Raw genomic sequence first — 277,500 nt, 5'->3', positions numbered from 1 at the left:
CAATAAACTTAGAAAAAGCTTCTTCCCCAGAAGAAGGGCAATCGACCCCTGACGGGAGACTGCAGTCCAACGCTTTAAAATCCCCCCACTGTTACTAGCCTGTCATACATTACAATCACCTTAATGTTACTGCCTACTTGCACACTATTATTTCAGAATATCTAAATGCACACTGCTGTAAACAAAGCCTCAAATTATCATTGTACAATAAGCACCTTAGTACCTCATTATCTGTTATCTGTGACTTTCCTTAATGCTACAAAAAAATCACTAACCCTTGTTCATACCCTGTTTGTTTGTCATTTTGCCTTCATTATGTAAGATGTGAACTGGAGTGGCCAAAGAGAAATTTTTGCCGCGGTAACAATAAAAGACTCTTGACTCTTTAGCCTCTCCATCCTCTGCCTCTCCTGTCTCCATCTCTCCTGTTTCAATCTCTACTTCCTCTGCCTCTCCTGGATAAAAACATTTTGTTTCATGTTTCTCATGCACCTCGCAAGATAGATTTTAGTATTTTTAGATGTGGTGGCCATCAATACTTGTGTAAATGTTACTCTTGTAATCCATGTATAGTTGCAAATAAACTATTCATTTCAAGATTGAATAACTGATCAGTTTAAAACATTGAACTACATCAAGATAAAAAGGTCTTTAGACTGACCTAACAGTCATGTTCTTGGACTGTTGGACGAAGCTGGAGTACCCGGAGAGAAACCACACATGCACAGACAGAACATGCAAACTTCATATAGAAAGACCCAGGGTTGGATTCAAACAAAGAACCTTCTTGCTACAAGGCAACAGCTATACCCACAGCGTCACTGAGCAGCCCAAAACAAAAATCATTATTTACAATAAGTGTTCAGGGTGCATACCTTGACAAATCTTACGAGATGATTGGCTGCCTAATCTTTGCTGTTTTTTGTGTGGCCTTTAGATGTGAGGAGCAGGAGATGCAGAAACAGCAGAAGAGCTGCAATGTCACTATCCCGGTCTGAAAGAAAGAAAGCACATTTGAGACAAATCAGTAAAAAAAAAATTTACTTAAAAACAATAACAATTCTGAAAATTCAGTTAAACAGACACACAACATACAACTCTGATCAATTTACAAGTTGGATGTTAGAGGGTAATAGCATGTTTACTTTTACTTAATCACTTATCTTGGAGGGTGACTCAGAGGTGGCTACACTACCCACCTCTGACTATATGGTAAATACCAGTGGCGGCTGGCCCATAGGGGGTGCTCGGGCGCTGCCCTCCCTAGATGTGGAGGGGAAAAGTCATAATATATATAGATTTAAAAAGTATTATCAATGTCAGTTTTACTTAATAGTATGTGGCTACATGTAATATGAATTATTAAAACAACACTTCTACCAATTGACTCTCATTCACCGAATAAGACCTGGGCTGAGGCTGCCCCCAGTCAGGGCTTACATGGATGACCTCACCACACTTACTGTGACCAAGGCTTGCACAGTACGGCTACTGGGAAAACTCCAAGAGAACATTGAGTGGGCTCGCATGAAGATCAAGCCAAGCAAGTCCAGAAGCAACTCCATTGTCAAGGAGTGGCTGTCAGACCACTGCTTCCACATTAGTGATGAACCCATTCCAATGGTCACCGAGAAGCCTGTGAAGAGCCTGGGGCGATGGTATGATGCCTCCCTCAAAGACAAAGAGCAAGTAGAGCAGCTCAGGAAGGACATAGCCAGCACCTTAGAAAACATCGACAGAACCTTGCTTCCTGGCAAGCTCAAGTTCTGGTGTATGCAGTATGGACTACTGCCACATCTCCTCCGGCCACTAACCCTCTACGAGGTTCCACTCTTAAAGGTGGTAGCATTGGGCTTTTTGGCAGAGGAATGCTGGAACTTCCCATCACTAGCCTGGCAGAGGAGTACAAGTGTGCCAAGGTTAGACTGGAAATGACGCTCCAAGACTCCCACTTGTGTCCCAAGCAGCACCCATCTTGGCCACTGGGAGGAAGTGCACCCTGCTAGCTGCTACAGAGCAGGCAAAGGCAGCACTCCGATACTGGGACATCGTGGGACATGTTCAGGAGGGGAGGAGTGATCTTGGACTGCAATATTCCGGCTCGGACTGTCACCTGTTACGACAACAATAAACCATGGATCACCAAGGACATAAAGGCCATTCTGAATGAGAAGAAGAGGGCGTTCAGAGATGGCAACCGTGATGAGGTGAGGAGAGTGCAGGGGTTACTGAAACATAAAATCAGGGAGGCTAAGGACAAATACAGGAGAAAGCTGGAGAATAAACTCCAGACCAACAACATGAGAGATGTGTGGAGTGGGATGAGAGCCATCACAGGGTTCCAGAAGTCTAGTGGTGGTGTGGGGTTGGAAGGTCGCTTGGACTTGGCCAATGAACTGAACCTATTTTTCAATAGATTTGATAATGCGGCCCATCCCCCACAACTCTCTGCTGCTGGCTTCTGTACAATGGCCACTCCACCTTCCCCCACTCCTCCTCCTTACAGACCCCTTGTCTGCTCCTCACCACTTCAATCCACATCCACCGACTCTACCCCTCCCCCCTGCTTCACATCATGTCCTCCACAATCTGAGGACCTCACCCCCCCCCTCCCCCCCACTGTTACCTCTACAGTGTCCTTCACTCCTGACCTGGTGAGAAGACAGCTAACCAGACTCCACTCCGGCAAAGCTGCAGGCCCTGATGGTGTATTCCCCAGGGTGCTCAAAGCTTGTGCCTACCAGCTGTGTGGAGTACTTAGCCTAGTCTTCAGCCTGAGCCTGCACCTCCTGAGAGTCCCCGTGCTGTGGAAGATGTTGTGCCTCATTCCTGTGCCAAAGATGCCGCATCCCAGCGGCCCTCAGGACTACAGACCGGTGGCACTGATGTCCCACATCATGAAGACCTTTGAGAGGCTAGTCCTCTCAAAGCAGCAAAGGCCCATGGTCAGGCCCTTCACCGATCCACTACAGTTCGCCTACCAGCCCCGCCTGGGAGTTGAGGACAGCATCATCTTCCTACTGAACAGAGTCTACGCTCATCTGGAAAAGCCGGCGAGCACTGTGAGAATCATGTTCTTTGATTTCTCCAGTGCCTTCAACCCCATCCGCCCAGCTCTACTGGGTGAGAAGATGACGGCGTTGCAGGTGGAGGCCCCCATGGTGTCCTGGATTGTTGATTTCCTGACGGGCAGACCACAGTATGTACGCCTACAGAACTGTGTGTCTGACAGGGTTGTCAGCAACACTGGGGCCCCTCAGGGGACTGTCCTCTCCCCCTTCCTCTTCACCCTTTTCACCTCAGAGTTCAACTATTGCACTGAGTCCTGCCACCTTCAGAAGTTTTCTGATGACTCAGCAATAGTTGACTGCATTGAAAAGGGTGATGAGAGTGAATATAGGACAGTGGTGGGCAACTTTGTCACTTGGAGTGAGCTGAACCATCTGCAGCTCAACGTGACAAAGACTAAGGAGCTAATAGTGGATCTGAGGAGGACAAAAACACCTGTGACCCCTGTTTTTATCCAGGGGGTCCCTGTGGACACTGTGGAGGAGTATAAGTACCTGGGAGTGTACTTTAACAATAAGCTGGACTGGACAAGAAACACAGAGGCAGTTTACAAAAAGGGCCAAAGCCGACTCTTTCCTGAGGAGGCTGAGGTCCTTTAACATCTGTGGGACGATGCTGAGGATGTTTTATGAGTCTGTTGTTACCAGCACGCTCTTCTTTGCTGGGGCAGTGGGCCGAGGGTCGCTGACAACAACAGACTGAACAAACTGAGCAGGAGGGGTGGTGATGTCGTGGGGGAGGAGCTGGACACTCTGATGACCGTGGCAGAGAGGAGGATGCTGTCCAGGCTTCAGTCCATCTTAGACAATGTCTCAGGCCCTCTTGATGACACACTGGCCCAGCAGAGGAGCTCCTTCAGCAGAAGACTCCTCTTACCCAGATGCACCACAGAGCGCCACAGGAAATCATTCCTGCCTGTGGTCATCAATCTTTACAACGCCTCCCTCAGTAATTCTGACCCCCCCCCCCCCCCCCCCCCCCGTCATTCCTTGCACTGTTCTTCCACAAGTCACTATCACTTTATTGGATCTGTAGTGTTATATATATATCTATATATATCTATATATATATATATGTGTGTGTGTATATCTGGAGCATGTAACAAAAGTAATTTCCCTCTGGGATTATTAAAGTATGTCTGATTCTGATCTGATTCTGATTGGCCTTGGCACTAGCAGACCAACTTGGAGCAAGGCCAATTCAGCTCAGAAGCGCAAGCTGGTGGTCCAATAGGTAGGGAAGAGGAAGCAGCAAGGTGCACACAAGCCGTGGCACAGGCGAAGCAAGGGCAGCGGACGCCATGGGAAGGAGTTGAGAAAAGAAAGCTCTCCTGGAAAGATCTATGGGAGATGGAGGCATTCAGGGCAAGCTTTACCATCAGAGCTGCTTATGATGTTTTACCGTCACCTGCAAACCTAAGCTAATGGTATGGCGACAACCCCACATGCTCTTTGTGCCCAAGCCCAGCAACACTAAAGCACATTTTAGTGGGATGCAAGACCAGCCTTACCCAAGTTTGCTACACCTGGCGACACAACCAGGTGCTCAGAAGTCTTGCAGCAGTGCTGGAATGCCAGCGGATGAGTGCAAATGCGCCCCCCCCCCCCCCCCCTCCATCCCACCGGCAGCCAACACTTTTTGTTCGAGAGGGTCAAGCCAGCTTCACCATCACCAGTAGGGCTGACATTGGGCAGCTGGGCAGAGCAGAGGACTGGAAAATGCTGGCAGACCTGGACAAAAAGCTGCGCTTTCCACCGGAAATTGCATCCACTAACCTGCATCCAGACCTCGTTCTGTGGTCTTCCTCACTCAAGCTGGTATACATCATTGAGCTCACAGTACCCTGGGAGGGTGCCGTAGAGGAAGCCTTTGAGCGGAAGAAACTGAGATACACCAATCTTACAGCAGAAGCCCAACAACAAGGATGGAACGTGAAGGTACGCCCGGTGGAAGAAGACTGCAGGGGATTCATAGCCAGCTCAACATCTAGGCTACTCAGGGAGATGGGGGTGCGAGGGAAGGCCCACAGGCAGACAATCAAGGACCTCCCCAAGGCCTCTGAAAAGGGGAGCCAGTGGCTGTGGACCTGGCCTGGGGCTCAAGTGTGTGATGGTTGATGGGAGTGAACCTGGGATGCTAGAATTCACCGCTGAACCCTCTGGAGCAGTGCTTCCCAAACTTTTTGCATCGCGTACCCCTTGGAGCATTTCATCTCCATCCGCGTACCCCCCCCCCCCCAAAAAAAATAGAAATATTCAACATAGGGGTCAGAGTTTTATTAACTTGACTGCAGATACTAAATACATCGGCATTATAAAAGGGCATAACATAATAACATGTAACAAACAAGAACAAAGACTATAACGAGCCTGTTCAGAATACAGCCAAAACTGCGGAGCGTGATGGAGTCCTATAATGTGAGGGGTGTGCTTGAGAGGACACGCATAACCCCTGTATGTCTGGCCGAATCGGCGACAGTTTCAGTCTTAAATCGTCTTCCACACATAGTCTGTGTCGGTATTTAGTTTTCAGGCTGGTCAGACATGAAAATCCTCTCTCACATAAATATGTAGTGGCGAATGCCATTAATTTCTTGACTGCGCGTGTTGCCAGTTCAGGGTACTCGGTGAGCAGCCCTATCCGGCTCATCAGCGACACACCGGACGCAGCGACGGGACCAGGCTGTGAAGACCGAGGAGGACCTGTAGAACGTGGGCCAGAATCTGTAGGGTGACTTTTCATATGAACTGTCAGGGGGCAACTTTCTTCCACCGGGAAAAGTTGCTACACATAGCAGTGAACTCAAAACACCAATGTTCCCATGTTTTCACTTGCACATTAAGAAGTTATAGCCGATAAAAAATCTAAACTGTGGCGCTCCGGTCCAAGAGGTCATGTGATTCGATTTTTACTGCTCAGCCAATCAGATCGCTGTATTGTCTTGGGGCTGTGACGATAATTAATTTTTATAATCCATGTAAAAGGTTATCTTTAGAGTTATTAAGAGAGTTAACAGACAATTTAAAAGGGAAGATTATATGTTGTGGAGATTTTAATGCACATAGCACTTTATGGGGAACTCAAAATGATAATAATGGAGAGGTAATCGAAGAAATTATTGATATAAATAATCTAATATGTTTAAATGATGGAAATGGTACACGAATAAATATTAGAAATGGAAGGGAGTCAGCTATTGATCTAACTTTAGTATCAGAAACAATTGCTGGTATATGTACATGGAAAGTTGAAAATGTAACAATAGGAAGTGATCATTATGTTATATTGATAGAAGTAGGATTAAATATGGAAGAGAGTGAAAGCATGAGGGTAGATAGATGGAACTTTAGAACTGCTGATTGGGAAAAATTTAAAATGATTACTGAAAGAAATTTAAAGACAGTTAATATTTGTCAAGATATAGAGGGGCTGAATTATTCCATATGTGAAGCGGTCTTAGAAGCTGCTAAACAGTCAATTAATAAGAAAGGAGGGAATTATAAAAAGAAAATTGTACCATGGTGGACAGAAGCATGTGGAAATGTGATTAAATCTCGAAATAAAGCATTTAAAGTATTAAAAAGAACTCATAGTATACAAAATCTTATTGAATATAAAAGGCAGCAGGCAATGGTGAGAAAAACAATTAAAAATGCAAAGAAGTATTGGAGAAAGTTTTGTAATTCAGTAGGAAGAGAAACTAAAATAGATAAAATATGGGGAATGGTTAAAAGAATGAATGGGATGAAAAAAGAGTTTGGTTATCCAGTTTTAATAGGTAATGGAATTACAGCAAAGAAGGATGATGAGAAAGCAGAAATGTTAGCTCAGACTTTTGTTAAAGTACACGGATCAGAAAATTTAAGTGAAGAAGGGAGAAGAAGAAGAGAGGAGACAATAGCAGAAAATGTAGAGATATTAAGTGAAGATGGTGAAAACAATAAATTAATCAATGTACCATTTACAAAAGCAGAATTAAATCGTGCATTAAGGAAAGCAAAGAGGACAGCGCCAGGAAAAGACCAAATATGTTATGTTATGATAAGTCAACTTAGTGAACCATCAAAGGAGATTTTGTTAGAATTATATAATAGAGTTTGGGAGGAGGGAAAGCTGCCAAAGGTTTGGAAAGAAGCTGTGATCATACCAATACGTAAACCAGGAAAAGATAGCGCAAACCCAGGAAATTATAGACCTATAGCTTTAACTTCAAACATTTGTAAAATAATGGATAAAATGATCAATGACAGACTGGTATATTATTTGGAAAGGAATCAATATATATCTAGATGGCAAAGTGGTTTCAGAAAAGGAAGGAATACCATGGATTCATCTTTGTGCTTAGAACATGAAATTAGGAAAGCACAAATAAATAAAGAAAGTGTAGTGGCTGTGTTCTTTGATATTGAGAAAGCGTACGATATGATGTGGAGGGAAGGATTGATGATCAAACTAGTGAAGATGGATATTAAAGGTAGAGTATATAGATGGTTAAAAGATTTTTTAAGTGAAAGGAAAATACAGGTTAGAATAGGAAGGAGTTATTCGTCAAAATATTTTATTGAAAATGGAACACCTCAAGGAAGCATAATTAGTCTGTTACTTTTTTCTATAATGATTAATGATGTGTTTAAAGATATAGAAAATGGGTTTGGGTGTTCTCTTTTTGCAGACGATGGGGCAATTTGGGTGAGAGGTCGAAATACTGATTATATTGTGAAGAAATTACAAAAAGCTATTAAAAAGATAAAAGATTGGTCATATAAATGGGGATTCAAACTTTCAGTGGAAAAATCGAAAACTGTGTTTTTTACTCGGAAAAAAATCAATAGTATGGTGAAGGTTAAATTATATAATCAAGAGATAGAAAGGGTTAAACATTTTAAATTTCTTGGTTTATGGTTTGATGATAGAATTACATGGACATTTCATATTCAAAAATTATTGATAAGTGCAAAAAAGTTTTGAATGTTATGAGATGTTTAGTTGGTCATGAATGGGGAGCAGACAGAACTGCTTTAAAGGCTATATATACAGGATTAATAAGATCAGCAATAGACTATGGTAGTGTGGTTTATGGATCAGCAGCAAGTACATCACTTAAAAAGTTAGAGGGTATACAAACACAAGCGTTAAGGTTAATTACAGGAGCATTTAAAACAACATGTATTGTAGCGTTGCAGGTTGAAACTGGGGAAATGCCACTGGAAATCAGGAGAACACAACTGTTACTAAATTACTGGATTAGTTTACAGGGTCATGGTCAAAATCATCCTACAAAAGAAATATTGCAGCCGTGTTGGGAAAGGGAGAGGAGACAAACAGGAAGTTTTGGATGGATAGTGGGAAAAAAAGTAGAAGAACTTGAGTTAGATAAAATTAAATGTAGTCCAACTGTACCGTTATCAGTAATCCCTCCCTGGCTCATACCTGAAACAACAGTAGATTTGTCATGGTTGGAAAAGAAAAAAGAAGGCAATATTAATCATAAACTCATACAGGAATATGTTAATAGTTATTATGGTTATATTCAAATATATACAGATGCATCTAAAAATGTGAATGATAGGTTAGGCATAGCATTTTATGTTCCAGATTTCAATATCAAAGTAAAGAGGAGAATAAATAATGAATTATCAGTATATACAGGAGAATTAGTAGCAATATTATTAGCATTACAATGGATAGAGGAAGTAAGACCACTAAGATCAATAATATGTTCAGATTCAAGTTCAGCTTTACTTAGTTTACAAAATCATTTTTCAGATAGTAGATTAGATATATTAATTGAAATACAGCAAATTCTATATCAAATTCAAATGATGGGTATTAGTGTTATATTTATTTGGGTACCAGCACATATAGGGATTAATGGAAATGAAATCGCAGATAAGATTGCTAAGGAAGCATCAAAAAATAGAACTATTGATATGATGATTAATTTAAGTAAGACAGAAATTAAAAGTATCATTAAACAAAGAATGAAGGAAAGGTGGCAAAAACAATGGGAAGAAGAAAGGAGAGGAAGATGGCTGTATAGGATTCAACGGAAAGTCGGAAAAATGAGGATAGCAGAAGGAATCAGAAGAGAGGAAATATTTCAAGACTTAGATTTGGACATACAGGATTAAATAAAACACTATTCAAAATAGGGAAGCATATGTCGGGCAGATGTGAATATTGTGAACAAGATGAAACAGTAGAACATGTAGTGATGTATTGTAAGAAATATGAAGAGGAAAGAAGGATTTTGGTTAGAGATCTTAATAAGGAGAAAATTAAATTTGATATAATAGATATTCTGCAGAAAAAGTCAAAAAATAAATGTTATCAATACTTATTTAAATATTTAATAATAACAGGAATAATTAGGAGGATTTAGTATTTGTAAATTTAATATTATAGATATAGATGCATAAATATAAGTATCTTTGGGAGTATGGCCATTTTGACCCACACTCCTCACCAGTTGGTGGCGGTAATGCACACCGGAAAGTTGTTTGCCAACCGCCAATAAAATCAAGAAAAATCACTGAGCTGGCTGCATCCTTCGAAGGACCCAGCCTACTCAGCCTTAGGCGGACCCAGCCATCGGAGGATGCTCCGGAGGATCCTCAGCCGTTGGTAAATGGGACCATAGACATAATATAAGAGTAGACGCGTCATTGGGCGGGTTCTGCCTATGCTGCGATGCGTCAGAGCGTCTGCCATCTTAAATGTGGCAAATCTGCACTTACTCAGTCACTTAAACAGTATCAGAGGTACTTTAATCTCTGAATATACTTTGTATTCGTATTATTTTTGTTTTTGTAATATTACAAGCTTATTTTCGTATCCCTTTAGCTTCATTCACCTGAATTTATTCTCCTAAAGAATAAAAATATTTAAAATAATCTAACCTGGCCCTATTACTCCAGGAGTGAAATAATTCTGCAAACTGTGACGATTCTGGAAATGTTCCCTCTTAATTCTTATAATATGACGTTTTTCTCATAACATTACCACTTTTGTGTTTTTATTTCTTTTTTTTTTAATTGATTGTCCTAGGTCTTTTTTTCTCGTATTAGTAATTTTACCTCTTTAATACTCCCCCAAATTGTCTATTCCTAAAGGTTCACATGTGACACGGTTTTATGAAATAATGAAGACCACAATGTTTAGATTTAACATATTGATCCTTATATTCATAACACATACACATATACACACACAAATATATATACACATATATACACAAATATATATATATATATATATATATATATATATATATATATATATATATATATATATATATATATATATATATATACACAAATAGTGAAATCAGCCCGAATACATTTCCATGCAGCACAGGAATGAGGCATCTTCTCTGATCCACGTTCATTACAACAGAACTTTTTTCTGCCACATACAATATGGCGGTGACGTTGACGTGAGAACCTGCGCCCAACGACGCGTCTACGTATATGATGTCTGTGAATGGGACGGTCTAGCCTTTGGAGCACTTCCTGGTTGCGACACGACGTCATCACGTCTACCCCAAGCCGGCGAAAACAGCACCAGCGCCGATAAACAACGCAAAAAAATGGATATTGAATTTTTTTTAATTTTTTTTATTTACTTGTTATTGGTGGAGGAGAGTCGGTTTAGCCGGCTTCGGCGGCAGCAAAACCGGCGACGAATTTTTCTCAGGCTGGAGAAGCGCAGTGGAGAGGTAACATTTACCTGCTATTATTTTCACCCACAGGGACCTGCTAATGATCATAATATACCAGTTATTAAACAAACGCTTGTCAGCAGATTGATGAATATGTTTAAATATAAAATGTTATATTTATTTGTAAGACTTGATATAGGCTTATGTTTGTAACTTTAGTAATTTGAATTGAATAGTTAAATGTGTACAAACCCTGTAAATAACTGACTTAAATCACTACTTTCACTATCACTAATGTTGTGTTGAGAAGCCAAACTAATATTGAGAAATAAATCATTATTTGTCTAAATTGTTATCCCCTTACTGCCTGATTTTATTTGTAATTATATAACGAAAAAATAATACAGGAAATATAAATCTAAATATAAAAACGTAAAAAAAAAAAAAAGTTAAATAGGGGATCTAGATGAAGTAAAATAAGTAAAGGCCAGAATTGTTTGGTCACAAATTAGCAACACCAGGCGTTAAGGGGTTAACATTCACTAGAATTATATCAGCTAAAATGACATTGCTATCATCTAATCCTGTTGTTCTTAATCTTCATGTCTCTATCCAGACAAGGCCGATGTACCGCTGCATCAACTTAAATGCACAACATCTCCCTGGGAGCCGGTGACATCATGGCCCCATACGATGAAGTGCAGGACGACATGCCAGAGGATGAGGAGGGGGAGAACGTGTTGGAGGCAGTCAGTGGTGCTCCCTGGCGGGACCAGCTGTCTGCCGAGGTGTCTGCCCTGGAGGAGGGTCTACCCGACCACGATTACATTTAGATGGCAAGTATAATCACTTTTTAGCTTTTCTCATGTAAGGGTTATGAAAACAGTTGTAGTAAAGTCATTTTCTGCGTCGTCTTAAACATTTTTAGGAACATGGCAGCCGTCGATTGGGTCAGCCCTGCAAACCCTGATGGATGATGTGGTGAACAGTGGAGAGAGGCATCCCACACCCCCCAGATGATGTCCCACTCGCAGTGATAAGACTCCAAGGTCATCTGTGTGGCATCCCATCCAGTCCAGCAGCACCACCAGGGACTCGTGCTCAGTCAAAATTGTATATATATATATATATGTATGTATGTTCTTTAGTAATATTTATTTTTAAATCTTCTGTAAATAGTTAAAATGTTTTTGATAGTTTATTGTAAATACTTGTTTCCCTAAAAATAAATTGATGTTATCACTGAGAAGTTATTCTAAGTTTACTTAAATTGTAAAGAAGTGATGAAACAGATGATGTAAAAGGTTAAAAGACTTTAAGAACACACAGACAACAATAACTTTTATAAACAATTTAATAATTTAATTTAACAATAACAGCAACACAGAACCTGAGGATAAACCATGGCCAGGTGGCAGCATAGGCTTCCCACTGACCCCCTGCCCTGTCCCTGGATCTTTGCATTCCTAAAGTAGAGGAAAACAATTTGTGTCAACAGATGCAATTTTCTGTAGTGTTTCTGTGAAGCTAGAAAAAAGGAGTGTTTATATATATATATGTATGTGTGTGTGTGTGTGTGTGTGTGTGTGTATTTCATTACATTAGCCAAACCTGCACATACTTTGTATTTTTTTTCCAAGTTGTCCCACTTTTTTTTGGCCTGTTGTGGCTCGACTTCACCCTCCAGGCCCGTTTTTTGCAGGATTGTTCTAAACAAGAGAAACGAGAAGAGATAAACACGCAAGGATCCCTACTATCACAACTATAAGATTTTAAAAAAAGTAACATCTGGGCATCATTTGATGTGATCAAAAGATTATATTTGTACGTTGGTGTTTGAACAGGACTTCTTTGAACTTGTGTGACTTTTACATATAAATGCAACATGTATATGGAATTATGTCTCAACTCTTACCTCCATCCGACTGCGGCAGTATTTTTGGCCCCGGTAAAGAGGTGGTCATTTTGCCCACGGAGTTTTATCAACTCCTCTGTATGCTCCCTGCTCCCTAGAACAAAATGACATGTAAAGCATATTTCTGTTATGTCAACAGGAAAAATGACTGTTCTGTATAATTACGCCGGTATTGTTCTTCAAGTGAATTATACTTTAAACCTTATTATACTGTACTGTAAATTAACTATACGTTATTGAGTATTCAAACAAAACGTTTGCAGTATTGACAGCCCAGCACAGCTTGACTGATGTTATTTCTTCAGCTGCATTAAGCTTTGACAGTTCTAATCACTTGTAATAAACTGTATGAGAATAAATTGATCGGATTTGTGAGGGACATGGCTATCAGCACAGTTACAATAAGATGTAGGTTAAAATAAAAAATTGTGACATTTTTATTCAGTCTTTTAATGTTGCTAAAAGTCTCGTATCAACAGATTAGCTCTAAGTTTTAGCTTTAGCTGGTCCTACAAATTCCGGTGGCTCCATTACCGTCATGTATTTTAATAATGTTCAGTTAAAAAAATAAAAACAAACTACTTACATAGCTGTACTCAGCACTACTGCCAGCGCTGCTGCTGCTTTCCATTAGTCTTGATGAAAATCCGCCTTCTTTCTTCTTTTTAAACTACTAAAAAAAAAGCGAGCAAAGCACCTTGGGAAATCTTATGGCAGGCAAGGCCAGTAAGGATGGTCGCGGTGCATCCTCAGAATTCAGGGAAAAGGAGGACGCATTTGAAGGCTGCATTTTAAGCATCCTCAGAATTTTTGCCAAATGGGACAGCCTCCGCGCATCGTTGTGACGTCACCGGCCTTAAAATGCGTCCTTCGAAGGAGACACAGCTGCTGTATTGTCAGCTGAGCACGTTCAACCGTTCATCATGGCTGCGCCCGTAAGATGTTTGTATGCATTTGTTTCCAGACGAAGAAAGCCCAATAATAGCATTTTCTGGCGCCAGCTGGCAGTGATCTTGATGGCAAGAAAAAAGAAAAAGCCCAATCCATCCATCCATCCATTTTCTAACACGCTTATCCCTGCGTTCGCAAGGTGCCGGTCTCTATCTCCAGCTGTCAATGGGCGAGAGGCGTTGTATAAACTGGACAGGTCGCCAGTCCATCGCAGGGGAGAACTAGTCCAGACTTTTGCCCAATTTACTGTTATATCACCAAGACCTGCTGCGCCAGAATAGCACAGGCGTCGTGCCAAACGATTTATCCCCGCCAGAATTTGTATTCCCTGCGCCGAGAGCGCATTCAACTGGAAGAATGAACCCAGTCAACTCTGCCTCATTTCCAACCTATTAGGCGTGGAAATGAAGATGTTTTACTTTTCTTAACGAAATATAGCAATGGTGTCGTTACATTATCGTTCAGTTTGTGTGAAAAAACTGAAAATGTAACACTTGTTAGTGCGATCATCAAGGATTGCTATGTCGGTTAAAACTCGATTATGAGAAAGTAAACGGCTCTGTGGTCATTTTCACATGTGTCACGAAAATATTAGCTTTATGTTATTAGATTGTCGCATGCCTGTCTGCTTAAACCAAAAATCCACCTTCCTGAATTCATCACAGATGTCTGCTTGTTCGTCTTTTTTCTTTTTCTTTTCTTTTTGACCCGCATGAATGGATCATATAGAGCGGATTTCACGTGTGATCAAATGAACACTGAATAAAGGTACAGCCAAAATTAACAGATTTAATAATATTTTAATTCAACCAAGAACCATATAGAGATATTAACCATATTTAGAAAACGAGATATGTCTCTTTTAAAAATAGAACAATGTATTAGGAGTTTAAAAAATCTATTTCATTTTATTAGAATGTGATATTTAAAATATTTAGACTTCACAAAGCTGAAGGTTAAAACTTTTATTGATTTCAAAAATACAATACAAAATTCTACAAATTCCGAAGGGGATAACTGGTTTGGCACAACGAGTTTATACAACGCGTCTCGCCCATTGACAGCTGGAGATCGGTTACCTGACTCCGCCAGATAGATTTGCTCCGCATATCCATCTGGAAACCTTCCGTTGAAGTAATTTTGGGAAGGGGCGAAAATACTGGTTAGCTGATTGGCCTATGTTGGTGATAGACGGGCCAAATAAACCAATCAGATTCGTTGTCGCTCTGTTACGAGCGACGACGAATCACAACCACAAGCCAAGCTACTCTTGCTGCTGCAGGTAAAGGCTCGTTAGCTCAGCAAATAAATACTCTGTAATTCCGATAAAACTTGCTCAATAGCCACGCTAACGCTAGTTTCATCGGCTGAAGCCGCCATGTTCTTTAGACTGAACTGACGCGCTTCCCGTTGCGTCACACCTCAACCCGCCTCAAAGCCAACGCTGATTGGACGTTCGTTTGGTGAACGGCTCCAAATTTTCTTTAACGGAGGGTAGCCAGACTGATCTGCGAGTGAAACCTTGAAAGCTCGCGAGATCAGGATGGTCTCACGAGGCTAGGAGATCGGCACCAGCACCTCGCAAACCCATCGGGGATAAGCGTGTTAGAAAATGGATGGATGGATGGATGGATGGATGGATGGATGGATGGATGGATGGATGGATGGATGGATGGATGGATGGATGGTCTGGGCTTTTTCCTTTTTCTTGCCATCAAGATCACTGCCAGCTGGCACCAGAAAATGCTATTATTGGGCTTTCTTCGTCTGGAAACAAATGCATACAAACATTTTACGAGCGCAGCCATGATGAACTGGTGAACGCGCACAGCTGACAATACAGCGATCTGATTGGCTGAGCAGCAAAAATCGAATCACGTGACCTCTTGGACCGGAGCGCCACAGTTTAGATTTTTTATCGGCTATAACTTCTTAATGTGCAAGTGAAAACATGGGAACATTGGTGTTTTGACTTCACTGCTATGTGTAGCAACTTTTCCCGGTGGAAGAAAGTTGCCCCCTGACAGTTCATACGAAACTTCTTAAGGAAGCGTCCTACAGATTCTGGCCCACGCCAGCCGCACACTCGCTGCGCGCAGCTCCTCCGTGCGCTGAGGCGCTGGGCTCCTCTTCACCTCCCGGCCGCATAATGACCTCCGCGGCTACGATGACGGAGCCTCTCCACAGCGGCTGGACCCCGCCGGCTGCGATCACCGGAGGAACCACACCCCCTCCACCGCCCGCTGATGACGGCACTCCTCTCCCTCTGCGCCAGCAGAAACCCTGCGGCTCCTCCTGTCCTTCTCCGGGGACGTCACAGCTCGCCTCTAACCAACTTCTCTCCTCATCTTCTCTCTCCTTCATATTTATTGCATTCTAATATAAACATGTTCTACTACGGTTTCATATTTTCCACAATAATCACATTTCCTCCCTCTTCAAGATTCTGCTCCGCTTAGAAACATCACGGGATGTGACGTCACATCCTGTGATGTGCCCAAATATGGGCAAAATGGCCGCCCTGTTCACAGCTCTGAATGGTCCGAGCTGTGAACAGATCATAAAATTCATAAATTCATTAAAAATCAACGCTTTGCTCTAAAATTCTGAAAATATTCATGGATCTCAAAGAGTGCTTTATCTAACTATGTGATTTTTTAAAATGCCCATTGAAAAAGGCGTTTCAGAGAAAAAATAATTAAACTTTATAGTCTTGCACATGTGAATTTCAATGTCTTGTAAATACGTCAAAATCGCCTGGATTTTTACCAAACTAAAATCTATGTTTAGTCTGCAGGTGCTTTACAAATAGAGGCCATTGCTTTGGGGATTGAACAATATTTATGGAAAATACATTGATTTCTCCATTTTACAAACTTTTAAAAAAACAGTGTGGCACTTTTAAAAACTTCAATACATGCAGTGAGAGAATTGTTGCACCTTATTCACAGAATACATCCTGAAAATCTGAGATCAAAAAATGTTTTTTAAAGCATTTTTTATTAGTTTTTTTATTAGGGTTCCAAGCCCACGCTGCAGAAAGAACAGGCTATGCAACGCATAGCCGTTCGTCTGCAGTGCAGTGAAGAGAACCCTATTGTGTTTCGTGTGTTTTTAAATTATTAGGGTTCCAAGCCCGCAGTGAAGGCGAACGGCTATGCCGTTTGTCTGCTCTGTGAGCAGAGAACACTATTGTTTTTCGTGTGTTTTTAAATTATTTATTCATTATTATTACGAAACTAAAACGCGTTGTGCGGCCCATGCGGACTTGTAACTAACCTATTGAATCAGCTATCAAAGTACAGAATGTGCACCGCTACTCAAACCCAGAAATTCAGACCCCTCAACAACTAGGTGGTGCTATAACAAAGGACAATGGGTGTAACAATTCTCTCACTGCATGTACTGATGTTTTTGAAAGTCCCACACTCTGAATTTTTAAAAGTTTGTGAAATGCAGAAATCAATGTATTGTCCACAAATATTGTTCAATGTCAATAAAAATGGCCACTATTTGTAAAGCACATTCAGACTAAACATGGACTTCAGTTTGGTAAAAATCCATGCGATTTGAACTATTTATAAGACATTGAAGTGTATAAGGTCAACACTTCAAAGGTTACAATTTATTTTCCTCTTTAAAACTTTTCTGAAATAGCATGAAAAAAAATCATATTCTTAGAGAAAGCATTCTTGGACATCTGTGAATATTTTCAGAATTTTAGAGCAAACCGTTAATGTGTAATAAATTTAATTTATATAATTTGACATAAAACATTTTGTTAAGATAGACAATTTCAGAAAATTAGGTGTAGCACCACCATCTGGTGGCTTTTCTTTGCAACTACAACAACTCTGACCATTCATATTTTAAGTCCATCTTCAAAACACATGACTTATTACAAGTTTACTAACAATAACTGAAGCACCCATGTACCTATCAATTTTATTTTTACTGTTTTACTGCTTGATTTATACTGTGGATTCAATGTTATAACAATACATTTATATAAATGTATAATTCCAACTGTTGCTAAAAAAATTAAAAACAGTCCACATCCCTTAACTTTTAGGTTGTTGTTACCAAATGTCTACATTAATAATGGCAGAAGTTCTAGTTTTGGCACACCTGTATCTATTCTAAAGACTGGTACAACACATATTGTTTGAATTGAGCCTGGTAACCAGAGTTGGAGATTATGGATCTTTGCTGGGAAGTTGTTTTTGTAAAAGTAATAATTATTTTTGTTTAAGACTAAGTAAAGGTATAACAGTTTCTTACACATACAGCATACCCTTGTAATCAAAATATGACTGTTCCCTGTTTTCCCTGAAATTCCTGTTACATAAATAAAGATATCGTTTCTGTTCTTGCTTCTATTTTAATTTGCCAGTATCTGCTTTTCCCAAGTAGCTTTCAATAAATGAAAAAAATTACACCTCATTCCTAACTTGATTACAGAATACAAAGCAATTATTGTTCAATTCAAAATGTTGACTGTACTGTTATTGGTCTACGTCTATGCACATTTGACCATTAGCATTAACATTAAAAACCACACAATACACCAAAATATATCAATAGGTGATAGCAACCCTCGCGACTCTATGAGGGATTAAGCGGTTCAGAAAATGGATGGATGGATGGATGGATGGATATCAATAGGTGTTTACTTAAGTCTTTCAGATAGTTTTCTACAGGCAGCTTTATTACAAGTGTAGAATAAAATCCTTAAATTATGGCTTTTAGTTTTAGTGTTCCACCCCAAGAGTTTTAGTGGCCCCATCTGGCCACCCATATGAAAAATTTCTGGATGCACCCCTGATTCTTTTCTGCACGTGTGTCTGAAGTACTTCAGCTGTTCTAATGAATTGTTTCTAAACATGAGCTCAGTAGATGCAGTCATAGATTTAGAATGCCTGTCTGAAAACTTAAATCTAAACAGTATTTTTTCCCAATAAGGAAATTATTTCTTTTAATCTGAGTGAAAAATAAACAAAGTTCAGTATGCACATTCATAAAGGATATTTGTAGGGATTTTTAACTTAATAGTCTGGTTTTATATATATATATATATATATATATATATATATATATATATATATATATATATATATATATATATATAAGAGAGAGAGAGATAGATAATTACATTTTATTCATATAGTGCCAATTTATGAAACATGTCATTTCAAGGCACTTTACAAACTGAAGTTCAATCAGATTATACAGATTGGTAAAAAAAAATCCAAAATAAGGGAATTAGTTGATTGCATCAAAGTCTTGACAAGCAGCATTCACTCCTGAAGAAGTGTAGAGCCACAGGGAGAGTCGTCTGCATTGTCAATGGCTTTGCAGCAATCCCTTATTATTGAAAGAAAAAATCCCCATTAACGGGAAGGAAAAGCCTCCAGCAGAACCAGAACCATGCTCAGTATGAACAATCATCAGCCTAAACCGGCTGGGGATTAGAGAGGACAGAGCAGAGACACAACAAGAGAGACAAACAGGCACAGAAGCACACATTGATCTAGTAATCTGTTCTACATTAGATGTAATTGCGGGTGATCTGTCTTCTCTGGATGATGTCACAGCTAACAGAATGCCAGACCAGATGTACCTACTATGAAGAAAAAAGAGAGAGGACAAAAAGTTAAAAGCAGAAATAATGACAAGCAACGAAAAACTGGGGTAACAGTAGGACAACTCAGCAGTGAGAACAGTAGACCCTGATGTCCTCCAGTAGCCTAAGCCTATAGAGGCATAACTATAGAGGTAGCTCAGGGTAACATAAGCCATACCAATTATAAGCTTTGTCAAAAGGGAAAGTTTTAAGACTAGTCTTAAAAGTAGACTGTGATGATCAGAAAGGAGGACCCAGAAGACAACAAAACAGGTCAGTGGCGTTCGAAGACTGATTTATTTAGAGAGCGGGAGGGAGCGGCTCAGGTGGTTCGGCAGGCAACGACAGACCCGGAACTCCTGGTTGTGAGGACAGCAGGTTAGCGGATTCGGGGCAAACTGAGAGTCCAAATGTGCCGTAGTAATGAGGGGCACTAACCTGCAAGACCTTGGGTCAGAGAGGCGCCGTCCACAGAGCCGAGGGGGGAAACGTCCGGCTGAAGCGACGTGGTCCTGGGAGCTTTCAGGGGCGTGATCCAAGAAACGGTCCGAGGTCAGAATCCAGAGAGCAATCCTTGGGGGTTATCCTTACGAGAGGTCGGGGTCCGGTCCAAATCTGTGCAGCGGTAAGGGCTCAGGCGTTACAGGGTTAGTCTGGTGCAGTACTCACAAGAGGAGCGGGGTCCGGTTCACAGGAAGTCCATCCAATAGATCAGTCCAAAGGGGTCAGGCAGGGCTCGGAGTCGGGAGACAGATCGGGTCGGTTTCTCAGGAAGACAGGCAGAGGCAGAAAAAGGGACAGGCAGGGTCGGGAACAGATAACAGACAGGTTGGATACGGGCAAATAGTCAGGTTAACGCTGAAATCCTCTTACCGTAAGGGCTCAAGATACTCTGGCACTGGCATTAGGTCTCAAGGCTATTTATATAGCTGAAAGAACAGGTGGAGCTGATGAGAGTAAATTGCGGGGTGGGTCTTGTAGGAGCAGGCGTGCAGATCAGGTAGTCAGAGCCGAGATCATTACATAGACAGGGTGTCTGCCTGACAGGCCAAAACTAGGAGTTGGTTCCACAGGAGAGGAGCCTGATAGCTAAAGGGTCTGCCCCCCATTCTACTTTTAGAGACTCTAGGAACCACCAGCAGACCTCGGGACATGCAGCGCTGGGATGAAATGTCTTTAATGGAGGGTAGGGGAGCCCCGATGATCCCTTCTGCTGTCCTCACCACTCTCCTCACGTTCTTCCAGTCAGAGGCGCTGCAGCCTCCACACCACACAGAGAGACAGCTGGTAACAATGCTCTCTATGGTGCTTGTGTAGAAGGTCGTGAGGATGGGCGGGGACAGGTTTGGTGCTGCTGACCATCTCCACAAATGAGCTGTTGATAAGTGGAGCATGGCGAGGCCGGTTCTTCCTGAAGTCGACGATGATCTCATTCGTTTTCTCCACGTTCAGGATCAGGCTGTTGTCTCTGCACCGGCCCACCAGCTGCTCCATCTGCTTTCTGTAGTCCCGGTCTTTGTCGTGTCTGATCAGGCCCACCACCTTTGTGTCGTCTGCAAACTTCACAATGTGATTGGTGGTGAACCTGGGATCGCAGTCGTGTTTCAGACTGAACAGCAGGGGGCTCAGGACGCAGCCCTGAGGAAAGCCCGTGCTGAGGGTGATGACATCAAAGGTGTTCTGTCCGACCCGGACAGACTGAGGTCTGTTGGTGATGAAGTCTAGCAGACAGTTGCGAAAGGGTGTGGTGAAGCTCAGATGTTTCAGTTTTTCCTGGAACATTAGGGTTCCAAGCCTGCGCTGCGGGCTTGGAACCCTAATAACTAGAACTGCAAGCAGTTGTTAACGGGTTCCAAGCCCACCCACGCCCCGCCCCCTTGAGCATTTTCCTGGACTTCAGTTCAGCGTTCAACACCATCATCCTACAGCATCTGGTGGCAAAGCTGGAACATCTGGGCTTCAGCACACCCCTTCGCTGGACCATTTTCCCTATTTCTTCCTCTATTGCTTTAGTCAGCTTTATCGGGTGAATAAATCCACCCTTCCTTAAATTCTATTAATTTAAATTCCTCTGCTATGTTTAAGTCATCCATTTCTCGTGAACTCGCCCGTTCGTTTGTTTTTGTCCGTTTGCTAACTTCTGCTCCTGCCTCACTTTCTTCCGACCATCGGATCGTCCATCACTAAGGGGCGCTGTGATGTCAAGAAATCTACTACGCAAGAATGGCTGATCGGATTTTAACAAAACCTTCTTCATCCCCTTCCAGTCATAGCCCTGAACTAAAGTATTAAATATGGTAATGATTGAAACAAGTGGGCGGGGGCCTATTTCCAAACGTGTGAAAAAAACTTTGAAAACTTCAAAAAATTACCAAAAATCTATTTTGTGGTGTAACGATCTCAGATTTTCAGGATGTATTCCTTGAATAAGGTGTAACAATTCTCTCACTGCATGTATTGAGGTTTTTGAAAGTTGCACACTCTGATTTTTTAAAAGTTTGTAACATGCAGAAATCAATGTATTTTCCACAAATATTGTTCAATCCCCAAAGCAATGGTCTCTATTTGTAAAGCACCTGCAGACTAAACATAGATTTCAGTTTGGTAAAAATCCAGGTGATTTTAACTTATTTACAAGACATTGAAATTCACATGTGCAAGACTATAAAGTTTGATTTTTTTTCCCATGAAACGCTTCTTCTTGGAGCTTGGATGTTTCATCTTCAATGCTCTGATGCTCACTAGGCCTCTGTCTCCTTCTTTGCGCTTAGTGTATATATAGCCCACGGACACTGGATTTAGGGTGGAATCCACCATGCATGGTGAGTAGCTTTCGTGGCCTGAATTTCCTCCTTTGACCAACTTATTACCCCAGCAGGATATTGTATTACTGGCAAGGCATAGTGGTTGATTGCCTGGACCTTGTTTTTGCCATAGAGCTGACTTCTCAGAACTTACCTTACTCGATGCAGGTATTTGGCTGTTGCGCCTTTCCTTGTGCCCTCTTCATGGTTGTCATTTGCTTGTGGTATTCCAAGGTACTTATAGCTCTTTTCAACATCTGCTATTATCCCTTCTGGGAGTGCAACTCCCTCTTTGTGGATAACCTTCACTTTCTCCACCCGGCCACATTTCTCCAGCCCGAATGACATTCCGACGTCCCTGCTGTACTCTGATAAAAATAATCTGCTTGATTTACTTTTAAAATATAATGAATTTTTTTGTATAGTTTTATTACGTAGATCCAACAAGACTATTCTTTGTAGAAACTACTTGTTTTTTTGTTTGTTAAAATAAAATGTTAACTTAAGTTAACTTAATTTTAGCGTTGCTCTAGTCATATTTTTGTGTGTTGGATCTACATAACTAAGAGTTCTAAATGTGTACTTTTGTCTGAATCCAACGTAATTTTTACATTTCCAAATTACAAATTTTAAGTGGGATCTACTTTGTTTTAAAACATTTGTTAGTGTATTTTAAAGTTACATGTACTCAAATTTTCTAATTAGTAACTGAGTATTTCTACTGAAAGTATACATGCAAACAGTTTTTTTTTTTACTACAATTTACTAGTTCAACACTGGTACTTGTAAACAGAATGCCAGTAGAATGTGCTCAACAAATATGGAAATCTAGTTATTAAATTACATAAAGCTGACATTTTGGTCATTTGATAGTGAAAACTGACAAGTATAATAAAATATATACACCACAGGTTGATACATTTTGAACAATAGAAAATTGTGCTTCATGGTGGTGCTAAAGGAAAGCTCATTAAGTGAAAGTTGACAGGCTTTATTGTCGTCAGAATTATGGTCACAAAATTCAATTCAATACAATATATTTTCCACGTTTCTGACTTCTTAACTGTCATCTTTTCTTCAACTGCACCTTAAACATTAACAGACTCACAGATGGTCACTATATGAAATAATATTAGTGTAGCTTGAGAAAGTGCATTGAACAAAGCTGAGAAATTTAACTGTAAAACTTTAACAGAGGGATCTAACTCAAACCCTCTGACATCAACAACACCTGTATCGCTTTTAGGCCAGTAAGCTGATCTTGATATCTTGGACTTTGGAGGACATCTTTTTGTTAGCATCCTCCAGCTCCAGGAAGATCTTCTGAAATCGTCATCATCACAAACCTGTGAAATATATCAAAGAGAATTAAACCTATTTTGTTTTATAATGTGAAGAATGCATATAGCTCTTTGCTATGAACAGAAATCTCGGTAGCATTACGTGGTTGCTGTGGTAGTTTTGATATATATACTTATGTACAATTTGTCCCCAAAGAGCACTCGAATAATGTGCTGTGTGTTGTCAGCATTTGGGTGTGAATATGTGAGTTGCTGTGGTAGTTTTTAGCTGTGTTGGGATTAAACCCAATTTTTGTGGAGATCACAGGTCATAGTCAACCAATAGCCATAGTCATGAGTATGCATGCATGTATATAAGTGTACTGTAAGACTTTCATATCAATCAAGAAATACATCTGAAAATCTTTTAGTATCATACATATGCAGAAATATGGGTCCCTCAAACATGGGTGTTTCATAACCAGGGCCTCAGCAACCTGCTCCCTTTGTGCACTTGATGAATAGGCAGTGTAGATAAAGATGCTCTCTGCTAGTTTGTCCAAAATGTTGGATTTTATTGCAGGATTGCAAAGTAAGGTTCCGTCCTTTAGGTTAGCTTCATTTGCTGCTTGAAGAATGAGCTCAGTGTCAAAGGAGAAGGTAGGTATTACAAACTGAGCTGGCCAAGGCACAGAACGAAGGGAGGATGTGCTCCCTGGAGAAGACAGAATAGTGGTATTGCTGGATGCAGTGGAGCAGGAACCAACATCTTCTAATAACTCAGTGCAACTACTATCAAAGCTATCCTGGACTCCTTGATCCTTTGATGAATCTGGCATAAATGTTACTGTGATGACTGGTTCAGCAAGGACCACCTTGATGGTGTCTTTGTCATTTATTTCATCTGTTTGAAGGAGAGTAAAAAACTGACCATTAAAATCTTGGTCCTGGAACTGAAAACTAAAATCCTGTTCAATTGCAAATGTCTCTTGTACAATTTGCTTCACTTCTTCTACAGTCTGAGGTATTCCAGTGGGCAAGGAAAGCTTTCATATTTCATCTTGCAGTATTACTCTGAGTCTGGCAGACATGATGATTCTTTACTAAGACAAAAAAAGACATTGGTTAAGTTTAATTTAGGCATGCAAAGAATCAAAAAGTTAAATTTTTTTATTTAGATATGGGTCACTTGTAAAGGAGGCCTCTGGGTGACATTTTTGGGTAGTTTTGCATTTTTTCAGATCCCGGGAAGTTTGAAAGTCATGTAAGTCACTTACATAATGACAGTGAATTGAGGATTTAGAAACAATCAAAACATCAATATATGCTGTGTATAAATACCTAATGTTGTATGGATATATGACGCTTCAGGGGGACAAATCGCTTTTGCACAACAGTGTAAGCTGCAAGAGGATAGGAGTCTGTCCATTCTAGTTGCTCGCAGACTGTCCCTTGTCTTGTGGATTCCAATTCATAAGCCCTAAGGTACTCACTGTACCATGGATGTAGACGCTTGACAGCAAATACTGGCTGGCCATGCACAATAAGGATCAGATTTAGTTCAACAAAATCTGGAAGACCTCCAGTGGATCCATACGGCAAAATCATTCCAACTGAGTAAGTGGTGCCATGACAGGTCACTGTATTGGCATCCTGAATGCATGTTTCTCCAGGAAACTCTTTTTGCACCGCTTCCTGTATGTTTTCCTTGAGGACATCCACAGGCAATGTGGACATATTTGAGACAGTGAGGGCAGGTTTGAGTGCATCTGTGCCATGCAGATGGTAAGCCAGCATCAATTGATGCTTAACAGCAAGAGACAGCAAAATGTTATGAAAACAGTTATGTCGAACGACTCGCTTGAAGAAGCTATGCTTCGCTTCAAAGCGCATGGTCCACAGGGCTACCAGTGGTCCAAAAGCCTTGATTAGTTGTGGATAATGCTCAAGATAATGATGCTTTGGCAGAACTCTTGCTTCTGGGAAAACCTGCAAGTATCTATGCCTGTGTTCAGAAATCTTTGTGTCCAGGAATCTTATTGTGTCATCTATATGAAATGGAGAAACCACAAGTTCAACAATGTCTTTAAGATCCATTAATAGATGCCATGCAGGTTCACTCTCTGGCACTTTGAAACCAATTATAAGGGGAAGCAGTCGCAATAAACTCCAATTTTCATGAGTGTTTCCACCTATGCTTTTCCGGGTGTTAAATTTCAGCGGGATAGGCTGTGGGCTATCAGCTTTGTCAGTCCACTTGTAGGGTAACTGGTGGATTAGGTCATTCAGTTGAAATAAGGTAAAGTATTTTTTTCTTTATCAGAAGATCAAGGCACAAAGCCAACTCCACTATTCCCTCGAATAGGTCGTGGAGCAAGTCTGGTGGATACCCTGACAGGACATGAAAGTATTTTAATTTCTTAGTAAAGGCACATTGCCTTTTCACACCAAAGCAGTGAGTGAGAGTGGGACTTTCTAAACCTGCTTGTACATGAAAAGAATGTTCCTGCTTCGTTCTTGCTTGGAAGGCTGCAGACCAAACAAACTGAAAAGCTTTCTAAAAATCCACCAAGTGAATGGGCACCTAAATTGTCAGCTACTACACTAACTACTGTGCCTTAGATTTTCTTTCCAAACAAAAGAATAAAGAGTCCTTCTTCTTCCAATTGGACAATGTCTTTTAACAGTGCCTCAAGCACTGCCTCATAACCATACTTCTTTACATCTACAGTCTTACAAAGCAAAGCTAAATAAATTGACTTAAGTGTCACACAAAACTGTATTGGGACATTTGCCAATACCCAATATACTGCAGTTATCTTGTGCTTTTTTCAGAATGTTCCCAGAGGATTGCACACTTCAAAATCATCATTGTAGAAAAGCAGAGAAAGTGTTAGATCTTCAGCTGATAAAAGTGCATTTTCTTTAAAATGTGTTCCATCAGTAAACGACTCGTAACGACTCTGAGTAGCGAATGAAGAGTTGAAAGCTTTCTCCTGTATATCATTAACGCTTAATATCTTTGACAATAACTGAAGAATGGGAACATACTGTAAGGTTCGACCTTCCTTCTTGTCCAGAATGAATTCGACAGGCTCTACCACATGAAATTTTTCCTTAAAAAACTGCTGTCTTTTGTAAGATGTGGCAAGAGGACCATCAGCTCTCAAAGCTGTGCTAACTGAGTTGGAATCACTCAACTGTTTTACTAAATCTGAAATGACAGGGTCATTAAGCACACAGTCATGTTTCCTAAAGCATGCGTTTATAGTCTTTTTTATGCCAAGACTAGACAATGAAGAGGATATAAACTGGAACTCTGCTACTTCATTAATGCACTTGCTTAGCACATTGTAAATGCTCTGTAGTTTTAACAGAAGGTGGCCTAATTTCAGTTCAATTTCATCCTCTTTTAACTCTTCTGTTTCATACTCTCCTGAAAACTCATCTTCTCCCAAACACTTGTATGCGTCAGAACAATGTGCTTCTTCAACAATATCATCTGTAATATTTGACTGATCTATATACTTATGTACAGCTTGTGCACGAAAGTCACTTGAAGAATGTGCTGTGTGTTGTCGGGATCTGTGTGATGCAAAGGTTCCATACAGATTTGTGTGAAAATCAGTCTTTAAAGACACAGTGCACAGTTTCATTTTTCCAAATATGAACTCCAAGACGATGAAAATAATCCGTCTCAGTGGAGAAAAAAGAAGTGCACAGTTCACAGTTAAAAAAGGTATTTCTGGTGTTTATTTTTCAGTTGAATGTGTCCTTCGCAAATGGGATTTTAGGGCACTTGGTTTTAAAGGAGCAAAGGCAATCAGCATGTGAACAGGGAAGAAATTCATTGTGGTTGTGCCTTAATCTGTAGTGTCTCAAAAGTTCATTTGATACGGGGCAACAAAGCTACAAATCTTGCAAATCCATCCCATATTATCCAGATGCTAGATCGGAGTACATTCTGACCCTGAATGAGGAGCAAATTGGGTGGTCTCTCTGAGGAACACGATTCGTAGAATACTGGTAGTGGTCAGGAGCACAGCTTCCATTTAGTTGTATTTGCCTCTCTGTCTGCCTGTCCGTCCTCAAACATGAAAAAAAAAAAATATATATATTTATTTAGCATGTCAATCATTTGTGATATTAAAGGGATGGTTGATTATGATTTAACTTTTTTAATTTTAGTTAGCGTGTAATATAGCCGTTTGAGCATAAGCAACATCTGCAAAGTTAAAACATTCAAAGTTCAAAGAAAAGGCAGATACTGTGTTTTAAAGAAATCTATTTTTCAAGAACTACAACAACTTCCTCCTAGGTGGGTGACATCACTAAACCTGAAATTTAAATAAACCCCGCCCCCCAGGAACATGCAACCAGGAGCAGCATCTCATTTGCATTTAAAAGAGACTTACAAAAACTGAGCTTTTTTACTGACCCTTAAAAAAGGGAAAATTTTAATTTGCTATAAAAATGATATGTGTTGTATTTTGAGCTAAAAGTTCACATACAAACTCTGGGGACAGTAAAGATTTATTTTACATCTAGTGTATTGTATGCAATTTTACAGAAAAGGACTACTTTCAACACCTATGACATCTTTAAACAATTTGTCTTTGGTATGAGTGTCTTTAGTTTTACAATAATATATGGTGCCTGTGCATCAAACATCCCAGCATATTCTTAAGAGTCACTTTGGGGCACTAACTGAACATAAGTAAATTGGTCAAATATGACAAAATTGAGGACTGTTGTTTTGAGTAATACAATTGCTCAGGGGAGTATGGAACGGACAAATTGAAAGAAGAGAATCTAAAATGACGCCATCATTGATAAGGTGATCAGATGTGCATCTTTTTTTCTGACAGCCTCATCAGGTAAACAAACTATTATTTTATTCCACAAGCAAATGGATTGGTTGCATTCTCTTATCATTCTTACAGCTTCATCATCAGGTGAGCATCTTGTCATTTATTCCACAGGTAATCACATTGGTTAGATTTTATTCTGGTGAGCATGATATGGGTATATTCTTTCCATATGTAGTCAGTCAAGTTCAGCTTTTAAAACCTCATGAGATTGAATGTTAAATAGAAAAATGTTAGACTTTAAAGAGGTATAAGTAAACTAATTAAGTATTTTTTTGCTAATGTAACTGCCACCATAGGATCAACAAAAATATATTACTAAGGGAGGTATACTAACTAAGGGTATATTACTAAGGGTATATTACTAACTAATGCTGTGGCAGACTTTGAGCAGCCTGCAATATATGGTATACATCATAAATTAAGTCACTTTTTTAAATAAATATGACAGGACTATAAATTTGCACACAAAAAAACAGTACAAGTTTTTCTCTGGCTGATGAGTTAAAAGAGTTATTATAACTTTATCCCCAGTTTCCTCACTACAATAAACCAATTTATTAAAAGCTACATACCTTTATCCAGTGTAGCCTACTTGTCAGGAGAATCGCCTAGTAAGGACAAAGTGTTATGGTTAGTAACTGACCAATGCAAGAACCCAAAAACATAGCAAATAAATTAACTTTAACTATAGACAAATTAAAAATAGTTTCACATTTTATTATCTACACAAACACTGCAGGTAGTTGATCTGCTGATCAGACAATTTATCTCAGAATTTAGCTCAGATGAGAAAGTGTGCAGCAAACTGCGTCATGCAGAAGGCGGGACAATGTAAGATGACTGACTGCGGCAAACCTCTACTGAGCACTCTAACTAGACTGAAAAACTAACGCATCGCAAACCATAAAGAAAAATAGAGCGCGCGCGCACTGTTTCAGCTTCTCAGTTCAGTTCGCATACTTCAGTGAAAAATGGATTGTTGTAGGGCCTACTCTTCGTCTAAACGTGCATGAATTTATAGAAATATTGATTTCGTTTTCAGACTATTTCGCCATGAATACATTGCGCACGTTTGGACAAATGTTAATAGTCCTGACGCTGTCAATTGCATGCATCTATGTGAACACATAAATTAGTGTTATATTATAATTATTTGCACTATTTGACATAGATTAATGTCATTGTAACTCAATTTTGTCATAAATAATGGCCTAATACCAAAGCTGGAGTTTTAAATCTTTCTAATATGATAGCTCAGTTTTTAGATCAAATAAAATGTTTTAACGTGCAGTGAATTTTAAACAATACGCTGGGGCTATCAGCAATCTTTCTATGTAAAGGGGATAGATAAAAGGATCTTACTCTATAACAAAAAGTCGACCTCGGCCCTTTCCATAATGTTGTCAGACACTAAAATAATCTGAGCATGTCAGTGGCAAAACAAGCAGGTTTTGTGGATGTAAATTACGCAATTGCCCATAATGTAGGCCATACAGGACTGGGCCTAACGTTAACTATTTTGCCTCTGAAGACTGAAAAGTCTAAGCTGGATCGATTTCAAATTTGCTGTTCCCATCGGTTACTTAAACACAAAGACATTTTTTTAAGAATAAAAAAGGGCTAAAAGAAAAAGAATTTTGGGGGAAAAAAAGCATTACATGAGCAAAAGAAATATATATCTCCACCAATTTTTCACATTGCTGTACTAAAAATCCACATGCTTACACAACATGACTTATTTTTTTGTTGCATTCTAACGTTAGCTTTGAATTACGCAAGAACAAACAATTTTATCGCCACTTGCACAGTTTCAAGTAATGTTAGGCTACACCGTGTAGCCTAGCAACAAAACGTTGGCCATGCCAGCGCTAACGCTAGAAATTCCACATACCGTTACAACCACGCAATCTTCAAATTACATTTAAAGCTTAATTTTTGTATAGCAATTCAAAGACTATAAATAATGTATAAGTAACATTAAATATAATGTAACATTATATTTTATGTAACATTAAATATAAGTAACATTAAATATTTCACTAAGTTTATTCTTACCTTCTGTCCACCTGTTGTTCTGTCCACCTAACCAACTGTCGTCAGTTGAAATGAACAGGGTCTCCAGACCAACAAAACAGGGAGGGGAGTCATTTTTTAAGGTACATGAAACAAGGTATTGTTTGTTGTGGGTGTGTACGTCAAAAGATTGGCTGTGATTACTTAGATTCATTTTGTAAAGGAAAAAAATGCACATTGTCTTGTGTTTTGAACAAATGCAGATGAATTCAAAACCACATATATTATGTCAAGATACTAACGTAGCATTTTATTGTTAATATTACACATTTTAATTACATAACATTTACATTCACTCAGATTTGCTTTTTTCAGTGATAGATTCTGGTGGTGTGGATCAGCGAGCCAATGTCTCGCTCACTCTTAGTGTACAGCTTGATGTCATCCATGTATAGGAGGTGGCTGATAGTGGCCCCATTTCTGAGTCAGTATCCATAGCCAGAATTATTGATTATTTGGCTGAGGGGGTTCAAGCCTATGCAGAACAGCTGAGGGGACAGAACATTTCCTTCATATATTCCACAGTTGATGGGGATTTGTGCAATTTTCAATTCAATTCAATTCAATCCAATTCAATTCAATTCAATTCAATTCAATTTTATTTATATAGCGCCAAATCATGAAACATGTCATCTCAAGGCACTTTACAAAGTCAAGTTCAATCATATTATACAAATTGGGTCAGATTATACAGATTGGTCAAAAATGTCCTATATAAGGAAACCAGTTGATTGCATCAAAGTCCCGACAAGCAGCATTCACTCCTGGGGAAGCATAGAGCCACAGGAAGAGTCATCTGCATTGTACATGGCTTTGCTGCAATCCCTCATACTGAGCAAGCATGAAGCGACAGTGGGAAGAAAAACCACCCATTAACGGGAAGGAAAAACCTCCGGCAGAACCGGGCTCAGTATGAACGGTCATCTGCCTCGACCGACTGGGGTTACAGAAGACAGAACAGAGACACAACAAGAGAAACAAAAAAGCACAGAAGCACACATTGATCTAGTAATCTGTTCTACATTAGATGGAAGTAGCGGGTGAGCCGTCTTCTCCGGATGATGTCACAGTTAACAGAACGCCAGACCAGGTGTACCTACTATGAAGAAAAAGAGAGAGAGCAAAAAGTTAAAAGCTGAAATGACGACAGTCATTTCAATGTAATACAATGCAGATTGGAGAACAGTAGAAAATTAGACCCTGATGTCCTCCAGCAGCCTAGGCCTATCACAGCACAACTATAGAGATAGCTCAGGGTATGAGCCACTCTAACTATAAGCTTTGTCAAAAAGGAAAGTTTTAACATTAGTCTTAAAAATAGATAGGGTGTCTGCCTCACGGACCAAAACTGGGAGTTGGTTCCACAGGAGAGGAGCCTGATAGCTAAAGGATCTGCCTCCCATTCTACTTTTAGAGACTCTAGGAACCACCAGCAGACCTGCAGTCTGAGAGCGAAGTGCTCTGTTAGGAACATACGGGGTAATCAGAGCTCTGATATATGATGGAGCTTGATTATTAAGGGCTTTATACGTTAGAAGGAGAATTTTAAATTCTATTCTTGATTTAACAGGAAGCCAATGAAGGGAAGCTAAAATTGGAGACATATGATCCCTCTTGTTGATTTTCATCAGAACTCTTGCCGCAGCATTTTGAATCAGCTGAAGACTTCGAACTGCATTTTGTGGACTTCCTGATAGTAAAGAATTACAATAGTCCAGCCTTGAAGTAACAAATGCATGGACTAGTTTTTCAGCTTGAAGGATGGTTTTCCACAGCCTCATAGAGTTTGCAATGAAGGCTTTCAGAGTGCTGTTGACATTGTACAGTTTCAGGCATTCCAGGATCCATGTGTGTGGCATTGAGTCGTAGGCTTTCTTGTAATCAATCCAGGCAGTGCACAGGTTTGAATGTCTGCTTTTGCAGTCTAGAGCGACTGTTCTGTCAACCAGCAGCTGGTGTTTGGCTCCTCTGGTGTTTTTACCTATGCCTTTCTGGTTTTCTGTCATGGTTGATGCATGTGCCCACTTATCTTAGTCGCTATTACACATGACAGGAACTTCCATGTGGTGGAAAGACAGGTTATTAGCCGATAGTTGGTTGGGGCCTGTAACAAACAGCATTTGTTACATCACTTTACTTTTCACTTGAGCACTTTAACTGGCATATTTAGCACTTTGGGTAGCATACAGCATTTTAATGAAGCATATTTGCACATTTCAGAAATTATTGCACACAGTTAATTGTATTACTGTTTATTGATTGTATTTCCTTTTTCCTGGTTTTAGATCCAGTGGCACTGCAGTGCTTTAATAGAGTAGTTGGGCCCTGGATAAGAAGGCTGACAGAAATTAGAATATTAACAAAGTTTGTGCAATATTGCCTATTTGTAGTGATGTTACGTGATGTGCCAAGGCGTGTGTCGAGTAATGGAGGGGCGTTTCCGTAAAGCGCGTATCGAAGCTTGCTTCATTTAGGGGAGGAGCCAAAAACGATGACGTCCGAAGCCTCGCTGCCCGGCTGTACCACGTGACTGCTTCGGGATGTGGCTCAGATTTTGCCAGATGACCGGTTCATTCAGAACCAGTCATGCAGCTGGATCATAAAACACTTCTGCTAACCAGATGCAGTTTAAAAGAGGGAGACATCAGCAGCTGGATCGTGCATAAAGACGCAGCGTGAACCTCTGTTTGCTTCAGTGTTGCTGCTGAGGGGAAATTGTTGACCATAATCCCCCCGCCCCCATAATTAGCATAATCTCACTTTTAACTTTTGATCAAAGTTGAGAGGTCTGATTAATACACACCATGCCATATCACATGACACTACTATTTTGGGAATAATTACACACAGAGAATACATTCAAACAATATTTTATTATACACATATGTGTATACATAATTTATGTAGACAAATGATTTCGTTCTACACCTTTTGTGAAGTCATTCCCAAGAGCCATAATATACAAAAACATCAATGCATCACACGTGTTAAGATACAGCTGGCTGTGATTATACACCTGGCCAGTAGGTGGTTTCGTGTGCACATGAAGCTCCAAGAAATGAACCCTTTCTCGAACCAGTTGGCTCAAGTGGTTCAATGCCTCATGAGGCTTCATCTCACCATCACTAGTTTTAGTGAAATATGTTTTGTTTGTACTTACCTTGTCCTTGTGTCCAGGTCCGTCACCTAAAAGAGGTCTGGGGAGAAAGGACTGCCTTAAGAAGGTCCGGGCTGGACCAAGGCAGGGAAATGTATAGGGGAGCCAAGTTTAGTTTTTATATGGTTTTTGGGGTTTCTATTTATCTTTGGTGTTTGGTTTATGATTTTATGTAGATATCTTGTGGTTTTGCATGGTTTATGGTTGTTGTTGTGGTTTATGGAGGGTTTTAGATAGTGTTAGGTATTCATCTTAATATGTACACCCCTGGGAGAGTTTTAATGGTTTTAACCAGTTAGTGAGAAGGTATTTAAGGCGCCTGTTTCATTACTTGGCGCTTGGCAACAAATCAAGGAGATTTAAATCAGGAAAATAATGATTCACAAAGAAAACAGAAGCAAACCATTGTTAGTTCAACAGCTGAACATAATGCATGTATGCACAAATGTAATGTGGATGAAAATACAATGAAAAAGATATGGATGAAAAAAGATAACTTTGTGGAATTTATTTGTCACATTATTAATGTTACAGTGCAAATGAAAAAGAAAAGTGATAAAATCAAAACGATTGTAGAGGCAGCAGGACAGCTTCTGGACATGAAAGAGGTTCAAGCAGATCAAATTCACAGACTTCTGAATTCAGCTGGAAATGATCAAGAAAAGGATAAAAAAAATGGTATTTCATATTCTACAATGGAATGCTAGAAGTCTCATAGTAAATGGTCAAAAACTTGAAAAAATATATGTACATGAATTAGAAATAGTTCCAGATGTTATTTGTATTCAGGAAACTTGGTTAAAACCATCTTTAGATTTTAAAATTCCCGGTTACAGTTCGGTAAGAAGAGATAGGAGTAATAATAGTAATGGAGGAGGTTGTGCAACTTCCATTAAAAATGGATTGGCATATAAAGAACATCAAGTACCTGGTCAGTATGAATGTGTAAGTGTAGAATTATATAATTAAAAAAAATGGTAATATTAGGATTCTCAACTATTATAATCCATGTAAAAGGTTAGAAAGTGAGGTATTTAACTAAATTTTAGGATCAAGAACAAGAAGAGAAGTTTGGTGTGGGGATTTTAATGCACATAATAGCCTATGGGGAAGCAGACAAACAGACAATAATGGTAAAATAGTGGAAGAAATGATGGATGAAAGGTCACTGGTGTGTCTTAATAATGGACAGGGAACAAGAATTGATATACATAAAGGAACTATGTCATGTCTTGACTTAACATTAGTATCCAGTTCGATAGTAAGTTCTTGTGAGTGGGGTGTGAGGGGAGAGTCTACAATAGGAAGTGATCACTTTCCTGTTAGCACAATCATTAAAGACAATTTATTTAGACAAGATGAAATCAAAATAACAAGATGGTGCTTTAATAAAGCAAAATGGCAAATGTTTTAGACAGTGAGCAAACTAGACATTAAAAGGGAATATAGATGAGTGCAATAAACAGGTAACGGATAAATGCTGCAGAAATAAGTATTCCAAAAGCAATTATTAAAGGAAAGACAAAAATTGTGCCATGGTGGAATGAGGATTGTAGCAGAGTGATTAAAGAACGAAATAAAGCTTTTAAAACTGTACACAAAAATTGGAGAGGAGAAAATCTTATTAAATATAAGAAGAAAATGGCAGAGGCTTGTAAAACAATTAAAGAGGCTAAGAAGGAAACATGGAGAAATTATTGTTCATCTATAGGAGCAGAAGTTAAGCTACAAAATGTTTGGTCAATGTTTAAGACGATTTGTGGAAAAAAAAGTCAAGTTAGAATTCAAGCACTGGTTAGCAGCCAAGAAATAGTGGCGTTAAATAAAGATAAGGCAGACGTTTTGGGTGAGGCTTTTGCAGCAGTGCATAGTGGGGAGCACCTAGGAAATATACATAGGAATCAAAAAGAACAAAAACTCAAAGAATTTAATGATATATACAAAAGGAAGATAGATCTGTATCAGCATTAGATGAAGATATAAGCATGAATGAAATAAAAACAGCTATTAAAGATACTGGATACTCAGCTCCAGGAGATGATAATTTTTGTTATGCAATGTTTAGAAGATTACCGGAAGCAACGTTAAAATTAATTCTACAACTTTTTAATAAAATTTAGAGAGAAGGTGAAGTTCCAAATAAATGGAAAACTGCAATAATCCTCCCATTTAATAAACCAGGAAAAGATTCTACAGTCCGAAATAATTACAGACCAATAGCATTGACATCTCACTTATGTAAATGGATGGAAAAAATATTAGTAAAGATATTAGGGTTTATTTTAGAGCAGAGGCAGATATTCAGTAACTATCAATGTAGATTTAGAACAGGAAGGTCTACAATGGATGCACTAGTGAGAATTACTAATGATATAGAAAAAGGATTAAAAATGAAGGAATTGATAATAGCAGTATTCTTTGATATAGAAAAAGCATATGACTCAATGTGGTGGGTAGGTTTACTGATTAAGTTGGGAAATATGGGAATAGGTGGAAGAATATATAATTGGATAGCAAGTTTCTTTGTAGATAGGAAATTAGAGTCAAAGTTGGGGATAAATACTCAAGAGATTTTAAAGTAGAAAACGGCACTCCTCAAGGGAGTGTAATTAGTCCTGTTCTTTTTAATATTATGATTAATGATATATTCTTAAAATAGATGAATGCATTAAATCAGCACTTTATGCAGATGATGGAGCCATATGGATGAGGGGAAGGAATGTCTCGCACGTAGTAAAAAATATAAAGAGAGTTGTTAATAAAATAGAAAAATGGTCATATGAATGAGGATTTAAATTGTCAGTAAGTAAATCTTGTTATATGATTTTCAGTAATAAAAGAAATATTGATATGGGAGAAATAAAATTATATGATCAACCTATAAAAAGAGTAGCAGAATTCAAATATTTACGATTATGGTTGGATAGTTCATATACATGGAAAATGCTGATTAAACAATTAGGAACAAAATGCAAGAAAGTAATAAATCTCATGAAAACCGTGGCTGGGAATGATTGGGGGGCTGATAAGCAGTCACTATTGAATATCTACAGGGCACTTATGAGATCAGCAATAGATTATGGATGTATGGTATATGGAGCAGCAGCAAAATAATCATTACAAATAGTAGACAAATTACAATATGGGGCATTACGAATAGCTACTGGAGTAACTAAGACTACCCCCATAAATGCTCTTTTAGTAGAGGCTGGAGAAACTCCTTTAGAAATGAGATGGGTCAAAATTTCCCCTTCGTACTGGATCAGAATTAAAAGTAGTAGTCAAGAAAACCCAGCAACAAGCATTATAAAGAACTGTTGGGAATATTCCAAATTTACAAGAAAGGGTTTTGGCTGGACTGTGAATAAATGGGCAAAAATATATGAGTTAGATGATAAGACATTTTCAAAAAATAACCCAATTAGTGCTGTGCCACCATGGTTGTTTCCAGAAACCAAAGTTGACCTTAAAATACATGAAATGAAAAGAGAATGGAAACATAATGAAGTCGGGGTTAAAACTAACTTGTATATTAGACAATAGTATTATAGTTATTTAAAAATATACACAGATGGTTCAAAAAATTCAAAGGGAAATGTGGGAATAGGGATATTCATTCCGGAGTTTAATAAATGTATATGTAAAAGATTAACAGACCTGTTATCCATATACACAGCAGAAATGGTTGCAATTATTTTTAGTTTACAGTAGGTGGAGGAGGTTAGACCGGATAGGGTGGTAATTTGTACAGATTCAAAAGCTGCAATAGAAAGTATTCACTTAGGAGGAAATAATAGGAAAGACCTTGTGTTAGAAATTTATCAGAGTTTATTTAGGTTATATAGGTGTGGAATAGATGTTCTGTTCAGTTCTGTTGGGTACCAGCACATGAAGGGGTGAAAGGAAATGAAACAGCAGACAAGCTAGCTAAAAAGGCTTTAGAAAAGCAGAATGTAGTTGAGATTACATTTGGGAAAGGGGAAGGGAAATCAATAATTAAAAAGAAAGAAACAGAAATGTGGCAAAAAATCTGGGATGAAGATGAGAAAGGAAGAAGATTATATAGGATTCAAAAATCTGTAATAATTAAAAATTATGGAGAAAGAAGCAGAAGGGACTGGACACACATTTTTGTATATGTTTTTGTATATACTAGGGAAGAGAAATAATGATATATGTGAGGGTTGTGAAGGAAAAGAAAATGTGGATCATGTTCTGGTGAAATGCATTAAATATGCAACTGAAAGAGAGAGGATGAGGAAAGTAGATATGGAAAATGGGAGAGAATGGAGTATTAAAGGAATATTAGGGCGAGATGGAGATAGAGGGGAAAATATGGTCATTAATAAAGCATTGTTTTTTTTTTTACATAACACAAAATTAAAAAATAGAATATAGTAGATGGAACCATAGAACTACACACTCATGTACAGTAAGTGGCGGTATGCACCTATAAGTTGTTTGCGATCCGCCAATAAAAGGAAAGAAGAAGAAGAAGACTTGGCGCTTGGCTGCTGGAGAAGACACATTGCTCCCCAACCTCCATTGCACTTTGTAAATGGCTATTATAAAAATAATTTTAAATTGTGGACCATGACAGTTTCTGTCTCTGCATCCCTTCTTCCACACCCCACGCACTCCAACCGCTAAAGGCCAGCCACGTGACAGGGCCGTCCCCTTCTGGGGGTCTTTCATAATCACGACTGTTCTGCCTTCTGTCAGCCATATGGAATGGGTCCCATTCGTCAACCATTGGTTAATTTGTGTCGGTAGGCGTTCATGGAGAGAAGTCAGCTTCTTCATCCAGTAGGCGTGAATTATATCTGGGCCTGGTGCTGTCCAGTTCTTCATACCTGAGAGTTTCTGTTGGATGTCTGCCATTGTGATGGTAACTGGACTTTTTTCAGGGACATAGCTGTTGTCTGCCATTAGATCTATTTGCCACTGTGCACCAACGATGTGTGGTGATGAGAAGAAGAGATGGAGGAGAGCGAGAGAGAGAGAGAGATAGATGAGAGATAGAGAGATTAGAAGATAGAGAGATATAGATATATATAGTAGATAGATGGAGATATATATTATATATATATATATATATATATATATATGTATATATGTATATTAATATATATATATATATATATATATATATATATATATATATATATATATATATATATATATATATCATAGACTGGCAACCTGTCCAGGTTGTACCCCGTCTCTCACCTATTGACGACTGGAGATAGGCATCCGCACCCCTCACGACCCTACAAGGGACAGACGTGTTAGAAAATGGATGGATGGATATATATCTTAATTCAGCGAATAACAAATAAGGCGAAGTCTCACTGAAAGTCACGTTTTGTCCAAGTTATAGCGGTCCACAGGATTCTGGAGTGTTTATGGGAATTTCTGACCATTTTTCCAGAAACGCAATTGTGAGGTAACACACTGTTGTACGACAAGGCCTGGCTCTCAGTCTCCGATCTAATTCATCCCAAAGGTGTTCTATTCATTGAGGTCAGGACTCTGTTCAGGCCAGTCAAGTTCATCCACACCAGACTCTGCCATCCATGTCTTTATGGACCTTGCTTTGTGATCTGGTGCACACAGTTATGTTGGAGGAGGCAGGGGCCAGCTCCATGGTGATGTATGGCTTGGATGTAGCTGCTCCACCATGGAAACTCATTACATGAAGCTCTCTGCACTGTTCTTGAGCTGATCTGAAGGCCACATGAAATGTGGAGGTGTGTAGTGATTTACTCTGCAGAAAGTTGGCAACCTCTTTGCACAATGCCCTTCAGCATTCACTGACCCTGACTGACTGTTGCTCCGACAGTTTACATGGCTTAACACTTTGTGGCTGAGTTGCTGTCATTCCCAAATGGTTCCGTTTTCTTGTGATATAGCTGCAAGTTGACTGTAGAATATTTAAGAGCGAGGACATTTCACGACTGGATTTGTTCCCCAGGTGGCATCCTATCACAGTTCCACACTGGAATTCACTGAGCTCCAAAGAATGACCCATTCTTTCACAAATGTTTGTGAAAACACTCTACGTGCATAGTTGCTTGATTTGATACACCTGTGACCATGGAAGTGATTGGAACACCTGATTTCAATCATTTGGATTACTTTTGGCAATATTGTGTATGACCAATACACTTAATGTTTGAACGGTCTTTTATTTTGAAATCCCACATAAAATCTTAATGAGCTTTGTTTAGCAGCATCTGGAGTTGTTCTACTGTCATACTGAATCAAAATTATTCACTGAAAACGTACGGTTTAGCAGCAACATTGACAGCAACTTAGTTCAAAGTGACTAAATATAGAGAGATTTTGAGTGGCTTTTATTTTGAAATTCCACTTGGGAAGGGGATGACATTTGTTGGGCAGCATCTGGAGGTATTCTACTGTCATTCTGAAGTCACAGTATCCACTGAAAACATACAGTTTAGTAGCAACATTGACAGCAACTTAGTTCAAAGTGACTAACTGTAGAGATTTTGAGGGGCTCTTATTCTGAAATTTCACATCACAAGTGGATGAAAGTATTTGAGCAGCATCTGGAGGTGTTCTACTGTCAGGGAGAAGTAACAGTTTCCACTGAAAACATACGGGTTAGTAGCAACGTTGAAAGCAACTTGGGTCAAAGTGACTATCATTCTGAAGGGCTTTCATTCTGAAATTCCACATCATGTAGATGGACTTTGATGTAACATCTGGAGATTATCATCTGTCATCTGTAAGTGAAAGTAGTCACCTGGGGGAAACAGCTGTTTTAGTAGTTATTGAGGCTAAAGAGGGTTACCAAAATAAATGTTTCCGTATTCAGCAGCAGACCTGAATAATAAAAAAAAATTATTATTAATTTTATATAAATATATTAATATATACTATTAAACATAGTTCAACTAACTGAAGTCAATATGTGTAAAAATACAAAGTAAAATGTCGATACTCCCCAAACATATTTGCTTTTATTTTTGAAAAGTAGTCTCAGCCGTTCCTGCCGTAATGCTTAGTCAAGCAGTCAAGCCAGCCCTCAAGTGAGGGCTGGCTTGACTGCCGTTTTCGAAGTGGCGGCTCACTTGATCGCAGTGAAAAACTGCAAAACTGGTCTATCCATCCAACCAACCACTGTCGATGCCTGCTTATTTATCCCTGAAGGGATGTGGGGGCTGGTGCCTGTCTCCAACGATCACTGGGTGAGAGGCGGGGCACACCCTGGAGCAGTTCATCACAGATAAACATGTTTATGTGACAGTAATGATATAAAGTTCATCTGATTCTCCTCTCATGTCTTAATTTAGCCTGTCCTTTTTTCTTTTGTAACTTCTCATTTATTGGCTAAGTTGTCTGGCACTGAATGTTAAATCAGTGGCTAGTTTGCATAAATTAGTTTCTGGAACTGAAAGGCGGAGACATCCCGGAAAGACACAGTGGGTCGCTCCCATACCAGTTAGCCGGTGTAATACCCGGTTAAAAGTCATAGCAGCACAGGACAACGTTGCATCTACTATGCGATTTCCAGGACCCTAGATGAATGGCGACCTTTCATGTCGATGATTTTATTTTGTCATCCCATTTTGACAACAGTATGAGAAAACCATCAAACATAAACTGTCATGTTTAGTTCACCACCGAACCATCCGGCAGATGAGCTCGAAATAATGCGGCTACCCGGCCTAACCGCCGCTCGCTTCGCCGGGGCGTAAATGGTGCCGAGTCACACACATAAAGTGCGTAGGAAAAGCCCTGTCCTTTCATTCGTTAACGTTTGAAAGACATTTATTTTGACCAATCGCGTCGTGTTATGTGTCCGCTGCGTCTTATCGCAGATGTCTAAGCTGACAGAAGTCTTGCAGCTCCTCAGCCGTCATATGTGAGTTTTATCCTTATGGTGTAAGATCTTAACAGCTCAAGAACATTATTACGACACAGCCCTTGCCTTACGGGAAGTGGGCGGTTCTAAACAAGAACCACTGGAAGGGACGTGACCAACGGGATCGCTAGCAATTCTTTAAAAAGTGTGACTTTGTGGAGTCCTTAAATGTGCTGCTCGTTTAGCAGTTGTGGTAAGTTGTATTTTATTTCTTCCTAAACGTAGAAATCATGTAGCTAACGGGCGTGACAGAGTTAGCTCGCTATGCTAAACATGTGCTGAGTAGCTCTCATGATCTAAAATGTTCCTTAACTTTTTGTCTATATTAATGCAGAGCAATATGACATAGACTGCTTGTCTGGATAGGTTATTTCAGCTATTAAGCCAGGCGTCATGATGAGCTAAACAGGATGTAAACTCCTGAACCTTGATCGGTTATGCTACTGTACAATCACAGTGTGTGTGTGTGTGTGTGTGTGTGTGGGGGGGGGGGGTGTATTGTATTGTAACTTGCCTGTCTCTTCTCCTTCCCTGATAGACTTTTTCTGATGTTAGTTTCATGCAGTTGTCAGGATGTCTTCAATGCTGCTCCAGTTGTTCAGATTGTCTTTCATCGCGTCTGTGCTCCATGCTGAACACGGTCAGTTTCGTTTCTACAATACACCTCTGCTATCTGCACCCTCTGCTCTTCCAGGGAATCCTGTCTTCGGAGCTCTCTAATACTGCTGGTTTTCACTACAGAAGTAGAATGACAGAAATGCGGGATTGTGTCAGCTGTGAAGTCTAACTTCCTGCTGCATACATGGAATGGAGCCTTTTCTGGCTGTTATGACTGTACTGCTTGATAACTAGAAGGAAGTATCTGTCTGTCTGGGTATCAGGGAGGACTGTGAGAAAATGAAAGTTAACCTACACAAACGAGGAAAGCAAAACTTCACATTGCAGCAAATGTTTGTTAGGAAAACTGTGAGATTTGTTGAAGTGAGTGTGCTGTAATCGCTGTCCATGTAGGAAGTTTACACTACATACAGTCATGGCCAAAAGTATTGAGAATGATTCAAATGTTAATATTTACAAAGTCTACTGCTCCAGTTTTTATAAAGGCAATTTGCATATACTCCAGAATGTTATAAAGAGTGATCAGCGTAACAGCAATTAATTGCAAAGTCAATATTTGCCTAGAAAATGAACTTTATCCCCCAAAACACATTTCAACATCATTGCAGCCCTGGCTTAAAAGGACCAACTAACATTGTTTCTGTGATTGCTCCATTAACACAGGTGTGGGTGGTGATGAGGACAGGGCTGGAGATCAATCTCAACTCAACTCAACTCAAACTTTATTTATAAAGCACATTAAAAACAACCGGGGTTAACCAAAGTGCTGTACAGCTAAATGATAAAAACTGAATGCTAAAATGCATAAACACAATGCAAAAAGAAAAACTGAATGCAGATAAAATATAATAGGATAAATGTTTCAATTTAAATAAAATAAATGTTAAAATAAAATATAATTTGCCAAATGTGTGTGTATGTATGTATGTGTATGTATGTATGTATGTATGTATGTATGTATGTATGTATGTATGTATGTATGTATGTATGTATGTATGTATGTATGTATATATATATATATATATATATATATATATATATATATATATATATATATATGTATATATATGTATATGTATATGTATGTATATGTATATGTATATGTATGTATATGTATATATATATATATATGTATATGTATATATATATATGTATATATATATATATATATATGTATATGTATATATATATGTATATGTATATATATATATATATATATATATATATATATATATATGTATGTGAATGAATGAATGAGTCTGGCTACTCTCCGTTACAGAAAATTTGGAGCCGTTCACCTAACGAACGTCCAATCAGCATTGGCTTTGAGGCCGGTTGAGGTGTTAGCTAGCGTTAGCAGAGTATTTCTTCACTGAAAGAAGAGCAAACGGCAAATATTCTTTGCCGACATGTTGCTTATTTGCCGAGCTATGAGCCTTTACCTGCAGCAGCAAGAGTAGCCTGGCTTGTGGTTGTTTTCGTCGTCGCTCTGTTAGTACGTCATATGCTTCGTTAAACTGATTTGTTTATTTGGCCCGTCTATCACCAACATAGGCTAATGAGCTAACCAGTATTTTCACCCCTTCCCAAAATTACTTCAACGGAAGGTTTCCAGGAGAGTCAGGTTAGCGCGTCTCATCGGCCCATCTGATCGGCCTTTATGGAGACCGCCGATCAAACTATTTAAAGCCTTTATCGGCCGAAAACGATCGGTGACCGATCAATCGGAGCACCCTTAATATATATCATTGGCCACTAAGAATGATTGAATCTGGATAAAAACCACTTTCTCTAAAATTTTAGATAAAAACGGCAATCTGTCATGATTAAGTTAGAATGACACCACTGGACACTTTAAAAAGAGGCTGGTGCTTGGCATCATTGTTTCTCTTCTGTGAACCATGGTTATCTCTAAAGAAACACGTGCAGTCATCATTGCACTGCACAAAAATGGCCTAACAGGAAATAGAATCGCAGCTAGAAAGATTGCACCTCAGTCAACAATCTATCGCATCATCAAGAACTTAAAGGAGAGAGGTTCCATTGTTGCCAAAAAGGCTCCAGGGTAGGGTTGGGAAGTGAAAAGATTTTCACGATTCCGATTCCCTTATCGATTCTGTGAAACGATTCGATTCCTTTTCGATTCTCTTTTCGATTCCAATTTGGGGAAAAAAGGATAACAAACAGTTGATGATGAGCATCAACTTTGTTTACTTAACTATCACACGAGCTTACAAACTAACAAGGTCAAGATGTCCACAGAAAATGTGCAACCGGAGTAACATTTTTATTTGTTTAAATAAAAAAAGGAATATAAGAACAAATTTAAATACAGTAGATGAGTTGTTTAGAATACAAGAAAATGTAAGTTTGTTGTGACAGTTGCTTATTAATCTCTCTTTAGATAACCTCAGTCATCTAAATCTAATGGAGAAGGCATCCGTTTAATGAAAAAGCATTACTGTACAATTTTGGGAAATAAACTCCTCTCCCCCTGATTTAAATAAACGAGCGTCACCTTTCTCTCGCTCCCTGAACTGTGGAGCAAATTTGTAGCATGTTTCGTTACATCCATTGCAATAGCTAGAATCATGGAAGAATTCCAGCTACCAGTAGTTCTAATTAAACATGCTACCAATGAAGGGCTGGATTAACGAGAAAGGCACACTCCCTTAATAACCCCAAAGATAGGTAGGAAACTGGTTTATTTCCAGAAATGGCCTATGATTTACTAGGAACCACATTAAGCACAGCCACTGATGTAAAACTAGCTACTTACCGCCAGAGTTGCCTTCCATGCTGGTCGTAACTTTAGCTTTTGTCCGGTAAGAATCAAAAACATGGCATTCATTAAATTGTATGCCATATTGTGTGCGCAGGTGTTTCTGCCTGTTGGATCTATTTCCTCCCGCGGATGTATATGCCATTTTGCAATGATTGCAAAGCGCCTCGTTGCCATCTTTCTCTTCCTTAAAATGAAACCAAACTTTCGACCGCTTCCCCCGATGGGGCGGCTTTTTTTTTTGTTTGGTTTTTCGCCTGGTCACGTCGTACTTGCTCACTGAATGCCGTGTGCGTAACTTACGTAAAAAACGTGACGTAACTTGCGTAAAAACGTGACGTAACTTCCTCAGAGCCGCAGCACAACAGAATCGAAAAGAGAATCGTTTAGCGAGCTGCCAAACGGTGCCACGGAATTAAAAAACACGGAACCGGTTCTGAACAGGAACCGGTTTTCGATTCCCATCCCTACTCCAGGGCGCCCAAGAAAGACCACCAAGCGCCAGGACCATCTCTTAAAAGTGTTTCAGCTGCGGGATCCGGCTACCAGCAGTGCAGAGCTTGCTCAGGAATGGCAGGCAGGTGTGAGTGCATCTGCACGCACTGTGAGGCGGAGACTCTTTGAGCAAGGCCTGGTCTTAAGGAGGGCAGCAAAGAAGCCACTTTTCTCCAGGAAAAACATCAGGGACAGACTAATATTCTGCAAAAGGTACAGGGAGTGGACTGCTGAGGACTGTTGTAAAGTCTTTTTCTCTGTTGAATCCCCTTTCCGATTGTTTGGGACATCTGGAAAACAGCTTGTTCAGAGAAGACGAGGTGAGCGCTACCACCAGTCTTGTCTCATGCCGACTGTAAAGCATCCTGAAACCATTCATGTGTTGGGTTGCTTCTCAGCCAAGGGAGTCGGCTCTCTCAGAATCTTATATATAAAGAATGGTACCAGAATGTCCTCCTAGAGCAACTTCTCCCAACCGTCCAAGAGCAGTTTGGTGATGAACAATGCCTTTTCCAGCATGATGGAGCACCTTGCCATAAAGCAAAGGTGATATCTAACTGGCTTAGGTAACAAAACAGAGATTTTTGGGTCCATGGCCTGGAAACTCCCCTGATCTTAATCCCATTGAAAACTTGCGGTCAATCATCAAGAGACTGGTGGAAAAACGAAAACCTAGCAATTCTGACAAAATGCAATCATTGATTGTGCAAGAATGGACTGCTATCAGTCAGGATTTGGTCCAGAAGTTGATTGAGAGTATGTCAGGGAGAATTGCAGAGGTCCTGAAGAAGAGGGGTCAACACTGCAAATATTGACTTGCTGCATTAACTCATACTGTTATTAAAAGCTTTTGTTACTCATAATATGATTGCAATTGTTTTTCTGTACGTATGTGATGACATCTGACATACACATATGAAAACCAGAGGGCAGCAGATCATGTGAAAATATATTTGTGTCAATCTCAATACTTTTGGCCATGACTGTACAAGAGTTCAGTCATGCTTGATTCTAAATGATTCTTTTTTTCAGCTTCTGCTTGTCCTAATTTTAGACTGCTTAAGTTCAGTGTATGGGGAAATAGCTGAAAGGGTTTACAGATATTAGGGCCGCATGAAATGGAAAAAAAAAAAAGTTATTGTACAATATTATTGCTCAATATTGCGATGGCAATATTGGTTACTACTGACCCACAATTTCCTAACTCTTCTTTGTTGTCCTTAATGACAATGAACTGTAACTACTGTTATGGGAGTTCTGAACAGATAACTGACCTCCCTGAGTTACTGAAGAAGGAGACGGTGGAGTGATATAGTTCCTGCACTTTTATTGAGAAACAGAGCAGAGATTCACATAGTTGGGAAGTAAATCACACCCCACGGTCCCGCTGCAGTCTGCGTCTGCCCTGTCTCCCCCTGCCTCGCTTTTCAGGCTTCCCCTAATACTGCACCGTGGCCTTGGTTTGAGACATAACAAAGACAGTCTATCATAGACAATAATCATTCTACGCAGCATTCAGCCTTGCACTCGGCAAACAGTGGAACTTATACACAGACATTAGGTCTCCAGGCCTCCTATGTCCGAGTGGTGTGAGGCCATAGTGACTTCAGAATAATAATTCTTATAACACTACTAAACACATGCAAAATCTGTCGTTATTGATGGCAACCAAAGCTCACCCAGCAGGCCAAAAATATCGGCAAGCAGAATTTGCATGTAGGGCACTTAAAATATGATAAATACATATTAAATCAAAGCAATAATAATAGTACAAATGTTGACGTTAAGATGACATGTGATTTGATATATTGTGCAGCTCTAATACCAATACACTGAGTTTGAAAATTGTTGTTTTGTTTTTATAAAACATGGATTTTCCTATAAATATACAGCAAATATAAAAATAGTAATATTTTTGTGAGTCAAGTGTGAGTCTTTTTACATTTATTTTTTTAACTGAGATTGAAAAACAAATCAAATGAACTACTAAATGTTTATGATCATGTCATACACAATTATAGAGAAGACTTCTGACTTGAGCGTTGTCCAGCAGACAGTCATGGACACCTTCCACATGGAGGGTAAGCCACAAAAGGTAATTCTTATGGAAACTGACAGCTCACAGTGCTGTATTCCTACAACCCAGGTAAGCATCTTATCTGGGTTGTGGAAAAGGTAAAGGTAAATCTTGCTTTGCTTTTGGAAATCAAGCTGCCAAAAGTCTGGAGGAAGACTGGAGAGGCACAGAGTCTGGCTTACTTCAGGTCCAGACTAAAGTTTCCACAATCAGTGAGCATTTGATTAACTGTGTCATCCGTTGGTCTACTGTGTTTAATCATGATAACAGTCAGTGCAGCCACCTACCACAACATGTTGGAGCACATCATTCTTGTTTTTACTGACAGACTTTTGGAGATGTGGATTTAATTTTCCAGCCTTTTACAGAAACATTTCTTGTATTTTTTTTCTGAGAGGAGTAAAAGTACCAAAAGCGGGAGTGTTAACCTGGTTTTAGTTTGACTTGAGGGCAGCTCCATTTGACAGAAACATGGGACAAATAGTCCAGCAGCCGCAACTGTGTCAGATTGTTTGCAGTTTATTCAAAGTTCAACATTTAGCCCCATGGATAGAATAATCTCATAATTCAGAAATGACCCTGGAGGCTGGAATTTGTTGCTCATATATAATGACATGTTCAATATGTGCTTTTCTTTCTATAGAATACGGAAGCTATCTGGTGATTGCTCCACAGAGTTCAGTGGTTGAAATCGGCACTAACTTCACAGCTACCTGTGTGATCACTAACACAGATGAAGTCACTGCAGATGATCTCTACTGGAATCGATCATTGTCATCTGTTGTACCCAAAGAATACTACACAAAGATCAATGTTTCAGCACTAGCTGTGACCATCCCCATCACCAGCAGAGAATCAGAGTGGCTTTTTTGTCTTGCCAACAAAAAGTCTGCCTTTGTGCTCCTGAATAAAAGCAAATTCATGAATGGGATCTGGCTCAAAAAACGCTGTAAGTTCAGTCTGCACAATAGGGAACATGTCCTGTGCTTTTTAATCCTCAAGCTTCTTGACAATATTTGTCTTTTTAATATTGGATTACCATCATATTTCAGTGTAACTGTGAGGCTTGCAATGGTTTACAGTATTTCTAGTAGGGCTGCACATTATGTTGAACATTTGTCATGAGCTCACTGTAAGCAATATGCGTTTCACAAAGAGTTGCCTAGACTGATAATGGCTGAAGTGCACAATGCTCATGGTTTCTCTGGTCTGTATTAGGTGACACTTGCTTAATGCAGCATAAACTTATTGTACCAATGGCATAGATTGTTCATTATCTGGGGTCTATGTTTGCTTTGGAACCCAAAACAGAAAGATATTAAACATTTTTACTACGCATTTATTTATCACACGTCCTATCATTTCGACATTTCCAAATATTACCGCATATTGCATGTTTTCCTAATATATTGCAGCCCTAATTTTCTGCAGCTAATAAACAGTTGTGGTCCTAAATAAGGTGAAAGGCTTAATTTGATTCAAGTGTCCTGTTGCTCCATTTTTAAGACGTTTCATTGCTTGTCCCAACAACAGATCCCCCAAAGAGAGCAACAAACATCTCCTGTGTAGCAGAGCAGAAGGAGAATGAACCGAGCTTCCCGGTTTTGAGTTGTACGTGGGAAACAGTCGGTCATCAAACCAAGGATGAACAAACAACGTACACACTGATGGTGGAATTTCCGTGAGTATTCCACTGTTACCACATCTTATGGTGCGTTGGCACCAAACGCAAGTCCTGCAAAATTTCCGCCTGAATCCCGTGCCGTTGGGCGCTGTGACTCTATGAACGGCATATATAAACGGTGACAACGGCCTCAACTCGTCATCAAATAGGAGGAGCTTCTATCTACTTTCCTGTTGTCTGTTCAACTCAACAGGACAGGCTGGGATTTTAACGAGCGAGTCACGGTGCTGTATTTAATGTGAAAAGCCAAACAACGGTGCTAGCATCCCTGCAGTTCTACCAGATCCTCCAGAGATGCTTTAAGTACGTGGAGTCGGGGACTTACGGCTGAATCACAGTCGTTTCCTCCGTTGTTTTCGTCTGTCCGTTATCCTGCTTCCGGGACGGATCAGTCAGAGATCAGGGCAAAAGACCAGCACCAGACCTGGCCGCGGAGGCAGTGGCTAGCCGGGACCAGCTCAAGACGCTATAAGAGGAGAACAATTGATGAACAATTTAACAGTCCTTTTTGTTGGTTAAACGGCTTTTATCAAAGCCCTTCCACAAACCTCTAAACAGCAATCCTTCATCCCATGTCAACATTAGTTTTTTTTTCTGTCTTCCATTTTGGTTGAAAAAGCTTTGTTCCATCACAGTGTGTCACAACAACAACCAGTCCCTGATTAGTTGACGTGACATAAATTGACAGAAAAGTTCAGATTTTTTTTACCTCCTGTAAAAGTCATTGCGGATTCTGCTTCTCTCTCTCTTTGCGAATCACACAGATTTCCTCGCCTTAATCGTGCAGATTGCATCACGGGCGTCTTTTGCAAAGGCATAATCAACCGGTGAGCCCGCCTAATTCGCGTTCGTTGTAAATGCACCGTTAGCATTATCTGATACATTTTGGTACCATGATAGTTATGTATAAGAAAGTATTCTGTTAGTATTAATGTTTTATTAGAGTGTGTACTGACTCTGGATACATTCTGCATGTCTTCACTGGCAGCATGTGTCTTTCCAAAAAGGCAACCTGAATCCAAAATAAATAAAACTCACACTGGCTTAATTCTTTCAGGATGGAAATACAGTCACAGCCACCATTTTGGCAATCAGTCAAAAGCTGTGTTTTTTAGTTTATTCTTTTTTTTTATCTTTTTGTCTTATGCAGACGAACAGTTTTGTTAGTTTCATAGACTAACAAAGTGGGATGAGTCGGTATTTATAATGTTAAAATGTTTCTAATTCTGTCAGACTTGCTGGATATCAACTTCTGGTCCAGATGCTCACTGATGCTGAGCCATTCTTGTCTTGTAACTGCTTGGATTGAATCCATTTTGTGATTTCTGGGTCCATCCAAATACACTTATAGAGTAAGGACTCTAGCAAAAGTGGAAGTGTGTCAGTGGTCGTCAAAGTTCTATCTGAATAGTGTAGTCAGTAAGGAATGAGGTAGGAAAAGGAGCCTGTATGCTTCCCTCTGGTTTTAGCCTAGGAACCTTGTGACATCCCTTATCGGCGCTAAGGACCCTTAAGGCATACCACCATCATTTGCGGGACATGACGTATCAGCACAGCCCCCTCATGGAAATCAACAAAGGAGCAGGGAAGACAGTGCGCACTTCATAGGTAATTTTTTGGCACAGCAGTCCGAAGCTCCATTTCTTCCCATGATAGAGTTCTTGCTGTTGACCCCATGAAAGGTCAAGGAACAGGAGCTAGGAGCCATTATTAAGAGTATTCAGATGGAACATGTGTCCTGGCCTGGTTTTTGAGTTCTGACCACAGGTTCTTATTAAAGTTAAGATGTATGTTAGTGTTCCGGTCCTTGGGCTGGCTTGGCACTTTTTGCCTTGTGACGCAGTGTTCAACCATGCTCAGAAGTCATCTCTTAGGTGTTCCTAGAATGTTGGATCACCTTGCTTTTCCAGGACATTTTGATCCCAGCCTTTATTTGTGATGGTGCTGTTGGAAAGAATTGTGATTAAGTCCACTACTTTGGATGAGAAGTCATCCTACACATTGGTTGCATCAAGACGGTTCAGCGTTGGCACATCATAGTAGCTCCTAACTTTTTCTTTCCAGAAAAACTCATTGCCAGATTTCTAGATGGAAAGGAGGATTCATAAGACAGGAGTAACTTTTCAACAGTCTTGTGCTATCCATCTTTGTACTTCTGCAGAATCTCAGGCTGTCTTCAATGTTTTCCTTGCACCGAAGCTGCTTCTTTGCTGTCCTCCTTCTCACAAGTTTGTTGTGGGAAAATCGTTGTCTTTTAAAAGGTAACCATTGGTAACGCAAGAAGATGATTTTAAGCATACTTTGCGCTCTTATGTAAATCAGACTGTTTGGATTTCAGCTGGACTCTTTCACAGCTTTCTCTGTATTGAAATATTTGCTGACGGGTTATTAGCACGGCTAATAGCTCTTGTTGCGTGACGCGATAACCAAGAAATTGTGTTCTGTTGGGGGGGAAAAAAACAAAAAACCCAAGTCCAAAAAATCGACTTCACGTTCAAAAACAAACCCAAGGAACCACATCTTCCGGCTCACAAAAGTTGGAAGTGATTTTAGAGAAAAACAAGGCCAAAGTTACCTTTTTAATAAGTGGACTATGCAACACTGAAGCTCACATGTACACTTAAATACCACTCATGGATTGTATGATTTCATTCCGTTGAGAAAAAGCCAAATAAACATAGCCTACCTGCACAGATGTTGCAGGCGCTGGTATTAGGTATCAACGTTTAAGTGTTGGCCCCTTACCCATGTATACAGTACATGGGTGTCTTTGTTCAGATTCCATAGTAAAGTCCTCTCTGTTAAAAGCTCGTACCTGTCATGATTTGTCTTTGGATAAACCCGGACAGAGCACGCACACACAGGGCTAAAATTTAGAGTTTATTGAAAGGTAGATGGATAATGGGAGGTGAAACCCGAGAGGCAGGACTGGACTGGAGCAGAGGTGTAGATGTGTGCAGGAGCTGGCAAGCAGGACCAGAGTCACAGCAGAGTGAGTACTTGGAGGCCAGAGCAACAGTAGGATCCACAGCACGGCAGAGTGAATACTTGCAGGCCAGAACCACAGCAGGATTAGCAGCACGGCTGGGTGAGTACTTGGAGGCCAGAGCAACAGCAGGATTAGCAGCACAGCTGGGTGAATACTTGCAGGCCAGAACCACAGCAGGATTAGCAGCACGGCTGGGTGAATACTTGCAGGCCAGAACCACAGCAGGATTAGCAGCACGGCTGGGTGAATACTTGCAGGCCAGAACCACAGCAGGATAGCAGCTCCACCTGAAGTTCAGAGGTGAGAACAGGTAACATCCAGCAGCAGACGGAGACTAAACAGGGGTATACCAAGGCAGGAAACAGTAAGTAAGTGAGTAAGAGAGGGAGGAGGAACTGAAAAATAACAGTAAATAAAGCCAGGTCACAACTAAACCCTGACAAGGCGGAAGAACTGAAAACTAATAGTACACCAAAGCCAGATCAAAACTAAACCCTGACAGTATCCAATACTGACATTTCTCACCAATCCTTTGTTGTTGTTGAGTTGATATTCAGGACTGATCTATAATCTGACCCAATCTGTATAATCTGATTGAATTTTACTTTGTAAAGTGCCTTGAGATGACATGTTTCATGAATTGGAGCTATATAAATAAAATTTTGTTGAATTGAATCTGTTCACAATCTGACTCTGTACGACCCCAAGATGGCCGTGATGCATATGCGCCGCACTGTTCTAAATTTAGTAATTTGACATAATTTGAGGAGTGTCCTAACTGTCCAAATTGCACACTCGCTGATGCAATGGTCATAAGTTCTACTGCATTGGTTGTAGAGCAGAGACACATTTTAGTAACTTCAAATTTCCATCTTTGATTGTGGTTCCTGTTATGTGAAAACGTTTTACATTATGTGTTGGTTTATTCATACAGTGAAAGAGTTGAAGTACTAAACATGTGATGCATCTTATTTCATCTTCTGTCAAAATCCTTTGTTTCCAGTACTGAAACATATACTTCATCTCCGACACCTCACAACAAGGCCTCTGTGTCTTTTGGAAGTTTCCCCCATCATATGAACCTGGATATTTGGGTGGTGTCCCAAAGTTCACTTGGAAAGATTGAGTCTGAGCATCTGAGACAGGATGCACATTACTTTGGTAAGTAAATGTTTGGACATCCTCAGATTTTAGGGTGTTTTATTCTGTTATGGTCTGGTCTGCTCTAAAACAGATTCCTGTGTACTTCTACAGCCTCAGTTCATCTCACTGCCTGTTTGTTTGATCTGTTTCAGTGAAAACATCTGCTCCATCCAATGTGAAAGTCATCGTAGAACAGAGCTTTCCTACTTCGCTTCTCGTAAAGTGGCAACATCCTATTGATCAAGTATATATAAAACTGACGTCTCAAATCCGATTCTGCCAAGATGGATCCCTTGACTGGCGCTATGTGGATGTATGTGACCCACACTCTTTGGATGAAAAATGTTTGAGTTCCCCTTCTGGTTGAAGCACTGAGTACTCAGATTATCTGGGGGAAAGGCAGGAGCTCTACTACCTTTTGTCTGTCCATCCAAAGATTCTTGGATCATGTTGGCATAATTCTATTAAAAGGGACATGTCATGCAAAATCCACTTTTTTAGCCCTTAAATACATTTTGTTGTGTACTTGGAGTCACTAGGAGTGCACAAAAGTTGAATGTAGTCTGTCCAGGAGCTGCGTAGACATCTTTATTTTCTGTTTGGGTCATGTTTTTAAGCCGTTCAGTTTTCTCTATTCTTTATATTTTTGAACAAATATCTCACAGTAGTTGCTGCGGAGCTGCTAAACAAGGTCATAGACTTCCAGCTTCCAGCAGTCCAAGCTGAAGGATACTGAAGTTACAAGTGGATAAGTGAACTGTTCAGTTGTTGGGTGTATTAACCCACAGAATCATTCCACCGTCCCCTAGCAAACTACAAAAATGGCCGAATAGGGTGGATTGGAATGCTCTGCGACCTGGAGGGTGACATGGTGTAAAGTGCTCCTTTGCATTTAAAGAAATGGCACCAAAACAAGTTGCTCTCAGACGCACCTTAGAACCGGTGCAAAAGAGCTGTGGGGCAACAATAACGAGGAATTCAGACCAAAAGCATTGCAATTCCACTTTATATAAACCACAACTGAACGATTTCAATGTAAAAAGGAAGGTATTAAAAAGCGTGATATGTCTCCTTTAAAAGCACAGTTGTGTGTTGTATCAAATGCCAGCTGTGTCCCCACTGACTTGCTGATTGTTAAAGTATATATTTTTAAAACGGATAAACCAATTACTCACTGTCTGTAATTTCAGATAAAGCAGCAGATTTTGTCATCAATATTGAGGTTTTCTGATTCTGCACTCACACTGCTGGGGTTTCTGTATACAGGTACCTAATGCAGATACATCCGTCCAAACTTCCTTCAGACTGCAGGATCTTCAACCAGGCAAAGATTATGTCATTCAGGTGCGCTGCAAAAACGTTAGGCGGAACCGTGGCTACTGGAGCGACTGGAGTGACAGTGTTACTGAAAAAACACCAGAGGATCGTAAGTGTTATGGTTTCATGTTCTGACTGGTGAGAACATCATGCAGAAGCTGACTTTTCGCTAGCATCATTTCCACAAACATCTCTGTTAACCGATAAAACATCTCTGTTAACCATCTCTGTTAACCGATAAAACATCTCTGTTAACCATCTCTGTTAACCGATAAAACATCTCTGTTAACCGATAAAACCAGCCCTCCGGAAGGAGGGCTGGTTTTATCGGTTAGTGTTTCTGACTGGCAGTGTCATATCATATAATTAGTTTGCAATAATACATTTGATTTGTGGGATGAATATTATTTGTTTTTACTTTCTCCAGGTTTTGATAAAAAAAAAATTAGCTTTAGCTTATAGTTGCAGCTCTGCAGAAATTTCATTCAGTAAAAATAAGCTGTTTTGGTGGTTAAGGCATTTGTTCTACGTACCCAATGAGTCTCAGTTGCTGCATTTGCAGTTGCTGCAAAATACCTTCAATCATATTACCATGATAACTTGCCTAATATTTAATAAGGTGCTCTGGGAATCTGCCAAAAGACTTGTACCTACCCAGCACAGCTGCTGGATGACAGCAGAACAGTCGGTTGACATTTAGAAAATTTGGAGGCCATGCCAACACCCTAAACCCACTGTAGTCTTTCTTATGTCTGTGTAGAATACCTTTGGGCTATGTTCCATTATACTACCATATAATTAATGAATAAATCAGTCTTGTGTATTTCATCATAAAATAAGTAACCTGTTAACTAATCTGATTTTAGAATTACTTCTTTTCCTTTAAACAATACATTTTCTACACTCAAAAAGACCAGAGGTCTCATTTATACTACTTTGAATCATGATGCAGTTTGGCTGCAACTCACTACTTGACCATCTACGTCACCAATTTCCTCCGTCTCCAAAATGAACGTATGCCTGGGTCGGTGCTGCTGTGAGGACCGCACATTTTCCCATCAAGTTTTTTTGTTATAAATCTGAACTTTTGCATGGAAAGTGGCGTACACACATTTCAGGCCCCATTTTGTGCCTACGCAAGCTTTATAAATGAGACCCCAGTAGTTTCATCTGTTTTTTTAGCATTATGACTTATAAGAATATGTCTTCACATAATAAAGGCAAAGCTCCAATCCATTCAGTGCTTAAGCAGTGTGCATCTCTTCAAGCTGGAATTAGAACTGAAGATCTGAGTTGCCCCGGGATGAAAAGGAAGGCTGAAGGTGTCACATCTGATCACAGCTGAATACTATAAGTATTTACAATGTGGCAGCATGTTTTATGTTGCTGAAAGAGGTTGCTCTTGTCACAAAATCAATTCAGAGCTGTACTTTGTCAAGAACAAAAGGTTAGTTGATAGTTGTAAATATCCCTCTTTGGTGTAGTGGTTAAGTTCATGACTTTAATTTGAAGGATCAAATCAAATCTGGGTTCAAATCCTGGTATCCAGAACAGGTTGGGCTGACTTGCTGTGGCGCACGTGACTGTGGCCAGATCATTGGGCACAGCACCACACTGCCCCTGCTGGCTTCTTAACGTCATATCGCCCTCAGACCAAACATGCCCACAAATTCTCTGTGCCCTATGGTCCAATTCAAACTAACAAAACATTTTTGGTTTATGCGCCTGCCAGATGTGTAGTTCCTCAGTCTTCAGGTCTTTTTCTATTAAAACCGTTGTTACTCTTTTGACTCTTAACCTACAGAACCTCTTTGTTTCCATATAAATACTGCTGCCAAAGACCTTTGAGCTTGTTGCATGATATTGGTATACTTTTAAGGATCAAAATTAGAATTTTGCTCCTGTTAGAGCTCTCCTATGCACTAATGTTAATTAAGTTACTAGATTTGGTCTCAGTGAAGTTGTATTTCCATTCCTGCAAGAATTACCTCACCTTCACTGTGAGTCATGGCGTGATGGCTTTCTGTTTTGCCTTCTTTTTTCTTTTACCGACTCAGGACCTACAAGTAAACCAGATTTGTGGTGGAAGTCTGAGAACGGAGAAGCACAGCTCATTTGTAAGGTAAAATGTCACATCACAGAACAGTTTAGCCCAAAAAGTATCAAAGTGGCACATGAAGCATGGTTAGATTGCAAAAGATCATAAATGGTTTTGTTCAATCCATTTAAAAGTTGTAAATGCGTTTAATAAATACACAAAGGACTCATTCCACATTTATGCATCACACTTCTTAGCCACCTGTAGGAATCTTAAAGTAATTTTAGTTTTAAAAACAATTTGAAAATGGCTGATATCCTCTAACTGGACACCTTGTTGGGTACATCTTACTTGCATGTTTACTTGGTTGGACCTCCTTTTGCTATCAGAACTTGCATAATCTTTATGGTATAGATTCAGAAAGGTTCCTGAACCATTCCTCAGATTTTAGATCTTGATCCAATAGAACACCTTTGAGACTAGAGAACTGTGGCGGGCAATGGAGTACAATTTTATGTTCAGGAAACAAGTTTGAAAGGGTACCTTGGAAATTCACAAAAAAGGCAAGAATGAAGAGAAGCTTGTTTGTGGCAGAACAATGGCCAGTACCAAAGACAAACAGATCCATCTCCTGAATTGAATGAATCAGTGTTTGTCACTGGCTGTGACAAACGGCACAATCTATGCAGAAACACTGATAAAGGCTGGGGTGCTTGAGAGAGGAATTCTCTTATCCATCCGCTCTGCAGTTTTTCTAAACTAATAACCTGTGTGTCTGTGCATATGTGATTTTTGTTCTTTCAGGAACCCAAATTTTCCAATGGAAGGATAACTGCTTACAGCATAAAATTGAGGTACACCAAAAAGGAAGGGGAGCAAGAGATTATCCCAGTTAACGGGTCTGGAACCCAGCAAAGCGTTGATCAAAAGCCGGTCACTTTGCTTAAAAGGATTTCCCTGGCTGACAAACCTTCCGTAAGAGTGTGCGTCGCTGCCATTAATTCTGTGGGGACATCTCCAGAGGCATGTTTGCACATCCCTGCAAAACCATCTGGTATGTGACCGCTGTCACACAATGCACGTTCAAGTTTCAGCAAGTTTCATGTTCCAGTATTCCCCTAGAAATTCTGTCCTGGGGCCGCTTTCTTCCATTTAGCTTTCCATTAATATCACAGATTACTGCTTTATACGAGCAAACATCTTCTGTCTCTCTTTACCTTTCTCTTATTTATCCATCTTTGTCTCTCTTTTTATCTTTCTCTATCGTGGATTTTATACATGGTTATATTTTGAAGGCTACCTGCCTTTCCTCCTTCCTTCTTCTTGACTGAATGAAAATCTCTTTAAAATCTAGATCTGCCAGAGTTTATATCTTTGAGCGTAACTTTATTCAGTTTTAATTTTATTACATTGGTGATCTGCTTCTGCTTCATTCATCTGGTCTATCTAGCGACAAAAAGGCAATTTCCAAGAATAAAGCAGCCATCTGTTTTCAGGGATGGACTCGGGAAGGTGGATTTTTGTTTCCAACAGACAGACTTTTGCCGATTTGCAACAATCAAAGCAAATATTTTTGTAGGACATCTGAAAATGACCATAGAGCCGTTTACTTGTTGACAACGTGCTGCCTTGAGCGTTAATGCTTATAATAATCCAATTTAAACAGACGTGATCATCCTCATATTTGTATCAGGCAAACGGTCTCAGTATATTGAAGTAATCAGGGCACCACATGAAATAAACAAGTGCGTCCTTTTCTGTTGTAACAACAGAAAAACACAAGTGTTACTAATTCTGTTGGGGATAATTCTTGGTCATTTAAGCATTTCTCTTTAATGAATGCCCCATGCTCCCCAATGAGAACAGCCTCCACCGACATCTTCACGACCAGCAGACGCTCAGCTCTCCTGATTTGATTGGAGTTTTTAGTGCCGCCATCCTCAGAAACTGGGCCAGTTTACAAAACACAGAAATATTTAACAAAGCAGGTAAAAATGATGTGGCGACTCTGAGTGCCCTCTCACCTGGTGTGAGTTTACCTGCGTGCGAACACAGGGGACTGAACTGAAATAAAGGAGCGACAACAGCCTAGAAGAAAAATTAAAGGCGGCTGCACGCTTGACTTAGACAACTTTATTTGTCATTTTGTATGTACAGAGTGCATACAGAACGAAATTTTGTTGCATACAGCTTGTAAATTACAGTATAAAGTGCAGCAGTGATTAAAAAGTAAACAGTTGCAATGTAAACAGTGCAGGAGAAAGAAACAATGTGCGTTTACAGTGTACAGGAGATATTTAAACCAATAGCTTGGTTGACTTGATCTATGCAGCAATGGATAGAAACAGAAACCAAAATCCTTATTTGCACCCATAAACTTGGCCAGTACACTCTCCACTGAAAGTACACCAGTAATTTGTGTATGCTGTTTTCAGTCACAGAGTAAACGGTAACAACATAGCAGTTAACAAACCTGTAGTGCTTGGAATCCCTCCGTTTTTAATTAAACTTTCATGTGCGGCCCTGAAGTTGGTGAAGTGGTGCTAACATTCTGGTTGTCTCTCCTCCAGGGACACAAACAGTGGAAGGAATGAATGTGTCAACCCTGGATGGTCAGATGTTTGTGGAATGGAAACAGCCCAACAGCGCGGCTGTAACTGAATATGTGATCGAGTGGATGAGCAATGGAAAAATAGACTGGCAAAGGGAAAGAAACAGCACCAACAAAACAGCAATTAAAGGTAAGGTGCTTTATAAACAGCTGGGATGGTCATAAAGTCTCAACCATAGACATTGAAAAAGTTTTTGTGTAAATTCCTGTCAACATGCTTTGTCACATATTTAAAAAAACACAAGCAGAAGCTACTTCATATATTTCTAAAACTGCTTTTTGTGTCTGAATTAAAATCTCATCCAGCACATTGAGCATTTGTAGATTTTACCTACAAACCAGCTCCTACAGGCCAAAATGTGTCCTTTGAGAATTTTGCTGTACTTGCGCTGCACATATGACCTTTTTGGGGTCTTTTGACTCCTTTTGGGTCTGCTATTCAAAGTTTCCAAATAAAGATTGCTAAATTGTGTGGACAGAAAAGAAACTGTGAGCAATAAGTGGGCATGTCACGCCTGATCTTTAAAGGTTGCGAGGATCTTTATTCGGTTTTCACGTGACATCAAAGTCCTCACTTTACTAGTAAAATCAGCAAAAAAAATTTCTCGCACAGCTGCAAGTACAAGAACACATACACACAAACACACACACACACACACACACACACACAAACACACACACACACACACACACACACACACACACACACACACACACACACACACACCCTTGTTTAAAGTGCAAAGTAAAGACCGTGCCTTGACTTCCATAGAGTTCCATTTATTTTCAAGCCTTTGCATAGCCCTAATGACCAGCATATGCATAACCCTCACCTAAACCTGACAGACACCTCAGTGCTCAGACAGGCAACATCTGTCAAAGAGATTGTTGTTCAAGTAAGAACAGCACCAGTCACTGCTGTTCAGCAGGGTAAAGTTGTTTTGTCCCAGGATTTAACAGACTTTACAGTCTGATAGTTCTTCCCGGTGGTGGTTCATATTTCATTTTTTGTTTATAAGAATGCTACAATGTTTAAGATTGTTCATAGTATTTTTTGCTTTGGTTTAATTGCACAAAGAGTAGCACTATACCCCAGTGTTTCAGCTACCGAGAATTCTCACACTGCCAATTACAATATATATGGCTTCTTGAATGGGCTTCCATTGTCTGTGTGCCAATAGCTGATGTACTGCTACATTCCAACGAGAGTGAGAAATGCAACAATAACTTCATGTCACCCTTATAATCTGCAGTCCTTACTGTTCACTTTTATTTGATAAAACTCTTTACTTTGTTTTTCAATGTCAAATCCAGGGAAGCTTCAGCCCTATGTTTGCTACAACGTGTCGGTGTATCCGATACAGTCAGGATTTATTAGGAAGCCAGCACGCTTAGAGGCCTATTTGAAGCAAGGAGGTAAGATGAACTTAGTGAATTCTTTAATGTCTTGTTTTATTTGTATGCCATTTTTACTTAAAGGAAACAAATTCTAGAGCCGTGCACTAGGTATTGGCTGCTCTCTGGGGCGGTCGAAGGGAAGATGGGAGTTGGAAGGATGAGTAAATCTGAGAAAGCAAAGCTGCTCACCTGCAGCAGTATGGAAAAAGACAGTTAATAAAACAAGATTGTTTATTTAGATGTGATAAAATCCAACAGAATGAAACAATTGCTGTAATAACACTTGTTATAGAAGGCATGGTGATGAACATACATCAGCTTGCTAGTCTCATTTCAAGCAGTGCCCCTTCATTTCCATCCTGCTTCCTCAGCATCATGTAACCCTTCTAGCAATTTCTGTCATTTTTAGGCAGCTGTCACAAAAAGATTTATGTCTGCAGAATGTCAAAATCACTGGATGTGTAGTTAAGGAATTATATTTCTAATTCTGGGTTGATAAAGAATTCTGAAATACTCACGGCATTATTTACATGCCTAATTCTGCTGAATTTGTGCCATTTTTTTTCAGCACTTCTTAGGTTTCTGTTTACATTATTCTGTCCCTGGTGGGTCTATTTTCATGTTTACTGTGGACTTAGGTTCCTACGACTTGCTTTGTACAAAGGTGGGGTAAAATTTCAAATATTATATGTTGGTGATATCTTAAATTACTACAATGTCTTACAAAAGTGTTCAAAGGCCCTTAACTTTAACATTTTTAGGTTACACTCACTAATCAGAATATGTTTAATTGGATTTTATGTGATAGACCAACAAAGATTAATGCGTAACTGTGAGGTAAAAAAGAAAGATTGATGGCTTTCACTTTTTTCACTAATAAAATTCTTTTTTAGCCCATATATACAGTATAAAGGTTGGCAGTGCTCTAGCGCCCTCCTCTGTCCTTTTTTCTCCTCACTGTGTCACACTGTTGTACCTCAGTTTGACCTCAGAAAATGTTTTAGAGATATATCAGCAAAATTGAGCCTCCTTTACTTAAAACGGACACTGATTACGGTGTAACGTGTTCCTTTTTAAAAAGTGGGGATTGGATATTAACTGTCTTCCTCTGCTTAAATGCCTTCCTGTAAAAGATATCCTTATTTATCATGAGTGCAGAGCGCATCATGCTCTCCATGCTGCATCTGTATGATTCTGGTTTTAGATGTATTCTCAGTTCACTTGCATAACTATTTTTGAAGACTGTTTATTATCTCAAATTAACCACAGAATGTCTTATCTTGGACATTTAGAATCTCTCTGGACGGAATTATTTTTATCTTAGTAGATCATGTAGTGCAAAGAGGATTTAAAACGGCTTGAATTGTTGCATAGAGATGATAAATGTGACACATTTTATTCATGCTTTTATAATATGGCTGCCAATTTTTTGTGGTCAGCTTTCTCCCTGCCTCATTACTTTGATTAGACTACTTATTGGAGCACTTTTTCGACATTAGTTTAAATAAACATCCAGAGTTGGGAAACTAGGTTGATTTTAACAAAGTCAAATACCAGCTTTGTACTTCCACTTGGACGTTCCTGCACGTGTATTTTCACATCGCGGGACCGGCTGTTGAGCAAGTCCCAAGGCTCTATTTGTTGTGTGTCACTACGTGCTATTATCCAAGATGGCGACGACCGGTGCTCTATACGAAGCAGAGAGTGATGGATTAATTAGCGACAGTGATGGGAGCTATCATCATCTGATAGCGATATGGATTTTTTAGAAGAGATTCTTGACAGCAACCGGACTTTTGACGGAATCCAGCCGTACCAGTTTGAGCTAAGGAGACCACAAAGGGATGATCAGAGTTAAATCTGTCTGCTGCGGCACCACAGCCGTCTCCTTATTTTTGTGTTATTCTTCTCAGTTTGTTGTTCTTGCTGATGAAATATCTGTGTCAATTCATTAAATCACCACGAACGTATTAGTTTTAGTTATAGCTAATGATCCCCTGATTTTTCCTTGTTGACCGGACCCCTTTAAAAGCAACCATCATGTGTCCAAATGACCATAGCAACGGTGCTATCAGGAAAGTCACAGAGAAATCTCGAGGGATAGTTGTAGCGAATGACAGCAAACCAACCGCTTCCTGAGCGACTTATTAAAGAAACTGTCTGAAAATAAAACATTTGTCTGATTGTACTTATTTTGTTTTACAATGTTTATCAGATCTGTACGCCGCTGTCTGGCTTCTCCATAGAGCTCAGTTAAAGCTTAATGATCAGTGTAATGAGGTGAATATGCCTCCCTTTTAAATCTTTAAAGCAATTCAGGATGTTGGATAAAAAAATGCCTATAAGTCAGCCACCAAGCAAGGAGACTGCTCTTATTTTGTGCACACTATTATTATGAAATATAATTTATAGCGGAATCCCAAATTGAGCAGGATTATGAGTACACTCAGATTACATTTGTAAATCAGCTCCTTGCTGCAAATGATCCACAGTTTAGGGGACTTTTATGTATCTGAACAACGTTACATGGATGAGGCTGGGGTCAGTTCAAAAGTAATTGCCCTGGGCATCTAAAGTGGCTAATAAGATGCCCGTCAGCATATAGCAGCAGGTCAGTAGGATCTCTGAAAACATGCTAACTCCATATTCTTCCATCAGCGATGTACTCCAGAATGCCAACGCTGCCATCGTTCCACTTTTATGCAGCTATTTATGGACGTGTGATTGTCCCCACCTCAGGAATCATCACACCTGACTGGTTAGGAGTTAATATGCTGACCCAACATTGTTTTCTTTTCAGTGAGAATGAACGTGTCCTTTAAATGATTTACATGCATTTCATGCTCCTCAGTGAGCAGACCCAAGCACAATGACATCTGTGACAAAAACAGAGGAATATTTCCATCTGATTGTTTCCATCATTTTGAGATGTTCTACTTTATTGTATGAGGCTAATCGTGGTTCTCATTCTTTGTATGGGTTTAACCCATAACTCATGAAAAAAAACATCTGGTTTGTGACTAAACAGAGTTTTAGGACTTTGCAGTTTCTTATTTTCAATTGAAAAGGTTTGCGTTGCTGCCTTTTATTTTCACGGCAGGTCAAAACACTTGCACGGATTACTGCACAATTTTACGCAACGTTAATTTTTGTACGTGGCGGGTTGTGCGTAAAACATTGCATCACAAGTTTTTTTTTTTTTTTTTTGTCCCAGGATGGGTTAAATTCATGTTAGAGGACCCAACAGCTGCATTTATACACAGATTAAATAACCCACAGCTGGATTCACTTTTGGCACTGAATTTCATTAAGAGGCATCAAAGGAAGAGCGATCAAAGTACTGCATGCAAATCTTTGCATAATTATGTATTTTATGTTTAAATTTCAAATCCATGCTTCATTTTCTTCCACTTTACCATGATGATCTGCTGTGTTGGTTATCACTGAAGAGCCCTATAAACATTGATGTTTCTGGCTGGAATGTGAAAATACTTTTACAAGACACTTTATGTCTCAGCAGTCAAGTATATATTTTTTCAAATCTCTGTTATCTTAATGACCTTCTGACAGCAGAGGGCCACTACTGCTGACCCAAAGATCAACGCTGGGTCAAAGGGAACAGCTCCTGGCAGTGGGAGGGACTTGGTTCATGTGAATGATCATTTAGGGATGGAATAATGACTCGGTTTCAAAGAAAACTAGTTTTGGATTTATTATTGATTCATTTATTTGTATTTTATGGAACACACTGTTTTTGCTGTGACTTATATTTTGTTGTTATATGCACATTAATCTTTGCTCTGAATTGTTTCTATTAAAGATCTATAAGAACCGAAGTGCACATAGATGACCTAACCTTGTCTATTAGTCTACTGCCTCACAATAAATAGCCTGCTACACCTTATGTGACTCGACTTTTGCCCCACTTGTCTAGGACAAGTGGGGCAAAAGTCCCCCCCCCCCCCACACTATTGCCATTTAACACACTATGACTGAATTTACAGGATAACAGCATGGTACTGAGTTTACAGTAATTCGTCTTAGATTTCCAAATGTTAACACCATATTATGTTTCACAATAAAGCCCCGAATGAATGTCTGTCTGAGCTCTGATAATATTTCTGGTTTGGCTACAGCTCCTTCAGAGGGCCCTAGTACCCAGAGCAACCCAGCATATTATAGTGCAGAACTCTGGTGGAATCCCATTCCACTGGACAAGAGACGGGGCTTCATCACAAACTACACAATCTTCTACCAAAAGGACCATCAACTTAGTATGTACCTGCTGCAGATATGATGAGCCGTTTCATGTACACAGAGATAAATAAGTACAGAAATGTTTCATAGGATTCTCAGCTGTCAGTCTAACTTGTTGGTTCTTGTTGTGCTCTCCAGAAAACATAACTGTCCCAGGTAACATCACCTCCTACGATCTGACTAATCTGTCGGGCAACACCAAGTATGATGTGTGGATCACAGCTTCAACCATCGCAGGCTCAGGAAAAGGCATCAGTCACTCATTCACCACTCTGAAATATGGTCAGTCCCTCTGTACTCAGCTATTTCATCAGAAACTGTAACGTTCTCCAAAAATCGAGATGAAGCTGAAGTGTTGACTGTTCTGAAGTCCTACTTAAAGAGGGTTTCATTCCACTTTAGTTCTTGGATCTTATACTGTACTAGAAAAGCAGCACATGGAAACCAGAGCTTTTCCAACAGTTTAGGTACAGTTTTTTGAAGAATCCATATTAGTGTAGGTCACAGAAAGATGACATGAAAAAGCCATAATAAAATAACAGCTGGCCTACTAGGAAGGAGCAGACTGTGAGGAAAGGCAGAGGTTTAAGGTAACTGTTCTGGACAGCCAAGTACTAGGAAAGAGATGATTGTGCACCTCTGCAGGTTTACTTTCAAATTGTCCATACAAAGACCTTGAATAAAGGGGTGGCCAGAAATTAATTATGTGGAAAAATGAAGCATGTGTTGAGCTATGAGAAGTGGACCACTCACCTATCCATTCACCTGCCCATCACGATGGATAGGTGACTGGTTCACTTCTCAGAAGCTCAACACATGATTTTTCTAGAACACGTACAACTCAAGGGCACTTCAATTTTCCAGTAAACCAAATATGCATACTTTGGGCTGTGGGAGGAGGCGGGGAGTACCTACAGGACTCATTAGCATCCTCGGGGAGAATGGCACACAGTTCAAATCCAGCTGGGATTTGAACCCAGAATCCGGTGGTTTGAAGGCAACAAATATGAATCTAAATCTGCATGTTTGTCAGGAGAATCATGGCTAAACAACATGAATGCAGGAAAGGGTTGGGAGCAAAAAGAAGTAATAAAATGAAATGTTTGTCAGCATTCATAAAGTTTTGGTCTTTAGTTTAAACGTGTAAAAATAAAGGCTGTAGACTAGAGAATGTGTGATGATGTGAAGTGTTGGTTATAGTCTTGTTCTCTTCTCAGCACCAGAAATGGTGGCAGGCGTTGTGGTTGGAGTGAGCCTGGGCTTTCTGTTCTTCGTTCTCATGACTACCCTGCTGTGCTTCTACAAAAAAGAGGTGTAAGTTGAGCTTCAGGCTTTCCATGCATCGTATGATTGATGCAGCTACTCAGCACACCAGAAGAATCCCTCTTTTTTTTATTTTATTTTTTTTTTAGTCCCCATTTTAGAGGCACGATATAAATGTAGAAACTTGGTTGGATTTGATGGTGGTTTCCTGACTGATGGCTGTATAATTTCAGGAGTTTCTTTCCCTCACAGAATAAAGAAGAACCTCTGGCCACAGATTCCTAACCCTGGTGAGAGCACCATTGGAAACTGGTCTCCTGATTATCCTTCAAAGGTAAATCCTGTCATTGGCTACGTTTACATGGACAAAAGTAATCGGAATAAAGGGCCGATCGGAATAAAAATACGTCATTTGAACAAGCCAATTGGAATATTGTGATCGGATTAAGCTAAATCAAAATGGAAATGTATTCCGAATGAGAGGGCTGGTTTAATGCTGATTGATAATCCGATCAGCATGCATGTAAACTGTTGTCTGAATCAGGTTATTCTGAATGTGGTATGTGAGCCGACGTAAACATAACGTATTTCTGTGTTGTTGAGTGCTGGAAATACATCAGGAAGCAAAACTGTCGCGGTTCTCGATACAACCTTTCTATTGGAAACATTAAAAGAGCTCTAAATTGTTATTTATTCAGTAACGTTTCAACCGTAATTAGAACATTGTGCAAGTATAGCCTGGGCGCTCTGAAGACAAACAAACTCGTACACTGCTGCTTTGTTTACGGTTTTTTTGTTGTCCAGTAAAGACAGACTTCTTTTGTTTTAAAGGGAAATTTGCACATTTCAGAGTGGTTCTGTTCTGAATAATGCCAGGTGCATATAACACACATTATGATTGGATTAATTGATTGTGCCCATATAAATGGTACAAGCTAGTAAGTCTTTTAATCCGAATACACTTCAATCTTATCGTAAAAATGTTGTGTATGTAAACTTAGATAATGCTACTCATAAGGTTTCCAGTCGTTTATGTAATCTTTATCATGTCAGTGCACCTGTCTTTTCCAGGTATTATTCTCTGTATTATTGACTTTGCTGCATATTTAAAGGCAGAATGTCCAGGGTTAGTCTGTGCCTTTACAATTAAGTAATAAATGCTGATGAGCGCCAGGTTAAAGTTATCTTGAGGCAGCTAACTCGGGGTGATCTGTATGTGTAGTACTCATGCAAAACACAAAAGAGAACATCTGCAGTGTGTTGACTTGTTAAATGATACATGTTTCAGAATGTATTTTGACAGTAAGGCTGTGAGTTTTTGATTTGAATGAATGAACACGTTCATTGTCGCTAAAACATTCATACTGTTGGTGTCCATGGGCCCTGCTGTCTGGAAAACGATTTTACAACTTTGGATACGTGTTAATGTTCAGACTTTATTTCTAGACACTGTATCGATCCATCTGCTCTTCCTTCCATCCATTGGTTTGCTTTCTTTCACTTCCACCTTTTTCAACCCTTCATGCAAACATGTCTTCTGACCTCCTTCCCTCCCTTGCTTCCCTCGATCATTCGTTCAGCCAGCTGATCCATCCTTTCTGACCATCCAACCAGTCTCTTTGTCTGTGCTCCATATTTAAAGTTAATGGAAGGCTTAAGGGTTAAATTCATAGTAAACATTTGTATTGATTCTTTAAAAATGTTGTATAAAAGTCCTGATAACTCTGGACATTTGACTCTGGGAAGAGAGTGGAATTTTTTTGTTTTGAGATGTTACAGTGATCTCGTCTTCCTCTGCAGGTGGAGACCCCAAAGGAAAACTGTGTCACAGGTGTCTGTGTGCTTAATGTTGGTGTCTGTGAAGTAACGCCTGGCTTTGAAGAGGACAAGACCAGTCTGTCTCTGAAGAAGGACAAGTACCTGTCTGAGGAGCACAGCAGCGGTATTTTTGGCTCCTCATGCATGTCCTCGCCTCGCCAGAGTGTCTCTGACAGCGACGAGGGCCCTGACCTTGCTGACTCCACAGCCAGCACTGTTCAGTACTCCTCTGTTGTGGCTTCCAGTGGTTACAAGGGGCAGAACCCTGCCCCCCAACCGCAGCATTCCATTTTTTCCCGGTCTGAGTCCACGCAGCCGCTGCTGGACTCGGAGGAGCACCCAGACATTGTGCAGGAGGGATCCAGACAGGTCCAGTGTTCTCCCAGAGAGTCGTTATTTACTCATGGTGCAGAGAACCAGAACACTATTGAGTCTGATAATTGCAGGCTGCTGGGAATGGAACAGCATGACTTCTGTCCCCTCAAAGAGGAGGCTGAGCAGACCACAGAGTCAGACAGCCAGTCAGCTGATGCTGAGTCGGCCTCCCCATTGTCTAGCTATATGCCTCAGTTGGGTGGTTACAGACCTCAGTAAGAAAATGGCTGGCTATATTCTTTTATTTCATTTAAAGCCTTTGACACAGTGAAATAACGCTGTCCTATGTTAATTTCCACTTCAACATATGTTTATCGTGTAGGGCTCTATGTTTGTACAGTATGATGTAAACGACAGCCTGTAGCAGTAATTGATGACAGTCAGACTAGATCAGCCAGTTCCATGTCCAACTAATGAGAGATTACTGAACCTGCATGCCTTAGGTCTCCTGACTGCGAAGCTCAGTCTGAATCCACATTCACAGAACATATATTTGTGCGGCAGCATGGACGATACAAGTTTTTTCCAAGCGTTTTCTGCTGTGGGTTAAAATGGCAGTTGGCTGTTATTCTTGTATGAGGCTTAAGTGTAGCATTTTAACTAACTCAACCTGAAAACTGGTTTATGGTAAATGGACTGAACCTATATAACGCTATTGCAATCATACTGACCACTCAAAGTGCTTTACAGTATAGCCACATTTACTCAACATGCACACATTAGTGGTTACACCGATCCGCAACTTGGGGTCAAGTGCCTTGCCCTGGGGCACATCGCCATGTCACAGGGGGAATGTGGAATCAAACCCACAACTTTCTGATTACTACTCTACCCACTGAGCCACAGTCACCCAGACGTATGTGTGTTTACCAGCTGTTCATTTAGAGAAAGCTGTAATGATCGGCAAGCATGAACACGACAAGGCTTTACCACGTTAATGGAACATGTTACCTGTGTAAGAAGAGACAAGGGTGGAGTTTATTGGTCTCTGCGTAGTAACCACTCTCAACATTTCACCTTTTTAAACAAAACACACCGCTATCAGCATGTTTTCAGATATTTCCACAGTAAATCGCAGGACCACAGGAAGATGGAAGAGAAACCTGTTTCAGTATCTCCCTGTGCTGAGCTGCATACTGATCTGAACTGTGGAACAGGAAAAAAAAAACTTTTGTGGGAGATCAGCTAGACTGTTTTTTTGTGAAAGAATTGGCTAACAGTGTAGTGGGGGAAGTGAAAGGGGTCTGCAGTCTTTCCTGTTGTACCGTAACTCAAATGGAGGCTCCACAGGGCAGTGTTTGGCACTCATGGAAGCAAAAACAGTGCTGGATCAAATGAAACTGACTAATATGTTACACAGAGAAGATGGTGGTTGTTTATTATGCAACTGCAGTTCAAGTGGAGATGCGTTATCGTGATATTTTTATAGAAACTGGCTTTTCATTTCAGTGCTATAATAAAACATTAGTAGGAAGTACTTGCAGGGGCCTAACAGCTTGTTACTGACAGAAAAGTGCTAAGTGGACATATTTGCATACTTCTGCTTTGTTACTTTCAGTTCTAGTTTTGAATATTTTGTCCGTTTTGTTAATTTCAGTTCAGTTTCTTTATATAGCAACATTTAACATGTGCTGTCAATAGACTTGACAAGATAAACTGCTTCAGTTAAAGGTATAGCGGACGATCTTCTTTCGGATCAAGTTCCGGGCGGATCATCTTATCTATTCATTGTCACACATGTCAATACATCAGTGTGAAGTACTCGCCTAACACCAATGTGCGTGCTCGTTCCCTGCTAGTTTCCTCTTGCTGCGCACTTCTAGCGTTTATGTATCTGGTTATCTTCGGTGTTAGCCATTCATTGTAGCACCGCTGCTCTCACCGTACACTTTGAAAATGGCTGAGAGCTACAAGAAGCAAACTGTCTTACAAGTTTATGAGAAGAGGAAGGCCTCAGTAGAAAGAAATAAGACCAGAGTGGATTTGGGAGATTTGTTTTTACCTACATTTCAGGAACAATAGTGTAATTTCAGTTCCAGATGAGGACATGGTTTGCATATGGGAATATTAATGTAACATTTAACTGAAAGATCTATACAGCACAGCTGGTAAAGAGAATGGCTCTGCAGCAAACAGCTCCAGGATGGAGGGCTCGTTTTGGGTTTGACCTTCAACTTCTAGATCTAGGCTTTCAGCTCTGCACAAATATTGTTTTGCTTGGCTTTATCATTTACACAAGGTCTATTTTTAGCTTGTCTATGCACTTCAATGTCTGTAATTTAAGTTAACCTGTACTGTGTATCAATAAAGTTTCCTTCACGTGCCCTGAAAAGCTGAACCACACGTGCTCTGTGGTTTATTACCACTTGTGTGATTTTTGTTTCTTTATTGATCGACATTGAGCTTTTTTCAAAATGTCACATTGACCTGCACTAAATTGTTGGCCAAGAAATGTGGAGTCACCTCTTATGCTAAATGATTTAAAGCTGTTTTTTAACGGGTAAAAAAACGAGTGGCTCATACAGAGTTAATTGATCGTATTAACTGTTTTTTTTTTTTGTTTATGATTTAAATATGAATGAAATCAATCATTCAATCAATCATTTGTACTGGTGTGATGTTTCCAAAATGAAGCTAGCTGATCCTTTTGAGCCATGGTGGAAGCACTTGGCAAACTGCTTTTATTGTGAGCTAATAAAGCTTTTAGGAATATATGCATATGGATTGAGTCACTCTACTCAATAAACTTAAGAAGACTGAAGTGTCTCCATCTGGTAGCGGTGGTCTAGTGCTAAGGGAGCCGGGCGTTTGCGTCTTGGAGACGGCTCACAGGTCGCAGGTTCGAAAATCGGATAAAGTATCTCATGGGTCCCGAAGTGACTTGTTCCCACTGAGCTATATTATACACTGGAGTGCTAATCCTCGTTATTCGATGCTGTAGCGTACATATTCCCTAGTTACTGGGAGAAATAAATAGGGAGTACCAATATGGCGGCTGGTGGCTTCAAATCGACTCGTTCTAACAGCGGGCTATTAGCAATCCAGTGTATAATAGAGATCAGTGGTGGCAGCACACTGCTCCCTGAGGGAGGGATTCAATGCAGACATGTCTGTGCGACCATGTATGGCCGTGACTGTAGATGTTCTCTGCGATTAAAAAAAAAACGTTTATAAATATATCTTTATAATTTCGATAATTTCGCTATCTGCTGTGAACTGAAGCGTCTCAGTGCCGTAGGTCTGGAGATGATGAAGAGATTGCGCGGAAGAATAACGCCTCTCGTCGCAGAGAGGGAGAAACCATCGCCCGCTCCACATGTCCTTCAGGGACGTGTTGTTCGGCTGCATGGAGGACAGGGCTCAGTGGCTCCCGCACTAGGCCGCCATAAACCCGCGGCGGCGGAGAGCAGGGCTGCAGTGAGTGCAATCTTCAGTCACTGCTGACGTCGCGTCTCTAACGGAGGGCTTTTAGGGACGGGGAGGGGGGATGAACGGGTTCATCGGGTTCATTCCCGTATCGCAGGTCGGCTGTTCCCAGCTGTCCGTGTTAACGACAGGCTGCGGCACACATCGCCGATGAAACATGGAAGCGGTCCACACAGGAGATCGGAAGCATGGTGTATATTCTGGACACTAACTAGACGAGTTGATGGCTTTAAAGCAAGCAGCCATTTTCAGGTGAACCTGTGCTCTTCCAGCCAGCTGTATGTCGGGGATGGATAGATCGCTTTGTCCTGTGCAGGCTGCTGCTGGAGGAATATAAATGATGATGATGATGATGATGGCTGATGGGTGTTGCAGGGGCATGGATAGAACCAGGGGTAAGATCCCGTCCGATTCTCTGTCCAGACACGCGTATCCTCAGCAGTACATCCAGGCTGGAGCGCCGCAGCAGGGAAGTGACATCCAGGAATTGGCCTCAAAGCGCGTTGACATCCAGAAGAAACGCTTCTACCTGGACGTGAAGCAGAGCGTCCGCGGTCGCTTCCTGAAAATAGCCGAGGTGTGGATCGGGAGAGGGCGTCATGACAACATCAGGAAGAGCAAGCTGACCCTGTCCATGTCAATGGCTCCGGCTCTGCGTTACTGCCTGGGAGACTTCATCGACTATTACGCGCGAATCGGGCTGCGGGGGAGCCTGGCTCAGACCGGCCAGCTGGCAGAGGAGCACGGCAGCAACGGCCAGGGCCGCGGGCACGACGTTCGCAGAAAAGCGCGGGAGCAGCACGCGTCCCCCGCCGGCTCGGTGGGCTCCGACGATCATGCCCACCGTGTTCTCAAGAGCGAGTTCATCGAGAGAGACAACAGGAAGTACTTTCTGGACCTCAAGGAGAACCAGAGAGGCAGGTTCCTCCGCATACGGCAGACCGTCAGCAAAGGCCACGGCACAATGGGCTACTACGGCCAGGGCATCGAGCAGACCATCGTGCTGCCCGCTCAGGGACTCATCGAGTTCAGAGACGCCCTGTCCCAGCTCATCGAGGACTACGGGGACGAAGAGGCGGACGAGCACGGCCGCCTGGGCTCCAGGAGTCGCCTCGAGAATCCCGAGCTTCCTGAGGCGGCGTCTTTCCGAGTGGACAACAAGCGCTTTTACTTCGACGTGGGCTCAAACCGCTACGGGGTTTTCCTAAAAATCAGCGAAGTGCGCCAGCCGTACAGGAACACCATCACGGTCCCGTTAAAAGCCTGGGCTCGGTTCGGAGAGAACTTCATCAGGTATGAGGAGGAGATGCGGAGGATCTTCTCGTGCCACAAGGAGAAGAGGACAGAAGGACGACAGGACAGCGTGGAGCAGGAGGACTGACCTCTGCGCCTCCAGAGACGAGGCCGGACTCCACCCGACCCACACCCACCTTCCCCACATGCCATGTATTCTGACAAGTGAGCTGTGAGCTGATTTGCCAAGGGCTGGTAATCTCCAACATCTACCCTGCCAAGAAGTGACCCATCAGAGCCTTATAGTAACACCTTCACGATTCATCTGGCCTACTGTGCTGCTGATGCACTTTAGCCTGGAGCAGCCGGGGCCTGATTTTGGGGCTGTGTCAAAATTTTAACCCAACTTTGCCTTTTAAATTTAGAAACGCACCGTGCAAAAGGTTGGTCAGCGAAAACCAGTAACAGTGCTAGAATACTGCTGCTTATACATGAGGTTTTGATTTGGTATAATGTTGGCACCCCCAAACATTGCTTATTCTTTTTTGTGGCAAGCAGAAGTGCAGATAACTGTAAACTGCAACAGATCAATTCCTATTGATCTGTTGCAGTCTCTATAAAGTGACAAAAGATAATTTAAATCTATATTTGAGTCAAATCAAAAGTTGAGGTGATGTATGTGCCAGAGGAATTTGCTGGGTTGGTGGGATGTCCTGATGGTTAGGGTCTTAGGTAGCTTGGTAAGTGCAATAAATACCCGTTAATGCTCGGGACCTCACTGACATGGGGAAAAGTAAGGTATAGTAAGCTGTAGGTGCTGATCCAATGGAATAATATATTTTTAGTTGTAACCATACCTTATGGGAGGAGGAATATTGTTGCGCTGATGCATGCTGCCAGTGAAATGGTGATGCTGGTGTTGTGACTTGTTTTGTTCTCCTATGTAGAGTGAAGCCTGGCCGTCTTCTTCCGTATGTTTCAGCCTGTAACATGAAGTGTCTACATGCACAACAGAATCCTGGGCTTGGCCTGTTCTCTCCTTTGATCATGTCCTTATCAGTGAACACCACGATCAGGTACCATCTGCAGTATTTTCATTTGTTCTGGAGCACTACGGGGTGTGTTATCCAGATAATTAGAAGCAGAATGCAGTTTTTAGCTCCAGGTAACCAGAACAGTCCCAACATACAAGGAATCTAGTGTCCATGTAGACACAGTCTCTTGTTCCTTTGTGCACTGGCAGTTTGGCAACCATCATAATATGGCACACGATAGGTTTCCACAGTGACAAGCAGCTTAGAGACAACTTTTGTAGCGATGCAGACCTGCAGGCTAATCTAACGTGTGCAGAAAAAGTGGCCAGATAGAAAACCCTGTTATATGTAAACTATAGTAGTGCATAGGCTTGCCGCTCATCATCATGATAAAAGACTTGTCAGCTGTCCAGAGTGGGTTTTTTAATGAGCCAAAACAATCAGTGCAGGTGTTGGCGAAAGCTCCAAAAGTGTACTAAGGAGACGCATCAAATTGAAAACGCTGATACTCAAGTAGCTGTATGTTTATAGAACACAGGTCAGAACTGGTCCAGCGTAGTCCTTGGATGATAGCCGTCTGATCAAACTTTGTGTGGTCACTGAGAAAAGCAGAATTTATATATTAATATTTTAAATTCTTTTTTAATTTGAAGCCTGAAAAAGTCAACCCTAGAATGAAAATGTGCAAAAATGTAACTTTTGGTGTGGGAAGAGATAAGATTATAAAAACAAAAAACACCTATATATTGACTTTTTAGGTCTGAATTCTGCACCATCTGGAGTTTTTCTACATGTGTTCTGCTGAGCACACAAACATGATCAGCTGAAAGCTTTTTCAGTTGGATGCAGCCTTGTAAAAATAGCCCAGAAAACAAAAAGCGGAGCCACACGTTTCTTCTGCTACCACTCATTAATTTAAAGGATATAATGGTGCATGAAGCAGTAAATGTTTTTAGGTAATCTGCTTCCATAAGGTGTTCACTTATCAAAGCTTGCCCTCTAGCCGGGTAGCACCGGTTAGCCCCTTCCACCTGTCGCCCTCTAATTCCCAGGCGGCAAATAATTAGTGCAAGAGATTTTTTGCTACTTGCTGTAGTGACACATTTGCTAATGCGTTTGTTTTATTTGACCAAATATCCCTAAAGTCACTTGTAATATTTGCAGCGACTTACTTCTTCAGACCAGAAGCTTTAAAGCCCTAAGGTTATTGGGTTTTCCAACCATTTTTAGGTCGCGTCCCTGACTGCATGTGGGCGTTTGACATGCCATCGGATGCGTCGTACACACAGGAAGCACAGAAGGAATAGGTCCTTCTTGTCATGTGGAGGGAGTCTAGAGTGAAGAAAATAAGACCACATGTTTCTTTCTTTCTTTTTTTTTTGATCCAGTGAAAAGGAAATATGGCATTGAACTGCTTTTGGTAAAATTAACCCTGGGTGGTTCAAACATCGCTCACCTTATACTAAGGAGCCCCAAGCTTATGTTAAAGGGGACATATCATGCTTTTAAGTTCTTCCTTTTCACATAGAAATCATCTAGTTGTGGTCTATATAAAGTGGAACTGCAATGGTTTGGTTTGAATTCCTTGTTATTGTTGCCATACAGCTCCTCTTTTACCCGTGTTTTGTGGTGCGTCTGAGAGAAACTCGTTTTGGTGCCGTATCTTTAAATGCAAAAGAGTAACTTCCCACTCCATTCCCTTCTGGGTCACAGGGCGTTCCCCTTCACCTCTTTTGGCCATTTTTGTAGTCTGCTTGGGAACAGTGTAATAAATTGTATGGATTAATACACCCAACAGGCAAACTTTTTCACTTATCCACTTAAAATAGCGGATTTGTGAAATGTGGAAGTCCATGACCCTGTTTAACAGCAAACGTGTGATATAACAGTTCAAACATCGTAATAGATAGTAGAGTAAACTGAACGGCTTGAAAAAGATGAGACCAAACAGAATATAAAGATAACTACCCAGCACCTGGATAGACTACATTCAAATTTTCTGCATGCCTAGAGACTCCAAGTACACATCAATTTGCATTTAAGGGCTAGAAAAGTGGATTTTGTATATGTCGCCTTTTAAGAAGCTGGTGTAACTAGTAACGTAGCTAACAAGTGTATGCGTTACATGTGACAGAGGATAAAATATTCCAACATTCACATTGGGTTCCCTGTATAATTATTTTCTGTTCCTGAGCAATTTCATGATATAGGGTACCCCCTTAGTGCAAAAACCTTTTATTTACATGTAAAACGGAGGATGGATCTTAGGAGCCCTCTCTATTTCCTCAATCCAGCATTTCCTCATAAATCAAATCAAAGTCTCACTTCTTAAAATGAGGCGAGGGATGTTTTGTAGAAGGAGGAAACGGATATGGTTTTTGTCATAAGATCAGGCTCTTTTTAAATTGGTGAGCTAGATCATCTGTTCTGTGAAGCCTTGCTGTTTTGTTAATGAAGCGGTTGTAGGATTTTTTTCACCAAACTGGTTTCAGTGCTAGATCAAGCCTGGAGGTTGAGCCAGAGCAGGTGCTTTAGAAAGTGCAGCACAAAACTTGTTTGTGAGCCAGAGAGCTGTTTCTGAGCCACATCATCACTGAAAACAACTCGTCAGGTAAGCGTTAGATCCACAGTTGGATTGGAAGTTCTTTAAGAACATCCGCTTTCTGACTTGGGGGATTTCCATCTGGGAATATGTAAATTCTGACCTCCGGGCATCTACAGTCCCAGCAGACATGTCTCAAGGTTGGTATTTAGAGGCAGCAATGCAAACGGAACCTATGTAGGACATTTCCACCTCAATTTATTAATGCCAGCTGGGTATATTAATGAAAACCCAACAATGTTGATGAATGGGAGGTGTTAGAAACCTGCCTGCAATGTGACCGCTCCGCTATTGCCCTGCAGTGTGTTGGCCTAATTAAAAGACAAAGAGAGGAGACTGAGCTTGTGCCGTTCACGGGCTGGTCAAGGCCTTTCTTAAAGTCAAAGGTCAAGTGATTAATTGTGTGCGTCTTCAATGAAACAGTGTGAAAGCAGAATTAAATCAGCCCTTTTAAAGATAATTTGAATTGCTTGTTGCTCCCCGTGGACACACCCTCGGCTCCTGAAAAAACAGTTCAATCTCTGGCCCAGCAGGTTTTGGAGCTGGTGTCGGATCTCTTATTGATGAAAACATACAAGAACCAGTGCTGTCCAAGTGCTGCCAGTGATTCTGCTTTGGACCAGTTAGGTGGATGGAACAGAGCCATTGGTAACAGTTTGGCTCACCTATTTGGACCGGTCTGGACGTCTACTGCAAAAGGTCTATTGCCGTGTCTCAGCTGCACTTTTCATTTTAAAGATGATGTGTTTTTTACTGGGCTTGTTCCTGTTAACGTCTTCAGTCAATAAAAACTGAGGGGTATTTTATGTTTGCTGTGCTTGTGAAGAGTGTCAAAGTTTAGTCAGTGACCTGTTTTATTTTTATATAGAGAGAGATAAGAGAAACCATACTATGTAAGATATATCATACTATGTACAATTCAAAGCACAATTTATTTTAAAAATCAAAAAGTAATTTTCCCCAAATGAATTAATATCTAAGCTTAGATTTAATATAAGAAGTAAAAAGTGTGTGCTGCGTTTGCATTTTCTCCCAAGTGGGAGCTGGGAAGAGTCCCACCAATAATACAGACCCTAATATGTTTGTTTGTATTGGCAACTTTAACTATGTTGTATATGGGTTGCTCTGGAAACTTTTGCAGTTAAACTTATGAAGCATTGATTTTCAAATCCGACTTCTGTGTAAAAGAGGAAGGCACCAGTAGTAAAGTCCTGTAAAGGCTGGATGGTCATGGCTTTGCTAAAACGGTTGCTACAGAAAGCACTTTAAACAAAATCTGCACTTTTGTTGAAATAATTTCTTGCAGAAGGACCATTCACATTTCTGATTTTAATATAAAATGACAATCATTTATTACAGGTGCACAAAAAAAATCCCATGATGTTCTGCTTCTTTATTTTTCCTGCTTCTTTCAGGTAGCCTCCTGGACTTGAACAGGGCCTGAACAGGCTGCCCAGTTCTGCAGCCAGGGTTGATTCCGGATCTGCTTAGAGTTTTACTTTTTAAACTGCACTACAAGATTAGCGGTGTTTCTCGTGTTTTTTTCTGTCCAATCAGTACGTTATCAGTGACGGAGCCCCCTGAGGTTTTATAATTCATGGAACAAAATTCATGGAACCGGTTGAAGGAGTAAACTTGATGACTTGATTGTGTAAAATGAAACAATTTTTCACATCAGTAATAGTAGAGACCCACATGCTGCTGTTCTTAGATATGTTTGTTGCTCAAACAGAGCAGCTCAATTTTATAGCCATTGAGTTTTAGTTATGATAAGAAGTCTTGGTCCTCTCACCACTGGAGAAGTAAATAGGAAAAGTCACATTATTCACATCTATTATTCTTAGTATAATCATCGAAGCTTGCCCTTATCAACTGACTAAATAAATGGTGCAGGTATAAGGCAGGCAAATTCTGTGTAGTATCTAATGATTAAAAAAGGTCCATGCATAACCTCAGGAGTTGATCTGGTTTTGTTTGAACTAGAAGCAGATGGCGAGAGGATTCTGGACCCTGAACCAGTGATCTGCTGTTTCTAGCTTTGACTCCTTAAAGCTCCTTTTGAATTCATCTCCATTGGCTTTGATTATTTTTGATTTTTACTTTTAGGAGACTGAAACATTTCTGAAATAGCCAAAGGCAAAAGAAAATTGAGTTATCTTAAATGGATGTGGCATGTGTCACATCTCGAATGAATTTGTTGATTTTTCCAGAGGAAAACATCAACCTGACAAAGTGTTTGTGTTCATGTGCGGTTGTGCAGGTCGAGTGATGTGACTGTAGGCTTACTGAAGACGACATTCTGCTTGTTCTGTTGTGTTATGACTTTGGTTGTAAACTGGAAAATATAGACATATAGATGTTTGGCTTTCTTTAAAAAAAATCAACTAAGACAAATAAGAAGAGAAGGTATACATTTAGATAAATGTGATACACTGGTGTGTTCTGTAGTCCTGTAAACTAAGACTGAAACAAGGAAATTATGAACTCTAGCACTTTCTTTACTGTGTACTGTATTCAGTTCAAATTTACATGTAATGTACTGTATGAATAGTCATGAATTGCCTTGTGACATTTTAAACAATGCTACCCTTAGAACATGATGATTTTAGACTATATGCATGCTAGTGGTTGGGTGCCATTGTAAAAGGATGACTATGAAAAATGGTGCTATGTAATAACGGTGCTTCTTTGGACCCCAGCTGAATGCATGCAGAGAGGTTCTATTAAAGGATTGGAGAAAAAAATGAGAAAATGTCCTATTGCTGTTCTCAAGTAGTGCTGCTTCCCAAAGATGTTCTGAGGTTAGAAAAAAATTCAACCTTCTCTGAAAGTGCAACGACCCTTCAACTCTGGGTTACAGTGGTGACATCTGTCAGTGTGTCAAAGTTCTCAGCAAACATGAACACTTAGTGTTTTCTGTTTCTTATCCTTGGAACGTGTCGGTTGTTCTCCTAGTCTGTCAGCGGATAGCATTTTACCCACGCAGAGAAAACTGGGGTTGTGCAGATTCTTTGTTTGTCTGAACCTCTTCACTGAAAGCCATGGATGGCAGGCCTTTCAAAGCTCATTTGTGACACACGCTATTTCCGAAACATGTAGGATAACTAACTACAAGGATTGCTAACAGTAATGTCGGCCACTAACTGCCTTTCCAAATCTCCCTGCTCTCAGCAAAGCCAGAACCAGAATTAGCTCAACTCGGTCCGAGCTCACGAACAATAAAAAGTACTGTACTGAGTACTGAGAGTTTCTCAAAGTTTAGGGGCAGTCAGTTAGGAAGTGCCAAAATCTGTCAGGTCCAGTTATAGATGATCAAGATCCACAGACAATCTGAAGACATCATTTTGTACGCCTCATCCTTCAGATGTTCATGTGATTAAAATGTATTTTTTTTCTTTTTTGTTTTTTTTATGTAGCACAATAACTGGACAAGAAACATCACTGCAGTGTTTAAAAGGTCCAACATGTTCGAGCTTGGACATTTTGTGTTGATTATTGCTGTAACTCGTTCGAAAGATGAAAATGTGTACATTTGTTAGCTGTAATAACCAGTGCTACTTTTCTGTTTCCCAGTAATTAAACGGTATCCAGGATGATCTCTGCTGGTGCCACACTACTGTGTGCATCTGTTGTGTGTAATTCATGCTTTTGTTCTGACCAACTGTCAAATTTTAAGGCAGCTCTGCTCGTGCTTGTGTCTTTAAAGAATGTGCTTGATACCATTTTTATTCAGAACTGAATGAAAGGGAAAGAAAATAATTTTTGTCGCATTGCTGTCTCAAGTACTCATTATGATGGCCAGAGTGAAATCATCTCAGAGTGAGAACTTCTAACTTCGTAAACTCTGTTAAGGCTAGAATATTTAAAATAAATTATATAATGGGACAATTTGACACAATGTTGGTTTTTCACACGTCAACCTCATCAGTTCCAGTGTGATTTGTAGCACAGATGTCACAATATTTCACCTACTCTATACTTGTTTAAATTACTTCCTATACAAAATTTGCTGAATAAACTTCTTGGATTTGGCCTGAAAATACTTGGATGTTGTCGCCCAGTGAACGCTGGAGAGATATGCACCAGCAATCCCTGCGACGCCATGAGGGATTAAGCGGGTCAGAAAATGGATGGATGGATGGATACTTGGATGTAGTGTACACTGTAATAACAGCTCAAAAATTAGAGTAACTTGAAAACGTTTTGTCCCTCGTTTGAGGAAGTGAAACTAATAGATTAATTACACACAGAGTGTAATATTCCAAGCCTTTATTTGTTGCAATTTTGAATAACGTGGCTTACAAAATGTAGCATCTTAGAAAATTGTAATATCATGAAAAAGCTATAACATTCAAATAAAGTTGAGTGGAAGTAAAAAGTGTGGTACTATAAGGTGCACCAGGAGTAGGGACAACTGCAGCCTCGAGAGGATTGACACATTAAACTTGGGGTTTTCCTTGTCTGTAGAACATATTCTTCAGAATTACAAGAAATAAAGACTTGAAATACTGCACTCTATGAATCTATATAATCTATGAGTTTCACTTTCTGAAACGAGTGCAAAAGATATGGAAAAAAAATGAACCTTTTCACAACATTAAATCTTTCCTCCAAGATTTCCTTTTCACAATTTGTCACATTCTATATATATATATATATATATATATATATATATATATATATATATATATATATATATATATATATATATATATATAAAATATATAAATAAATATATATTTATATATATAAAAATATATAAATATATAAATAAATATAAATATAAAATCGATAGAGAGAGTAGTTTGGTGTTTTTAGGGCAACACCAAAAAGTATTCACGCTGCATCATTCTTTCCTTGAAAGTTCTTTTTTGTGACAGTGGGGTGGTTTTTAACACGGTTGCCTTGCAGCTAGAAGGTCCTTGGTTTGAATCCTGGCCTGGTGTCTTCCTGCATTAAGCTTGGATGTTCTCTACCTGCAGCAATGAGCTCTTCCTAAACACTTTGGCTTCTTCTCACAGTCCAAAAACATTACTGTTAGATGGACCTGCCATTGCCCTTAGATATAAGTCTGTATGTTTTTGTTTTGCCCACTATGTCTATCTTGTGACACACTGGAAACCTGTCAAGGTTGTACACTGTCTCCTGCCCAATGACTGCTGGACATAGGAACCAGTCCACGCTCAAACAGCCCTGAAAGGATAAGTTGGTATAGATGATGGACGGACTTTTTGTGACACCGGTGGCCTCTGATCACAGTTATGAGACAGAAAATGGTCAGAAACCAACGAGGAAGACATACCGCAAAGGTTCGGCAGTTGGGAGTTGAACACTGACGGCTGTCAAGAACCAACAGCCAAAATGCTACACCGTGGCACCACATGAAGCTTTATTTTAAAATCAGAAACATATCCAGAGAAATATTACTTTTGTCATGAAATGGGGAATATTAAGCAAAATACTTTTTTTTAGTGGAGGACCTGGTAAAGCTAAGTTTAAGTTTATTTTTTGAAAAATGGCTAACAGAGACAGTCAGAGAGAGCCTGACTGAAGCAAAAACATTGTACCACCACTTAATTAAAAGTGTTTTGTTATTCCATTGATGGCTATATTAGTTCAAATGAGAACATAATACTTTTCTAATACTTGAAATTCAGCTATTCTGTTGGGAAATTTAACACAGATTTTAACTTTTTGTCTTGCTGTGCATCTCCCAACAAGAGAAAATCACATTTCTATTATGTCTTTTACACGTAATCCATCTATACTGTACGTATTATGGCAAGCCGTTTTAACATAAATTCGGTTTCGTCTGACTATCCGTAATTACATTCCAGATATCTTAAAATGCATTTTGACTAGACAAAACTACATTTTGACTATCCGGAATGGTAATTTAAGATATCTTTATTTACATTCTGACTAGGAAGAATAATAATTCAAGATATCTTCAATTACATTTTGACTAGTCAAAATTCCTTTCAAGATATCTCAAATTACGTCACCGGATTCGTCATTGAAAGCGTCACACATCCGTAGATGTAATTTAAGATATCTCGAACGTAATTATGACTAGTCAGAATTACAATTTAAGATATCTGAAATAAGACATTGCGTGTAAGCCCCTTATTGGCTGTAAGCTGCCTGAACATTCAATGGCGCTGGCTGTTTTCGACAAAATTGTAAGAAAATGCCACAATATAGAAAGAGCTTTTTAAGTATGGGATATGCAGAGAGGGCGAAAATAGTATACTTGAAGAATGCTTAAGAAATTTGCAAAGAATTTCGGATTTACTTGCTGCCGACGCACACAATGCACTGAAAAACGGCTAGCTGAAAGCGCTACTGTCGACTCATGTCCAAGCGGGAATAAGGAATATTCCTCAGCTCGGGCAAGTTCAGTTAATAACCAGATGCAGTTTTTATACTGTGGTAAAGCATCTGCCTCTTGGGAATTATGGTAAAGCCAGCTAGCTCTTGATTTTCACATGCGAGACGGCACAAAGCATTACAGCACCCTCCTTTAGCTTCTCTGAAAACAAAAGCGCACGCCTCCGGTTCCTGTGTGATGATATATGGCAAGCCGTTTCGTAATTCAAGATATCAGTAACGTCATTTTGACTAGTCAGAATGTCAATTTAAGATATCTTAAATGGAAAAGCTGAATAATTCAAGATATCTCTAATTCATTTAGAGATATCTTAAAAGGAATTTTGACTAGTCAAAATTACAATTCAAGATATCTTAAAAGGAATTTTGACTAGTCAAAATTACAATTCAAGATATCTTAAATTTATTTTTTACTAGTCAAAACTCAATTTAAGATATCTTGAATTGTAATTTTGACTAGTCGTAATTTAATTGTAGATATCTGAAATGGGTATTTCAGATAGTCAGTAATTCATTCGAGATATCTTGAATTGACGTCTCCATACAACTCAATGGAAAATCTGATGTCATTTCGACTAGTCAGAATGTAATTAGAGATATCTCGAATAGGTATTTTGACTAGTCAAAATACAATTAGAGATATCTTAAATTGCTAAAACGTCTAGTCATAAAACAATTTGAGATATCTCGAACGTAAGGGCGGTAAAACCGAATTTATGTTAAAAATACATCTAAGATATCTTGAATTATGGTGGCATTTGAGATATCTTTAATTGGAATTATGACTAGTCAAAACTAAATTTAAGATATCTTGAATTGTAATTTTGACTAGTCGTAATTTAATTGTAGATATCTGAAATGGGTATTTCAGATAGTCAATAATTCATTTGAGATATCTTGAATTGACGTTTCCATACAACTCAATGGAAAATCTGATGTCATTTCGACTAGTCAGAATGTAATTAGAGCTATCCGGAATAGGTATTTTGACTAGTCAAAATATAATTAGAGATATCTTAAATTGCTAAAACGTCTAGTCATAAAACAATTTGAGATGTCTCGAATGTAAGGGCGGTAAAACCGAATTTATGTTAAAACGGCTTGCCATAAAAAGCTGAATATTTCAAGATATCTCTAATTCATTTAGAGATATCTTAAAAGGAATTTTGATTAGTCAAAATTACAATTCAAGATATCTTAAATTTAGTTTTTACTAGTCAAAACTACATTTCGCCTATCCAAAAATACATTTAAGATATCTTGAATTATGGTGGCATTTGAGATATCTTTAATTGGAATTATGACTGGTCAAAACTAAATTTAAGATATCTTGAATTGTAATTTTGACTAGTTGTAATTTAATTGTAGATATCTGAAATGGGTATTTCAGATAGTCAGTAATTAATTCGAGATATTTTGAATTGACGTTTCCATACAACTCAATGGAAAATCTGATGTCATTTCGACTAGTCAGAATATAATTTGAGATATCTGAAATGGGCATTTTGACTAGTCAAAATACAATTAGAGATATCTTAAATTGCTAAAACGTCTAGTCATAAAACAATTTGAGATATCTCGAATGTAAGGGCGGTAAAACCGAATTTATGTTAAAATGGCTTGCCATACTCGTATCAGTTAGTTACTTACATGGCTGCAAGTGGCGTCATTGCAGGTGGTAGACAAGCGATCTGATTGGCTGGCGCAGATGAGCTCTGTAATATTTATACGGGTGCAGCTGTGGCTACCAACAGAACTAACGCAGCTTTATTTCCTCTACACTGGTTGACAGGTTAGTAGCGCTTTTCTCAGTTGTTCTCCCGGAACAGTAATCCGCGTGTTTGCACTACTGGAGATGGGAGTCCGCGGCTCCTTCCACCTTTGATTGGGACGTAAAGTTTGTTGTTGAAGCATAGCGATGTGACGGTAAGCTGGGAGTCCGGTAAAAACACGGGGGTTAGCAGCCTTCGAAGCTACGGTCTGTTAGCTCACTTTCCGATAGAGCCGCTTCTTCCGGGAAGAACGTGCAGCCTGGAAGTGTGCTGGCACGGCCCGCGTGACCTCAGAACTCGGCAGCTGGCTCTGTGGTGATGAACGGGGGGTTTGGTGCTTAGACATAACGTGGGAACATCTGCGTCCACGGACAGCTGGAGGCATTGCGCGCGCCAGGGTTACGATAACGTCACCTCACGGGTCAGCAGGTTGGGTATAGTTACTGTTTAGGGAATGGTTGTTAATTCCAAAGGTTGGTGTTTGATGAGCCAGTGCAGCAGGCTGACCGGCCGCGCTGTGGTCATTACACCGAGGCTCTTTATTGCTCTGATTGAATCAGCTCCATTAGAACCGAGCCGACCCGAGTCTTATTAAATTACATTTATTACTGGATATTTTGTGCCAACATCCTCTAATTCAGGGAAGGGCCATATTTTTTTCAGCACGGCCATTGGAGAGCCACATGACCACGCACTTAAAATAATTGGATATGAAACACGCTAAAATGATTCTCAATAAGAACAAATTTTCTATGAATTTATATCTGTATGGTTACTGCAACAACATACAACTGTTTTCTGGATATAAATGCATTTTAATATGTCCTTAAGCAAAAGACAAACCGTTTGCTTTAAAAAAACGTGCAAAAAGGAATTTGAACTCCTTCATATCAAAGAACAAAAAGTTTACTTAAGAAAACTGATTGCAAATAGTTTCGGTGTATAAAATAAATGCATTTTAACAAAGTGCTGCTGTTTAGGTACGGCAGTAAAAGTGTAGTTACAAGTCTTTTTAAAAAATTATTAAATTATTATTGCTCTATTCGCAGGCCGCACTGAGTGATGACAAGGGCTGTGTGCGGCCCCCGGGCCGCCAGTTGCCCATCCCTGCTCTTATTACTGACCAAATATAAACACAGCTGAGGTGTTGAGGACTCCAAAGTGCTTCACACTACATTCATTAAATGGTAGCCCCAGCTGCACTGGGGTGGACTAACAGAAGTGGGGCTGCCATGCAACCTCAGACCACTGGTAACAGGCAGAGAGGGTGAAGTGCCTTGCCCACGTCCATGACTGAGATGGACGGAGCAAGGGTTTGAAATGGCAACCCGCCGGTAGCAGGACAGGCTCCTAGTCCCTGAGCCACTGTTGCCCCTCACTGGGTGACCAAATGTTGTGAAAAAGGTTTGAGACGAAATGTCATTCCTTTGAACTTCCTGGTTTGAATATAGCTGAGTAAGGCAGTTTCAGTTTGGGTGTAGACACCAGAGAGCTGTTTTCTACTTTCTGCCAAGTAGCCTTTCCCAGCAGTGCAGCTGAAATCCCCACATCAAATGAGGATTGCGTGCAGATCAGGCCATGTTTAAAGCACATTTTTGATACTTAGAAAACACAGTAAGGGTGTGTAGAATTAAAAAGCTCTGATGTGCTGTACTTTCCAGTCTTTTTGGTGATTTTAAATCTTTCTCCAAGACGCACGCTACTTCATGTGCTGACAAAATGTTTGCTTAGTTCCCACCAGGGCTGAAAACAGGCTGTAACTTAGATAGTTGAGTTGTCAGTTTTAGTGATTACTTGTGATGAACACATTGTCGTTGTAATTTTTTTTTCTCCCAAAGCTTTAAATTTGCTTCATGGATATCAAGGACAATGCGCCCATCTGATTGACCATGGAATATAATAGCCTACCGTTTATTGCACACCGAGCCGTCTCTGGCAATGTCTTGTGCACATTGTTGCTGTGATAATCAAGCATTTAAAAAAAATAAAATAAAAAAAAAATGGGTTGTGCTGTGACATTTTTTTTTTTTTTTTTTTTTTTTTTCCGGAGTTGTTTCTTTGTTCTGTTGAAAGCCTCCGTTTGGCTGGGTTTAGGTTTCCTCCCTGTAGGCCGTGGGCCAGAATCTGTGGGATGACTTTTCATATGAACTGTCAGGGGGCAACTTTATTCCACCGGGATAAGTTGCTACACATAGCAGTCATCTCAAAACACCAATGTTCCCACGTTAAAGAATCTAAACTGTTGCACTCCCACTCCGGTCCAAGAGGTCACAACGTGATTCGATTTTTGCTGCTCAGCCGATCAGATCGCTGTATTGTCAGCTGAGCGCGTTCAACCACTTCATCATGGCTGTGCCCGTAAAGGGTTGTAAACATTTGTTTCCAGATGAAGAAAGCCCAAAAATAGCATTTTCTGGCACCAGTTGGCAAAGATCTTTATGGCAAGGGAAAAGAAATAGCCCAGACCATCCATCATCCATTTTCTAACACGGTTATCCCTGCTGGGTTCGTGAGGGGTGCCGGTGTCTATCTCCAGCTGTCAATGGGCGAGAGGCAGGGTACAACCTGGACAGAGTGCGAAATATGGGGGGGTCCGGGGGCTCGACCCCCCCCCCCCCCGATTAACCCATGAGACCCCCTGAAAGCCTCAAAAGCAAAATTTAAAGGGGGTCCTAAATTGTGTCAAAAAAATTTAAAATCAAATATTTTTTGTCACTAAAATGTTTTTTAACTCAACATGTCCAGTCTTCAATTCAATTTCTTTTCCACAAATATGTTCTGTTTTTTGCCAAGTGGAACCAGCCAATCCTGTTATAGGCCTACTGCATATTGAGAAAATTTAGATCGGTATTGCGCAACAATCGGGAGATGAGGACCCCCCCCCCCCCCCCCCCCCAAACATTGACAGGTATTTCGCACACTGAACCTGGACAGGTCGCCAGTCCATCGCAGGGCAGAAATAGCCCAGACTTTTGCCCAATTTACTGTGATATCACCAAGACCTGCTGAGCTAGGATAGCACAGGAGCCAAACGACTTATACACGCCAGAATTTGTATCCCCTGCGTCGGGGGAGTGCTTGAAATCAAAAAAACTTTTAACCTCCAGCTTTGTGACGTCTAAATATTTTTAAACATCACAATCTAATAAAATGAAACAGATTTTTTTTTTTTTTTTAACTCCTAATACATTGTTCTATTTTTAAAAGCGACATATCAGTATTATCAGCCGTGCAGTTATCAATGCTGTTTTATTGTCTGGGCCTGGCAATGGATTAAAATTTCATGTTGGTGTAGCGGGAGTTTGGCAAGGCATAGCTGCTGCTATCACTGTTTTCTCACAACCCACCATTTCATCTTTGAAAGAAAAACAGTAAGAAGTGACTTGACTAGCTCACCTTCTTGTGGTTTCTCATGAAGCATGCGCCTAACGTTTTAATTTGAGACTGTGATTAACTTAAACCAACCTTTGGTCGGCTGGTATTGGGTGTTGCTTCGTCCAATCAGCTCAGAGTTTTGCTGAAGGTCCCTCCTTTCTCCAAACTGATTCGAGGGGAGCAGTCCCAGATTGATAATGTGCAGAACAGAGTGCTACTCATTAAAACACATCAGAACTCAACTGGAAAACAAACTCCTCCTTGATATGCTTCCTCATATGGAATGGACAATGTGTCAGGAGCAAAAAGATGCTACATCATTTGCTGAAAATGATAAAAAAAAAAAAAAACAAGACACTACCATCACTGTGACATATTGAATACATTTTTTTATTTTTTTATTGGACTGACTTGTACAACTTTGCAGATTTATGCTTGATTTAGAAAGTAACTCATAATTTAGCCCCAGCTCCTCTCTGGCTTAATCAGAGAAACGGTGAGTGTGATTAGAGGAGACTGTTCTTCCTCAGAGGAAGAGCACCTTTCATCAGTCGGCCTGGTCTGTGAGAGGTGGCAGGGAATGTAAGTCATTACCAGATGAAATCAGACAAATATTAACTTATAGGGTGTTCGCTGAACATTTGAAAAATGACTTGTAGACACACATTTGTCAACAGTAAAACTACATCGGTTATGCTGTGTTTGTATATTTGTACTGTATTGGCTTTATATTTAGTAGCAGTATTTTGTTGTCTTTGTGTCAGGATGTGTCTAGTTCAATTTCATGTCCTTACTGTTTGTCGGTGTTGTACTTACATTCCTGGATATTGCTTTTTTTAACATCATGGTCAGGGGACTACAGATGAAAAATTGCCTTTGGCTAATTCAGGCTTTTTTAACTCATGAATTGTCATGTTTTATGAAATTGCATTGTCACCTTTTCAAATAAATCTATCAATCAAAATGATCAACCTCCAGAAGGTTCAATCCAAAGTCTTAGAGAATGTGAAAGCGATGCAGCAGGCTGGTCCAGTTTCCTGAAATGTTGTTGCAGCAACTCCAAAAGATCCTCAGTAGTTAGCATGGAGCCTACATTTGGATGCATGCTTGACGATGTTGGGTCAGGCTCTTTATGGGAGGATAGATGGTATCCTGGGGTATCTCATACCAGATCCTGACCAGGGCATCACTGAGCTCATGCAGTCTGAGGTACCTGGTGGAGTCAGCTGGGCCTGCACAGGATGTCCCAGATGTTCTGTTGGATTTTGGTAAGGGGAGCATGGAGGCCAGTCATCGGTAACAATTCCTTCATCCTTCAGGAACTGCCTGCATACTCTTGCCACATGAGGCTGGGCATCATCCTGCAACATTGTCTGTGTTACTCACTCATGATATGGATCTGTAGAAGAAAATGTCAGATAAGATGGGCTTTATTGATCTCACGTTGGAGAAATTCACTTGTCACATCGGCTCAGTAATCAATCAGAAGAAGGTGCCAAAAGTAGGACAAGGTGCATCAATTATATAGTGTGTTCTTGTTTATACAGTGGATCAAAAAAAAGTAGATAAGAATAAAAAAAAAAAAAATAGAAATAAGGCAGAGGATGTCTTGTGTATATTCACGGTAACTTATATACATATGTATTGACATATTTTCAGGTGGCAATAGCAGCAGAAGTCACTTATTTCAGGATTATTGCAAAGTGTATTAAATAGAATTGCACATTTAGTTATTGCACGTTGGTTAATACAGTTGGTTATAGTTCAGCATTGTATAATCTGATAGCCGCAGGAATGACCTGCGGAATGACCTCCGGCGTGTCTGGCTGCACGTGTCTGGCTGCACATCCCGATTCACACTCCATTCAGACAAATTTCAGACATTCATAGTAATACTAGCTTCCTTACCGTGCCACACGGTTTCCAGAGATGATTCTGCTTAGCAGTGTGATGGACCTCAGCGTCTGTTGTTTCCTGCGTCTGTAAATCCTTATTAGACGTTCGTTTGTCTTATCCACATCCCAAAAGCCGACTCTGTCTAACCATAACATCCTGAATGTTACAGGTGCTGCCGTTTTGTTTTGCTCGGTCCCGCCTTCAATCCCAGAGAGCGGTAGTACCGCAGATCGCCACTAGGAGGCGAGGAGCAACCAAGGAACCGGGATAGTGTGGTGTGTAAACGGTCGTCTTGACTTGATTAACTGATCCAAGCTCAGACTGGTCTCGGCTCGGTTAAAAAAGTGTAGTGTAAACGGGCCTTCTCTGTCCCGCCTGTGCTGCCCGGGGCCCAGCAGACGACAGAGTAGATGGCTGAGGCTATCACAGAGTCATAAAAAGTCTTAAGCAGGGGCCTGCTCACGCCAAAGGACCTCCGCCTCCTGAGGAGTTTGAGGCGGCTCTGGCCCTTTATTATACAGAGCATCTGTGTTATGAGTCCAATCCAGTTTATTATTGATGTGAAACTTTCAACCGTTTCAATGTCCTGTCCCTGGATGTTCACGGGAGAGTGAGGTGGGGGTCTTCTCCTGAAGTCGATCACCATCTCCTTGGTCTTACTGGTGTTTAGACACAGATGGTTTTTCTCACACCAGTTCACAAAGTTCATGATGACCGACTGGTACTCTAGCTCGTTCACCTCAGACACACAGCCCACAATAGCCGAGTCATCAGAGAACTTCTGAAGGTGGCAGCAGTCTGTGTTGTAAGTAGAGTCCGGGGTGTAGAGGGTGAAAAGGAATGGAGACAGGACTGTTTGTCCACCCCAGCGTCCTCCAGCTTCTCCCTCAGCAGCACCGGTCTGATGGTGTTGAAAGCGCTGGAGAAGTCAAAGAACACGACTCTCACAGCGCTCCAGGTGGGTGAGCGCCCGCTGCAGCAGGTAGATGATGGCATCCTCTACTCCGATGTTGGGCCGGTAGGCAAACTGCAGCGGGTCCAGGGTGGGGCTCACCACGGTGCCTAGGTGTGCTAGGATGAGGTGCTCCATGGTCTTTATCAGGTGGGAGGCCAGGGTGACTTGTCTGAAGTGGGCCCTTTTCTCTGGCGTGCGGTGTTTTGGGAACTGGTACCACACAGGTCTTCCACAGGGTAGGGACCACCCCTAGGCTGAGGCTCAGGTTGTAGATGTAGCTGAGGACCTCACAGAGCTCATCTGCACAGGTCCTCAGCAGCCTGGGGGATAACGTCTGGTTCTGGAGGCTTTCCTCTGTTTCAGTCTCGTCAGCTGACCTCTCACCTGCATTGGTGTGACTGTGAGGGGGAAGAAGGCAGGACTGAAGGTGTGGATGGGTTGGGGGTTGGTGAGAGTGGCGGCAGGGGGAGAGTGTGGAGAGTTGAGGACAGGGAGGGGGCCAGTATAAGGGGAGTCAAAACGGGTGAAGAACCTGTTCAACTCATCTGCAAACTTGGTGTCACCGTCTGTAGCCCTGCTGGTCCTCTGTTCAAAGCCGGAGATGTTCTTCAGACCTCTCCATACATCTCTGTCATTGTTCTGCGGCAGCTGCTCCTCTATCTTCTTCCCATAATCCTTCTTTGCCGCCCTGATCCTCCACTGGAGCTCCCGCTGAACTCTACGCTGCTCCTCCCTGTCCCCTGAGTAGAAAGCCCTCTTCTTCTGGTTCAGCAGGACTTTCAGCTCAGTGGTCACCCAGGGTGGGTTATTTGGAACTCATCGTAGCCGTCACGTTGGCGCAATGCTCTCCACACATGTACCCAGTGATGCATGTTGATGCATCACTGGGTACCCTAACCTGTTGATGTCATCACCATGAGAGTTTTGAAACATGCTCCAGTATGTGGTTCTGAAACAGTCCCTCAGCTTCTCACTGGCCTCATCTGACCAAACTTTCACGGACTTCTTCTGTGCTATTGTTCTCCTCACCAGTGGAATGTAGTGGGGGAGCAGGAAGACGAGGTTGTGATCCGAGCGTCCGAGGGGGCGGAGGTGTAGGCGTCCTCAACATTTGCATAGTTTAACATTTGCGTATTTTAATTACAGTTAAAATTGTAGTTGTAATGATCTTGCATTGTCATGTTTCTGAATACCCTTCAGTCCTAATTAGTATTTAAGTGACATGTATGATATGTGTCTGGTCCTTCAGATCACGTTTTTGAAGTGTTGCTCATCGTTCTACTTAAACCTGCTTCTGTCCTTCCAGAAAAGTGATGAGAGCTGAAGGCTATAGCTGATTCTTTGGGGATAATGGAGGATGACTGCAGGCCTCTGCTGGGTTATGAGCCCACTGGTGAGAGTTACTCCCACAGAGGATCCACTGGCTCACTGGACATCAGAACTAAAAGGTAGATGCCCTTGATCCTCTGAACTTCTAAATGTGCTGCTAAACCTTTTGAATACAGTAAGTGGGAAACCCTTCGTGGTGAAATGTTTGTCCTTTTCAAACACAAGCCACACAATATTTATGACTTCTAACATATTTCATTTTATGTAGCAACTTTCACAGATACAAAATAATCATACAGAAAGGAAAAGTCTACATAAAATGGTTAAACATGAGGGGGAAAAAAAAGAGAAACATTGAAAAGATAAGAGATGTAGTTTACTGGTGTAAAGTTAAAAATACAATAATCTAAGATGGAAAAGAACTGCAGATTAACAAATCAACGTACAGGACCTTTATGGAAAGGCCAGTTTAAAAAGGATGGTTTGAGCTGCAGAGACCACTGAGTTCTCAGGGGGGGAGGGTTCCGCAGTCTGGGGGGCATGGAAGCAACTGCTCTAAACTGGGTTGACAGTGAAAGTAGCGGGGGGACATAAGACCATTCCGAGCTCTGTAACCGAGATAACTCTTGTGTGTAAACGGTCAGCAGACTGAACCGGACCGCGCTAAACATAACCGGACCGCGCTAACTGCGGAACAGTTCCCTAGTAGGTCTCGGACTGTTTTTTTTATTTTATTTTATTTTATTTATTTTTTTATCCCGGTTACCTGATAACAAAGAGCGCATGAGCAGACCGCGTCATCCCCTTACAGTCAGCTGACTGTCCGCGGGATTTCCGGCGTGTCTGGCTGCACGTCCCGATTCACAATCCATTCAGACAAATTTCAGACATTCATAATAATACTAGCTTCCTTACCATGCCACACGGTTTCCAGAGATGACTCTGCTTAGCAGTGTGATGAACCTCAGTGTCTGTTGTTGTTGTTTCCTGCATCTGTAAATCCTTATTAGACGTTTGTTTGTCTTATCCATGTCCCAAAAGCCGACTCTATGTCTAACATAACATCCTGAATGTTACGGGCGCCGTCATTTTGATTTGCTCGGTCCCGCCTTCAATCCCAGAGAGCGGTAGTACCGCAGATCGCCACTAAGAGGCGAGGAGCAATCAAGGAACCGAGATAACCGAGATAACTCGTGTTTAAACGGCCGTTTTTATCCCGGTTAACTGATCCAAGCTCGGACTGGTCTTGGCATGGCTCGGTTTTTAGGTGTTGTGTAAACGGGCCTGTTAACTCGCACTCATTCATACATCTATTGTTAGCTGTAGCAGCAGCTCACACTGTAGCGCTTGACTGTGCTAGCTCCTCCCCTACCTGCTCCTGCATATTTAACAGAGTGGAAGAAACGGAGTAGCCCATAGGCTACCGACAGCAAATAAATGTATTCTTTAGGCTAGATTATTTTAAAGATCTATTTTTACAGGCTGTATGCAGTATATGCAAAGCGCAATGAAATAAAACAACTTATAATTTCTGGGGTTTACATACACTATTGTCTAGAGGTGTGCGATACCGGGAATTTTTAATGGGGTACCGCGCACGTGACGTCACCGTCTCAAGAGCAACGCCCCTTTTGCCTCTTAGGTAGGGCACACAGGAGAGAACGCACGGAGTACCCAGCTATTACAAGCGCAACAGAACCAGCGATATGACTGACTTTATAGCCGTTAAACTTTCCCAAGACGATGTTCCAGGCGCACGGTTTACTGGTCGCACTGTCGAAGAACACACCAACCTTCAGCTCAAACGATGGCTTGAGTGTCGAGGGCTTAAAAAGACTGGAAAACTGGCCGAGTTGATCGAACGGTAAGCTTTGTTTTTTTTTTTTTTTTTTCCTACGTGGCGATCATGGCGGCGTCGGCCGTTTTTTTTTTTTTTTTTTTTGCAATCACCGTCCAGGAATCGGTATATGTTTAATGTTTGTCTTATTTGAAATGTTTTTGAGTAAGCTATCCTGGTAGCAGGGTATCATGTTAGTGCCTGCTACCATGGTAGCCTATATGCTATCATGGTAGCAGGCGCTTCATTATTAACATGTCGGCCACCAAAATATTCTTACCTGTTCACTACTTGATGTCGCTGGAATTGGGTCAGGATGTTCTTCGGTTTTGCCCTTTCCTCCGATAAAATGCTTGCTACATATGTAGGCCAACCGCACCAGTGTACCCAGTGCACACATTTCTCCTTGGCACTCTTGAATTTCGGGAAAGTAATGAACAAAACATCCTTCATATACGGCCGATCAGCGTACCTCGTGTCGCTGTTGCACGTTCCATAGCAACAATGTTTAAAAACCATGGTCTTAGATTTGGAAAAAGCAGTCATTTTAACGAGTAAAACCTAGGCTAACGCGCGTCTCTTTTAAAACAAAACAGCGGCGGGTTTCCGGAGTTTGCCCCACTGCGTACCACGTGATGTGACGTCATCGTGACGTTACGTTTCTAAAAATAGCTCGTTCGCGGTACCCCATTGCTCCGATACCAAGTAAATACAGGGGCAGTATCGCCGATATTGATCCGATATTTTTAACATTTAAGCTTGATGTATCATGAAACTGTTGACCTTCCGGGTTTTGTGATTTTTATTTATTTTATTATTACATGATGATGATGATGATGATGATGATGATGATAATGATGATGATGTTCAGTTTTTTTTTTTTTTTTTCCCTAATCTGCCTCTTATATCTTTCAATCCTTAAGTAATTTTGTCTGCATTGTGTGCACCTGCCTGTTGCTATAATTTTACCCGTCGTGGGACAAATAAAGGATTAGCTAATGTTATCTTAAATAACACTTCTTAGTAGGATATATGTACTGGGTTCTTTCAAGATCTCAATTACATTTTCTGTGTGGGCTCCAGTAACATATGATAGATAATATCTACTTTGAAAGTTAACATGAACTGCTGCTGAAGATGACCACTCTTATCTACCTTAGATAACTTTTGTTGTTTTTAAACTGAATTTAACCGGCTTTTTACCAACCATGCAGTTTAATTTACGGTATTGAAATATAGCCAAACAGGGCTTATTTCTCTCCATGTTTTTCCACTCTGGCAGTCTCTTTCTTTGTGTGTGTGTGTGTGTGTGTGTGTGTGTGTGTGTGTGTGTGTGTGTGTGTGTGTGTGTGTGTGTGTGTGTGTGTGTGTGTGTGTGTGTGTGTGTAGTGGAGAGAGCAGAGTGGGCGGGCCAGGCAGAGCCTTCGTGCTGATTGGCTGAGCCATGTAAGTGAGGGGAGGGGGAGCAGCAGAGTGCCGACACAGAAGGGGAGACGTTGGTGAATCTGCTGCAGTCAGCGCCCGCGGGAGAGAATAAAAAGGATCGATCCTGTTAAAAGAATATTGTTCAATATTAATACCCGCATTGGTATCAATTGTTTCTATCCTAGGATCGATCCACCCACCTCTACTATTGTCCAGTTTTATATTTGCTCAGTGACAGTCATTGCATTCGGGGCTGAAGCCCCGGCAAAATTGGCTGGCGATGCCTTTGTAGGCAACCAGAGTGAGCTGCTGACATATGAATTAAAAAAAGTCAAATAACATGACTATGCACCTTTTTTAAACTGTAGACCTGATGAGTCATCTGCTGCAATAGCTCAGGTTTAACATCAACCTTCAGTGTGTCTTATTGAAAATGACATGAGAAAAAAAAAGGCTTTAATATCCTAAACCACCAGTATGAGGACGTTCAGAGGCCTTTAGGGTTGTCTGTTTGAAAGATGGCTGGTTTGTCATGGAACCGTTCTGCTTTGGATCGCTCTGTTTGCACCCCTGCATGGTATTTATTTCAAGGTGATTATAAATATGACCATGGTAATAAGCATGATAACAAACAAACATGGTGTTTTTCTTCAGGCTTGGCTTCATGGAAGTCACATAGAAGGCAAACACTTATGATGAACGTGTGAGTTTGGCACCACCTTGGCATAATTCCGTTCTCTATTAGCGGTTTGCTTGAATTTTAATCCAGTTAGGTATTTCACAGGGGCCAACAAGTCAAGCACATTAAAGATTACAAACACTCCCTTTCACAGCTCACAAATAGTCTTTTTTCCCACTGAGTGAATTTCTGCTGAACAGTCTTATTTAGGCATGAGTGCTCAGTCTGACTCCGTTCACTGCTCTGACTGAAGGAGCCGAGGTGTTCAGGAAGCCCAGGTTGCTCTGAAAGCAGCCTTCTGCTCATCTGTGTCTCTCATCCTCCTCTTTACAATACTCCACAGAAGTGTATCCAACGCAGTGATACCACAGTGATTAAAGCTGGGACTGATACATCTCAGAAGGGCTTGTCAGCAGAAGGAAGCAGGAGGTGCTCCAACATGTTCTGTCGGACATTGTGCTGACTTGGGACTTGGAAAACACTCTGGACCAACAGCAGCTCTCTTGTGTTGGTCCAGATATACACAAAAAACCTTTCAGCTAAATAAACACCAGTTTGTCATCTTTCAGTGTTCGATTGGTTTGGCTTCAAATGATAAGCTGCTCTAAATGATATGTATCAAGACACGTTCAGCATTTAAAGGTTTGCACAGTTAGAATAAAAACACGCTGGTCTTTCTATGGTTTTATGTTTATTACTAACTAATCCCTTGATGATCTCTGAAACTATCTTATGGAGGGCTGGGCAATACATCAAGATTTTAAAAATATCAAGATTTAAAAAAGAGAAGATGAGACTATATTGTTTATATCGAGGTGGTCTGTGTTGCATTGTAATTATACCTTTATGTATTCCAGTAGGTTATTTTTCAGCTGTTTCACATGTTTATTTACAGCCGTTTGTTAAATTTGTCTTTGAGACATTTGGAATAAAGCTTTAATTCATTCAATTAAAAAATACTTTATTTATACCAGAGGGAAATTAAATGTTGTAATTCATTTGATCAGGGAGATATTATAGATGGTGATGGCGGTGGGCAGGAACGATTTCCGTTAGCGACGTGTTTTACCACCAATCTGAAGAAGCCTTTGACTGAAGAAACTCTGGTTTCCAATGACGATGTCATGAAGAGGATGTTCAGGATTGTCCATAATTTTCTTGATTTTATGCAAAATCCTTCCGTGCATCATCTCCAGAGGGTCTGCAGTCGTCCCAGAACAGAATCAGCCTTCATTATCAGGTTGTTGAGCCTTTTTAGGTCCCTGGCTCTAATGCTGCTGCCCCAACAGATGATGGCAGAGGAGATGACGCTCTCAACACCAGACTTATAAAAGATTTGCAGCACATTGAAACCTTGAAGGATCTTAGCTTCCTCATAAAGTACAGTCTGCCCTGTCCCTTCTTATAGAGAGCTTCTCTGTTGCGTCTCCAGTCCCAGGGTGGCCGCGGGTCCTTAAAAAGTCGTAAATCAATTTTCCTCAAAATAAGGCCTTAAAGTATTAAATTGTCTTAAATTAATTTTGCATGGGTCTTAAATATTTGTGTGTCATGTCACCGTGAAAATGCGGGCAATCTGTTCTGCTAGGTCGAATTTTTTTTTTTTTCTGGTGTAGGTACCAGATCGACTCGGGTCCTGCGCCTTCTGATGACATCACTATACATGGTTGGTTTAACGTTTGCACAATTGCGCAAAAATATTGTAATTTGTCTGGACAACTTACTAAAGTAATTATAGCGGGGTGTAGGTTTTATTCGAGAGCGGGATTGCGGTTTGTAAACGGACAATTTTATGAAGAAATTCGCCATGGTCCTTGCGCCTCCCAATGACGTCGTCAGAGCGTAGCCTACTGCGCAGCTCATATCGCGCAGCTCTTGATGGCGTAGGCTAAAGCATCTACAGGTAGGCCTAATACAGCACCGATAGCCACTCGACTACTTAAACATGGGAAATGCAAGTTCAATCACAAATGGCTAGAAAATGAATATTCTTGGTTACGGTCGGTGCCTGGCAGCGCTTATGAAGCTAGCTGCATTGTATGTCGGAAGAATTTCAAACTTGGGACAATGGGGATCAGAGCAGTTGAATCTCACGTACAGAGTAAAAAACATAGACTATGTAAAAGCACGCCAGCAGCCTGCAATTGCTAGTTTCTGCTCCACCATTTCCACCGCAAGCAACGATGTTAACAGTACAACGCTGAATGTCACAATAGGAAATCCACAGCCTGCAACAAGCGTGCCATCTGACCTCCGAGCAATTTGTGGCTCTACGCCAACACTCCGAGCAGAGGTGATTTGGGTGCTGAGGACCGTGACAAGCCACCATTCATGCAGGTCTAATGACGGGATTCAAGAAGTGTTCAAAGCAATGTTTCCAGATTCGGGGCTTGTACAGTCATTTACCTGTGGAAAAGACAAAACCAGATACGTAGCTAAATTTGGATTGGCGCCATATATTAAAAAAAAAAGGGCTCATCACCGAAGTCCAAAAATGCGGTGCATTTGTGCTTATGTTCGACGAGACACTGAACCAGACAACCAAAACAAAGCAACTGGACTTGCATGTGCGTTATTGGTTAAATGACCACGTCCAGTCTAGATTCTATGGATCACAGTTCATGGGCCATGCAACTGCCGAGGACCTACTTCAGCATTTCAAAGTAAGTATGCCATATATTTGTATACCTTTTGTATATTATTATATAGTTTACTGATTTGTGAAGTTATTAACAACTATGGATATGCCACTATACATTAATTAGACAAATTGAAATAAAATGAATTAAAAGAAATTACAAACAGCCAGCTTGAGTTTTAGAAAGGTAGTAGAGTCTGGTGTTTACCTGCCAATATGTTTAAATAATATATAGCCTACACTATGGCTATAGGGGTAGCTGACATTGCTTACTTTGTGAAATAGTATTCATTCTTTTTTTATCTTATCCAGTCTGACATTAATCTTAAGTAATGGTGTCAGAAATGAGACGTGTAGATTGTTGTATGGCTAATGTCTGTAATGTGTTTTTTTTTTTTTGTTTTTTTTCCAGGCGTGTGTGGAGCAGCTTGACTTGAGACATTTGGTTTCTATCTCAATGGATGGACCAAATGTCAATTGGAAGTTTTTTTTTTTTTTTTTTTTTTCAATGCTCCAAAAGGAGCATGCAGAGACATTTGGAAGTGCCCAGCTGATTGTGGTGAGGAGTTGTGGGCTTCACACACTCCACAATGCCTTTAAAAGTGTCTGGCAGCTGGAGAAAGTGCTCAGGGCATTGCATACACTCTTTCATAATAGCCCTGCTAGAAGAGAAGATTTCTGCACTTTGACCAAGACATCTGTGTTTCCCCTACCGTTCTGTGGGCATCACTGGGTAGAAAACCTACCCGTCGTCGACAGGGCTATTACCATATGGCCAATGATGGTGATGTATATGGATGCAGTGACGCAGAAAATACTTCCAAACCCCAGAACATCATCCTATGACACTCTTGCAGAGGCACGGAATGACCCTCTCATAATGGCCAAGTTGCACTTCTTCATTGCTGTCTCTAGGACCTTCACTACCTTTTTGACTAAATATCAAACAGATGAGCCTGTGATGCCATTCATCAGTAAAGATATGGCTGTTCTCATGAAGGTAATGTATAACATGCCATGGAGAAAGTGTATGAAATTGTTATTTTTATTATGTATTGTTGTTTATGTTGTACTGTATATGTTCTCAGCCTACTGAAGAGGTTCATCAAAGCAGAGATCCTTAATGACATCACAGCACTGCAAATGGTCAAACTGGACACAACTGCCAAGGAAGCAAGGGCTCGCCTAAAAGACGTGGACGTTGGATTAGGAGCAGAAGAAGTCCTAAAGGCAAAGGTGTCAAATTTCAAACAATGGTTTAGGTACAGGAAATCAAAACTTTATTTTTGCATAAACTTTTAGCCAGTTTCACAGGCCCTCTTCCCCTCTTCCTGCTAGGAACTCCAGACTAGCCCCAAGAGCAGTGTAGGTGAGCTCAGTGTGTTGGCATTTAGAAAGGACTGCATGGACTGTTTGACCAATATTGTCAAGAAAATGCAAGACAAGAGCCCACTAAAGTACACCATTGTGAGGCAAATGGCATGTTTGGACCCAACGAACATGTTCTCAGACCCCGACTTGTGCTCTGAAAGAATGAAAGGAGTTGTTCAGAGGTTTCTGCATGATCACCAGCTGTCAGGAGGCGTCTCTGCTGGTACTTAAGATTTAGAAGTCTGTCAGAATGTACAATGTCACACTTACTTAATATTGCGGCGTATCAATTTCAAAACTTATCCAAACGCCGCGGCCGGCTGAGACAAGGGGTAATGGCTACTGACGACGCGTCACGCTGAACCATTACACACGTTGATGTCGTTTTATTTTTCCATCTCACGATCATAACACAAAACTTTTACTTACATTTATGAGCCGTGCATGGATACATCAAACCGTGCGTTGATGACGGTTAACAGAAAGTTTCTCCCCAAGCTCACCCAGCCGCCGTAATCCAGGTCGCTGTTGAACTCAGGTGAGCAAACAAACTAATACAGATGACACCACACCCACGGTGCCACCCACAGATACCAGTGACGTCACATGCGGGTCCCCATATACCCATAGAGAGGATATTATTGTCAGAAGAGCACAAGATATACAGCAAAACAAAGTATGGCTCCTACATTTAATGTGATTTTTTTTTTTTTTTTTTTTTTTTTTTTTTTGTTGTTGTGGTTTGTCTGTCTAAACTTTTTCATTACATTGATTGATTGATTTTTCTTTTAAGAATTATTTTGTTTTAATCTGTTTTGCAACAGGTGATGTGATTGTCCAACAATTTGGAAATTTCTTGTCTTTGGAGGCGAAAGATGAATCATTCTCCTCTTTCCAACCCATGCGTACAAGACTGGACGTTTCCTTGCATGGACACCTCCATCAATCCTACCCTGAACTCTGGACTTTCTGCAGGAAACTTCTGCTTCTTTCCCATGGCCAAGCAACAATTGAGAGGGGCTTTTCTGTAAATAAGGAGGTAGAGGCTGATAACATGAAGGAGGACACAGTGGTTGCTCAGAGGATGATATGTGACTACGTTTCTGTCTGTGGGGGGGGTTCTCAAAGTATCTCTGACTAAGGAGCTTTTGGCAGCTGCAGCGTCAGCTAGGTCTCAATATCGGCTACATCTGGACCAGGAAAAGAGAAAGCATGCGAGCAATGCTCAAAGAGAAAAGAGAAAAGGTGCAGAAGACCACATTGAGCTGCTCAAAAAGAAGACAATACTGATTGAGGTAGCAAACAGCCTAGAAAAAGATGCAGACAAACTAGCAGAGCAAGCTGAGGGTAAATCAGGCACATGCATGGCCCAGCTAATCACCAAGTCAAACATACTAAGAAAAAGATACAAAGAAAAACTCACAGAACTCAGAGATTGAGAAAGAGCTGGAAGATAAATCAACAGAACTCAGGCATATGCCATAATGTCAAATCAGGCATTGTCTCCCTCCTCTTTACCTTCCTGCCTCTCTGTTTCAAGTGTTCATATGTTCATTTGTGCACATGCACATTGTTATAAATGGTACACTCTTTAGGGAAGGCTTTCCCAAGTGCCAAGTTGTCTAATATTATTATTATTATTATTATTATTATTATTATTATTATTATTATTATTTTATCTTTTTAATTTTGGTTGATTCAAAAGTTGTCACACAAGTTGTGTTATGTAAATGTCTGCACTTTGAAAGCAGCTGAAATTGTAATTTATTTGTTTATTTTTGTTCTGAAGGAACAGTATTTTATATATTGATTTTTATAAGCATTTGTTCATGGGACCTAAATGTTCTGAAAATATTGTAATAAATATAATTTAGGACTGTAATGACATGTTTGTTTGTCTTTTCGCATTACACACGTTTAGCTGATGTTCTTAAACTCAACCGTCATTTTGATTTGTATTTCCATTGTACGTTTGGTCTTAAATTTAATTTTGAAGTGGTATTAAAAGGTCTTAAAAAGTATTAAATTTAACTTGTTCATACTTGTAGACACCCTGAGTCCAGTCTGTTGTCAAGATGAACACAGAGGTATTTATATTCCTCAACTACCTCTACTTCTGCTCCCATAATGGACATTGGGTTTGATCTAGTCCTGGGGTCCGTTCTTCGTACGTCGCTAACTCAGTTAGCAGGATTTCATTGTTGATGATTTGGCATGATCTTGGATCATTTGGTTCTTCGAAAGACTTCCTGTATTTGTTGTCATAGCAACATGTGCGCCAGCTTAAACCTGCTCGAGAGCAGGCTTATTTCATGTAAACAAGATTAGATCATGGCTGTATAAGCGGAGGAGATAGTGAAGTCTGCCGTAGCCATGTCCATTTTTACGACAGCAACCTGTTGCGGAGGGTGCAAGAATAATTTCAGAGTTTTTCAAATTAATCGCATATTGCGCAATAGACAGGATCCTTTAGCGCAGCGTGACAGTAGAGAGATTTTTCTTGGTGGCTGTTTTAAACAGACAAACACATCGTTTAACAGTGGCTTTTAAAGAGGAAAAAGTGATGTTGGAGCCATAAATGTAAAATATTTAAGTTATTTGTATGATAGTTTGCTTTTTATTTTTATCCTATTCATTAAGAAGATTTGTTCAGGCCATTTTATTGTGAAGTTTAGTTTACTTTGAAAGGCTTGCTTCCTGTCGAGCCGTATATTGTATTAGAAAAAACTATGGATGGATTATCTAGACACGGAGCAATACAGTTTTACCGTGTAAACTGTGGATGACTTGGAAAAGGAAGATTTTCATTTTTGTATGGATAAAGATTTTTTTTTTTTTGTTAAAATTCCCAGTTTGCACGTGTCCTTTACTTCCCGTGTCTAAGGAATGACACTGAAATTTGGATCTCTTGACACAACCAGTGCCTTTTTAAAATAAAGTGTAATAATTAAAGGCTACCATATTGTAGAATATTCTTGTATTTCACTTTTACTTGTCCCCATGTTTTAGTGGGTCCCGTGGAGGCTCTGATATAAAAGAACAAAGTAAATATGAAATTATTAAAATGCAAAAATTCATGCTGTAGAAAGTGATAGAAACATCTATCACGGACAATATTTATGCATTTAATTTGTCTGCTACTTTTTGCCAGCCCTCTCTCCTGGCTTTAGCAGACTTTGAGGTGTTCCCTGTCGTTTTAATTGACTCAAATTCAGCATAACCTTCCATTAAAAGCTTGTGTTCTGCTTGGGAGTTCTTTGGCCATGCTGAACAGCCAATAGCAGCGTTGCTGATCATTGTTTCTACTATCGATACATTTCCCCTTTTAAACAAACGCATGAACGCCCAGTTGTCTCAGATAACTCAATCCAGCCATACTTATCATAAACAACAGGTGTGTTCGAAGAACCCAATTAGCCGGATCACGATTAGCCGGATGAAATCATCTTGGATGTGTCATTTGATCTCGGATGTTTTAAGTAACGTACGAAGAACGAACCCCTGGTTTTCCTGAAATCTACAATCGTCTCCTTTGTTTTGGTCACATTCAAGATGAGATGATCGCTTCCACACTGTTGTGCAATTATACACTGTTTAAAGTTATTTAATGTTTCATAAATAACTCTCTGTCTGTTAAGTATTGTCTGGTGATGATCAGCTCTTAAGCTGATATCAAGACAACGGTTGAAAGGGATGAATTCGAGCACTAGCGATCTTTTAACAGCAAAACCTGCACACACATAGAATAAAGGAGTGACACCTTCTTTTCAAGTTCAAGAATTTAATAACAGAAATAAAATGAACATCCAGAGAACATCACTATGTAATGCTGTTTACCTGAATTAACACAATATTTCGATTAATAAATCCTCTCTACTAGGCTAGTGAAACTTAACTAAACTACTAAGCAAAATGAAGATGAAAAAGAAGCTAAGCTAAGGAACTATTTACATGCAAAACAAACAAAAGACAAACAAAAGTGGTTGATCATAATCAGAATACTTCAGTGAATCCTGGTTCACTGCAGATCTGATTAACAAAAACATGGAATGGAGTTAAAAAACATCTGCCATGTATTTCAATCCATTCACAATGCAAAGCCCAAGTCAAACAAAACATCATTTGTTGAAATAATATTCTGAGGACCGTTTTGTCCTGTAAAATCATTTAATTCAGAATCGCTTGCCTTTGTTTATGCGATTTTACCTCCGGCCGCTAGGGGTCGCTACAGCGATCGTCGCTAACCTGGTTAAAATCTATAGTTATCAAAATTATCTTGAAAACAGGCATTAATATACCATATTGATGCGGGAATAAGGCATCGGAGGATGGCGGAGCAGAACAGTTGCGCTTTATGCTTTAAAACAAACTCCTTTTCAAATGTCCGAAACCGGATGTTAGCAAGGCTAATGGCATGTTTGGCTAGCGCGACCTACCGGTTAGCCCTTTGTTCTAAACACCACGGTTTACAAACATTTCCCAATAAACCTTTTTAACTTCACCCTCAGACCGCTGCCCAAACCTCAGTCCTTTGTTTCGTGTCAGTTCGGTCCAGTTTTGGCCATTCACGGGAAGAACGTTGAAGGAGGGAAGTTGTTGGCTAGTGCTAGCGGGCTAGCGCTTGGCAGGCTAGCGTTAGCCTTGCAGCAGCATGTGGCTAACGGCGTGGTCTGGGTTGGAGGCCTGGTGCTCCAGGCAGACTGACCCCGGTTGCAGATCTCTCCTCGGCATGGGGACGTTGCTTCTGTGCCGGCTTTTCAGCTCTGCGTTGCCTGGAACCAGCTCCGTCTGTGGTGCGCTGAGAAAGCAAAACAAAGCTGGCATAGCCGGATCCTTCACTTCGGCATCTGTTTTAAGCAGAAGTGAGAGACTTATCTTTGAATCGGCTGGCAGTTTCTCCCTATGCCAGGGAGGAACTGAGTTTCAGAAAGGCTCATTCCCTTCTGCTCGCAGCCTCTTCCAGGCCCCATCGATGGTTCCCGGAGGCCTTCAGTCACATGGCTCCCTCCTCTCCTTGAGTGCTGGTCCTCAGAGGGTTTGGAGGTGTGTGTCTCAGCAGCTTGGAGTCAGGAGAAGAGAGTGAGCAGAAGAGGGGCTGTAGCTTTTGTCTGTAGGGAGGTGGTCACAGCTGACCTCCTGCTGGGAAAACGGGCCCTCAGGAGGGGAGAGAGAGGATAGAGGCCGTCCTTCCGGCCATGTCTGCAGCAGGACAGAATTCTATTTGTCACCTCTTCCTTACTGTTCAAGATCCAATCTGAGATCAACTATTTATCATGGCATAACATTCCCCCCTTTAAATCAGAAAACGGCGATCCGATTCTCCATTTTCGGATTTACCACAAGTCCATCCGCCATGATCTGGAATGACAAAAGTCACTTTGGTTCCTGTGGACGAGAGGATCATTGAAAGTTCAGTTCCATGGGAAAGCGTGTCTCTTTGAAGGATTGAGGCATGTTGGGCAGGGAGCTGTCCCTAACTATAAAATATTCACACATCCATCCCTTGGATGTGTAAATGGTAAATGCACATCCAAGGGATGTGCATTTACCATTTGCATTTTACCATTTACCATTTGGATGTGCCACAAATATTTAGAAATACACCCAAAATTCCAACCCAAAGAAAAAAACAAAACAAAAAACAAAAACAAATTCTAAACACCGTGGTAAACTGATGGTTAACCTCCACTTCTTAAGTCGTAGAACAATAAGAAAGGTTTAAAACAGAATAAACCGTGCTAGAATTTATTTTTGACCTTATCAAGCTGAGGCATGATAAGTTGCGTGGTTGCTTTGGATTCGATCAGTTCGCCGTTTAATCTTGTTTAACATGCGACAAACTCGGTGAGGAAAATCTCGGCAGATACTTTCAAAGTGTTTCTTTGTGATCATTTCTTTGGAATGGTTCCACTTTTTACCAATATGACCTTAGGATCTTGCATTGTAAAAGAGTTGACCTTCATCTGGCTGCCTAGGCTTTCGTGGCAACCTGTCTTCAAACCTTTTGGTCTGTTGTATCACTGGAGAACTGGCTTTGTGTCTTTTCTTAGGCCTGTTTCCTGTCTGAAGGTTTAAGACTCTACGCTTGCTTTGTTTCCTGTCACATTGCAAACGAGTGTTCCAAACCAGCTGGGCATATCTGCGGATCTCGTGCATGGAAAAGTTACTTTCCCTGCAATGCATGGTCACTTCATAACGTACACTGTCATGTAAATTATGAAGGAACAAAGACTTGAAAAGTGGGTCCTCTTCGGGACCAGCTGAATTACATCCCTGAGAATAAACATTCCTTTAAACGATAGTAATAATCTCTGGGTGTTTCATTTTCCTGTTGAATAATGCCGAAAGCGTCAAGAGTTATTTAAGCCTGATCCCTGTACGCAGAATATTCTTCTCTTAAAACTTTGCAAAGAGCTGAATAACTGTCACAAATCTCTGGAGGAAGAGCTTTGATGAAAACATGAAACTGATGGTCTGTGAACTAACTTTTGATGTAAGGAAGAATGTTCCTGATCTAATTGAGAGTTTTCCAAGGTGTGAATTCTGACATGTGGTGGGGGTTTAGGTTGGTGTGGACCACCTGTGTGACTCTTCTGGCCCTTAGGGGGCGGCATAGAGTCAGGACAGGTGGTGGTATGAGTCAGGTGTGGTGTCTGCTCATCCCTCCAATCTGAACCACCTGTGTCTGCAGAGTTGTTTACTTGGTACTCTTTGGGGCTGTCCACTGTAGCAGGATGAAGCAAGGCTTGATCATGGACAGTCTGACTTCCAGCATCTCCTATGGAGTCTGTGGAAGTACTTCCTGTGAACTCAACATTTAGCAGTTCTGTTCTAAATTTTGGCAAGACTGGTTCTGTTCTAGGTGCTGCATTAGAAACTGCAGAGGTGTTCTGTGATTCCAGCTCCTGCAATGATTCAACCTGCTGAGGTTGATCGTGTGAAGATATCACCTGAGGGGTGGAGAACTCACTTCTCTGGTGAGATGCAGCCTCGCTGACATCAGGAGCTTTGAGGTCCTTGGCCTCAGCACCAGCTTCCTCCATCCTCACCTCGGTCTTTGAGAGCTCCAGTTTGGCAGCACTCACACTGTGTAAAACCATCTGATGCTCAACCTGTAACTGAAGAAACTGTTTAGCTTTCAGTTGGGATCTTTGCTGATGCAGCAGGGTGATCTGGCAAAGAACATCTGTAATCAGAGCATCTTTAGTTGGGTTTGCAATAAAATCCATTAGTTCCTTAATAATTTTATCGCATTCAACAAGGTTAAGATTGTTTAAATTATTTAACTCATCTGCAGATAACTTGATGAGGTCGCCAATGACAACCTTCTGCCTCTCTATGTCTGCTTGGTCCACCAAAGGTGTAGCCTCAGATGTGAGACGTTCTGGCTCCATCTTGCTAACACAAAACAAAAACAAGTTATGACAAACTTTCAAAATAACATAAGATCCAGTCTGTGCACGCTTAGCTATGCTTTTATGTTTAAACATACATTTTGTAAATACTTATCTCTGTGTGTAGAAACAGGTGCGCAAGTTGATCGTTCAACGTGCGACTTATGACAACACTATTCTTTCAGTGTTAAGATGCTATACCTTTAGGACTTACGAGCTCTGTAGCGACTGCTTACCTTTCTTTAGGAATTACTAGCTTTTGTGCAAGGCTTCACCTTTTTAAGGAATTACTAGCTTTTTAGCTTGTGCTTCTCACCTTTCTTTTAAGGGAAATTAGCACTTTTAGCTTTAAGACCATCACCCCCCTTTCCACATAAATAGGGTGACACCTCAGATTAACTAGGAGTTAAATCTGGAGACGAATACGTTCTACACAACACAAGTAAGCTTTCAAAATGTCTTGTTAAACAAATATGCAAAGCATCTTTGGTTAGATATTTGAGCATCTAACTTTCCTGGACTGGCAGTTAATTTTGAAAGCGCATAACTTTGGACTTTCCATTTAAGACTTGTGGTTTAAGCAAACATGAGGATAAGTCACATCATCTGGAGACAGATGTGCAACAAAATTTTGTTCAGTCAGTAAGCTTAACTTTACAGTTAAATCTACTCTGAGACTGTTGGTTATAACAGATACCTTGATTCATTCAAGCATCTGAGTTTACGCTCTTTGTAGTAAAGTTTATTATCACTAGCTGAGAAGTTTTTTAGTTAACTTTTATTTTCCTAAAAGTCTAAAAAATGTCACGGGTGATATTCTGATGTGTGCGCAGTTTAAGCTGTATTTACGAAGGCTCGCCTCTGGGACGCCATATATGTAGATGAATGCCCACCCAGGCGACGCCAAGTATGTGTGTGCAGGTTTTGCTGTTAAATGATCGCTAGTGCTCAAATTCATCCCTTTCAACCGTTGTCTTGATATCAGCTTAAGAGCTGATCATCACCAGACAATACTTAACAGACAGAGATATTTATGAAACATTAAATAAATATATGTTGTGCAATTATACACTGTTTAAAGTTATTTAATGTTTCATAAATAACTGTCTGTTAAGTATTGAAAGGGATGAATTCGAGCACTAGCGATCTTTTAACAGCAAAACCTGCACACACATAGAATAAAGGAGTGACAGCTTCTTTGCAAGTTCAAGAATTTAATAACAGAAATAAAATGAACATCCAGAGAACATCACTATGTAATGCTGTTTACCTGAATTAACACAATATTTCGACAAAAACATGGAATGGAGTTAAAAAACATCTGCCATGTATTTCTATCCATTCACAATGCAAAGCCCAAGTCAAACAAAACATCATTTGTTGAAATAATATTCTGAGGACTGTTTGTCCGGTAAAATCATTTAAACCCTTACGACCGAGTTTGTTAATGTGATTCTCCCTCCGGGCGCATGGGGTCGCTGTGGCAACTCGGTGGCTAAGAGGTTACAACATAAAATTGCCAAGATTGCCTTGAAAACCGGCATTAATATACCATATTGATGCGGGAATAAAGCTTATAGCACCATCGGAGGATGGCGGGGCAGAACAGTTACGCTTTATGCTTTAAAACGAACTCCTTTTGAATAGGGGGTTTTCAGGTGACGTCACGCTCACGTGACTACTCAGCGCGTCCGCCATATTGGGTGTCAGTCGTTTCGCACCGTTGACCCTGCACTGTATGACGCCTTAGGCAGTATTGACAGTGAAAAATGGTGAAAACGTGTTTGGTTGGTTGCATGGCCCGTGGAGGTGGAGAACAACGCTCTTTCTATCGCCTACCAGCCGTAATCCCCGCGACCTTCATGATTCATGGATACCTTTTTATATTTATGAAAAGAAAAACATATCAAAAATATCGGCATTGAGCCTATAATATCGACATGGTATTTTTGGTCCACATCGCCCAGTCCTAATCAAAAGTTGTATTTCCAGCGTTTGATTTTTAAAGGTTTTTATTTGATGTTCTAGTGTTGTTTGCCTAACATTTGGCAGGGAAGTACACCGGTTTACTGTTAAAAAGTCACCAGAAATTCTACAATTAACTCTCAATGTTAGACCCTAATGTGTTGGAAATATGTCCATGTTTTTCACTGTAGGTTCTAAATGTAATTTGGCAACATTTTAACTATTTTTTTGTCAACTGGCTTATTGTGGTGTGGTTTTAGACAAGTGAAAACTACATGTGCTGGAAATGAAGTGGTTTATGTGGTCTTGCAGGCCTTTCCATGTGGAGCCCAGGAACATTGTAAGAGATGACCCGCAGGAGAGGATCTCTGCTGAAGCTGCCATCCTTAACAGCAGAGTCCATTACTACAGCAGACTGACAGGCTCCTCTGACACAGTGCTGGTAGGTCAAGTCACACTTTGTCGCTATGGCAAAAAATGCTTTTGTCTATTTATTTTTTTTTCCTGGCTATGCTGATAAATTGCAGGAGGAATGGAAGGTTTAACAATTATAGTATAATGGCTGTTTGATACTTATTGTTACTGTTATATCCAAAAGAATTTAACTCAAACAATGTGATTAGTATTGCTTTAATATTTTTAACCTTTAGTGTTTGTACATTTTCTCTGTCAGAGTCCTCCTAACCACGTGATCCCCACAGCAGAGGAGATCTACATCTACAGTCCACTGGGGACAGCGTTCAAGGTTCCAGACTGTGACCCTGCTTCTAAGAATCCCAGCATCGTCACCATGTAAGTACTACCTGCTTCAGTCAGCCTGCCCCTCAGCTTTTAGGGCTTTGATCACATTGGGTGTATTTGCTTGCAGCTTTGCCATATGGAACACTATGATGGGTACATCCATACTCAGTATACCATGGGGAATTAAGCAAGTAATTTACCTATTTTATTATTTTTTTCTCACAATTTGTGGCTTTAAGCCAACATGAACCCAGTTGAACTGCCGATAGACTGTATTGGACACAATTTGTCGTTAAAACTGAACAGACTTTTTATTTCCACTTATTATTTCAGGCGGGGTTCACTCTGGGGATCATCATCCTCATTTTCACTGGCCTGCTAATGCTCTACTGTTGTTACATTGTCATCAAATCACCAAAGGCAATAAGTAAGTTCAGCATTTTTTCTTCTTCCTCTTCCTCAGACCAAGTTCTTGTTTGCATTAATTAAGTTAGGAAGGATAGTGTAGACCACAGGATAGTTTTCTTTTAGTTTTTCTGAATCTGAACTCAGTATATAGAGTTCCTTGTCCTCTGTTTGCAAAAAGCCGGTTTTCATTTAGTACTTTAGCAAATCTCTGTTGTTCAGCAGTAAGCTATGATTAACAAATAAAAGATGTGATTATAAGAAGTTGAGGAAGTTCCTGAGTGGTGTTTTGCAATCTTGACGTTCTATGAGAACTGTGGATTATGGGTAAAACTGGGAGACCTGTTATCCTCTGAAGTCCTCACAGTTGGAGGCTGTGGATGTACTGGAAACACCAATTGTATCCTGGACATGAAAACTAGTGAGATCATGGCCAGAAGTAAATTGTGCTTCGTGAGACAGACTTTACCTTATATTGTGGGGTTGTAGTATCGCAAGATCTGCTTTTAGCTGCACTAGTTTAATTTCTTGTTTCTACTGGCTAATATGATTTGTGGTTGTCTTAACTTCTCTTATTGATAAGATCCCAGGGCTTTTATTTCCCCGCTGATATGTATAAAGTCATGTTGTGTAATTGTCTGAAGACTTTGCAGCCAGTGGTTAAAAGAAACTAAAGCTGTTTCGAGTCATTTTCCCTCTTTCCATTCTGGCAACATTCAATTCAATTCAATTCAATTTTATTTATATAGCGCCAAATCATGAAACATGTCATCTCAAGGCACTTTACAAAGTCAAGTTCAATCATATTATACAGATTGGGTCAGATTATTAACATGCTGACAGAGTATTTTTCAGGTTGTCTATTTTATGCAGTAGTGTTAATACTGTGACAAAACAACACGGTGGAACAGTGCAAACATCTGGACAGTTCCCTTATCCCCATCATGCCTTCCACTAACCCAGTGCTTCTCAATTATTTTCTGTTACGCCCCACCTAGCAAGAAGAAAGCTGTTTGCGCCCCCCACTCCCCACCGTGACTATCCATCCCTGCATAACATTTTATCCTTATTAACATTAAAGAAAAAAGAAAGACATATGGTCAAACTTTCAAAGAATAACTTTATTAAATCGTGTTTTAAGAAATTAAAAATAAATAAATCCTTGTTTAAACTGTAAACATGTTTGACCAACTAATTGCACCATTGCAAAATTAAATCAGATCAATAAATATTTAATAATTATAATAACTAATAAACTACAAAAACTAAAAAAAAAATAACTAATATTCAGTTCAGCAACATTAACTCAGGAGCACAATATATAAAACACTTGAACCTACAAAACCAAAATGAATTAAACAATTTGTGCTCATTTTTTCTTTCTTTTTTTGATCAAAATGAGGAGGCAGTATCAGCTCCTCTGCTATGGTGTGGGGCTGTTTGCACTGCGCAATTTGGTACGCCACCTTATATGATGCTAACAGCGCTCAATGGTTTACTGAAGTAGCCTTCACAAAGCGGGATGACTGTTGGCAATATTCAGCACGTTTTTGCTGAAAAAAACTCTAGCGGCTTATTGGCGTGATTGGGGTGTAACGTATTTAGGTGACGCGCTAATTTATTTGGCTTCATGCTGTCCGCTGCGAGCATTTTTAGAGACCAAACACAGTGGTCTTTCCTCTTCTCCAACTGTAGTCACCGTGAAACCAAGCGCTAAATACGCTTCGTCGTACTTCCTCGTCTTAGCTTTCGGGTGACTTTCTTTTGTCTCATTATCTTTGTCTCTCTACGCTTTCCTTTTCATCCCTGTTAAAAACTTTTTCATGTTGGGGGTTGTTATGTTGAATAACGGAGGCTGTAGACAGAAGGCAGACGGAGCTTTCTGTTGACTCAACACTGGTAACCAAGGCAAACCTGTAAGTCGTAAAATGTTGCACTGTCGCAAACGTGACAAAGTAACAACGAGAGCGCCACTGCTCCCTACTGTAGTGGATGCGCAATTACACTTTATACTAGTACGGCCAAAAAAAAAAGGGGGTGATTGCACCATCATTGCACCCCCAGGTATTGCACAGCGCCCCCCCTGGTGTGACGCAACGAGAAGCGCGACAGTTCAGTCTAAAGAACATGGCGGCTTCAGCCGATGAAACTAGCCTTAGCGTGGCTATCGAGCAAGTTTTATCGGAATTACAGAGTATTTCTCTGCTGAGCTAACGAGCCTTTACCTGCAGCAGCAAGAGTAGCTTGGCTTGTGGTTGTGTTTTCGTCGTCGCTCGTAACAGAGCGACGACGAAGCATGTTGACGAGTACGTCATATGCTTCGTTGATCTGATTGGTTTATTTGGACCGTCTATCACCAACATAGGCCAATCAGCTAACCAGTATTTTCACCCCTTCCCAAAATTACTTCAACGGAAGGTTTCCAGATGGATATGCGAAGCAAATCTATCTGGCGGCGTCAGGTTACTTATTTGGTCCCTTATGTGCAAAAGCAACGCTAGTTTATCCTTGATGTGTTTTAATATGCTGGAACGATGTGTCAGGGGTCACAACCAAGATGGGGCTATTTCTCCATAAAAGGAATGACTGATATTCTCTACAGTAACGTTCTCCTTTGTTCAGAGGGTGTGGACACTTCCAACTGGGAATTCCCTGATGTTTGTAGGTTCTACTTTGGAAAGTCTGGGCAGTGGTCAAGCTTGGTCTTCTCCATGGTGTCCCTTATTGGAGCCATGGTGGTCTACTGGGTCCTCATGTCCAACTTCCTCTACAACACTGGCCAGTTCATCTACAGTAAGTTTAAGCACAGAAGACCATGAACATGATGTGCCGTGTTTACTCTGTTGTCTTGAATCTTGTCTGGTATGTGCTGTGGTGTGCAAGTTTTGACAACCAAAGTGCACCTTTGCTGTTGTGTTCTGACCATATTGACCTCATAAACATGCAACTCCAAAGTCTGACAGCCGTTTCTGTCTACTGGGTTGTTCACAATGTCACGTGGGGCGCAATTAATTCAGATTGCTGGTTTCTGTTTCTGCCTCAATGCTTGCTTTAGCAAATCTAAACTGGGACTCAGCTATGACTGATGTTCAGCTCATGCCTCCTGTTTGTATTGACTCATTCACCCAAATTAGAGTCAGTAACTTATTTTCAAAAGTTAACTCAACTCAAGTTTAAACTATGTAGTTGAATTGCACATCCAGCTATCAAGTCACACTGAAGTCATCTGTCAAATCTGTAAGGAATGTGTCTCTGGTAGGTGGTCAGACGTAAGAGCTGTTCATGTTGTCTCTTATTGAAAGCTTTTCAAATATTTATTCTTTTTTTGGGCTTATTATCTGGGGAGAATTTGACTCCAGTCTGGTCCTGCATTAGTTGATGACAAAAGTGAGTTTGGGTGATTAACATTTAATCCATGGCACAGTTTGCAACATCAGAATTTCATTATTGTAAGCACAAAGAGGACATGTTTATAAAGTTTAAATAATGGTTGTTTTTAAAAGCTTGTTCCTTCTCTACCTGCTTACAGGCCACGCCCACAATGTCAGCACGTCTGATTCAGAATATGGAACCAATGGCTCTGTTAGAGGTGAGGCACCTACACTAGCAAGCTTTCATCCTTAACATTTTACTGCAGATGAAAGTTCAGTTCTAAATTTGTTAGTGAACTAGTTAAAACAAAAAAAAACACAGCCTTCACTGTTGGTGAGCAACAGTGTGTTTCTATGAAATGCGGACAACAAGAGAAAACTATTTTCAGTCAAACTTTCTCTCGCCGTCTCTTTCTTTATAACTAAATATAATTTTTATGCATTGAACAGGATTTCTAAACGCAAAGGTTAACAATCTGAGAAACCTTTTTTTTTTTTTTTTTTTTTTAAATCCTTTGGAGCATTTTTTCTCTCAGTGAAAGTATGAAGTGTTTAATTATTTTCATCAAGGTTAATACATTTAATTAGAAAAAAATGACGACATTTTGAAGACATTACTGGATTTTTATACAATCATAACCCAAGATTTTCTCATGTTTTAGACCCCAAAGTTAAATTTATTAATAAGTTCAGTTCAATACCAAGTTGTCTCACTATATAGTCAAAAATGCAAGATAAAATTATTGTGTTCTAAATAAAATATTTTTCTCTTAAACTTTGGAAAAGATGCAGGCTTTTAGCAACATATTTAGAAACTATTCTGAAAACTAAATGCCTTGAAGTCTTAGTTTTCATGCATAAAGAGCTTGGAGGTAAACTTAAATGGAACATCTCCAATCACCAGTCTCTCAGATGGTGCCCTATTGAGTTTCATTTATTAGTGGCTAAAAGAAACACACGGACAAAAGTTCCCTGTGAGCGTTTTTAATCCATTCTACAGAGATTTACTATCCCACCCCAGACTGCTGTGGTCAGATGAACCACTAGATCTGCCACAGCTACTGTATGTGTGAAGTAGCGTCTGTTTGGCAATTAATTCATACTAAACTAAACTCAAAGAGGCATCAGTTGGGATCTCAGCTATTTTGCCAAGTGGGTCAAACAGGATCAGAACCATCCAGGGTAAAGGGTAGGTTCTGAGGATGCAGGGTTGGGTTTGGGCTCGTGTTGAAACTGTTTACATGTCCTCATCCTGTGTATGGGTTGAGAGTTGGGTTGTGCATCTCTTTTCTGTGGCCCATATGATGCATGTCTTGACACGCTGCCAGTGATTCAATTCATTTTAGATGCAGAGATGGGACAAACAATACATTTCACCCCTCTATCAAGATTCCGTTCAGTTAATTTATTTTAGGGTAAAAACTATTTGTTTTGCTCAACTTGATTCAGTAGAACAAGACAAAGCACAACAAAAAAATATACTATGCAGTGCACCATGACTAATTAATCACCTTAATACAACAGTAACTTTTCATAAACAGGTCTTGTCTACGTATTCTAGTTGATCAAATTTACAGTGAACAAAAACAGAGGCTCAGAGCTGACTGTAAAGCCAGACTGCAGATGTCATGAACAGTTATTTAGTATCTCAGCAGTTAGCAGCAAAATTATGGGGATATTATTGTTGCTTTATCATTTGCAAATGTGTGTGGAGAGTTGTGTCTATATCTCGATTTGTGTGTGTGCAGTGGGATTTTAAAATGTGTAACTAAATCAAAAAATGTGTGGGTAGATTTGTGTTTCTGTACAACAATCTACAAATGTGTAAAACTACTTGTGTGTGTAATCCTTTTTTAGCAAATGTGTAAAAAATCCACAAATCTGTATTCAGATCTACAAATGTGTACTGAAATTTGCAAATCTGTACTAAGATTTGCAAATGTGTAGACCAATCTGTAAGCACACACAGAGAAACTTTTGTCTGAAATATTTTCGCTTCAAGACCCAGAAATACAGACAAATCATTGGTTACAAGTTAAGCGGTTTCTCGGTGGGCCCACTTTACACACGTGATTTTTGCTACACTTCTGCCGTGTGAGATGCACAAATGCGTAGAAAGGATTTGTATGTGTAATTTCTTGATTTGCGACCCTGAGCACAGGCTCACATGCTGCCTCTTCCGGCTGTTGGAGGTCACGTGACTTTCAAGGATCATACCAAAGCGTTTTGCAACCAGAAGGGTGACAAGGCAACTTTCTCGTTTTAACGGCAAATGTTTCTCGTTTTAATGAGTCTTATCTTGCTAAAATGAGATAATATTCTCCTCTTAACAACACAACATAGTCCAGGTTCAGCTCGTGGGATATTTGAGTATCATGGAGAAGATGAAGACAGAGGGACACCCTTTCTTTTTAAGAAGTCATCATTTGTCGGAGGAATGTGTTTCTGCACTGAGGAGTGACCAGGTAAGTCATGCATATAAAGCAAAATCTCCTACATGAAATTTGCTCAATTCCACAGTTATTTATAGTTAACAACTATGCTCTGGATACACTTGCATCACTGTAGTACCGTCTCTAGCTCTGATTACACGGTGAAAACGGGTTTGCGTTGCCTTTGTACTGTCCATTTACACACTACAAGGTTTAACTGTTGCTTAAGGGGACTTTCAGCTATAGCTGTGGGTTTATCACAACAGTTTGTAGCCGAAACAGTACTCCGCTAGCCGCTGTTTTCTTCTTCTGGGCAATTTTGACACGGAGCTTAAAAAATCACAGCACTACTAGTGGTGCGGCATGGGAATTACATCATTTAAGTACTCTAAACAGGGCCTGTTTAGATGTTGTTCATGCATGTTAATGAGACGAGATGAGGATAAGCAGCTTAATTTTTTTATTTTTTTAAAAAAACATGTCATGCATTTAATCATAAATTCTCCTGTAAAGATTAATAGATTAATAATCATGTGCCTAAAAGAGTCTTTTTAGTTTTTATATATATACATATATAGCAAGCATGGATGATGAGAGCTTGGCTGCCTACATTCCCACCTATGCTGACAGAATTGCCACTCGGAGATTTTGCTCCGAGTACCAAGGAAAAGGTGAAAGACATGTCCTTCGACAGACATTGCTTGAAAAACTCTTTCCATGCAAATCTTTTCATGGAAAAAGTCCAATTTGATCTAAAATGTTTTTGGTTTCAGGTAATACCACGATGTAATATATTTAAAAAGAAAGTTTACCATTTCACTCAAAATGGTCATATGTATAGAATCAGTTGGCTTTTGTTTTTGCTCACAAAGATATAGATCAAAAATACTGATTAAAAAGATTACTCCAACAACATTGGGAAATAAAAGTTTTTGAAGTCAAATTATTACTGCTTCTTTAAGGTAAAAATTTTGAAGCATGTAATTAAACTGTACTTATTTTCCTTTTCTTTCCATAGGGCATTATTTTTCTTTTATATTCCTCAAAGTTGATTGTAAAATTGATAAATGCATTGAGCGCAATAGTGTTCAGATTTCTAACGAAGACATTTGTCATATTTAAAAATATTTTCTCATGTTCAATTTTGAGATCCATGTATTCATCTTTTTAATACACATAAATCATGTTCTAGTTAAGTCATCTTCTGGAGGTAGAGAACTTCCTTTCAAAAGGATCTTTCAGAGCACTTGTTAAAGGTACTTTTAATGTATGTTCTTCTGTGAGTTGATGTAACATTGCAATATAATGTTATGTTTCTACAGAAAGAATGAGTTGGTTTGATCACAAACCATAACACATTTTGTAATGGGTTTTTACCAAAGATTCATTAAAAGTTTTCATGTTGAACATAAGCATAGGCACTTTATTTTTCATCTCATTCAACCATATCATCATTGTCAAACAGTACATAACTTGGGTCTTGGTGTTCAGTAACAGAACATCAAGAGTCTTGCTGTTTATAAATATAAAAAGTATGTCTTGAATATGACGATCAGTGGTGTTCGTCATATTCACAGAAAATATAACACCTAGCACCAAAATTCAAAGAGTTATGTACATCATGATGAAACCTATAAGTACATGGGAGTCTATGGAAAAAAGGAGGTCTGTTTTGTTTTTTTCCTCCATCTGTATTTCTTTGACTGCTTGTCCTTTATGGGTTGTGGAGTCTGCAGCTGCCTATTTCTGACTGTGTGGGAAAGTGACAGGGTCATTCTGGACAGGCTCACAAGGTAATTTGCTCCACAAACTTTTTTAAAAGAAAATATCACGTGTCACAGATTTGTGCGTATACAAGCTCTTGAAAATAAGCATAACTCAATTGTTTTATCATGTGTGGACAGTGCATGAAGAAAGTTTTCTATCTGAAGGTATGATAGATCGAACTCTCTCATCATGTGCGAATGGTCCTCTGAAGACGTTAGGCTGTGTGCAAGTTTCCGCCACTTGCTCAGAAACCTGTTTGAGATTATCTTGTTCACCAAAAAGCCGTGGAATGTTATACGTCATGTAGGACCAGCCACTTGGAGCAATTGCATCTCTAATCTTACAAATGATGTTCCATAAGTGAACCACTTTTAGAGTTGTTCCTGAAAGACAAGTAAAAAACAAGTTCTTAAAGTACATACTCCATATTTAAAAGCATGTATCATATAGTATTTTTTTTACATTCAAACATACCTCAGTAATATTTAAACAGGTGAGCAGAATTAGCTGCTTATCCAAGAAGTCACCAGTAAAGTAATCTGAATTCTTCAGTTTTTGAAAAAGGTTCATCCAGTCCTGTGCATGACGTTTCCTTAAGAAATCCCACCAGCTGTCGATGTGCTGGCTGTGGGTGCTGGATCCCACAATGAAGCAGTTTTCAGGATAGCTGTCAAGACACAAATCTTTGAATGTCTTTCATTGTACCATTCTCTGTCTCCATGTTGATATGAATTCTGGCTGTTTTTCTTTTCTCAACTTCTGAAACCAAATGTCCAGCAATAACTTTTGGACCGCTACCATCCATGTATTCAGCTTTAGAGATGCCAACCTGTTAACACAGCAGAGATTTTGTTATTGATTTTAGTTTTTTGTTTTAAACAAAGGTGAAAATAACTAATTATCCTTTCTACAAATTGGGCACGTTACTTCTGCTAAATGTGAGAAGCTAAATATTCCAAATTCAAAGTTTTTAAGTATTTAAATTTTGAGTGTCGGATCAAATGCACAGACATTCTAAGATGTAAAAGAGAACATTCATGATTTTCTGGCTGTATTTTTAATGTAGCTATCATAAACCTGGGGTAGATAAATATTTTTTTGTTAAAAATCCCAGTTTGCATGTGTTCTTTACTTCCAGTGTCTAAGGAATGACACTGAAATTTGGATCTCTTGACATAACAAGTGCCTTTTTAAAATAAAGTGTAACAATTAATGGCTACAATTTTATAGAATATTCTTGTATTTATTTTTTACTTGTTCCCATGTTCTAGTGGGTACCGTGGAGGCCCTGACATAAAAGAACAAAGTAAATATGAGATTATTAAAATGCAAAAATTCATACTGTAGAAAGTGATAGAAACATCTACCATGGACAGTATTTACGCATTAATTTGTCTGCTACTTTTTGCCAGCCCTCTCTCCTGGCTTTAACAGATTTTTAGGTGTTTTAATTAATGACTCAAATTCGGCATAACCTTCCATTAAAACCTCTTGTTCTGCTTGGGAGAAAAACTGTGGGCGTTCTCGAACCCAATTAGCCGGATCAGGATTAGCCGGATGAAATCATCTTGGATGTGTCATTTGATCTTGGATGTTTTAAGCAACGTACGAAGAACGGACCCCTGGTCCACCTACCTTTTTAATGTTTTTGTTTATGGGAATTTTATAAAGTACTTTTTACAGAATTCCCATGAGGAAAATAGCTGGTATTTAAAATTGTGATTAAAGGTTAGACTGAATCAATGTTAAAATCGCTCAAACCTAGACTGCAATTGAACAATGTTGTTGATCAATATTTGTTTTTGTTTTTCTGAGTGAGTTTAAAGACGTCAGAAAAACAAATGCAACAACAAATAAACTGAGAACAGTGGTGCCTTGCTGCCAGGAGCTTTTATTGATAAATTCTGATATTAACTTTTAAATTTACAGCTATGATAATCAATTATCAGTTTTTTTCTTTTCCCCTTATTAAAGCATGTCAGTAGTTGACTGGGTTTATTAATGGAGCCGATATAAATAGCTGTCCTTCACTGACTTGTGAATAGTCACATTAGAAAGCTCTGTATTCATCACTTTGTTTTGACACAATAAAATATGGATAAATGTAGCTTTATCTAGCCTCACATTCATTGTGTAGAATACACATACTTTTTATTAGCCTTACAAGTGTCGAATTAAAATTTATTTTAATTATCAGTGAGAATACTATACAGCATTCTCACTTATTGTTTTCCTGTTTTTCTTTATTATCATTCCGTCGGTGTCTAACTACTCCCGCATACTTCAACCAATTTCAACAATTTTGGTGTCAAAACGTTCGGCTCGTTCCCGGCATGCCTGCTATGACTCATGGTTATGCTAACTTTTAGACTTTTTTTAAAAAATATTTCACTTTTTGTGCGATTTTTTTTTTTTTTTTTTTTTTTTTTTTTTTTCATTGAAATCAATGTAAATTGCTTCAAATTCTTTACATTCTTCAAATTCTTCACATTCTTACTATACTACCAATTCTTCTAACTGTTAATCTTTAAATTTTTCAAAATTTTCAAAATCCTTCAAATTTTTCAAAATCCTTCAAATTTTTCAAAATCCTTCAAATTTTTCAAATTCCTTCACATTTTTTCAAATTCCTTCACATTTTTTCAAATTCCTTCACATTTTTTCAAATTCCTTCACATTTTTTCATATTCTCCTCATTTTTTTCAAATTCTCCACATTTTTTCAAAATTTTCAAATTCTTGAAAATTTTCAAATTCCTTCAAATTTTTTCAAATTTTTCAAATTCTTTAAATTTTTTAAATTCTTAGAATTCTTACATTTTTTTTGAAATTCTTCAAATCTGATTTCAATGTTTTCTGCATCTTCTGATCAATCCTTCGGCAGATTAGCATTCTCACTCGCTGTTACGCAGGAACAGCTTTTTCTAGTATTTAATTAAAATTCATAAAGGCATAGGTACATTAGCAGTCACAGGCCCTGTTTAGAGTACTTAAATGGAGTAATTCCCATGCCGCACCACTAGTAGCACTGTGATTTTTGAAGCTCAGCGTCAAAATTGCCTAGAAGAAGAAAACAGCGGCTAGCGGAGTACTGTTTTGGCTACAAACTGTTGTGATAAACCCACAGCTATAGCTGAAAGTCCCCTTAAGCAACATATAAAGCTTTTAGTGTGTAAATGGACAGTACAAAGGCATCGCAAACCTGTTTTCACAGTGTAATCAGAGCAAGAGACGGTACTACAGTGATGCAAGTGTATCCAGAGCATAGTTGTTGACTATAAACAACTGTGGAATTGAGCAATTTTCAAGTAGACTTGCGTTGTTAAGAGGAGAAAATTCTCGTTTTAGCAAGATAAGACTCTCATTAAAACGAGAAACTTTTGCCTTTAAAACGAGAAAGTTATCTAGTTATAACAAGTTGCCTTGTCACCTTTCTGGTTGCAAAACGCTTTGGTATGAGCCTTGAAAGTCACGTGACCTCCAGCAGCCGGAAGAGGCAGCCTGTGAGCCTGTGCTCAGGGCAGCATGTGAGCCTGCGCTCAGGGCCGCAAATCAAGAAATTGCACATACAATTTCTTGATTTGCGAGAGCCAACCGAGAAACCGCTTGACTTGTAACTTTCACGGCTGTTGCCGTCACATTTGTGTTTCCCCCTTTTCTTTCTCATTACTACTAAGTAGGCTGCTTGTCCCTGTGGAAAGACCTGCCTACTTCCTGGTTTCTGGGGTGCTGACCACAGTCCCATCCATTGGTTCCCTCTGTTCCACCTCAACCAATGGCTCGTCACCACCTACAATCACCTCCTGCTCATAAGGAGAGCCAACTCGTTGATTGAGGCAGCTTGTCACAGCCAGTTGACTTGTGTGCCTTGTGGAAATCAGACATTGTTAGTTTAGCAGCTGCATTTGTGCTTAGTGGAGTGGCTCATTTAAGTTTATGGTTACCCATTTTGGCTTGTTTAGTAGCCTGTGCCAGTCTCTTTTGTTGTTTGGTTGATGTGCATTTATTAACTTGAGGCCAAAGAGAGGGTGGAAGTAGGGCCAGAGTCCTCACTGATTGCCACACTGAGTTTTCCTATGTTAGTTTCATTAGGTGTAGTGGATGCTGTGCTCTTTGTGTTTTTTAGTAAGAATCACCTCTGTTTAAGTGTATAGTTAGGCACAATCCTCCTTTTGAGGATCTCTTTTATTTAATTTGGTTTGTTATTTTCACTGCACCCTCATCCACCCTCCTTTTGTTTGTTTTTTTGCTTGCACCTCTTGTTACCAAATGAATTATCATTGTATAAGAACTTACTGGTTTCTGCCTATATGTTTATGACCCCACTTCCCTAGACCAACAGGGGGTCGTAACAACCAATTATTTGAAGTATTTTTGCTTCAAGACCCAGAAATACAGACAGACATTAGTTTCTCTGTGTGTGCTTACAGATTGATCTACAGATTTGCAAATCTCAGTACACATTTGTAGATCTGAATACAGATTTGTGGATTTTTTACACATTTGCCAAACGGATTACACACAAGTAGTTTTACACATTTGTAGATTGTTGTACAGACACACAAATCTCCCCACAAATTTACAGATTTATTTACACATTTTCAAATCCCACTGCACACACACAAATCGAAATACAGATACACAACTCTCCACACACATTTGCAAATAATAAAGCAACAATAATAGCCCCATACAAATGCAGTTTCTATATCATGAACACCAAAACAAACTTAGTTTGGCTTAATAAAACATTCAATGTTGCTATAAACTAGCATCAACACCACTTATGAATGTTAACTGGAAAATGATCCTAGGCTCTTCTTAGACATGAAGGAGGTAATAAAAAAAATGCTCAACATGGAAGAGGGATTGAAAGGTCTATCTACTTCTTGAAATTAGGAGCTCCTTCTCCAAGACAAGTCAGAACCTGAGGCAGGTAAACCTGGGTACCAGGGAACCTCCACATTCACAGCATATATCGCTGTCTCAAAGGGGGGGGGGCTAAGGTCATTTGTGCTAATTTATAGTTGGCCTGTGTTTGCATCTTTATCAGTTTGTAGCACATGCCGTAATCAGGCAATAGCCTCGTCTGTTTTCTAACAAAGATTAAATCTTTGCAAAAGGAATAACTTCAAAATCAAACATTGTCTGATTTGTAGTTTAGTATATATCAGGGGAATAACCCCTACAGCCAGATAATTAGATGGAGTGCATTTCTAAATAAAAGCTTGTGAGTATCAGCATCACAAAGGATAAAAATCTAACCTGTACACAAAATTCAGGAAGGAAATAAATAATGAAGGTTTATTCCTTGTGTAATGAAAAATAAAACTTCAATCAAAGCATAAGATTGTCATTCTGATTCTTCCGCTTTGTGTTCATGCTATTAAATGTGCTAAGCTTTTTTAAATATCTTATTGGTATTAGTAAAACTAGTTAGGTGTGTATGCTAATGTCTTGTTGATGTGTTCACCAGTCATCTGCCCATACCCCAAAACTAACCCTGGAAGAAATGACACCATGAGCACGCTGTGCCTAGGCACCATGGGGAATGATACGTCAGAGAACAGCTTTGAACACTACTGGAGTAAAAACCGCACCATCCCCCTCTACCTCATCATCCTGCTGCTGCCACTGCTCTGCTTTCGGTCGGCCTCTTTCTTTGCAAGGTTTACTTTCTTTGGTAAGTGGAGCCCAAGCTGCTGAGATGCAGTTAGGGATTTTTGAGATTAGTCCAAGAACTTGGCACTGATTGACCACATAGTTTATTCAGCTACCCTATATGGTCTTAACATTAAAACTCATCACTTGAACAGATGGGAGAGTGTGAGTCCTTATTTGTTAACCCACTGCTGTCTACCTTGTCACTGACGTCTGTGCTGTGTTACACAGACCAACTAATACAGCTCAACAACTCTTGTTGATTAATGAGCCACAACCTCTTTAAAGCAGACTTAAAATAAGGACTTTGTCAAATCTAAAATGTAACCTTTTCTTTCACAGCATTGTAAAATCAGCATGTGGCCACTGTTGACCTGTTTTTGCAACAGCAGTCTTTTAACAATTAGCTGGTTATGTGGTGACAAGTTGATCTTTATAAGTAGACAACAGCATGGAGCCACAGTGACTCCCCAGTCTGTATGAATGAGTCAACACAAGAAGCAGATGCATATCAATTAGGGCTGGACGATAATTAAATAACAGTATATATTGATTTATAGAAGTATATCCATGATAGGAAAAATAGGGTCAGGAAAAACTTCAATAGGACAATTTTCCTTCCTTTTGCGTTCTAACCATGTAGGTTAATATTAGTCGTTACATGCTCCCAACCAGTCAATAACGCAGACCCAGAAACGCTCAGCTCTCAAAGCTCCGCCCCCTTCAAAGAGTTCAGAGAGCAAACATTCCTTTTAATTTTAAAATACTTGCATTTGCTTAAAAAAAGTTGGTTGAATAAAGTTTTTATTTTATTCAGTGTTTGTGTTCTGTGTCTAAAAATAGGTCGCTAAGCAACAGCAGAAAAGGGCTAGGACTGCACTTAAAATATATTGTGAATTTGTCTCTCCATTTATTTTATTTATTTCTATTTTATCGATATGCTTTTTTTCTATTTAGTCCAGCCCTAATATCAAAAGCCCCTCTTCTCAATAGAGCAGGGCGATATGGACCAACATTGCTATCTCAATATTTTTAGGCTGAATGCCGATATATATTTATCTCTATGGTATTCTCGCTATAAAGTAATTATAAAAAGGCATCTCTGAATGTCTCAGGCACATTTTTAACAAAAAATTGTAGATAAATATGAGAAGTAGCTGAAAAATAACCTAATGAAATGCATGCAGGTATAATTATAACGTAAAAGCTTCTTGATATAAATAACACAATCTCATCTTATATTTATTTTAAAAAAATCTCGATATATTGCCCAGCCCTAGTTCTCAATCTTGTTTTGTGAACAAATGGTGGGTTACGAGCTTCTTAGACAGGCGTTGCTTGTTTGGCCTTTAGTTTCTTATTACCACCACCTGCTGGACTGGAAGTGTAGTGCAGTTTTCTTCATAGCTTCCCATATACCATTAGGCTTTTTTAATTGACCTTCATTCAGATAAAAATTCTAGCAGGTATACATCTGGACTTGTTAAAGTAGATATTGAGGCATCCAGTCATACCTCAGTCATTGTTCTGATTAAGCCTAACGTTAAAATAGAGCTAGCATTAGCAAACATGGTCATCAGTCATTTTGGGGTAAGTTGTCACATGTAACAACTTACCCCAAAATGATAATTTTCAAAAATTATTTAAATCAATATATCCTAATAAAACTTTTACATTATTTTTACAGAAAAAAATAGCAATTTAAAAGAGAGGACAAAGTGAGAAAGAAGATGGTCAGGAGTTATAAAAGAAAAACAGAGCATGGCCGTGCAGCACCTGACGTAATGCTACAGTCAGGCAGGTGACCCTAGGTCACAAGTCGAACAGGAGTACAGTAAAGGACTTTAATGTTAATTACTATACTTTAGGGTGATACTGTAAAACATTCACACCAGCAGAAATTCAGGGTCAGACAACTATCAATGTTTCATAATATTTCATTTTATTTCATGTTATTTCATGTGATGCATGTGCTCCTGGCAATTCAATCTACATAAGCTATGCCAAAACTTGAACTCGGATGAGGAGTCTGACTCGTGACAATTTCTTTTGTTCTTTTGTTTGTATTCAAAGTTTAACTGTCAGTTTCGTAATGCATGTTGCATTTTATTTCATTTTATTTCATAGTAAAAGTGAGTTATTGTCATTTATTCAATTAACATTATAAAATAACAAAATTAATTTTGCCCTTATTTTATTGGTTGCAAAACCCCGTGTGACCTCTTACCCCATATAGTGTGACAAGTTACCCCTTGGAGGGGCAACTTGTCACATAGTGACAATCTCCATTAGATCACTTATAACTCTGCACAGAAATAAGATATGAAATATACCCAAATACAAAATATATACCTGAGACTTTGGTCTTTCATCTGGTACATATGTGTGTGATAACTAGACCCGGTCTCCCCTACCTAAGATTCCTCTTACCTGGGTAAAAACATCCTAGGAAGTTCATTCGTGGGCCTTTTGGTGGAAAAGTTGCTAAAGACATTTGTTTGTGTAACAAATGTATGTAGCTGGGTTTTTACCAAACCAGTATATGGATAAGCACCGCAGTAACATGAGAGGGAGAACAATTTATATTTAATGTGATGAATGTTATTAAAGGCTAAGTCAAACGATGTGAGACAGTTGGTTTAAAAACTATTTCCCTGAGGATTTCTTGGCCTGACATGGGGAAAGATTTACAGGATTGTCCACTCCTGGGAAGGTTGCCAGACTTCCCAAAAGTAGAAAACTTTTGGGAAAACTTTCCTTCTCTCTGTTTATTAATTAACTCCCAGTTGTCTGGAAATTATAAACACTTTAGAGAATAATGTGAAACAGCAACTGCCTCTCTCTGGCGTAGCTCATGTTTTTCCTCTTTGACCTCATGTCAACACACACATTCTTTGCTTTTATGCAGGCGGTCACAGATGCACACCAAATCCACATGATTAAATACATTTTTAGCAACACTTGGCTGTAGCATCCTTTCTGGTATCCCTTCGAAAGGAGCAAGTTTGTACTTGGTTTTCATGTCAGTTTGTGTGGCGGTGTTACTGTATATTTAATGTGATTTTAACCAGATTAGTTGGTTATGAAATATACATTATTTGTTACGCACTAATTCCCCAGCATTATTCTGTCTCTTCTAGGCACCATATCAGTCATTTACCTGATTGTGCTGGTCACCATCAAAGCTGCCCGCCTTGGCTTCCACCTAGAGTTCCACTGGTTCGAGCCATCCCAGTTCTATGTTCCAGGTAGATCTCTGCCTGTCTACTTTCCTTTTTTGCACAGCAGCCTTAATAAACTTTGACAGTTTTTCCAACATTGCAGTAAAAATGTCTGATGTACATGGTAACTTTTTTTATTTTTTTTATTAAAATATCCTTTGATATTTTATGTGAAACTGGGTTGGGGGGGGGGGGGGGGGCTGTGGGCAATTAAAGCCAAAACACACTTGAAGAAATTTGATCAGAGCGTGAACAGTCAAATGCATCCAAACACACACTTTCCGACTAGAGGAACCGTATACGGAGCCAGACCAGAGATGGTATAAACTGGAAATCCCACCAGCGTAAACACAGCCTGGTGTGGTAATAATCGCAAAGCTGCAGTTGCTGACCGCACAAACTTAAAGAAGATCGGCGTTTCACATTTTCTTTTTTTTTTGTTTTCAGTACTTCTGTGCTCCATTTTCCCCCCAAAGATGGAGCCCTAGAGTTTGTTTGGTCCGACCAAGATAGAGCCCTGGTCTATCTAGGTCGGCCAGTCAAAGACTCCTTCGCAGGGAATCACAAGCTGTCTGCGCGGTCCCATTCACTTCAATGTATTCTAACATCATATGACTCAGTTGTCTGTCGGCTTGGAGGCCAAATTGAATCTGGTGTGTTTTGGCCTTTGTCGTTGCACTTTTTAAAATTTATTTTGTTCTATTCTGACAATATAATAATCTTAATAGATCTATTTGGTCTTTGTATTGTTTTGGTTTTATTCTTTTTAACCTAAAACTAAAAACAAATCTATAAAAGTTCCAGGTGTTTTTTACTAAGGCTGGACAGAGCACTAACACATTCAAACCACCAACAAGGTTAACAGCTGTTGGGGACAAAGATCATGGTTCTGATTCTCATGTTTATTCTAACAAAGTTCTTGTTTTTTCTTTTTTCAGATTTCAGACTTCTTTTTCCACAGCTGACTGGTGTCCTCACACTGGCCTTCTTCATTCACAACTGCATCATCACCCTAATGAAGAGTAACAAAAACCAGGAACATAATGTGAGCTTGTGCTGAATTATTGTTCACAATATTAGTTGCAAAAGCTTTTCTGTGCTTCTTTCTTACTGGCCCTTTTTAGATTTAGCAGAAGTTCGGAGTATAATCTGTAAAATAAAGACTACATTGATTGAAGTCTAACTTTCAAAATCTGCTTAAAAATATAGCCAGAGCTTTTTGTTTCAAGAGCTCCAACAAAGTTGGGGACATTTTAGTGGGACAATGCAAAACTTCTAAATTTTCCATCTGGTGTTTCAAAGATATTGACCAAATGCTGAAGAATATTTGCTGAAATCTGCATTTTCTTTGAAGCAGCTCTCCCAGTTGCATAAAGTGGTCATGTTGCACATAAAACAGTCATCAACAGGATCTGTGCAAGATGGTAAGCCATAGTAAATCAGGACCCAGGGCTGTTGAACCACAGCTGACTGTTTCTGAGGCAAATGTGCTGTTTTATAGCCAGAACTAATTAAGCTTATTTTGGATGCTGTAGGATATGAATCTCTGGTCAGACCTCCATATAAGCCACCGAAAACGGGAAAGAAATATCCGCTTACTGGTGTGTTCTGATGACAAGTATTTTTGCAGCATTTTACGGTTGTTGAGGTGGTTTATCAAGGGTTAAAATCAGAGTAATCAAAAAAAAGATTTGCCAATCATGCTTTTGGATGTTTGTTTTTTTTTTTTTTAAAGAAATAAAACATGGGCCATCTTTGGCATAGAGAGGCTTAGAATAACAATATTACTGAAATTCATGGTATGTAATACTGATGGCATGCAATTCTGAAACAAAAAAAAGCATTTTGATGTTTTTTTAAAGCAGCAATAATAAAAAATACTTTCAAAAGCAAAACTAACAATCATAAGTTGGGTTTTAGGGTTTGTAAATATTTGTTTGAAGCCAGAGTGCACGGAGAGATATGCATGTATTTAAACTAGCACCACTCCTGCTTTCGCTTCTGGCCCCCGTTTCAGATAGGATGGTCGATCTACCCTGAGTAGAAGGCGGCTGCTCTGAGTAGTTCTACCTCACTCTGATATCACCTGTCCTGACAGTCAGGTAACTAAACTCAGCGTCCGATCAACCCTGAGTTGAGCACGAGCATGAAAGGAGCTCTCATCAATGGAATGCAGATTACGCCATTCACCTAGGCAACGGCAGGAAATGAGGAGCCTGGAAGTGCACATTTCCCGCGAGTGGAATTAGAAATCTTTAATGAAGGCATATGGAAAATATTAAATCTTGACTAACAAAAATAAGCAATGCTGTTGCTGCAGAAAAAGCAAGCAGAGAATTGCTGAAAAACTAAATGCATAAGTGATATGAGTGTTATTTGACAGAGAATTAAAGCTGTATTCTCACACTACACTCATTCAACACCCAAAAAGGCGTGGGGAGGCGCATTGGTTACTTATCTTGGTGCAACCTGCCAGGCATAAAAGACGTGGCAGCAAATCACGAAGTATGAAAATAAAGTTTACTTGGGTCAGGTCCAGTTACAAGTTGTTCTTATGTTTAACCTTTTATCAACTAAAGCATTAATTGGTTATAATCAACATTTACCATTAATGTTGGGATGGTGCGAGTTATTGAAATAACTGATATGTTCTTCCTTTTTCTGCGTCACCTATGTTATTAAAAATCTGATGTTGGCATAAAAATCACAGTGCAGCACAAAGAAATTTCTCAGAACAGAGAGCTGGCCCCCACGTGTTAGAGCAATGTGTGGGCTCAGAAAATTGAGATAAATCAATGACAACGGTGAAGAACGGTAATGCTTGAAATTATATTAATCCAGAAACGATAAACATTTAATCATGGTCTGATCAGCCTCTCCTGACCGAGATTTCTGTGGAGTATTTGCACTCCAGCATTAAGGCTACTCCAGAAAAGGACACGCCTTTTCTGACACTCCCTTGTGCAGATCTTATCTAAAAAGTAGGAAAAACTCAATTAGCCCAAACAACTCTGCTCATTAGCAGGGTTGTTTCATGGAGTAATTTGTTGTCATAATTTGACTCAGGGTCAAGGCTTTCTGAAACAGAAAATCCAGGGTATGCAGGAATTTAGCCCAGGAATTACTCTCAATTTCCACTAACCCAGCTTTCTGAAATGGGCCCCAGGCCTGTTATTCAAATAAGAAATTAACAGATACCATACACCAAATAAATCGAAGGTTCATCTGTAGGGATCCAGGCTTACAGTGAATGCCGCAACCATTTCTTTCTAGTATAGGATTTCTTGTTAACAATTTCAGCTCGATGTCTGGGCAAACAGTTTGGAGTTAAATATTCCACATGGCACTTTTTAGTTTGTTTTTTGTATTTGCAGGTAAGGGACCTGTCCCTGGCTTATCTTCTTGTTGGAGGGACATACATGTATGTGGGGGTGTTAATCTTTGCTGCCTTTCCCTCACCTCCTCTCTCCAAAGACTGCATTGAACCAGTAAGATTTAAACATGTTTTCTTTTTGGTATTTGATATTTTATTAGCTTTTTGATTTCTAGCTGTGTGATTTTATTATCTTTTTGACATGTTTCTTTTACCTGACAATACCATTTTGGAGTGACTCGGCAAAATTCACAATAGAAATAACTTTATTTTATACTTTATTTAACCATTATTTAACCAGGAGTACCATTGAGATTAAGAACCTCCTCTTCAAGGGAGTCGTGGCCAAGAGGCAGCAAATGTTACACAACAATTTCACAATTAAAATGCCATACTTACAGGAGTCGTCTTTCAGTCTGGACCTAAAAGTACTCAATGAAATAAGTTCATTTTATTTCCAGTCTTTCTGCAACGTCTTTCACAAAGATGGAGCTGAGTAAACAACCATTTTCCCAGTTTTGTGCAGGTAAATGCAACAGAGAGCAACAAATGATCATTGGAACACAAAGAGTAAAAATCCATGCTGCTCCCTGGGATTAATACACAGATGTAGGAGAGCAGCAACCCAAGCATGGCCTTTTAAATAAAAGTATACCAATGTCCCATCATCTTCGGGCACAACGAAGGCAATCCTAGTCGAGAGTACAGTTCACAATCATGGGTCAAGGCTTTGGGTTGGTACCAAACCTCAGAAGCATGATAGACAGTGTCACTTTTATGAAGACTTTGAGCTGATTAGGTCTACATAATCTAAAATAGTTTAAAATGTTGCTTTTTCACCTCAAAAGAAAAACGACATTTATTTTGAAAGGAAAAAGTCCAGTATAAGTTTCTTCACAAGATTGTCAATATGGGACTTGAAGGCGAGGGAGTCATCAAGAAATACACCAAGGTATTGGTATGTGAACCATCTCTATGCTATTTCCCTCAAGAGTGGACACAGTGGGGGTATTGAGACACCTTCTTGGTGTTAGCATTGAGCACCAGTTTTAGCTGGAGTGTGAGCTGGATCACGTTAAATGCTTTCTGCAGAGATTCAACAGCTTTAGCGAGGCATATTGCAAAACAGTAAATGTCTGTCATCAACATAGAAATGCACATTAGCATCTGACATGTTTTGGCCTAATTCAATAATGTGCAAAAAGAACAAGAGGGGATCTAATATGGAACCCTGCGTCACCCCCTTGTGGACACTTGCAAATTCAGAACACAGGCCATCACATTTATTACACTGGATCCTGTCACTCAAATAATTCTCACTCATATCATCCAATGAAAACTATTACAGCTCTGTGCGTAAGCATAGTGAAGAAATCGCACATGGGCAGCAGCGGCGTGGGCATGACATGAGCATCAGTGCTTGTAGCCAGTTCAGAGTCACAGCACCACGAGCAGTGGAATAGTAGCACTAGAAGAGCAGTCAAGATAAGTCGAACCACAAACCTAATCTAATGATGTTTCAGTGAACTAGAAAAGCTTAGATGGAACATTAACCATCTCCACTCAACGCTGTAAAAACAGTGGAGATGGTTGTGGACTTCAGGAAGAACTCAGCCCCAGCTACCCCCATCACCCTCTGTGACTCCGTTATTGACACTGTGGAGTCTTTCCGCTTCCTGGGAACTATCATCTCCCAGGAACTAAAGTGGGAGCTGAACATCAACTCCCTCACCAAGAAAGCACAGCAGAGGATGTACTTCCTATGGCAGCTGAAGAAATTCAACCTGCCAAGGACAATAATGGTGCATTTCTATTACTCCATCATTGAGTCCATCCCCACCTCCTCTATCACCATCTGGTACACTGGTGCCACCGCTAAAGAGAAGGACAGACTGCCGCGTGTCATCCGGTCTGCAGAGAAGGTGATTGGCTGCAATCTTCCATCTCTCCAGGACCTGTACGCCTCCAGGACTCTGAGGCGTGCAGGGAAGATTGTGGCTGATCCCTTCACCCCAGTCACAGACTATTTCAGTCACTTCCCTCTGGCAGGAGTCTTCTGAGAGTTTGTTCCAGATAAGTGGAGCATAAGAACTAAATGGTGCTCTACTGTGTTTGGTTGTGGGTATGCCGAGTAGACTTGAACCAGAAGACCTGAGTGGTCTGGATGGTTGATAAACTAAACACAGTAGCCAGTCCTCCACTTTTCCTTTTGCTTTCTGCTCTGACAAAGAAAATTGTAGTTTGGAGGTGTGGACTCTATCATAATGTGTGCCTCCATTAAATTTATGTAACCAAGTTTCTGTTAAAATCACAAAATCGAGATTATGTTTAGTAATTAAGTCTTTGAATCTCTATCAGGAAAACCATTTTTAATCAATGTTTAACAAAGCCAGTTTATATTACTTAGAAGCCATAAATTATCAGATGCAACCTGCCACAGAGACAATATCAACCACTAAGTATAACTGGTTATTTCTATTTGTTATCCTTTTAGCTTTGTTCTTTCTGCCATGTATCTTCACAGAGGTTTTACGGCTATCTGTCTTACAGAACTTCTTAGATAACTTCTCCAGCAGTGATGTGATGGTGTTTGTGGCTCGTGTCTGCTTGCTGTTCCAAATGGTTACTGTCTACCCTCTATTGGGCTACTTGGTACGAGTCCAAATTATGGGTCAGTTGTTTGGAAATCATTATCCCAGGTAAGAAAAAAACCTCCTTTTTATTGAACATTATTTTTTTTTACCTCAACTTTAACGACACCCCCGGGTTTACCGGGAAGATGTGGGAGGGGTTAAATTTCTGGGAAACCTACATCTCACATTTTCTCATTTGGGGCTTTTTTTAATACGCCCATGAAGTTTCACAAGCCATGCGTATGTGCACAAAATTTCATGATTGGATTAAAATGTATTCGGAATAAATAACCAGATTGTACCATTTTTATGGGCAGACAATCAACTAATGGTGTGTATATGCATCTGGCTTCATTCAGCATTGAACCACTCTGACATGCGCAGTTATCAAACTCCCCTAAAAAAACACAGAAGAAGTACTTCCGTCTTTGCTAAATGGCAAGAAATGGCAAACAAAGCAGTATTATACGAGTTCATTTGTCTTCTGAGACAACAGCTAACCTGACTCTCGCCAGATGTATGTCGCTCCGCCTAGCTTCACTCACATACATCTGGGACATTTTATTGTCTAGCCAATCAGGACACAGGGCTGGAGTTTCATAGATGTGACGTAGTGGAGAAGCGACCGTGACGTGAGACTGTTTGATAGCAATGGCGGCTCGCATCGAGAAAGCAAGCGTTAACATTGATGCTATTTCTTCCGTGTTGTCCAATCTACCTAATGTTGTTTCATTAAAAGAACATCAGAGAACGCCTCTGAAGGCTTTTGTTGGTGGAAACGATGTTTTCGCCCTTCTTCCGACCGGATTTGGCAAGTTTTGTTCTCCGGGACGCGGACGCGCCCCGGAGCGGTTAGCGCGAACCATATTAGGAAGCCTTTAGTCCTCAACGCGGTCGGCTCGGGATCAACTCGCTTTGTCTTCTTCCCTCTTCCTGTCAGCTCACTGTCAATAAAACGCGTGCCACTAGAGCCACAAACACATGTGACGCTCTCACAGCGTCACGGGTTAGCTTCGGTGTGAGTGGTTAAAATGGCACGTCGATGAAGATGACAGACAAGTGGCCTATCCAATCATATGCAAGGATTTTTGATAAGGCCCAGCCTTCAAAAAAGGCAATTCCTATGGAGTTGTCCCAGATGTGAGTGAAGCTAGGCGGAGCGACATACATCTGGCGAGAGTCAGGTTAGACAACAGCAGCATATCCATCACTATGAAGCATGTTACTGCATGCGTGATGTCCTTATGCCGCTTGGACGCTTTGTCATTTTATCACAAAGAAGGGAGCCCAGTTTAGCTTGCTGTACCTGCTTTGTTTTGGAAGAAGTTCCAGAAGATTCCTAAGATGACGCGGAGCCGCGCAGCTCGCGCTGCTGCGGGTGTGAGCGGCTGAGTGGCTTACGTGATGAAACAAGTTGGTTGCGTTACCAGACTTTGTTTTTACCGGTTCCTTGCAAATTTTACAAATCACTGTGGTTTATTTCTCAGACTGGCGAACTAGTAAAACCCCGTTTTGAAACAATTTCCTCCGCCTCTCCTTGCTGCGACATATTCACGCGCTGTGTGTTGTGGTTTGAGAGGACGGCGCTTTGTGACGGCGTGCCTGGGTCCGCGATTACGATTGGTTGAGAGGAAGTAGTAACCGTAGCATCAACTAATGATAGGCTGAAAGGAAGGAAGGAAAACTGTATCTATATCGAACATTTATCGACCCTTTTTTTTCCTATCGCGCCACACGTCTATCGATCGATATATTGTTATTAAATTATTGTCCAGCCCTAAGTTATCAGCTTCCATCTTTTGGGCTTTTTCAACATTTTCAATTTGGAATTGTTTGACAGGCAGGCAAATGTGGACAAGCCTGGCATGAACAAATAGCTTTGGACATGACAGACCAGCATGGCAACAGTGAGGAGGGAAGTACCATGTTTTTCAGACTATAAGGCGTACTTAAAATCCTTAAATTTTCTCATAAATTGATGGTACGTCTTATAATCTGGTGCGCCTTTATGTATGATTACAGTTGTGCTTTCTGACCGATTTTTATGTGGTACAATGTGCTCAAAAATCTGTTAAAATGTGTAAATGCGACTTTGGTAAGCAACGAATCCGCTCCGTTCAATGGATATTTGGAGCATAACGGTACATTGTGTCACTATCTGATCAGACCCCTGAGCTGTCTACAAGACTGCCTAACTGTAAAAAACTAGAAGTGCATTCATGTAAAGGCCCCCACATACTCGGGCATAGTTCACTCCGTGGAGGTCCGTGCGTATTCGAGGCGTACTTAAGGCGGACTCCACACATACAGGTACATGTCGCACTATAAACTTCTCACAGGCAAAAAGTCTTTACATGAAACTGTTTTATATTTGACATCGAGCCTGATACACTGAGCTGATCCAAGCATGCGGTCACAAGGACGCGCAGCCTCACAGTCCCTCTCTGTTCTCACTGACAGGTGGGAGCCTGCTGGAAAATAAACGGCTCTAGATGCTCAGCTAGCTAATCACACATTTTACCATCCATTCTGCTGATTCATCCCACTGGCAGAAAGTATGGGAATTGTAGGGATTTGCCACAGAAAATGTAGTCAATAGTACGCTTGACTCTAAAGGGTAAAACGTCCGTGGAGGTTATAACTAAACAACTCAGACCTGTGACAGATTGCTTCTTTAAAAAGGCTCATATCCTAGCCATTTAGCCAACCCTGCTCAGTTGTCAGTACTGTCAATAGTTGGACTTTCCTGAACCGGGTCACAGCAGTACATGCATTCTACATATTCCTGCAGGATAGGTCCTTATACCCAAATATCAGAACTCGGACATTTTTAGCAAACTTTTCCGCTAACCTTGGCACTAAATGCTGGCTGTCACATTCTCTTTTCAGTTTCATTCACATTCTTGTGCTGAATATTTTTATTGTTGGGACTGGAGTTTTGATGGCCATGTTTTATCCCAACATTGGATCTATTATACGGTACGTATGGAGTTATACCAACTGTTTATGAATACTCTTCATCATGGTACTTGGCCTCAGAGCGATTCAGTTTCATAAGATTGAGATTACTGTACTAATAGAAGATGTTACTGACTGCTTTGCACTAATGTCACTTTCCTGTTTAAATGAATGGTCTTGTTATAAGAAAAGATGCAAAAATTTTAAATGAATGTCTGACCAGTCAAATATGTTTTTAGTGTAGATGGAAGTATAACAGAATGAATCAGTCTTACGGTATGAATGGTTTAAAGACAGCCTATGCTAAAAATGAAAAGGTTTGACCATGCTGGACTTTCTAGTTGGCAAACATCTAAAGCTTTTACACATAAAAACATTGAATAAAGGTAATCCTGTTTAGAATTAGTTTTTCTTGATGAAGGATCAGTGAAGCATGTGTACACCAAACCCAACCTTACAATATCTTCAGGATCTTTCAGCAGGATTTTATGATACACCAACCCAAAGTGCATAATTGTGACATTAAAGAAAAACTGCACATCGTCCTCTCACATAAAATGAGTAAAGTTTGCTGTACATTTGTGTTTACCTTTTCTTGTCTACGACCCTGGATAAAATCCATTCCAGTTAGCTACACCGGTACATGACCAGTAAATGATGTCCATCAGCCAACTAACCATTGTTGAAAGAAAGTCTTATTTGCAGTTTGTCTCAAGGCAAGTGGGAATCACAGCAAACATGTGGAAGAAGGTGTACTGGTCATATGAGACCAAAACGGAACTTTTTGGCCCAGATGTATGGAGGGAAATTAACTCTGCACATAACTCTGAACACACAATCTCCATGGTGAAACATGGGATGGCAGCTTTATGATGTGGGGATGCTTGTCTTCAGGGACAGGGAACACCACAAAATATTAAAACAAAAAAGGTATGAATGGTTTTGCATACTGTTGATCTGGGATCTTATGTGCACCCAGTATTCAGAGTTTAGACTAAGGAAAAAAACAGGTTCATCTCTGTCACTACTGTTATTTTACTCTTTTTTTTTTTTTTCTCATTATCCTTCCATTACCCCAGCCCCCTCAAAACCTTTAGTGAATGTATAAAGCACACATAAAATGGTTAGTAAGTCAGCAAACGTTGGCAACCAGGAGAGGGCAGTGTTCTGTTTTCTAGCAGTTTATCAGGGTCCAACACTAAGGGCAAGGAGGGCTGTTTTGTAAACCTGAACGCATTACAAAACATTCCCAATTCCTCATATCTCCAGAGCATATAAAGAGGAGTAAAGGCTTGTTCCTTTTGTTGAATGCAAATAAAGTAATCAAGTTAAGACATTTTCAATTTTTTTTCAATCTATGCACCATAGAATCTGATCTAATCCTAAATCTCTGTTTCTCTCTCTGCAGATTTTCCGGAGCAATCTGTGGACTGGCTTTAGTGTTTTTTCTTCCTGCTTTAGTCCACATGGTCTCTCTGAAGCAGCAGGGGAACCTCACCTGGCAGTCAGCTGTTTTCCACACTTTCCTCATTGTACTGGGTATTGCAAACCTGCTTGCTCAGTTCTTTATGTAGGAAACAACCAGCCAACATTTCCTGGATGAGAAGATCTAATTAGAGGGTCCAGCTAGTGCCATTTAAAAGTGTTGTGGTGTGAACACACAGCAGGCTCCAAGCTTTTACTATCTGCATATTTATTTCAAGACATCCTTCATATTAAATATAATTTATAATCATGACTTGTTTGAACATACAGTGAGTTAAAAAATTATTAAAAACATAAACATTTTTCTCAGGTTAAATATTTTCAACATAAAGTTGACACTTGATGTCAGCAACAATCCAAGTAATCCACTGATACAAATAAATCTAAGCAAATTAGTCCATAAACTGAGTTATATGTAATGAAACGGAATGCTACAGAGAAGAAGTGTTTAACAAATGATGAAAAGGATGTGCAAAGAGCCGTACAAAAGAAAGAAACCAGCTAAAATCTGACTATTTAGAAAGCATTCCTGCTGCAATGTCCAGATTGATACCAGCTTTGTTTAACATTAACTAATGGCCTATAAAATGGGCTTCTCATTACCAAAGTATTACCACAGAGTGGTAGGATTGGTCAACGGAAAGAGACCATCACATAAAATTAATACTCAAGTCAATAGTTGCATTTCTAAACTTCTAGATTTTCTGTTGGAACCATAATCTGGAAGTTGAAGGAACATAATTTCACCATAAACCAGCCAGGTCCTCTCTTGCTGGATTTCAGTCAAAAGAATAACTAGAACAGTTGTGCAAGACAAACTGGTACTCACAACGGGCTTCAAAAAAGTTCTGGAAATGGCAGGTATAATCCCTATGAAAACAATATGTAGTTCCCTCAGCAGCAGTGGCCTCTCTGCACAAGACTCTACTCCTGAAGAAAAACATGTTGAAGCTTGTTTGCTGCAGAGGATTTGATGATTTGGACAAGCCTATGAAATACTGAGAAAATATTGTTTGGTCAAATGAGGCGTCTGTCATTGCTCACATGTTTGCAGGAAGTCTGGTTCTGCTTACAGGTGGGAACATCATGGTTAGATCACATGGTTCTGGCAGACTCCATATAATTAAAGCAAGGACAAATGGATAAATGTACAGAGACATTCTTGATAAGAATATAAGGATTAAACAAATTTGGAGTTCCAAGCAAGTCCTAAATGTCCAAGGGAACTTATTTGGTTTTAGTAAAAACATAAAACTGTTAGTGAGGACCAATCAGCTGACCTAAAGGACAATCGGTGGAAAGAATTGAACTACAGAATGCAATTAAAGGACCCCTTTGCATGGAAAAATGGGTCAAAATCCTACCTGAGCAATGCATGCGATCAGTTTCTCTGTCTATGGGAGACATCTTGAAGATGCTACCGAGAAAGGCCTTTTGACAAGCATTTAAGACATTTCTATGTTCTTGATACTTCCATGTGGCATCACATTTTCGTCACAAGTTGTATGAGTGGATTGCCTGGTTTGTTGCCAAGGTCTAAAATGAATTTTCTGTCAGTGTCACAATTAGAAATTATTTTTACTTGCCTTTTTATGCAAACCAGCTTTTGCTTATTTTATTATGTTTACTGTGACATTGGAATAGGTATACTGATATTTTGTCCTCTGTCACCTGATCCCTACCGTAATCAAACGGCACTGTACCATATCGGCACAATATGTTATCTCATCAGCTTCTACAGAAGGCTGGCTTGAACCTCTGCAAAATCTAATTTTATTTGTTGTAGAGCACTTTTCATCAGCAAAGTGCAACACAAAGTGCTTTACAGCGGTTAAAAGACAGACAGACTCGAGACACAAAAAAAAACAGACAGCAAAAATTATGATTATATTACGATGAAGAGCTAAAAGATGAACCTATCACTTATGAGGGATAAGGAATTGTGGAAGCGCAATCGTGTAGATTAGCAAGAAAATATTAAAATGTATACAAGCAAAATTATTGTAGTTTAAAAATTAAATGGTAAACTATTCTGAAATAACTATTGTAAAAAAAAAAAAAACATGTAATACCAAAAAATTACTTTAAATAGAAATAAAAACAAATAGATAATATACTAGCAATGATTTTTAATAACTAAAATTAACAATAATAAACCATAAGTGATAAGTAGCTATAAACTAAAGCTACAAACTGAACTGAATAGATGCAGACTCAGTATGCTTTGCAAGACATCCATACTCTTAGCTGCCATCAGTTCTTCATGAACTTTTGTTCCACAGCTGAAGGCTGTAAATAGAGGAAGATTCCTCCACGTGTTGTTTAGTTCTCACTTTAAGTCCCAACAGAGGCCTGCAGGATGGAAGCAAATCTGCTAGTGTGGACTAAGGCCATTACGTGTTTTAAAAAGCGGTTCCAAATGTACAGGTAGCCGATGCAAAGACTTTAAAGTTGCTGTGATATGCTCCTCGTCCAGCGTTCTTGCAGCTGAGTTCTTAATTAGCTGTTACAGAGTTATTGTTCTTTGAGACAGGCCAGAAAGCAGAGCATTACGAAAAATAATTGTACACCTTTATAAAAGTGTGAACCTAAGTCTGTGTCGAACCGTCTTCAGTCTGGCACGTGAGTGTGAGGGTAAAGTTCAAATCAAATATTCTGCTGGAGGTTTTTCCTTCTCGCTAATGTTTTTCTTTCCACTGTCGCTTCATGCTTGCTCAGTATGAGGGATTGCTGCAAAGCCATGGACAATGCAGACGACTCTCCCTGTAGCTCTACACTTCTTCAGGAGTGAATGCTGCTTGTCAGGACTTTGAAGCAATCAACTGGTTCCCTTATATAGGAAATTTTTGACCAATCTGTAATCTGACTGATTCTGGCTTTGTAAAGTGCCTCGAGATGACATGTTTCATGAATTGGCGCTATATAAATAAAATTTAATTGAACTGAAAATATGACACTGAGGTTTATCAGTATTGTCTTGATCTAACTGAAGGAAATTTTCTGCCATGACTTCTGTCTCATACAAAGTTTATAAAGTACATCAATGGGTCTGGGGTTACTACTGTAGAGCTGTGTGTCATCAGCGTAACTATGAAAGTTAATTCTATGTTTCCTTATGACCACCCAGCAGTAGTGTATAAAGATTAAGATTTGGATCTAACAACTGAGGCTTGTAGAACACTGTCATCTGATGAACAGTTTTCTTAATTCATGAAGAATTTTCTGTTGCTGATATATGAGCTGAACCACTTCAGGACAATCCCAGAAGTCCCAATCTGTCTGCGTCTGTCTGGTCGGAGGATGTGGTCAACCATCAATGCTGCACTGGGTCTGGGAACACCAGTACTGAAGGTTTGCTGAATAATAAGACATCTGAGGTCATTTAAAATCTTTGGTAGTGCAGTTTCTGTGCAATAATTGGATCTAAAACCAGTCCAGTATTTTTCTGGAATCCTGTTAGAGTTCAGTTGATGAAGAACAAGCTTCTCCAAATTTTTGCTTAATAACGGTGGGTTGGTTAGAAGTTGGTCTACAATTAAGCATGGAAACACCAAGATATGTTCTCTTTACACGAGGCTTCACAGCAGCAGTCTTAAAAACAGTCAGGGTAACGTCCATCTGAAGCGAAGAACAGAATTCCTGTTATCAGCTACATGAACTATTAGAGTTGCTGCTCTTTGTAAAGCTCTTTGTCGTCATCCTACAACCTTATGGGTTCCAGCTGATTTCTGTGGCGGAGCTCTGGAAATCTGCAATAAAATGGCTGCAGCACTCAAAAATTACAGAGTTGGTTTTAATCACACAATGACATTTAGATTAGTCGGAATGAACAGCAGTGTTGCTTTTCTTCCTCTGTGGGATTAAACCGGTTTAGTTTGAGTTAGATATATTATGAACTTCATGGTTTTGGAAGCTTTTTTTCTGTGTTCCTACAAAGGTAGTGTGTAGGAACATTTTTGGAAGAGCATGTTTCATTTTTGTTGGAACTGTGCTTATTGCACATGTTAACATGATTTCTGTACCCAGCAGGTTGTTTACCAGTAATGATGAGCAAAGGGAATTTGTGTGTGAAAATGTAGAATCTGTCTTTAAGACCTGTATGTTTGACTTTTATTAAACGTCCTTTTGATTTTATCCACTGTAATTTGAGTTTATTGGACTTTTCATTCTAATATCTAAACAAGGTGAAAAAAACTAGAATATATGCAGGAACCTTAAGGCTGATTTTATCTTATCCCTGACTAGGGGGATAAACAACTTTTCACAGGTTTAGAGGAGCTATTGCAGAAAGGCCCCTTTTTATGCATCTGAATTTAAGAGAAGCTGGCTGACAGGTGGATGTTTAAACATCCGTTTGGTATGATTGGGGCCATTTTATTTAAAATGAAAAGGAAGGTCCATCTTAAAGGAAAGCATTGCCTGTAGTTTTGTTCAGGTTTTCTTCCTGGGTTGCCCTGTATTTAACTCCATCCAAATTTCAATAATCTCTTAATGTCTCTGTTCCATAGTAAGATGTTACTTTTTCATGGGGAGGATGATTAATTCAGGGAGATGAGCAGTGTTATTATTCCACTAAACAGTGACTTGCATATTGAGCAAGTTTAATTTTCTCATCTTACCAGAGCACCTTGAAAGTATGGTCAGTGATTTTTCCAGAAGTTGGCACTATGAGCTTTAATCTGCTTCCTTGTTCCTACACAAGTGAAGTGAACCATGGATAGTTGTATGAGTGAAAGGTCTTGGTCTGCACACACATTTTTGCACAAAAGACTGATAAAAGATGTCACAATTTCAATACGTTTGTTGTAGATGAAACCTCAAAGACATTCCAATTTGTGCAATCTAACTGCCAACAAACAAATGGGGTGATTGAACCATTCACTTCCTTACAGTCCGAACCATAGGCTTAGAAGTTTTTCCATTTCTGCCTGTGAGTTTGATTGAGACGAAGCAATCAGTGATCCGAACGTTCCAAAGGGAATGTTGTGATTTGCATCTTTTGAAACTGTGTAGCAGAAAAGTGTTTCTCTGGTAGAACACTTAATATGCTCTTTGTGTTTTACAACTTCATTTGAGAGGTTTGCACTGTTAAATTTCCCAATGAAATAAAGATGTTTTTCCAACATTTGTTATCGTCTCATGGAGATGTTTTTCAGCTTCTGATGTGCAGGCTTGTGGTAAGATGTAAAAATCGTCCAGAACAAATTATTGGTGAATAAAAAGCTGTACAGTTTATAAAAAATACTCCAGGTGAGGACTACATGTCTGTAACACTTCTACATCAGTACACCAACATTTGTTTATGTAAAAAGAGATTCCACCTCCTTTCTCTTTCCCAGAGAGCTACACGCTGCACTCTGCTCTAATCAGCTGAAGCCCAACATCTGTTTATTCAGTCATGTTTTAGGAAGCAGGGGGCAGCAGACCAAGTGAGTTTTTAGAGGTTGGAAGCAGCTGTTTGTCCAAGGCAAGGGTGTCCTCATTGTTGAAGCTTCACTATTGATAAACTCCTTAAAAAGTACAAAACTTAATGTAACTGATGTTTCTTTAATATTAATGGCTTGATATTATTTTTCCATATGAGGTTAATAGCAAATTAAAAGCTGACTGCAGGTACGAGTCAGGCTAAAAGCCATTTATATGACCATTTATATGTAGTTAGAAAAATGTGGCAATGCTGAAACGTTTTAATTGCTAGTTATGTTATAAATGAAGCCATATGTATGTTACACATTTTTAAAGGGATTCTGGGTAATCTTTAGGACAGCTTTAAAGGTATACTGTGCAACCGGGGTTGATTTTCCAGCGAGGCTCCCCCCAGAGGGCGAAAGTATTTATTATTTAGATTTTCCATGATGGCCCACCAGGAAGCAGTGTATGTGTGAGGTAGGGTTATATTTGCATGTGTGCCTCCAGTTTAGTCGGGTGTTGTGAATTAACTTCTCTGAAGCTCACAAACCATGATATTATCTGGGCTTTACTGATTTGTTTAACCTGATAATTTTAGTGTGACATAGGCCTTTTGTTACCTGACTCCGCCAGATAGATTTGCTCCGCATATCTGCGAGTGAAACCTTGAAAGCTCGCGAGATCAGGATGGTCTCACGAGGCTAGGCCTTTTGATGACTGAAAATGATAAAATTTTTTCTTCAAACATATTTTTTTCTCCTCATAGATCTGTAAATGAGGATTATAACGGATCAAACATATGTTTGAAGACAAACTGATCTTTTTCAACCTTTTTTCAAGTATCTAAAAGCCTATATTTGGACTAAAGTTCTCAAGTCTTCAGAGACATAGTATTGTTAGCAAACCTTTGACTTTCCAGACGGTAATAAAAGATTTTTCCATTAATTCTCTCTTTCATTGGAAAATTAGGAATAATTTTAGTTATCCTAACTGACCTAAAAGAGGAAATGTTCAGTCTTTCTTAAAGTTTAAGAAAAAAATTAAAAAATATTTGGTTTGTATGACAAATGTTGAACCAGAAGAGTGACCGTCGTTGGATTGAAGTAGTTTCAGTTACATTTTGTTCCTTTTATGGTTCCTTTCCAGAAGGCTGATGGTATTTTAGGAGCTTTGTGGAAAAAGCACAGAATATTTACAACTGAATGTTGGCTTTCTTTAATATGTAAGCTTCAAGTAGGACAATAACATATTAATGAATACATACTGGGACCTTTATACCAAACCTTTTGTATCTTTGCACCAATTGTGCAAGATGCTGAATCAATTCCATGGTTCACATTTCATATTAAAAATGAAAGTTGAATTCAAAGGGAATAATTAACATATGTGAATATTTAAAATTTTGAACAATAAAAATTAAGAGCCAAGACCATGAAAAAGAAAATAAAAGCATAAATTATTACCTCTTCCTATTCACACAATCATTTTGAATCCTTTTCATGCTGTGCATAGATGATCATTTATCTGATGAAACATTTGCATGGCTGAGCCTTATTGTCTCATGGTCTAAACGGAGACCAAACAACTCTGATAGTAATAGAGCTATGGTAAACCCCATAGATATTTATTATTCTGCACTTCCTGTGTCAGATTATGTATCCTAAGAAGTTGATCAATAATCAGGTCACTAATTCAGGGCCTGACAGGAAGTGCTCCCCCACAGATACCATTACTGGTATTAATTCTGTCAGAGGATGGGGTAGGGTCAGAGGAGTGTCAGTGCTCTGTATGGTGATAAACTGACCTTTTAGACTGTTCTCATCTTGTTTAAGACCTCTCCCCCTCTCAAACACAACCTTGGATTTTTTTCTCAATCCTGTTTATAAGCCTGCAGTCTTGGTGGGGGATGGGACTTGGGAATTAATTTGTTTAATGAGGATCTGGTGGCTTTATTTTACACTTGCAGCGTATTTTCCACAGAACAGAAAGCATAGAAATATTAGAAACCATTAACGGAATCCTTTTTGTTCAACCATTTTAATGTGGTAACTGGCAAATGTTCTAAAATTGTATGTTGATGAGCATAAATGGTTTAAAGTTATCAGTTTGACAAAGCGTTTGACCCATTAGCTGCTGGGGGGCAAATATTTTTCCTTTTGAGACTTCTGAAATATAATGTGACAGTCAATCTACAATTACTATTTCAGATCACAGAAAGTCCTGCTATGGTGATATTCAATAACTTCTTAAAATAAGACCCGGAAGGCTGTGTTCTATATAGATGCAATAGGTTGAATATGGTAGCATTTTAAATATGTTGAACTTCAACATAAATTAGTTGTAATTAATACTATTGATGGAACTTTTTAAATATTTTTTGTGCCATTTATTTTTCCATGTGAATCATATGTCTTCATTGCTCTTTCCCCTTGACAAAAACCCCACCCTTTCAGTATAATCAATGGGGAGTGGCGCTGGAAGGGGTGGCCGCAGCAGTTAGGTTGTCTGTGATTTGCTGACATGCACTCTAATTGGATCATGTAGGAACTTGCTTAGCTGGGTGCTTTGTGCTTGGATTGGGAGCTGCCTGCAAAGACAGAGGAAGTGAGGCAAATAGGGAGGAGGCCAGAGACTGCTGTGCACTCCAGTTGGAGAGAAAAGCCAGAGAGGAGGAGTGAGTGAGGAAAGAAGGGGAGTATCCAGCCTCCTCTAACCCACTGCTGCTGCAGCCCCCCTCCCTCTCTCTAGGATCCTCTTTCTTTGCCTTTTCCCCTTACTCATCTATTTCCTTGGCTGCACTGAGAGGAAGGACACCTGCCGCTCCCAGATGATTCAGCCTTTCAGCGGTTTGGAGCACTTTAGACAAGACAGCATGTCCGTCCTGCCACTGCAGTGCCTGCCCAGCCTGTCCTTGACGATACAGTTACTGCAGCCAGCCCATCACATCGACACCGCCCCTTCTCTTTCCCCTGCCAAAGTGTTCAGGTGAGTCAGAGCTACTTTCCTATCGTTGCTCACGACTCAACCAAATACGACATTAACATATTGATGTTTTTTCCCCGCAGATATTTTGACTACTGTACAACTCCATGATTATATGTCATTAAAAGATGTGCAAAGAGCTGGGTTTCCTTGGATGCAGGCCGTCTACCTACCTCGTGGACTGCTGTCAAGCTTTCGGTCTCTGAAGGGCATTTTGTTTTACCGTCCTCTGAAATCTGTCCTCTGACTCCTACATCCACATGCTGGAAAACCTTCGTGGCAGACCCTGATTGTGTGATGCCCTGTTTTAATGATTGAAGAATTCAGAGACACTTCATCCAACAGTTCAAAAGGATGACTGAGGGAATGGAGGACTACTCTGCAGGACCAGCTCCATCTCCTGAAACAGCCTCCCCCACTGGCCCGCCTCCTGATACTGGACCAGTCCCAGAGGAGAAACCAGAGGAGACGGAGACAGCTGTTGAGAGTGGGGATGAGGGCGTAAAGGGAATTACAGAGGAAGGTAGCGGTGATGGGGTGCATGAGGGTGCTTTGGAAATTGTGGCTTTGCCTGGGACCTGCTGCATCTGCATTGAGATGGAACAGATTAACCATTGCCTGCAATCTGAAAAAATCTGCATTCTGCCCATCTTGGCCTGCCTACTTAGCTTAGCCCTTTGCACAGCAGGACTCAAATGGGTATTTGTGGATAAGATCTTTGAATATGAACCACCCACTCACTTAGATCCTAAACCCATTGGACAGGACCCAATAATTATATCTGTGAATCCCACACTTGGAATCACGGTCTCGATTCCTCATTCAGCTCCCTCTACTGTCTCCCTGACCACTACCATCGCCATTACACCAGGAAATCCTGACATTTTTGGCAAAGAGAAATCTACAGTGGGGCCATTTGTGCCTCCATCTCCACAAGTGACATATCCTTCTGTGACGCTGAAATACAATGCTGAACGTTCTACTGTTCCAAAGCAGAGCACCAACCCACAAACAACACAAGACTTAGACAAACTCATTAAAACTATCTGTAAGTATCCCAACGGATTCTCTTTCTCTTCCCTTTTTTCTGCTTACAAATTTGTCTTTACAACAGAGTTTTAGGAATGTATCAAAAATGTTCTGTGATATTGATATATGATTTTCTGGTAATTTGGCTAGTTGATGGTTGCAGAGTAGGTCACTGGCTTTGGTCTAAACCAAGGGTAGCAGATCCATGGCCTAGAGGACACAGTCAAAGCCAGCACCTTGTTCTGCTGATGTATTCTATCAGCTGTTGGAAGAATTTTCTTTGAACGAAAACAAGCTGTTACATGTGGAGTGTAGCATGTGGGCGCCTGACCAGCCCGCTGTTGCTGCACGTAGGCGTGTAGGAAGCAACAATTAAACGTGTTCCACCCTCTTCTCCAACTTTTGATTTACATCCATTTCTGTAAATAGGTACCATTAAAATGACATTTGGAATGTATCCTGTCTAGCACTACCTTCTATTTTTTCTTTGGAAGCTTCTAAATTCGGTGAAATGAGATTGAAGTATCCAAGACCTGATCAGAATTTCCAGCACTGGAAAGAAGTGTCAGTGTTTCATTTATAAACTCAATTAGCACAGGAGAAGCTGGACCACCCTTTGTAAAAAGGGAGAAGGGTCCATTCCTTACATTTTTATTTGTGTTTCTAAGTTGGAAAAATTAGCTCGAAGTCTTTCTCATGTTCCAAATCTGATTTGGAAAGTCGAAGGCTTTGAAAACCCAGAGTTGAAAGCCCAATATGGCTGCATCTTGTCTCTAACATGATAAATTAGTGGGGCACAAAAACTCAACACCTATTGGCAGCAACAAATTTTTTGTGATGCATACAACCTGAGTTGTATCAATTTTGAATTAAACATATAAGTTAGCATATACCAACACACTACAAATACAGTTTTATGTAAGCTAAATGTAATACATTTTTTATACATAAAATTATAGATAAAGGCTCACTCATATTGTTTATTATTGAACAGAAAAGATTCACATTGATCCTTCAATGAGCCAGCAAGGTCAACCAACACTAGTTGGTCACACACTATCCGGCAGAACGTAAACATAACATGTACAATTCCAGTATTTTTATTGGACGATCCGAGCTCGGCGCTGTAGGATTTGTGCCCCACAGAGGTCTACTGATAGTGTGTTGGGCATGCACACTGAGATTTCACATGGTCATTATTTAAACAAATGTTGGTGGGGCGGCCCCACAAGGCGCCTCAAGAGGATTAACCTACTGAGCTATATATATATATATATAGAGAGAGCGAGAGAGAGAGAGAGAGAGATAGAGAAGAGAGAGAGGTAGAGAGAGAGAGTAGAGAGAAGGAGAGAGATTATGGGATATGATATATAATAGATTATATAGTGCTATATATATAATTAGATATATATGGAACATTATAATACTATTATATGTGTATGTAATATATATACTTAACTTCTAATATATTACATATATAATATATTATATATTAGATATATCTTATTATATAGAGATATTTATATATCTATATATTATCGTGTGTGTGTATAATATATATATATATATCTATATGTATGTGTGTGGTATCTATATATATATTATATATTATATATCTATATATATATAAGACCAAATGTTATAGCAGAATTTTATTGTTGAGGGAATCAGTATTTTTTTACGATAATACTCTATAAAGAACGACCATGTCCCACTGATTATTGGGAACATGGAGCTCCACAGCGACATCAATGGGCCAGGCCCCACTGGGCCCAAATGCAGAGACGCCACAGATCATGCATAAAACATTAATAGCAGAAACAAACAACAGCCCAGCTTCTGACCACTTGTGTTTCATTGACACAGTCAGACACAGTACTTTACACCATCCACTTGTAAATATTTTTTATTTTACGTCATAACATTTTGAAAAAGACATTATTTTTCAGATTGTGTTACTAAAATTAACCTGGCCTCTGAGTAAAGCAGTTAGACACATTAGTGATGTTCCAACTTTTTGCTGAATGCACTATGAGGTTATTTCCATGCCCATGTTTGGTTACATGCTGCCAATTTACAGCAAGTTATCTGAGGACACTTTACAAATCTCACTAGTTGAAATCATACACAGAAGCAATAATTAAAGGTATTGCCCCTTGGGGGGGAATCACACAAAAAAATCTCCCAAATCCACTCTGGTCTTATTTCTTTCTACTAAGGCCTTCCTCTTCTTCTCATAAACTTAGAAGACAGTTTGCTTCTTGTGACTCAGCCATTTTCCAAGTGTACGGTGAGAACAGAGGAGCTACAAAGAACGGCTAACACCGAAGCTAAACAGATACATAAACAATAGAAGTAGAAACTAACAAGGAGCATGCACACACACTGGTGATAGGTGAACACTTCACAATGACTGACAAGTGAGACAACCAAGAGATAATTCAAGGCCAAAAAAGATTCTCCACTATACTTTTAAATTATTTCATTAAATTCCAAATAATTTACAGTTGAGCTGAAAGTTATTCAGACCTTCATACAGATTTTGAAGTTTTTTTTTCACCCGAAAGGTTTGTTTCTGATGGGAAATGACAGACATCTAGAAGATAAGATTAGACAGGGTAAAAAATGCTATTATTAAAGAAACTTCTTTTTATTTGATTCTTTTACTTTTACCTAAACAAAATTAGCATGTTGAATATAACTTATCCTCGTGCAATAACAAATTGAAAGGCCATATTAGTATCACAGCAATCCAAAAAATGTTATAATAAGTAAGCAGTTTTTTGCAGATTCTTTCTGATATTATGATTTGTCTTGTTTGATGAGCCCCAGATCTTTGAGGTTGGAAAGCCACCATCGTCCTAATCTTTAGCTCCCTCCACAGGTTCTCTGTCAGATTCAAGTCAAGACTCTGCCTGGCCTGCTCCAAAACATTGATGACTTCTAGTAAGAAGAAACAATTAGGTTATTCCAAACATAATCTGAATGAATATGAATAATTTTTAACTGTATACATATTCAGATTCAATTACATATATTCTAATACAATCTTATTTATGATGCATTGCAGTAAAGTTCTGTGCCTGTATTCACAAGGAATCCTAAGACTAAAATTTGCTCTTAGTGACACAATTTTAAGAAAAGTCTTAGAATTTCCTGATCTCCAAGATTTTTATTAGAATTTTACCTTAGTAACATAAAAGTGATTCATAAAGCATCTTATGCCTTCAGAGAGCTCCTAAAGTGGAACAATGTTAGGAGTAGTGAGGAGGACCTTTAGTCAGCCTAAGAAAGTCTTAAGCAGGAAGATGGTGGAAACAGAGAGAGCTGATTGGCTGATCCAACAGTGGAGGAAATTAGCACATAAACGTCTTCAACAATAATACATTTATTAAAATCAAGAGATGTTTATCTTTCTCATCCCATAGAGGGAAATTAATTAGTTTCAGTGGTCCAACGGGTTAAAAGTGCGGCTCCAGAAACATTTTATGGAGGATAAATGAATATTCGAAAAATAGTGAATAATCATGAATGAAAATTGGAGAAATTTACAAATTATACAGTACAGAAGAAAATTTATATTATTTACAGAAAATACTCTCAATAATACACATTTTTGAAGAAATGGAAAAAGTAGCAGAAAATAATACAAAAATGCACATGATGATGTCTGTAGCCAAAGTGGTCATTTAGTAGTTTGCTTATGTGATGCCATCTTCTCTCTGGGTTTTAATCGCTGCATGGAGCGCTCTCTTACTTTCTAGGCTGGTGCATTAAAGCACCAAGACATGCAGAGAAAAAGGTGCATTAATCTGCCGCAACATGCTTTAAAGTCTGCCTATTTGCGCCATATTCCAGGGACCACTTTACCTTCAACACTCCTCTTTTCTCCCAGAGCTGTGCGGACAAAGGCAATGCTCCTCTTGTTTTTTTAATCCGTTTTATGTTGGTTGTTTTGCACTCAGCAAAACGTTTTATTTTGGTAATATTATGAAAATCAAACTAAAACAGAACAAAAGCAAGTAGGGATAGAATGTAGAAACAAAAAAGAACATTAAAAACAGTAAAACAGTTTAACTAGAACAGTCAAAGGCAAATTTAAACAAATGAGTTTTTAATCTTGATTAAAAAAAACTCCGGCTTTCCGCACTTTTACAGTTTTCTGTAAGTTTGTTCCAGATAAGCGGAGCATAGGAACTAAATGCTGCCTCTCCGTGTTTGGTTCGTGTTCTATGTATGCAGAGCAGGCTGGAGCCAGAAGACCTTAGTGGTCTGGAAGGTTGATACACTGATAACAAATCTGTGATGTATTTAGGTGCTAAGCCATTTAGGGATTTATAGACTAACAGAAGTATTTTAAAGTCTATTCTCTGAGATACAGGGAGCCTGTGTTATGACTTTAAAACTGGGGTTATGTGCTCTACTTTCTTGGTCTTAGTGAGGACGTGAGCAGCAGCGTTCTGGATCAGCTGCAGCTGTCTGATCCACTTTTTAGGCAGGCCTGTGAAAACACCGTTGCAGTATTCAATTTGACTAAAGATGAATGCATGGATTAGTTTTTCCAGATCCTTCTGAGACATTAGTCCTTTAATCCTGGAAATGTTCCTCAGGTGATAGAAAGCCGACATTGTAATTGTCTTTAGATGCTTTTGGAGGTTCAGGTCTGAGTCCATCACTACACCCAGGTTTCGGGCCTGATCAGTGGTTCCTAGCTGAAGCGACTGAAGCCTTGTGCTAACTGTTGATCTCTCCTCTATTTGTCCAAAGATTATTACTTCAGTTTTGTTTTTATTTAATTGAAGAAAGTTTTGGCACATCCAGGCATTGATTTCTTCTAGGTATTTACTCAGTGCCTGAACTGGTTCATAGTCACCTGGTGACATGGTGATGTAAAGCTGTGTGTCGTCTGCATAGTTATGGTAGCTGATGTTGTTGTTTTTTATGATCTGAGCTAGAGGGAGCATGTAGATATTGAAGAGGAGGGGACCCAGGATGGACCCTTGGGGAACCCCTACATGTGATTTTTGTCGTCTTTGATGTAAAGTTACCTACTGATAAAAAAATGTCCCTGTCCTTTAAGTAGGATTTAAACCAGTGGAGAGCTGTAACAGAGAGGCCGACCCAGTTCTCCAGGCGTTCTAACAGAATGGAGTGATCGACAGTATTGAATGCTGCACTGAGGTCCAATAGAACCAGCACGGTGGTTCTTCCACAGTCTGTATTTATATAGACGTCATTAAAAACCTTGATAAGGGCGGTCACTGTACTGTGGTGAGCACGGAAGCCAGACTGGAAAACGTCAAAGCGGCTGGTCGTTGTTAAGAAGGTGTTTACTTGTTGAAACACAGCTTTTTCAATAATCTTACTGATAAAGGGGAGATTTGAGATGGGCCTGTAGTTCTGCAGTAGAAGTTTGTCTAAATTGTTCTTTTTCAGCAGTGGTTTGATAATTGCTGTTTTTAGGGACTGGGGGAAAACACCTGACAGAGGTGACGTGTTTAGTCAAATCAGACGCTATGACAGGCAAAACTTTCTTAAAGAAAGCTGTGGGTAGAACATCAAGGCAGCAGGAGGAGGAACTTAGCTGCTGAATGATCTGCTCTAAACTCTAAGCTTAGATCTGCTCTAAGCATTATTAATGTTTTACTTGATGATCTCAGAGAAGAAAGATTCCCTTGCATTTTTCAATTGTAAGTTATATCTGTAAAGTCTCTCTTTATAGATGTCATAGTGGACCTGAAGTCTGTTCTTTCTCCACCTGCATTCAGCTTTTCGACACTCCCTTTTTTCACCTCTAACTGCTGGAGCATTTCTCCAAGGAGATTTTTTCTTCCCGGAAAGAACTTTCACTTTAACTGGAGCAATGCAGTCAATGATGTCTGAGACTTTAGAATGAAAGTTATCTACTAGCTTATCTAATGAGTTGCAGCCCAAGGTTGGAGTATTAGAGTAAGCTTGGATAAAAGTTTCCGTGGCATTGTCCTTAAAGGTGCGTTTTCTTACGATGTCCCTTTGGCTAACTGAGTCACTGGAAATGATGCTTTCAAAGGTAACAGAAAAGTGATCAGATAGGGCAACATCAGTTACATTGACCTTAGAAGTCTTAAGACCTTTAGTGATGATCAAGTCTAAAATATGTCCCTGTTTGTGTGTTGGCTGTTTAACATGTTGAGTTAAACCAAAGTTTCTAAGTGTGTCACACAGTTCTTTTGCACTTCTGTCTTCAGGGTTGTCAACGTGAAAGTTGAAGTCTCCCACAAAAATTAAACAACATAATCAACACATATCACAGACTGGAGGTCACTAAAATCCTTAAAAAAGTTTGATGTGGACTTAGAATGTTCCGTGATACATAGAGGAGGAGGATCCGGGGCTCTGTGGCCAGGGGAAAATGCTGGTTTAGTCACAGTAGAATGGTTATGTGGAGAGGATGTCAACTGTAGGCCAATCTTAAATACTTTGTTCATGTTGTGAGAAAATTCCAGAAAAGGAACTTCTGGGCTTTGTGGAGAAGAAGGGGAGGTGGGTGCAGTCTGGACCCGTGTTCATGACGATGGAGGTTTTTGATCCTCCCTTTGTCCTTCTGAGATCTGGGATGAATCCTCCTGTAGCTCTGAAGAAGCCTCTTTCTGTGTCATCTTTCTGGCCTTCTTTATCTTGGCTTGATAAGTTTTTCCCAACACATCAAAAATGAAAGTCCAAAAAGGGTGTAGCTTGGGGCATGACCAGAGCATATGTGCATGATTTGCTGGTGATAGATTACACCTGTTACAGGTGTCACTAACAGAGTGGAAAACTCTAGCCAGTCTAACATAAGAATAATGAGCCCTAATAAAATACCTCACATTGAATAAGTTTGTGTTGGGCCCATATGGATGACACATGCACAAGGGACAACGCATAACTCAATTGTTGTTCAGTAAATTTAACATTAAGGCTTACCTCCCAAACATTTTTAGTTGCAGTGAGAGAGGTTGAGAATGCCAACCAAATAGAATTATACAAATCTGAGATACATTCTTTAGCTACAGGGTCTGTGGAAATCAGAGTATCTCACAAAGTTTCTGGAGAACAATTCGGAAAATGAGGAAATTATTTTTTTAACAAAATCTCTAACCTGAAAAAAGCTAAAGTGATGATGGTTTTGGAGATTAAATTTAGTAGAAAGCTGCTTGAACAAGGAAAATATGGTGTCTATATATAAATCATCAACTGACTTTATCCCTTTATCATGCCAGGCTCGGAATACTGGATCAATTCTGGATGGCTCAAAAGTGCAGTTTTTATAAACAGAAGTTAAAGCAGAAGGGCCAGAAAGTCCAAGTTGCTTTCTGAAACATCTAAAACAGAATCTTTTGCAAATTGTCTTCTTCCTGTCTTTAGTACCTAAAGACTGGAAGGGCAAATCCCCCTTTATCCTTAGGAGACAGCAAAACCGATTTTGAAATTCATCCCGTAAAAACGTAGAATCAGTTTGTCCAACTTATCAAAAAACTATTTATTAAGGCAAGATGCTGAAACAAGTAAAGAAATTTTGGTAGAATCACCATCTTGACCAAATTTATCCAACCTACAGGTGAAAGAGGCAGAACTGACAAATGAACAAAATCCCTTTCGGTTCTCTCAATCAGCGGGGGAAATTGATATGATACAGATCTGAAAGAGATGTGGATATCTGGATGCCCAGATATCGAAAACCACCAGTTGGCCACCTGAATGGCAGAATAGAGAGAGAAACTAATCTGGCAGAATCATTAACAGGCATCAGCTCACTTTTTTGTAATTAATTTTGTAATCTGAAATGTCACCATGTTCTTTTAAAATATGAAAAACTGCAGAAAAAGAGCTAACAGGGTCTGAAACATAGAAGAGAATGTCATCTAAAGAAACCTTGTGAATAGTGTCTGATACCTTTGAAGCTAACCTCTGAACGTAACCAAATAGCTAATGGTTCAATTACCAAGGGGGAGAGTGCACAACCCTGTCTTGTACCACAACACAGAGGAAAAGGAGAAGAAAGGGTGTTATTTGTTTGAACTGAGGCCCTTAGAGAAGAGTAGAGTAATTTGACCCATATTATGCAATTACACCGCTTTGATTATGAAGATTATTATTAATTATGATTGGTAATTATAATTGAATAATATCATTTAAAATCAAAGGATAGCTATAACATAATGTAATTCAAATGGTTCTGATCAAGGCTAAAAGCCTATAATGGTTAGCACTAACAATTGGATTATTAATTGGCAGTTTTGAACTTATTTATACCGTAAAAGTGTTATTTAACCAGATGTTGACTGGTTAGACTTGTCCAGCAAACATTGATAACTTTCATTATAATTGCAATTGAAGTTTTAATCTTTACTCCTTCACCACAAGCCAATGAAAATGTATCAGTTTATTCAGTTGTTAACTCAAAAGGTGATAATTCGATAGCTCTTAGAGACCATTCAATTTCTGACTCAAAATAATCACAAACACCTATGATTTCACAAGCTGTTATTATTAGACAGGTAATTACCTGTTACAGCAATTATTCTGCTTAATAAAACCCTAGCAAACACTACTCGCTACTTAATAGAACATGCAAAGATAAGTAAATGGCAAAGTCAATCAAAATGGATTAATTGAGAGGTATCATGCTTAAATCAATTCATAGTTGGTCAGGAATGTTATTGACATGAACATTAACCATCACAATCAACACGTCAGCACTTTGAGGTAACAGCATTGAAAGAACATGAACTAAATAGCTCTGAGGTAGCACAACTGGTGTACCGAAACAGACCTGAAGCCAAGATGGAGAGCGCTTCTTGCACAACTAGCAGCTAGTAATGTCCATGCACGGTTAGCTTCAAACTCCTTCTAGTGCCAGTGACACTCAGCTAACGGCACCCAACTAGTGTTACTTGACAACAGCCTACATCTAACCGCTTCAGGCTGCTCAGGCCCCTACCCAAGATGGCGACTATGATGACATATGACCTCCGAGATCATTACAAACCTGCCATCCGGATCCAGAACAGACCCCTCCAATACAAAAGGAACACCTTTTCGAATAATAATAGCAGCACCTCTTGCTTTACTATTGAACGTGGTATGGTTAATCTCCCCAACCCAGTCCTTATCAAGCCGTGCAATTTCCCTGTTAAGCATGTGAGTTCCTACAGCAAATATGCTACATCAGTTATATGAAGCTATGTTAGCTCCAAATGCCATGCTCCTATCAGCACAAGCAGTGTGAAAGTCAGCTTGTCACCCGCGATCCCGTGTCTCGTCACACCAGAGAAGTGGCAAAGTCAGTGGCTCCTTTCACTGAGAGTAGAAACTTCCTTGCACCACCATCAAGCACAACAGACTGCCTAGCCAGGTATCGTAAGGCTGGCTTGAGCCCCATGTCGTAAAGCCTCTTCATGATACCTCAGTATGGGGTGTGTTCCTCCAAGACCTCTGGGCTGTAGTCCTCGACAATTTGTATGGTAACATCTTTGTACTTCAGCTTACCTCGAAGCCTACAGGCCCCACGTACCACTGTTTCCCGAGTCTTGAAGCTGTGAAAACAAACCACCACAGGCTGTGGTCTTTCGGAAGGGCTCGGCCTAGCAGCTGGCGTGTGTTGAGCTCTGTCCAGCTCTGGAAGAGCTGGTAAAATATCGGTACCCAGTATATCAAAAAGCAACTGTGAGATGAAGACTGTTGGTGTGGGACCCTCAATATTTTCCAGAAGGCCTGTTACTGTAATATTGTTCTTGCGGCTTCTGTTTTCAAGATCTATCATTTTCACCTTTAGCCTAGCATTCTCTGTGACCACGGCATCAACCCCTTCCAAACTGGAAATGTGTCGGTTGTGATCATCAACGGTCGTCTGGACAGCATCCAGTTTGGCCTCATATTTATTGTAAGTGTCCCTTATCTCGGTTTTATGCTCTGCTAGCTTCATGGTTAGCAGTGCTGTAATTGTGCTAGTAAAACTGGCTGACTTTTCTCTTTCCTGTTACTCCGTCCTCTTACTCTTCGACATCATTGAGATAATAAATACAAATAGTCCAAAATAGAAGACTTTAAACAAAAATAAGGCAAAAGCTGGCAAATGATCCGGTAGAAGTTATAAAGATCGGGAGCACTAACAAAACACGCTTACTCGTGTAATGTTTTCTGCCGGTGAACCTGATATTCAGCCAGACACAGAGTTACGATTAAAAGGTTTATTGAGAGTGTAGAATAGTGGTGGTGGAGGCAGACAAGTAGAACCAGACTTGGCAGGTAAATCTTGGCAGTGGGTGTAGGCAGGATAGTATGAGCAGGAGACCAGACGATGCAGGCAGGAGAAGACCAGACTGAGCGTGGTGGGTCAGACAAAACCCGAACAGGCAGCGCGATTGGTTAGGACTCACAGGAAAGCAAGCAGAACTGCAGCACGCAGACATGGTGACCTTGTCAGAAGAGCCCAACTGGAGTGGCGGGAACTCACGGAAAAAACAGGCAGAACTGCGGCACTGCGGCACAGAGGCACAGACGACTAAACTGATGGGTCCAGCAGGTTGGTCAAAAGTGTCCAGTAGCGAAGGACCCATCACGCTAGGTGGAAAACAAGGATGAGAGAAGTGCAGGGAGAAGTGAGACGTTTCGGCAGTGATGAGAAGACAGAGGCAGGTATAAATAGACTGGTGAACAGGTGAGCTAACTAATTAGTGGCAACAGGTGGAGATGATCCAGAGTGGGGTGATGGCTGGAGGGAGACTGACCTGACCTGTAGTGGCTGGTGGCTAAGAGGTGACAGGCTAAGAGAGGAAAGTCCACAAAAAGTCCAAGTGCAAAAACCAACAAAATCAAATTCATGAACCCATAAAACGAACTACAAACAGATAATATATCACGGCATGTCTGATTCATTGTTTCTTGTAAAACTATGTGTTCCCAATGAGTGTTGTGCAATTATACACTGTTTAAAGTTACTTAATGTGTATTAAATAACCCTCTGTCTGTTAAGTATCGTCTGGCGATGATCAGCTCTTAAGCTGATATCAGAACAATGGTTGAAAGGGATGAATTCGAGCACTAGCGATCTTTTAACAGCAAAACCTGCACACACATAGAATAAAGGAGTGACAAACTTCTTATCAAGTTCAACAATTTAATACCAAAAATAAAATGAACATCCAGAGAATCACTATGTAATGTTGTTGGTCATAATCAGAATAATTCAGTGAATCCTTGTTCATTGAAGATCTGATTCCAAAAAGACAACATGGAATGGAGTTAAAAACATTTGGCATGTGTTTCAATCCATTCACAATGCAAAGCCCAAGATAAACAACACATTATTTGATGAAATAACATTCTGAGGACCGGTTTGTCTTGTAAAATCATTTAATTCAGAATTGCTTGCCTTTGTTTATGTGATTCTACCGCCGGGCGCTAGGGGTCGCTGCAGCGATCGTCACTAACCTGGTTAAAGTCTGTAGTTATCAAAATTGCCTTGAAAACCGGCAATTATATACCATATTGATGCGGGAATAAGGTTCATAGCACCATAGAAGGATGGCCGAGTAGAACGGTTAAGCTTTTATGCTTTAAAACATTCCTTTTGAAATGTTCGGGACTGGATGTTAGCGAGGCTAATAGCATTAAGGCTAGCGTGATCTACCTCTGTTAGCCTTTGTTCTAAAGCACCATGTGTCCAACGGTTTACAAGACATTTCCCAATAAACCTTTTAACTTCACCCTCAGCTCGCTGCCCAACCTGTTGATGCCTCATGTGTGAGTTTTGTCCACTTTGGCCATTCCAGGAAGGACGTAAAAGCAGGGAGAATCGTTGGTTTCTTCTTGGCAGGCTAGCGCTTAGCTCTGCAGCACCATGTGGTCCGGGTCGGAGGCCTGATATCCTGCAGACAATCTCTGACTTGGATGCAGTCCGATTTGAGCAGGGGTTTTTCCCAGAATTCCACAGTGAGTCATTCTGCTGGCTTTTCAGCTCTGTCTGGGGTTCTCTTCCCTGTACAGGCTGAGGAGAAATACAACAAAACTGTTTTTGGCATGCAGGATATTTCCTCCTGCATCTGATTATGAGATTGAGACAGCAAACTTAACTCTGGTTTGCCCGGACATGTTCTCCGGGCGACAAGAGGTTCTCTCCAGATGCGGCCTGTGTGTTCTTTCAGGCCCGTGCAGGGCCCATGGGCTGAAGTGGTTTCCTGGTCCGCTCCAGGACGAGGTGGTCTTAGAGAGAGGCTCTGAGAAGGTCTGAAGCTGCAGCAGTGAGCTGGGGTGGGAGCCCCCCCTGAGGGCTCCAGCCAGAAGTAGAAGTCTCCTGAGAAGTGAGAGGGTCTGCAAAAGTGTGTTGTGACTATCTGTGGGGATTGGTCACAGCTGACATCCTGAGAGAGAGAGAGAGAGAGAGAGAGAGAGAGAGAGAGAGAGAGAGAGAGAGAGAGAGAGAGAGAGAGAGAGAGAGAGAGAGAGAGAGAGAGAGAGAGAGAGAGAGAGAGAGAGAGAGAGAGAGAGAGAGAGAGAGAGAGAGAGAGAGAGAGAGAGACTCTCTCCCTTGTGGCTGAATGGTCAGATTTCACTCTCATTCAATCAAACCATTTTGATGATCATGGCAATAATATCACAACATGAGGTACTCAGTTATTATTAGCCTTCAAATTCTGAAGTAGACAGAATAATGACCACGTTCAACTGCTTGCATGCAGGAAGAACAATAACTTTTGCCAAATTTTTGCTCAATGTAATCGCACTATTGCATTTGTGACTGTAACTTTAGTAAATGAAGAATTATACTTACTGAGAATCTTAGTTTACGTCTGTGTGTGTGCGTGCATGCGTGTGTGCGTATGTATGTATGTGAGTGTGTGTGTGTGTGTATATGTGTGTGCTTGATAGGTCCGCTCTAAGACTAAAACCCCCACAAGCCACAGTCTGTCTACACTGAAGATGTGGGTCCTGATACGGTCCTGTACAACTGTAAGCAATGTGCAAGCAGATGAATAGTTCCAGTCTTCTGAATAAGTAAAAATCAATAAATGATGCATGACACTTACTGAAACGCAGGGCTCTGATATGGAGACACTTCCTGTTTTTCGCCTGTGCTCCATTTCAAGGTCAGAGCCTGCTAGAAGCTAATTGATGCTCTCTTCTTTCCTGTGCCGCCAGAAAAATAGCACAGTAATACTGTCTGTCTGCCTGTGGCTCGCCACCATAATGTTTCTATTGTGGTCACCTCACTTTTTGATTTATAATCCTGTGAGTGCGTTAGATCATATAGAGTGATTAAGACAAAGGTAGTTGCCTTAATCTTAGTCACAGTCAGGGTAACAACATTGTAACGGTTTGACAAGAAGAGAACTTGCTAGAAATAAGGTTTAGAAAATTTTATACAAACTAATGTGGAAGGCTGTCCTATTAAAAAAAACAAAACAACATGCTCAAATGTGATAGCCTACAATTTTATATTATTAATAAAGACTTCACTTAACCACAACAAACCCATTGAAGTGGATAGTTGCATTAATAAGGATATTCTGTCAGGGTTATACATGATGGGATAAACTCAACAGCATCCTGGTTAAAGATCATGAAATCTTTAGTTAAAATGCATAAACTTTCTAACTGATGTTTTCTGACCTTTATTTCAATTAAATATAATGATTTTTTGCTAACAGCTAATAAAAAAGATCCCATTGAACATTAGACATCATTAAAGATTGTATCAGACCAATAAAAAACATTTTTATTACAGAAACATGGACTTAATAAAAAGTATGTTTAATACCTGTGTCATACCTTGTTATTTTTTAAATTTACTTTTAATCTGCTAAACTTTAATCTGTGCATGTTAATATTGGAATTGTAAATCTTTGCATTGTAAATCTTGAAAAATAAAAAAATAACTTCCTTTATGTTAACATTAGGTTTTACTCTCGTCAAGGTATTATGTTCTACAGTGGTCACAATACAAAGTTGATAGTCTTAAAATTTGGAGCAGGACAAGGCTGTTGACCATATTCTGTACGACAGGTTTACCCAAAATTCACAAACAAGATGTACCGGTAAGACCCACTGTTAGTATAATTAACTCTGCCACTTACTGTATAATGTTTCCAAATATCTGGCGCCTGTACTCGGTCTTTTAGTTAGCAGCTCAGCACCCCACATATACAGAACACCATGGACTTTTTGGACAAGGTGAGGAATGTCATCTTGGAGAAGGATGAATCTATAGTCTCTTTATGTGCGTTCCTACGTGTGGTGGACGTGGTCTGTGCAAAGTTAGAATCAGACACTACCGTTAGCAGCAGAACCACTCTTTCCACAAATAAACAATGTCAACTCCTGAAACTGGCTGCCGTCAACCTACTTCACATATGGGGGGAGGGGGGGGGGGCAATATTAAAGGCAGAAACATGGGTGTGATATGGGATCCCCAGTTTTCCCTATTGTTGCAAACTTGTACATGGGGGAGTTAGAAAAGAACGCTTTAGCATCATTTTCAGGGACACCATCAAGCCATTAGTTGAGGGAGCTTGATGACACCTGGATCAAAATTTAATCTCAACTCTGTGGATAAATATTTAATGTTCACAAGAAAGGATGTAAAATTTGCAGGTTGGATTTCCTGGACTGTGTGCAGATGGAGGACAGTTAGAACTTGACGTGTAACGCAAACCCACCTACACGGTTTGATTCCCATCCCCCATTGGAGCACAAGTCAAGACAAGGTCCCCAGAAACTCAGGAGAAGGAGAAATCACACACAAGACAGGCCCTTGAGCATTGTAGTTATCCCAAATGGGCTTTTCCTCAAAGCAAACAAGAAACAGGACTCCAGGCAACCTTTGGATGAAAAGAAGAACCCACACCCTGACCCAGAACTGTAGTCATCCCCTATGTTGCATGAGTTTCAGAAAAATTTAAACATTTCTTTTCTAAACATTACATCACAGTGGCTTTCAAATCACAAAAGACCAATCGGCCAATTATGTAATTACGGTATTATGGTTTAAGGTGGGACGTAGGTCCACAGCCGTAGGGCTGTGACAAAAGCAATAGGTGCCGAGCCCACTGCAGAATCAAAATAAACATGGCGGTGCAGGAGGATGCATGCGTAGCTGTTGCTATCACATCTGTTTAGCCAAAATCCACAGATTGATCTTTGAAAGAAGAACAGCAAGAAGGTCTTTGTGCATTTTTGGATTGCAAAGATTAGTTAATAAAACCAAACTTTGGTAGGCGGGCCCTAGGTGTCACTTTGCCCAATCAGCTCGGAAAGTTCTGCTGAATCCTCCTCCTGTCCCTTAATGGATTCGATGGGAGTAGACCCAGATTAATAATCTGTAGCACTGAACAGAGAACATCACACTAATACTACACATTATCAACACATGAACACATACTATGCATTACAACAATGCTGTTTTCAGTAGAGACCCCTTCTTTGTTCCAGTCATGTAAGCTTATGTGTACTACTGTCAAACCTATAGCCTCTAGGCTCTGGTTCATGATTTACAAGATGAACACTTTTACAAATATGCTTCCAGTTAACTTAATGTGTGGATGGCAATAGCTGGGTCCAAATGTTACAACACTAATGAAGCTTTTTCTTTTTTTTTCTTTTTTTCCCCCAGTGTCCTGTCTAGCAATGTGGCAATAGGAATTGATGTCTCAATGCCAGATAGAGCTCGACAGATTTTGCTTTCACAAGTGGAGCGAACAGCTTTCGCCATAGTGCTCCGCTTGATTTATGCATGTAAATAGCTTTATTGTGATTCCTGCAGGGAGAATTTCAAATTATATGGACACTACAATGGGAGAGTAAAGGAAGAACAAGAAGAAAAAAAGAAAGAGAAGAGGTGAAAGAAAGAAGAGATAAAAGGGAGAGAGTGATAAAATGTTCTCCATCTGCTCCATCACCTGGAAAGAGAGATGCAAAAAGAACAGCACAACCAACAGACATAAAGCAACAGATACAATCGAATAACACCTAGATGCCATTGCTAAATCATATGTATTATTATTTAAGCTGACATGTGTAAAGTGAAACCTGAAAAAAGAAAGTGAAAGAACATAAATAAATAAATAAATAAATAAATTACAGGCTTTCTGTATATAAGTGAACACTTAATACCTGGAAGCCTGCACCTGTGGGAGTTTGTGAGAGTGCACTAGTTTAGGTGAAAATTATCCAGAAGGAAATAGCTCCATAGTGGTTGTGGAGAACCAAAGGCCCGCCTTCCCCGAGCACAGAGGCAGGAGTCAGGGGACCCATAACCCCGGACTCCCAAAGGGGCCCCCAAAGCAGGGCGCCCAGGAGGGGCCGACACAGGATATCTGCAACCCCCCCCCAAGGAAAGAGGAGAGACGACCCCGAGGAAGTCCCCCAGCCACCGCAATGCCGACGCCCCCAAGAGCCACGGGGACGAGCCCGTGGGCTCCGCCGGCAGCCAGCCCCGCTGAAGTGGTCCCGGCCATGGGCCCTGAGGGCCAGAGGCCCCAGGGGCGCCCCGCCCCCGTGGCGGGGGCCCCGGCCGCCCCCGCGAAGCAGCCGCCGGGAGTGGGCCGGCGCACACCCGGGAACCCGCCCCAAACCCGAAGCCCACCAATGCGCCAGAGGGCCAAGGCGCCTGCCAGCGCAGTGGAGGAGGGCAGGACGTGGGGGGATGGGCTCCGCACCTAGCGGAGACTTGAGATGTTCTTGGGAGAGGGAGCAGACCGTACCGATACCTGGAAAAAAAAAAAAAAAGGAAGACTCATTCACACCATCCATCCCTAGTGCCCCACTCACCACACACAGATTTACAAAAAAAAAAAGGACGCTGTACACACATTCCCACATAACACTCACATCCAACACTCACAAGAGGGGGGGGGGGGTCACCCCAATTCAACTATACGACTGCTTGTGCCCGACCCGGCCCCGCCCCCGGACCAGACGCCCCACGGACCAGGCCCCCCAAACAGGGGGGGCCAACACGACCCGTACGGGCCACCCAGCCAGAACCCCCCTCACCCCCTAAATACCTAATAAACCCCCTCCCTCCCCCACCTTACCCTAGCCACCCTTGCCCCCCACCCCTCCTGGGGGGAGCGGAGGCGTCAGCCCCAGACCTGGCAAGCCGCTGACTACCCACAGCAGCCCCCCGCCAAGACCCCGGACACAGTGGCCCGCACCTCCTCCAGGCCCCAGACTCCTTGCCGCCATCAGAGAACGGGGGTGTGCAAAAGACCCCGATCCTCCCTACGCCCGCTCAGATGTTGTGTTGTTGCATGTTGTTCTGGGAGTGCCGAAGAGGGTGCACGGCACAGCCCACCCCCCCTCCGGAAGGAAGCTGGTGCCAGCGCACCCCCTCCAAGCAACTGCCCAGAACCCTCAAGCGAGGCTCACACAACATAAGCCCCCACCCCCCCCCCCCCCCCATACGTCTTCCCCCCACCCCCCCATACCATGGCCTACATGAGTGTGCGTTGTAAAAATGTTTGGAGTGAAAGTGTCTAAAATGCATGATAAAATTGGGGAGAGGGACGTCACCAGAAAGTGGCAACCTCCAGTAACGCCCCCTCCCCAAGGACCTACATGTGTGGCGGCGTGATGGAGCAGGCAGAGGGAGGAGTCCGGGGATGGGGACTACCGTCCCAGGGAGCCAGCTCCCCTACTGACTCCAATAGGCACCCCCGCTCCCCGAAAGCCCTACCCAGAGAAGGGGGCCTCGCCAGTGGCACCAACGTAGCCCGGGGGCCAGGGAAAGGCCGCAGGGCCCGCCAGCCAACCACCCACCAGGACCAACACCTCCACCCCCCCAGCCCACCCACCAAGCCTACTGGCTTTACCCCCCCCCCCCAAAAAAAATTTAAATAAATAAATAAATGAAGCTTTTTCAAGGTGCCGCGACTTTGAACCGGTGAGAAGCTCTGACGCGCATGACACGCACACCACTGTCGTTACCGCTTGTCCTGGGGGGTGGTGATAAATGCGATTTCTTAACTATGCTCACGCACAGATTTGTAATACTTTTCATTGCGATTCAGACAGGCGCAGCAGACTGCACTGTGCAGTTCATTTTAAAGAGCCAGTTTTAGCGCATATTCAGACAGAAACGAGCTGCGGGAGCCGAGGTGTGTTGCTGTGGACGTGTTTACCCGCTGAAGGTAACCGCTGTGAAACAATCAGAAAGATTTCTCTGATTAATAACATCTTGATGGAGCGTTAGAGTTATTGTTACTCTGTGCTACTTCACCAGTTCTCTCTCTCGCTCGCTCGTCATCGGACACAAATCAGATTACTTTGTGTTTGTATTTTGCGGCGTAAATTGTGCGTCAGACTCAGATTTAGAAGCTTTGTTACGACATTTGAGTTGTAACTGCAACCGTTTTATATATATATATATATATATATATATATATATATATATATATATATATATTATATGTATATATATATATATATATATTATATGTATATAAAAGACACAGAGTCATGCTATAGCGTGATATGTTTAATAGATGTACCTAATTGACATATGCACAGAAGTAAAGGAGAAAGTATTGTGGATCAGAACACTTGAAATGAATTTATAAGTTAATACAATTATTTTGTATAATTAGCAGGTGCAATTTCACCATTTCATTAAACTGATGTAGGTCAGACCATTTGTGACAGATGTGTCAAAAACAAAAGATCTTACTGTCATGTTTATCATGTTTATCCTTGTTGTCATAAATGCCACAAATAATTGTGATAGAATCTGAAGACTATCTCTCTCATCCCAAGAGGACTAAACCAATTCTTTACACAATTTGCCATTGATTTTCTTTCAAGCAATATTCCTGGTTGTCCTTCTGCAGCTACCACCAGCACCTCCACTACAACCAAGAGCTCCAGCCACATAATGCGTTGCAGCGAGAGCCAGAAGAACTACTGCGTTAATGGAGGAGAATGCTTCACACTTGAAATTATGCCTGGCAGTACAAAGTTTCTATGCAGGTATGAGTCTGACTTCTGCTTTCAGTTTCTGTTACTAAATCTGTTATAAAAAAAGAAAGGACAAGGTAGCCAAGAAAAACTTTAACAATGAGAAAAATCCTAAAATGGCTTGCCATGCGTTAGAACCACTAGGCCCTCTGACCATCATACATGCGGGTGATGTGTCTTGCCCAGGGACACAACGACAGAGGTGGTTGGAGCGAGGGGTCAAACTGGCAACCCACTGGTTGTAGGACAACCTCCCTAGCTCCTGCACCACTGTCACCCTGTAAAGAGCCAGATAATTTTTCACATTACTGTATCCACTTTGAGAAAAAAAACTATGAGGCTGATTGTGATTCATTTGTATTTCATACTGTGAAGTATCGGTTGTACATCTTCTGGCTTTAAGAAATGGGGATATTCGCCCTTTCAGTAGTGCAGAAAATGTCTTTGGTGTAAACCTTTGGTAATATTAATCTATGATATTTCTGCAATGATTTTATTTGGGATTTTCTCTGTAATCAACTGAATTCTATCACTGTCCTCTTGCAGCAATCTACATGAATTGGGTGCTTTCAACACATACAAAGTTGTTCAGTAATTAGCAAAAATATTATCTGCATGACGTTCTACTGAATACGGTACTCCCCAGGATTAAATGGACACTGCTGTTGGCTCTCCCCTGTTTGCACTGGTAAACTTGTGTAAACATTCCAGCTGATATTTTTGCGTTGTGTTAACACCACAATCAATCTGAAAACCTGTCTTACCCTTATAGTTCATGGTCAATGCGGCTCTGTGATGAACTCCATAGAGCGATTGTAACAGATGCATAATATAAATGGGTCACGTTGCTCACATTCAGTGTCAGGACCATTCAGGTGATGGAAAGGGCATGTAGATCATGGGTCGAAAGTATGATCTATACCAACCTACTGTTACATTTTCCCATGGTATATTACAGTGTCTGTACTCAACATATTGCTGAAATGGAGTTCAGTTCAAATAAATTACATTTAATTTAAATAGCTCCAATTCACAACGCATGTCATCTATATGCACTTTACAGAGTCAATTCAATCAAATATTACAAAAAGATTGGTTGAAAGTTTTCTATCTAAACAAAAGCCAGCAGATTGCATTGAATCATTGACTTGTAGCATTCACTCCTACTGGATGAGCAGGCAGCCAGAGTAGACAGTTGCTGGCATTGTGTCGTTGACTTTGCAGCAATCTCTCATACTTAGCATGGATGTAGTGCCTGTGGAGGTGAAAACTCCCCTTTAACATGAAGAAACCTCCAGCAGAACCAAACTGACTGTGAACGACCATCTGCCACGACTAACTGGGGGTTTGAGAAGACAGAGCCAAGAAAACAAAGAGAACACAGAAGCACTGATCCAGAAACACTTTATACGTGAGAGAAGGAAATGGCAGACTAGCTCCATAAGTGACTGTGTCAACGAAAGAAACACATTTAAGCGGATAGGCTCTGAGCCAGTATCTGGTCAGAAGGAAGAAAGTGAGCACCTACAGTTAGTTGCAGAAAAGGCTCAGCCAATAGCTATGTCTAGGAGAGAAACAGGGTTAGACTCTGAGAGACAAGGCCAGCTGTATCATCTAGAAGCGTAAGTTGTTGACAGCAGTAGCTCAGACGATCTGACCCCAGGATGTTGTCACAGCTAAATAGAACGCTAGGCCAGATGTAGCTACTATGAAGACGAGAAAAACAGCAGAGAGAGAATTCAGTTAAAAGCTGAAATAACAACAATTTTTGGAAAGCTGGAGAATACTAGGAGAATGTAGCAGATGGAGAAACAGGTTTTAATGTCCTCTAGCAGTCTTAAAGGAACAGTGTGTAACTAATTTGGCTTTTAATTAGCAAAAATCAAGTATTGCTTTTATAAATACATATTCTGGCAAAGTATAACATCACATCAAAATAAAAGCATGCTCATAACTTAGAATTAGTAGTTTAGAAATCCATAGGTGTCGGTGCACCTAGTGCAAGGCACTTGTTCTGATTTCAGAGGCCAAAAGGGGACAAACTTGTCAGCCTTACGCGTTTTGCCTATCTGTCTATGAGGACGGGCTGTCGGTGGAGCAGGAGTAGAAAACAAGCAAAGACGACCGTTTATTCTATTTGCCGTTTTCTGTTGAAATTAAGGACCATCCATACTCTTTGCCCAGCGAGAGGGAAGAGAAAGCAACCAAGGAAAGAAGAAGTAACCAGGAGACTCTCGAGTCTGTATCGCCGCAGCTATTATTACCAGTTGGAGATAATTCATGAGGGAGCAGGGATTCAAAATGGATTTGGAGGTTGTAGGCTTTCTGCTGGACAGGTTCAACATAACAGTGAAATTTATTTTTGACGTCAAGTGAGAAACAGGGGAGTATAGAACAGCAGCTACCCTGTCCTCCCGGCAGGCAGAGACTGCTCGGATGTCCGGCTCCCTCTTCCTCTAGTATGTGTGTACACGGAGTGGCGGAGGGATATCAGCCCATTCCTTGTCTGTAGTGTAGCTGGTGGCTCTCCTCTCTCAATGCCTATGAGGACCTGCTGTCCAGCGTCAGGGGACGGCTCACCCTCCAGAACACAAACTACAGGCGTCCTTGGTCAATGAATCCATCATTGCTCAATTAAAATATAGCCTAATTGTACTGTCTAGATATGCAACAGTTAAAAAACCCTTTCACGCATAAATAAATGGATGAGGAGAACCCCTTAACGCAATGCAAATTGACAGAAAAGTTCCGATTGTTGAACTCAAGCATAATTTCATTTCGTTCTAGATGCACTTCCATGGTGATGTTCGCAGTTTCATTTTACTCTATTTCCTGCACTTGCGTTGATCGAAGCACATCATTCATATCGCATCACTCACTCCTTTTCAACTCAGTTTCAACTTTCAAAAACTTAAAACACAGCAATAGGTCTGATTCCTGCCAAGTTTCACCCCAGTTCACACCTCCATACATGTGACCACAACATTTCTCCTGTGAGCCAGGCGAACGACTCTCCGTTGTGAGGGGCGATCAGTTCCAGGTCAATCTATATGCGAATCTAAGCTCTAACAAGACCTTAGCGGCAGGTCTATACAGGTTGGAACTCCACACTACTCCAGAAAAGCTTCCTGGATTGATCATGACCTGGATGAGTGAGATTCTTCACCAACTCCTGATCGCGCCTTTACATAGGTATAGCATGTAAATCACCCACTCCATTCGACTTGTTCACTTTTGCTGTGAACTCCCCTTAAGCCTCTAGCAGCATAACTAGAGATAGGTCGCGCAGGATAACTTAAGTCACTCTATCAGCTTGATCAAAAAGGAAAGTTTTGAGCCTGGTCTTAAAAGTAGACAGGTTGTTTGCCTCATGGACAAAAAATGGGAGCTGATTTCACAGAAGAGGAGTCTCAATATAGCAGAAGGAAAATGGTATTTTGTGGCCCAGCTTTGACATCTCCAAAAAATCCACAAGGGCCACAGATGCACCTTGGACGAGTAATTTACGCAGGCAAAAATAAATCCTTATTTCCGGGAACTCATAACCTTTACCTGGAAAATAAATTTTCCAGGTAAAGTCGTTTAGTTTGTGGTTTATTTCTCTTTTGCAAGCAAGCAAACAGAAATTGACAAACATTTTTTCTTCCTGCTTCTCTTGCGCTGGTAAAAAACCATACGCCCACCCAGATGCATGCTGGTCCTACCACTGACAGCCTATTTATAAACTTAATCCACCCAAATTGCTCATAACTAACCAGAAGCAAAGAAAACTAAATAACCAACACATAATCTCAAAACAAATATCAAACAATAAAGTAAAATAAATAACCTTAACTAGATTATACACAAAAAATACAAATTTAATTAATAACAACAAAAAAGAATTGGCTCCTACAATAGTTGTAGTTGAATTAGAAGATAATATTTAATTGAAACTCTTCTGTGTGTACTATGTAAGTCAAGGAATCTGGAGAAGTGGCTTATTTTTTTGGAACTGAGGATAATAATGGTTTGGAGACATGAATTGGAGTTGATCCTGACCCAAAATGCAGCTAGAGTGACTCAGAGCCATCATGAAAAGTAGTATTTTTAATATTAAACTGAAAACTTAGAGAAACTGTGGCAGCAACAGGGTGACAAACAGAGAATCCAGCAATGGAGAAAAAGACACCAGGAACATAAACACACTGGGAAATAATCAACAGGATGAAAATCAGATGAGTAACAATCAACAGAATTGTTTTTGGAACTGAGGATGGCATGAAACTGAAGTAAACTATACACAAAACACAATCACTAACTTAAAGGTGCACAATCCAAGGAACCTAAAAAAATAATAAATAATCAAACACTTTGGCATTATGACATTACTGCTCCCCTAAGGGTGGGTACCAGACAATCTAAACAAGTCAAAAAAAGAAAAGCAAGATGGGTGGAGGGACCTTGGAGGTCATCGCCTGGTGACTACGAGGAAGCTTTGGGTATGATTGGGGAGTATTGAGAAGCTCTGACAAAAACCCAGCTGGAAGAAAAAGCTCAGAATCACAAGGCATGTTCATCTTGACACTCCCATTGATGAAACCAGGAGCTGGCTTGGGCACCATCAAACAGTGTGGAGCAGGTGTTGGTGCAGTCAAGCGGCATGGAGCAGGTACAGGAGGGGCCTGAGGCTGAGAGGAGCTGTGGAAACATCGGAGTCATCACTTATCCGCTTGCCACTGGATCCTTAGTCTGGTTAGATTCCTCTGACATGAATTGGAGTTGATGCAGACTCAAAGTGCAGCAGGAGCAATGCAGAGCCATCGTGAAAAGTGGTATTTTAAATAATAAACTGAAATCTTGCAGACACTGTGGAAGCAACAGGATGAGAAACAGAGAATTCAGCAATGTAGAAACAGAAATCTGGAACTGAAATACACTGAGAAATAATCAACAAGATGAAAATAAGTAACAATCAACAGATTAAAAGCTTGGGGAACTGAGAATAACACAAAACAGAAGTAAAGCATACACAAAACATATGTTCCTCTTCATTTATTTTCAGTAGGATACCATTCTGGATTACATGGACTGTGGTAAAGCCCACATCTCTGCTACATGAAGCCATACTCTTGACACACGGTCTAAATAAGGGATCATTTTGCTCTAATGAAACCTCCAGCAAACGATACCACCTTAATAGTAAAACATGTCAGTCTAAACTGTATCCATTTGTACTCCCGGGCGGGGTGGTTGCTTTTTACCCACTCCAAAGAGGAGCCCAGACCAAGACAGAACCCTGTTATTGGGCTGTCCGTGAAGCTAATAACAGCTAGCGCTAGCTGACAGGTCTGTTGTACGGGCAATTTACAACTTCACTGATGCTGCACATGAGCTTTATGTTGCTCTCAAACATCCGTGTCATACTGGTGGCTTAGCACGTAGCACCGCTAAGCTCATGGTCTAATTTCTAATTTTTGAAAGCTTTCAGCATAACTGTCAAAAGCGCTGACGAGAAAATTCCAGGTTGGAATTGGTGGCTTGTTATGCTAATTTCCCCCATTCATCCTCAGGTCCGTGTCATATTATACAGCCGATTGTGGATGCTGCTGTGTAATTGAATAAATTGCCTTACCAGATTAAATGTCAGTTATTAATCTTGGATTGTGTGAAATACATTTCTAAATAGATGTGACTTATAGTCTGGTGTGATTTATAGTGCGGCACGAGATATATGTTTTTTTCCTTTTTATGATGAATTTCTGACTGATGCAATTTATAATCCAGAGCGATTTGTAGTCCGAAAAACACAGTATTTGCAATAGACTGTTTTAAATGTCAATAATTTAACAAATCTTCACCTGACACAAGTAAATCTAGTAAGCAGGCACCAGCAGTAAATCCAGAACACTCCAGTTAACTGAGTGAAAGGAGATGTGGAGAAAAGGCAGCAAGAACGAACAAGAAAAGGCATCTTCCTAGATTGCCGATAAGAATTTACATGAAAAATTATAAATTACAGAATTTTATATCCTTTGTTATAAGAAATATTTACCCTAAATGTATGCCAGTGATTCCAGCAGATTGCAGGAACAACAGCAGAGTTCTCTGTCCGTAGGAGTGCAGTCCTTGGAACAGCTCAAATGCTGTGTAGAACCCTACAACCCTTATGCCTGTGGGAGAGAAGCCAGATATGCAGGTACTGGACTGCTAGTTGTTAGTGTGCAGTCCCAGGATTCCCTCTCGTCTCCTCCCTCTTCCATCTCCTCAGGTGTGAAACCAAAGCAACCATGAGATAAAATCTCAAAAGCATTTTGTGAGTCAGACCCTAGGCCTTTTTTCAGTGGAACATAATCAGTTTACCCTACTAGTAGTTGTTTATATGGCATTTCCTCCAAAACACCTCTGTCATGATCTTCAGGTGTTTGATTTTGGAATGGTTCGTTAAGTTCCTGGATCATGTCATCTTTGGTTCATTATCTGCAAGTGTTTATTTTTACCTTGTGGATTTAGTCAGTGGATTCTGTTTGTTCATTCTGTATCATTTTGGTATTAATGTTTGCTAGATTTCTTCCAACTTAAAGCTGAGCTTCTCCTGAAACATTGAGTTCTCACTTTATCCTTAAAGGGACAATGTGTCACTAATTTGGCTTTTAATTTTGAACCATCAAGTATTACTTTTATAAATACATATTCTGGCAAAATCTAATAATCTCATATCAAAAATTAAAGCGTTCTCATAACTTCAAATTAATTGTTTGTAAATAGATAGGTGTTGGAGCACTCACTGGGAGGCGTCATGTTGTGTTGCTATTTTTGATTTCAGCAGCTGAAAGGGGACAAACTGTCAGCCACAGATGCTTTTCCTATCTGTTCCTATTTGCCATTTTCTGTTGAAATGAAGGGCCATCCATACTCTTTGCCCAGTGAGAGGGAAGAGAAAGTAACCAAGAAAACAAAAGTCTATTACCATGTGGAGATAATTCCTGAGGAATTGGGGATCTAAAACTCTCTCAGAGAGTGTGTGTATGCCACTGAGCTATATAATACACTGGAGTGCTGATTTTGCCGAAAAACTGAAGTCACTGGCCGCCATCTTGCTACTCCCTACTCTCACAGAATCCCATAGGATTTGGTTGCAACAACAAGCAGTTTTTTGGCTGTGTGAAAACGTTTCACAGGTAATTTTACAGTCAGTGGATGTACTAAAACTATCAACTACTGGGAAATTAGGTGCTGAAATATTTTACATGTTATTCATATTAAATATATATGTATGTGTATATATATATATATATATATACACATAGCAAAATATATATATATATATATATATATATATATATATATATATAAGTATGTGTATATATATATAAGTATGTGTATATGCATATATGTATATATATATATATAAGTATGTGTATATGCATATATGTATATATATATATATAAGTATGTGTATATGCATATATGTATATATATGTATACATATATGTAAATATATGTTTTTGTTTATTGTTATTTATATATTTAAATTAGGGCTGGGCAACGATTAAAATATTTAATTGCGATTAATCGCATAATTTGCCTGATTAATCGCGATTCATCGCATTGTATTTACAAACTCCAAGAATGAATTCAAAAGTAGTGTAAAGAGCACTTTTATTTTAATGTTCTGCTGCCATATGAACAAAAGTGTTGTAACATTTGTAGCACTTATCAGTAACACATATTTAGTGTAAAGCTCAACTTAGACATGTAAAACAAAAAATAGCAATGATAATAAATTAAAGCTTATTGCCACTGACAGGGAATTCTCTTTATGGGGAAAAATCTACCAAAAACAGGCAATTTCTGAGGTAACCGCAGGGAGCAGCATTACCATTTTATGTTCAATACCAAAGTTTAACTTGGCAGTGGTTACAACTAACTTGTTTCTGTCATATTCGATGCTGGAAGAACTTTCAACTGAAATGCTTGTTAACTCGATATGCTTGCGTTGCTTGCGTTTATTTGACGTTGACACGCGGTTTTTTGTTGTTGCTTTCTCGCGTGCATATAGTGAATGGCAGGGAAAAACCGGCAAAGACACATGGTTACTTTGAAACGCGAAGCGACTTCACCGACGGCGTCGATGCAGACCCCCCCCGCTCTGCTCCACACAAAACTTGTTCCGTTCGCCAACTCACCGCCTCGCCTAAGCAAATTCCTGCGGGAAAAACCGCCTTCCGCATGTCGGCTTAGTTTTTTTCCGGCCAGCACCTTTCTTCCTCTGAATCCGAGGCTTGGCTAACAGCGAGGTTATTGGCGCATTATTGCCACCTACTGTTCTGATTCAAACCCCTACACCGCAGCAACAGACCTTCACAAAATAAAAGCATGTGAGCAACATGCGTTAATGCGCGTTAAAGAAAATATTGCCCTTTAATAGTCTAATGAGTTAATGCGAAATTAACGCGTTAACTTGCCCAGCCCTAATTTAAATAAATAAAATGCAAAATATTTCAGCACATGACTTTCTCATTACTTGATAGTTTTAGAACATAACATAAAAGTATATGGCATTTGACATTTTAAAAGTTTTAAGCCCCCCGTGAACATGAGAAAATCCTCGTTATTCGATGCTGTAGCGCACATATTCCCTAGTTACTGGGGGAAAATAGGGAGTACAAATATGGCGGCCGGTGGCTTCAAAGCGACTCGTTCTAACAGCGGGTGATTAGCACTCCAGTGTATAATATAGCTCAGTGGTTATTGCGGAGGGGTGGAGGGATATCAGCTGGTCCGTTCACTGTAGTGCAACAGCAGAAGCGGGTCTCTACTTGTGTTTATAGTTGCTATTATTAGAGAGCAAATAAGTGACTGCACATTCAGAAACAAGCCCAAAAAAAACAAAAACAAAAAAAAACACACGACTGACGGAATTTACAAATGAGTTTCGAAAAATCAAGTGGACTTGGCAACAGTGCCAAAAACAATTTCACACGATGGGCGTGGCTATTAGCAGTAGCTTAGTATCAAATGAAATTTCCCCCATGCAGGACATATAAAGTAATTCAATCCAAATACAGTGAGGAAATGCTGACATTATCACAATTATGACACTCCAGTTATTATGGCAAGATTGCAGGGCTTTGAAACGATTTTTTCCCCCAATCAGTTCGTTCCGAACAGAAACGGAATTATAACGTTTCCGGTTATGAGTTCCACCAATAAATTGACGTTCCCGAACCGGTTAGAACAAAAACATACTGATCCCGGAACGGTTAATTTCGTTCCTTTCGTTTGACAAATATAGCTATTGATATTGTGTTTGGAATGAGCGTCTTACTTAACGATGGATCGTACTTTACCTCTTATTTAAGATGTGTAGCTCTAGTGAAGACACCGCTCTTTCTCCATTCAGTCAGCGAATGTGTGATGTGATGTCACACAGGAAGTGAACCTCAGCCATCATGGTAACGTGCGCTAACCTGACTCCGCCAGCTGTATGTCGCTCCGCCTAGCTTCACTCACATACATCTGGGACACCTCCATAGGAATTGCCTTTATTGAAGGCTGGGCCTTATCAAAAATCCTTGCATATGATTGGATAAGCCACTTGTCTGTCATCTTTATCAACATGCTATTTCAACCACTCACACCGAAGCCAACCCGTGACGCTGTGAGAGCGACGCAGGAAAAAATAACTTTTTTTATGTGTTTGCGGCTCTAGTGGCACGCGTTTTATTGACAGTGATCTGACAGGAAGAGGGGGGAAGACAGGCGGCAAAGCGCCGCGGGTTGGAGTCGATCCCGGGCCGACCGCGTTGAGGACTAAAGGCCTCCTAACAAGGTTTGCGCTAACCGACAAGAAGTCCGGTGCGGATGCACCCCGGAAAACAACACTTGCCAAATCCGGTCGGGAGAAGGGCGAAAACATGGTTTCCACCAACAAAAGCCTTCAGAGGCGTTCTCTGATGTTCTTTTAATGAAACAATATTAGGTAGATTGGACAACACGGAAGAAATAGCAGCATCAATGTTAACGCTTGCTTCCTCGACGAGCCGCCATTGCTATCAAAACAGTCTCACGTCATGGTTGCATCTCCACTACGTCACATCTATGAAACTCCAGCCCTGCGTCCTGATTGGCCAGACAATAAAATTGGTTGGAGAAATCACTTTCTATGGGTGATGTCCCAGATGTATGTGAGTGAAGCTAGGCGGAGCGACATACAGCTGGCGGAGTCAGGTTAAACGTGCGCAGGAAAATAATTACTTTTTTTTTTAGTTAATTAGGCAACGAAAACTTTGAGGAACAAAATTAAACCGGTATTAACCGGTTACCATTATTTTTAAATAAGTGTTCCAGTTCCAGAACATAAAAAATAATAACGTTTCCGGTTTCGTTTCTGTTCCCTGTAAAATACAAAAAGTTCCCGGTTTTCGTTTTCGTTCCTTGAAGCGGTTCAAAGCCCTGCAAGATTGTTTGTAATTATTTTAGCACACCACTAGATGGTGCTCCAGTGTGAAAATCTTACACACTGAGACTTCAGGCAATCCCCAGAAGCTGTTTGCTTCTTAAATACCCAGAATCTCATTCTTCCATCCATAAACCATAGTTTGTGGTCACAAGAGAGGGTTTCACAATACTTAAACTTGTAAAGTGACAATTTTGTCTTTAATGATTGACTTTTTTTAAACCACAACAGGCAGCTATAATACCATCATCATTACCACCCATGCAGCCCCAGTTTGTTTGTTAGTCTCCCATTTCACTCTGTTCCTTTTCATTGACAAGGGTAAAGCTTGGTTTACGCTTGCATGTTCCGCATTGAATCAATCCGACACAACTTTTGCAGCATTTATAATTTTTCCTAGTATACCCAATTTTCTCCTAGACTCAAGTGCAGGCCCGGAGTGGCTAATTGGAAAATTCCTGGTGGGCCACTCTGATATTTGGGCCGTAATGGCCATTGTTCTCTCTTCTTTTTGCCTGCTGTTAAGTGATATTCATGACACTGTAGAGCGTCGCCGCACTGCGACCACTATCCCTGGGCTGCCTCCGCCTCCACTGGAACCTCTTTTTTTTATTTTGCGCAGCCTGATGTAACGTCAGTGCTCTCAGTCAATGGAGTTTGAAAGATAGAGAAAGAGCAAGGGTGGCATGGTGAAGAGAGCTAGAATTAAAGAGGAAAGCTCTGAAAACAGATGCTGCTAAATGTGCAAAAATTGTCCGCTTTTTCAATTAAATTAGCTCATAGTTGGAAACATCAAATGAGGACGATGAAATGGGTAAGATGTTGAACTTTGCCTGCAAACCAGCATACAAGTTAATTGCCAAGTCTGAATTTTGAAGTGATGTGGCGCATAATGCAATGTTATGTAGTTTAAATAATAGTTTGACGCAGTGCCACATACTATCATTACACATAATATGTAATAATTTTTTGTCTTGTAGCCCCAGAGTCAGAAACAAGATACACCCCCAAGTGCCAGCCATGAGACCACAAGTCCTGTCTGGTGGCCATGTAGGATTACTTATTAGGTGAATATTAGAATTAATTTAATGAAGAGTATGGTGCTGTTCTGTATGAATATTGCCCTGAGATCTTAGGTGATTCATTTCTACATTCATGAAACTGACCTGAATTTATCAGATGGCTTTATAACAAGGGGTGATTTCATTTGTCCTGAGAATTATGACCATTTTCAAAATAGGGGTGGGCGATATGGACTTTAAATTTGATAATTTTGGTAATGTTGTGGTAATGACAAAAGTGATGATAGTAGAGTACTTGCAGCTTCTTGCAGTCTTTTTCAGATAACTGCATGACTGTGACTACATGTCAGTAATTGCCAGATAGGCAATAATACTGTCCTTAATTTTTTTTAATGTAACCTTTATTAAAACAAAATTTTAAATATATTTCATCAGAACTCTAGATACATAAAGAAGTGTGGTTTCTTTATTACCGAACTGCACACAGTAACTGCATTTAATTATATTATTTAATGAATTTCATGACATTTGCTGATGCTCTCAAGGAACCATCGGTGGAGAAACTAGCAAAAAGTTTGCGAGCTTGCAATCCTGACAATACTGATAGTTTTGGAGGTTTTATCATTGTCAAGATAAATCCAAATTCTTATGATACAAGATTTTTCAAGATAAAGATAAAACAATGCGATAAAGCCCCAGGTCTATTTTAAAATGTGATTTAGTGTCAGAAACAGAGCCAGTAGTGATGAGGGGATTGCTCCTGTTAGAATGGAAGAAACAGCTGAGCTGTTGTAACAAAGTGTGTGAACAAACAAGCATTAGTTCTAATATAACTGCTTTTTATACCCAAACGATTATCAGTGACCCATTATATATATTTTTTTAACATTAAAAGGTAAGATGGTAAATACACAAAGCCCACAAGTGAAAGGGAATAGTATGAAATATGAAACAAATCTGCATATATTTTTTAAATAATAATAGGTCATTATCTTAAGTGAACTGGTCTGAGGCATGAAACTCCAGGTCTGAAAAGGAGTTCCACGTTGGCCCTGCTCAAGTGTTATGATTTTGGCTGGCTGATGGTGTCTCACATTGTCTCTCCTTTTTAGTATAAGCAGATGCACCTGGGTCTCCCTTGTAGCACACAATTAGCCTCATTCCATACACCTGTTGCTGCCCCTTATATATGGGAGCTTCACTTACCCTTAGCGCCAGACTATTGAAAGCCCCTGAGTAGATGCCCAGGGGTCATTGCCTGCGCTGCTGTTCGTGATCAAGTTCCTGTGTGCTGAACCGTCTTGCCCTGCCTTACTGTTGTTTGGACACCTCATCGGCTTCTGCATTTCTGAATACTAGCCTGGACTTTCTCACGACCACAAACTTTGCCAAGCCCCAACAGATCTGTCCATAGACATCATATACGTAGACGCGTCGTTGGGCGCAGGTTCGCACGTCAACATCACTGCCATATTGTATGTGGCAAAAAAAGTTAAGTTCTGTTGTAGTGAACGTGGATCAGAGAAGATGCCTCATTCCTGTGCTGCATGGAAATGTATTTGGGCTGATTTCACTACTTGTATCTGCCTTCTATAAACTAAGGCTGCACCATGTTGCAAAACTAGACACACTAAAGCTGCAGAGTGGCAACACTAGAAAAAAAGCTGTGCAAGACCATTCTTTTCCTGGGTTCTAGTCCAACCCTGGGTCTTTCTGCATGGAGTTTGCATGTTCTCCCTGTGCATGCGTGAGTTCTCTTCCTTCCACAGTCCAAAAACATGACTGTTAGGTTAATTGGCTTCTCTAAATTGTCCTTAGGTGTGAGTGTGTGTGCGAATGGTTGTTTGTCCTGTCTGTCTATGTGTTACCTTGCGACAGACTGGCAACCTGTCCAGGGTGTACCCTGCCTCTTGCCCAGTGAACGCTGGATATAGGCACCAGCAACCCCCGCGACCCCATGAGGGATTAAGCGGCTTAGAAAATGGATGGATATATATACATTTGTGTGTGTGTATGTGCTATAAATATAAGGATCAATTTGTTAAATCTAAACATTGTGGTCTGCATTATTTCTTAAAACCGTGTCACATGTGAACCTTTAGGAACAGACTTTTTTGGGGAGTATTAAAGAGGTAAAATTACTAATATGAGAAAAAAGACCTAGGACAATGGAAAGAAAAAAGAAAAAACACAACAGTGGTAATGTTATGAGAAAAACGTCATATTATGAGAATTAAGAGGGAACATTTCCAGAATAGTCACAGTTTGCAGAATTATTTCACTCCTGGAGTAATAGGGCCAGGTTAGATTATTTTAATTATTTTTATTCTTTACGAGAATAAATTCAGGAGAATGAAGCTAAAGGGATACGAAAATAAACTTGTAATATTACAAAAATAAAAATATTACGAATACAAAGTATATTCTGAGATTAAAGTCCCTCTGATCATTTAACATGGCGGACGCTCTGATGCATCGCAGCAGAGGCAGAACCCGCCCAACGGCGCGTCTACGTATATTATGTCTATGGATCTGTCTGGCTGCCTTGCAAACCTGTTTCACGCCTCATCCCTATCCAACTGTTTTGCTCTAAGCCTTCCAAGACTTCAGAGGAGGTTTTGCCTCCCTGCTCATGGGCATTGTTTGTTTATTATTGTTTTAAACAGTTTAAAACGCAACACTGTTTCTGACTCAATTATCTGGGTATCTGTCAGTCTAAGCATAACTTCGAGGGTGCAGGGTAAACTGCACCAGAGAAACGGGCCTTTGTTCACACTGTGTTTTTATCATCTCGGAGGCCCGTTCTTCGTACATTGCTTAAAACATCCAAGATCAAATGAAAAATCCAAGATGACTTCATCCGGCTAATCATGATCCGGCAAATTGGGTTCTTCGAACACACCTGTTGTTTATGATTAGTATGGCTGTACTGAGTTATTTGAGATAACTGCGCGTTCATGCGTTGGTTTAAAAGGGGAAATGTATCGATAGTAGAAACAATGATCAGCAACGCTGCTATTGGCTGTTCAGCATGGCCAAAGAACGCCCACAGTTTTTCTCACAAGCAGAACAAGAGCTTTTAATGGAAGGTTATGCCGAATTTGAGTCATTAATTAAAACGACAGGTTACACCTCAAAGTCTGCTAAAGCCAGGAGAGAGGGCAGGCAAAAAGTAGCAGACAAATTACATGCGTAAGTGCTGTCCATGTTAGATGTTTCTATCACTTTCTACAGTATGTATTTTTGCTTTTTAAAAATTTCATATTTACTTAGTTCTTTTATGTCAGAGCCTCCACGGGACCCACTAGAACATGGGGACAAGTAAAGGTGAAGTACAAGAATATTCTACAAAATGGTAGCCTTTAATTATTATACTTTATTTTAAAAAGCCACTTGTTATGGCAACAGATCCAATATCGGTGTCATTCCTTAGACACTGGAAGTAAAGGACGCGTGTAAACTGGGAATTTTAACAAAAAAATATTTTTCTCTAAAAATGAAAAGTTTTTCATTTTCCAAGTCATACACAATTTACACGGTCAAAAACTGTATTGCTCCGTGTCTAGATAATCCGTCTATAGTTTTTTGTAATACAATATACCCAGTGTGTGATTTTGAAAAAAAAAAAAAAAACAGAGAGAGGGGGGGGGGGTCATTTCAAAAGTTTTATTAATGAATAAAAAGTTTGATTAATAATGGTTAGGTAGCACGGTGCACTTTCAGGTAGCTAGCTAGATCCAGTAGGTTAGACTATTGTTTTTAAACTTGCGCCATCTACTGTCAGGACTCGGGAGTGGGTATTTGTTTACTTTAACCGCTTTGAGCAGAAAACGTAATAATACTCTTTAAAAACAGACAACAAACAATTAAATCAACAAATGTGAAGGACAAAAGACATGTATTTATATTAGGGCTGTCAAACGATTAAAATTATTGAATTTGAATCGATTAATCACATAATGTCGATAGATAACTCGAGATTAATTGCAAATTAACGTTTTATCCTTTTATTTCTTTAAGTGTAATAGCCTGTTTGGGCATTTTAATATGCAATCACGCACCCTGTGACTCATGAAATTTACAAACGCCTTTAGAATAAAACAAGTCCAAAGTCGCATGAAATCTGTGCAACAGTGAGCACGGGTCTATTTTGCTACAGTCTCTAGCGCTCTTGAAACTACGGAAAGCGCCGAGGATAAAAGAAACACAGTGCGGAGAGCACGGCGGGGAAAAACATTAGGGAACGGTGCGTGTGTTTTGACGAGCAATTAACGGCGACAAAAAAATTTGGCGTTGTGATCTAACAAAGTTAACGCGTTAATAACATTAATAACATTTTTAAAAATCCATAATATTACTTATTCAGACCAGAGGGGGGGAGGAATGTATCCCCCCCAGGCAGGGACGTGCAGATACAGTTGGAGGGGCAGATGCTCAAAGTTAAAAGAGGGCACATGGGGCACGGATTTAAAACACGATACAGAAACATACCTTGCTATACAACCGGCTGAAATGTACCAACCCATGCTATAAAAAATGTAACATGGAATCAAGGGTGTAGGTTTGATTTGAACTGTGATTTGAACTTTGACCCTAGGGATTTTTTTATTGGTCTGACATCATTGGTCCTACGCAATATGCACGCTCCTATTTCTTTATGCTTGACTTGAGCGTCAGGGCGCGTTTCTTCTGTCTAAAGAGAAAAGCAGTATTTCTTGCTACATTTATACAAATTTTATAAGCTCGACACACACTAGAAGCTTTTTGTTAATCTGGTGGCCTAGTGGTTAGATCATTGAGCTTGGGTCCCAGAGGTTCTGAGTTCAACTCCCACACACTACCACTCTGGGTCCCTGAGCAAGACACTTAACCCCCGATTGCTCCCCTGGCCTCACACAGTGGCAGCCCACTGCTCCCCAAGGGGATGGGTTAAGATGCAGAAGTAAATTTCTCCATTGTGAGATCAATAAAGTTCTATTATTATTATAAATTATAAAGCAGCACCCGATCAGATGAACGTTGAATTGGGACGTTTTTCCCACTTTGAAAAAGTTTGCATTTGAACTTACCAGCAACAGAGACAGATGGTAAAAACGTATCAATTAAACCAAATATATTCAAAATATGTCTGTTATCTAGATATATCCTCTATTTTCTTTTGAAGATATGGAAATGTGGAGAGATAAACCCCACCCTTATTTTTTTAATCTAAGATACTCTGCCTGCATCACAAAACACAGCAAAATTATACATTCAAGGGACTGCAAATACATTTCTTGTATTTACTCTGCACTAGAAGTAGAAGTGTCACTGACACTGACAGCATTTCAAATTAAAATTAAACTAAATTCAAACTTCAACAAATGTACAACTGGGTTGTAGTTGCTCTGTGTAGCCCATTTCATGTAACTGATCATTCCAAACACATTTCTTACATCATATATCTGAAGTGTAGATAACAGCTTCTCCTTACCTACATTCCTCAGACAACTAATTATTTCCCTAACAATAGTGAGATTTCAGTGTTTAAATGTGCAGTAAACCTTTATACATAAGGAGCATTGAGGACCCAATACTGTACTTTGAGTAAGATTGGTGACACCAAAACTGAATTGTTTCGTGAGTGGTTGTCCATTTCATCATTCAAATGAGAACAATATACTATCGGTATATACTAGTAAGACTATTAAAGAACAGCAGATAGAACTTTAAGATATGTTAAGGCCTATATTAAATTAATTTTACGACCATATCAACAGATTAAATAATTTTTACTTTTTTGGTGTACCAAATTACCCTCGTAATGAAGTAATATTTTTTGGGCTAAGCCCCTGATGATAAGAATGTCTAGCTTCACCCCTGGTTTGTACTAATTTACTAATGGACAATGTGGAAACCTTTGTACAATAAAAGCAATGTAAATGGTGTTCCTCAGCTGTATTTGTCGTAATTCTAATTTGAAAAGTAGAAATAGTGAAATAAATAGCACTATAATTTTGTGAAATCCTAATTATGCTATTATAAATAAGCAAAAGTCTAAACAAATTATAGCAATTGTTTAGGCAGCATATAGTGTTGTTGTGTTGTATATCATGTAAAAGAAATATCACCTGCTATTTATACCTGAACTGTATCAGAGGGTCAACACAAAAATTAGGTAATAATGACAACGAAATATTGGTAAAAGGGAAACCCTAACCTTTTCTTTTTCAGGCAGCTGTGGCTAAGAATCTGAATTTTTAATAGTCTACAGTCTTTGCTTTTCCATCTTTCCAGCCGGCTTCAGAACTCCTGTCTGGCACAGAATATTTTGTTTTATAAAAGAGATTAGGTTTTTGTTGATAAAATGTATTATACTTCAGAATTAGTTGCTATTTTGAGATGCTAATGTTGGTAACTTACATTTCTCAAGTTCCATAAATCAAAACTCTTGCCTGCTTCTTTACAGAACTGCACTCAGCAGCTTTCACCTATTTTACTGCAGATGATATTGAGTTTCTTAACTGGGACTAGTTTCGTAGCCTAGTATTGATTGTGGTAACCGCAGTATCCCTGTATGAATCAAAACTGAAATCTCCGCTCCAAGCAAGCACGCACACAGACGCACTAGAAAACAGCCAATCAGAACGAGGGAAGGCAGGATTTAAAGCAGTATAACCAATGAGAGTGGAGTTAAACAGCACAGAGCACAGTCAAGTGTGCTGCAGATTTAAAGGGGCAGGACAGACCGGGCAGCGCGAGGCAGCGGAGCTGGGAGCTGCGAGAGGAAAAGTAGGGCAGAGTGAGGGTACTGTGGATCATGTAACCAGCCACGGTAGATCTAAATTATTATTATTTTGGACAAGCACACACACACCAACACACACGCACACATAAAAAAAAAAAAAAATAAATAAAAAAAAACACTGACAAAAGGGCACTTTGGGCAACAAAGGGCAAAGGGGCAAAGAGGCAGGTGCTCAAACACCCTCCGCACCCCCTCCCCCCCCCCCCCTGCACGTCCTTGCCCCCAGGGATAAAACATGAATGACCAGAGGGGGGGGGACGTCACAAACAGAGGGGGGTTAAATCCCCCCCCCCCCCACACACACACAAATAGCACCCAGAATATACGGCTTGACAAGGAAGCAAGCCTTTCAAAGTAAAATTAAACTTCACAATCAAATGGCCTGAACAAATCTTCTTACTGAATATGATAAAAATAAAAAGCAAACCATCATACAAATAACTTAAATATTTCTATGTATGGCTCTAACACCACTTTTTCCTCTTTAAAAGCCACTGTTAAATTATGTGCTTGTCTGCTTATAACAGCCACCAAGAAAAATCTCTCTACAATTACACTGTCGCGCTGCGCTAAAGGATCCTGTCTATTGTGCAATATGCGATTAATTTGAAAAGCTCTGAAATTATTCTTGCACCTTCCGCAACAGGTTGCTGTCGTAAAAACGGACAAGACATGGATACGCCAGCCTTCCCTATCTCCTCCCCTTATAAAGCTGCGATCTAATCCTGGTTACATGAAATAAGCCTGCTTGCGAGCAGGCTTAAGTTTGTGCACATGTTGCTATGACAAAAAGTGCAGGATGTCTTTAGAAGAACCAAACGATCCAAGATCATGCCAAATCGTCAACAATCAAATCCAGCTAAGTGAGTTAGCGACGTACGAAGAACGGACCCATGATCTTACAGGTAGTGGAGTTTTGAGTCCTAAACTGTGTTGCCTGCTGGGAGCCATAGTCTGATCAGCTATTTTATGGCACAAGAGCAGTAAACCGCTGCTAAATCATATTGGTTTTCTTGCTTAACAGGGGCCTTACTCACAAGAACATCTGAGGGTTCTGCTTTAAATTCCTGCTAAATCCAGCACTGCTATGATCGCCACACTTTTGTCAGCCTTTGTATTTGGTGTTTCTCTAGGTCTGTGGTTTTTATCTCATGCCTGTCGAGCTACCTTTACCTGCTAGTGGTCAGCCTTTTAACACCAACTTGCCCCCCTCAACTGTTGACTTATCTATTTGGAAATTTTATTCCCACCACAACACACTGTGAACTTTTTCTCAAATTTTTTTCACAAATTTTCTCAGAGTGCACTCTGAACAGCTGTGTATGTTCAATGTTTGAGTTGAGGGCTTGTTGGGTTTCTAAGGGGGATTTCAAAAGCTGCTTGTGGGACATCAAAGTCTGAACCACTACAAATAATTAGATGTTCATTCTGCTGGCCCTGCAAGTTGTACAATCTTTGGTTTTGGGGTATATGGTCTGTTGTGCACTGATAAGGCCATGTGAATCCCAAAGGAACTGTTCATGGGCTGTCAGCTTTGTTTCTTTGCTCATAAAACAGTTTATCTTTCTATGTAATTCATATTTTCCAATCAGCTGAAACTGACAAGGCTCCAGTGTGTAAAATTCACCCACCACGGGTTGCAGTTTTTTGGGCTTGTTTCTGAAAGTAAAGTCACTTATTTGGGCTCTAAAATAAGTTGCTATAAACATGAGTTATAAAGAGACCCACTCCAGCCCTCTGCAAAAAAACATGGTGGACGAGGAATCACTCCTCCTGGTGGAGGTTTGTAAATATAGACATCTTTATGAGTTGGCTCCAAAACATCACCATGATCAACAAACTGTTAAACATTCCTGGGCAGAAATCTGCGCCACTCTTGGAAGAAAGTAAGAGGCTTTAAAATGTTAGAAACAATGGTGTTTTCTACTTCGATGTGCTGTGCCATAGGAGCACAACGCCGGCCTCTAGAGTCTCAGAGAATAGTGCTACTTCAGAGGAAAAGCCCCTCAGCAACAACCTAGCTCTCCATGACACCTTAAACAGCTTCTTTGCACGCTTCGACTCTTCATGCAGCAAAAGGTCTGAACATCTTCCTCAGCCAAAGGTGCAACATCAGTCTCATCCCACAGATGCGCCAAGTTACCTCCACCTTAAAGAAGATTAATATCAACAAGGCTGCAGGTTCTTGATATGGTGTCAGTTCGGACACTAAAACCATGTGCTGACCAACTTGCAGAGGTTTTTCTGGACATCATTATCTTCTCCCTGCAGCTCTCTATGGTTCGTGCCTACCCAAAATCCTCAGTCATCGTGCCTGTGCCAAAAAAGCAACCATCACCTCCCTTATTGAATACTGTCCTTTTGCTCTGACCCCTGTCATCATGAAGGACTTCAAGAGAATCCTCCTGAAATACATCAAGGACACTATCCTTGCTGGCCTGGGCAGCCTGCAGTTCACCTACAGGGAGAACTGCTCTACAGAGGATGCTGTCACGTTGGCACGTCACATGGCTCCGACTGATCTGCACCATCCCAACTCCTATGTTAAATTGTTATTTGTGGACTTCAGCTCAGCCTTCAACACATGCTCCCAGACATACTAGCTCTGAAGCTCCACAATGTGGGATTATCTGCACCACTCTGATCCTGGATCAGTGACTTACTCATCAACAGGGCCCAGGGGGTGAGGATAGGGAAACTGCTCTTCTTTGTCGGGAAAATTAAATGGACTTAAATTTCTACTGAGCTACTGATAAGGTTTCACAGAGCTACAATTGAAAGCATCTTGTGTGTCAGCGTGACAGTGTGGTATGGGAGCTGCAGGGTGCAGGAGAGAAATGATTTGGCCCGGGTGGTGGTGACAGCACAGGGAATTGTGCAGTGCCGGCCCGAGCCTCTTGGGGGCCCTAGGCGGAATTTTATTTGGGGGACCCCCTCCAACCACGCAGAATCACCTATGCTAGAAGATTATTTACAGAAACGTCACGCTATGCTGTAATAGCGAAAATTAGAAACGAATACAGTGAGGTTATGTATCAATACAAAATAAATAAACAATACTTAAAATACTTCACTCTTTTATTAAATCTTCTGAATACAAACTGTCATAAAACATATTAAATTTCATCATCATTCATTCATTCATTCATTCATTCATTCATTTATATCAGTGTGGTCCCCAACCTTTTTATCACTGCGGACCGGTCATGTCATACATCATACATCTCACGCTGCAGACGCCGTCAAAGAAAGATACAGATACTCCAAAAAAGAATAAAAAGTACATGAATTTTAACTCACCATAACGCTAAGTGAATGGGAGCCCTGAGCTTGTTTCTCTGCAACAAGACAGTCCCATCTGGGCGTAATGTCTTCATAAAGGTCATCAAAGTGACATTTAACTTTTCAAGGCCTGGTTGCTTCAAACTGCATTTAACTCCCTTAAAATGCTGATGGCGTTGTGCAGAAGAGGCGATGCTTTCAGAATATCGCCGTCTGTAGCTTGCAGGAGCTGTGAAGCAGCGTTTATGCACTCAAGAATCTCGGTTTGCATGTTGACTATATATATATATATATATATATATATATATATATATATATATATATATATATATATATATATATATATATAAATTACTTTTTTTTAATAAATATATATTTTCATAGACTATTCATCACAATGCCTTTTATCATGAATTGGCTCCAACAGGGTAGCTTCCTATTTCATGTACATTTACAAATGGCACTTTAAACTGTACAAAAAACAGATACTCATCAGTGACCATCTGCCACTTAAAAAGTGGCAGATGGTCACTGATGTGTCAGCACTGATCTACATAGAAGCAAAACTATATACAGACAAGTGGGAGCAGATGTGCCAATAGCAGCATTTAAAAATTATATAAAACAAACCGCAATGTGGAAGAAAAGAAAAACATACTCTGTTGTTTTTCCCCATAAATCATGTCTGTCCAGTAACTTAGGACCATTTTTTTGTTTGTTTTGTTTATATATATATATATATATATATATATATATATATATATATATATATACTCATAAAATCTCACTTATGGAAGGTAATTACCCGGGATGTGGTTCGTAGTGTCCTTTTATTTGTGCACCCATAAGCGGAGTAGAAGTCGGGCATCCTGGGAAGTAGCTCTGGAAGTTGCTGTCAATACAGAATCAAAATTATGTATTATGAAATTATGTAATTATGAAATAAGTTAGACTATCAATCATTTAATTCAATCAATTGGTCCCATTTAGCCCCTAAAAGGGTGACGTTTTCAGTCAGCTAATTTATCTGGAAATCGGTTGAGAATTCACCAGATTCAGAATATCTGAAAACATAAAGTACCACTTTCCTGAATTGACGTGTATTCTCTCTGAGCGCAGCTTGGTCTGACCTAAGATGGTCGCTCTGTCGGCACGCCTCTCACACGACGACGCGGTGTCTACGTATATGATGCCTATGGTCTGGGGGGCAGTGGCCCCCAAACCATAGGGCACCATAGGGGCAGCAAATGTGATTTTAATAACATTTGCTGCCATTTTTTAAGGCTGTGTTATGAAATGTGTTACAACATTTTTGTGGGACAAGATTATACAAAATTCAGTAACCAAATGTTTTATTCCCCAATTACCCATAAACTTCAGTACAACTTAAATAATAAAATATCTTGCTGACAAACATTACATCAACATACCTACACAGCATAGACACAACTAAAGGTATTTCTAACTACAACGCACATCTTCCTAATATATTAAATAACACTACTATAAACCAGTGTAACAGTGATTTTCCACAACAACTCATCTCTGCAGCAATCCTTTCATGGTCTTCTACACTGAGTGTCCGACGCTTCTTCACTGGCTGACTACTACCTACACTGCTTTGTCCAACCATGGAGTGGAGAGATCACTTGCCTGCTGCTGAATTTGTAAATTGGGATGATCCGTCCCAAGCTCCTTTATCCTGTTTTTTTCTTCAAGTGAACGCTTTGTAAAAGCATTTTTTTGTAAAAACAAAACAGAATTTTCTCTCATTTTGAAACTACTCCACTTTGCAAACGTAAACGTGAATCGACCTAACGAACTGCGGCTGCGCTAATGAGTCGAATCGGGGATTGTCCAATCACACAATGTCCAATCACAAAAAATTTGCCAGTACTGACACTCTACCAGTAACGACACAACAGAATGGGTGTGTCCGGGACGCAGAGCGCTGCGCCCTGTGGAAAACCTTAAATAACCAATTAAAAGACAGCCTCAGATCATGTGCTTGCCAAAGTTGATGCGCCTACATACACTCTCATTAGAACGGCGCCCTGCACATAGGATAGGAAGTGTGCACAATGTGAGAAATTAAATAGAATTATGTATTTACTAGTGCTGTCAGTTAAACGCGTTATTAACGGCGTTAACGTAAACATATGTTAACGGCGACAATTTTTTTGTCGCCGTTAATCGCGCGTCAAAACACACACACCGTTATCTAATGTTTTTTTCCCCCGCCGCGCTTTCCGGACTGTGTTTCTTTTACCCTCGGCGCTTTCCGTAGTTTCAAGAGTGCTAGAAAACTGTAGCAAAACAGACCCGCGCTGCGCGTGAGTGCAAAGTTTCTTTTACCCTCGGACACATGCGACTTTGGGCTTTTTTCTAAAAGCGCTTCTAAATTTCATGAGTCATGGGTTGCGGTTTTTTTGGGCAGGTTTCTGAAAGTGAAATCGCTTATTTGGGCTCTAAAATAGGTGACAAAATAGGGGTTATGGACCTGCCTGCACTACATTTGAGTGTATCCAGCTGAAATCTCCCTCCGCCATAGGAGCCGACGGTAGTAAAGGCAGACAGAGCAACTCTGCACGTATTTTCTGCAGTTTACGGTGCAATAACCGGTGATAACTGCTGAAAGTAGATTACATGGTGCATAATACCATGTCTATCTTTGTTTAAGAGGCAAAGAAAATAAATCGGCATGAAAACAGGTATTTATTTACACAATTGTTTACACACTGTGTAAACATCTGGGCGTCATGATTAGTCATATAGCCATTATAGTCCAGAGTTTAACATTTGGCACCAGGATGTTTTCATTCCAATTCTGAAAAGTGCTTGAAAATAACAAAATAAAAATATTTTTTGTACAAGCATGTATTTTATTAGTGTCATTTATTGCAAAATTGCATATTAAAATGCCCAAACAGCCTATTACACTTTCAGAAATAAAAGGATAAAATATGCGATTAATTTGCAATTAATCTCGAGTTAACTATCGACATTACGCGATTAATCGCGATTATAATTTTTAATCGTTTGACAGCACTAGTATTTACTATTTTATTAAATTATAACATGTCTATTGGACACAGTATGAATAAATACATTTCTAAGTATTTTGCAGTTCAGAAATCATTTATTATCTAAACAATTTAAAGGGGGCGGCGCCCAAGCGCCCCCTACTGGCCAGCCGCCACTGTCTGGGGGCCCCAAGCGGCCGCTTAGTTTGCTTATGCCTCGGGCTGGCCCTGGAATTGTGGGATGCTGTCTACAAGATCTAGACATGGTTTATACTGCATGACTCCAGAGAAGGGTCCTGACATGTAGCCACAGATCCCACTCACCCGGCCAATATACTGTTTGTCCCACTTCCATCAGGTAAACAATTCAGGAACATGAAATCAAAAACAAATGGACTTGAAAACAGCTTCTTTCCTAAAGCTGTCAGGGCTATTGCCCCATGTTGGAAATTAAAAAACCACAAGCCCAGTCTGTTACATGTTTACAAACATGGTACTGGTTCCACAGGTTCTTAATCTGATCAGAATTATTTACACTGTCTCACACATGCTGATGTCTGTTTACACACTTTAGTTTCTCAGGGAACGTTTGTTTGGACATCCATGCAAATTGCACAGTCCTGTAACTTGAAGATTTAAATAAGAATTTTACAACATCCTGTAAACTGATTGCAACTGGTCTTTTTGTCTCGAGCATCAATTAAATTGAACATTTCAACTTGAAAATTTACATTTTTGATGACTATTTGCACACTACATCCACATCGTCTGTAAAGGAACTACTATCTGTCTTTTTAACTTGAAAATGTATCTTATTTGATGCTAAGGACTATTTGCAAGTGTCTGTGTTGTTGGTGCAATCACATAATGGCATTAAAGATGCTTGATTCTTGAAATATTTTTTCAGTTTGGTGCCTGATTGAAAAGATACTGCTGTAAGTAAGGAATATTTTGGGTTATTCCTTGTTAGTTGTAAGCAGAGGCTTGTTCCAAGAGCTGCAAGAGCCTTGAAGTTATCCTGACTTTTTTGTTATTCACCCTTCTCCTGGCTGTATACCTACGCACATTTTTGTGTTTTAATCAACCAGAACTGGTAGCCACTTTGTTTGCTGACTTTGACCTTCAAGGCATCATGCTCATCAGATGTTTGCTCTATTGGGTTTTAAAAATGATACTTTCTTAAGAATTTTTCTTAAACAATCTTCATTGGAGAATATAAAATCATTTTTATTTTGAGCATCATTGTTTTAATTATTTGGTTTTATTGTGTTCTCAGAGAAAGAAGGTCATTATTTTGAAAACTAAATATCAAAACAATTTCAGCGGCTTTACAGCAAAGAAATATCAGTAAAGAAATATGTTATGACCATCAAAGAAAACTTCTCAGGTTTCCAAACCGCTATAAGTGATTGTAACCAAGTGTTTACCAGTGTTAACCAGTTATTAAATAATTGCTTCTTAGTTTGCCGATAAAGTGATTCTCCTGGATCTTTATGTGTTTGTTGGTGTTTTGTGCTGTCAATAAGTGTGCGTTTATGTGTAATACATAGGTGTTGTTTTTCTCCTCTCCCTTCTATCCATCACCCAGGTGCTTGGCCGGATTCACTGGGCACCGATGTGAACAGGCTGTGCTTAAGAAAGTCTCAGACCCAAAACGTATGTGAACACAGCTGTATTCAGTCCCACATGTCATTACTGGTGTCTCACCCCTATCATGTTTTCTCCAAGACATGATGGAGAACTCCACGTTTCCCTAGACAAATTGGTGATTTTCTATCGGTTAAATCTGATGTGGAATCTCAAGTGGAAAAGCATCTTAAGGGTTCTGTCCACTAAACTCTGCAGAGCGCTGCACTGAATTTTGCATGTACTTCACATCTCATCACGTGTCATTCATGTTGTAACCCATCATGTCTAAGGGCTATGTTGTTTTCCAAGAGTCAGACATACATGTATGAATTAATGTTGTCTCCATTCAGACTAACATCCTTTCCCTGTGGCTCTTAATGTATAAGACTGTATTAGTGGGAAAGTCGGGACCCAGAGGCCATAAAAGTACATGCAAATTTCAGTCTGTTGCAAAGAGCCAAATCACACTGACTTGCTGGAGATATATGCAAACCCAAACCATTGTTCATGTAATCACTGCATTACAGTAGACAAACTAAAACACACATGAATGTCTGAGAAAAATGATTTAGCTTAGATTCTCAGATGTACAAAATTATGACTTTTTGGCCTTGTTGGCCAGTCCCCTTAACACCAGTGATGACTGTTGTGGGTTTTACACAGATCTTTTGAAACTAACACCTTCTTGTTTCTTGTTTGTTTCTTGTCTTTATTACTTAGGTGTCCAAGTGAATTTACTGGTGATCGCTGCCAAAACTATGTAATGGCCAGCTTTTACAGTATGTCCGCTATTCTTCTATACCTTTTCCAGATTAAAGCATGCATCATTAGCTCATGTCAGTAATGTTGCATCCTTTTTCATGTTTGCAATTCTCTATAATTTAGCATGGTTTCACTAATAGGGGCTGCTTATTTGGCCTGTTATTTTGTCTTATTGTTGATCACATATTATAATGTGTAATTACTTGGAACTGGAAGGAAATAGTAAGATGTATTGTTACGTATTCTTGACCAGGAAGCTTTTGATCATGGATACATGTTAATTATCTATCCATCTATCTATCTATCTATCTATCTATCTATCTATCTATCTATCTATCTATCTATCTATCTATCTATCTATCTATCTGTCTGTCTGTCTGTCTGTCTGTCTGTCTGTCTGTCTGTCTGTCTGTCTGTCTGTCTGTCTGTATCCATCCATCCATCCATCCATCCATTTTCCAAACCGCTTAATCCCTCATGGGGTCGCGGGGTTGCTGGTGCCTATCTCCAGTGTTCACCGGGCGAGAGGCGGGGTACACCCTAGACAGGTCGCCAGTCTTCTGTCTATATCTATATCTATATATATATATACATACATATATATACATATATCTGGTGTGTGTGTGTGTTTATCTGTGTGACTCAGAGGAGCATTTGTCTGCATCAGTGACACAGACAGTTGGAGACGAGCGATGACTTAGAGACATAGTTAGCTCACAGTGTGACCTCGCATTTTTTAGAAAGAGTAATGAATTTAATAAAGTTAACTGAACATGTACAAACGTTTGATTATTTACTACATGTCCTGAACGTCTTGGGGGGATGGGCATTCTCATTGGCAGGGGGAGTGCAACCCTTTGGATAATTGTAGGGAGAACACTGAGTTTAGGCGGTCCACACTTTTGATAACAATGATGTTCAAATTTTAGACAGAAAAGTCAGGTGGTTTGAAAGAGGAGCAAAGAAAGCCATCTTTGTCAAAGAATAAATACCAAGACTGAACTAGAACTGCAAGCAGTTATTAACGGGTTCCAAGCCCACCCATGCCCCGCCCCCGTGAGCATGCTCCTGGACTTCAGTTCAGCGTTTAACACCATCATCCTACAGCATCTGGTGGAAAAACTGGAACATTTGGGCTTCAGTACACCCCTTCGCAACTGGCTGCTAGACTTCCTCACCTCCTGACCTCTGTCGGTCCGGGTCGGACAGAACACTTTTGATGTCATCATCCTCAGCACGGGCTCCCCTCAGGGCTGCGTCCTGAGCCCCCTGCTGTTCACTCTGATGACTCACGACTGCGTCCCCAGGTTCACCACCAATCACATCGTGAAGTTTGCAGACGACACAACGGTGGTGGGCCTGATCAGAGACGACAGCCACCGGGACCACAGAGAGGAGGTGGAGCAGGTGGTGGGCCAGTGAGAGACAACAGCCTGATCTTTAACTTTGTGAGAAAATAAAGCAAATCCCCATGTCTGCATCAACTGCTACAAAGAAATGTGAAGTTTTAACTCAGGATGTGCTATCCAAGCTTGACTAAGCAATTAAAAGGCTTACCCAAGGCTTAGCCGTGGATGAGTCGACTGACATGTGTGACAATGCTCAGCTGTTAGTTTGTTCTGCAGAACGCATTCAATTCCATTAAAGAGATGTTGGAAAAGAGAGGAGAAGAGCCAAAAAAAGTGATCTCAGTTACCACAGATGGAGCTCCTGCTATGATAGGGAAAGAAAAGGGAGCTGTAACACGACTGAAGAATGATAATCCTGATCTCCTAATTTACCACTGCATCATTCATCAGTCAGTTCTCTGTTTCTCCCTGTCAGATGAACATGCTGAGGTGATTAATACAATGATGAAGATTATCAACTTCCTTAGGTCAATCTCTTCCTACCAGCATTGCATGCTTAGGGAATTCCTCAGAGAAGTTGTTACTTGCATTTGGCAACTGGCGAGTTAATTTCGGACCCTGTGTGTGTGTGTGTGTGTGTGTGTGTGTGTGTGTGTGTGTGTAAAAATCCATATATGATCAAATGCTGCCATCTACAGGAATTTTTAAATCCCTATATGGCCACATTTTTTATATATTTTATTCCATTATATGTAATAAATTTATTAAAAATCAACGGTTTGCTCTAAAATTCTGAAAATATTCATGAATCTCCAAAAGTGCTTTCTCTAAGGTCATTTATAATATAGTTTCAGAGAAATAAAATATAAAACTTTATAGTGTGTTTATATTTAAATTTCAATGTCTTGTAAATAGGTCAAAATCGCCTGGATTTTTAGCAAACTGAAATCAATGTTTAGTCTCCATCTGATCAACAAATGTCCACATTTTCATTGGCCTAGAACAATATTTGTGGAAATTGATTTCTCCATTTTCCAAACTTTTAAAAATTCAGAGTGAGCAACTTTCAAATATTTCAATACATGCAGTGAGAGAATTGTTACACCTTATTCAAGGAATACATCCTGAAAATCTGAGCTTGTTACACGAAAAACATTGATTTAAGGTAAATTTTATTGTTTTAAAAATTCAGAGTGTGGGACTTTCAAAAACATCAATACATGCAGTGAGAGAATTGTTACACCCTATTCAAGGAATACATCCTGAAAATCCAAGATCGTTACACCACAAAATTTTATTTTGGTAATCTTTTTAAGTTTTCAAGTTTTTTTTCACACTTTTGGAAATAGGCCCTGCCCACTTGTTTCAATCATTACCATATTTAATACTTTAATTCAGGGCTATGAATGGAAGGAGATGAAGAAGGCTTTGTAAAAATCCGATCAGCCATTCTTGCGTAGTAGATTTCTTGACATCACAGCGCCCCCTAGTGATGGAAGATCCTCAAACGGGGGCACGTGTGCAAAATCTTATTTGGAGTATGGGTTATGACGGACATGTTAAAATCTGTTATGGTTTTAGAATAATCAGCAATTACATTTAGAGCTAGCTAGCTAACAATCACTTATTTTAGCGTTACTTTTCGAAAAAGTCAAAATTAAAAAATCCGTCACGTTAACTTTTTTTATTTGTCCATGACACGGTTATATATGGAGTTTTGCGCGGATTGCACAAAAAATATAGGAGGAGTTTAACAAGAAAGGTTTAACCTTTGTAGCCATGTAGCGCGAAAACTAGCTGGGAAATGAAGGGTGTGCCAATTCCCTTTATTTTGCAGAATCATTCAATAAACAAAGTGATGTGAAGTTTTTGAGTGTGGGACCAGTAATTTGGTGGTTATAGGCCGAAACGCATTGTCCTTTGTTATAGCGCCCCCTAGTTGTTGAGGGGTCGGAATTTCTGGGAGTAGCGGTGCACATTCTGTACTTGGATACCTGATTCAATAGGTTTGTTACAAGTCCACATGGGCCGCACAACGCGTTTTAGCAGAGTGTAATAATAACCCGTAATAATAAAACATAATTTAAAAACACACGAAAAACAATAGGGTTCTCTGCACTGCAGTGCAGACGAACGGCTATGCGTTGCATAGCCCGTTCTTTCTGCACCGCGGGCTTAGAACCCTAATAATGGAGGAGGGCTCTGTTTCACCTCTCCAACACATGCAACCCTTGTAGAGAAACTCATTCCATGAGAATTCAATTATCGATCTCGCCTTGGTTGAGGAGACCAAAAGAAATTCCATGGATAATTAAACCATTTATTATTATGCAGCTTTATTATGTGTATATAATATACAACATCAACATTTCGAAACAAGTGGTATCAGAATTACCAGACTACTGTAATATATTTATGGTAAATTTAAAATGCTCTCTCTCTCTCTCTCTCTCTCTCTCTCTAAGTATATATATATATATATATATATATATATATATATATATATATATATATATATATATATATATACACGAGCCTTTTAAATTTATTACAGATATATTACAGTAGTCTGGTAATTCTGGTACTACTTGATTCAAAAACTAAACAGAATTTTTTATTTTATTAAGTTTTACCACTAACAACCAGCAATTTATGAACAGTCTAGCTTGCGAGCAAGGCTAATACTCATACTCAAATCAAGACTAGTTTTCTCAAAATACATTCACACCAACCTTGTTAACTACTTACTGACATTACTAACTAACTCACTAATGACACACATATATATTAAACACTTTCACATTAAGCTTTGTTTGTAAAGATACAAATTACCTTCATACACTCTGTAACAGTATTTAACAGCCATAATCCGAACCCTTTTGTTGGATCACTTCATCAATGTAGAAAAATCTAGTCTTTTTCAGAAATCCAAGCTGAAAACTGTTGTTTGTCAAACAAGATTCGATCATGTTTCTCCATGCATGCTACGTCAGGTTCTAGGTGTCAGCTGGAATACAATTATAAAAGAACATTACCTTTGCCATGAAAAATGACAGTTTCCTTTTTACTTTACCAGCTTGATGAATTTTGGCATAAGATTCTATTTTTCCTCAGAACAGTGTTTTTAATCCATTTACTTGCTTCCATGCTCTAACACACCTGCTTTAATTTGTTTGATTTGTTCATTTTAATTTCATCCTATTGCTCTGTTACTTTAATAATATATATACATTTTCAAAAGAGTAGTACAAAGTAATGCAAATGGGGAATTTGACATAATTAACATGTTTAACACTTGGCAGAATTGTCCCTCTGATGTTTCTCTGACAGTATTATGTATATGAGTGTTATGCATGTGCAATGTTGTAAAGTGTTGTAACGATTGCATCATATAGAATGGTTTATTTTGGTTTGGTTTTAATGTTGTTTTTGTGTTTAACTGTATTGTGATATTCTAAATGATTTTTCTCTTTTCTTTCAGAAGCTGAGGAGCTGTATCAAAAGCGCATTTTAACCATAACAGGGATCTGCATTGCACTCCTCGTTGTTGGAATCATGTGTGTGGTTGCTTACTGCAAAACAAAGTAATTATTACCATTTCTTTGGTGTTTAATTTAAGCAGACAAGTTTTGAAATACTGCCCAAATATCTCTCCAACCAGCCAATCTCTCAGTTTATAGTCAGAAGTTTGGCCACATCTACACATATACATTTAAAAAAAAAATGCAATTTATGTTAGAGCAAAAATGAAGACCTCAAGTACAAGAACATATAAAATGAATATATGCGTAAGATTCTGATACATTAGGATGAATTTCAAAAGTAAAGCTTTTTTGCTACATTTTCTTGCAAAAATCCCTGCCTTACCTGGGTGTGACATCATAGGGTGAAGCATATCTTTTGCTAGTGCAACATTTGTTGAAAACTTACTGATTTGTATTTTAAGCACCTACCTTAGCTATTTTTCTTTTGCCAAATATTCTTACCTAATTGCTGTTTTGTCTAGTTCTGTAAAAACACTGTGGCTTGGTCTACACGTTTCTTTTTTTTTTTTTGGTTAAAACTAAAATGTTTTGGTATTTTCACTGTTTGTCTACACCACAACAGTACATGCTTTCTCTGTGTAAATGGGGTGCAGAGTGGAAGGTTTCAAAAATATTATTGTCGTGGAGGGCTGCCAGATCTAACTGATAGTTTCCAGCCCAAACACATATATTTGCTGCCCAATAATAAAATTGCAAGCTGGGGAGAGCCAATCCACTTTAGTCCTTACTCTTTGCAAAATAGTTTTACACAACCTTGGGGGTTTCTTGGCCCCCAAGCTTGCACAGGAACTGACAGATTAAGCTATCAAGTAAGCTGAAGAATTTCTTAGGAAGGAATCCTGGAATAAATTGAAAGAGAAATTTGGGCAAAAGTTAATCTTTATACAACACACTCTCCCAGAAGCAGAGGCAACAAAGAACAGTGTTGTAGATCCAGAGCTTGGTAGTTTAGCAAAGGATTGAAATTGTCTTGAAATAGCTCAAAGAGATCCCTGGATACCCAAATGTCGGAAACTAGCCGATAGTTCCTTGAGGGGCAAACTAGGGAGAGGCTGAGTAGCAGCCACAAGGTTGATAACGAGAAGTTCACTCTTGCCTAAAATGAGTTGTAACCAGACATATCCCCATACTCACTTTACAGAGAAAGGAACATAGGCGTGTAGAAGTAGGGATTGGCGATAAAGAGCAAGGGATTGTCCGCATACAAAGACACTCTGTATTTAATGTTACCCCTGACAATTCCGCACACAGGGTAATAAATGTGGAATGGTCATTCTTTATAAGCACTCAAGCTAGGTGTGTTGGTGTGCTGCTGACCTCGACTCGGGACGTCGTGCGTTGGTGGGCGGAATACTTCGAAGACCTCCTTAATCCCACCCACACGTCTTCCGTTGCGGAAGCAGAGCCTGAGGACTCTGGGTCGGGTTCTCCCATCTCTGGTGCTGAGGTTGCCGAGGTTGTTAAAAAGCTCCTCGGTGGCAAGGCTCCAGGGGGTGGATGAGATTCGCCCTGAGTACCTTAAGGCTCTGGATGTTGTGGGGCTGCGTTGGTTAACGCGGCTATGGATGTTGTGGGGCTGCGTTGGTTAACACGGCTCTGGATGTTGTGGGGCTGCGTTGGTTAACGCGGCTCTGGATGTTGTGGGGCTGCGTTGGTTAACGCGGCTCTGCAGCATTGCGTGGACATCGGGGGCAGTTCCCCTGGATTGGCAGACTGGGGTGGTGGTCCCCCTATTTAAAAAGGGGGACCGGAGGGTGTGTTCCAACTATAGAGGAATCACACTCTTAAGCCTCCCTGGTAAGGTCTATTCGGGGGTTCTGGAAAGGAGGGTCCGTCGGATAGTCGAATCTCAGATTCAGGAAGAGCAGTGTGGTTTTCATCCTGGAACACTAGACCAGCTCTATACCATCAGCAGGATTCTGGAGGGGGCATGGGAGTTTGCCCCACCAGTCTACATGTGCTTTGTGGATCTGGAGAAGGCATTCGACCGTGTCCCCCAAGGGATCCTGTGGGGGGTACTCCGGGAGTATGGAGTACCGGACCCTTTAATAAGGGCTGTCTGGTCTCTGTACGACTGGTGTCGGAGTCTGGTCCGCATTGCCGGCAGTAAGTCGGACTCGTTTATGGTGAGGGTTGGACTCCGCCAAGGTTGCCCTTTGTCACCGATTCTGTTCATAACTTTTATGGAAACAATTTCTAGGCGCAGCCAAGGTGTTGATTGGGATCCGTTTTGGTGGCCTTAGGATTGCGTCTCTGCTATTCGCGGATGATGTGGTCCTATTGGCTTCTTCAGGACGTGATCTACAGCTCTCACTGGAGCGGTTCGCAGCCGAGTGCGAAGCGGCCGGGATGAGGATCAGTGCCTCCAAATCCGAGACCATGGTCTTGAACCGGAAAAGGGTAGAGTGCCTTCTCCGGGTTGGGGAGGATGTGCTGCCCCTAGTGGAGGAGTTCAAGTATCTTGGGGTCTTGTTCAGGAATGAGGGGAAGATGGAGCGGGAGATCGACAGGTGGATTGGTGCGGTGTCTGCTGTGAAGCGGGCACTGTACCAATCCGTTGTGGTGAAGAGAGAGCTGAGCCAAAAGGCGAAGCTCTCGATTTACCGGTCGATCTACGTTCCACCCTCATCTATGGTCACGAACTTTGGGTCATGACCGAAAGAAAGAGATCCCGGATACAAGCGGCTGAAATGAGTTTTCTCCGTAGTGTGTCTGGGCTCTACCTTAGAGATAGGGTGAGGAGCTCAGTCATCCGGGGAGGAGTAGAGCCGCTGCTCCTCCACGTCGAGAGGAGCCAGTTGAGGTGGCTCGGGCATCTGGTCAGGATGCCTCCTGGACGCCTCCCTGGTGAGGTGTTCCGGGCACGTCCCACCGGGAGGAAGCCCAGGGGAAGACCCAGGACACACTGGAGGGACTATGTCTCCCGGCTGGCCTGGGAACGCCTTGGGATTCCCCCAGAGGTGCTGGCCCAAGTGGCCGGGGAGAGGGACGTTTGGGCCTCCCTACTGAACGGACGGACGGACGGACACTCAAGCTAGGGTGTAAAAGTACAGAGGCTTGATCCAAACGATTCATTGTGCCTAAAACTAAAGCACTACAGGGTGTAAAATAGAAAGGCCATTCCACCTGATCCAAGGCCTTCTCGGGGAAATTAGTTGGATTGGCAGAAGTGAGGATGTCGAAAAGACATCTGAAATTTTGGAATGAGTGACGGTTCTTGATAAAACCTGTCTTGGTCAGGATTAATAATACCAGGTAAAAATGTCTGAAAACAGCTTGCTAAAGCTTGCCAGAGCCTTGACATCTGGCTTGAGGAATGAAACTGGGTGATAACTGCTACACAGATCTTGATGCGGGTCTTCATCTTTCTTCAATAGAAATTAAATGGTGCTCTATTATAATTAAAGTGGTAAAGTACCAGAAGAGTTCCACCAGGAATCCATTGGGATAGGACAGAAAGCCGTTTCATTGAGATTGATGGGTGTTTCCAAGCTGCCAACTCTTTCAGGATTAAAGAGAAGTAGATTAATTCAGTCAAAGAAAATAAAACAAAGCTGGCTTCAGAAGAACACTCTGAGTATTATAAAAAAGAATAAAACATTGTTGCTTGAGGGTTGATAGAGGTAGCTCCAGATTTATATATACAGACTTTACCAATCTGATGGGCAGTGGCTGACTGTCTGATCTGATGGGTAAAAACATTACTTGATTTTTACCCAAATTCATAATAACTACTACATGATCTAGTCAGTTGTTCCACTACAATATCAAATGACAAGATATCAAACTCAGTTTTATTTTTTTGCAGTAACTCCTTGGCTAGGTCTTTGTTGGGGGAAGAGGAATATCTAACTTGAGGATCAAAGATGGCAGCAGACAAAGCACAACTGGAAAGTGTCGCTCTTTTTCTCAAAAAAGCGGAATATGCTATAGACAGTCACCACGCAGAAAGGTCTTACATGTCTCCCACACTGTAGCTGTGGAGATGTTTGGTGTGATAGTAGCTGAGATAAGGAGGTCTACACAGTCATTCATGAGATGCCTGTGCAAATTCTGAGTTACCCAGGTCATCGCAACAGCAGACAGGCTTATATCTGAGGCAACTGGATTTTCACTCAATGATGTATCACTCTTGACCAATCTCCCACAGAAGAGAAAAAAATCCAACAACTATCAGAGTGTCTACCAGAGCTGTTTTTGGAGGAGGGGATCCTTTTCATGCAGACAGCACAGCTCTCATAACACTCTAAGAGCAAAGAAAAACAACAGCATAAATTCCAGTCTCTTCTAGTGAAAAAGAGGGCCACCTCTGCTACTACTGGAGAACACTGTTGTGGAATTATACACTGTTTAAAGTTATTTGATGTTTAATAAATAACTCTCTGTCTGTTAGGTATTGTCCGGTGGATATCAGCTCTTAAGCTGATATCAGGACAATATTGAAAGGGATGATTCAAGCACTGGCATTCGTTTAACAGCAAACTCTGCACACAACTTAGAATAATGAGTGACAACTTCTCTTCAAGTTCAAGAATTTATTAACAGAAATAAAATTAACATCCAGAGAACATCACTATATAATGCTGTTTATCTGAATTAACACTACATTTCAATCAATAAATCCTCTCTACTTGGCAAGTGAAACTTAACTGAACTACTAAGCAAAATTGAAGATAAAAAGAAGCTAAGCTAAGGGACTATATACATGCAAAAGAACACAAAGACAAAACAAGTAATTGATCATCAGAATAATTCAGTGAATGTCACGGGCTGGCCTTAAGAGGTTGGAGTACGTGGGGTGTGGAAGGATGGATGCAGAGGCAGAGATGTCGTGGTCCACAATTTTTAATTACTTGTTTTTCTAATACCTAGTTACAAAGTGCAAAGGAGGTTGAGAGAGCAATGTGTCTTCTCCAGCAGCAGCACCGTAAGTGATGAAACAGGCGCCTTTAAATACTGTCTGACTAACTGGTTAAAACCATAAAACTCTCCCAGGGGTGTACATTTAAAGATGACTTCCTAAAACTATCTAAAACCCTCTATAAACCATAACAACAACCATAAACCATGTAAAACCCCAAGCTATCTACATAAAATCCTAAACCAAACACCAAAGATAAATAGAAACCTCATAACCATATAAAAAGCTAAACTTGGCTCCCCTATACATTTCCCTGCCTTGGTCCAGTCCGGAACCTTCTTAAGGAAGTCGTTTCCGCCCCGGCCTCTTTTAGGGGACGGACCTGGACACAAGGACAAGGTGAGTACAAACCAAACATTTCACTTCCACATACAACACTAAGGATAAAATAGATATTGCACACATGTTGATATTCTAATTTGTCACCCTCTTCTCCAGGGCCCAACCACTCTACTATAAAGTGCTGCAGTGCCACTGGATCTAAAACAAGGAAAAGGAAATGCATTCAATAAACATTTATACAAATAACTGTGTGCAAGTATTTCTTAAATGTGCAAATATGCATCCATAAAGTGCTGTATGCTATCTAAAGTGCTAAATAAAGTGCTTAAATACAAAGTTAAATGTTCATTCTTAGATGTAACAAACGGTGGTTTGTTACATTTCCCCCCTCTTCTCGGGAAGACGAAGCCTCAGTCTTCAGCAACTCGGGACAGACAGTCTGCCACAGTGTTAGTCTTCCCAGGTTGGTACTGCACGGTGAAGTTATAGGGCTGCAGGGACAGGTACCATCCTGCAATGCGGGTGTTGGCATCTCTCATGCGGTGCAACCATTGAAGTGCCCGATGGTCAGTCTCGAGGATGAAGGGACGCCCAAGGAGGTAGTACCGCAGTGAATCAATGGCCCACTTCATTGCAAGACACTCCTTCTCTATAGTTGAGTATCTTGTCTCCCGGTCCAGCAAGCGACGACTGAGGAACACAACCGGTCTTCTTTCTCCATCCTTCTCCTGTAGGAGGACCGCTCCTAGTCCCCTCCCCGAAGCATCGGTCTGAAGGATGAAGGGCTGGTCAAAATCAGGGCTGTGGAGGACAGGCCGAGTGCAAATGGCCTCCTTCAGATCTCTGAAAGCCTGATCACACTTGTCAGTCCAGCAAACTTTGTTGGGGGCAGAGTTTTTAGTCAGGTCATTCAGGACAGCTGTTCTCTCCGCAAACTGCGGGATGAACTTCCTGTACCACCCGACCAAGCCAATGAATCCTCTGACCTTCTTTTTGGTGGTGGGAATCGGAAACGCTCTGATGGCCTCCATCTTCTCCACCTGCGGCTTGATCCTGCCAAAACCAATGGTGTATCCCAGGTACTCGACTTCCCTGTAGGCCACTGCAACTTTATGGGGGTTAATGGTGAGTCCAGCTTCACGAATTCTCTGCAAGACCTCCTGGAGGTGGTGAAGATGTTCTTTCCAGGACCGACTATAGACAACCACATCATCCAGGTAGGCAGCAGAAAACTCAGAGACATCTCTCAGCACATAGTCCATGAGTCTCTGAAAAGTAGCTGCAGCTACTGCAGGCCGAACGGCATCACCCGGAATTGGTAGAAGCCAAAAGGGGTTCGGAAAGCAGTGAGATCTCTTGCTTCTGGTGCCAGTGCCACTTGCCAGTAGCCTCTGGAGAGATCCAGCGTGGTTATGAAGGTTGCACTCCCGACTCGCTCCAACAAATCATCAATGCGGGGCATTGGGTAAGGGTCGAAGTTTGATACTGCATTCAGGTACCTAAAATCAATGCAGAACCGTAGCGAGCCATCCTTTTTGGGGACCAGAACAACAGGACTACACCACTCACTTTTAGAGACCTCAATAATTCCAAGCTCCAGCATTAAATCAATTTCTTTCTTCAGCAGTGGCCCCAACCGCTCAGGAATGCGATAGCTTCTCTGTCTCACTGGAGCATCCTTTTTTAGTCGGATCCTGTGCTGCACCATTGAAGTGAAACCAGGGGTTTCCTGAAACAACTCTGGATCAAGCAGAGGTTTTATTTCCTCCTGCTGAGGGGGAGAGAGATGAGACAGGTCAATGGCAACAGACTTCACGACAGGGGTGGGAAAAAACTTTTCGGTCACCTCCTCATCCTGTACAGCTCGTACCAACAACTGCTGTAAAGGCTCCTGGTGGGCTTGAAACTCTTTTAGTAGATTTATATGGAAAACCTGGTGTTTCTTGTTTCTTTCAGGCATGTATAATTGATATGTAACATTGCTAAGCTTTTTTGTAATCTCATATGGCCCATGCCATTTAGCAAGCAATTTATTGTCACTGGTTGGTAAAAGTAACAGTACCTTTTGACCTGGGGTAAAGGCTCGGTCCTTTGCCTTCTGGTCGTACCAGGTTTTCTGCTGTCTCTGTGCTGCCTTCAGGTTTGCCTGTGCCAGAGTTGTCATTGCCTCCAGCCTCTCCCTCATTTTGAGAACATATGCCACAATGTTGTCTCCTTTGGACTCAGTTTGCTCCCAGTGGTCTTTTAGCAAGTCCAGAGGCCCTCTCACCTGGCGTCCATATAACAGTTCAAACGGTGAGAAACCCGTCGATGACTGCGGGACCTCCCTGTATGCAAACAGTAGATAGGGCAGCCACTGGTCCCAGTCTTTTCCTGTTGAAGACACAAACTTGCGCAGCATACTTTTGAGTGTCTGGTTGTAACGCTCAACCAACCCGTCTGTTTGGGGATGATAAGGGGTGGTCCTAATTCCCTTTACCCCCAAAAGCAAATAGACTTGTTGGAGAAGTTTGGACAAAAAATTTGTACCACAATCAGTGAGTATTTCTTTGACAACCCCCACCCGTGAGAAGAGCTGAAGCAGACAATTGGCAATTTGCTTAGCTTTTATGGACCGAAGTGGGAAGGCTTCAGCATACCGTGTAGCATAATCACAAATCACCAAGATGTAACGATTGCCCGTGGAGCTTCTCTCTAGGGGGCCAACAATGTCCATACCGATTCTTTCAAAAGGAGTGCCGATAATTGGTAAAGGCTGCAACTGGGCCTGTGCTACGCCCTTTCCCGAGGTTAGCTGGCAGGTTTTACAAGAACTACAAAATTTTGAGATCTGAGCATACATGCCAGGCCAAACAAAACGGCTACAAATTCTTCTCCATGTTTTTTGAAAAGCCATATGGCCTGCCCAGGGAATAGAGTGACCAAGCTCAATAACTTTCACTCTATACTTCTCTGGTAAAGCCAGCGCTTTGTTTTTGTCTTTAATTTGATAAAGGAGACCATTTTCTATGATGTAGCTGGCATCCTCCCAACAGCTAATTCTCTTGACATCCGCCTGCTGAGGGGCCTTGTCAAACCAGGGCTTAAGAGTGGGGTCCTGTTTCTGCAGAGCCCCCAAATCTGCAGGGATGCAGAACTCCACAGGATTTAGCGGTTTGGAGAGCTCCTCTTTCTCTTGTTGCGTGCCAACAAATTTATCCCTTCTCTTTTGGGCCTTGGACTTTCTCGTCTTGCCTGGCTCAGAATCTAATTCCACATCAAAAAATGGTAGTTCCTCCAATACACCCCTGGCAATTTGGTCTCTAGTAAGGACATTGCAATGTTTTGCCGGAACATGTGTGGATTCTGTAGGATTGGAAATTACATTGGGCTCTAACACCTCAAGCTGGTTACCTTCTGCCTGGATAATGAGATCTGACAGTGTGGGAATGTCATTACCAAGAATGACTGGATAAGGTAAGCTTTTGGCAAGAGCGACTGTGAGCAAATAAGTTTGTCCTCCAACAGTCAAATAAATATCAGCTGTCGGGTAAGAATGTTCATCTCCATGAATGCAGACTAATGGGGTCTTGTCTAAGGACTGATGCTCAGATGGAACCAAATTAGACAAGATTACTGTCTGACAACAACCAGAGTCTAATAGTGCTTCTGTACGATGGCCATTAATTAGTACTGGTGTTGTACGCACTGACTTCTGAACACTCTGTCTGGTTGCTGGCCTAGGCACAGAACAAAGTAAAGACTTATTGGTTTTTAAAGCGGGGCAAAAGTGTTGGGTGTGACCAAACCTATTACAGTTATAGCACCTGACCTCTTGTGCCATTCTAGCAGGCTTATTAGCTGGGCGAAACCGATGGGGATATGGCGAAGTCTTAATACCGCTGTTACTCTGACCCAGACCACACACCTTATGACCCCCAACAGACTTACTTGGTAGGGTTTGGCGAGGTTCTCGGCCGTAGTAGGTAGTTCTTGTCCCCCTCCGTGCGGATGTAAAGGTCTCAGCAAGGCGAGCGGCTTCTTCAGCAGAATTGGGGTCGTGTTCCCGGATCCAGATCTCCAGCTCGGGGCTGACCATCCGCAGGAACTGTTCCAGAATCAACTTCTCACAGATTTCTTTCACTGTACTTCTTTCCGGCTTGATCCATCTGGTGACGAGGTCCTTCAGACGAACATACAGCTCTCGCGGCGTCTCATCAGACTCAATCTTCAGTGATCTGAATCGACGACGATAAGTTTCCTCTGTGATCTCGTACCTGGCCAAGATGGCTTCTTTGACCTTGTCGTAGTCATCAGAGTCTCTCATGTCCATCTGAACGTAGGCACTTCTGGCTTTGCCTGTAAGCAGAGGGACCAAACGAACCGCCCACTCAGTCCATGGCCATCGACACAACTGGGCCATTCTTTCAAAGGTAGTGAGGAAGTGTTCGATGTCATCATCAGGGGACAGTGGATGCAGCTTGGGCTCCCTCCGGGGCCTGTACTGGTACTCCGGCTCAGACTCTATGTCACCATCACACGGAACCTCCGGCTCCAATGGCCTGTCCTCTTGGTGTGCTGATCGGTCTGATTGCCTCTCCATTACCTGCTGCTGGATCTGCTGGACTTTGTTTTGCATGCTCTTCCAGCGCTGTTCTTGCATGGACCTGTCTTTTTCCACCACTTTGTCCCTTGCAGCCTGGGAGTCAATTAGCGACCTCATCATGCTTGCCAGCTCCTCCAATTTGTCTTTGGAACCACTTGCACTTGCTCCTTCGGGTTCGGCCAACACTCCATCGTCTGGCTCTTCCGGGGTCCTTCGTCCACCTCTCTTCATCTTCTTCTCTCCACAGCAAGGGAGCACTCCTGACACCAATTGTCACGTGGCTGGCCTTAAGAGGTTGGAGTACGTGGGGTGTGGAAGGATGGATGCAGAGGCAGAGATGTCGTGATCCACAATTTTTAATTACTTGTTTTTCTAATACCTAGTTACAAAGTGCAAAGGAGGTTGAGAGAGCAATGTGTCTTCTCCAGCAGCAGCACCGTAAGTGATGAAACAGGCGCCTTTAAATACTGTCTGATTAACTGGTTAAAACCATAAAACTCTCCCAGGGGTGTACATTTAAAGATGACTTCCTAAAACTATCTAAAACCCTCTATAAACCATAACAACAACCATAAACCATGTAAAACCCCAAGCTATCTACATAAAATCCTAAACCAAACACCAAAGATAAATAGAAACCTCATAACCATATAAAAAGCTAAACTTGGCTCCCCTATACATTTCCCTGCCTTGGTCCAGTCCGGAACCTTCTTAAGGAAGTCGTTTCCGCCCCGGCCTCTTTTAGGGGACGGACCTGGACACAAGGACAAGGTGAATACAAACCAAACATTTCACTTCCACATACAACACTAAGGATAAAATAGATATTGCACACATGTTGACATTCTAATTTGTCACCCTCTTCTCCAGGGCCCAACCACTCTACTATAAAGTGCTGCAGTGCCACTGGATCTAAAACAAGGAAAAGGAAATGCATTCAATAAACATTTATACAAATAACTGTGTGCAAGTATTTCTTAAATGTGCAAATATGCATCCATAAAGTGCTGTATGCTATCTAAAGTGCTAAATAAAGTGCTTAAATACAAAGTTAAATGTTCATTCTTAGATGTAACAAACGGTGGTTTGTTACAGTGAATCCTGGTTCACTGTAGATCTGACTTAAGGTACATCGAATGGAGTTAAATTAGCTTAAATAATTTAGAACAACACTTGGCATGTGTTTTAACGCATTCACAATGCAAATTCCGAGTCACACAAAATATTATTTGAGGAAATAACATTTTAAAGAATGATTTGCTCAGTAAAATCATGAACATATCATGATCATGAATATTCCATATTAATGCGGTAATAACACTCATAGCTCTATTAAACGATGGCGGAGCGAAACGAACAAGCCTTACGCTTGAAACAACCGTAACTGAATATCCGGAAACAGGAAGTCACCAGGAGCTGAATAGCATTTTGGTTAGCAGATTTTTGGCGCTAACTTTAAAAGCTTCGGCCTTATTTTCCATCATATTCAGTGAGCCGGATAACATAAACATTAATATCCCATCAATGTATGAAACCCTTGTGGAGATAACGTTTGTTATAACCATAAAAACACACTCAAATCATATCGGCAATGGCCTGATACAGAATGTTAGCATGAGCTACGTTCCATTAGCTCTTTGAGTTTAAAAACACCATGTACGCATTACACAAGCTTTCCAACAAACCATGTAACTTTTCCTGTGGTTTCTCTGCCGAACCTATCGGTGCCTCATGTGAGTTCGGGCCATTTTGGCCATCCAAGGAAGAGAGCAGTGAAAGCAGAGGATACGTTGTTTCTTAGCCTGCTAGCCCGCTGCCAAAAGGGGTAGCAGCAGCATCAACTCAGTCACATACAACATTGCAAAACATCTTGCAACAACTTTAGGTCCGCTGGTTGGAAACACTCCACACCACATACAAAACTCTACAGACTTAATTTTCAAAGTCTGACACCTGAGACTGACACCAGGGAAAACCATTTGCTATGTATACATTGACAAATGTAACCAAAATAAACAACCGCTCAGAATAAAAATGTGTCATGCGGAGGCATTTGTGGCATGATAAGTTAAGTGGGGCAAAAAAGCGTAACATCTATTGGTAGCAACTAATTTTTTTGTGATGCATACAATCTGACTGATCAATTTTAAATGAAACAGATAAATTACCATGAACCAACATACTACCCAGAGTGCTGGGTAATAAAGTCAGTGGTCATATGATGTTCACATTCTCCTTTGTTTCTTCCCAAACAGCAAGCAAAGGAAGAAACTACGTGACCGTCTGAGGCAGAGCCAGAAGAAGAAGAGAAAGAACAATGCAAATACTGCTATTGGCTCCAGTACAGAAAGCTCTGCTACAGGATGTCAGAGTTCTGGTGTGCCTCTTCACAATTTGAAGAAAGCTAATGTAAGCTGCAGGTTTTACATTAAAAGGATCAGAACTGAAATGTGTAGAATGAAAGTGCTTCTCATCCTGCTTCTACCTTTTTCTAGCCATGCAATGGTTCTATAAGGCTGGATGCAACTGAGGAGACAGAAACAACCTTTCCCACGAGCAAATATGCAACTGCTAATCAGCCCACTACACTCACCAACATCTCCAGCCAAAGGTGAGAACAAAAATTTCATAAGACTTCCTCTTTGGTTTTGCCATTGTCTGAGAATGTATGTGTCCTGCCCTGGACAGTTAAATGCTGCAGGAAACACTCTTCATGCAATTAAAGCAAAGTGAAAAATACCATTTCTGAACCTAAATATTTTGGAATTCCCCTAAACAAAACACAAATGAATGTTAACTCACACCCAAGAATGGCGATCAGACTGTTGGAAAGTAAAGAGGCAAATGCCTCTTTTTATCTTTCCAAAGGAGGTGCAACAGAAAACATTTGAGAACCACTGCATTAGTCTTTTTGTTCATCTTCGCCAATCTGTTGTGTCTCTCACAAGTTCAACAATAATGGAGATAGACTCTAGGGCCCTGTCTACACAAAAATGGGTTTGGTTGTACCTGACAAAATTCTTGGTCAGATAGCTGGTTGGGACCAGCTATCTGACCAAGAATTTTGTCTGAATGGGTTCAGACAAATTGCCCGACCACATTTGAAACCTGCTCCCAGACTGGGAAGCTTGAAGTCGCTCACTAAAGTCTGGATAACCAGTTACCAACTGCCGTGTTTGCACATGCAAGTCAAATGTAGACATCGCCTCTCCTTCAATGCACATGCAATAACACAAACAACAAAGGTGGACTATGGAGCCGTGGTTGTGTTTCAGACACTATTCAATTTCTTGTGGATTTCACACTAATACATTTTGCTTTTCCAATAGGTTTGTGTGGGCTTCCTTGAGGTCGGTCTCTCTCCTGTGTTTGTTGTTTTGCCCAGCTCTTTTTCCTCTTTCTTCTGTACTTCTGTGGCAGGGTTAGCATGCCTCACTGGTGTGGCATAGGTAATACAATGCCTATTACGGCTCCCTCGGCTTTGTGTAGTTTCATCTTTATGCTAAAACTTTTCTGTGCAGGTACAGTATTCAGCTCTGCATGGATGTTAACCTGGCAATCTAGAGTGATAAAGTGTAGCAATCTGCACATTATCAATCCTGTCCTGCTTCCATCGAATCCGTTCAGGGAAAGGAAGGACATTCAACAGAACTTACTGAGCTGATTGGGCTAAGCGACACCTAACGCCCACCTACCAAAGGTTGGCTTTAGCCAATCATGGTATCAAATGAAAATGTCATAAGATGCAGGTACCATGAGAAACCAGAACAAGTTACACTGGTCAAGGCACTTCCTGTTCTTCTGTCAAAGATGAAATCGGGAAAAAGAAAGAAAAAAAAAAAGATGAAATCTTAGATTCTGACAAAATAGATGTAATAACAGCAGCTATGCATGTGTCCTCTTGCGTTGCCATGTTGGTTCAGCTGTGGGCTAAGCACCTCTTGCTTTCATTGCAGCTGTATGTCTCGCCTTAAACCATAATACTGCAGTGTGATTGGCCTGAACCGTTTTTGGGTACGGTCACAATGGTTGAAGCGGGTGTGGTACAAGATGGATTCTTGTGTGTTTGTGAACGCACAAATACTGTGAGAATTTAACTTGTAAGCAAAGTTGAGACTTTGCTTGCTTTTCATCTCTGAACAAGTGATTGCACAGGCTGTGAAATGCTCAGAAAGGGGGTGTCACTACGAAAGTAAAATTAGATCCTAATTGACTTAACATGTAAGCACTAGTAGTGGCATACCAAAAGAAAACCCACATATACATGATGAGAACATGCAACTCCCTGGCAGAGAGACACTGGCCCAGATTGAGGACCTTTTGGCTTCAGTGTAAATGTGCTAACAAATGCTCCACCATGCATTGTTTATGTAGATCTTCATTTTAAAAACGTAAAATGTAATCGATGGGAAACTACGCCCAAGTTTGCCCTTGTTTCAGGGGTGGACTGGAAAGAAAAGGTGGCCCAGGAAGTTCTTGACAGACTGGCCCACTCTGGACTGAGTTGCTTTTTTAAAATGAAAAAAATAAATAGGCCTATAGATACATATACCAACACAGTTACCGTGCTAATGTGAAGATTTTTATTCTCAGATGGCCAATATAAAATACAGCAACAATATGTATACATATACAGTCTACAAGATAAACTATAAGAAGCCCAAATTGTTTCTTGCCTTTCAACAAAATAACTTCCAACTTTGACAACTTGTCGTGTCCTGCGTACTTGTTGCCGGTAAAGGTGCGTTCACATTGAGTGCGAATGTGGCAGGCCAAGCGACAAATTTACATGATATCCCTATGCACAGGTTAGCACACGCTAAGCACACGCTAAGCAAGGCCACATAGGCAATTCTAGCGATGCAAGCCTCGCGATTTTATCGATTAAAGTGAAGCCAGAGCGACACGACATCTGCGAGGGATGAGAAGCGACAGTTGTTGGAGTTGAAAAAGTGGAACTTTGTGTTTTGTCGCGATGCGACGACTAATCAGGAACTTTATGTGGCTGTGACGTGTGGCGAAGGGCTACGATGGAGACAAAACTGTTTTCCTTCATCTTGGAAGACAAGCTGATAGTGGCCAGCAGGCAATGGTGACTCCCACTGAGGGGTGGTGGGCGAAGGGGGTAGTGTAGTGTGTTCCATTGTTAGATTGACCTTTGCCAGTGGTAGTGGTATTGCTCTTACAGCTGTTTATGACATTGCCGTGTTACACAGATATCTCATGTTTTTGGTGGGGAGTGTGACTGTTCTGGACTTGGACAGGGTGATTAGCTCTGTTCTGTTTCTGCTCTGTATGGTGTGGCTGTGGCCAACAACAGCCGGATTAAGGAGCACAAGGCTACAACTTGTTTTATCGTGCGTGAGAGTTCCAATGCCTAGTAGATTACAGTGTGCAATGTATAAAAGCATTTGTGTAGCTCAGCAGCTCAGAATTTTGATAATTTATCTTTGATGATTAGCTCCCAGACTTTGAGGTTGGAAGGCCAATTTCCATCACCCTCATCAGGTTCATGCCTGGACTCAGGCTGGATCACTACAGAACATTACTCTACTTCCAGTAAGAAGGGAAGTGTTGGTGAACTTAAGATTACTTTAAACCTAAATTTGCCAGGAAACCCCTCCATGACATTTCCTGCATTCTGGTGTATTTTAACAGGTTACATGCATAAGTAAGAATGTTATAGATTATGTATTTATATCACTGATGTCTTTCATGAAGGTTACACAACTAGAATGCACTAAAAATGAAAATAGATTTTAGTAAAAGACCTGGCTAGCTTGGGTGTCCCATCTGAAGCTAACGCTCCTGCTGCTCTTAGGGTCACTGAGGCACACAAACGCTCTGACCACAATAAGGTGGCAATCCCACAGGGTGGAAACAACAATAATGAATTACAAATAAATAAGAAAAAAATATATATATATATATATATATCCTTCATCCATGTTTGAACAGCTAACTGCATAACATAAATCTTACAGATTAAGCCATTAAGCATTTTTACATCTCAAATGAATGTAACCCTAATCCTAACCTAACAATAAATTAAATATAGTAATAATAGTAATAATAAAAAAAACTTCTAGAAGGTAATTAACAAACACAGCATTTGTAGGGATTTCACTGGGTTTCACAAAGCCAGCTGTTGGGTGCAACAGAGTTAAATCCAGAAATGTGCTAGATTTGGTTGCAAGGCTGGATAGGGTTATTTCAGAAATGGAAAATAGATTTTCACAGAAGAATACTGACCTGATGAAAGCCAAGGATATTGAGCAGATCAGATACTGAGGGGGGTGGGGGGAGGGGAGGGGGTGGATCATCAGTATCAGTATGGCCCACAATAGAAAGTGCAACACTTTCACCAAGGTGTTTGCTAATTGTCCTCCTCCTCTTTGGATGATGTGAATCATCCCCAACAGCAGTCTGAGACAACTCACCCCAATACTCATCATCATGGTCCCTGATGTTTTTTAAGGATTCAAGTAATGCATCAATGACCTCGAAAGCACTACACATATTCACTGTGTGAGACTTGAGTATTACATTGGCTGGTTTCAAGACACCAAGCACCCTCACTAGAAATGTTCCAGTCTTAAAGAGGTCTTGCCTTTTAATTTGACTGAGCAAGCCTGATGCCTCAGTGCACAGGTCAACAGCAGCATCGTCATCCTCTGTCATCTCAAATAAGATACTGGGAATGTGGTCTTTATTTTTCGCAATGCACCTTGTCACCTCATAGTAGCTTGTCCATCAAATCTGAAGCAGCCTTCTAAGATCAGGTGCATCATGCTTCTTGGACACATACCGATGCCGTACAAAAAGTTGTAGAGTGAACTGGAGAGTTAAAAAAATCGTTTTGCACATGGTTCACTCTGCATGGCATGCACAACCACTAAATGCAGCTGATGGTTGTAGCAGTGGATGTATGGAATGTGTCTTGCAATCTTCTTTTGGAGCAGAGCTTGTACACCACCTCTCACCGCACTCGCTGCCGCCGCCGCCTCGCCAGTTTTATTATTATTATTATTATTTTTTATTTTTTTTATGTTGGCGAGATGCTACCGCCACCGCCTCGCCAAGCCGCCGCCACCTCGCCGCGGCCGCCGCAGTAGCGTCTCACCAACATAAAAAAAAAAAAAAAATATATATATATATATATATATATATATATATATATATATATATATATATATATATATATATATATAATAATAATAATAATAATAAAACGTTGACGTTAACACGCGGTTCTTTGTTGTTGCTTTCGCGCGTGCATATAATGAATGGCAGGGCAAAAACACATGGAGTTCTCGCCGTAAAGCGAGACTTCTGTGTGTGCGGGCCGAGAGCTCTTGCAATTGCAAGTGCGGTATTTCCCCCACAGACCCCCAGGGCGGCCGAGAAAACCTTTGTTCGACCTGAAATGACTCATTTAATCATCCAAAACAGTATGGAACACATTAATTAACAGAATCAGATCATTTTGCCATTGTTAAATGGCCAACATTGCAAATTACAGTTTGATAATCCATCCATCCATCCATCCATCCATTTTCTGGCCCTCTTAATCCCTCATGGGGTCACGGGGGTTACTGGTGCCTATCTCCAGCATTCACTGGGCAAGAGGCGGGGTACACCTTGAACAGGTCACCAGTCTATCGCAGGGCAACACAGAGACAAACAGGACAAACAACCCAGTTTGATAATATTTAAGTTAAATTTTCTGTTCTTTATTTCAATCACACAATACTAAACAGGACTTGTCAGTGAAAAATAATGTTTCACTTCTACACTTTGGCACAGATTAGGGAGGTTTGAGATGGGCCTGTAGTTCTGGAGTAGAAGTTTGTCTAAATTGTTCTTTCTCAGCAGTGGTTTGATAATTGCTGTTTTTAGGGACTGGGGGAAAACACCTGACAGAAGGGACGTGTTTATTATCTGGGTCAAATCAGACGCTATGCCAGGTAAAACTTTTTTAAAGAAAGCTGTGGGTAGAACATCAAGGCAGCTGGAGGAGGAACTTAGCTGCTGAATGATCTGCTCTAAGCTTTTGTGGTTTATTTCGCTGAAATGGGACATTTTGTCAGAAATAGTTCCAGCTGAATAAAGCATTGGTTCTGGTGTTGATATGGTAGTACAAAGTGATCCTCTAATTTTTAGGATTTTTTCAGTAAAGAAGTTAGCAAATTCGTTGCAGGCCCTGGTGGAGTGGAGTTCGGAAGTCACGGACACAGGAGGATTTGTTAACCTGTCGACTGTGGAAAATAAGACACGAGCATTATTAATGTTTTTCTTGATGATCTCAGAGAAGAAAGATTCTCTTGCATTTTTCAGTATATACATTTTTCAATATATAAGTAAATAACATGCAAAATATTTCAGCACATGACTTTCTCAGTACTTGATAGTTTTAGTACATAAAAGTATATGGCATTGACATTTTAAAGGCTTAAGCCCCCCCCCCCCCCCCCCCCCCCTGAACATGAGACAATCCTCGTTATTCGATGCTGTAGCACACATATTCCCTAGTTACTGGAGGAAAATAGGGCGTACCAATATGGCAGCTGGTGGCTTCAAAGCGACCCGTTCTAACAGCGGGCTAATTAGCACTCCAGTGTAGAATAGAAATCAGTGATTACAACCCCCTCATACGACACGGTTCTTATTAAACCCAATCAATCAGAAGCTCTATCTCTTTTTTCCATCAAGAAAAATGCAGAAGAAGTGAAGTTGTCCCAATGAGGACAAAGAGTATACTTTCACTGATGATGTCTGAGTAAAATTTAGCTATCCAATGTCAAAATCTAACCTGTTAATGTTTGCAATGAGAACTTTAAAGTTTTGTTATGCTTACTTTCAGTCTCAGCCTTTGTTTATTTTGAGGGTACACAAGAACAGTAATTAATGGTAAGGTTATGTTATAGTACTGATTTAGTAATCGTGTCTAGAGGTCAGAGATTACCACACAACCATAAACTATACTTCAACATAAATCTGTCCACGGTCGCTTGCTGTTGGGTTCTTTAGTCTGGTCCGCCCGGTCCAAGTTCCTTTATCTGCTGTTCTTCCTCCAGCAAAAGCCTCGTTAAATTATTGCTTTGTAAACAAATAACCACATTTTTATTTGCTGTGCCATTTGCTCCGGTCTTGATGTTGTCTGATTGTTCAATTTACATTAATATGTTTGAGTGAGATTTGCGCCTGCGAATCTAAGGTGCCAGGGGTGTGACTTTGATTGACACATATAGTGAATTAATCTGATTGGATCAGGATTGGGACAAAAAGCACTGATTGGTCATGGGTGCAGCTCTGCACCCATGACCCATGATCTCTTTTAGTAACCAATCTGAGCCAAAGGTTTTATAACATACATTAAACACTCATCTGTCTGACGTACCTCGCTTTCTAAACATTAGAATTAGCCCTACACAAAAAATAACCCAAATAAACCCACAATGGAATATGAATGCTGAAAAAGCAAAAGCCAGACATATTTTATGGGAGAAGAGATGCAATAATTACTTTGTATTTCATAATTTGTTTACTGTGTCTACAATTTTCCTGCGATTTTATGGGGTTAGCACTGTAGCACCCCCTATTGATAAGTTGCCACCGGGATCATCATTCAATAATTTATGTCAGTCCATTAGTTGCTTTGTCATTCAAATTTACTTTCTGTGCTGCAAAACTACATTTTTTTATCCATATTGGTAATGTTGCCAGAAATGTTCTAAAAAATCCAAAAGATTCAAGATACATTTTACCCTATTTCCCTTTAGATTTGAAACCCTTTACAGAATGTATCTGTTCATCAGATTTCATACATAGATTCCCCTCAGTAAAATTTACATCATCTGACTTCTTATTTCAATAGGGTGTTTTCAGCTGACGTCACGCTCACGTGACTACTCAGCGCGTCCGCCATATTGGGTGGCAGTCGTTTCGCACCGTTGACCTGCATTGTATGACGCCTTAGGCAGTATTGGAAGTGAACAATGGGGAAAACGTGTTTAATGGTTGGTTGCTCGGCCCGTGGAGGTGGAGATCAACGCTTTCTATCGCCTACCAGCCGTAATAGTGAATCAGTGTGAAAAAAAAAAAAACAGCTGTCTGAACAACGCCGTCACCTATGGCTGACACGGATATCCAGGTCCGATTTGGACGGTGTTAAGCTGGAATACGCCAGAGTCTGCGGTGCTCACTTTGTCACAGGTAATTAACTGTTAAGTATTTAAAACATATAAGAAGAATATATTAATAATAGGGCTTGGGCGTTATGACTTATTACTTTCCACGGCTGTCGTGTTGACTGCCTCCGCCGCCTCTACTGCCTATTACTACCGCATACTGTACTCCCTCTCTCAGCCGTGTTTTAATTTGATTAATTTCACCTTAACTTGATTTCAACCATGGTAAACCGTTGCTGTATTGTGGGCTGTAACAGCGCAACACATGATCGCCATGGGAAAAACATAGAAACAGATTAATTTTCCACCGCTTTCCTGCCTGGAGGCGCAACCACGGAGAACAACTGTTAGCGATAACAAAGAGTCGTCGGCTCGCTTGGATCGCGGTTGTAAGTCGACCGAACATAACTTTCCACAGTATCCCGATGTCAATGAGAGTGTGTTCTAAACGTTTGAAACACATAGCAGCAAGTTAAAAGTACATTACATGCGCGAGTGGTTGTTAGCGCTAACGGTTAGCATGTGCTAACCCGTCTGTACGCAGCTTACCTTTGAACGAGTTGCTGTGTTCCCACTGTTTGCTGGCTTTATGATCTGCAGCTCCTACCGGCGCCAATACGGTAAATACAACTTAATTTTGCACTGGTCATTGTTCTGCTTAAATAATTAAAGCCGCGAGCGGCGTCGATCGGCCTTGCAGCCAAGCGCCTTCGCGCACCGCCCGCCGCCGGCGGGCGGTGCAACACATTTGCGTCGGATTGTTTACATTTTTACCATCTTATTAAAACTCACCCGTCCACGTATGATGGCGATTTCCTTGATGTACATAACCAGATGTGAACTGGTTGTGAGCCTCTAGATCCTTGTAAGCTCTCATTTCCTCAAGAGTGTGCAGAGGGTTTTCACCGAACACCAGGTAATGCACTATGTCGCCGTGCTCTACATTTGGCCAATCATCTGGATTACGGCTTAACAAGGCACCGTGGAGGGCATACGGGTCCATATGGTCGATCACGGAACATTTCCTCAGATATACGTCCTTATGTGGTCGCTCTAGCCCGCTGGCGTACTTATCCATTCGCGATACGATAATACGTGTAAGACAACTAGAGATAAGGAAGTGTGCCACCCAATATGGCGGACCGGAAGTTGGCCAGTGACGTCAGTGAAAACACCCTATTATGTCCTGATTGAGAAGTAACCTGAGTTGTTAAACTACAGAGACATTCCAGTGTGTGACAACTGCGATCATTCGAAGCTGCTGGCTTCCCTACAACGACCACTCCACCAACGACCACTCCACCTCCCCCCACTCCTCCTCCTTACAGACCCACTGTCTGCTCCTCACCACCTCAATCCACATCCACTGACTCCACCCCTCCCCCTACTTCACATCATGTCCTCCAAAACCCGAGGACCTCACCCCTCCCCCTACTGTTACCTCTACAGTGTCCTTCACTCCTTACCTGGTGAGAAGACAACTTACCAGACTCCACTCCGGCAAAGCTGCAGGCCCCGATGGTGTATTCCCCAGGGTGCTCAAAGCTTGTGCCTACCAGCTGTGTGGAGTACTTAGCCAAGTCTTCAGCTTGAGCCTGCACTTCCAGAGAGTCCCCGTGCTGTGGAAGACGTCCTGCCCCAGGACTACAGACCGGTGGCACTGACGTCCCACATCATGAAGACCTTTGAGAGGCTAGTCCTGGAGCAGCTAAGGCCCATGGTCAGGCCCTTCACTGATCTACTAAAGTTCGCCTACCAGCCCCGCCTGGGAGTTGAGGATAGCATCATCTTCCTGCTGAACAGAGTCTACACTCCCCTGGACAAGCCGGCGAGCACTGTGAGAATCATGTTCTTTGATTTCTCCAGTGCTTTCAACACCATCCGTACGGCTCTACTGGGTGAGAAGATGAGGGCGATGCAGGTGGAGGCCCCCATCGTGTCCTGGATTGTTGATTACCTGACGGGCAGATCACAGTATGTACGCCTACAGAACCGTGTGTCTGACAGGGTGGTCAGCAACACTGGGGCCCCTCAGGGGACTATCCTCTCCCCCTTCCTCTTCACCCTTTTCACCTCAGACTTCAACTATTGCAGTCCTGCCACCTTCAGAAGTTTTCTGATGACTCAGCAATAGTTGGCTGCATTAAAAAGGGGGATGAGAGTGAATATAGGACTGTGGTGGACAACTTTGTCACTTGGAGTGAGCTGAACCATCTGCAACTCAACGTGACAAAGACTAAGGAGCTAATAGTGGATGTGAGGAGGACAAAAACACCTGTGACCCCTGTTTCCATCCAGGGGGTCCCCGTGGACACTGTGGAGAAGTATAAATACCTGGGAGTGTACTTTAACGATAAGCTGGACTGGACTAGAAACACAGAGGCAGTCTACAAAAAGGGCAAAAGCCGACTCTTTTTCCTGAGGAGGCTGAGGTCCTTTAACATCTGCGGTACGATGCTGAGGATGTTTTATGAGTCTGTTGTTGCCTGCACGCTCTTCTTTGCTGTCACTTGCTTGGGCAGTGGGCTGAGGGTCGCTGACAACAACAGACTAAACAAACTGATCAGGATGCTCTACCATCTTCGACAACGTCTCACACCCTCTCCATGACACACTGGCCCAGCAGAGGAGCTCCTTCAGCAGAAGACTCCTCTCACCCAGATGCACCACAGAGCTCCGCAGGAAATCATTCATCTGTGACCAAGACAGCAAGTCTTTGTGATGTATCAAGAGCCACGGTATCCAGGGTAATGTCAGCATACCACCAAGAAGGACGAACCACATCCAACAGGATTAACTGTGGTCGCAAGAGGAAGCTGTCTGAAATGGATGTTCGAGTGCTAACCCGGATTGTATCCAAAATACATAAAACCACGGCTGCCCAAATCACAGCAGAATCAAATGTGCACCTCAACTCTCCTGTTTCCACCAAAACTGTCCATCGGGAGCTCCACAGGGTCAATATCCACGGCCGGGCTGCTATAGCCAAACCTTTGGTCACTCGTGACAATGCCAAACGTTGGTTTCAATGGTGCAAGGAGCGCAAATCTTGGGCTGTGGACAATTTGAAACATGTATTGTTCTCTGATGAGTCCACCTTTACTGTTTTCCCCACATCCGGGAGAGTTACGGTGTGGAGAAGCCCCAAAGAAGTGTACCACCCAGTCTGTTGTATGCCCAGAGTGAAGCATGGGGGTGGATCAGTGATGGTTTGGGCTGCCATATCATGGCATTCCCTTGGCCCCATACTTGTGCTAGATGGGTGCGTCACTGCCAAGGACAACCGAACCATTCTGGAGGACCTACACCATACTAATAAATTATTGTGGTCTAAAACCAGGTGTTTCAGTTTCATTGTCCAACCCCTGTACATGTGCATATATATTGACTTATATATGTATATATTTACATTACTTTATGTGGAATGTTGTAAATATATACATTTTTGTATATCTGGAGCGTGTAACAAAAGTAATTTCCCTGTGAGATTATTAAAGTATGTCTGATTCTGATTCCAGGGGTGTAGTTGTGAGTTTTTCAATGTAATGCGTTTTTGACATTTTACTGAGCTGACAATCTGTTCCTGTTTTCTGACTCCACTTTTTGATTCTCCTGTACATCGAAAATAATAACCAAAAACAAAAACATTATATTAAACAAAATATTTATTAGATCAGCTTCTGTCTAAACACATTTTATGTGAGGCAAACTGTGGGCAAAACGACTTACAGTATATGGTCCCCATGTCAATAACTCCCTCCCTGTCTCTGCAGCTGGAGTGAGGACTGGAGCAACAATGTTCTGTCTGATACTGAGTCTTACTCTGTGATGTCATTGGCGGAGAATAGCCAACGAGCCACACAGGGTGTCCGGGGTCGTCTGAATGCCACAAGTGGCCCCACTGACTTAAGTTCTAATTCAGCAAAGTGCAGAGACACCAAACTCCAACAAGAGTTGCCTTAAAGTTCCAGGTAACTGATGAAAAAAATCTTAAAATTGACTAATAATCTCAACCATGAAAAACAGGAAATACTTTTTGTGATTTTGATTAAATATCTGACCATCAAACATTTCTCAAAATATATTAATGGGGTAAATTTTAGTTGGGCCTAAAGCAGAGACTTATTCCTGAACCAGCACCTTCTCAGTACATGGTAGTCTAAAACCTTAACCATAGATGGTGACACTTGTTTTACTGCAGTTTTCAGTTCACAGTAGACTCAATCTGGTTGTATCCAGTTGTACTTGAACATCCTGGTCAATTTACTGTCACCTAAGGATGATGAACTTTTTGAAACTTTTATATAATTGCTTCTATACACACCAAAACTGGTTCAAATGCATTCTCAAAGGACTAAAATAAATTTACTAATCAGGCCCATGGTGGGTGCAAGTAAATGTTTTGCTAGTGTTTTCATTTCCTGTTTCTAGAATATGCAGCGGTCATCCGCAGTCCTATACTAGGTATTGTTCTCAGTTATTTATGCACTCAGTGAAAGATCCAGCATCAGTTGAATGAAATATATACAATCTAATACTCAAAACAAAAATATAACAATAAGAATAATAAGAATTCCTTTATTGTCCCGCAAAGGGGAAATTTGGGTGTGACAGTGGCAAACACATGGACAGTTATACACAATTTTTAGTGATTAGAAAAAAAGAAACCCAGTCTAATCTAAAGGTAGCCCTAAAGAAACACCGAGATTAGAAGATAAGGGTAAATACTAGAGTATATATAATGTCCTTAAGCATTAAAACTACAATACATTGAAAATACACAGAGATCTGAGCATATGTTCAGATCTATATGTGGTAAAACATTCAACATATGTTTTACCACTTTGATAGGCCTTGCTTCAAATTGTAGGGATGTAAGGGGGGGAAAGTTTTGTTGCAACACATCTGAAAATTTGAAAATGGGTTCCAGAGTGTAATGCTTTAAAAGTACCTTGGTTTCTGATGTGTAGACAGGAAAAACAGAATATGGCAGAATGGGGAAGCCCTGGAACATGCACTGTATGATTTAGTGCTGGTGCAGGGAGTGTGTGTACACATGCGCCTGTTGTTAAATTTCAAAGAAAATACTGCCTAGTGGCGTGGCAGAAATCCCACAATTTTTAACGTTTCTATAAGTATTATGTTTACAGAGATTGTATTTAAACATTGTAGATGTGTTAACAGAAAAAGAATACCCATTTTCAATTGACCGTATGAACAGGGCCTATGAAAAACAATAGAGATTAAAACCTGTTATTGTTGCATTTCTGAATGAATATATATCAATACACACACATCCTTGTTTAGAATACAAAGTGAGGACCATGCCTTGAGTTCCATAGACTCATTTATTTTCAAGCCTTTCTATGGCCGAACCTTGACCCTGATCCTACCCCTAACCTTCACCAGTACATACCTAATCCTTACATTAGTGCTAAACCCACCCTAACCCCTAGCCCAGAAAAAAAGTGAGGACCAAAAGAAAGATCCTCATTTTACAAAGTCTTCACTTTACTGGTAAAATGAGCAAAAAGCATTCTCGCTCTAACCTGACAACAGCCAGCTGCATGTATCGCTCCGCCTAGCTCCACTCACATACATCTGGGACACCGCGATAGGGATTGCCTTTACTGAAGGCTGGGCCTTATCAAAACTCCTTGCATATGATTGGATAAGCCACTTGTCTGTCATATTTATCGACGTGCTATTTCAACCACTCACACCGAAGCCAACCCGTGACGCTGATGAGACCGACGCAGGAAAAAAAAAAAACCTGTAATGGCGGACCCGCGAGGCGGCCGCGAAAAACGTGTCGTTCACCCCCCCCCGTTCCGCGAGCCGGTCCGCGGAAAACGTGTCGTTTACCCCCCGCCCGCTCCGCGAGCCGGTCCGCGGAAAACGTGTCGTTTACCCCCCGCCCGCTCCGCGAGCCGGTCCGCCTCGCATAAGCTAATTCCTGCGGGAAACACTGTAGTGGCAGGCGTTTTATTGACAGTGAGCTGACAGGAAGAGGGGGGAAGACAGGCGGCAAAGCGCCGCGGGTCGGAGTCGATCCCGGGCCGACCGCGTTGAGGACTAATAGGCCTCCTTATATGGTTAGCGCTAACCGAAAACAAAACTTGCCAAATCCGGTCGGGAGAAGGGCGAAAACATGGTTTCCACCAACAAAAGCCTTCAGAGCCGTTCTCTGATGTTCTTTTAATGAAACAATATCAGATAGATTGGACAACACGGAAGAAATAGCAGCATCAATGTTAACGGAATCTCACGGTGGCTTCTCCACTACGTCACATCCATGAAACACCAGCCCTGCGTCCTGATTGGCCAGACCAAAAATTTGGTTGGGGAAATCACTTTCAATGAGCCATGTCCCAGATGTATGTGAGTGGAGCTAGGCGGAGCGATACATGCAGCTGGCTGTTGTCAGGTTATTCTCGCTCAGCTGCAAGTACAAGAACACACACACACACACAAACCACCTTTCTGCATGGAGTTTACATGTTCTCCCTATATTTGCATGGGTTCTCCCTGGGTGCTGATCTGGCTTCCTTCTTATTCTTTTTGTTTACTGGTAGATTGCAACCTTAGCTTTTAGGTGCATACCGCCACCTACTGTATCGGAGCGATCTGGCTTCCTGCCACATTCCAAAAACATGACTGCTGAGTTTGTTGGTCTCTGCAAGTTACTTAGATGTGAATGGGTGTGTACTGACTACTATAGTCTGTATTTTGCTAAATATCTAATTTTCACCTTGGAGAAAATTTTCTCATTCAGGATATCAGAAAAAACGTCTGTTAGAGGAAGTTAATTGGAACTAGAGCTCTTTCAAAAGAGTGCCCCCTAGTGGAGGTTAATTTTAAGGCGCTTGTACGGTTGTGGAAATTTGATTTTCAAGCCATGGCTGTTGCACCTAGTGAAATGGGGGGAAAAAAGTCTTAAAGTTGTGAGTTTTCACCTGGTAATCTGACAACTTGTTAATTTAGTAATTGTCATGATTTGTCTTGGATGAACCCGGACACAGCACATACACCACAGAGCTGGTTTCCAGAGTTTGAGACAGCAGGTAGTGGATGATGAAGCCAGAGTCATTTTACCAGACAGAGTTGTAGAGGTGCAGGAACTGGCAGACAGGAAAAGGACAGGCATAGTGGTCAGAAGACTGCAGACGAACCGGTAACCATGAACAAACTGGGGTGAGTTTATATAGTGGTGTGAGCAGGTGTAATGAATACATGGTGATTGCAGCCTGACAGGTGTTCCTAATCAGGGCTGCATTGGAGACTGAGCGAGAAATGTTCAGAATACAGCCTTCAGGCTGCATCATGACAGTAATAAGCTCACATTTTGAAAGTTTGTCACGATTTGTCTTTGGATGAACCCAGACACAGCACGCACACACAGAGCTGGTTTTAAGACAGTTTATTGCAAGCAGTGAATGATGACATAATGAACCAGAGTCTGTAACCAGGCAGAGATGAAGGATGCAGGAGCTGACTGGCAAGTACACAGCAGTAGTCCATAAAGAGTTAGACAACAGAGTTCGCAGCTCGGCAAAGAGTTAGCTAGAGCACAGCAGCAGGCCCTGCAGCACGACCGAGAATCCACAGCTTGGCAGAGTGCTAACCAGAGCTCAGCAGCACCGCAGAGAGTGAGTTCTTGAAAGCCAGAATAACAGCAGGATTAGCAGCAGGACAAGGTGGATACTTGAAGACCAGAACCATAGCAGGATAACAGCTAATCCAGGTGAATACTTGCAGAATGAGATCCCACAGTCCAGAAACTCAGCCTGAGATGCAGAAGCCAGCAGAAATACAACTCAAAACACTAAGGTGGAAAACAAATGGTCAGACTGTGCAAACCAGGCATACAGACGAGGAGAAGGTGTTGAATGATGACAGACCGGCACTAGAGTGAAACAAAGGGAGGCTTAAATAAGGAAGTTGGCAGGTGAAATGAGTCTGACTGATTGATTGACTAACTACCAACAGGTGTGACTGACTGCAAGGGGAGTGAAGTGAAGGCTGAGTGAGAAGGGGAGGAGGAAACTAAAACTAACAATAAATAAAGTCAAATCATAACTAGAACCCAAACAAAGAGGAAAAACTGAAAACTAATAGTAAACAAAAGCCAAGTTAAAACTAAACCATGACATTTGTGTGTTCTCAGTTTCATATTCAATGTAACTCTATAATATGAAATTGTCAGCTCAGTTGTGTTTATAATAGTTCTGTTCTGGGTTTCTGCAGATTTGCTTCTTCCATGAAAGGCCTGTCTCAACTGTCTCCAGACTCAAAGACAGCTCTAAGCGCGCCCATCTCTCCTCCATCAGAGATGTCTGCTCCACTGTCCAGCCTGGCAATTTCTGTCCCCTCAGTGGCTTTAAGTCCCTCCGTTGAGGAGGAGTGCCCGTTGCTGCTCTCAAAGAAAAGTCAGCAACACATATCTTCAAGACTTGCTGATCAGAAGAGGAGCTTTTCCCACTACAATCACGGTCTTGCAGCACATAGCTTACCTTCCAGCCCATCACTTCTTGCAAAGAATGTTACCTACGGAGTCACAGGGGACTGTGACACCACTGCTGCCAGACACAGTTTTTTAGAATTACCTGAGAATCAAATGAATCAAACCAACAGTACCAGTAACTGCAGCACCAAAAGAGCTGCATGCCATGGCGTGCGTTCCATGGAGTCCAGTGACAGCATGCTATTCAGTGAAACAGGCGAGCCTCAGGGAGGTAACGCACCCTTCTTTGCTGCAGACAGCACCACAGCCCTTTGGGATATGGAGAACAGCAGGACTAACCCAGCATCACCAAGCCATGTCCTGCAGGTTAAACTTTACAATCCCATTGCTGTGTAAACAGAAATACCCTCAAATTCTACAGAGAAAAATTCTCTTCAAATCTAACATTCAACAAGCTAACTTCTATTCAAAGACTTTTTAAAAAAAACGGAAAAGAAACCTATTTTAGTGATGTAGTAAATAAAGAGTTTTGTAAAAACTGAAACAACTGTACAAACACGTTTATGAGCTGCAGGTGAAGTGCCATATGCTAGTATGTAGCAAAGGTTCCCAGTAGATTTCAGAGCAGAAAAATATCAACGGTGCCTTTCTGTTTAGTGTGGTTGAATGCTGAAATGCATTTCATACTGAGCTATGGATCACTGTCCCAAGATTTTGTTGGGTCCAGAGGCATGCTATGATAAAATATTGAGCATGTTGTGGTTTGATTTCCAGCTATTTCCTTTGACAGGTCACTCCTTTCATCCCCTTGTCTGATTTGTCCACTGAAATGAAATGCATCACTGAACTATCGCACCTGGACTCATGCTCAGTAATAGTTTTTAACATGGCTCATACCTGCATTTGTTGGGAGACACAGCGATCATGCTATTTTTTGTTGGTCTCTATCTTTCCCAGTAACCAATCACTGAATAAATATAACTGTGAGATAAATGTGCAATCACTAAAATCTACTTTCTAAGTGTTACTAATGCTGTCACTTCTATACGTAACATAACCATGTAGATTTCTTTCAGTTACATATTGGGTTTTAATCTGTATTGAAGTTATCATGCTGATGTTGTCACACTCGATCTGCAGGCTGGGGATTTTCCAATAGGGCTGCATAACAGAATGCCAATGTCTGCAACTTAACTCTTTACCAAGCTCCTTTTAAAAGCTGTCCTGTGAGATGTAATATAAGTAAATACTGAATATTTAAAACAAAGAAATGGAAATAAAGAAGGAGATGCTTTTGCTGCTTTTTTGCTGACCTGTAGCAAATCACTGGAGTGAAAATGGCTGCTAAAATGGATCTAGATGTAGTCAAATACACTGACTTTATCTTCATTTGAGTGAAACATGATCTTACATCTTCTAACAAAAATGTCTTGTTTAAAAGGGATTGTTTCATTTGTTTCCAAGGAGGCAGTTAACTTTGTTTCACAAACTGTAGAAATACTCAGTAACCCTGAAAGACAACGTTGAAAATGCAGAATAAATGCAGCTTTTTTTTCTGTCATGAAGTTACACATGTTGTGCCGATGTAGACATTTGGTGGCAACAGATAATGCTTTAAATACACATAATGCTTAACTGCCTTCAGTCGTATATCTTGGGCTTCCAAATTCAACAACTCCCAAATGTCAAAAATAGTTATTTGCACCTCTGTTTTAAAATGCTTCAGTTTGTGACGTATGTTTGTGGTGTCATTGCAAATGTAATAAAAAAAAGAACGAAGCAGGATTAACTGTCCATTATATGATTGGCCCCACATCTACAGGATCAAGACTTCTGCTGAACACTTGTCACCATAGAATGGGCAGATTTTTTTCAAGAAAAATCCTATAGTTTCTGGACCTTGTAAATAATCTTAATTTACCAAAGTTAAAAGAAATACTTATAAGAAACTAGTAAAAACAATTACATAGTTGATTGCCAATTTGCTTAGTTTAACACTGTAGATCTTTGACTTTTCAGCTGTGTAACTACTCAATAAAAAGCATTGGTCTCAGTGAATTGAAACATGGTCTCTGTTTTGTGCCTTGATGCGTTGCTATGTTTCTGTTTCATATTTAGTTCTTACAACACCTTGCAAAAGTTTTCACACAATTTTTCACATTTTGTCATGTTCCAAAAATTGTTTATGTAATAATTTTACAAATAATCTGAGAAGTGTGGCATGCATATGTATTCAGTTATCCTGAGTCAACACTTGGTAGTACCCTACCGTCATTAACTTGAACCCTTCAAAGGCCAATTCTAACACTTATAAGTGTTAGAATTGGCCAGTCCAACCATCGGGAATGTATGGTGTCTTGGATGATGTGACTTGATCTGAGCCTATTTTAGGTGTGGCTGTTGACCCTTAATGCCAGTCTTAGTTCTTTTGCAGCCTCTAACAGATTTCTTCCAGGATTTCCCTATATCAACTGTCAATTCAATTCAATTTTATTTATATAGCGCTATTCATGATACATGTCATCTCAAGACACTTTCCAAAGTCAAATTCAATCAGATTATACAGATTGGTCAAAAAGTTTCCTCTCTAAGAAAACCCAGTAGATTGCATCAAGTCTTGACAAGCAGCATCGACTCCTCCTAAAGGAGCGTAAAGCCACAGGGAGGGTCGTCTGCATTGTCCATGGCTTTGCAGCAATCCCTCATACTGAGCAAGCATGAAGCGACAGTGGAGAGGAAAAATCCCCTTTTTAACGGGAAGAAAAAACCTCCAGAAGAACCAGGCTCAGTATGAACGGTCATCTGCCTCGACCGAGTGGGGGTTAGAGAAGACAGAGCAGAGACACAATAAGAGAGACAAACAAGCACAGAAGCACACATTGATCCAGTAATCTGTTCTACATTAGATGGTAGTAGCGGATGATCTGTCATCCCTGGATGATGTCACAGCTAACAGAACGCCAGACCAGATGTACCTACTATGAAGAAAAAAGATGACAGAGAACAAAAAGGTAAAAGATGAAATGACAACAAGCAATGTAAATTGGAGAACAGTAGGAGAACTCAGCAGAGTGAGAGAAATAGAGATAGGTACCAGCACCCCTCGCGACCCCAGCAGGGATAAGTGTGTCGGAAAATGGATGGATGGATCTGAGACGTTTCTCCACACACCAGTAGGCCAAAAAGCTAAATTTTGGTCACATTTGATGACCAGATGAAGAATAGGACAGAAACATATGATATCCTATTTAGCCAGTGAGTTCTATGCCTGTTTTTAAGCTATTTCTGAAAGGTCTAGAAACCTACAACCTACTTGTCTAACCTTACAAATTCCACATATGCTGGCTGGGCATTAATCCCAATCAGAAGAGCTTTTATTGTATCAAACAAATTTAATCCTAAACCTTACACTCTTTCAAGTAAAAAGGAGAAGGAAAAGGCTGAAATGAAGTAAGGTACATTAACATTTCTAGTAAGTGGGTTTCTTTCTCTTGGAGAGGGGCCCTCTTATCCCCGAATGTTGTACAGCCTCCAATTGTTCTTCTGGTATTCTTACTGTAATGGTTCTTTGTTATTTATCATTTTTTAAATGTACACAGTACTGTTTGAAATGTTATAGTCAGGTTCAAGTGCACTAAAACAGCACTGGTGTAATGTGTGAGAGTTCTGGGAACCCGATATTCAAACCAGACAGTGTCTGCGTTTTTAAATGTTTATCTTAAAATAGTAGTTGGAGGCAGGAGAGACAGACATGCAGGAATGGCTGGAGACCGCAGAGTCAGGCTTGACCGGGTGACTGTGGCAGGAACTTGCAGATGACCTGGGGCTCACTCTTCGTACGTTGGTTAAAACATCCAAGATCAAATGAGACATCCAAGATAATATCATCGGGCTAACCATGATCCGGCTAATTGGGTTCTTCGAACACACCTGTTGTTTATGATTAGTATGGCTGGATTGAGTTATCTGAGATAACTGTGCATTCATGCGTTGGTTTAAAAGGAGAAATGTGTCAATAGTAGAAACAATGATCAGCAACGCTGCTATTGGCCACAGAACGCGCACAATTTTTCTCCCAAGCAGAACAAGAGCTTTTAATGGAAGGTTATGCTGAATTTGAGTCATTAATTAAAACGACAGCGGGTTTACACAGTAGTCACAAAAAAGTTACTGGAATATTACAAGCAATCGTGAATTAAAGAGTTTTAAACAACTTCAAGAGAACTATAACCTGGAAAAAATTTGATTTCTTTAGATACCTTCAGCTAAGATACCATTACAATAAAAATATATAATTTTTATTGTAATGAGGAGGATGAGACAGATATACCTAAAATCTTATTAGATTCCAGCAACGGAAGACCTCACAAAAACAAAAAACAAAAAAAACAATATCCAGACTATACTCATGTCTACAGACAGAGAGAAAATGTAATACAACATATCTTAAGGTTGAATGGGAAAAAGAAGCTAAAATAACAATAACTGATGATGTTTGGTTAAATATTTGTAATTCTGTGATCCACACGTCAAGTTCTGACCTATGGAGGGAATTTTCCTGGACATGCATGGTGCGTTTTTTTGTTACACCTAACATTAAAAGTAAACATTGTAACTACACTGAGAAGGCAAAATGTTGGAGGAACTGTGGGAATGTGTCTGCAGGACATTTTCATGTCTTCTGGGAATGTACTAAGATCACATCCTACTGGTCAGGAGTGATAAAAGAAATCAATCCTTAAATGGACTGAAATTTAGGCTGTGATTTTACTACAGTTTTCCTGGGTAGTTTACCCCATGAGCTGAGGAAGTCTGATAGATATCTCCTACTAATATTAATAGCAAGTGCAAAGAAAGCTATAACTCGCAGGTGCCTTGATGCGGAATCACCATCATGTTTGGACTGGAAGGACATAATTGAGGAAATTCACACAATGCATGACTTCTTCATTAAGACTTGCCACTTATAAATACAATAAATACTATAAAAAATAGAACAGTCATCAGAACTTGACATCAACTGTATAAGTAATGTAATTACTTTTTTCCTTTTTATTTTGATTATTATTAAACTGCTCCTGTCAAACTAGTTGCTCTGTAATTTTTGTTGGAGGGGGGTTCAATTGTTCAATGTATGTATGTATGTATGTATGTATGTATGTATGTATGTATGTATGTATGTTTTTAAAACTACTAAAATGACAAAAATATAGTGTTAAAAAAACGACAGGGAGCACATCAAAGTCTGCTAAAGCCAGGAGAGAGGGCTGGCAAAAAAGTAGCAGACAAATTAAAATTTGTAAGTACTATCCATGGTAGATGTTTCTATCACTTTCTACAGTATGTATTTTTGCATTTTAATAATTTCATATTTACTTTGTTCTTTTATATCAGAGCCTCCACGGGACCCACTAGAACATGGGGACAAGTAAAAGTGAAGTACAAGAATATTCTACATAATGGTAGCCTTCCCTACCCCTCCTCCACTTATAAAGTCGCAATCTAATCCTGTTTACATAAAATAAGCCTGCGAGCGAGCAGGTTTAAGCTTACGCACATGTTGCTATGACAGCAAGTCCAGGATGAGTTTCGAAGAACCAAGCGATCCAAGATCAAGCCAAATCGTCAACAATCAAATCCAGCTAACTGAGTTAGCGATGTATGAAGAACGAGCCCCATGTGATGCAGACAGAGACAAACTTGGTCAGGTGATGCAGATGGAGACAGACCAGACAATGCTGACAGGTCCCCAACAAGGACAAAGTGAGACACAGAATCCCCAGGAGCAACCTGAACCAGGCAATACACACAAGCACTAGTGAAGTCAACTAGCGAGGGCAGGGCAAGAACAGGGGTCCGTTCTTCGTAAGTTGCTTAAAACATCCGAGATCAAATGACACATCCAAGATGATTTCATCTGGCTAATCATGATCCGGCTAATTGGGTTCTTCAAACACACCTGTTGTTTACGATTAGTATGGCTGGATTGAGACAACTGCGCGTTCATGCGTTTGTTTAAAAGGGGAAATGTATCGATAGTAGAAACAATGATCAGCAGCGCTGCTATTGGCTGTTTAGCATGGCTCAAGAACGCCCACAGTTTTTCTCCCAAGCAGAACAAGAGCTTTTAATGGAAGGTTATGCCGAATTTGAGTCATTAATTAAAACGACAGGTAACACCTCAAAGTCTGCTAAAGCCAGGAGAGAGGGCTGGCAAAAAGCAGACAAATTAATGCATAAATACTGTCCATGGTAGACGTTTCTATCACTTTCTACAGTATTAATTTTTGCATTTTAATAATTTGATATTTACTTTGTTCTTTTATATCAGAGCCTCCACGGGACCCACTAGAACATGGGAACAAGTAAAAGTGAAGTACAAGAATATTCTACAAAATGGTAGCCTTTAATTATTATACTTTATTTTAAAAAGGCACTTGTTATGTCAAGAGATCCAAATTTCGGTGTCATTCCTTAGACACTGGAAGTAAATAACACGTGCAAACTGGGATTTTTAACAAAAAATTATTTATCTATAAAAAAATGAAGTTCTTCCTTTTCCAAGTCATCCACAGTTTACACGGTAAAACTGTATTGCTCCGTGTCTAGATAATCCATGCATAGTTTTTTTCTAATACAATATTAAAGGCAGGTATATGTAGGCAGTGATCTGGTGGAATTACTTGAGGATAATTAGTCAGTGGCAGGTGGAGCTGATTATGGTCGGTGAGTGAACTGTGACTGGGAAGGGTGGAGCATGGAGAATGATCAGCCAAACAGTCCAAAGATATAAACAAAACCCCATATCATGACAACTGGGGCCTGTTTCAATAAGGAGGTTCAACCAACTCTGAGTTAAAACTTGAACTCTGAGTTAACTTAGCCTGAGATGGGAAACTTTGAGTTTTGGGTTTCAGAACAGCTGAAATTAGTTAGTTCAATCAACTCTGAGTTGGCTGACTCAGAGTTAAGTGCATGCACCACAACTATAAAAAGCCATTATCAATGGAGCGCAGATATTACGAGTCACCATGGCAACAGCGTCAGACAAAAAAAGGTGTGCATATTTCTCACCAGCAGAACTGGATGTCCTTATGCAAGCATATGCAGAATTTGAGCATGTATTTAAAAAAAAAAAAGCAACACGGCTGCAGCGGCGAAGGAGAGAGAGTTAGCTTGGGTGAAAATAGCTGCTCGAGTCAGTGCGTAAGTTTACATTTTAATTACTTTTATACAGTGTTGGGTGTAATGAATTAAGTTACTAAGTCATCTAAATACTGTAATTAAATTAAAGATTATAAAACAATAGTGGATTTAATATCAACTTTTAAAAGGTATATTTTTAATTTAACTTTCTCCCTCTATAATACACTTTGGTCAATTTATGATTAATTCATGCAATTGAATATTGTTTTAATTTGAAAGCATTAGAAGTGCAGTTTCTTGTCTCTCCTTGTATTGTTCAAGTGGTTGAGGTTGATTTGGGATTTAGAAAGTAATTAATAAGTAAATAAAACAAATTAGTAAGTAGACCAATACTTTCTCGAGACAGTAATTATTACATTAATCTAATTAGACTTGTTGAAGATAAAATTTGTAGTTAGTAATTAAGAACTATTTTAGAGTAACTTACCCAACTGTTATAATATCAGAGGTGAAACTGGAAGAACAGTATTTTATTAAACCTAATTTAATTTTCATGGATAGGTGCAATCCTGCAGGCATCAAAAGAACATGGCAGCAGCTGAAAATGAAATATAAAAACATACTTCAAGCAGGTAAGCCTTGAGCACATCATAGGAGTAGCTACCTGGCTTTACAAACATTTGACATATTAAATTACTAAATGGCATTCAGTGTAGCATTTTTGACATATGTCTAAATGTTCATTCTCATTTGACTTCTACTCAGCCTACAGACAGAAGGCAGAGGCTCGTAAAACAGGGGGAGCACCTGCACCACCACCCCTGACAAATGCAGAAGAGATGGCCCTGAGCCTAAATGCTGGAAGGCCAATGGCTGAGGGAATTCCTGGAGGGACTTCATCAGAGCCAGTCACTCCAGAAGACTTAAGTGCCTTCATAAAATGTAAGAGGTCTACCTACAGTGTTATTTTTTTATATAGACTGAATGTGATATTTCCATTTATATTACTTTGGGTTGGGTTTTTTGTTGGTCCCAACAGATTCGGATGGTAATATCTGCCTCTTGGAGCCTCCTGTCCCAACAGTACCCCATACAGTTGTCAGTAGCCTACTCCATACACCATCAATTATGATAAATAGTATTATAAAGTGTACTCTATGAAATGCTCATCTTCACAGGATGATGGGGATGAAGAAACCGTTTCTGCTGCCACAGACAGGCCTACAGAGGTAATTTTAATATTATATGACTACACATCAAACAATCTACACATTCACATTTATATGTGGAGTAGCCTATAGAATCCAAGTTTATATCTATAAATGGTCATTCTTATCTCTACCCCCCAGAGTTATGGAAGAACGGCAGGAGGAAGGTCCATCAACTTCTGGTGCACAGATGGACACAGTTCAGTGATTTACAGTAAATGTCACAGTTTCATTCTGAATTTTAGACTACATTCATGATGTAACTCTAATCTAATGTATTTTCAGTTGTTATATAGACTTCTTATATAGACTTCTTCTTATTAAAAAGATAGAAAAAAACAGCAAAGAACTTGTATACTTGGACCGCCAGATCCAAAAGGCAGATCTGGAAATCAACATTCTGAAACTAAAGTGAGAGGTGAGTGTATGGTCACAGGTGAATTCTAGGAAGTATTGAAACTATTTTAAAATCTTTTTTTTGTTTTCTTTTTTTTAGCAGATGAACAACACCATATAAATTGCTGTGATAGGATAGGGATATGACAAAAAATCCACTCTGGGCCTCAAAATCCTTTCCCGACGTAAATGTAACTCCCTACGAAGTAATACAACCTCTTCGTCAACAGGATCATCCATAAAAGGTCATGTCATTTCATTCCCTTTGATGCGCTCTGCGTGACTGAAATGTGCGCAATTAATATGTCCCCAAAAAATCAATGAGGTGTTTAAACACCACTTCCTCTTTAAAAAAAGGGGAGGAGACCAAAATAAACTCTGGGTTTTCTGAAGAAAATCTACTCCCGACCAGGTTAGGTTCACAGAGTAAATTGCCATGGTAACTGAGTATAAGTTACCTCTCTTTCAGAAACGGGCTTGATTTACTCTGCTTTCTCAGGTTTAACTTACCTCCCTTTCTGAAACAGAAAACCCAGAGTTTCCCTCATTTCAGGGTTAACATACTCAGAGTTTTCACTTAACCTCCTTTCTGAAACAGGCCCCTGGGCCACGTTTCAGAAAGCTGGGTTAGTGGATATTCAGAGTAATTTCTGGGATAAATTCCAACATTGCCTGGCTTTTCCATTTTTCAGAGTTGTTTGGGCTAACCCTGAGTTTTTCTTCCTGAGCAGAGATCTGCACAAGGAAGTGTCCTGGAAGAGTCTGTATGCACAAAATCTTTGTCGGGAGAGGCTGATCAAACCACGATCAGATGTCTTAGAATTTCTGGATTCATGTATCTCCAAGCATTACCGTTTTCACCACTATCAATGATTTATGTCAATATATATGGTGCAGTGGGTAGCACTGTTGCCTTGCAGCAAGAAGGTTCTGGGTTCAAATCCAAACCTGGGTCTTTCTGCATGGAGTTTGCATGTTCTCCCTGTGCATCTCTCCCTGGGTTCTCTCAAGGTACTCTGGCTTCCTCCCACAGTCCAAAAACATGTCAGTTAGGTTAATTGGCTTCTCTTAATTCTCCTTAGGTGTGAGTGTGTGCAAGAATGGTTGTTTGTCCTGTTTGTCTCTGTGTTGCCCTGCGACAGACTGGCAACCTGTCCAGGGTGTACCCCACCTCTCTCCTGGTGAATGTTGGAGATAGGCACCAGCACCCCCATGAGGGATTAAGCAGGTCAGAAAATCTAACTCAAGAAGGGGACGCTCTCAGTTTGGAACAATTTCTTTGTGCTGCACTTAATTTTTATGCCAATGGCAGCTTTTTAATAACATAGGAGAAAATCTTTCAGAAGCAACTGGATGGCGATGTCAGCAATGTTACTGTTGCATTCACTTATAGCAGAGTTTAATGGTGTTCCATAGTCTGAGACCCACAAGATTAATAAAAGAACTAAACGGAACAAAAGCAATAACCAATTCTATTTTTTACTTTCTTCTCACATAGAAGGTACTCCTTGATCAATGCTTCTGTTATGTTTTTGTGTCTCTACTCTGTTGTCTCAAACCTCCAATGGGTCGTGGCAGATGGCCTTTCACACTGAGCCTGGTTCTGCCACAACTAAGGAGTTGTTCCTGTTAAAGGGGAATTTTCCTCTCCGCTGTTGCTACATTCGTGCTTGCTTGGTATAAGTGATTGCTGCAAAGTCAACAACACAATGCAAGAGACTCTCCACTGTGGCTACATTCTCATCCAGAAGGAGTGAATGTTGTGAGTCAATGACTTGATGCAATCTGCTGGGTTCCTTAGATAGAAAAAAGCTTAACCAACTTGCCTGTGTGATTTAACACAACTGACATTGTAAAGTGCCGTGACATGACATGTTGTGAATTGACACTATATAAATAGACCATTTAATTGAATATTTATTGAAAACGTGGAAAGAACATGTAGTGTGTAGCTTCTAACTAAACAAACATCTCCTTGTGTCATTAGAGCCATTCTGTTGTGGAAACTATGTGTAGATATAGCATGAACAACACAAAGAATTGCTGGAATTAGCCAGAATTTATCAGGTATTTGTGACTTTTGGCCAAATGTAGTAAGCACCACCTATGGAGGGATTAAAGAATAACATAAGGCTCAAGAGCAGCAGTTTGTAGATCCATGCTCTGGTCCAATAGCAGGGCTCTAGGTTTACAGGGACAGTGAAGTCTGATCACAACAAGAAAAAGAAAAAACTGTGCACATGATGAGAGGGTTGTTGATAAGCATAATATGGACTTATTTGCTGTTGCACATTGCTGTCTTGCATTCAATTGCATCCTTCTAGGTTGTGGAAGACTTCTGCAGTCCCAATGTCTTTCATGAGTATGTCAGACAAAGAGTTGCTTCCCACTGATCTGCAAACTCTTAAGACATGCATCCTCCAAAGTGTAGCCTTGTAAATAATCAAAGCTCCACTCTGGACATTAGGGGAGAAAAAGGCTTTTGGTGTGATTCTGCCTATTCCTCTGGTGAGTTGAAGCATATTTTAAGGAAATGTTTGTTCCTTCTTCTTCTTCCCTTCATTTTTTCCATGTAAATTCTACTTTACAACTTTTTACTCTGGCCTATTTGTCTGCTGTGTTCCTTGGTCTTCATGGGACTGTTTGTTTTCTAATGTTTTCTAGCAAACCTCAGAGGCCAGAAACAGATGAGATGGTTTTAGACTGAGATCATTGGCACACAGCTGGACATGTTTTACTTATCCCAGTGGTTTCTGAAGGCAGTATGTTTATTTATGGGTAGCTATTGGACTGAAAGGGATTGAGTACAATCCTAAATCACACTTTTCACCTTTACATCTGTTAAACAAACAAAAGAACAACAAAAGAAACATGTACCAATTGCCTTCTAGTAATTCTCAGTTGTTCTCAGTTCAAATCTTTACTATACATTCACCGCTGTAGTACAAAGATGTGCAATATGAGAAGTTAAAATTTAATGGTTCTTATGTAACTCTGATCTGAAACTGGTGCTCATTCGTGCTTCGATTGGGCATTTCAAATGACTTCTGGGCTTTTGTACTACCCTTCTATGCCACATTGTTCTTGTCTTATTTTGTGTTACATGTATTCACACGTTTACATCTTGGTAGGCTGTATTGCTGTTCCCACTTATTTCTGTAATTGTGCTGTTGCCTTTTTGTTTCCTGTTGTCCATTTTGTAAATAAATGCAGCAAATTAAGAATAAAAACAAAGTAGCATTAACCTTGTGGCAACACACTGATTATTTATTTGCAGCTTTAAGGTTTGCAACGCTAAAATGTGCTGGTCTTTTCTTCCCCCTTACAGATAACTAACCTTGTTGTTGCATTTATACACCCTGTCCACTAAGTGGAGTTAGATTCATGTATTTTATCAGCACCATCAGAAAGTCAAGGAAAAAAAACGTTAAAATTCAATTTTTATTTGAATTATAAGAAAGTAATTTAATTTATAGACCTATAGTTTTGACACAGTAGCGAACTTATTGTGTTTTGTTAAAATTATAGAACAAGATAATTTATGTTCAGTAGTAGCAGGAAAAGGAAAGGATAATTTGATCGGTAGAGTATGAAGCAGGAATGAACATGATAGAATATTGCTGGAAGACCAGCTGTTTCCTACTCGTTTTTACTAAAAATGAAAAACAGGATATGTACGTCTTCTCGTGATTGCCTAAAAAACATCTTTAGACGTCTATAGACCCGCGGTCTCGTCGAGCCTACACGCGTTTATTCGCGTCACCGCAGCATTTACTCGAATCTAGCGATATTTGCAGCAGGGAAACTACGGGAGGATGGCCACTTTCCCTCCTCCTCCTCCTCACCGCAGGAAGGAGGAGAAAGGGAGGAGGAGCGCTCGGAGGTCTGACGCAGTGTGTACAGCTGCTGCCTCACTTCCACTCCCCGGAGGACGCACGGCGTCTCTGGAAGCTCGTCGCAAATGCACCGCTCCTCCCGGACAGCGAGAGCCCCAGGACGGCTTCTGTGTACGGCGATGTCGGCTGTAGCAATCCGAGGCCAGGCAGAAGCCATGGCCTCGGACTCGGGGTTAAAGCCGGAGCTGTAACCGCCGGAGGTCTGCTCTCATTGTGAGCTTGGAGTGGCGCAGGAGAAGAGGATGTCTCCGTGGCCGCAGGCAATCCTCCCATTCCTGCCACAACACTTGATTATTACCCGACACCAAGGGGCTGTTCTCTACCTTCTGACTGACGGGTTGCTGATCGGAAGAGCGCTGATTTTTGAAGGACTTCGTCCACCATGCTGCCTGCTCAGGAACTATGAGAACTCTTAAAGAAAACAACGAGGAGGAGGAGGAGGAGGAGGAGAAGGAGGGATCTGGGCGCAGCGCCATGGAGGAAAAGGAGAACAATCTGAAAACGGCCAGGTTGTGGAGGGATGCCGCGCTCCGCTCCAGGAAGCTCCGCACCAACATCCGCCAGCTCACCCTCTGCTCCAAAAACAATCAGCTCGTCCTACCCGACGACATATCCGACATAGAGGCGCTCAACCTGGGGAACAACTCCCTGCAAGAGTTGCCGGACGGACTGCGGTCAGCCTTCAACAATCTGCGCATCCTCATCCTCCGCAGGAACAGGTTCACAGCTGTGCCCAGGGTGGTGTTTGAGCTTGGCCAGCTGTTTGAGCTTGATATGAGCCACAACTGTCTACGAAGCCTCCCTGATGGTGTAGGGCAGCTCAGAGGGCTGAAGAAGCTGTGCGTCAGTCACAACAAACTCCAGAACCTTCCAGCTCAGATCGGAGCGCTTCAGTCACTGGAAGAACTCGACATCAGTTTTAACGACCTGCATGACTTCCCCAGGTCCTTCACCCACCTCTCTAAGCTGCGAACTCTGGATGCCGATCACAACAAGCTGAACCGCTTCCCTGCGGAGATCCTGGCCCTGGGCGAGCTGGAGGAGCTCGACCTCTCGGGGAACAAGTTTCAGGCGTTGCCAGCTGACATCATGAAGCTGAAGTCCACCAATATTCTGTGGGTCAGCAGTCTGCACATGTCCTCCTTGCCTGACACTTTCTGTCACCTGCACAACTTGGAGAGCCTAATGCTTGATGGGAACAACCTCACAGTACTGCCTTCATCCTTTGCTCAGCTGCAGCAGCTGAAAATGATTAATTTGTCCTCTAACGAGTTCCAGAACTTCCCACAGGTTATTTTAAGCATAACGGGATTAGAGGAAATCTACCTGAGCAGAAATAAATTGACTCATATTCCAGAGGAAATTGCTCACTTGGTGAAGCTGGTAAATCTCTGGCTTGACAACAACAACATCACCCATCTACCCGATTCAATTGTTGAGCTGGAAAAGTTGGAGGAGCTCGTTTTGCAGGGTAACCAAATAGCCATTCTGCCGGATAATTTTGGGAAGCTGTCCAGGGTTAACATCTGGAAGGTGAAAGATAACCCCCTCATTCAGCCTCCATACGAGGTGTGCATGAAGGGAATCCCATACATTGCTGTCTATCAGAAGGAGCTTGCACACTCTCAGCTTGCTGTGAAGCCATGGCTGAAACTGGTCCTGATGGGGACCAAAAATGCTGGGAAAACCAAGTTGAGACACAGCCTGGTTGGAACGGAGCGGGACGTCCGAGGAACCCAGGAAAACAAAGGCATCGAAGTCACTAATTGGGTGGCAGACTCTGAACGCCATCTAACATTTTTAGTGTACGACTTGTCAGGGAACCTAAACTTTGACCTCATTAAACCCTTTTTTCTCTCCCCCGGTGCTCTCTATATTCTCGTTGTCAATCTCAAAGCTTACTCACCCAAGAACTTTTATGCCCACGTCGGGTATTTCCTTCACCTGCTGTGCGCTAAAGTCCCCCACGCTGTGGTGTGTTTAGTCGGCACACATGCAGACCAGTGTGGAGCGATGGAGGTGGAGGAGAAAACTCTGGACATCCACAGGCAGATTGGTCTGCAGGAGAGGACCGACACCCAGCGTCTGAGGAGCCTGGTGCAGCAGGTGGACCTTGCTCTGGAGCAAGGCTACAAGGTGCGCATCTCTAGCCCACATGTTCTCTTCTACGGCGTCAGTGACAGAAACCTGATGCGCAGGAAAGCCCAGTTGCAGTACATGCTGAACCAGCGGTTGCAGGTCTTGTCCCCGGTCCTGAGTGTTATTTGCACAGAGACCCAGAGGAACATCCACAGGCTGAGGGAGAAGCTCATGTCTGTCGCCGACCACCGGGAGATTTTCCCCAACCTTCACCGTGTGCTTCCAAAGTCCTGGCAGATGCTGGAAGAGTTGCACTTCAAGTCCAAAGAACTGTGGCTCTCGTGGTGGAGCTCAGCCCGTCTGGGCCTGCAGGCGGGGCTCACGGAGGACCGACTGCAGAGCGCCTTGTCCTACCTGCATGAGAGTGGCAAACTGCTCTACTTTGAGGACAGCATCACGCTGAAGGAGTACGTTTTCCACAATCTTCCACGTTTTATTGCGATTCTGAACGTGTTCTTTCAGAGGGACAAATCCACTCTTTTGGACCGGCTGCTGTCTGAGGGGGAGAGGGGGGACAAGGGGAGAGTGAGTCTGGTTATTGAGGATGAGAAGGGAGAGAGCCTCAGGGTCACCCATCTTCAGCAACACCTGGAGGGCTTCCTCCACGATGGCCTCTTGCCCTCAAACGTCATCCGCCTGCTCATCAGACCCCACATCCAGACGCAGCAGGACCTCCACCTAATTATGGAGCTCCTGGAGAAGATGGGGATCTGCTATTGCATCAACAAACCTCGTACCAAACCCCTGAATGGAGCCACGGTGTGGTACAAGTTTCCCAGCTACGTCAGCAGTGAGGACGCTCGGTTGGAAGACTCAGCTGGAGGAAACTCTCTGCCAATTAGCCCCTTATTCTCAGTGGAACAGCTGCACATCCAGTACAGCTTCCCTTTCCTGTTTCCTCCCGGACTGTTTGCACGCTTCAGCGTGCAGATCAACAACCACGTGGTGCAGCGGTCAGATGGCAGGCATCAGATATTCGCCTATCGGGGTAAAGTCCCGGTGGTTATCAGCCACCAGCCCTCCAAGGGGAGCACGCTTGCAGAGACTCTGTCCATCGCCAGCCACGCCTCGCTGCCTAACATCTGGACTGCCTGGCAGGCTGTCACGCCGCTGGTGGAGGAGCTGAACATGTTGCTGCAGGAGTGGCCTGGCCTGCACTATTCCGTACACATTCTCTGTTCCAAGTGCCTCAAGAGAGGGTCGTTCAACCCACACGCCTTCCCGGGTAAGTCCTGTTTCACCGGTGCTGCTGAGTGAAACCTGCTGTCTGAGCTCACCCATGTGGGTGTCTCTCATCCGGTTTTTTTTAAGGCGAGTCAGAGAAGTGACCCACACAGAGCTGGGAGTGGTGTGTAAATTATTCAGTCGCTTTAGCAAAAAAATAAAGCTAACTGCATAATTTAATTACAGGACGAATAAACTTCAATGGCTCTACATGCTACGAGCAGAGTTTACTGTTGATTTTGGACATGATGGTATAGAAGTGTTTAAGGGCAAGGGGTAGAGATGCCTTTTGGGCCTGTTACTGTTACAAAACCGACATTAACAAATCATATTTGGATGAAAATGTCAGAAGACTGTATTGTCGCCTTATCTGAGCAATGCTCTAAATTCCCCCATGGAGTTTACTTACTGAGCTATATAATACACTGGAGTGCTGATTTTTCCGAAAAAGTGAAGTCACTGGCCGCCATTTTGCTACTCCCTACTGTCACAGAATCCCATAGGATTTGGTTCCAACAACAAGCAGTTTTCTGGCTGTGTGAAAACGTTTCACAGGTAATTCTACAGTCAGTGGATGTCCTAACACTATCAACTACTAGGAAATTATGTGCTGAAATATTTTACATGTTATTCATATTAATGATATATATATATATATATATATATATATATATATGTATGTGTGTGTATATATATATATGTGTGTGTGTGTATATATATATATATATATATATATATATATATATATATATATGTATGTGTGTGTATATATATATATATATATGTGTGTGTGTGTATATGTATATATATATATATGTGTGTATATGTATATATATATATGTGTATATGTATATGTATGTATGTATGTATGTGTAAGTATATGTTATTTATACATTTATAAATGTTATATATATTAAAATGAATAAAATGCAAAATATTTCAGCACATGACTTTCTCAGTACTTGATAGCTTTAGAACATAACATAAAAGTATATGGGATTTGACATTTTAAAAGTTTCAAGCCCCCCCCCCCCCCCCGAACATGAGAAAATCCTCGTTATTCGATGCTGTACCGCACATATTCCCTAGTTACTGGGGGAAAATAGGGAGTACCAATACGGCGGCTGGTGGCTTCAAAGCAATTCGTTCTAACAGCGGGCTATTAGCACTCCAGTGTATAATATAGCTCAGTGAGTTTACTAAGCTCATGCACCATAATTAGGAGATTCCTTCATCTTCTTCTTCTTTCCTTTTGTTAGTGGATTGCAAAGAACTTATAGGTGCATACCGCCACCTACTGTACATGAGTGTGTAGCTGTATAGATCCACCTACTATATTCTATTTTTTAATTTTGTGTTATGTAAAAATAAAAACAATGCTTTATTAATGACCGTATTGTCCTCCCCATCTCAATCTGTCCCTAAAATTCCTTTAATACTCCATTCTCTCCCTTTTTCCATAATTACTTTCCTCATCCTCTCTCTTTCAGTTGTATATTTAATGCAATCCATCAAAGCATGATCCACATTTTCCTTTCCTCCACAACCCTCACATATATCATTATTTATCTTCCCTAGTACATACATACACTCATTCAAGTAGGTATGTCCAGTTCTTAATTTAGTAGACATTATCTCTTCCCTTCTGCTTCTTTTTCCATAATTTTTAATTATTACTGATTTTTGAACCCCATATAATCTTCTTCCTTTCTCATCTTCATCCCATATTTTTTGCCATATTTCTGTTTCTTTCTTTTTAATTATTGATTTACCATCCCCTATCCCAAATGTAATCTGATCTGTATTCTGCTTTCCTAAAGCCTTTTTAGCTAGCTTGTCTGCTGTTTCATTTCCTTTCACCCCTTCATGTGCTGGTACCCAACAGAATTGAACATCTATTCCACACCTAAATAACCTAAACAAACTGTGATTAATTTCTAATACAAGGTCTTTCCTATTATTTCCTCCTGAGTGTACTTAGGAGATTCCTATTCCTGGTCAGGTGTTACCTTACTGATGGGCTATAGGCAGATGATTGGGTCTGAACCAAGGCAAGTCATGTGAACTTTGATGAACTACTGCAGCTGTCGGTAATCAGATTCAGCCACACCCTGATTCAGAATGCAGCTTCATGGAAGATGGAGCCAGATGCCTCCGTCAGAGGGGGGGATGGAGGTGGAACAAAGCTGCTGCCTCTGACATTAGGTTAGACGGAGAGGAGGAGGCTTCACAGAGGTAACCCCCTCCCTCAGGGACGCAAATAATCCTTAGTGCTGGTTGGGCTACAACTGCACCATGGCCTGCTTTTACAGCTGGGCTCTGCTTCTAATGGCAGCAGAATTAGATGGAGGGTAACTGGTCAGCACTGGTAAAGGCTGGGGTGTCGTGATGTAATGTAATGCAATATACATTACATCAGCACACTTGTGTTACTAGATTTCCACTAATTAGATGATTGGTTTTAGCTCACAACATCCTGTGCTTTCACACAGCCAATAAGAGAAACTCCAGCAGAGATAAGATCATCAGGGACTTTAGATTTTGACTTTATGTGAGAATAACTCAGGTGCTCTGTGTGCTTTATCGAAATGATCTTCTGGTTCTTGATGACATTTTACTCTCCATAGACTTAGTCATCTGTTTTTTGGAACAGGAAGCTGCATTGTGGTTACTGTATCTATTTTGGCTTCAAATGTTAACATGATATGTCTCCAAGGCTTTTTTTCCTGATATGATGACCGACACAGTTACAGATAGCTTTCTCTGTGCTTTAAACTGAGCAGTTTTGTGTTGATAACTGTCAGAACAAATGGTACAGAATATATTTGGTCATACCCAGAGTCGATGTCAAATCGTAAACACACAATTCCAATGTTAAAGTTTTTTTTTCTTCTTCAAATTGTGATGTTTAGACTCCTCCAATGGCCAGATTATTAAGCCTCAGGTGTGACCATGGCATTAGGATGTGAGTAGTGGAGGAAGTAGTGATGTTGAAAACATGTACTGTATTTACATCAAACCATTATAATACAGATGTCACAAGCTTGTTTCTGATCATTGTCATGCAATGAACACGCAACCGCGAACCTTCGCAGTATGTACCTACAAAAGGTGTGAAGGATTTCCCTTCGGGGAGACCTGACACAAAGTCCTGTCGCGATCTTGCAGGCAGGCTGCTTTGTGCCTTCTTGAACAGCGTCAGATTCTGCTGATCAACATATTTCTCACAGCTGCTATCTTGTTTCATATCATCACATAACACTCGTTCTGTTTTACCATTTTACCCCATATAATCCATAGAGGTTTCAGGTTTTCTGACTGCTTGTGGATGGGGGCGTAACACTTCCTGCATGGAGAGCCCCTAACACAGCATGTCTGCAATCAGTAGAAATGAATGTGCACAACATAACAAGTTTTTTAAAATTCAGTGGTTTTTTAAAATTTTTATTTACAATTGCAATTTGCATGTAATTCGAAATTTGTCTACAATAGTTTCTGGGTAATTACATTTAGTAGAAGAAGTCTATAAGACCACTTCTTGGTCTTATAGACTTATTGGCCTAAATACAGACCTTGTAGTACCATCCCTCCCAGACACAACTTTGTGGTTTAACTGAGACTTGAGGTCAGGAAGGCTTCTGTAGAATAGTCATGGTAACTTATTTGCAGGAGAAGTTGTGTTTTATATTTAATCTCACTTGTATGAACAAAAGTAATCAGAAAAGGAACCCCCCCCCGTGGAACCCCCATGTTTAAGACAAGGCAAGCAGAGACAGTGTTGTTAATAAAGCATGGTTCCACCCTGTCCTCTATTAACGGTAATCACAATTAATTATATTTCCACTTATATTTGGATCACACAGATCCAATCCTACCTGGCTGTAGAGGCTTCAGCTTACTTTTTGTTATCCCAAACCTGAGGCACGTTTCAGATTTGTCCACCCTACAGAGACATGTGAGCCACACTGTGCAGGTTCTGTCAAGTTGCTGAGCCCAAGTGAAGTAAAACCGAAAGTTTCTGGAGAACATGGAATCAGGGGATCGTCCAGTTTCTGTTCCTGTGGTTCTGCACGGACTAAACATAGTTTTGTAACAACCAAGGACTCATTTTACACTTCAGTGATCAGCTTTGGGGGCGTTAAGAATTGTCAATCTAAAGATGGCTTGCTGCAGATGTTTGGGTTCAGCATGGGGTGAACTGTTGTCCAGTGTTGGCGTCTGACCCGAATAGTTTGAGTGTGACAGCAGAATGATCAAAGTGCTGATGTTTAACAAGTGGTTTTCTCGCTGCAGTCATCATAATTAAAGCCAGAAATCTCTCCTACAGGACTCGTTCTGCTCCAGCAGAACAACAAGCTTTTCCACTTTTGTTTTTGAAGCAGAACAAAAAGAAAAGACTCGGGCTTTTATGGCACAATGTGTGCTGGCTGCCATGGAGGCATTTCCTCCTGCTCATTATATTTAGAAAAAGAAGCTGGATTAGTTTTTTTGGGGTAAAGTTCAGCTGAGCTCAAAGGAAACGGGCTGCAGGTATGGTAAAAGGAAGGAGTCATGTGGATGGAGGCTGAAAGATTCACTGCGTGATGATTGAAAGGGACATTTGATTCTGGTCATAGAAAAACAGCAAGGCACTGTCAATCAAAACTCAAGAGATTTAAAACAGAAGACGTTTTAAATCTCAGAACAAAAAATAAGTAAAATTCTCTTAAAATGAGTGTATTTGTCCTTGATTTGAGCAGGTAAATAAAACTATTTGCCAATGGAATAAGATTTTTCCACTTAAAATAGGAACAATTCATCTCCATCATCTTATTTCAAGTGCAGGATGTCTAATTATCTTATTTTAGGGGCAAAGATACTCATTCCATTGGCAGATAATCTTATTTACTGGCCCAAATCAAGGACAAATAGACTAACTTTTTAGATCAGTTTTTGCAGTGCAGAGGGTAGAAACAATGAGGTATAAAAGGCTTGCTGTGTGTTAGAACTGCTTCATCTGGCCTTTTATGGACATGATATTCCTGGCTCCAGTGTGTTGAGGCAGTTTGGACCCACAGAGACTAAACACACTTTGTCCTCAGATGATCTGCTCCATCTGAGAACAAAGGCCCGGGCTGTATTTGTGTAACGCTCTGTTAGGATCCTCTTCTTTGTCTTCCTTCAGTGATCCACACATCTGGTTGCTCTAAACATTCTCTGTTCCAGGTCGATCTCTTTAATATTGAGTGAAAACCTGCTGAAAATTTTTTTTTTTAGTTTGGAATTCTGTTATTTAAAGGTATACTATGCAAACAGGGTTGATTTTCCAGCGAGGCTTCCCCCAGAGGGTGAAAGTAAAAGTGCACTGTCGTAAAGATGCTCAGCTGTTCTCCTGGTTTCTCCGTCAAGCCAGACGCGGTTGTTTTGAGCTTAGCAGACAGGCGAACGCAACAAAAAGTCGAAAAACCGGCAGTACAAACAATGACTAACACAGTGAAAGTATGAACATGCACACAGAGAGAGAGAAACCATTCCAATGTTACTTACAATCGCATCAGCAGAAACGCGAGGTCCGCGTCAGCCTTGCAGCCTTCTTTTTCTTTTAGCTCTCACCATTCGGAAAAAGCTTGCCCGTTCACCCATGTACAACTCCTCTCTCTGTCCAGAGCCCTTTTCCTCTTTCTTGCCTGCTCCGACATGGGCTTTCGCTGTTTTCTCGCTGGTTCCGCTATGATAACTGCACAAATATCGCCACTGCGCTAGCAACGAGCATGCCTTTCACTGGGGGCGTGGAGCAGTTCTCGCCGTAAAGCAAGACCGACTCTCGCGATGCACGGGACTTGCTGGCCGGCTGGCACCGCAGCGGTGCCCGAACCCCGCCAGCCGGCCGGCACCGCAGCAGTGGCCAATAGGCCGGAGCGGCGCTGGGCTGCGAGGGCCGATCGACGTCGCTTGCAGCTTTAACATCCTTCATATGCGGCCTATCAGCATACCTCGAGTCGCTGTTGCACGTTCCATAACAACAATGTTTAAAAACCATGGTTAGGAGACGTCTTCGACTTAGAAAAAGCGTCAGTTTTACTGAGTTAAACCAAGGGTAACGTACAGCGAAAGAGTGGAGGAAAACGCATATTTGCCCTACCTCGTACCACTTGATATGACGTCACGTTCTAAAAATAGCTCGCTCGCGGTCCGCCATTGCAAATACAGTATTTCCCCTACAGACCACCAGGGCGCCCGAGAAAACCTTTGTTCGACCTGAAATGACTTATTTAATCATCCAAAACAGTATGGAACATATTAATTAACTGAAAAATGTTGCATAATATGCCTTTAGTTGATCTTAATAAACATGTTTCGCATATATCACAATTTCTCCCTCCAGCGGGTGGGGTCATTTATTCATCCATCTTATTGATGCTACTGAAGTGGCCAGAGGTGAATGCTGCCTTTTGCCGGAGTTTATACTTACTTTAGGAAGTATAAACCCACCCTCATATGGGTGATCAAAACATTGCTCCTGTAAGCCAGGCCAATAACGACCCTAATGACTCCTCGTTACAGAGGAGTGGACCAGTTTTGGTTCAGTCTGCTGGCTTAATGGCTTTAACGACCGCCCATTACTAACGGGTGAACCTGTTTCGGTTGAATTTGCATGTTATCTAAGCCATTACACTGCCTTTGTTTGGCAGTAGTATAAAGCTTGGTACTCCACATTACTCCAGACCTGTTGAATTGAGAAAGCTTCCTGGAGAGGAAGCGAAACATCTTCAACTACGGAAAACAAGTCCAGTTGCTTTGTTTTTTACTTTTTTGGAATTACTTTAGGAACCTAAGCATTGAGAAGACACGTCCATGTGTAAGTCCTTATTAAGGAGAATTTCCTTAAGGGCAACCAGAGTTAATGGACCAAATATTTGTACTAACAATCGTGGGACGTGGTATAAATTGAGTTTTTTTTTTCTAGATGAATGGCGAATTTCCTTTTTTCACCTTTTTATATTGTTTAAAAATATACATGATTTACATGCTCCAATGATTTGTTGCAGAGACAGTTTTCAGTTTTTCTGAGATTGGAGGGGTCCAGATTCCCCCGTCCCACTGTAATTTCCACCTAGGGGTACGGTGTAAACATATCATGTAACAGATTTTTAAGACTCTTTATGTTATTAATATGAATATTCTTTAGTATCATTGCACAATATATTGAATCGCAATATCCTTTTTTTTTCCAATGCTGCAATCCCAAAGGACTGCTTGGATGGCCTTTTTGGCTGGCTATTATCCTGCTAGTGCTATGCATAACAACATTTTGGATATCAATAATATATCTTTCCTGCTGGATGGGCCCTCGTGGCCTCAATGGCCACACTTGGTGAAAACCTTTGGTGGTGGTAATTCTAAAGTGTAACGAATGATGGGAAATGGTGATTAGGAAACAGATTTTGGAAAGGTTGATTCATGCTAATAGATATCGTCATCACAATATTGGGCAACAGTATCACGATGATGTGTTTTCCTGCGATTGTGCAGCCATATTGTTTGGTCCAAATGTTTTTATCCTGGTGAAAGACAGCAAGATATGCTGAGTATATGGCAGTGTTGTCGTCTTAGGAACACCACAACATATGTACTTACATAAGCTTCTCCTTAGATGGAGAAGACAGGAATGATGGGGAATAACATCCCTGTTTTTGGCTGAGTGAGATCTGTGGTTAAGACTTCGCCACAGAAATAAACAGGAAGGAAAAAAGTCCAGATTCTCAGATGCTGCAAATGCCTTTTGTGTTTATTAGTGCCTCCTAAAGCTTACAGTTTGTCTGCTTTTCTACCCAGCCTTTACAAAGGAGTACTGGTTACTGCAGGCCATCCGATAGTGAACACCCTCTCTAAGCTTCACAAGGAATCTAAGGTACAAAATTAGACAAACATAAAAATAGATGAAGCAGAGTTCATCCTGACCCCGAGGCTCAGACTCACCAGAGCTCCTGGAGCTGTCAGTGAAGGATTACTGTTGGTGCATTCAGCTAAGCAACGCTGTCAGGACTTCTGGTTTATTTAAAGCATTTGGGTTCCTCGGTTACAATCCAACATGTGACTGGGAGGAAAACACACAAGTCATGAACGGTTCCACATGATGAAAGACCACAGATGTGTTTTGGGAGGTTTTTAGATGCACCTTCTCTGGTTCTTGTCTGTAAAAGCATCCACATTCCTGATGCTCCTGAAGTCATTGTCACATTCCTGTGTCAGACTCAAAGCGGTCTGTGTTTAACACGCTGGGACCAGTGAGCCTCCTGCTGCGATGAGCATTCAGGGACCATCAGCAGAGTTGGCTTCTCCTGCGCTTCACATTTGGATCGACTGATTTGGAGACATGCTGTATGCTTGTGACAGGTTATTTAGAACACCAACTTGTGCCGCTTTTTTAGGGTTGACTTTCCATTACAGATTAGATCTGGGGAAGTACATTTTGTTTTTATTTTGTTTTTGTTACGACTATGAAATGTAAGAAGAAAGGGAAAATTTACCTTTTAAAGCTAAAATCCGCGGGATTGTTTTCAGCCCTGTGGAAATGTTTGACAGACAGCTCAGATGTTTAACCTTCCCTATGTCCCCTAACATAAGATCAGGAGAATGTTCAGATATTTTATAAAGCTGGAAAAAGATAGCAAAATAACATCGGGAAAGGTAAAATATCTTTGAGGAAAACACTTTCGACCTTCTCTGGTTTCCAGGTATAAGTGAAGACAAATTAGTGTCATATTAAATTTGTTGTTTAGTTGTTTATTTGTACTTTAATTGTTACATCTTAGCTTTATATTATTAATTTAGGCATTCCAGAACTTGGTCAAGAACAGATAATTCTTTTCTGACCAAAAACATAAAACGTGGGACATCCTTTTCCCCAATGCAGTAAGTAATATGCCATATAATCAAGGTAGATTCTGTCCAGAATTATTATTTTAAATGGGTTATGAAAAAGAAAATCTGCTGCAGTAAATTCAGTAGAATCCAGCTTGTAATATTTTCCCTTTTAACCTATGGAATGAATGCTAGTAGGGTGAGTCACAGTTTGTAGTTCAGGCAATCTGGGGAATGATTAATCAGTTGTTTGCTTTGTGTGCTTTCGGCGGTAAAATATGTGGCTTTTTTCCCCCATAGGACACGTGTGGCTGCAGCTGCTTGTCACAGGACTTTCATTCTTGCCATAGATCTTGGTCCGACTCCTAATCCAGTTACAAGATCTGCAGGGATTAGCTTGAGTTTATGAGCAGCAGGCATTCAGACGCAGCCGATCTTATTTAAATGCCTCTGGAGCGACAGTGTATGCATCAGAGAGGAGAGGAGCTCCCCGTCCTGCAGGCGTTGGCTTGCTCCCAGCCGTCACATTCACACAGTTGTAGTGTTGCTTTAGCTCTGGGCTGCTCCGGTTCATATTTGTTTCATTTGTATATTTATGATTAACCTTAGTCGGGTAGCCGTTTGAACATGTTCAGACCGAAGCCTCACATTTCTGCCTCAAGCTTAAATTTAACTGACTAAAGCAGCATGGATCACTTATTAAATCATTCCCACACCAAAGACCTCCTGGGAACACATTTTACTGAAACATTAACAGTTTTATAGGCTGAACTACATGCTGTTGTCTGTCTTCCTTTGTGTTAATTTTTTGGATTTAAAACAGAGAAACTTCAGTCACCATTAGGGGCGGTTTCTGGGCCTGGGAACATTGGGTGCATCTGAGGGGAATCTGAAGGAACCTAACTGGGAAAAGGACTTTTTAGTTAGGCTTTCTTGAGCATTGTGGCACCTTGTTTAAAGCCCCATACTGCAATAATCACTAAAAAAGTTGTTAATTTTTTAAATTAATCTTGGCAATTTAAACAATTTCCCTGTATCATTTTCCCTCTTTCCCTACAGATTTCATCACTTGTTTTCCTTCTCTCACTCGCCTCTGTACTTCTTTCAATTAATGTTTTCCATCTTTCTTTTTCCTCTTTCCTTTTTTGTCTCTTTTTGGGGGCAGGTGGGTTAAAAATCAGTATATAATCTCTAAATTGATTCTCAGTTCTTTAGTGTTAGCATAAAAAGTCTCAAATGAAAGCAGAACTATTAAGTAACATACAACAGCCTGGAAAATAGAAATATGTAACTTTTCCTGCTTCGAATGATTCAACTATAAAAGTGGAGGATCAAACATGTCATATTACTTTCTATTACGCAACAATCAGTTACTTAGTAACGTTTACTTCAATAACTATTTGAACAAAATGTACTTTCAGGAGTAGTTTTACTGCACTGTACATTTTACTTTTACTTTATATTAGTCTTATTATTATTATTATTATTATTATTATTATTATTATTATTATTAGTAGTAGTAGTAGTAGTAGTATACTGAATAAAATTTCTGGCTACTATACCCACCTCCAGTAGCAATACATTTGGTAAATGCACTCTCGCATTCACATTTACTATTTTCCTGATTTAACTCAGGTAAACAAAAAACAAACAAAAAATGTCCATTTTCTTTTGGGACTGCTCAAATCTGGACAAATTTGTTTAAAATTATTTTAAGCCTGGCATCCACTCTGCTTTTATGTTGAAAATGTTTAGGGGCTTATTGGTTAATTTATTTATGATGCAGGAAATTTTCACAAAGAATCTCCTTTACTTTCACTTTTATTTGCTACCCTCAGCTGGCTTGGATAGTGCTAGCAGCCCGCTAAAAAACAGCACAACAAGCTTTGATTCAAATTTACCAGTCTGAAATGAACATGTATAAAAGCGGTTTCCTGATGCCCTAATGTTAATATTATAAGGCAGCTCAATTGATGGAAATTACGTCTTTCTTGGGTGAAAAAAAGTCCGGGACTCGATGAGAAACATTCGGGCTAGAGGCCCCAGGCCAGGTAATGCCACTGGTTACTATCCTGGAGCCCACAGATACTTGTTTTAGAAATATTTTTTCCAGGAGTGATGCTGAAAAATTAGTCGATGCATTTGTTACTTCAAGGCTGGACTTTTGTAATTCTTTACTATCAGGAAGTCCACAAAATGCAGTTCAAAGTCTTCAGCTGATCCAAAATGCTGCTGCAAGAGTTCTGATGAAAATCAACAAGAGGGATCGTATTTCTACAATTTTAGCTTCCCTTCATTGGCTTCCTGTTAAATCAAGAATAGAATTTAAAATTCTTCTTCTAACGTATAAAGCCCTTAATTATCAAGCTCCATCATATATCAGAGCTCTGTTTACCCCGTATGTTCCTAACAGAGCACTTCGCTCTCAGACTGCAGGTCTGCTGGTGGTTCCTAGAGTCTCTAAAAGTAGAATGGGAGGCAGATCCTTTAGCTATCAGGCTCCTCTCCTGTGGAACCAACTCCCATGTTTGGTCCGTGAGGCAGACACCCCGTCTACTTTTAAGACTAGGCTTAAAACTTTCCTTTTTGACAAAGCATCTAGTTACAGTGGCTCGTGTTACCCTGAGCTATCTCTATAGTTATGCTGCTATAGGCTTAGGCTGCTGGAGGACATCAGGGGCTATTTCTCTCACTCTACTGAGTTATCCTACTGTTCCCTGATTTTTGCATTGCTTGTTGTCATTTAAACTTTTAACTGTTCTCTCTGTCTTTTTTCTCTTCATGGTGGTTACACCTGGTCTTGCATTCTTTTAGCCATGACATCATCCAGGTGAGCAGGTCATCTGCCATAGAAAGGATTCCTGGATCAATGTGTGCTTCTGTGCTTTTGTGTCTCAGCTCTGTCACTAACCCCCAGTGGGTCGAAGCAGATGACTGTTCATACTAAACCTGGTTCTGGTTCTGCTGGAGGTTTTCCTCCCTTCATGCACACTCAGTAGGAGGGATTGCTGCAAAGCCACTGACAATGCAGACGACTGTCCACTGTTGCTCTACACTCTTTCAGAAGTGATTGCTGCTTGTCAAGACATGATGCTATCTGCTGGGTTTCCTTAGATAGGAAACTTTTTGACGAATCTGTATGACTTGATTGAATTTGACTTTGTAAAATGCCTTGACATTACATGTGTTGTGAATTGGCACAATATACATACAATTTAATTGAATAAAGAATGTGTAAGCCTTGGTAAATTGAACTAAAATACAAAAAGTTTTTCCAAATATTCTAATCAAGAGGAGTTTTTTTATTAAAATTAATTCAAACTTAAAAAAGGGTAGCTGCTGTATGTCCTGATAGGTTCACAGCCAGGATGTTAACTTTCTGGTTATGCAGTCCTGTGACTGCTGATTTCTAAAAGGGTCAGCAATGACACGAATACCAACTTTATGTCCTCGGTTTTTATATCTCAGTCTTTAACACATTAAAAGTAACATTTTAAAAATGGGTCAAGGGCAGGAAGAAGTTCTACCGGTGATAATAAACATCGAAATGAGCCACAGACAGAAATTCTACAAACTGATCATTGACTGTTGTTGATTTTTTTTTAATTGGTATGCAGTCATTTTATTCACTTTTGGTCACATAATTATTATTATTTTATAAAGAAAATAATATTTAGAGTGCGTGAATTCAGGTGTTTGTGGTGCATTATTTTCTATGTGGTGCTTTTTCCATCTGCTCAGGCTTCCTCCAATAGTGAGAATGTGAGAAGGTGCTCTGAAGTGGGAGTTGCAGAAGGTTTTATCTGGCAGATAAAGTGGCTGGCTGGATGGATGGTGCAGCACTCAGCATTTGTTTCAGCTCTGTGAGCTTTTGATCATCTGAGGATGTTTTTGTTGGAGGGATTCCGTACATCCATCCATCTTCTAACACGTCTATCCCTATTGGGGTCGCGAGGAGTTGCTGGTGCCTATCTCCAGCTGTCAATGGGCGAGAGGTAGGTACACCCTGGACAGGTCGCCAGTCTATCGCAGTGTTGGAGGGATTGGTTCAGATATTCAGAGAATATGCAACAGGTCCCAACGGATCACTTTACTCCCATTGAGTCATTAAGTCCACTCATAAGTTCCACCTTCAGTGACTCAGTGACTTCAGAGTCACTGGTTAATTTGCTCTGCCCATGCTAACCAGGCTAAATCTTCGCTGCTTTCATTGTTATCCCATACTTCTTCTCATCCTATATTTTGTCCTCAGTACTGTGATCCTGAGAATGTTCTTATACTCAGAGTACCATGTTTCGGGTGTTTATCCCAGCAGTGTGCTGAAACATGCCTGTGCCAGTTTGGAACTTCAGAATCAGATATGAGCGCTATGCTTGCCCGGTGTATGGCAAGCACCCTTGTTTATCTGACAGGGTTTGGAATTTAATGAATGTACAAACAGTTGAGTAAATGTATAAAATCATCTAATGGAAACCTTCATGTAGTTCTATTTAAAAACAAAACCTTGTTAGAGCACAATGTGGATTCCCTTTAAAAACGCACATAAAAAACCCCGATTAGGATCAACTCCATGACAGACTGGTTCTCAGTCCAAGAGAGAATTCATGATTGTATTTTCAGTGACAAAGCAACGTTCTGCAAAGCTGACAAACCAAAACAAACTCTAAAAAAGTAGCGAATATGATTATGTTGATTCTTGAGTTAAAAACAAATACAATTTATCACATATTTCCGTTAATTTTTGCAAAACCACAGAGTTACAATAGTATTAAAAACACATTTGTTGTCACACAATGGAGAAATTTGTGCCAGACAGTGGCCAAAACGCATAGACAGGATTCGGTCAATTGACTAAATGAGTTTTGTGTCATCTGAGTAAAGTCGGCTGGTGAGTAATGGGTGGGCAGGAGGACAATCTTGTTACGTCACCCTGCAGTAATCCTGCTACTACCTCAGACATGAGGCTCAGGCTGCAGCTTTTCTTGCTCAGGTCTGAGGTGGATCTGGATGGCTGGTTTGTCAGTAAGAGTCAGGTGTGTGTCAACCTGATGACAGAAAGATTTGATCAAGGATGGATTAGGAAACCCAGAGAGCTCATCCTCTTTAGCCCTATTCTTGTGTCAAAATTTCTGTTCAGGTCATTTATGTAGCACCAATTTGCAATTTAACACATGCAGGATTTAAATATGCTGGGTGAACTGCAGAATACTGCTATGGGTCCACCAATCATTGCTCTTCTTTTTCTTCTTTTGTTCAATGACGGTTAGCAAGTAATGTTTGATGCATTACCGCCACCGTCTCCAGTGGAGTGTGGGTCTTCACTCCACCGCCTCTTTAGCAGCCCCGGTGAAATGTGAAAATGTACCATCCATCCATCCATTGTCTAACACGCCCATCCCTTGTGGGGTCGCGAGAGGTGCTGTGTCTATATTCAGCTGTCGAGAGGCAGGGTACAGCCTGGACTGGTCTGTGAAAATGTAACATATCTTCCAGAATTTCTAGTTGTTTTTTTTAGGTGCTTAACAAGGACTTTTAGGTAATAAATAATTGTGTTTCTGCTTGGGCTGTCAGTTGATGTCAGTTTTATCAAGGCTTACAAAACCAGGCGACCTTGAGGGAATCATTTTTTCACATAAAGCCCAGTTTGTTTGGTTAGATTTTCCCTTGAATCAATGAAATCCTAATTTTTAAGCTGTTTTTTTTTGTTCTTATTCAGGTTATCTTTGTCTGATATGAACATTTTAAATGTTTGTCAAAAAAGCAAAAACTGAAGAAGTCCCTAAACAGAAAAACACTTTTTCACAGGTGTATAATAAGATTCAGATCCAATAACATACAGTCGGTTATGATCCCAGACATCGAACAATAGAATTAAGGTCAGTTCATCCTATAATGCCACTTGGTAAAAAGTTTCTATTAGAGGAAGCATATCTGCAGTGCCGCCCCGAGCCTCTTGGGGGCCCTAAGCAGAAAAAAGATACAGATCTGTATGATTTGATTGAATTTGACTTTGTAAAATGCCTTGACATTACATGTGTTGGGAATTGGCATAATATACATACAATTTAATTGAATAAAGAATGTGTAAGCCTTGGTAAATTGAACTAAAATACAAAAAGTTTTTCCAAATATTCTAATCAAGAGGAGTTTTTTATTAAACTCCTCTTGATTAGAATATTTTGAATTCACGCATTCTAAATATTATTTTCTTTATAAAATAATAATTAATATGTGACCAAAAGTGAAAAAAATGACTGCATACCTATTTAAAAAAAATTCAACAACAGTCAATGATCAGTTTGTAGAATTTCTGTCTGTGGCTCATTTTGATGTTTATTATCACTGGTAGAACTTCTTCCTGCCCTTGACCCTTTTTTAAAATGTTACTTTTAATGTGTTAAAGACTGAGATAAAGGACATAAAGTTGGTATTCGTGTCATTGCTGACCCTTTTAGAAATCAGCAGTCACAGGACTGCATAACCGGAAAGTTAACATCCTGGCTGTGAACCAATCAGGACATACAGCAGCTACCCTTTTTTAAGTTTGAATTAATTTTGATAAAAAACTCCCCTTGATTAGAATATTTGGAAAAACTTTTTGTATTTTAGTTCAAATACAGTAGTGTAATTGTTCAAAGAATGTCATAGAAAACTGATGAGCTGGAAAAATATGACCTAATTAGAATATAATGATATCTATTTGACTACATTCAAATTTTCTGCACACCTAGAAACTCCCATTACACAACTAAACATGTCTAATGGCTGAAAAGGTAAGCTTGTATATGTCCCCTTTAACAGTTAGAAACCTTCAGAAGAAGGAGAACCAGGCTTGGCTTCTGTGGCCGTCTGGCATTGGTGACTGGGGGCTCAGAGAGGAAGGAGCTGGAGTAAAAACACAGAGGCACTCAGTTATGTTCGTACAGTAATGATGTCGCCCAAAGAAAGTCACTTGGCATCTTTTGTCCTCAGCATGAAGGCTGCAGTGGGATCAAGAAACTTTACTGCTTTCTGTAGTTACTGCTGCAAAGCCCAGTTTAGATTTAAGATGGGGTCTTTGTGGCTACTTGTTTTGACAGCTAAACAGCAGAGAGGCTGAAGCCAAGATCGAGGCTGATGTCTGCTCACCACAAGCAACCACCAATTTGTCAGAACACGGCCCAGTAAACCAGAATTCCTCCCAATGTTAACGGATAGATTCTCATCGGCTCTTTCAGATGGCTGACAGCAAAGACTGTTTAACCTCCATGGTTATTCTGTTATTATTCTGTTAGTAGAACCTCTACTGATGTGGAACCACTTCAAGGCCATCAGCCAGGAAACTAAACATATTATGGGCTCTGGTTTCGCTTTACACTGCAGATACTGAATAGCACATTGTAAATATGATAAGTGTGAACAAAAGAGAAGCTTAGTAAATTCTGAAGCCTTTCAGTCATTTATAGTGAGAGAAATAATCACAACATTATGTATAATATCTTAGAGCTACTGTAACACATACAAAATAGATGTTAAAAAAGCAAAGATCCCAGTCTGCCTCCTCAATTTTCTCTGTCACCATCTGTGAGCACAGACGTTGTGTATTTGGAGTGATGCCTAACTGTGGTGTTACCTGTCTGCATATACCTGCAGCTCGACTTAGCTCGAGCTGTAACAGCCACCATAACTTTTCTCTGCTCCAACGATTCCTCTCCAGACAGAAGTGTTGATACAATAACATGGCTGTGGGGGAGAGGAATGTCGACAGGAAGGTTTCATTATGAAGAAGACCTTAAATCAACACCCTATGAACTCTCAGTAGAAAAGCAGCAAATAACTGCTGGCCATCTACAAAATCTGATCTTAAAAATTTAATTGATCTTTTGAATTTATAACACTGGCATATAATTTAGTCTGACAGCTATGTCAGGAAGTGCTTATGACCTTAAGTTCCCGCTGTGGTGGTATTTACCAGAAGCTCTGTCATTTCCCCAAAAAATGTGGCTATGTATATATATATATATATATATATATATATATATATATATATATATATATATATATATATATATATATATATATATATATATATATGAGAGAGAGAGAGACTCGCACGTTTGAAGCAGACTTCCTCTGTAACCAGGCTAGCCTGTAAGGATGGAGCATTTTTCATCCTAAGTTAGTACTTTTTTTTTTTTTTACCATTGATATGTGGGAATAACAGATTACATTTGTTAGAGTTAACCCAAGTCTTGGGCTGCAGTAGTTAGGGTTAATTTTGCCTTGAAGCACAAAGGCCATGGCTTCAAATTGTCGTTGGGAACCTTTCTGTATGGAAGTTGGATCTTTTCCTTGAGCATGTGTTGGTTTTCTCCAGGTAATTCCACTTTCTACCACACTCCAAAAATAGTAGATGTTAGCTCAAGTCTTGTCACTAAATTGCTCCTTGCAGAAGTGTGTGTGTGTGTGTGTGTGTGTGTGTGTGTGTGTGTGTGTGTGTGTGTGTGTGTATCCACAATAAAATAAAAAATAAGGTAGTTTGGAGATAGAGGAGTTCATTACTGCAACTGAGGAGGCTCACTGCTGCATGCTGATGAACAATCTGTTGAATCAATGAAAATAAGTTCCCTCAGCTTGGAATTTTGTTAGATTTCATGTTGTTCTTATCATTAGGGTATTAATGCTATAAACACTGCAGAGCATGGAGAGCAGAAGACAAGTTTGTTAGTCTGCAAACTGCATCTGCAGTCATACTTTCTGTGCCAAACATTCCTGAAGACAGTCTCTGTGTCTGCAGCTGCTGATCTCATAAGATTTTGGGTCTGCCAGCGTTAAACTGACAGTCTGGGTCGGTTCTCGGATTCCCATCCTCCCTCCTCATTCTGCTCCATTTCACACATCCTGTTTTTATCCAGTGCATTTGGAAGAGCTTGCAGTGCTCCTTAGAGCTGCTGGAGTTTCTGTTAAAGGCCAACTCTGTCGCCGCAGAGCGTTCAGACACACAACCTGCCAAAGATAGCTTTATTTTCAGCATGGTTCATTCTTTCCATCTAAAGTTATTTCAAGTTGATAAGGGGACAGCTGAGTGTATTGCATCTGTCTTGCATCCTTTACAGAAGTCCGTTTCTTTAGTTACACACGTTCAAAACAGATGTTTACCAAGAAGTTTACCAGCTAATTATTTTTGGATTTGGAGTCTTTTTAAAGTTTGGTACATCAGTTATTAAGACAGAGGTGAGAAATTGAGTTTCCTTTCTCAGCCTTCAGCATTTTTGTGTGTGTGTGTGTGTGTGTGTGTGTGTGTGTGTGTGTGTGTGTGTGTGTGTGTGTGTGTGTGTGTGTGTGTGTGTGTGTGTGTGTGTGTGTGAAAGAAGCCTTTTAACGCCATGCTGTGTTAATCCTCCGTCTGTGCCGGTGGCCTCCGCCCGCCTCCTAGCAGCTGCTGTGAGCCCATTCATCCTCTGTACACAGCGACCTCATTATGAGTCACAATCATCCCTGTCGGCTTGCAGACGTGTGCTGCCTTGCAACCTGAACTGACAGCTATTTACAGTGGATCTGGGAAGTGTCGGGGCTCTTGTTTCTGTTGTAAAGGTCACGTCTGTGGGAGGTATTGAAACCTGAGGGTTGAGAAGGAGAGTTTCTGGTGGATGAGCTCCATGTTGGGTCTAAATCCTAAATCTCAGTATCTGTTATTGGGGCTTAGCTTAAGTATCTAAAATCACAATTATAATAGTGAATAGTCATATGCACCGATCGTCGATTGCACAGTAACCCCTGCCCAACATTAAGCAAGTTTCTGTGTTCACCCCAAACAGTCCTTACCTGACTCCGCCAGATAGATTTGCTTCGCATATCCATCTGGAAACCTTCCGTTGAAGTAATTTTGGGAAGAGGCGAAAATACTGGTTAGCTGATTGGCCTATGTTGGTGATAGACGGGCCAAATAAACCAATCAGATTCGTCGTCGCTCTGTTAAAACACAACCACAAGCCAAGCTACTCTTGCTGCTGCAGGTAAAGGCTCGTTAGCTCAGCAAAGAAATACTCTGTAATTCCGATAAAACTTGCTCGATAGCCGCGCTAACGCTAGTTTCATCGGCTGAAGCCGCCATGTTCTTTAGACTGAACTGTCGCGCTTCCCGTTGCGTCACATCTCAACCCGCCTCAAAGCCAACGCTGATTGGACGTTCGTTTGGTGAACGGCTCCAAATTTTCTTTAACGGAGAGTAGCCAGACTGATCTGCGAGTGAAACCTTGAAAGCTCGCGAGATCAGGATGGTCTCACGAGGCTAAAACAGTCCATGCCCTTCAAGAAATTAATTGGCTGAATGGAAGCATTGCCAGCAGAGAATGCTGTCTCTATGATGGTTTATACTTAGTCAGCCATATTGAGGTTGATGGTGCATGTCACAGTAACATCTAATTTTGACATCAAAACAACAAAGCCATGCTCCGCCTGCACTGGCTTAAATTCATTGAGGTGCCATTTCCCCCTTTATCAGAAGATGCCCACCAGCTTCTGTTTCATTACGATGTAAGAGAAAATGTGTTCCTTTACACTAAACTACCTTGTTCTATTGTTTTAGTTTAATACACACCTCCCAGTTTCAGCACACTGGTCAACAGGAGTACTCTCGCTGAAGCAGAGAAGATGGAGGAAACAGAAAAAGCTAATTGCTTGATCCACCACCTAAACTGTGAAGGAAACGAGCACATAAACTTCTATAACATTCATACAATTAATAATAAGATAATAATAATAAGATAAATCTTATCATCTACAAAGAGGGAAATGAATTAGTTGCAGCACCCTGACGGGTTAAAGGTGTGGCTCTAGTAATGTAATTTTGTTGAGTATAAATAAATAGTTGGAAAATATTGAATAATCATGAACAAAAAGTGGAAAAAATATATGTAGAATAGTACAGAAGGATTTTTTTATTTTTTACAGAAAATGCTCTCAATAATAAACATACTAGAAGAAATGGATAAACTCGTAGAAAAATACATACATAAATACGAATCACCAAGATGTGTAGAGAAAAATATGCTTTGATGCAGCAATCTGCTTCAATGTGATCCAGGGACCAATTTACCTTTCAACAATCCTCTGTTCTCCTCCCAGAGCTGTGTGGACAGCATTTTATGTTGCTTGTTTTGCCCAATCCAACTGCTTTATTCAAGCAGGCAATCCCATTAAAATGCTGGCAAATGAGTGCACATTAATATTAAATAGATAAAGTAGTAAAATTATCAGTATGATGAGTAAGTATAATAAGCAATCCAAAATAATGATGAGGATGTAAATAAGGTGTGTTCAAACATTTTGATGCTGTGTGACAATTATTTAACTTTGTCACACATTGCTTAACCCCGTTTAATCGATTAAAGTCTCTCCTTTGATAACTAGGCGCTCATTTGTGTGTTTTTTGTTTGTTTCTTGTATCAACCAATCACAGCTCTTAAAGAACAGCATCACACCTAGCAACGGGGTCAACCACGTTTCTGTTGTCTCCTCACTTAGTCGCTTTCAGCAGCGATCTGAATCACTCTGACGCTAAGACTCCTCGGTAGGAATTTTTAGGCTAAGATAGAAGTACTCTGAAAGACTCTAAAAATCTAAAATCATCAGTTTTATTTTTTGCACAAGCACTAATAGCTGCTATTCCTCATTTAAGGTCTGAGAGACATTCTGGGCTAGGAATGAGGTTTGTCTCCATGGAAACAAATAACTAAGACTAAATTAGCACTAGCACCAGTTAAGAACTGGGATGAGTTTAGTAGAAAAGGCCCCTGACTGTGTGTGTAAGAATCCCAGCATGTATACTTCAGATTGAGAAAAAACACATTGTTTATTGTTCTCTGCTACAATGGGAGTCTGTGACAAAAATCCTGAAAGTCCAGCCATTCTTTGTCTCAACACAGATTCACAATTAAGAGGAAGTGTAAAAGGAAGTCTGAGCTGTTGGGCTGCGGTTTGAAACAAACCCTCAAAACTAGCCATGACATCCCAGTCGGAGTTTCCTGAAGACAGGAAAACTTTTGCTGCCTAAGCAGAATTGTCTATTTCCTTTTATGGCTGCGATTTGAAATCTGCTAAGAAAAGGCAAACAGGAAGGAGGTGGTGGAAGCAACCGGACTGGAGCAAGAGCCACTGTCATTCCTTTACCTGTGCTGTTTGGGCAAGAGGGATGTGTGTGTTTTGGCGAGGGGGGTGTGGAGATTGCATTCCTTTCTCTTCGAATCAGGTCTGTAAGAGTTCCAGTGGTACTATTCAGTCAGACAGAGGAATATATCGAGTGAGGATTTTCTCAAAAAGATTTGAATAAATATAAAAGGATATATATACATATACATACATTTATAAATATCCAAGTACAAAATACAAATATAACAATGTGACATACAAATAAATAAACAAAATATAAATATAAAAATGTGACATACAAATAAATAAACAAATTTATATAAATAAACGTGTCTTTGTAAATATATTTTCGAGATTTGAAAATAAATATTCTTGACTTTGTATGTGGAATCTGCATTTGTCAATCTCCTTTTTGCATTTGTGAATCTCCTTTTTCCTTTTATGTCGATGACGTAATTTTGAGACATTCCTACTGCACACAAGATCCACAAATATATACCACTAGATTTGAATGCGAAGACACCCTCCACTGAACAACCAGCAGATGGCAGTGTTGTGCAGCCACAGCTAGTCTGGCAGAGCGGTCTCGTGTGCTCGTGACACGTCATCAGCCTCAGCCCGCTTGCCCAGAATGCACCGCGGCCGCAGCTTGATTCGAGAAAGCGCAAACAGAGCTCACAGCGGTAAGTTAAAAATTCCCTTTTCTGCTCAAACGCTGTACAATCATCCAAGAAAACCCATCTCTGGACTAAATGATTACAGACCTGTTGCCCTGACATCTTTAGCGATGAAGTGCTTTGAAAGTCTGGTGTTGGCCCATCTGAAACACATCACCAGACCCTTGCTGGACCCCTTGCAGTTTGCCTACAGGACTAACAGGTCAGTGGATGATACAGTCAACTTGGGACTACACCACATCCACCAACACCTCGACACTCCAAGGACAAACACAAGGATCCTCTTTATTGACTTTGGCTCGACATTTAAAAGAGTCACCCTGGACATCCTCAGCACCAGACTCACCCAGCTCACTCTGCCAACCTCAACCTGTCAGTGGATCACAAACTTCAGTCAGCAGGTTGGTATACAAGGGGTCTGTCTCATTCCGCCTACTTCTACACTTTGAACACTTAGTTTTAAGTATATAGTGTAGATAACACAAAAAGTCAGTGCACTGAAGGTGCCCGGACTACAAAATGCAGTGTGTAACGATGGACCCTACTCGCACTAAACGGACGCCATCTTGACTACAAAGCGGAAAGGGAGGGACTAGGGACGTCGGGAAGATGTTCCCATTTTGAAAATAATGGGCGGACAATTCAGCCTGGTGTAGCCTACTGCTGCACTGCAATTTGTGCATGATAGGTGTTTGTAAAATACACAAACATACCTCATGTTCAGCCAATAGTAGGAGGATCCTGCGTTGACGTCGGAGGCCATGTATTTTCCACATGCTGTGAGTGTTAACAATTGGTTAAAGAATGTGTGTGTTTGTAAACAAACGCTGGCATATATTTTTGGCGGGCTGAAAATTTGCGTTCATGTGTGTGGCGTTCGTCACGTCATCCCATCATTTCCAGTAAGCGTTTTACCGTAGTATTGTTCCGAAAGTGTTCGTTTTGGAACAATACTAACGATCGAAAGTGGGCACCACGGCAGTAAGTGGTCAGTGCACATTAGCAGTGCACTGACGGAAGTATTCGGAATGAGACAGACCCAAGGTCTTCTTCTACATCAATGACTGCACCTCAGGAGACCCATCTATCAAATTCCTGAAGTTTGCTGATGACATAAAAGTCAGAGATTTGAATCTGACTAAATTTGTTGCGCCGGTCGAAGCTTTAAAAGGTATACTATGCAACCGGGGTTGATTTTCCAGCGAGGCTCCCCCAGAGGGCGAAAGTAAAAGTGCACTGTCATAAAGATACTCAGCTGTTCTGGTTTCTCCGTAAAGCCAGGCGTGGTTGTTTTGAGCTTAGCAGACAGGCGAACGCAACGAAAAGTCGAAAAAACGGCAGTACAAACAATGACTAACACAGTGAAAGTATGAACATCAGGGTTTCCCGCAGCACTATCTTGGCGAGGTGGCCGCCTCGCCAAACTCACGCTACCGCCTCGCCAACATAAAAAAAATAAATAAAATAATAATAATAATAATAAAAAAACTCGATATGCTGGCATGTTTATTTGACGTTAACACGCGGTTCTTTGTTGTTGCTTTCGCGCGTGCATATAGTGAATGGCAGGGAGATGCACAAGACTTCTGAGCCTGTGGGTGCGGGCCGAGGGCTCTTGCAATAGGGGGTTTTCAGCTGACGTCACGCTCACGTGACTACTCAGCGCGTCCGCCATATTGGGTGGCAGTCGTTTCGCACCATTGACCTGCATTGTATGACGCCTTAGGCAGTATTGGAAGTGAACAATGGGGAAAACGTGTTTAATGGTTGGTTGCACGGCCCGTGGAGGTGGAGATCAACGCTTTCTATCGCCTACCAGCCGTAATAGTGAATCAGTGTGAAAAAAAAAAAACAGCTGTCTGAACAACGCTGTCACCTATGGCTGACACGGATATCCAGGTCCGATTTGGACGGTGTTAAGCTGGAATACGCCAGAGTCTGCGGTGCTCACTTTGTCACAGGTAATTAACTGTTAAGTATTTAAAACATATAAGAAGAATATATTAATAATAGGGCTTGGGCGTTATGACTTATTACTTTCCGCGGCTGTCGTGTTGACTGCCTCCGCCGCCTCTACTGCCTATTACTACCGTGTACTGTACTCCCTCTCTCAGCCGTGTTTTAATTTGATTAATTTCACCTTAACTTGATTTCAACCATGGTAAACCGTTGCTGTATTGTGGGCTGTAACAGCGCAACACATGATCGCCATGGGAAAAACATAGAAACGGATTAATTTTCCACCGCTTTCCTGCCTGGAGGCGCAACCACGGAGAACAACTGTTAGTGATAACAAAGAGTCGTCGGCTCGCTTGGATCGCGGTTGTAAGTCGACCGATCATAACTTTCCACAGTATCCCGATGTCAATGAGAGTGTGTTCTAAACGTTTGAAACACATAGCAGCTAGTTAAAAGTACATTACATGCGCGAGTGGTTGTTAGCGCTAACGGTTAGCATGTGCTAACCCGTCTGTACGCAGCTTACCTTTGAACGAGTTACAGAGATAACAAAGAGATCGTCGGCTCGCTTGGATCGCGGCTGCAAGTCGACCGAACATAACTTTCCACAGTATCCCGATGTCAATGAGAGTGTGTTCTAAACGTTTGAAACACATAGCAGCTAGTTAAAAGTACATTACATGCGCGAGTGGTTGTTAGCGCTAACGGTTAGCATGTGCTAACCCGTCTGTACGCAGCTTACCTTTGAACGAGTTGCTGTGCTCCCACTGTTTGCTGGCTTTATGATCTGCAGCTCCTACCGGCGCCAATACGGTAAATACAACTTAATTTTGCACTGGTCATTGTTCTGCTTAAATAATTAAAGCCGCGAGCGGCGTCGATCGGCCCAGAGCCCGTCCGCCCTGCGGCGGGCGGTGCGCGCCGCCGGCCGCCAGCCACCGCAGAAGCATGCGACACATTTGCGTCGGATTGTTTACATTTTTACCATCTTATTAAAACTCACCCGTCCACGTATGATGGCGATTTCCTTGATGTACATAACCAGATGTGAACTGGTTGTGAGCCTCTAGACCCTTGTAAGCTCTCATTTCCTCAAGAGTGTGCAGAGGGTTTTCACCGAACACCAGGTAATGCATCTGGATTACGGCTAAACAAGGCACCGTGGAGGGCATACGGATCCATATGGTCGATCACGGAGCATTTCCTCAGATATACGTCCTTATCTGGTCGCTCTAGCGTGCTGGCGTACTTATCCATTCGCGATACGATAATACGTGTAAGACAACTAGAGATAAGGAAGTGTGCCACCCAATATGGCGGACCGGAAGTTGGCCAGTGACGTCAGTGAAAACACCCTATTGGTGTGCGCAGATTTCAGGAAGGATGGTGACACCGTCAGGACCAGAAGCCTTCCTGATCTTCTGCCTCTGACAGAGCAGGCACACATCTTCTTCATAGATCGTGGGTGTGTTAGGGGGGGTTGGAGAGCGGGGGTGGGAGCATGGTATGTGGCTGTTTGAGGATCGTTTTGGACATCAGAGAGGTGTGAATTTGGGTTTTTCAAACCCACACTAGAAACCATTCAGGTTGCCAGCTAGTTGTTTGATACGTGACCTGCCTGGATGTACAGGACTCTGCACCCACTTCTGAAGGTCTCTTCTTTGATCTGACGAAGCTGCCTGAGTTTCGCTATGAACCAGTGGTTTTGGTTGTTGTATGTGTGAAAGGTTTTAGTCTGCACACACATGACCTCACAAAAACTGATGTAAGATCTAACAACGTCAGTTCGTCCAGGTCAGCGGCTGCAGCCTCAAAAACACTCCAACCTGTACAGCCCAATTAGGTCTGTAACTCCAGCTTTGACTTATTGGTCTGTCTTTCTACAGTCTTAACAACAGACTGTGGATTTCAGGTCTAGTTTCTCCATGTATGTGGGGATTAAATCTAAACACCGATTCTGGTCATAGATTATCTGTGACCCTGAATTTAGTCTGAACATCTGGGGCAGGAAGGGTGAGCATGTGATTCTTTGGATGCATATACTGTGTGTTTGCTTCCTTCTTCATTTTGTTAGTTTAGCACAAAGCAAACAGTAGCACCCAGTTCAACCTAAACCCATTTTCAGTTTGCAGAGCTGCATATTCCATTAGCATGAATAAGAGCTTATTGATTTCCTTTGTAAGCTCAGTGGCTGATAACAGCTGATGTCAGAGAACTGAGTGGAAGGCCCCACCGTCTGCAGCATAATGTTCTTTTACCTTGAACTTGTTTCCGTTTTATCTGGAAGGCTCCCTGATAAGATGAGGTCAGGTTAATGGTGACCTTTGAAGAATAATAGCCGGTCATCCTTTAACAACCAATGAATAGCCACATTTATTGATATTCAAAAAGACGGAAAACCATGAAATGTTATTTAAATCACTGGCATACCATTTAATATTCAAATAGAACAGCAATTATATGAAAGCTTGTAAAGCATTCATGTTCCCTGTTAGATCTGAATAAACTGTGCCTGCTCCTGGGATGGAATCCTTATTATAAGATAAATCAGATTGTCTGGAATTATTCAGACAATCCTGGGGTTTCAGCATCGATTATCTCAACATCTGGCAGGTCACCAGACGCTGCAACATGTATTAGATACTGCTGGAATGTCTAAACATTATCCTCTAGGCTTCCTTAGCTACCCAGACACAGTTTCCTACCATTCCCCTGTATGTTGGAGTACCAAACAAACATGTTCCATGGCTCTAAATGTGAGGAATCACATGAGAGGAAATTCATTGCTTTTGATGTGACCCCATGGGCTAGTTTGTATTATGTTGAGATTATGAGTGTGGAATTCACACTGTTCTGCAATGTCAGGACTGTGTCATTTTATTTATTTCATGTTTAAGGATCAAATGATCATCTAGGGAAGAAAGGCCAATGTTCTATGGGTGTCACAAAACGGTAAAAATAATTATTAACTGAATTGATCACAAAAGTAGGCTGGGCTGACTTCCACTGGGCCCCCAAAGAGAATTTGACATAATGGCATGACTGAATTATCCTAAGAGCAGACAGGGTGTCTGCATAACTTAGAATGAGATTAAAAAAATGTATTACCAGGTTTGCAACATTAGAATAACACTTGCATAAATTCTATAGCAGTGGTGAGTGTGTCTGGTACATATGGCTTCTCAACACTGTCATGCATTATGGCACTCAATTTTCAACAAGTCAAATTTATGGCTTAGCTGGTGATCTAACTGCATATGCTGCAGTATCAGAGGCACAGGAAGGTAATCCCTACACTATTAAAATGCAAAGAAGATCCATGATGGTGTGATGGAGGTATTAGCTGCCTTGTCCTTGACATGCTGTGTTTGGGCAGGACATTGTTTAACAGATAAAACCAGATCATCCGATCATTGTTGAGCTGCAGCTGCCCTGAAAAACAGGATGGAGCAATGATGCAGGAGCCAGAAGATGATGTGAAACATCTTCATGTGACTGAAACAAACAGTGAGCACATGATGGTCTCAGTTATCTACTGTGGAACAGCAGAAATGGTGTTAATGGTCACTCCCTCATATTGAGTGATGCAGCAGTTGTGTTTTTGCAGAGGAGCTTCCTGCTTGTCCGTAGACTGCAGTCTGAACTCACATTATGGTGCTGTGATACCACAGCTGGCCTTCGTTCTTTTTTTAGACTTATCTTTTCCCTTAGATAAGTCTAAGGGAAAGATGTCAGAGTTCAATCAGATCAAACTCTGTTCCTCTCAAAACTCTCTGTGTAATGAATAGAATAGCCAACTCGTATTAAGTTCATTGTTCAGGACTATAGTAATGACAAGAACATCATAACACTGTTAGCTTGTGTTAAGGAGAGCATGGTTCTGATTATTTTTATTATTACATTTAAACTTGCAAATGTTTTCTTCTTATAAAGAAGACAGAGGGAACATTTCTATCAAAACTCTAACAGCGCCAATATTTACACTTTAGTGGTGGTTCTTTCATGAATGGCACAGATTTCTGTAGTTAGTGTAAAATATTTCAGTCCAGGTTTGACTAGTCTAAAATGTATTCTTTTCACACTTGTCTTGATCTAAATTGCTACTATAGCTATAAAAAATATATTTTTAGTGTTTTTCCACAAAAGGTTTTCAGAATCTGTCTCTTGAGATAAAGCAGTTTTCATCATAGTTCTGACTTCAACAGTAACTTAGTCACTACTTTACACTTCTCTACATATTGTATGTCATTAGGTAATTGGTGCCTGTGCCATAATTTCATGCTGTCTTGAGATGTTAATCCATCAAAATGATTGATTATGATTTGAACTTGTTTCAAGCACTCTGATTGAAAAAGTGCCGTCATTTTTTTTAATCCAGATGGAAAAAGCTGTAAGGATATTCTTTTGTGCCACATGAATCAGCTTTAAACCTGATTATCAGACAGAGCGAGGGAAAGTAGTGGAAACGGGCACATTATGATCTCTGTTGATCCCTCAGGCTGCAGCTTGTTTTTGTTCCTGCCCATAGGAGAAACGTGTGTGTGTGTGTGTGTGTGTGTGTGTGTGTGTGTGTGTGTGTGTGTCAGTGCGTGCTGGGATAAAGACTTTCCCTTATTTTAAACTCTCGAAGCAGAAAATTACTAAGGGATTCATAAAAATAGACAGTTATTAATAATTACTGGCACTGCACGCAGGAAAATGGGGAAAATAACTTAAATATACAGAGATGTCAATGGGACATTCTGTTGTCAAATGATTGTATTGTAGTATTACTGTAATTATATCATTAGTGCTGTTCTCTTTTTGTGCTGTGGCCCTGTTCTTTAACCGTCAGCTCTGTCTTCCTCTCACCTGGTGAATGACGGTTTAGGATAAAGCTGTTCTAGCTGCCTGTTTTGCGCTCCTGATAGACAAAATAACATCTGACTGTGAATAGTGTCTTCATCAGATACAAACAATCATGCAAGACTTCCTTTTCAGATGTTAGGATGAGGATTGGACACACCTCACCTGATCTCATCAGTCACAGAGATTTGTTGCTGCCATCTGGTGGAGCAATTCCTGCACTGCCTGCCAGTGTGACCTTATAAAATGAACGCCATCACACATTTGACATTCTGCCAAGAACCTGAGCCGTAAAGCAGTTTTCCGTTTGTAACTGGAATTTAGATTTACTGTGCAAATGTTCCTGTGGACTGGGTGTACTGGTGTTTGACCTGTGCTGTTGTCTGTTTTTAGGTGAGCTGCTGAGCCAACCGCGGCCCGACGGACTGACTGAGATCATCTGTCCAAAGAACGGCTTGGAGCGGGTCGACGTGTCCCTGGTTTACCCCCCAACTCCCACAGCTACGAGCCCCAAGTGACTCCACCTCCTCCCTTGACTCCAAACCTCAGACCCGGACTCTGCCTACCAAATACATACCTGACCCAATTAATCATCCCCCCTTCTGCTGCTCACCTGCACCATCTCCCCTCCCACCACCATTATCAGCACAGCTGCTTCTGCAAACACAGAGGAACTCAGCACATTCAGGTAGCATACACATTATTTTTAGAAGGAAAATGATGTTCTGTTGTTCTATCATCTCCATAAATCTGACTTTCAAAACTGACAGTGCAAATGGTTAGTTTTATGGCACATGCTGTTGAGCACAGTCCACTTTTTTCTAGATATCAGCCATCTTCCCCAAACTGTCACATGAGAGGAAATACTCAAGGGATGCTCAATAACAATGCTGGAAACCTGTGGTTTAAGTCCTCAGAGAAGCCAGTTTTATATGGACATTAACTGCCAACCAAGACAAAGGGTTGTGCACTGTTTTTCAGTTAAATACATTTAAGTTATTCAGTATTACACATAGAACAAAATAGTTCAAGCTTTTATTTCTGGTAATTTTTATGATTATGGCTCACGGGGAAAGAAAACCCAAACCTCAGCATCTCAGATAATTATAGTATCACATTAGACTAATCAGAAAAGGATGTCAGGCTTCTTAGAAGTAGGTACATTTCTATGCTCTCAATACGTGGTTGGCCTCCTGCTTGAATTACTGCGTCAAATGCACCGTGGCATTAAGGCCATCAGCCTGTGGTTCTGCATATAGTCCGTGGGCCAGAATCTGTAGGACGCTTCCTTAAGAAGTTTCGTATGAACTGTCAGGGGGCAACTTTCTTCCACCGGGAAAAGTTGCTACACATAGCAGTGAACTCAAAACACCAATGTTCCCACGTTTTCTAAACTGTGGCGCTCCGGTCGAAGAGGTCACGTGATTCGATTTTTTTCTGCTCAGCCAATCAGATCGCTGTATTGTCAGCTGTGCGCGTTCACCAGTTCATCATGGCTGCGCTCGTAAGATGTTTGTATGCATTTGTTTCCAGACGAAGAAAGCCCAATAATAGCATTTTCTGGTGCTATTTTTTTATCGGCTATAACTTCTTAATGTGCAAGTGAAAATGTGGGAACATTGGTGTTTTGAGTTCACTGCTATGTGTAGCAACTTTTCCCGGTGGAAGAAAGTTGCCCCCTGACAGTTCATACGAAAAGTCACCCTACAGATTCTGGCCCACGGCCTAATAGGTGTTCTGGAAGCCCAGATTGCTTTGATAGCTGCCTCCAGGTCATCTGCCTTGTTGGGTCTGGTGTCTCTCATCTTCCTCTTGACAACAGCCCAGAGATTTTCTATGGGGTTCAGGGGTCCGTTCTTCGTACGTCGCTAACTCAGTTAGCAGGATTTCATTGTTGACGATTTGGCATGATCTTGGATCGTTTGGTTCTTCGAAAGACATCCTGTACTTGTTGTCATAGCAACATGTGTACCAGCTTAAGCCTGCTCCAGAGCAGGCTTATTTCATGTAAACAAGATTAGATCACGGCTGTATAAGCGGAGGAGATAGGGAAGTCTGCCGTAGCCATGTCCATTTTTACGACAGCAACCTGTTGCGGAAGGTGCAAGAATAATTTGCAGATTTTTTCGAATTATTTGCGTATTGCGCAATAGACAGGATTCTTTAGCGCAGCGCGACAGTGTAATTGTAGAGAGATTTTTCTTGGTGGCTGTTAGAAACAGACAAACACATCGTTTAACAGTGGCTTTTAAAGAGGAAAACGTGATGTTGGAGCCATAAATCTAAAATATTTAAGTTATTTGTATGATAGTTTGCTTTTTATTTTTATCATATTCAGTAAGAAGAGTTGTTCGGGCCATTTTATTGTGAAGTTTAGTTTTACTTTGAAAGGCTTGCTTCCTGTCGAGCCGTATATTGTATTGTTAGAAAAAACTATGGATGGATTATCTAGACACGGAGCAATACAGTTTTACCGTGTAAACTGTGGATGACTTGGAAAAGGAAGATTTTCATTTTTTGTGGATAAAGATTTTTTTTGTTAAAATTTCCAGTGTGCACGTGTCCTTTACTTCCCGTCTCTAAGGAATGACACTGAAATTTGGATCTCTTGACATAACAAGTGGCTTTTTAAAATAAAGTATAATAATTAAAGGCTACCATTTTGTAGAATATTCTTGTATTTCACTTTTACTTGTCCCCATGTTCTAGTGGGTCCCATGGAGGCTCTGATATAAAAGAACAAATAATATCAAATTATTAAAATGCAAAAATTCATGCTGTAGAATGTGATAGAAACATCTACCATGGACAGTATTTACGCATTAATTTGTCTGCTGCTTTTTGCCGGCCCTCTCTCCTGGCTTTAACAGATTTTGAGTGTTTTAATTAATGACTCAAATTTGGCATAACCTTCCATTAAAAGCTCTTGTTCTGCTTGGGAGAAAAACTGTGGGCGTTCTTTGCTGAACAGCCAATAGCAGCGTTGCTGATCATTGTTTCTACTATCGATACATTTCCCCTTTTAAACAAACGCATGAACGCGCAGTTGTCTCAGATAACTCAATCCAGTGATACTAATCGTAAACAACAGATGTGTTCGAAGAACCCACTTAGCCGGATCATGATTAGCCGGATGAAATCATCTTGGATGTGTCATTTGATCTCGGATGTTTTAAGCAACGTACGAAGAACGGACCCCTGGTCAGAGGATTTTGCTGACCAATCCAGAACAGGAACACCATGGTTACTGAAGCAATTTTTGGTAACTTTGGCAGTGTGGGCATGTGCCACGTCCTGCTGGAAAAATGGAATCCACATCTTTAAACTGCGCCTCTGCAGAGGGAAGCACGAACTGATCTAGAATTTCCTGCTAGATGGCTGCATTGACTGTGAACTTCAGAAAACCCAGCTGACCAGAACCAGTACATAACATGGAGCCCCTAACCATCACTGACTGTGGAAACTTCACTCTGGACTTCAAGCAAGGTGGATTCTGTTTCTCTCCACTCTTCCTCCTAACTCTGGGACCTTGATATCCAAATGAAATGCAGAATTTACTTTCATCTGAGAACAGGATTTTGGACCACTGAGCAACAGTCCAGGGGTCTCATTTATAAAGCCTGAGTATACACAAAATGGAGCCTGAAACATGCGTACATCACTTTTCACGCAAAAATTGCAATCTATTTTTAAAAACAGCTGAACAGGAAAATGTGTGGTCCTCATGGCAACTCTCACTCAGGCGTGCTTTTATTTTGGAGACTGGGACAATTGGCGAAGCAGATGGGAAAGTGGTGAATTTCAGCCAAACTGCATCATGATTCCTATCAGGCATTCAATTTCACTCCATATCAGACTTTAATCATAGATCAACTTTATCTGAGCATTCAAAACCACAGTGTTATTCATGCGTGTGCTGGTGACGCATAACTAAACCAAATGACCTTTCAAATAAACAAAAAAAAAAACATAAGCCATCTTAAAGGAGCTATAAGTAAGGTATTTCCTGTAAAATCAACCCAAATCATTCTCATTTGTCACCTGGGATGGAAGTAACATTCCCTATAAACAATCGATCCTCCCCATTAACAATGTCTGAGTCATGTTTTTCTGCTTTCAAACCTAGAGGGACGGTCCTGGGGTCCGTTCTTCGTACGTTGCTTAAAACATCCAAGATCAAATGAGACATCCAAGATCAAATGAGACATCCAAGATGATTTCATCCGGCTAATCCTGATCCGGCTAATTGGGTTCTTCGAACACACCTGTTGTTTATTATTAGTATGGCTGGATTGAGTTATCTGAGATAACTGCGCGTTCATGCGTTTGTTTAAAAGGGGAAATGTATCGATAGTAGAAACAATGATCAGCAACACTGCTATTGGCTGTTCAGCATGGACAAAGAACGCCCACAGTTTTTTTTCCAAGCAGAACAAGAGCTTGGAAGGTTATGCCGAATTTGAGTCATTAATTAAAACACCTCAAAATCTGTTAAAGCCAGGAGAGAGGGCTGGAAAAAAGCAGCAGACAAATTAATGCGTAAATACTGTCCATGGTAGATGTTTCTATCACTTTCTACAGTATGAATTTTTGCATTTTAATAATTTCATATTAACTTTGTTCTTTTATATCAGAGCCTCCACGGGACCCACTAGAACATGGGAACAAGTAAAAGTGAAATACAAGAATATTCTACAAAATGGTAGCCTTTAATTATTATACTTTGTTTTAAAAAGCCACTTGTTATGTCAAGAGATCCAAATTTCAGTGTCATTCCTTAGAGACGGGAAGTAAAGGACACGTGCACACTGGAAATTTTAACAAAAAATTATTCAATCGTTAAGAAATTAAGTTTTTCCTTTTCCAAGTCATCCACAGATTACACAGTAAAACTGTATTGCTCCGTGTCTAGATAATCCGTCCATAGTTTTTTCTAATACAATATACGGCTCGACAGGAAGCAAGCCTTTCAAAGTAAAACTAAACTTCACAATAAAATGGCCCGAACAACTCTTCTTACTGAATATGATAAAAATAAAAAGCAAACTATCATACAAATAACTTAAATATTTTAGATTTATGGCTACAACATCACATTTTCCTCTTTAAAAGCCACTGTTAAATGATGTGCTTGTCTGTTTCTAACAGCCACCAAGAAAAATCTCTCTACAATTACACTGTCGCGCTGCGCTAAAGGATCCTGTCTATTGCGCAATACGCGATTAATTCGAAAAACTCTGCAAATTATTCTTGCACCTTCCGCAACAGTTTGCAGTCGTAAAATGGACATGGCTACGGCAGACTTCCCTATCTCCTCCGCTTATACAGCCGTGATCTAATCTTGTTTACATGAAATAAGCCTGCTCTGGAGCAGGCTTAAGCTGGCGCACATGTTGCTATGACAACAAGTGCAGGATGTCTTTCGAAGAACCAAACGATCCAAGATCATGCCAAATCGTCAACAATGAAATCCTGCTAACTGAGGTTAGCGACGTACGAAGAACGGACCCCGGAACTACTACGGTTCAGAGTGTAGCCCGTGTTTACTTCCTGGTTCCTCAGCCAATCTTATGAGAGTTCCCATGGTTCTCTAAACAGAGCGGGGCATTTGGTATTTTATCTTGGCAAAAGAGCAGCAGCCTGATAACATGGAAGCCAGTAAGAGAAGCAGATATTATGGAATACAACATCATATAAGCTATCCTGTGGAAGTAAAAACTCAAAACACCAACACACTGTTTAAATCGGCATACTAAATTGTTGTGATTGGCAAGCTGATGTACCGATTTGAGCCACAAGATGTCCATATTACTTATAGCTCCTTTAATCCTAAATGACTGCACAACATATTATCTGGGTTTTCTATCCACCACATTCTACTCAATTTATGTTAATATGCATGAATACAGAACTCTGAACAACCAGCTTCTTCAGCAGTGACCTTATGAGGCTTCCCCTCCCTGTGAAAGGTGTCGATGACTGGACAGATGTCCAGAAGATAGTCTGATGGTTTTGCCTATTGACCCAGAGAGAGAGAGACCATTTAAAGGCTCAGGGAACCTTAGCAGGTGTTTTGAGTTAATTAGTTTATTAGGATGGGACACCAGGAATTTCCAGTGATGAACTTTTTCAAAGTATTCAAGTTTTCAGAGACATTACATTTTGAGTTTTTCATTATCTGTAGCCAGAATCATTAAAATTAAAAGAAAAGGCTTGGAATATATCACTCTGTGTGTAATGATTCTATATATGAGTTTCGCTTCATGAGATGACTGGCAAAATTTAATGCACTTTTACGCAATAGTTAAACTTTTTTGAAATGTACATGTAGATTGAAAACTTGTAAAGAAAGAGTTGGCAACCTTCAATGTTCCAGATATTCTCCCATTCTTCCACTTTCCATAGAATCCAATTCACAACACGTCATCTCAAGGCACTTTCAAAAGTCAAAATTCAATCAAATACTACAGATTGGTCAAAATGTCCTATCTAAGGAAACCCAGTAGATTGTATCAAGTCTTAACAAGCAGCATTCACTCCTGGAGAAGCGTAGAGCCACAGGGAGAGTCGTCCATGGCTGTTGCAGAATCCCTCATACTGAGCAAGCATAAAGCGACAGTGGGAGGAGGAAATTAAGGGCTATTAATTAAGGGCTGATTAATTGTTTAAAGGCTTATACGTGAGAAGGAGAATTTTAAAATTCTATTCTTGATTTAACAGGAAGCCCAATAAAGGGAAAGCTAAAATTGGAGAAATATGATCCCTCTTGTTGATTTATCATCGAAACTCTTGTGGCAGCATTTTGGATCAGCTGAAGACTTTGAACTGCATTTTGTGGACTTC

The 277,500-nt window shown here is 40.6% G+C and overlaps 5 protein-coding genes and 2 long non-coding RNA genes across 21 annotated transcripts; 6 read left to right on the top strand and 1 right to left on the bottom strand.

Moving 5' to 3' along the window:
• Positions 1-10,746: 10,746 nt before the first annotated feature.
• LOC118563997 lies at positions 10,747-11,565 on the top strand. The gene is made up of 2 exons (XR_004931588.1): positions 10,747-10,786; positions 11,346-11,565. It is a non-coding gene; the product is annotated as an uncharacterized LOC118563997 (long non-coding RNA).
• Positions 11,566-12,065: 500 nt separating this feature from the next.
• On the bottom strand, positions 12,066-13,449 carry LOC118563996. Its single transcript, XR_004931587.1, has 4 exons — positions 13,231-13,449; positions 12,645-12,738; positions 12,351-12,438; positions 12,066-12,195 (listed from the first exon to the last, which is right to left on the bottom strand). It is a non-coding gene; the product is annotated as an uncharacterized LOC118563996 (long non-coding RNA).
• Positions 13,450-41,238: 27,789 nt separating this feature from the next.
• Positions 41,239-70,502, top strand: il6st (interleukin 6 signal transducer). Of its 7 annotated transcripts, none has more exons than XM_036140666.1 (18): positions 41,241-41,487; positions 41,850-41,934; positions 47,211-47,270; positions 47,910-48,215; positions 48,800-48,947; positions 49,715-49,777; positions 52,943-53,100; positions 53,235-53,395; positions 54,349-54,508; positions 56,457-56,521; positions 57,242-57,491; positions 59,008-59,178; positions 60,363-60,464; positions 64,583-64,720; positions 64,842-64,985; positions 65,921-66,017; positions 66,219-66,300; positions 67,767-70,502. In XM_036140666.1, exons 2-18 carry the CDS (start codon positions 41,868-41,870, stop codon positions 68,376-68,378), a joined length of 2,784 nt encoding a protein of 927 aa, XP_035996559.1. In that variant the 5' UTR covers positions 41,241-41,487; positions 41,850-41,867; the 3' UTR covers positions 68,379-70,502. The 7 variants fall into 7 exon arrangements, with proteins under 7 accessions (XP_035996562.1, XP_035996559.1, XP_035996560.1 ...); XM_036140667.1 differs by having other exon boundaries at positions 41,833-41,934; XM_021311569.2 differs by lacking the exon at positions 47,211-47,270 and having other exon boundaries at positions 41,244-41,487.
• Positions 70,503-71,642: 1,140 nt separating this feature from the next.
• On the top strand, positions 71,643-76,011 carry purg (purine-rich element binding protein G). Its single transcript, XM_021311572.2, has one exon. The coding sequence runs from the start codon at positions 71,923-71,925 to the stop codon at positions 72,964-72,966; it is 1,044 nt and encodes a 347-aa protein (XP_021167247.1). The 5' UTR covers positions 71,643-71,922; the 3' UTR covers positions 72,967-76,011.
• Positions 76,012-84,523: 8,512 nt separating this feature from the next.
• Positions 84,524-139,585, top strand: slc38a9 (solute carrier family 38 member 9). Of its 5 annotated transcripts, none has more exons than XM_012854281.3 (15): positions 84,524-84,636; positions 92,149-92,290; positions 109,790-109,919; positions 110,151-110,269; positions 110,346-110,409; positions 110,552-110,645; positions 113,246-113,416; positions 114,153-114,212; positions 123,669-123,875; positions 126,994-127,101; positions 128,013-128,119; positions 130,449-130,562; positions 132,998-133,146; positions 135,970-136,059; positions 137,447-139,585. In XM_012854281.3, exons 2-15 carry the CDS (start codon positions 92,193-92,195, stop codon positions 137,610-137,612), a joined length of 1,677 nt encoding a protein of 558 aa, XP_012709735.1. In that variant the 5' UTR covers positions 84,524-84,636; positions 92,149-92,192; the 3' UTR covers positions 137,613-139,585. The 5 variants fall into 5 exon arrangements, with proteins under 5 accessions (XP_012709735.1, XP_035996568.1, XP_035996564.1 ...); XM_036140671.1 differs by lacking the exon at positions 84,524-84,636 and adding an exon at positions 84,656-84,770; XM_036140672.1 differs by lacking the exon at positions 84,524-84,636 and adding an exon at positions 84,908-85,037.
• A 4,288-nt stretch (positions 139,586-143,873) lies between these two features.
• On the top strand, positions 143,874-228,258 carry nrg1 (neuregulin 1). Of its 5 annotated transcripts, XM_012854280.3 has the most exons (9): positions 143,874-145,917; positions 145,998-146,962; positions 165,786-165,924; positions 192,056-192,123; positions 197,689-197,791; positions 209,796-209,949; positions 210,036-210,151; positions 221,504-221,701; positions 225,978-226,091. In XM_012854280.3, exons 2-8 carry the CDS (start codon positions 146,269-146,271, stop codon positions 221,691-221,693), a joined length of 1,464 nt encoding a protein of 487 aa, XP_012709734.1. In that variant the 5' UTR covers positions 143,874-145,917; positions 145,998-146,268; the 3' UTR covers positions 221,694-221,701; positions 225,978-226,091. The 5 variants fall into 5 exon arrangements, with proteins under 5 accessions (XP_012709734.1, XP_012709732.1, XP_012709731.1 ...); XM_012854278.3 differs by lacking the exon at positions 221,504-221,701 and having other exon boundaries at positions 143,882-145,917; positions 197,692-197,791; positions 225,978-228,258; XM_012854277.3 differs by lacking the exon at positions 221,504-221,701 and having other exon boundaries at positions 143,882-145,917; positions 225,978-228,258.
• Positions 228,259-238,742: 10,484 nt separating this feature from the next.
• On the top strand, positions 238,743-274,175 carry mfhas1 (malignant fibrous histiocytoma amplified sequence 1). The gene is made up of 3 exons (XM_036140665.1): positions 238,743-242,204; positions 271,051-271,345; positions 274,032-274,175. The coding sequence occupies exons 1-2, from the start codon at positions 239,243-239,245 to the stop codon at positions 271,173-271,175; spliced, it is 3,087 nt and encodes a 1,028-aa protein (XP_035996558.1). The 5' UTR covers positions 238,743-239,242; the 3' UTR covers positions 271,176-271,345; positions 274,032-274,175.
• The last annotated feature ends 3,325 nt before the right edge of the window (positions 274,176-277,500 follow it).

This window comes from Fundulus heteroclitus, chromosome 8, assembly GCF_011125445.2.
Source record: "Fundulus heteroclitus isolate FHET01 chromosome 8, MU-UCD_Fhet_4.1, whole genome shotgun sequence".
NCBI classification, from domain to species: domain Eukaryota; kingdom Metazoa; phylum Chordata; class Actinopteri; order Cyprinodontiformes; family Fundulidae; genus Fundulus; species Fundulus heteroclitus.
The sequence above is the reverse complement of the archived record's forward strand: the minus strand, read 5'-3'. Positions and strand labels throughout refer to the sequence as shown.

Excerpts from the sequence above, each read along its gene's own strand:
- il6st (XM_036140666.1), top strand. The coding sequence starts at position 41,868 with ATGTCTTCAATGCTGCTCCAGTTGTTCAGATTGTCTTTCATCGCGTCT. Across the intron at positions 64,986-65,920 it reads ATTCACCACTCTGAAATATG|CACCAGAAATGGTGGCAGGC; the intron begins GTCAGTCCCTCT and ends TTCTCTTCTCAG. Across the intron at positions 66,301-67,766 it reads CTCCTGATTATCCTTCAAAG|GTGGAGACCCCAAAGGAAAA; the intron begins GTAAATCCTGTC and ends CTTCCTCTGCAG.
- purg (XM_021311572.2), top strand. The coding sequence starts at position 71,923 with ATGATGATGATGATGATGATGGCTGATGGGTGTTGCAGGGGCATGGAT.
- slc38a9 (XM_012854281.3), top strand. The coding sequence starts at position 92,193 with ATGGAGGATGACTGCAGGCCTCTGCTGGGTTATGAGCCCACTGGTGAG. Across the intron at positions 110,270-110,345 it reads AATCCCAGCATCGTCACCAT|CTTTGCCATATGGAACACTA; the intron begins GTAAGTACTACC and ends ATTTGCTTGCAG. Across the intron at positions 136,060-137,446 it reads AACATTGGATCTATTATACG|ATTTTCCGGAGCAATCTGTG; the intron begins GTACGTATGGAG and ends CTCTCTCTGCAG.
- nrg1 (XM_012854277.3), top strand. The coding sequence starts at position 146,269 with ATGACTGAGGGAATGGAGGACTACTCTGCAGGACCAGCTCCATCTCCT. Across the intron at positions 146,963-165,785 it reads CAAACTCATTAAAACTATCT|CTACCACCAGCACCTCCACT; the intron begins GTAAGTATCCCA and ends GTCCTTCTGCAG. Across the intron at positions 192,124-197,688 it reads GAAAGTCTCAGACCCAAAAC|AAGCTGAGGAGCTGTATCAA; the intron begins GTATGTGAACAC and ends CTTTTCTTTCAG.
- mfhas1 (XM_036140665.1), top strand. The coding sequence starts at position 239,243 with ATGAGAACTCTTAAAGAAAACAACGAGGAGGAGGAGGAGGAGGAGGAG. Across the intron at positions 242,205-271,050 it reads CAACCCACACGCCTTCCCGG|GTGAGCTGCTGAGCCAACCG; the intron begins GTAAGTCCTGTT and ends GTCTGTTTTTAG.